Source organism: Somniosus microcephalus, chromosome 11, assembly GCF_052327205.1.
Source record: "Somniosus microcephalus isolate GS21.2 chromosome 11, FLI_Smic_1.0, whole genome shotgun sequence".
NCBI lineage: Eukaryota > Metazoa > Chordata > Chondrichthyes > Squaliformes > Somniosidae > Somniosus > Somniosus microcephalus.
Window position 1 is genome coordinate 67,214,229 of NC_140997.1, and position 224,538 is coordinate 67,438,766.

At 47.8% G+C, this 224,538-nt stretch overlaps 3 protein-coding genes across 3 annotated transcripts; 1 reads left to right on the forward strand and 2 right to left on the reverse strand.

Annotated features, from left to right (window-relative positions):
• Nucleotides 1–11,467: 11,467 nt before the first annotated feature.
• coq7 (coenzyme Q7 homolog, ubiquinone (yeast)) lies at nucleotides 11,468–26,001 on the reverse strand. Its single transcript, XM_086000825.1, has 5 exons — nucleotides 25,656–26,001; nucleotides 23,566–23,680; nucleotides 21,832–21,971; nucleotides 17,962–18,030; nucleotides 11,468–12,474 (listed from the first exon to the last, which is right to left on the reverse strand). The coding sequence occupies exons 1-5, from the start codon at nucleotides 25,902–25,904 to the stop codon at nucleotides 12,397–12,399; spliced, it is 651 nt and encodes a 216-aa protein (XP_085856951.1). The 5' UTR covers nucleotides 25,905–26,001; the 3' UTR covers nucleotides 11,468–12,396.
• An 89-nt stretch (nucleotides 26,002–26,090) lies between these two features.
• On the forward strand, nucleotides 26,091–206,547 carry LOC147110641 (uncharacterized). Its single transcript, XM_086000826.1, has 14 exons — nucleotides 26,091–26,428; nucleotides 32,800–32,890; nucleotides 93,548–93,745; nucleotides 116,734–116,786; nucleotides 117,366–117,477; nucleotides 129,527–129,577; nucleotides 130,568–130,606; nucleotides 156,219–156,413; nucleotides 159,748–159,826; nucleotides 174,089–174,286; nucleotides 198,555–199,732; nucleotides 202,564–202,730; nucleotides 204,911–204,980; nucleotides 205,919–206,547. The coding sequence occupies exons 1-14, from the start codon at nucleotides 26,382–26,384 to the stop codon at nucleotides 206,129–206,131; spliced, it is 2,691 nt and encodes an 896-aa protein (XP_085856952.1). The 5' UTR covers nucleotides 26,091–26,381; the 3' UTR covers nucleotides 206,132–206,547.
• Nucleotides 160,962–168,441, reverse strand: LOC147110642 (uncharacterized). Its single transcript, XM_086002210.1, has 4 exons — nucleotides 168,415–168,441; nucleotides 165,517–165,679; nucleotides 164,376–165,358; nucleotides 160,962–161,147 (listed from the first exon to the last, which is right to left on the reverse strand). Exons 1-4 carry the CDS (start codon nucleotides 168,439–168,441, stop codon nucleotides 160,962–160,964), a joined length of 1,359 nt encoding a protein of 452 aa, XP_085858336.1.
• Nucleotides 206,548–224,538: the final 17,991 nt, after the last annotated feature.

The following is a 224,538-nucleotide window of genomic DNA, read 5'->3' on the forward strand; positions in this document are numbered from 1 at the left end:
AGAGAGGGGGGGGAAGGAGAGAGAGGGGGGGGAAGGAGAGAGAGGGGGGGAAGGAGAGAGAGGGGGGGAAGGAGAGAGAGGGGGGGAAGGAGAGAGAGGGGGGGAAGGAGAGAGAGGGGGGGAAGGATGAGAGAGGGGGGGGAAGGAGAGAGAGGGGGGGAAGGAGAGAGAGGGGGGGGAAGGAGAGAGAGGGGGGGGAAGGAGAGAGAGGGGGGGAAGGAGAGAGAGGGGGGGAAGGAGAGAGAGGGGGGGAAGGAGAGAGAGGGGGGGAAGGAGAGAGAGGGGGGGAAGGAGAGAGAGGGGGGGGAAGGAGAGAGAGGGGGGGGAAGGAGAGAGGGGGGAAGGAGAGAGAGGGGGGGAAGGAGAGAGAGGGGGGGAAGGAGAGAGAGGGGGGAAGGAGAGAGAGGGGGGGAAGGAGAGAGAGGGGGGGAAGGAGAGAGAGGGGGGGAAGGAGAGAGAGGGGGGGAAGGAGAGAGAGGGGGGGGAAGGAGAGAGAGGGGGGGAAGGAGAGAGAGGGGGGGAAGGAGAGAGGGGGGGAAGGAGAGAGGGGGGGGAAGGAGAGAGAGGGGGGGAAGGAGAGAGAGGGGGGAAGGAGAGAGAGGGGGGGAAGGAGAGAGAGGGGGGGGAAGGAGAGAGAGGGGGGGAAGGAGAGAGAGGGGGGGGGAGGAGAGAGGGGGGGAAGGAGAGAGGGGGGGAAGGAGAGAGAGGGGGGGGAAGGAGAGAGGGGGGGGAAGGAGAGAGAGGGGGGGGGAAGGAGAGAGAGGGGGGGGGAAGGAGAGAGAGGGGGGGAAGAGAGAGAGGGGGGGAAGGAGAGAGAGGGGGGGAGGAGAGAGGGGGGGAAGGAGAGAGAGGGGGGGAAGGAGAGAGAGGGGGGAAGGAGAGAGAGGGGGGGGAAGGAGAGAGAGGGGGGGGAAGGAGAGAGAGGGGGGGAAGGAGAGAGAGGGGGGGGAAGGAGAGAGAGGGGGGGAAGGAGAGAGAGGGGGGAAGGAGAGAGAGGGGGGAAGGAGAGAGAGGGGGGGAAGGAGAGGGGGGGAAGGAGAGAGGGGGGGAAGGAGAGAGAGGGGGGAAGGAGAGAGAGGGGGGGAGGAGAGAGAGGGGGGAAGGAGAGAGAGGGGGGGAGGAGAGAGAGGGGGGGGGAAGGAGAGAGAGGGGGGGGGAAGGAGAGAGAGGGGGGGAAGGAGAGGGGGGGGGAAGGAGAGAGAGGGGGGGGGAAGGAGAGAGAGGGGGGGAAGGAGAGAGAGGGGGGGAAGGAGAGAGGGGGGGGGAAGGAGAGAGAGGGGGGGGAAGGAGAGAGAGGGGGGGAAGGAGAGAGAGGGGGGGGAAGGAGAGAGGGGGGGAAGGAGAGAGAGGGGGGGAAGGAGAGAGAGGGGGGGAAGGATGAGAGAGGAAGGAGAGAGGGGGGGAAGGAGGAGAGAGGGGGGGAAGGAGAGAGAGGGGGGGAAGGAGAGAGAGGGGGGGAAGGAGAGAGAGGGGGGGAAGGAGAGAGAGGGGGGGAAGGAGAGAGAGGGGGGGAGGAGGAGAGGGGGGAAGGAGAGAGAGGGGGGGAAGGAGAGAGAGGGGGGGAAGGAGAGAGAGGGGGGGAAGGAGAGAGAGGGGGGAAGGAGAGAGAGGGGGGGGAAGGAGAGAGAGGGGGGAAGGAGAGAGAGGGGGGAGGAGAGAGAGGGGGGGGAAGGAGAGAGAGGGGGGGAAGGAGAGAGAGGGGGGGAAGGAGAGAGAGGGGGGGAAGGAGTGAGAGGGGGGGAAGGAGAGAGAGGGGGGAAGGAGAGAGAGGGGGGGAAGGAGAGAGGGGGGGAAGGAGAGAGAGGGGGGGGAAGGAGAGAGAGGGGGGGGAAGGAGAGAGGGGGGGGGGAAGGAGAGGGGGGTGGGGGAGGGGGGGGGGGGGGGGGGAAGGAGAGAGAGGGGGGGAAGGAGAGAGAGGGGGGGAAGGAGAGAGAGGGGGTGGGGAAGGAGAGAGAGGGGGGGAAGGAGAGAGAGGGGGGGAAGGAGAGAGAGGGGGGGAAGGAGAGAGAGGGGGGAAGGAGAGAGAGGGGGGGAAGGAGAGAGAGGGGGGAAGGAGAGAGAGGGGGGAAGGAGAGAGAGGGGGGAAGGAGAGAGAGGGGGGAAGGAGAGAGAGGGGGGAAGGAGAGAGAGGGGGGAAGGAGAGAGGGGGGAAGGAGAGAGAGGGGGGGAAGGAGAGAGAGGGGGGGGAAGGAGAGAGAGGGGGGGAAGGAAGAGAGAGGGGGGAAGGAGAGTGAGGGGGGGAAGGAGAGAGAGGGGGGGAAGGAGAGGGGGGGGAGGAGTGGGGGGGGAAGGGAGAGAGAGGGGGGGGAAGGAGAGAGAGGGGGGGAAGGAGAGAGGGGGGAAGGAGAGAGAGGGGGGAAGGAGAGAGAGGGGGGGAAGGAGAGAGAGGGGGGGAAGGAGAGAGAGGGGGGGAAGGAGAGAGAGGGGGGGAAGGAGGAGAGGGGGGAAGGAGAGAGTTGGGGGGAAGGAGAGAGAGGGGGGGAAGGAGAGAGAGGGGGGGAGAGAGAGAGAGGGTGGGGAAGGAGAGAGAGGGGGGGAAGGAGAGAGAGGGGGGGAAGGAGAGAGAGGGGGGGGAAGGAGAGAGAGGGGGGGGAAGGAGAGAGAGGGGGGGGAAGGAGAGAGGGGGGGAAGGAGAGAGAGGGGGGGAAGGAGAGAGAGGGGGGGGAAGGAGAGAGAGGGGGGGGAAGGAGAGAGAGGGGGGGGAAGAGAGAGAGGGGGGGAAGGAGAGAGAGGGGGGGGAAGGAGAGAGAGGGGGGGGAAGGAGAGAGAGGGGGGGAGGAGAGAGAGGGGGGGAGGAGAGAGAGGGGGGGGGAGGAGAGAGAGGGGGGGGAAGGAGAGAGAGGGGGGGAAGGAGAGAGAGGGGGGGAAGGAGAGAGAGGGGGGGAAGGAGAGAGAGGGGGGGAAGGAGAGAGAGGGGGGGAAGGAGAGAGAGGGGGGGAAGGAGAGAGAGAGGGGTGGGGAAGGAGAGAGAGGGGGGAAGGAGAGGGGGGGAAGGAGAGGGGGGGAAGGAGAGGGGGGGAAGGAGAGGGGGGGAAGGAGAGGGGGGGAAGGAGAGGGGGGGAAGGAGAGGGGGGGAAGGAGAGGGGGGGGAAGGAGAGGGGGGGAAGGAGAGGGGGGGAAGGAGAGGGGGGGAAGGAGAGGGGGGGAAGGAGAGGGGGGGAAGGAGAGGGGGGGAAGGAGAGGGGGGGAAGGAGAGGGGGGGAAGGAGAGGGGGGGAAGGAGAGGGGGGAAGGAGAGAGAGGGGGGGAAGGAGAGAGAGGGGGGGAAGGAGAGAGAGGGGGGGAAGGAGAGAGAGGGGGGGAAGGAGAGAGAGGGGGGGAAGGAGAGAGAGGGGGGGAAGGAGAGAGAGGGGGGGAAGGAGAGAGAGGGGGGGAAGGAGAGAGAGGGGGGGAAGGAGAGAGAGGGGGGGAAGGAGAGAGAGGGGGGGAAGGAGAGAGAGGGGGGGGAAGGAGAGAGAGGGGGGGAAGGAGAGAGAGGGGGGGAAGGAGAGAGAGGGGGGGAAGGAGAGAGAGGGGGGGAAGGAGAGAGAGGGGGGGAAGGAGAGAGAGGGGGGAAGGAGAGAGAGGGGGGAAGGAGAGAGAGGGGGGGGAAGGAGAGAGAGGGGGAAGGAGAGAGAGGGGGGGAAGGAGAGAGAGGGGGGGAAGGAGAGAGAGGGGGGGAAGGAGAGAGAGGGGGGGAAGGAGAGAGAGGGGGGGAAGGAGAGAGAGGGGGGGAAGGAGAGAGAGGGGGGGAAGGAGAGAGAGGGGGGGAAGGAGAGAGAGAGGGGGGGGAAGGAGAGAGAGGGGGGGAAGGAGAGAGAGGGGGGGAAGGAGAGAGAGAGGCGCTAGGCTGCGCACGGGGGCTCCGGGTCACCGTGGCCGGGCTCTGAGTCCAGCCCCTTCCTCGGGGTGTCTTCCTCTCTTCTCTATCTCCTTCCCTCACTCTCTCCCTCCCTCCCTCTCTCTCCTTCCCTCCCTCTTTTCCTGGTCCCGTACTCACGGCAGGCCACAGGCTTAGGCCCCGCCCACACACGCCATGAAAGGCCCCCCGTGACACATCATACCGCGGTTCCCCCGTTGGATTGGTCAACCATCACGTCACTCAACGCTAATGAGCTGAAGTGAGCGGATTTTGTCCGTTTTTTTGTAAATTATCCGAACAATTTTTGTCTGACCAAAAAATAAACACGCCTATGACACTCCCCTAATCATAAGCTTTCTTTTGATACAACATATGTGTAGGTACGCTCCATAACTTTTGAGTTTACCGCACGCATACACACACTAATTTATTTATATAATAAATATATATAAAGATAGTATCGCTCAATTAACTTTTAACGAATTCAGGACTTACCTCCTCCCAGCACCCTTCTCTTTTGTAAACACTGATGTGAATTACATGTTACATAACCTCACCAATTTTCATTCATCCTCTACTCATTCGCTATCATCTCTCAGGGGTCCCACCTCACATCTAACGACTCTTTTTACTAACGTATTTTTGAGATTCTCTCCCCATACTCCTTTCTTACTTCTCTTATCCCTCTTTTAACCTCTTTCCTTATTTTCTTGTACTGTCTTATTTTTTATCATGACTCTAGGCCCACTTCTTCATTTCTAATGTTTCTAACCTTTTTGTAGTGGAATGTATTTGCAATCTCCTTTCTAAAAATGTATCATTTTTGATCTATAGTGTGTCAATTTCTCTTTCAACCTCACCTCACCTTTCTAAAATCTGCCTTATTTCAATTTGGTGCCACTGTTTTTGTACTAACTTTTTCCTTTTCTATATGGAACTTAAACAGTATCATTTTTTAGTCACTATTTCTGCGGTATTCACACATTTAATTCATCATTTTTTTGTTGCATACATTAGTCTTCTCTACAGCCGGTTTACCCCTTCACCAATATTGCCACTCTTCCTCCTTTCTTACCTATTCAGTCCCCCCATAAAATGATAATCCAATGTTTATTTTCCACTCCTGCCCAGTTTGCAGCCAAGTTTCTGTTAGAGCTATTAAATCTATACCGTCCTGTAATATAATTACTTCTAATTCCCCAGTTTATTTCCCAAACTCTGAGCATTGAAATACATGTCCATATTTGACACTACTCCTTTTCCTTGACTTTTTTTGGCCAAGTTGGCATTTGTTCCTTTATGTCCACCCTGCTATTGAATTTCTTATTACTGCATTCCTAACTGAATTGCTAATCTCTTGCATCTTGACCTATCTTATGCTTTCTGGTTCCACTTTAATTCATTTGATGCTTATTGATGCATCGATTGAATTTGCCTCCTCTACTTCCTTTATTCCTTCCGTATACTATCCTTTTAGATACATTATTTTTTTGGTAAATTTGCTTCATCTATTGCTACTTTACCTACTTGCTCTGCGTGTTTTTATTTTCCCTACCCCTTTCCTTCCTAGTTTAAATGGTTCTTCACTTCCCTATTTACCCGTTTTACCAAAACATTAGCTCCCATCTGTAATGATAGCAGCAAATAGCGATGTTATTTGCCTGTTTGATTATGATGCCTTACCAGCATGATTGCAGGTATCGATTACTTATGCCTGACCAGCAGAGGTCATGTGACCGAGAGAAGCAAGGCAGTTAGTTTGGTTTTGGTTTCGTTCTAGATGCATCACTAGCATAATGGTGTCTCCTGAATGCTGTATAAAGAGTTGAACAGACTTTAGATTAAAACTCATTCTCTTTCATAAATGTCTCATCATTGAACCCACAAAGAAATCAATACATGGTGTCAGAAGTGGCTGAAAGAGATGAAGAGAAAAATTCTGAAGTTAAATCAGCTCTCCACAGATTAGCAAGCCAAAAGAGAACATCATTGCTTACCATTAGAGAATAGCTAACGAAGTGAAAAATGGAAGGTTTACTCCCACCGGCGACGCTTCAGTTGACAGGTAAATGTGGCTGAAAATTGGAGGAGGTTCAAACAACGTGTGGGGTTGTATTTATCAGCAATCGGAGCTGACGAGAAAAGTAATAAACAGAAATCGTCACTGTTTTTACATGTCGTGGGTGATGAAGCGCTGGAGGTGTATAATAACTTCACATTCGTTGCTAATGGAGACAAAATGAAGCTAGATAAAATAATGGAACAGTTTGAGGCCTACTGCATACCTAAACGTAACATGACGTTTGAGAGGCACAGATTTTTCACGTGTTCAGAAAACGGGTGAGACTATTGATCAGTATGTGACTGAACTGAGAAACAGAAGCAAATCATGTGAATTTGGGGGACTGACAGACTCGCTGATAAAAGGCAGACTGGTGTGTGGTATACCAGATAATGGTCTAAGGGAAAGACTGCTAAGAGAGCAAGATCTAGACCTGGGAAAAGCCATAGCACTGTGTAGGGCTACAGAGACTGTGAAGTTGCAGGCAAAGGAGCTGTTCAGTGACAATAGCTGCAACATAGATGCAGTGAGAATGAACGGACATAAACCGTTTAACAAAAAGAGCGCCAATGTGAAAAAAGAGGCGTGGCCAGCGAACGAAAATGAAAGGGACAATCGAAAGTCATGTAGTCGATGCGGTACACAGCATACACCAAAAAAGTGTCCAGCATATGGTAAAAAATGCAATAGTTGCAACAAGAACAACCATTATGCCCGTTGCTGTAAGAACCAAATGCAACAAAGCAAGGTCCATGCAGTAGATGAAAGCGAGATAGAGGAGTTCTATGTAGATGTTGTGTCTGAAAACAAAAAAAGAGACTGGATGTTGACATTAAAAGTGAATGACATACACATTCCATTTAAATTGGATACTGGAGCACAAGTTAATGTGATATCAGAGACTGATTTTAAGAAAATTAGACCCAGACCAAAGATACATGGAATCAAAGTGAAAGTGACAGGATACTCAGGTACTGATATACCAGTGAAAGGAAGATGCATTGTCAAAGTAACACACAAGGACAGAGAGCACACGCTAGCATTAATCGTGGTGCCAAAGGATGTGCAAGCCATACTAGGTTTAAAAGCCTGTGAGAGACTGAACCTGGTAAAGAGAGTCCTCATTGTGGAAAGCGAAGGAGAGACAGTCTATGATGAACTGAATGTTGCGTACACACTGGGTAAGCTGATGTATACAGCAGACACGTTGTCCAGAGCTGTTGACCCAGGAGAGCCCGCAAACACAGTGAAAAGACTGAAGTACAAGGCAAAAGACAGTGGAACTGACTTCTACCAAAGCATGCTTGTATACCGCACAACGCCGCTCGAGTGTGGTAAGTCACCAGCCCAACTCCTGATGGGACGTCGGCTAAGGTCAAACCTACCCATCCCGGAGAACCTCCTGAAAACAAAAGAGGGGGAGAAAGTGAGGAAGTTCAAAGAACAGAAAGAAAAGCAAAAGTACTACTATGACAGAGGAACACAAAACCTACCTGAACGCCACACTGGTGACCAAGTAAGGTTCAAAGACAAAACAAACACATGGACTCAGAAGGGAACTGTCCTGAGTGAAGTTCAACCAAGATCATACACCATTCAGACAGATGAGGGTGCTGTTCTGAGAAGAAATCGCCGAGATCTTCTCATGGGACCAGCCACAGCAGGTCAAGAGACTGATACTGTTGAACAACCTGATCACACAGCTGAGAACCAATCATCTGAGGCAACAACTCAGATTCAAGGACAATCAATCAGAAAATCCTCAAGACACGTGAAGCCTCCTGAGACTCATTGAGCAAATTTAAGGACTATTGTTATAGAAGGAAGTAATGTTATCTTATTCTTTCTTCAAGTTCTAGTGTATTGACATATTTCATGTGAACACACAAAGCAAGGTTAAAAAACCTTGATGATAATGATAATGTAAGTTCATTAAGTGTTACAGTTAAAATGCAGATTAATACAAAGAAAACATGTTGTTAGTTAAAAGTAAAATACTTTTGTTTTAAGAAAAGGAGATGTAATGATATCAGCAAATAGCGATGTTATTTGCCTGTTTGATTATGATGCCTTACCAGCATGATTGCAAGTATTGATTACTTATGCCTGACCAGCAGAGGTCATGTGACCAAGAGAAGCAAGGCAGTTAGTTTGGTTTCGGTTTCGTTCTAGATGCATCACTAGCATAATGGTGTCTCCTGAATGCTGTATAAAGAGTTGAACAGACTTTAGATTAAAACTCATTCTCTTTCATAAATGTCCCATCATTGAACCCACAAAGAAATCAATACACCATCCTGTTCAGATATAGCCTATCCTTCCGGAATAGCTCCCATCTTCCCCGGAATTGGTGCCAATGCTCCATAAAATGGATTCCTCTTCCTGACAGCACCCCTTTAACCACATGTTGAGCTCCCTAATCTTCCCATCCTTCCCTATTCTAGCTGGGGGGAGTAATTCAGATATTACTACTCTTTAAATCCCACTCCTAATTTCATAAACACCTTTTGCAGAATTTCAGGCTCTAATGTGGACCACGATTACTGGATGGTCTCCCATCCCATCGATAATCTTTTCAAGTCTTTCAAAATGTCCATCACTTTATCACTTGGCGGGTGGGGGGGGCAACAAAGGGCTGGATTTTCATTGAGGAGGCGGGTAGGAGGCGGGACTGCAACTTTCGGGGTTGTAGTCCCGCCTCCATCGAGTTCTAGCCAACCCACGCGATTTAGACTTGATTGACCTTGTTGAGCCCACCCAGTGGGCTCAGCAGGCCAATTAAGGGCCACCCAGCATCAGGTGACGTCACAGATTGAAATTTCATGTCAAGACCTTTTGACAGATGAAATATCAGCGTTTCACAGCTTTTTGAGGCTGTCAAACACTGACAATCTGTACTCCAGGTTAATTCCTTCCTCTCAGGATGATTTAGAGATCTCCCCAGAACAGAAAGCAGAGGCTGCAGATTTTGACAGATCGCGGCCATTCTGCTTTCTGTGCTGGTGAGATGAGGGACTCCCGAGACCTGAAGGGAGGCTGTAAAGGTTAGTAGAACTTCTTTAAACACTTCACACAGACCAAAAACACATATCTCTGCACTCATGCACCCATCACTCACCTGAACACTGGACATCTCGAACCCTCCAAACCCTTCATCCCGCCTCGCTAACTTGGCGTGGTTTAGAGCCGTCGAGAATCCCACATTTCAACAATGAAAATAGGGATTAGGCTAAAAACTGCCCGTTAACAGGTAGTTAATTGGCACTAATCCCCTTCCCGCCTCGGGGAGGCGGGTCCCAGTGCAGGGCAGGTACCCGCCTCCTTTGAAACTGGCATGGAGGTGGGATGGGGTCGGGACCCCCGATTTCAGGATTTTAAACCCCCACACGCCTCCAATCCCGACTCCACGGCCCAATGAAAATCCAGCCCAAAGTATCCGGGGCCCTTCATCTGGACTACAAAAGATAGTGTCCACCCTGCTAACTATTGAATCTCTTATTACTACTGCATCCCTAACTGAATCGCTAATCTCTTCCATCTTGACCTATCTTATGCTTCCTGGTTCCACTTTAATTCATTTGATAGTCCTGCCCAGTCATCTTCCTCCCCATAGAAAGTCAGTGCTTCAACCTTGTTGGATAGGGTCATTTGCTCTGGACATTCTAGCTCTAGCCCACCCCTTCTCACTTTCCCCAACTTGTGAAGTTACTATTTCTTCCTCTACCACTGCCAGCTCCCTATCTCAACTGGGTGACTGTATTGTTCCAGAAATCTCTCCCTTCCTCTGATGTGCCGGAGTGTCTCCACCTCCATCACAAGCTCTGAGATCTTGAGCTTAAGTAATTTCTGCTGGAGACATTTGCTGCAAGTTAGCATCTGCTACTAAAAACTCCCACGTCTTGCAGGAACTGCACATCATTGTTCTTTCCTGTGCTGCCAATCTGGCTAATGGTAGTTAAATTATAGTTAAGTCTTAAATTTGCATTCATTTAAATTTCAATTAAACTACTCTGTTCCTCCTTCCCACTCTGCTCTAAATTCCAAAGCTAGCTACATTCTCATTTTGGAGGTACTATTTTCACTTTGTTCCTACCTCGCGGTTACCAGCCCACTCCATATGCTCTCCACTCGAACTATTCCAGTGATTCTCTCTGATTGCAGGGACCAGGTCTAGGGAGAGAGAAGGGGGGGGGGGGGGGGGGGTGAGGTGGGGGTGAGGGGTATAAGTGGGATAGAGGTAATGAGAGGGTGTTTGGGGGATAATGAGAAGGCAAAAGATGTTAGGGATGTTAGAGGGTGGGGCAATGTGTACTTTGATATATGACCCACCAAGTCTCCGCACCCACCCCAGGGCACTTCAGCCTCCTGCCTTCAATATTATTTAACACTGAAGTCTTGGAAAGGCATTTCCTTTGTTTCTTTTTTGGTGTAAGAACAGACGTTTGAACAGCCAACAGGCAGAGGGCAGGGATTATTCATAGCGCGCACTGGCTGCCACAGGGAATCAGGCTGACTCATGATTAGATTTTATGAGCCCCTTATAACTGAATAAATTGTTGGATTTTGACACCATGCAGGAAGCACGTTTTGTCTATTGGGTAAATTATTCTTCTCAAATAATAATCAGCCGAAACTCAGATTTGTGCCCGAAATCTAATGTTTCATCTGGAATAAAATGGACAGAAAATGTAACCAACAGCTCTAGAACTCTATTTTCGCCTTTCCCACCCACCCCCAAAATATTTGCCATGCATCAAATTATCTAGGGGCATGAAGGGAATGAAGATAACTGCTGCATTTTACCATGTGCCAGATTCCTCAAGAACTGAGAATTAACAAAATTCCTTGTCCAACAATGCAAAAGCTTTAGTTAATGTTTATTTTCACTCAGGCTATTATAGTAAGTATCAAGATCCTCAATTCATAAGTTTTGTTTAAAATCAATGGCTTAAAGTCATCTAAACATCACTGGTGGGCAAGAACTATTAACTGCCCACACGGACTGCCAAAGTTGAGGAGTGGGCCACCGATCAGCTATCAGAGGGGGGCTGGAACTACTGACGGCCCAGAATGGGCTGCCAAGATAGTAGCGAGCCAGCAAGTCAGTGAAAGTGTTCTCCAGCCCAGTGCTCTCGCTATGACTTAAAATTCTCACAAAAAGGTCCTCCAAAAAGTAAAAGAATAAACTGTACTTTTAAGGCAGCATCACATTCAGGTAAAAATAAGCTAGGAAACTGCTTTCACAACACCTCCAACAGACATCACAGGCAAAGGGGTTACAGGGAGTTTTGAATAGAAAGTTGCAAGAACATACTGAAATATATATAATATATGTCACATAGGCCATTGTTAAAAATAAATGGAATAGCCTTGTAAGAACAACCATAAGTAAATCACTGCATGGGGATGTTGCCTTGACTAAATAAAGGTTTTTCAAAGCTTACAACATATAAATATATAAGCTAAATCTCCTGGAAATTGTTTTGTTTGTAGCATACTGACCCCAGCAGTTATATTTTAGAACTGCATACAAGTCCTTCAATAGTTTGGAACAAAAACACTTCATAAGATTTCAGGTGGCATATTTTAATTAAAAATGTCAACATTTTCCCCATTAAATTACTGTAAAATATTAAATATTTGCATAAGGACTCAACATTTAATTCCCTGATCACAAAAAATGTGTGTTAGCTATTACAACCTGACACTGTTTTGTCGGACCACTAGCATTTTAATTGTAATCAGGAGTACATTTCTTTTTCCTCTCCATAATTCTCCCCTCCTCTCCAGAAGACATTGACTTCCTCACTCAGGTATGATATCAAAGTGACAAGGTGTCCTCCAATACTTCTCCCAAGTGGTTATTAGTAAAACCTTGACATTCAGCATGGACAGACTATCTGACAGGAGAGGAAACCATAGCCAGGGATTGTGAGGTAGCGATCAGAAGTGAGAACTCTTGATCAATTTTCCCTACCCTAACACATAATTGCCCAGACCACTGCCCAGCTGAGATCAACTAATTCAGCAAAGACATGGAGATTGAACTTGGGATCTTTCAGGTTTGTACGGCGCAGAGGCAGTGATTTTACCTCTGAACTGTTTATGGCTGAGCATGGAGGAAGTTACCACTTGATTGTGCGGACAACACACACTCTTATCCATGTCACTTTAATTCAGGCTCTAATTTTAAACAGTGCTGGTGAACTGAGCATGTGTTGACTGTAAGGCCAACTGGCTACTTCCTCAATACTCAGGCAGCCAGGGCATTTCATACACACTCCTGGTAAAACTCGAAGCATCAGTGAGCCCTGGAAAAGAGAATCACAGATTGAAACAGCTGCATACACAGACACCCTTATTATTTTCATAATTGAAAAAATTATGGGACTAGTGCACACCAAAATAAGTTGTGATATTAACCTATTTTACTGTGTACTGGTAATCTATATTACAGACTGTACAGAGATGGATTGATTTTATGGAGAAAATGTTTAAATGCGTTCAGATATGTAGATTGCAGCCTTGCATCCAGCTTGTATAATATTCTTCAATAATGAATAAGCAGGTGCCTAAAAAACAAAATTTTGAAAAATAATTCAATATAGCAAGTACAGCTTTTCCCTGATGCTCATTTCATTTTCCACATTAATTATATTGAAAATATACAAATTTCACAAATCTACAGTACGTCATACTTTAACTTGACTCAGATTACCGACTTTGTAGATTTTTATTCTTCAACTGATACATATCCACCACATACTGTAGTACAGCACAGCCTTCATAGGATCTGGGGATACCATATGCTGAGCATGCGCGTAAAAATGCCTTCATGACATTGCAGATAGTGGTGCCACACACAGCCTCCTCTTCCCCATATGTACCACAACCTGCTCTATTGCACCAGTTTGTTTTGCCCTGAAGCTAAAATTAAATTAACCAACTACTTAACACTAGAGGGTCTATGGCAATGCATGGGATCGTGATGCGAGGATACATATGATTCAAAGCATGAAGACCTCTACCAGGTGGGTACAGATAATCTATCTTATTTCTTCATTCCATACCCTCCACACACCATAGGATCTTATCAAATTTAGGAGGAAGGAGACCCTGAATAGGAAACATAACATCAGCTGTTAGGACTGATCTGTTAAAGGCATAGATGGGTACTGCAATGATTATAAGCAGTAATGTTTAGTTTTGATTATAATGGTGGAATGTGCTTTATAAATGATAGAGAATTGTGCAATGCAGAAGCTTACATATGTTCGCACAGAGCATGGACTGGACTAACTGACATGGCAGATCACCACTGCACAAACCTTTTCCATATTGTGTTATTTTGGACGAGACTTAAAACAAAGCTCCGTCTGTTGTGTAATTCAGGAGAATACTAAAGATACTATGTCACTAATTGAAGAAGAGCTGGAACTCTCGGTGTCCTTGCCAACATTCTTCCTTTAACTATCACCTCAAAAACTAGGTTAACTAGCCATTCATTCCATTGTTGTTTGTGGGACCTTGCTATGTGCAAAGTAGCTGCCATGTTTGTTTACATAATAAGTCATCTTCCAAGTAATTAATTGTATGTGAAGCTCTTTGAGACACTTCTCAGATACGAGATGGTGTTATATAAATTCTTTTTTTAGTAAGTTTTATTAATGGAACCTCAAAGCACCTCCTGCTGGGGATTCTGATCTAACAGTCATGATTTTTCAATAACTAAGCCATCAACTGTAATGTCTCTGAGTTTGAATGCAATATTTGACTTCTAACCCTAAAAATAGAGAGGAGGCCACCTTCTGTGAAGCAGTGGGATCTGTCTCTGCCAACTGCCATACTTTTTTGATCTGTTTAGACAAATAGAAAGTCATACTGGTAACCACTTTAGGATCACAGAAAACTGATGCAGAAACCTTTGTGTCCAGGAAATTGAGAAACCATCCAGCATTCAGGGCGACAGGGCTCCTGCCCTCGAGCAGAAATATAGTCTCGAGATACAAATAGGTCTACCTTCAATCACCCCAACTCTTAAAAATGTAATGAACTACTTCTGGATGGGTCTTTCACTCATGAGGATGAACCATGAGGAATGAGGAGCATCTGTTACTATGTTGCTATCCCAGCTAAATGCTGAGTAGAGAAAGCAATCTTGTAAACTGGACACCAACTAATATTAGGACTGCATGTTTACAAAATGAAAGGGAACAATCCCCTTCCCACCCCTACTTGTCAATGTAGTGCTCCACCATAGTTGATATCTGACCACAAATTTACCTGCTAGCTTTATACTATGGTCTGAAGTCTTCCAGAGGTAGCCTCACTGCCCCTAGTTCCAGTTGATTGCTGGGTGAACTGTTCAGTAATCTACGTGGCCTGAGCCCAGGTCCCCTGCAGATCAGCACCTATCCTGTCTGGAATATGATTGTTACCACTATCAAGCTTTTGCAGCGCACTTCCCTAAAGTAGACTGACCACCTATGAACATTATGTAAGGTCCACAAATGAGGACAAGTTGATAGTTATTGGTTGGAAGTAAAGCTCTGTGGAGGAGACCAATGGTTTAGCTAATGTTCTCACATTAAAAAGTCAGTCATTGGGAACCAGAAAGATGGCTCCTGGCATCAGATTTGATATTCTTAAATAGCCTTTCACTGGAAAACATTACCCTAACTGTGAAGGGGTATAAGGTAAATTCATCAGTTGAGTGCAGTCAGTTGCCTAAGCTCTCATTTGGAGGCTCGTGGTTTGTCTCGTGAGGATTTAGTCATGCCAGGAGGGGGCCTGAAGCGCCACTATCAACTCAGTGACTGGTCTACTATACAAAGATTCCATGGAGTCGCAATGGACCCTGTAAGATGGCATCTCATTTGACTTTGGGAAATTACATATATTGGCCCTGCCCTTTGTGATTGTAGTTGATTAGCATATGGCCATGAAGAGTTGTGTGTAAACTACCTGCAAGATCAAAAGGAAGGGTTCTACTCCAGGGTCAGAGACCTCTGAAGCTTGTACTATGATGCCTGCTTGACCCTTGCGCCAAAATATCTATATTTTTGGAGTTTCTGACTAATAATGTACTCGCAAGCAAATCATCTTTCCATCACAGATGTCCTGTTCCCCTTACTCATAGATGAGAATGCTATAAAGAGGGCTTTCAGTCTCCATACTTGTGGGATGGTGGTGTGTTCTGCTAAGTCGGATCACAGCTATTATTAATTCCACCAATTTACTGACAGCCTTGTCCAGGAATCAAGTAAATCATGCAATGTACTCTGTGATTCCCCAGCATATAGTCCAAGGGTGTGAAATCTTCCTTCCCCAACTGGAGTCTATGTACATTTTGAAGGGAAGAACTCCACATGGAAATGATGCATACAGGGACAATGTCCATGCAAGTTAAGGTGGGTTATCCATCCCTAGGAGAGAGGAGCTAGACGTACAAAGCCACACTTGTTTCACAATACTTTCTTGGGTTACAAGAAGGATAAGATTTACATTTATGGTTCGAGGGGGCTGCCAAAGTGCCTCAGGAGTACGTTTCCACTTTGTTTTCCCCTTCACTGAGGGAGTATATCCGAAGGGTATTTGGTGCTGATCAGCAGCAGTACCCGAGATAATTCCAGGACCTCTAAGCTATGAAGTCATCGTGTTACTAAAGCAATAGTAAGGATGAGATGACACCTGTACTTCATTTATATACAGCTCAATGCCAGCCCGTGCCAATGATGTGTGCCAGTTGATGCCAACATTCTTTGTGTCACCCTTCGTAAAATCTTTGTTGGCACCAGTCAGTGCTAGCGGTATTGGTGTTGTTGGGCACAGGTGAGTCCCTAACACCGTGTGCTGCCAGTGTTTTCTCAGCATCATAGTGTCATACAGCACAGAAAGAGGCCCTTCAGCCCATCGTGTCCACGCCGGCCATCAAGCCCTCTATTCTAATCCCATTTTCCAGTGCTTGGTCCATAGCCTTGTATGCTATGGCATTTCAAGTGCTCATCTAAATGCTTGAGGGTTCCTGCCTCTACCACCCTTTCAGGCAGTGAGTTCCAGATTCCAACCACCCTCTGGGTGAAAAAGTTTCCCCTCAAATCCCCTCTAAACCTCCTGCCCCTTACCTTGAAACTATGCCCCCTGGTTATTGACCCCTCGAAGGGGAAAAGTTCCTTTCTATCTACCCTATCTATGCCCCTCATAATTTTGTACACCTCAATCAGGTCTCCCCTCAGCCTTCTCTGCTCTAAGGAAAACAACCCCAGCCTGTGTTCAATGATATCTGGCTCGTGTGGTTGGATTGCTTAGATCTATTGTGCTAATCTATCTTGATCTGAATAATGTGGGAAACTTCGTAGTTATTCCTTACTAAAGCATTCCATATAGCCCAAAGCAAATTTGGTAATTTACATCAGGTTTAGAAGACAATATTTTATGCAATGATTACAAGCGTCAGCGAATGTAGATAAACTACTGCACTGTATTAATGAAAGAACTTATATAGCCCCTTACATAACCTCAGGATGTCCCAAAGCTCTTTGAGCCCAATAAAGTACTTTTGAAGTGTAGTCACGGTTGAAATGTGGAGAAATGCGGTAGCCAATTTGTGCAAAGCAAGGCCCCACAAACAATTAAATAAATGATCAAATAATGTGTTTTAGTGGTGCTGGTTGAGGAATAAGTGTTGGCCAAAGCACCGAAGAACTCCTCTGCTCGTCTTTGAATAGTGTCATGGAATCTTTTACACCTGAAAGGGCACCAAGGATCTCAGGCTAATGTCTCATCCAAAATATAGCAGCACTCCCTCAGTACTGCACTGAAGTGGCAGTCCAGATTCTGTGCTGAAGTTGCTGGAATGGGGCTTGAACCCACAACCATCAGACTCAGAAGTGATTATGTTACCACTCAGCCAAGGCAGACACCTTGGCAGATGTTGGTGGAGACATGCTAATTGAGCTATGGAAGTACTTTGTGTCTTTTTGATGCAGGTGATGAATTGCATGGGTTAGTTTCTAAGGACATACCAAACAACCACTCCCCCACCATGGTACAATCTTTTAAGTGTAAAATTCCAATTTTTGCATAGCCGTTCATAGAATAATGCTTAAATTTTTTCTGCCTTATCTAAACAGCATAGCATTTGTCTTTGGTGTGATCCTAAAACCTAAATAGCACAGATTTTCTATTCATTTGTAAGCTTGTCCTGAAAAAGGCAGCCTAGTATTATTTTCTACAGGTTGTTGCCGAGGACTGACTGGTGCCAACATCTTAAGCTCTTGGGAATCCTGGGAAAAAAACTTGAACAAAGTGGATAAATTAACATTTTAATACTAACTCATCTAACTACTCCTGTAGAGAAGCTGGAGATGTCATGCCAAACTTTGATGACAAGAGGTCCAACACTAGATCCTTTAACTGGAGAAAAATGAACTGGCACAATTACGTAGCTCCTGGGGGCTTTATATGATACAACAGCAAGAGACCATGTGCAACACCACCTACCAGCAACGTGGAACATTTTTACGTGCGTGCTCAGCACATGCTTTCCTCAGAAACTATTAACCTAGAATACAATTGTACGCTATGTGGTAAATGCAGAATGAATAAAGTTAATTACTGAAATTGATGCACCAAATTAAAATTCTCACTGAAAGCCACTGCCATGTTTTTAAGCTACTTTCTTTCTCCCACCCTTTAGGACACCCAGTGCCATACAGCAATCTCCAATCAAGAGCAGTTGATACTCCAAGGATAAAAATGCAGCTCATCAGCTAGTCACCAAAAGCTGTGCAACTGTCACCAAGATTAATTTGTCCTAATTTTCTCTGTCACTGTGGAGAAGTGTCTGGTTGCCCATTGGTATTGTCCCCCTCAGACTGACTATCCGACATCATACACACCATATGCAGAAATCACAGGAGCTAACCCACCCACACTTTATGTCACAGTTCATAAGTGCACCAACATGGTCACCCATTGAACTAGTTATAGTTAAACAGTACTAATGTTGGTTAAGATAATATAATAAACAGCAGAAAATGTCTGAGCCAACAGCCTACCATTTCTGCATCATGTTCTAATCCTGTTTCATGATGCTCCATTTCTTCATCTCTGAATTTCTTTAATATCTGAAATAAAGATACTGTATGTTTATTCCTCCACAGCACTATAAAACTAGTATTGCGACTAAACTACTCTTTATTGAATACAATGTGTTACAGTAGTCTCAATGCTGAAGACTACAAATTTACATGTTGGTGCATTAAACATTTTTACTATTACACTTCTACTAATGGTCCATTAAGCTTCAGTGCTCAGTCTTGAACAGGAAAGTTTGTATTTGAATGAAATATATTGCACCCCTAGATTCTCCATGACATGGAACTATACCTACCTTTGCAGATGTCTGGTTTTCTGAACAGCACTACATAAGAGTTTTGAGAGGGGAAGGAGACTACTGCCTACAACATTATTAATTTCTCATTTTCTAAACATGTCCAGTTGATAAAAATAATATAGTTGCATAGCAATACATTTAAATTGACTGCATTTTATATCATTTGAAACATTATAAGGCTTCTTTAAGTAGGATGACGGCACTGTTATACCATCACTTTATTGTCAATAGAAATCCATTTCAGATGTACCTCGTTGCGAGATTTGCAGTATAATTAGGGAGTAAGGTCAGCCATTAATCTGACCGCATGCACTGAAGCCAGCTGGTGTAAGTCTATTAGCAGACAATCTTATACCACTTGGGCTTCCCACTGGGTGTTGTACAACTCCAGCCCAGTGCAAAGACACATTTTAATGGTGCCTAGGCAGTTCACTTTCCTCATAAGTATGAAATCTTGAGAGAGTGCCAGCTCTCTCATTACATTAAAAATGAGATATTCATGTAGCATAGCTCTGCAGCACACATGCTTGAGACTACTTCGCCGCCAAACTCAATCTTAGATACAACTAAAAGTGTAAGTCATATGCTGGCTGATTCTTCTATTTTGACATCCTTAATTATAAGAACATAAGAAATAGGGGCAGGAGTTGGCCATTCGGCCCTTCAAGCCTGCCCCGCCATTCAATAAGATCATGGCTGATCTTCTACCTCAACTCCACTTTCCTGCACTATCCCCATATCACCCTATTCCCTTAATATCCAAAAATCTATTGATCTCTGTCTTGAATATACTCAACAACTGAGCCTCCACAGCCCTCTGGGGTAGAGAATTCCAAAGATTCACCACCCCCTGAGTGAAGAAATTTCTCCTCATCTCAGTCCTAAATGGCCGACCCCTTATTCTGAGACTGCGAGCCCTGGTTCAAGTATCCCCAGCCTGGGGAAACATTCTCCCTGCATCTACCCTGTAAGAATTTTGTATGTTTCAATGAGATCACCTCTCATTCTTCTAGTTAACATAGGCCTAGTCTACTAAAATCTCTTCATAGGACAATTCCCCCATCCCAGGAACCAGTCTGGTGAATCTTCGTTGCACTCCCTCTATGGCAAGTATATCCTTCCTTAGGTAAGGAGACCAAAACTGTACACACTACTCCAGGTGTGGTCTCACCAGGGCCCTATATATTCTTATACTCAAATCTTCTTGTAATAAAGGCCAACATGCCATTTGCTTTCCTAATTGCTTGCTGTACCTGCATGTTATCTTTCAGGGGTTCGTGTACAAGGACACCCAGGTCCCTCTGAACACCAACATTTCCCAATCTCTCGCCATTTAAAAAATTCTCTGCTTTTCTATTTTTCCTACCAAAGTGGATAACTTCACATTTCTCCACATTATATTCCATTTGCTATGTTCTTGCCCACTCACTTAGCCTGTCTATATCCCCTTGAAGCCTCCTTGCATCATCCACACAATTTACATTCCCACCCAGCTTTGTATCATCAGCAAACTTGGATATATTACATTTGGTCCCCTCATCCAAATCATTGATTTAGATTGTGAATAGCTGAGGTCCAAGCACTGATCCTTGCGGTACCCCACTAGTTACAGCCTGCCAATCCAAAAATGACCCGTTTATTCCTATTCTGTTTTCTGCCCGTTAACCAATCCTCAATCCATGCTAGTATATTACCCCCAATCCCATGAGCCCTAATTTTGTTTAATAACCTCTTGTGTGGCACCTTATTGAATGCCTTCTGAAAATCCAAATACACCACATACACTGGTTCCCCCTTATCTATTCTGCTAGTTACAACCTCAAAAAACAGATTAATCAAACACGATTTCCCTTTCATAAATCCGTGTTGACTCTGCCCAATCCTATTATTATTTTCTAAGTGCCCTGTTACCACGTCCTTAATAATAGATTCTAGCATTTTCCCTACTACAGGTGTACTGATGTCAGGTTAACTGGTCTGTAGTTCCCCGTTTTCTCTCTCCCTCCTTTCATAAGTAGTGGGGTTACATTTGCTACCTTCCAATCCGCGGGAACCGTTCTAGAATCAATGGTATTTTGGAAAATGACAACCAATGTATCCACCATCCACTTATGGTGAAAATAACCCTGAAAAGGGGTCATTTTGGTGTACAAATGCATTGGGACACATTTCATTACATTTAACTCGTGTATCTTTTTGACATCAGCAAGTTGGATGCAATGCCAATAAAACGCCAAAGCACACCAACTCCAAAAGGATTGAAACTATACTCTGCACCGAATATATTAATTTCATTTTAAAGTGGTGGACGAGGTAAATTTATATAGTGAAGGTGAAGGATGTAAATGCTGAGCAAGTGGGTGAGTTTTTGCCTTTATGTTACCCCATTTCAACATGAAACACTCTCAGGTCAGTTATAGCACAGCGCCACATGAAGAATAAAACTCCCTTATTTTGCACTGACAAATGTGCCTTTACTCCAGTCTCGTTAAGAGCAGCCCATATTGTACCTGCATGAATTTTTCCACTTCAAATAACATCTAGACTTACGGCCTTTCATCTTATTAGACTGTGTTCAACTGAAGCCCTGATCTGAGGTGATGGGCACCTATTGTGCCACTAGTTCCCCAAATCAATTTTATTTCCTAATACTGTAATTATTTTAACAAGCAATACACTGTGGAATGACAAACACCGCTAAAAAATTATATTTGTATCCTCAATTTATCCTCTAGCAACTTTGTGGTACTTTTAATACCTCTTGTTTATGAACTATTGACTATTCCCAGTCCACCAATCAACTTCTACAAACTGGCCAACAGTTTTTTTTCTCTTGCGCCCAATACAGAGTACACTATCACTGAAAAATCCAGGTGAAACTCACTAGCAAGCAATGACAGAAGGACTGAAACCCACAACTATATGTTTCAGATGGATTAGGTCATACAGCAGTTACAGTAACTGTTCCTAATTTATTGCCCCATATTAATATATTCAGAGATTTCTGCACTCTTACTTGGCTTAGAAACATTTAAGTTAATTATTTTGCATAGCTCAAAAGAAAAATATTTGAAGCTTACTAAGGTTAGCTTTCTGGTCACAGTTCAAGAGATTACAATTACCTTCTTCACGGTTGAAAAGCCCACGTTTTCCAGTCTATCCTCATAACTCAGTCCTTTGACACTGGGGAACAATCTTGTGGATCTTCTCTGATGCTTTCAGCACTTCCTTTGTGTCTTAAGTGACCAGAGTTCTTATTCTCTTCCCACCCCCTGCGCCCTACCAAAAAATATACAAATATACAACTGACTGAGAAAACAGAGGTGAATTTGGCTGACTGAAGCCACGAAACTTGGTAACCAAAATTGAAAGCATGGCTACAGAATACTGCAAATCTGTAGATTTAAGCTGCTTTATTTCAAAGCAGTGAAGCTTGTGGCAATTCTTGGATTAACACCTCATAGCACTTAATAGTACAAAATAATATAGAAACATCAGTGTTAGTTCCTACTTTAATACCAAGCATGCTTACGTCAAGTAATTCTTTATGTTTTTCTGGATCCTCTTCCATTAGCATCCTGATCTGATTGTTGTAATGTTGTGATATACTCTCTTCTACTGCTACTGTACAGGCCATGGCACCCTCTTTTCCTAAAAGAGCTGTTCCAGCACCTATGAAAAGGGGGCAGATAGCACCCATTTATAATCAGCACAGCTGCCATACATCATTTCAAGATCAGCAACCACACAGAAAAAATACATATATATTATAATATATATATTGGTATTGGTCACAGTGCATCAGATGATTTACTGTTTTGTAATGGGGTGTTTATGTCATAATATCAGGGTCACTGATTTAGTGACTGAATACGTTAAACTCTTCTTAAAAATGTATTCTGGGACTATATCACACAGAGAAAAATACCATTGTTGAGATTAATGCCCTTTCTGAAGTTTATACAATAACAAAATATGTAATAGGTGTTAGGCTTTTATCTCACATACACACACACTCAACATACATTACACCTGGATAAAAATTTGGAAATTTGAACTTTGTTTCAAATAACTGAAAAGTTTGAGCAAAAAAAGCTAGAATATTCCTTCAATACAACTGAATGAATGGTACTGATGCATCCCGGGAAATTAGGCACACTGCATGCCAAGGCCAAATAATCCAAATTAAGTTCAGAGTCATTGCTCTGGGCAAAAATATCAACTCCAAGCCCAAGCTTTTAGAAAAGGCCGAGGGCTTCAAACTATAATTTTAACAAAGGAATTGAAGGGTACAAAAGACAATTCAATGTATAAAGGTAATCATGTTGTTGTGAAATATGCATTTCTTTATTTTGTTTAAACCCTTATCTTGGATATTACAATTTTCAGTTACTGAGAAAAAAATGGCAGATGGTACAGCAAGCAATTAGGAAGGCAAATGGTATGTTGGCCTTTATTGCAAGGGGGTTGGAGTATAAGAGCAAGGAAGTCTTGCTACAATTGTACAGGGCTTTGGTGAGACCACACCTGGAGTACCGTGCAGAGTTTTGGTCTCCTTATCTGAGGAAGGACATACTTGCCTTAAAGGTGGTGCAATGAAGGTTCACTAGATTGATCCCTGGGATGAGAGGGCTGTCCTATGAGGAGAGATTGAGCCTATACTCTCTCTGGAGTTTAGAAGAATGAGAGGTGATCTCATTGAAATATATGATACTGAAGGGGATTGACAGGGTAGATGCTGAGAGATTGTTTTCCCTGGCTGGAGAGTCTAGAACTAGGGAGATTAACCTCAGGATAACGGGTCGGCCATTTGAGACTGAGATGAGAAGGAATTTCTTCACTCAGAGGGCTGTGAATCTTTGGAATTCTCTACCCCAAAGGACTGTGAATGCTGAGTCGTTGAGTCTATTCAAGGCTGAGATAGATAGATTTTTGGACTCATGGGGAATCAAGGGATATGGGGATCGGGTTTGAAATGGAGGTCAAAGATCAGCCATGATCGTATTGAATGGCGGAGCAAGCTCGAAAAGCCATATGGCCTACTCCTGCTCCTAATTCTTATGTTCTTATGTTCAGACTGCACAATCATGGTGATATATTCTCACAATAAAATAGCAGCTATTGTGTTCCCACAAAATGGCACTTTTAACATTGAAAAGACCTACAGGAGTAAATAGTACTGCAGGTACAAGTGTGTTCTCAATGAAACACCCCACATAATCGATTGAATGTATAATAGAGATTTTAAATATATATGGACATTTACCCAACATGAACCCTGCAACATTCCAGAAAGGTATTAGAAGGGTTGGTCGAACTCTGTAATCAACTATCAATTCATTGAATTTCTCCAGGTGTTCCTTTTCTTGATCCCACATATTCTGTAACATGAGTATCAAATTCAGCTAAGTTACTGCACAATTTCAGTTAATTTACTGCACAATAGATATAAGGCTGCCTAACATCAAAGCCTGCTGTACTTTAAGGATATTTGTTGCCGATGAACAAGACCCTAGTCTCTATTTTAAATAAATATTTATTCACATTTCAACATTTTTCATAGCAAAATTAAGGTTTGTTTACTGTATAAATCGATGAAAAATCAATGTTTAATGTAGTAACAAGACTGTCCATTTACACAACTAGTTAACAGTCTACACAGGGCTAGACAATATTATTCTGACATTATGAACACATTTTCCTGATAACAATGCATCAACATTACAAAAATGTGAGATTTTTTTTGCAGAGTATTCTATCCTGACTATCATACCAATGTGTAAAGTATATAACAGACATTAAGGACCTCATTATTTTTTCCAAAGTTTATTGCCCCATGTTTAAAGAAAAAGTCCAACATCAGAGCAGGATAAGCAAGATGACAGATGGGCAAAAGCAAAATACTGCGGATGTTGGAAATCTGAAATAAAAACAGAAAATGCTGGAAATATTCAGGTCAGGCAGCATCTGGAGAGAGAAACAGAGTTAACGATTCAGAACGAAGGGTCATCAACCTGAAGCGTTAACTCTGTTTCTCTCTCCACAGATGCTGCCTGACCTGAGTGTTTCCAGCATTTTCTGTTTTTATGGCAGATGGGCAACTGACCATGGTATATGAAAGAGATACAAAATCACAATGGACTTCATGTGAAGTTTAAAATTAAAGAAGAATTCTGACACAAAATCTATCTAGAATGCTGTCCTAGATAGAGGTGTGGCTTGGAGTAACAGTTGGTGTATACAGACCAGATGATCACAGGTTTAATTCCTAATCTGTGCTGAATTAGATGATCTCAACCAAGGCAGAAATTACAGCATTACAATTGTACTGAGCACAGTGAGCTAGGGAGGGGAAAGAGAGCTGGAACTCCTGCTCCCTACCCAATGACCCCTGCTGGAAAAGAGTGTTTTTTGTGTCAACCTCTGGTGAGGTCAAGGCTGGGTTTGACAGTCACGCCTTCCATAGTCAAACAGCCCACCAACAATCTTCTGTCTAGACTTAAACATGAGGTACCAGAGGGTTGATGCTCCTAAGGAACTATACCCCAGCAAGAGTCAGCACTTTGCAGAGTTGACAATTAGAAAAAGTGCTGGACATTACATAAAGAATAAAAAAATTATAGTTATAACTCTGGCATCTTTTATATATGCTAACTATTTGTTATATTAATCTAACATTGGAGTTTTTAATCGCTCCATGCGATTTCTCATCAGTACAGGAAGTGATTGTTTTACTGAAAGGCGCTGGAGCCAAGCAATACATTTGGGATATTCTAACTTCACGTGAACTTGACTGAGGACACCTTGTATATAGTTAGTGTTAGACCTTCTCCTCCTGTTGTCATGTGTAAACCCTAAACTTTACAAAGACAAACTGCTATCACAGGCCTACAATCAGCAATTGTACTTTTACAGCAAATTTAAGAAATCGTCTTTTGACTACTGAATGACAAATTTCATGTGATTCTATGTGTTTAGAATCCAATCAGAAAAGTTTACCGTACAGGAGGCCATTCAACTCATCCTGTCTGACCCGGCCGACAAAGAGCTGTCCAGCCTATTCCCACTTTCCAGCTTTTGGTCTGTAGCCTTGCAGGCCACGGCACCTCAAGTGCATATCCAAGTACTTTTTAAATGCGATGAGGATTTCTGCCACCCTTCCAGGCAGTGAGTTTCAGACCCTCCCTCTGGGTGAAAAAAATTCTCAACTCCCCTCTAATCGTTCCACTAATCACTTTAAATCTATGCCCCCTGGTTATTGACCTCTCTGCTAAAGGGAAATAGGTGCTTCCTAACCACTCTATCCAGGCCCCTCATAATTTAAGTGTATGTAATCCGCTGCGTTGAAATACAAACCTGGATTACAGGCCCCACTGGTGTTTTGCCCAGTACTGCCATTTGCCCTGCATAAATGCGATTAGCTCCGAACTCCCCTGCATGATCCACTCGAATGATCCTGCCGAGCATCGCCCTCTCGGCCCTGCCGCTCAAACAGCGCGCAGCCTGGGCCCCCTCCCAGCAAAACCCCGCACCCCGCCGTTTCAGCTGCGCGCAAGGCCTGGCGTTCCTGAGCAGCAGAGAGGGGAAAGCGGTCACTCGCTCCATGACTAAAGTGGGAGCTCCGAAACCCCGAGTCTCAGGCAAACGGCGGGCCGCCCCTCTCAGGACCCCCGCGGCTCCTTCAGCCTCCAACCAAACATTTGCCTTCAGCAACAGCAAAAAAAAGTGCACTAATCGGTGTTCGTCTATTGCATGAGGTAACTGTAGTAGCAGAATAAGGTGGTCAAGTTGATTGTGTACTTTTAGAAAAGTTGTTTTTTAAAAAAACAACCGAATTTGGACACCTTTAGCGTGAAGGACCCACCCTCGGACCTTTCCATTGGCTGGTTGTGTCACCAACGCTGTCAGTTTATTCGATGAGGTGACTGTCAATCAATCGGCGGGTCCCCGCCCCACACCGGCTGGTTGCCCTGGAGACCGGACGCCCAACGCTGCCGATCTGTGGTGCTGCCGCGGAAAGGAGGCGCTCCATTTGCCCGATTAAACTGCAGTGTCAACGAGTTACGGAGCACCACCTCAAAAATGTTTATCTCATCTCAGGATGTTATCCATTCTGTTGCCAAAAACCTGTAAGTTAGTTTAATTTATACTTTATTGTCTTGTCTCGGTGTAGTCGGCATATGCAGTCTAGATGTACTCAACAACAGCAGCAACCTGGCTAAAAAAGCCATCAATTGGTCCAGGCAGCGGGCGGTCGAAGGGGTCGCCCAGCCAGATTGCCTCCCTCTCTTCCGCGGCCATGTTCGCGCCCAGGTGGCCCTGGAGATGGAGCACGCGGTGTCCGCCGGTGCGCTCGAGCACTTCCGTGACCGGTGGGCGCCGCGGGGACTGGAGTGCATAATTGGATTGGATAACCAAATTTTAATTTGATTTGCTAAGGTTTATTTGAAGTTTTAGAGGTTTATTTACAGTTTATTTGTTTAATTTATTTGGTCCATTAAAAGAGGAACAACAGCAGCAACTTGTATTTATATAGCGCCTTTAACGTAGTAAAACGTCCCAAGGCGCTTCACAGGAGTATTATAAGACAAAAATTTGACACCGAGCCACATAAGGAGATACTAGGGCAGATGACCAAAAGCTTGGTCAAAAGAGGTAGGTTTTAAGGAGCGCCTTAAAGGAGGAAAGAGAGGTAGAGAGACGGAGAGGTTTAGGGAGGGAATTCCAGAGCTTAGGGCCTAGGCAACAGAAGGAACAGCCATCAATGGTTGAGCGATTATAATTAGGGATGCTCAAGAGGGCAGAGTTTGACGAGCGCAGATATCGCGAGGGGTTGTTGGGATGGAGGAGATTACAGAGATAGGGAGCGGCGAGGCCATAGAGGGATTTGAAAACAAGGATGAGAATTTTGAAATCGAGGCGTTGCTTAACCAGGAGCCAGTGGAGGTTAGCGAGCACAGGGGTGATGGGTGAACGGGACTTGGTGCGAGTTAGGACATGGGGAGCCAAGTTTTGAATTACCTCTACTTTGTAAGGAATTGGCCAGGACACTTGAAATAGTGCCATGGGATATTTTACATCCACCTGAGAGAGAGAGAGAGACAGGGCCTCGGTTTAACGCCTCATCCAAAAGATGGCACCTCCGACAGTGCAGCACTCCCTCAGCACTGCACTGCAGTGTCAGCCTAAATTTTTGTACTCAAGTCTCTGGAGTGGGACTTGAACCTACAACCTTCTGACTCAGAGGCAAGGGTGCTACCCACTGAACCATGGCTGACACTTATTTTCGGTTCAAAATGATAATTTTCAAAGTTACTATTGACAGCATCCATATTTTAAAGAGCTTAAACGCATCAGTTTATTATCTTATTAAGTTACGAATTAAAGGTTCACTGTCCTGATCACTATCGTTAGAGAGCAGTAGGAATCATTTTTGTCGCAAACATCATAAAACTGTCATTTGCGCTTATACCTAACCTTCTCGAGATATTTCACAGAGGGGGTGCAATTTCATCTGGGGCCTTAATTGGGAAGTTACACCCGAAATTACGCTTATTTGTGCACCCATTTTGCCGATATCAATCTACCCTTAAATTACCTGCCAATTTTATTAGCATATGCCTGAATGTAAAATTCGGCGTAAACAAGGGAAAATCAGTGTAAACAAAAGAGTGGAACTATAGTGCTTATTTGAGTATGAAAACTAAAGTTTCAACTAGGGTTGCAAAATTCCGGGAATTTTTAAAAGAGGAAACTTTCCATTGGTATTTTGGGGAATTTTGGGAATTTATGGGAATTTTGAGTTTTTTTGCACACTGATGGTTTTTGTCTCTGACCCTTATATTATCTTTGTCATCAAAATAGACATACTGTTCCATACAAATAAAAACAGGCTTTCAAAACTTTATTTAGGTTATAATTTTGAACTTTATTGAACCCCCACAAAAAAGACCCATCTAAAATAAAATAAAAAGAGCATCAGCTTATTTAGCCTGTAAATTGTCCTTATTTTGTCCCTTTGAGTCTTCTTCTCATGAGTCTTCTACTCATCATTGCTCCTCCTGATTCTCTGACTCTGGCTCTGACGTGTCCATTTCCTCCTCTGTGTCACTGTCTAGCTGTGTGGTGGACACTTCTGTATCTGGCTCAATAAGTTGTAGGTTCGCCCGGATAGCCACCAGTTTCTCCACTCTCTTGTTAGTCAGCCTGTTGCGCACCTTTGTATGCGTATTCCCAAAAAGTGACCAGTTTCATTCAGAGGCCATTGATGAAGGTGGGATTTGGAGTATCACCGATGCAATGGGTGACTGGGCCTCAGATGCACAAAAAGTCCCTTCCACCAGGTATGTGCACTGATATGCTTGCATGATTCCCATATCCCGTCCCCATTCCAAAAACCTTGCTTGGTAGAGAACTTTGCCAGATTTCCCAGAACTTTGCCCACGTCCAGATTGAGGTGGCATGAGAGGGTAGAAATCACACTGTAAGCGCTGTTGACCTGTTCTCCAGAAAGTATTGGTCTCCCAACATGCTTTGGGTCCAGCATGTATGCTGCAGCATGAATCGGCTCGACACAAAATTCTTGACGCGTCTGTATGAATTGAACAATTGCCTTCTCCTCTGCTTTGAGCAGCAGGGATGTGGGTAGGGCAATGCTGATTTGTTCTTTTAAATCAGCAAAAAGCCTGAGAACATCTGACAAGACAGCATCATCTCCTTCAATCTGAGCAATTGCAGATGCTACTGGTGAGAGTAGTTTAAGGCTGCTAACCACGCTCTCCTAAAACACATCATCCAGCAGTATTTTCTTGATGGTGGTTTCCATATCCCCAGACTGGGATATTGCCATTTCTTGCAGTGACCCCTTACCCTCCAGAAGGCAGTTGTACATTATGACAACGCCACCCCATCTAGTGTTACTGGGCAGCTTCAGTGTGGTGTTCTTGTTCTTTGTCGTTTGCTTGGAGTTGTAGGTTGCTGCAATTACCTGTTTTCCCCTGACATACTTAACAACTTGCTCGGATGTCTTGTACAGTGTTTCCATGGTTCTCAAACCCATGATGTCCTTGAGGAGCAGGTTGAGCCCATGAGCTGCGCACCCAATAGACGTAATATGAGGGTAGGTCTCCTCCACTTGAGCCCAAGCAGCCTTCATATTCGCAGCATTGTCAGTAACTACTGCAAAGACCTTTTGTGATCCAAGATCATTGATGACTGCTTTCAGCTCATCAGCAATGTATCTGTGTGTCTGTTGTCCTTCGTGTCTGTGCTCTTGAAGAACACTGGGAGAGGAGTGGAGACGATGTAGTTTATGATGCCCTCCCCTCGTACATTTGACCACCCATCTGAGATAACTGCAACACAGTCTGCCATCTCTATCGTTTCTTTGAGCTTTCCTTGGACTCTGTTATACTCAGCCTCCAGCAAATAAGTAGACAAAGTATGTCTGGTGGGAGGACAGTATGCAGGGCGAATAACATTGAAAAATCTCTTCCAGTACACATTGGCTGTGAGCATGAGGGGTGAGCCTGTCGCATATACAGCTCGAGCAAGGCACTCATCTGCATTCTTCTGGCTATGGTTATCCACTGTATCAAAGAACCTTCCAAGTGGGCCAGGGGTTGCTGATGATAAGGAGCCTGATGCTGAATGTGAACCATCATCTTCTTGAATGGAAGCAGAGGAACTCTGGGCTGACTGCTGTGAGCTTTGAGTGAAGTTGTTGCATTTGGATAAATGCTGCTGCATCTTTACATATGGCTTTGTACAGTGTTTGCACATGTACTCAGTCTTTCCATCTTTAATGCCTGGGGTAAAATGCTTCCACACATCCGACGGTAAACGTGGCATTGTTCTATGCAGAGAAATAAAGGGCATTCATCTCTGTGTCGAACTGCGGTCAATCAGCACGATTGCAACAGGGTGAGTACATTTTCCTGATGCTCCATGTGATGGAAGCATGACCTGTGCACGTACGACGCTACATCACCAATAAAGGGAGCTAATTGCTCATCCACTCATCCAACCAATCAGGACACATTTGTTCACAGTCACACACAAAACTTGTAATTATTAAAACAAGCTAAGTAAGAAGATAAACATATATTAATTAAGAAATTCCTTAATAATTAAGATTCCATCTCTGTTAGTAATTTTAAGAGAGGACCTGTGGAAAAAAAATGAAAGAAATACAAAAACCCCCCCCCAAAAATATTATGCTAGCATGTGCTTTTCTGGGCAAAATTTCCAAGCTAAACTTCCCGTGGAAAATTTCCGGAAATACTTTCCACCCCTTCGCAACCCTAGTTTCAACCCATCTAACTAACCATCATTGAGGCACATTAGGCACATCCTGGCCTGGAATTTCCTCTTTGGGAATTTAAACTAAAAAATGTACCTATTCCCGCATCCATTCTACCAAGGTCAAGTTACTCTCAAATTTCCTGTGAATCTCACTCGAATATGCCAAAATATAAAATGGGCGTAAATCAGCGTAAACTATTGGGGCCCAAGGACAGCATCAAACTCATACTATATATTTCTCTTGTTTAATTCTGAAAATGAAAGTTTCAACTCAATCAACTTAGGCAAACATGTTTAAGAATCTGCAATCGGGAAGCTTTTCAATTTTTAATGTGACTTATACGTATGCAATAAAAATGCATTCAAAAGAACAGAAAATACAGTACAGGTATCAGTGAGGATAAATAGAAAAAAACACTCAAATAATTTCAATAAAACATCAGAAAAATGACTTTGTTTCCTGCTGTGCCTAAAACTCTGGTTGTTATTTGAACAGAGCCTCTGAGTAACTGCAGGAAACGCGTATATCAGGCTATATAACTTGGGGGCAGGGCCAGTTTTATGGGCAGAGATGTATTCGGACGATGGTATCGCTCAAAGGCAGTAAAAGATCAAGGGGATTTGGGCATATTGAAGTACTGCGCATAACTCATGCCCAAAATACTGTGATCTTTTAGGCTGTGTAACCGATTTGTGTCCCAGTTACGCGTGTCTCTGGGTGCAAGCACGGAGGTAATTCAAGACGAGCATATTTAACAATATGCAATCATGGAAGCTTTTCAGTTTTTAATGTGACTCATACTAAAGCCATAAAAAAGCATTCAAAGAAACAGAAAATAAGGTGAAGGTATCAGTGAGGATAATTTTTCAAAAAATCACAATAAAATACCAGAAAAAAGACCTTATTTCCTCTTGCACCTGAAATACTAGGCTTCATTTTACACCCGTTTTGAACCAGTTTAATTGCAGGAAACTCGCACGTATGGGTCTTTAGTATGCTATTACATTTAAGAGCTATTATACTGAGTCAATGGGCTGGATTTTCCCGTTTCCCACCCGCACAGTGCAGGGGGACCCGGGAGACGGCGGGAAACCCAGAAGTTTGGGTTTCCCGGCACGCTGTGTGACATATAGGGCGGGTTCCCCACCCGGAAGCCAGCCTGGCTTCCAATCGAGTGAGGAACACGGACCAGAAGGCCACAGGACCAGGTAGGTGCTGGGCCCAGGATGGTGGTTGGGGGGGGGTCCGATCCCCCGGGGCAGGATCTGATCTCCAACCGTGGAGCTGAGTCGCGATCCCAGTGGGGAGCTTGGGAGGCCGGGGGGAAGCACTCCTGCTCCTCCCAGCCCACAAGGATTGGCTCTCCGAGGCTGTGGCCGCCTCGTTGCAGCTACCAGGAATTCCGTGGTCCGGGATCCCCGGCCGCCTGCAGTAAAACCTATACAGCAGGTTAAAGTAGAGGCTTCAGGCCTCATTATCATATTTAAATTGCCAACCCACCTCTCATCAGCAGGTTGGCTGCCTGCCCTACGTCCCGCCTGAGTAAAAGGTGAACGGGGGCGGGTTGGGGGCGTGTTTTAGAATTTTACAACTTTCACTTCCCTCCCCCCAACCAACCCACCCCCGCCTCCAATCCACCCGTTTTTTCCTGTGAAAATTCAGACCAATGTTTCCAGGCACAAGAATCAATAGACGGGCGTAAAAGATGGAGGAAATTAGTGCAATCATCATTATGTGTGTAACACACTTAAGCTCGAGTTTGCTCGATCTTTTACGTCAGGTATTTTCTGTACTTCCCAATTAAGCGTGTCTCTGGTGCTAATACACAGGAAATTGCACCCCAGGGTGTGGAGTGGCCATGAGCCGGAATTGGGAAAAGAGTTAAGAGAGGCGACTGAAGGAATTTAGATGTTCACATATATTAAAATGTGACTCGTAGCACTAAAACTCAAGCCATATTTCCTTATTATTTGAAAGTAAACCAGTTCAAAATGTTGAATTAACTTCGGTATAGAAGCAATTTGACCATTTAATATTTTATTTCATTGTACTAAATTTACAAAGATTACAAGTAAAATACATGGCGGAACCTTTTAAAAAAAAAAAAAAAAAATGCTTATTGTACTGTATTATTTCGGGTTCGTAGCAAACGTCAGTAGCAAAATTGCTCTGTCTTTCTCTCGTTGTTACATTTAGAAAATATTATATTGACGTTCAACGAAAGGAAGATGGATTTGACCTCTCTGGAATTGATAGACCTCAGATGCTCTACCCTAATCTTAAACCAGTAAGTATAGTGCAATGAAAATATTTTTTGATTATTTGCAAACAAGGCAGTAAGTTTTTTGTTTTACCTGTGAATTGAACATCCAACATTGTTATCCCTTTGAACAAACAGGTTATCGCCTCCTAGGCTACATGATAAATTCAGTATTTACAGTAAATTTGTTTTGATAATGTCCAGGTGAATTCAATTACTAATTCAAAATGACTCCCCAAACACACAGGCGGATCATAAGTAGATTGCTTTAAATTTTGTCAGCAAAAATTACTGAAATACTTTAAAATCTGATCAAGTGTATAGTACATATAGGTGCGGCAGATGAGCTGATATATTTCTTGCATAAATGTCTTTACAGTCTTAAATCAATTTGAATTGACTTTGCAAAATGTACTCGGTCATTATGATGTAAAATTTTCAGGTGACATTTGTGGTCCACCGAAAACTATGATCTTAAGTACATTCAGGTGTACTGTATTGCCACCCAATTACCTACTCACCTCCCTCAGCACTCTCTATTCAAGTTAATTGAACCCACTTTTTCGCCTTGTTCAAAGTTACCAGTGACATTTCACGTGACCGAGATTGTAGCTTGCTGTCCTCCCTTGTCTTACTGGACCTCTCTGTTGCCTTCAACAATGTTGACCACTCCATTCTCTTCCACTGGTTCTCCTGTATGGTTCCCCTCCATGGCACCACTCTCACATGTTCTACTCCTAACTATGCCAGTTCGGTCACTACGTTTTCCTACGTGGTTGCTCCTCACATGCTAGAAAAATGTGCCCCTCCAGTGTACCCTGGGGCTCCATCTTTGTTCTGCTCCTATTCATCTTCTATATGCTACAGCTATTTAACTGCCTGTCTGATATCAAGTCTGGATGTGCCAAGACTTCATACAGTTCAACACTGGTAAAACAGAAGCCATCCCGTTTGGATTCCATCAGGACCCACATGCTTCTGGTCCCACTCCACTACCCTCCCTGGCTGACCATATAGGTTGTACTCTTTGGTGTGCAATATTAGCATTCTATTCGATCCTGAGGTGTCCTTTTAACACCACACTGGTACATCACAAACATCACCTTCTTCCACCTCTCGAACATCATTCACTCATATCAGTGCCTCACCTCCTCTACTGCTAAAACCCTAATACACTCTTTGATTATCTTTATCAATTTCTTAAATGCTCTCTTTGCTACCTTGCCTTACCTAACCTGGAACTCTGCACCCTGAGTCCTCTCCCACACAAAGTCCTGTACATCAATCACCCATATCATCTCCCAGATCCACTGGTTCCTGTGCATCAGCAGATGAATTTCAAGATCCTCATCCTCACTTTCAAATCCTTCTGAGGCCTTACCCTACCCTATATGGGGATTTATCTCCAGCCACACATTCCAGTCTGCAGAATCGGTTCCTCTGAACCCTAAATTACTGTTTGTACCCACTCCCTCTGCTCCACCCTTTGAGTCTGATTTTTTAGCCACTACAGCCCTACTCTTTAAAAACTATCTTGCAAACCACTGTGCCTTGCCACCTCACTCTCTGTGGATAATGGCGGGAATGCACAGTGCTCCTGAGCTGCAACCCGAGCTGACTAATGTCCCTCTGTTACTCCTCCTCTTCTTCCTGAAAACATCAAAATGTCAGAATTCCTATCGAGAAGCCCATTGTTTCACGTTATTCTATGGGTGGAGGTCTTCAATGTCCACTACTAAGAGTGACTCAGTATTATCACCACTTACTGAAATGGTCGAGTTCTGAAGGACATAGCTGCCAGACTGGGCTTGCGTCAGATGGTGAAAGAACCAATATGAGGGAGTCACGTACTTAAACTTGTTCTCACCAGTCTACCTGTTGCAGACACATCTGCCCATCATAGCATTGGCAGGAGTGACCACCACACAGTACTTGCAGAGACAAACTTTTATCTTTGCAGTGAGGATATCCTCCATCGTATGTGACATTATTGTCATGCTTTATCGGACAGACTAAGGACAAATCTAGCAGACAAAAACTGGGCATCCAGTAGGTGCTGGTGGCCATCAGCAGCAGCACCACCACAATATTGTATAACACCACAACTAGTAACATCATGGCTGATGCATCTCTCACTCCTCCATCACCATCAAGCTGTAAGATCAACTATGGTTAAATGGGAAGTTTAGAAAGACATGCCAAGAGCAGCATCAGCCATACCTTAGAATTAGGCATCAACCTAGTGAAGCTACTGTAATGTATATACCTTTTAAGGGGGGAACTATCTTTTACAGCTCATGTATACTGCAGTACCGGCAGTGACCACACCTGTATATAACACTGAGTAGTAATCTGTACAGATCAGTTCCAGTGTGAGCCACGTTTAGTAAACACCTGTTGTACCGTTCTCCTGCAGTCTGTGTCTTATTATACACGGACATAACATTGGCGACAAGGCAAGTTCGAACCTACCTGTAACTCTGCATCACCTCCCGGGGATTCGTTCCTGGAGATCAGTGGATTGGAGGTCAAGGCCAGAGACTCGGGCGTCGATCAAGGGCAACCGCCCAGTCATCCAGCAGAGACTCGAGAGTTGCGGGGGAGGCTGTCGAGAGCCAGGCGAGGTGGTCCAGCGAAACGGGCTGGCAACAGGTAGTGCGCAGACCCTTCCCGGACAGCGGCGGGCTAGAGCCCGACCGAGCGGCACAGCAAAGGGCCGAGCAGCGTCGACGGGGGAGAGAGCGAGAGAGAGGGCAGAGCGCACAGGGCGCAGCCGGTGTTCAGGGGCTGAGCAGCGTCGAAGAGAGGGAGAGAGAGACGCGCAGAAACCCGTGAGGCGCTGCCATTGCCACGAGGACTGCCGAGAGCGGCGTTGGCAGCAGCGCAGGAGAAGCGCGCGAAACCTACAGGGCGCCGCCATTGCCACGAGAACCGCCGGGAGCGGCGTTGGCAGCAGCGGGGGAGGAAGGAAAGCGCGGGAGATGCCATTTTAAGCCATTGGGAGGCGCCATTTTAAACCACACCCAAAATGCCGAAGAGTGGCAGTATCACCGCATTTGACAATGAAGTCGAAGATTGGACTACATATGTCGAACGAATAGAGGTATACTGCAAGGCAAATGAGGTGTCAGATGACAAGAAAGCGTTGGTATTGTTAAATTTAATGGGTGCAAAGACGTATGGTTTATTACAAAATCTAGTAACCCCAACGAAGCCAATGGAAAAGAGTTTTGAAGACATAGTAACGATACTACAGGAACATTTAAACCCCACACCGCTGCTGATAGCAGAAAGATTCAAGTTTCACAAACGGAACCAGCATAAGGATGAAAGCAATGCTGATTATTTAACAGAACTGCGCAAACTATCGAAACACTGCCAGTTTGGAGCGGGACTGGCAGATACCTTAAGGGAGAAGTTTGTGTGTGGGCTTCAAAGTGAAGGAACCCAGAAACGGCTTTTATTTGAAAAGGACCTTACGCTGGAAAAGGCTTTCAGCATTGTGGTATCATATGAAGCAGCAGCACGGGGCGCTGCAGAGATACAACAGAGACCGCAAGAATATGGCACAAACGAAATGCCATATGGAACAGAGAAGTGCTATCGCTGCGGCAGAACAACACACGACCAGAATGATTGCTGGTTCAAAGACAAAGTGTGCAGACAGTGTGGAAAAGTAGGACACATAGCACGAGTCTGCAGGTCGGGAACGAAAACCAGCAATAAGAAACCTACCAAAGGAAAGTACAAGAAGGTACATAAGATGATGGAGAATAGTTCAGACGAACAAAAGAGTGATAACGACTCCGAAAGCAGGGAACTGAGTTGTCTGAAACTACATAATGTGATCACAACGGAGGATCACCGAACCATTTGGGTCACTCTCAAGATAGCAGGAGTCCAGGTAAAGATGGAATTGGACACAGGATCAGCCCTAACAGTCATAAACCGACGGGACTATGAGCGGCTATTCTCACACATACCCTTGAGAGACAAAAAAATTATTTTGAAGACGTACATGGGACAAAAAGTCTACCCCAAAAGAAAAATAAGGGTGACCGTTATATATAACGGTAAGGAAACACCAAAACTAGACCTGTATGTATTGCAAGATGGATGACCACCATTACTGGGACGTGAATGGATCCGGAAAATACAACTGGATTGGCATTCCATACAGGCACTGACTGTGGCTGACAAAAAGGATGACGACGTCACACCTGGGCGACTGTCAAAGATCCTAACTGACGCGAAAGAAGTGTTCCAGCAAGGACTCGGTACACTAAAAGGCATGACAGTGACGATTAAAATTGAAGAAAATGCAAGCCCAAAATTTTTTATGCAATCCGCCCAGCCATCGAAGCAGAGCTGGAGAGTCTGAAACGTTCGGGTGTACTGTCCAAGGGAGACTGGAGCGAGTGGGCTACACCCATCGTCCCTGTGATGAAAAAGTCGTTGAGCAGCACGCCTGGGGAACCAAGGAAGGTTCGCATCTGTGGGGACTTTAAGGTAACAGTGAACCCGGTCCTTCACACCGTACAATATCCACTTCCGCGGATTGAAGATATTTTCGCCTCGCTATCTGGAGGGAAACGCTTCACTAAGATTGATCTGGCCCAGGCGTATCTGCAAATGGAGGTAGAAGAAGCATCAAAAAAATACTTCACAATCAACACCCATAAAGGTCTCTACCAATACAACCGGCTGGTATTCGGGGTAGCATCAGCTCCGGCTATTTGGCAGAGGGCAATGGAACAAGTCCTGCAAGGGATCCCAGGGACCCAGTGTTATTTGGACGACATCCTGGTCACGGGCGAAAATGACAGTGATCACCTTGCCAACCTGGAGCAGGTGCTCACTAGATTGCAGGAATATGGGCTCCGAGCTAACCGCCCCAAATGCGAGTTTTTTAGAAAACAGATCTCGTATTGTGGCCACGTTATCGATAAAGAGGGGTTACATAAGTCCCCAGAGAAGATTGAGGCAGTAGGCAAGGCTCCAGCACCGGAAAATGTGTCACAACTGAGGTCGTTCCTCGGGCTGGTAAACTACTACCATAAGTTCTTGCCAAATTTGTCTACAATACTACACCCACTGAACACCCTACTGCAAACTGGGGTGCCATGGAAGTGGAGTGACGAATGTAGATGAGCTTTCCAGAAGAGCAAAACACTAATCACATCGAAAGAGGTATTGGCCCATTACAACCCAGCATTACCAATTCGGTTGGCATGTGATGCGTCACCCTACGGCATTGGAGCGGTGCTGTCGCACAAATTCTCGGACGGCTCAGAGATGCCAATAGCCTTTGCGTCACGATCACTAACCTCAGCCAAGCGTAACTATGCCCAGATTGACAGGGAGGCCCTCAGCCTAGTGTGGGGAGTGAAAAAGTTCAATCACTATCTGCACGGGCAGAAATTCACCCTGCTGACTGATCGCCAGCCTCTTGTCTCCATTTTTAATCCGAAGAAGGGCGTTCCGGTGATGACTGCGCAACGACTACAAAGATGGTCACTTTTTCTAGGGGCGCACCACTATGAGATTGAATATAAGGGCACGAAACAGCATGGAAATGCTGATGGGCTATCACGCCTGCCACTGCCTACTGTGGAGGAAGCACCAGCAGTGGATCCTGTCGAAATATTCCATTCGACTATAGTTGAATACCTACCGGTAACTAACGCTTGTATCGAAAAGGAAACCCGAAATGACCCGACACTGTCTCGGGTATATGATTTGACGGTGAAGGGATGGCCAGCACATGGCAAATCACTGTTGCCAGCATTCTCGACAAGGAGAGAACAGCTGTCAGTGTGCCGGGGCCCTTGATGTGTGGATCCCAAGTGGTAATTCCACCCAAGTTAAGGGATAGAGTGCTCAATGAGATTCATGAGGGTCATCTGGGAGGGGTAAAAATGAAAAGCCTAGCCAGGGCTTATGTGTGGTGGCCGGGAATCGATAAACAAATCGAGGACCTGACCAAGAGCTGCTCAGGATGCCAGAAAGTCCAAAATGCACCACCACAGGCCCCTCTACACCCATGGGAGTGGCCCTCATCTCCATGGCAACGGGTGCATATTGATTTTGCTGGTCCATTCATGGACTCAATGTTTTTAATAGCCGTGGATGCGCACTCGAAATGGCCTGAGGTCATCAAAATGTCCTCCACCACCACGGAGAAAACTATTGCAGTCCTACGGACCATTTTTGCCAGGAATGGCTTGCCAGAACAGATTTGCTCCGACAACGGACCACAGTTTGTGTCCGAAGAGTTCCGGAGGTTCTTGAAAAAGAATGGGGTAAGGCATTACACATCCACCCCGTATCATCCAGCCACAAATGGATTGGCTGAGAGGTTCGTACAAACCTTTAAGAAGGCAATAAAGGCTATGTACAATGACAACATTCCGCTGCAGCACAAGGTGGACAATTTCCTGTTCGCCTACCGGAATGCGACACATGCAGTCACCAACCAGGCCCCAGCCATGATATTCTTTAACCGAAGGTTAAGATCTCGCCTGGGTTTGCTCAGACCAAACGTACGAAGAGATGTTGAGAGTAAGCAATTCCAGCACATCCATGAGAAGCCAACAAGGAGCTTCAATGTAGGGCAACCAGTCTTGGCCCGCGACTACCGAACAGAAAAATGGCAGCCAGGAACGATATGCACACGGCAGGGCCCACTAATGTACACAGTGGACGTTGGGGAAAGCATTGTGAGACGCCATGCTGACCAGATCCTAGAGTCACAGGAACAAGTCAACCCCATGCCTCGCCCATACGTACCTGGTGATGAACCCGACGTACAGGTCGCATCTACCCCAGAAACAGTAGCATCGGAAGCTGATGAACCAACCGACGACAGGGGGCCAGAATTGCCTCCGCACCAAGAGCAAGACACTCGGGAAAGGCGCTATCCAGAAAGGATCAGGAAGCCTCCCCAAAGACTGAATATATAAATAGACTATTTTCAGCTAATGTTGCATGTTAAAAGTGTTAATTGTAATTAGTTTGATATTTAATTGTTAAATGAGTGTTATGGTACTGTTAATCTAAAAGGGGAGGAATTGTAATGTATATACCTTTAAGGGGGGAACTATGTTTTACAGCTCATGTGTACTGTAGTACCGGCAGTGACCACACCTGTATATAGCACTGAGTAGTAATCTGTACAGATCAGTTCCAGTGTGAGCCACGTTTATTAAACACCTGTTGTACCGTTCTCCAGCAGTCTGTGTCTTATACACGGACACAACAGATACAACACAGGGCTACCCATGCTAAACAAAAAGCAGCAGCTATAGAGTTAAGTGGTCCCACAACCAACAGATCTGTAGAAAGCTCTCTATCCCTACAATATCCAGTCAAAAATGGTGGTGGATAATCTAAGACAACTAACTGGAGGAGAAAGCTTCATGAACATTATTGTCCCCAACTATGGGAGAGCCCAGCCTGTCAGTGCAAGACAAGACTGAAGTGTTACACTTTCAGCCAAAATTGCCACCACTATCATAAATGACAGTGTCCATGACACTGAGGAGCAGCTAAGTGCCCTGGACACAGTGAGGCTACAGGCCCTGACAACATCTCTACTGTAATGCTAAATACCTGTGCACCAGAACTAGCCACTCCTCCACTCCCCCGCCCAGCCAAGCTATACCAGTTCAGCCATGACATGGGCATCTTCCCAAATGGAAAGTTGTCCAGGTACATCCTATCCACAAAACTTGAGACAAATCTAATCACGTCAAATAGCACCCCATCAATCTCCTCCCAATCATCAGCAAAGTGATAGAAGAAAGAAGAAAGAAGAAAGTATTAACTGTGTCATAAAGGAGCACCTACTCACCATTAACCTGCTTGTTGATTCTTAGTTCAGGTTCCACCAGACCTCATCACAGCCTTGAGGCAGATATGGCCACAAGCTAACTATAAAGTATCCCGTATATGTAATCACACTGAGATTGTGTAGCAGGAGTGTTCCCCCCAGGTCCCACAAGGAATCCTTCAGCCTCCTCCAGCCCCGATTGCAAGCCTTTCCGCCCTCCTCTCCCCAGCCCCGATTGCCGACTTCCCCCAACCCCTCCCAATCACAGGCCTCTGCCCCGCCCCCTCCTGATTGCAGCCTCTCCGACCTCTCGATTGCCGTGGACCGCCCCCAAGGGTCCCTGGCAGTGGCCTCCTACCACTGGTGTTCCCTCCAACTCCCTGACAGGCTGTCCATTTGGCCGGCTGCTGGGTGGTAAATGGAGCTCAAAAAATTTAATTGCCGGGTCTTCGGCTGTTTTTGGTCTCACCCGCACCCTCCCCGCCTCCCTGTAAATATCAAGGCCATAGAATCTACAGCACATCGTGCTTGTGCTGGCATTAGCTGTTCAACTCTAATTTACTCTAATATCATGTCCCTGCCCTTTGCTGGAATCATTTCTATTTTTCTTTTCAAATACTCATGCAATTTATTTTGAAATGATGTTCTAGCCTCTGCCTCTATAATCACTTGTGGTATAGGAACAATGGAACAAGAGTGGGCCATTCAGCTCCTCTAACCAGTTCTGCCATACAATTTGACCATGGCTGATCTGTACCTCAACTCTATTTACATGTGTTTGTTCGATAACCCTTGATACCCTTGCCTATTAAAATTTATCAATCTCAGTCCTGAAAATTTCAGTTGACCTTTTAGAGGAGTGAATTCTGGATTTTCACTGCCCTTTGTGTGAAAAACTGCTTCCTGATTTCACTCCTAAATAGCCTAGCTCTAATTTTAAGATTATGCCCCCTTGGTCTGGATTCCCCCACCAGAGGAAATTGTTTCTCTGTATCTACCCTATTCAATCCCTTTATCACTTTAAAATACCTAAATAGATCACCCACTCAACCATCTAAACTCAAGGAAATACAAGCCAAGTTTATGCAAACTGTCCTCATAATTTAACCTTTTAAGCCCTGGTATCATTCTGGTAAATCTGTGCTGTATCTGTTGAATCCGTGAATCTTAAGGTATGGTGTTCTTCAATAAATAGACGGAGACTGCAGATCAACAATCTGGATGAGGGTAGTCTAAAAACTAACAGTACAGATGCCTGCTCAAGGCTTATATACAAGTGTGGTCACTGCCGGTACTACAGTATACAGGAGCTATAAAAGTAGTTCTCTCTTAAAGGTACATACACTATAATTCCTCCCCTTTTAGATGAACAGTACCATAACATTCAAATAACAGTTAACACTTTAACATGCACATTAACTGAAATAGTCCATTTATAGGTTCAGTCTTTGGGGCGGCTTCCTGATCCTTTCTGGATAGCGCCTTTCCTGAGTGTCTTGTTCTTGGTGCGGAGGCGATTCTGGCCCCCTGTTGTCGGTTAGTTCATCAGTTTCCGCTGCTACTGTTTCTGGGGTAGATGCTACCGGTATGTCAGGTTCATCCCCAGGTACGCGAGACATGAGGTTGACTCGTTCCTGTGACGCTAGGATCTGGTCGACATGGCGTCTCACAATGTTCTCTCCGACATCCACTGTGTACATTAGTGGCCCCTGCCGTGTGCAAATCGTTCCGGGTTGCCATTTCTCTGTTCGGTAGTCGCGGGCCAAGACTGGTTGTCCTACATTGAAGCTCCTTGTCGGCTTCTCATTGATGTGCTGGAATTGCTTATTCTCAACATTTCTTCACACATTTGGTCTGAGCAAATCCAGACGAGATCTCAACCTTCGGTTAAAGAACATCATGGCCGGGGTCTGGTTGGTAACTGCATGTGTCGCATTTCTGTAGGCTAACAGGAAATTGTCCACCTTATGCTGTAGTGGAATGTCATCATCGCACATGGCCCTTACTGCCTTTTTAAAGATTTGTACGAACCTCTCAGCCAATCCATTTGTGGCTGGATGATACGGGGCAGATGTGTAATGCCTTACCCCATTCCTTCTCATAAATTTCCGAAACTCTTCAGACATAAACTGTGGTCCGTTATCAGAGCAAATCTGCTCTGGCAAGCCGTTCCTGGCAAATATGGTCCGTAGGACTGCAATCGTTTTCTCCGTAGTGGTGGAGGACATTTTGATCACCTCAGGCCATTTCAAGTGCGCATCCACTGCTATTAAGAACATTGAGTCCATGAATGGACCAGCAAAATCAATATGCACCTGTTGCCATGGAGAGGAGGGCCACGGGTGTAGAGGGGCATGTGGTGGTGCATTTTGGACCTTCTGGCATCCTGAGCAGCTCTTTGTTAGGTCGTCGATTTGTTGATCGATCCCCGGCCACCACACATAAGCCCTAGCAAGGCTTTTCATTTTCACCCCTCCCAGATGGCCTTCGTGAAGCTCAATGAGCACTCTCTCCCTTAACTTGGGTGGAATTACCACTCGGGATCCACACATCACTGTCCCCTGGCATACTGACAGCTGTTCTCTTCTGGATGAGAATGCTGGCAACAGTGAGTCGCCATGTGTTGGCCATCCCTTCACCGTCAAATCATATACCCGAGACAGTGTCGGATCATTTCGGGTCTCCTTCTCGATATCCGCGTTAGTTACTGGTAAGCGTTCAATTATCGACGAATAAAATATTTCGACAGGGTCCACTGCTGGTGCTTCCTCCGCAGTAGGCAGTGGCAGGCGTGATAGCCCATCAGCGTTTCCATGCTGTTTCGTGCCCTTATACTCTATTTCATATTGGTTTGCCCCTAGAAACAGGGACCATCTTTGTAGCCATTGTGCAGTCATCACCGGGACGCCCTTCTTTGGATTAAAGATGGAGACAAGTGGTTGATGGTCAGTCAGCAAGGTGAACTTCTGCCCATGCAGATAGTGGTTGAATTTTTTTACTCCCCATACTAGGCTGAGGGCCTCCCTGTCAATCTGGGCGTAGTTGCGCTCGGCTGAGGTTAGTGACCGAGACGCAAAGGCTACTGGCCTCTCCAACCCGTCTGGGAATTTGTGCGACAGCACCGCTCCAATACCATAGGGTGATGCATCACACGCCAACCGAATTGGTAGTGCTGGGTTGAAATGGGCCAACACCTCTTTTGATGTGATCAATTCTTTGCACTTCTGGAAAGCTCGTTTACATTTGTCATTCCACTTCCATGGTACCCCCGTTTGCAGTAGGGTGTTCAGTGGGTGTAATACTGTAGACAAATTTGGTAAGAACCTATGGTAGTAGTTCACCAGCCCGAGGAACGACCTCAGTTGTGACACATTTTCCGGTGCTGGAGCCTTGACTACTGCCTCAATCTTTTCAGGGGACTTATGTAACCCCTCTTCATCAATAACATGGCCACAATACGAGATCTGCTTCTGGAAAAACTCGCACTTTTGGCGATTAGCTCGTAGCCCATATTCCTTCAATCTTGTGAGCACCTTCTCCAGGTTGGCGAGGTGATCACTGTCATTTTCACCCGTGACCAGGATGTCGTCCAAATAACACTGGGTCCCTGGAATCCCTTGCAGGACTTGATCCATTGCCCTTTTGCCAAATAGTCGGAGCCGATGCTACCCCGAACACCAGCCGGTTGTATTGGTAGAGACCTTTGTGAGTGTTGATCGTGAGGTATTGTTTCGAGGCTTCTTCTACCTCCATTTGCAGCTACGCCTGGGCCAGATCAATCTTAGTGAAGCGTTTTCCTCCAGATAGCGAGGCGAAAATATCTTCAATCCGCGGAAGTGGATATTGTACCGTGTGAAGGACTGGGTTCACTGTCACCTTAAAGTCCCCACAGATGCGAACCTTCTTTGGTTCCCCAGGCGTATTACTCAAAGACCTCTTCATTACAGGAACGATGGGTGTAGCCCACTCGCTCCAGTCCACTTTGGACAGTACTCCTGAACGTTCCAAACCTTCCAGCTCTGCTTCGACGGCTGGGCGGATCGCATAAGACACCGGTCTGGCCGTAAAAAACTTTGGGCTTGCATTTTCCTCTATTTTAATCGTTGCTGTTATGCCTTTTAGTGTTCCGAGTCCCTCCTGGAACACTTCTTGTGCGTCAGTTAGCATTTTTGACAGTCGTCCGGGTGTGACGTCGTCATCCTTTTTGGCCTCAACCTTCAGTGCCTGTATGGAATGCCAATCTAATTGTATCTTCCGGATCCATTCACATCCTAGTCGTGGTGGTCCTCCATCTGGCAATACATATAGGTCCATTTTTGGTATTTCCTGGCCGTTGTATATCACGTTCACCCTTATTTTTCCTTTAGGGTTGACTTTTTGCCCCGTTGACGTCTTCAAGACAATCTCTGTAACTTTCAAGGGTATATCTGAGAATAGCCGCTTGTAGTCCCTTCGGTTTATGACTGTTAGGGCTGATCCTGTGTCCAATTCCATTTTCACTTGGACTCCGTCTATCTTGAGCGTGACCCAGATAGTCTGGTGATCCTCCATTTTGATTACATTATGTAGTTTCAGACAACCCAGCTCCTTGCTTCCGGAGTCTTTATCACTTTTCTGTTCGTCTGAACCACTGTCCGTCACCTTATGTACCTTTTTGTACTTCTCCTGTGGAGATTTCTTGCTGCTGGTTTTCTTCCCTGACCTGCAGACTCTTGCTATGTGTCCTGCTTTTCCACACTGTCTGCACACTTGGTCCTTGAACCAATAATCCTTCTGGTCGTGTGTTGTTCTGCCACAGCGATAACACTTCCCTGCTCCATATGACATTTCATTGGTGCCATATTCTTGCGGTCTCCGTTGTATCTCTGCAGTCCCCATGCGGCTGCTTCGTGTGATTCTGCCATGCTGAAAGCCTTGTCCAGCGTAAGATCCTTTTCTGATAGAAGCCGTTTCTGGGTTCCTTCACTTTGAAGCCCACACACAAACTTGTCCCTTAACATATCTGCTAGTCCCATTCCAAACTGGCAGTGTTTCGATAGCTTGTGCAGTTCTGTTAAATACTCAGCATTACTTTCGTCTTTATGCTGGTTCCTTTTGTGGAACTTAAATCTTTCTGCTATCAGCAGCGGTGTGGGGTTTAAGTGGTCCTGTCGGATTTCCACTATGCTTTCGAAATCCTTATCCACTGGCTTCTCTGGGGTTACTAGGTTTCGCAGCAAGCCATACGTTTTTGCACCCATGGAATTCAACAAAACCAGTGCTTTTCTGGCATCTGGCACTTCATTCGCCTTGCAGTACACCTCAATGCGTTCCACATATGTCGCCCAATCTTCGACTTCATTGTCGAACGCTGTGACACTGCCACTCTTCAGCATCCCTGGGTGTGGTTAGACTGGCTGAAATGGCGTCTCCCGCGCTCTCCCTTCTTCTCCACGCTTGCCGTTCTGCTCCGCTGCGGCTTCAAAAATGGCGTCTCCCGCGCTCTCCCTTCTCCGCGGCTCAAATGGCGTCTCCCGCACTTCTCTTTCACCGCGGACGCTGCTCAGCCCTTGAGCCCTGGCTGCGCTCTGCGCGTTCTCCTGTGCGCCTCTCTCGTTGCCGCCGCTCGGTCCTGAACCCCGGCTGTGCTTTACCCTCTCTCTCTTTTTGTTTTCCGTCGACGCCGCTCGGTCTTCAACCCCCGGCTGCGCCCTGTGCGCTTTACCCTCTCTCTTACCCCGTCGACGCTGCTCGGCCTTTTCTGTGCCATCGGTTGGCTCCAGCCGCCGCTGTCCGGGAAGGGTCTGCGCTGTACCTGTTGCCAGCCTGTTGGTGGATCGTCGTGGCTGGAGAACCAAGCCCAGCTCTCAACAGCCTCCCCTGCGATGTTCACTCTCTGCCGGACGACTGGGCGGTTGCTCGTGGCCGACGCCCGTGCTTCTGGCCTCGACTGTCTTCCACTGTCCTCCCGGAGCGAATCCTTGGGAGGAAATGCAGAGTTGCAGGTAGATTCGAATCCCATCCTCGTCGCCACTGTTGAATCCGTGAATCTTAAGGTATGGTGTTCTTCAATAAATAGACGGAGACTGCAGATCAACAATCAACAGGTGTTTACTGGATGAGGGTAGTCTAAAAACTAACAGCACAGATGCCTGCTCAAGGCTTATATACAGGTGTGGTCACTGCCGGTACTACAGTATACAGGAGCTGTAAAAGTAGTTCTCTCTTAAAGGTACATACACTACAGTATCCCTTCCAAGGCCAATATGTCTTTCCTGAGGATTGGTGCCCAAAACTGAACGCAGTACTCCAGATAGGGTCTGACCAAGGGTTTGTACAAATGAAGGATCACGTCCTCCATTTTGAATTCCAACCCTCTTGAAATAAAGGCTAACATTCCATTAGCCTTTTTGGGGTTTGTGTACCTGGACACCAAAATCCCTTTGCTCTCCCACAGTTTGTACTCGGCATTAACTAAATATTCCAATTACTGACCCATGTCACATGGTTCCCTTCAATTTCATGTGCTCCAATTTCTGCTAATAATATTTTGTGTGGAACCTTATCACCTGTCTTCTGGAAGTCCATATAGAGAATATTCATAGACACTCCCCTGTCCACCATGCTAGTCACCTCCATCCAAAATTCAACTACATCCATGCTGACTCTCTGATCAACTGATAGGAATAGGAGTAGGCCATTCAGCCCTCAAACCTGTTCCACCATTCAATAAAAGCATGGCTGATCTGTATCCTAACTCCATTAATCTGCCTTGGCTCAATAATCCCTTAATACCCTTGGCTAGCAAAAATCTATCAATCTCAGAATTAAAATTATTAATTGAGCTAGCATCTACTGTTTTTTTGTTGGAGAGAGTTCCACACTTCTATGCCATTTGCATGAAGAATTGTTTCTTAAATTCTCCCTTGAATGGCCTGGCTCTGATTTTAAGGTTATGTCCCTTTGTCCTAGACTCCCCTACTGGTGGATAAAGTTTCTTTCTATCTACCCTATCAATTCATTCCAAAACCCTACAAACCTCAATCAAATCACCTCTTCGCCTTCTATATTCCAGAGAATACCAGCCTAGTTTATGTAATTTCTCCTCTTAATTTAATCCTTGGATCCCTGGAAACATTCTGGTGAATCCGCACTGTATTCCTTCCAAGGCCAATATATCCTTTCTAAGGTGCGGTGCCCAGAACTGTACACAGCACTCCAGATGTGGTTTAATCAGGGCTTTGTATATCTGTAGCAAAAGTTCCTCCCCTTATCTAGATAAGGGAACTAGAAGTAATATCTCTAAGTTTGCAGACGACACAAAGCTGGGTGGGCGTGTGTGCTGCGAGGAGGATACCGAGAAACTCCAGGATGATTTGGACAGGTTGGGTGAATGGGCATAAGCGTGGCAGATGGAATATAACGTGGATAAATGCGAGGTTATCCACTTTGGTGTCAAAAACAGAAAGGCAGACTATTATCTGAATGGCAATAGATTGGGAGAAGGGGAAGTGCAATGAGACCTGGGTGTCCTTGTGCACCAGTCACTGAAGGTAAGCATGCAGGTGCAGCAGGCGGTGAAGAAGGCAAATGGTATGTTGGCCTTCATAGCGAAAGGGTTTTGAGTACAGGAGCAAGGATGTCCTGCTGCAGTTGTACAGGGCCTTGGTGAGACCACACCTTGAGTATTGTGTGCAGTTTTGGTCGCCTTATCTGAGGAAGGATGTTCTTGCCATGGAAGGAGTTCAGCGAAGATTCACAAGGCTGATCCCTGGGATGGCAGGAATGACATATGAGGAGAGATTGGGTCGATTGGGATTATACTCGCTGGAGTTTAGAAGAATCAGAGGGGATCTCATCGAAACTTATAAAATTCTGACAGGTCTGGACAAACTAGATGCAGGTAGAATGTTCCCGATGGTCGGAGAGTCCAGAACCAGGGGTCATAGTCTAAGGATAAGGGGTAAGCCATTTAGGACAGAGATGAGGAAGAGTTTCTTCACCCAGAGAGTGGTGAACCTGTGGAATTCTCTACCACAGAAGGCGGTTGAGGCCAAATCTTTAAATATATTCAAGAAGGAGTTAGATATATTTCTTAGAGCTAAAGGTATCAAGGGATATGGGGAGAAGGCAGGTACGGGGTATTGAGTTTGGATGATCAGCCATGATCTCATCGAATGGCGGAGCAGGCTCGAGGGGCCGAATGGCATACTCCTGCTTCTATCTTCTATGTTTCTATTGTAGCCCTCTAGATATAAAGGCTAACATTCCATTAGCCTTTTTGATTATTTTTTGTACCTGACCACTACATTTTAATGATCTGTGTACATGAACCCCTAAGTCTCTGGATCGCCACCATCCCTAGATTTTCACCATTTAAAAAATACTCGGATCTATCCTTTTTTTGTCCAAAATGGATGACCTCACACTTACCTACATTGAAATCCATCTGTCACAGTTTTGCCCACTCACTTACAGTGTCAATGTTTCTTTGTAATTTTATGCTCCCGTCTACAGTACTTACTATGCCACCAATCTTTGTATCATCTTTGCAAACTTGGATATATGGCTCTCTATTGTGTTATCCAAGTCATTAATAAATATATAGTGAATAATTGGGACACCAGCACAGATCCTTGTAGGACACCACTAGTCACTTCCTTCCAATTTGAGTACATACCCATTGTCCCTACTCCGTCTTCTACCGCCTAAATTATCTCCTAACCAGGTCAATAATTTACCTTCTATTCCATGAGCTTTAATTTTAGCTAACAGGCTCTTATGTGGAACCTTATCGAATGCCTTCTGGAAGTTCATATAAACTACATCCATAGGCATTTCCCTGACTACTACTTTAGTTGCTTCCTCAAAAAATTAAATTAAGTTCATTAGACATGACCTACCCTTTACAAATCCATGTTGGCTCTCTCTGATCAGCTCAAATTTCTCTCAGTGCTCAGTCACTCTGTCCTTAATTATAGATTCCAATAACTTCCCACAACAGATGTTAGACTAACAGGTCTATAATTTCTTGGTTTCTCTCTCGCCTTTCTTAAATAAGGGAGTTACATTTGTAATTTTCTGCGAAGACTGACACAAAGTAATTATTCAACAAGTTTGCCATTTCTTTATTTTCATTTGCAATATTATCTGCATCTGTTTTTAAAGGGCCCACACTACCCTTTTTCTTCTAATACAATTGTAAAAACTGTTTGTGTTAATTTTGATAGCCCTTGCAAGTTTCTTTTTGTATTCCTCTTTGCAGCTCTTACTATCTTTTTGTCTTCCTTTGCTGTTCTTTATATCTATCCCAGTCCCCTGGATCTACACTATTCTTTGCATGTTGGTATGCTTGTTCCTTTAGTTTTATGTTATCTCTCACCTCTTTTGTTGACTATGGCTGTTTTATTTGGTAAGTAGACCTCTTGCTCCTTAGGGGTATATACTGATCCTGTATTACGCTAAATTCTTTTTTGAACACCTCCCACTGTTCATCTGTAGTTTTAACCAATAACACTTTTGACCAGTTTGCTATCGTAAATCCCATTAAAGTTAGCCTTACCAAAATCTAGAATCTTAGGGCTGGATTTTGCAGGGAGTCAGCAGGCACGATTGTGGCGGGTCAGGTGGGAAAGTGTTTTTTTTCCCCTGTGGGTCTGGACCCCACAATGGACCCGCCGCCACCCGCCTTTACCAAATGTCAGGACTGTCAGCACTGAGCAGACCCAACATGCAGTGGCGGGGGTGGCAGTTAAAATCATTAATGGCTTGTTTACAGCCACTTTTCAATGGTTTTTTCCCAGCTTTTTGGATTTGACAGGTTGCCCACCGGTTTTCCGCTGTGCCTAGCCCTTATCTGTGAAGCTGAGGCGGCGGGTCAGTGGCCATTGAATCAGCTGATGAGTTGACAGCTTCAAATGTCAAGTCAAAGCTCCCAGCTGATTGAGAAATGTTCCCTTAACCATTATCTTCTCTAAACTGCATTTCCACTACAGATTCAGGATGCTGCAAGTCTTCACACAAGTCTCCATCCAGTCTGACTTCATTACTTCTCCCACCATTGACAGATCGCTTCTGTCATCTGTACTTCACCTGCCATCTATTCCATCAGCATGGGTGCCCTTGAAACTCTCTCACCTTGGTCCTCAGAATCCCACCACGATCAGCCCCAACACCAGCATTACCAGGCACACCAGCAGCACCAACAACAACACCAACCTTCTTTGCAATCAACTGATGCTGCACAGGACAGAGGGCATCAGCACCCGACCACATTGCTGCCCAGGAGGCCAGGGATGGCCAGATTTACTTCACTTGATGCTGTACACCTTGGCTGCCACATGATGCGCCAGGTTGGCACCACCCCACACTAACACCATAAAGCATCCCTACAATGCCCAAGCCATTCCTTTCACACTCATCACCATTGCGGGGGGTACCGTTATGTCTCACCATTCACTGCAACTCACTAAGCCAATTCCAAAGGTGCACACAAATCTGTCCAAGAATGCAAAGCGTTGAAAATAAAAGTTTCAATGTTTGACACCACATTAACAGAAACTTTACATGAACATTTATAAAACACCCAAGTGCCTACCCTTGTGTGTTGTTAGTTGGTGTGATTGCACTAGGATGAGGGTGAGTGTGAGGGTTGGCTAGTGAGATGGGGATGTGATAATGTAGATAGAGAGGGATGGGTGGAGGCGCAAGGTAAGTTGGTGTGAGTAAGGATGTGCAGGAGTAGGGTAGGGAAGGCAGAGTTTACATTTATATTTTCTAATTGTCAACAACAAGATGACATAATCTGTTGTCTTCAAAATTCAGGATTTTTTGCAAATGTAACTAATATTAGCAGGAATAAAGACACTGGGCTGGATTTTATCAATGGAGGCGACTTGGAGGCGGGACTGCTGCTTATCGTGTCGATGTCCCGCCTCCATCCTCGCCTGACCATTCAGAGGGATTTTCCCCTGATTGAGCTTGTTAAGCCCGCCCTGCGGGCTCAGCAAGCCAATTAGGGAAGAAGTCACTGACAGATCACGTTAACATCAGACGTGCTATCTGTCAAGACTTTTTGAAAGAAGAAATAACAGCGTTTGACAGCTCTGTGAAGCTGTCAAACATTGACATTCTCTTTAGTTTGATTAGTTTTTGTGGTGAGGACTGAAAAAACATTGTAAAAAAGTAAATTTCAGACGTCTGATGGATCGGAGGGTCCATCAGCCAGTACCTGAAATTGACATGGTGGATGTCCGCTCTCCCGATCCAGCACGGCTAAAGGCTATAGAAGTAAAAAAGGTAAGTGAACACTTTTTTAAACTTATCACTTACCTTGCATACTTACCACTCCACACTTGTACCCATCACTCACCTCTACACCTTACTTCCAGGTGCCTCCGACCGCTGCAGACCTCCTCCACATCTCCTCCAACCCGACGGGGTTCTCCGAGGTCGGGAAGCATTCACCTGTGAAGGTAAAATGGCACTAATCCCTTTTTCTGCTTGTTAACTACCTGTTAACAGGCAGTTAAAAGGATTAAATGCCTTTCCTGCCTCCAGGAGACGGGACCCGAAGCTGCACATTCACCCGCCTCCTGGCAAAAGGGCACGGAGACGGGATGGGGGCGGGTTTGCCACCCGCCCCCAATTTCTCTGATTTTACGTGCTGTCCCGCCTCCATGCCCGCCTCCTCGGGGTTTGGAAAATCAAGACCACTAGATCCGTTTAATACACTTTCTGAAATATATAGAAAATGTAAACAAATGCCACAGCAGGAGTGTAATCAGTACAATGTAGCTTTTCTTCAAATAATTTGGAAAAACAACTGACAGAATCTAAATAAAAATATTCCATCATGATAGCTGACTGAACAGTAAGGAAGGATATTAGCTCTGATGATGTGGAATCTGTATGGGTAGAGCTGAGAAATACCAAGGGGCAGAAAACGTTAATGGGAGTTGTATACAGACCACTAAACAGTAATGCTGAGGTTGGGGATGGCATTAAACGGGAAAGTAGAGATGCGTGCAATAAGGGCACAGCAGTTATCATGGGTGACTTCAATCTACATATAGATTGGTCTAACCAAATTCGTAACAATACTGTGGAAGAGGAATTCCTAGACTTTATACGGGATGGTTTCCTGGACCAATATGTCGAGGAACCAACCAGAGATCAGGCCATCTTAGAGTGGGTATTATGTAATGAGAAAGGATTCATTAGCAATCTTGTTGTGCAAGGCCCCTTGGGAAGGAGCGATCATAATATGATAGAATTCTTCATTAAGATGGAGAGTGAGGTAGTTGATTCAGAGACTTGGGTACTGAATTTAAATAAAGGAAACTACGATGGTATGAGGCGCGAGTTGGCTAGGATGGATTGGGGAATGTTACTTAAAGGGTTGACAGTGAATAGGCAATGGCAAACATTTAAAGATCGCATGGATGAACTACAGAATTTGTTCATCGCTGTTTGGTGTAAAAATAAAACAAAAAAGGTGACTCAACATTGGCTAACGAGGGAAATTAGGGATAGCATAAGATCCAAGGAGAGGACATATAAATTGGCCAGAAAAAGCAGCAAACCTGAGGATTGGGAGCAGTTTAGGATTCAGCAAAGGAGGACAAAGGGATTAGTTAAGAGGGGGAAAATGGAGTATGAGAGTATGCTTTCAGGGAACATAAAAACTGACTGTAAAAGCTTCTATAGATATGTGAAGAGAAAAAGATTGGTAAAGTCAAGCGTAGGTCCCTTGCCGTCAGAATCAGGGGAATTTATAATGGGGAACAAAGACATGGCAGACCAATTAAATACATACTTTGGTTCTGTCTTCACAAAGGAGGACACAAATAAACTCCCAGAGATGTCGGGAAACATAGCGTCTAATGAGAGGGAGGAACAGAATGAAATCAGTATTTGTAGGGAAATGGTGTTAGGAAAACTGACGGGATTGAAGGCCGATAAACCCCCAGGACCTGATAATCTACATTCTAGGGTACTTAAGGAAGTGGCCCTAGAAATAGTAGATGCATTGCTGGTCATCTCCCAAAATGCTATAGACTCTGGAACAGTTCCCATGGATTGGAGGGTAGCTAATGTAACCCCACTATGTAAAAAAGGGGGTACAGAAAAAAGCAGGGAATTATAGACCGGTAAGCCTGACATCGGTAGTGGGGAAAATGCTAGAGTCCATTATCAAAGATGTAATAGCAGAGCACTTGGAAAACAGTGACAGGATCGGACAAAGTCAACATGGATTTACAAAAGGTAAATCATGCTTGACTAATCTACTGGAATTTTTTGAGGATGTAACTGGTAGAATAGATAAGGGAGAACCAGTGGATGTGGTGTATTTGGACTTTCAGAAGGCTTTCGATAAGGTCCCGCATAAGAGACTAGCGTGCAAAGGTAAAGCACATGGGATTGGGGGTAAGGTACTGACTTGGATAGAAAACTGGTTGTCAGACAGGAAGCAAAGAGTTGGAATCAACGGGTCTTTTTCCGAGTGGAGGGCAGTGACTAGTGGGGTACCGCAGGGATCGGTGCTAGGACCCCAGTTATTCACAATATATATTAATGATCTAGACGAGGGAATTAGATGTAATATCTCCAAGTTTGCAGATGACACAAAGCTGGGTGTGCGTGTGTGCTGTGAGGAGGATGCGGAGAAATGCCAGTACGATTTGGACAGGTTCGGCGATTGGGCAGATGCATGGCAGATGCAGTATAATGTGGATAAATGCGAGGTTATCCACTTTGGTGGGAAAAACAGGAAGGCAGATTATTATCTGAACGGCAATAGACTGAGAAAAGGGGAAGTGCAACGAGACTTGGGTGTCCTTGTGCACCAGTCGCTGAAAGTAAGCATGCAGGTGCAGCAGGCGGTTAAGAAGGCAAATGGTATGCTGGCCTTCATAGCAAGAGGATTCGAGTACAGGAGCAGGGATGTCTTGCTGCAGTTGTACAGGGCCTTGGTGAGACCACACCTTGAGTATTGTGTGCAGTTTTGGTCACCTTATCTGAGGAAGAATGTTCTTGCCATGGAGGGAGTGCAACGAAGATTCACAAGACTGATACCTGGGATGGTAGGAATGACGTATGAAGCGAGATTGGGTCGATTAGGCTTATATTCGCTAGAGTTTAGAAGAATGCGAGGGGAGCAGTGAGGCGAGGAGGAGCCCGGTATAAAAACCGGCGCGAGCACCGAGGCCCGACCAGTTCCAGGGAGCAGCGAGGCGAGGAGGAGCCCGGTATAAAAACCGGCGCGAGCAGCGAGGCCCGACCAGTTCCAGGGAGCAGCGAGGCGAGGAGGAGCCCGGTATAAAAACCGGCGCGAGCACCGAGGCCCGACCAGTTCCAGGGAGCAGCGAGGCGAGGAGGAGCCCGGTATAAAAACTGGCGCGAGCAGCGAGGCCCGACCAGTTCCAGGGAGCAGCGAGGTGAGGAGGAGCCCGGTATAAAAACCGGCGCGAGCACCGAGGCCCAACCAGTTCCAGGGAGCAGCGAGGCGAGGAGGAGCCCGGTATAAAAACCGGCGCGAGCACCGAGGCCCGACCAGTTCCAGGGAGCAGCGAGGCGAGGAGGAGCCCGGTATAAAAACCGGCGTGAGCACCGAGGCCCGACCAGTTCCAGGGAGCAGCGAGGCACACCAACTCAGCAGCGGGGAGAGAGGTAAAAAGTAATCAGAGTGTGACGTCATCAGGGAGCAGGTAAGTGATTGGTTGGTGAGTATTTCTCTTTTTTAAACTTTAACTCTGTAGTTTATAGTTACTAGGGTCTTTTCTGGTGTAGCAGGGACTGTTGGTAGACCATACAAGCGCCTTAGAGATATCTTTAATTGGTGATAGTGAATTAATTTAAATTAATTAAAGGGTAAGTCATGCCAGGAGAGCCCAGCCCCGTGTTATGCTCCTCTTGCTCTATGTGGGAATTCAGGGACACTGCCGGTGCCCCTGATGACCACGTGTGCCGGAAATGCATCCAGCTGCGGCTACTAGCAGACCGCATTGAGGCGCTGGAGCTGCGGGTGGATGGGTTGTGGAGCATTCACGATGCTGAGAGGGACGTGGATAACACGTTTAGTGAGTTGGTCACACCGCAGGTAAGGGCTGCACAGGAAGAAAGGAAATGGGTGACCACCAGGCGGAGCAATAGAAGCAGGCAGGTAGTGCAGGAGACCCCTGTGACCATTCCCCTCTCAAACAGGTATACCGATTTGGATACTGTTGAGGGGGATGACTCACCAGGGGAAGGCAGCAGCAGCCAACTTCCTGGCACTGGGGGTGCTCCTGCTGCCCAGGAAGGGAGGAAAAAGAGTGGGAGAGCAATAGTGGTAGGGGATTCTATAGTAAGGGGAACAGATAGGCGTTTCTGTGGCCGTAGACGTGAATCCAGGATGGTTTGTTGCCTCCCTGCTGCCAGGGTCAAGGATGTCACTGAGCGGCTGCAGGGCATTCTGGAGGGGGAGGGTGAACAGCCAGAGGTCGTGGTCCACATTGGTACCAACGACATAGGTAAAAAGAGGGATGAGGTCCTGCAGCAAGAATTTAGGGAGCTAGGTGGAAGATTAAAGAGCAGGACCTCAAAGGTTGTAATCTCTGGATTACTCCCGGTGCCACGTGCTAGTGAGTATAGGAATAGGAAGATAGAACAGATGAATGCGTGGCTAAAGGGATGGTGCAGGAGGGAGGGCTTTAGTTTCCTGGATCACTGGGTCTGCTTCTGGGAAAGGTGGGACTTGTACAAGTCGGACGGTTTACACCTGAACCAGAGGGGGACCAATATCCTTGCGGGGAGGTTTGCTAGCACTGCTGGGGGGGGGTTTAAACTAACTTGGCAGGGGGATGGGACACAGAGTGGAACTATAGTAGGGGGTGATTTACAGCTAAATACGGAGGAAAAAACAAGTCAGCTGGGAAGGCAGAGCAAATATGTGAAGGCAAAAGGGAATATGGCAAGGCTGGAAGGCATTTACTTAATGCAAGGAGTCTTGCAAATAAGGTGGATGAACTGAAGTTGTTGTTGAACACATGGGAGTACGATATTGTTGCTATCACGGAGACATGGTTGAGGGAGGGTCAGGACTGACAGCTCAATATTCCGGGGTATAGAATCTTTAGGCGAGACAGAGGGGGGTGTAAAAGGGGAGGGGGTGTTGCAATATTAATTAAGGAATCAATTACTGCTGTAAGGAGGGATGATATATTAGCGGGTTCCTCTAATGAGGCCATATGGGTAGAACTTAAAAACAAAAAGGGGGCAAGCACTTTGCTGGGAGTGTACTATAGGCCCCCATACAGTCAGGGGGAGATAGAGGAACAGATATGTAGGCAAATCTCAGAGAAGTGCGAAAATAATAGGGTAATAATAGTGGGGGATTTCAACTTCCCCAATATTAATTGGGATAGTCAGAGTGTGAAAGGTTTAGAGGGTGCAGAATTCTTAAAGTGCATCCAGGAGAGCTTTTTGAGCCAACATGTAGAAAGTCCTACAAGAGAGGGGGCGGTACTGGACCTAATTCTAGGGAATGTAGCCGGGCAAGTGGGGGAAGTGTCAGTAGGAGAGCATTTTGGCGACAGTGACCATAATTCGGTGAGATTTAAGGTGGTCATGGAAAAAGACAAAGACGGCCCGGAAATAAGGGTTCTAAATTGGGGGAAGGCCGATTTTAATATGATAAGGCAGGATCTGGCCAGAGTGGACTGGGAGCAGCTACTTATAGGAAAATCCACATCAAAGCAGTGGGAGACTTTCAGAAGGGAAATAGAGAGAGTACAACGCCAACATGTTCCTGTAAAGGTCAAGGGTGGGACCAACAAGCAAAGGGAACCTTGGATGACAAGGGATATACAAAAATGCATTAGGAAAAAAAGGGGGGCTTTTGGCAGTTACAAAAGACTAAAGACGGAGGAAGCCCTAGAGGAGTATAAAAAGTGCAGGGGCATACTTAAAAAAGAAATTAGGAGGGCGAGGAGGGGCCATGAAATAACACTGGCGAGCAAAATAAAGGAAAATCCTAAGATGTTTTATAAGTATATTAAGGGCAAGAGGATAACCAGGGAAAGGGTAGGGCCCATTAGGGACCAAAGTGGCAATCTGTGTGTAGAGCCAGATGATGTAGGCGGGGTTTTGAATGAATTTTTTGCATCTGTGTTCACTATGGAGAAAGACGATGTAGACATAGAAATCGGGCAAGGGGACTGTGACATACTTGAACATATTAGCATCGAGAGGGAGGAGGTAGTAGCGGTTTTAGCAGGCCAAAAAGTGGATAAATCCCCAGGCCCGGACGAGATGTATCCCAGGCTGTTGTGTGAGGCAAAGGAGGAGATTGCAGGGGCTCTGACACAAATTTTCAGAACCTCTCTGGCCACAGGGGATGTACCAGAGGACTGGAGAACAGCTAATGTAGTACCATTATTCAAGAAGGGTAGCAGGGATAAACCAGGGAATTACAGGCCAGTGAGCCTAACATCTGTGGTAGGGAAATTATTGGAAAAAATTCTGAGGGACAAAATTAGTCTCCACTTGGAGAGGCAAGGATTAATCGGGGATAGTCAGCATGGCTTTGTCAAGGGTAAATCATGTCTGACCAATCTGATTGAATTTTTCGAGGGGGTGACGAGGTGTGTGGATGAGGAAAATGCTGTGGATGTGGTTTACATGGATTTCAGTAAAGCTTTTGACAAAGTCCCGCATAGGAGACTGGTCAAGAAGGTAAGAGCCCATGGGATCCAGGGTGCCTTGGCGCGTTGGATCCTAAACTGGCTGAGTGGCAGGAGGCAGAGGGTGATGGTCGAAGGTTGCTTTTGTGACTGGAAGCCTGTGTCCAGTGGGGTACCTCAGGGATCGGTGCTGGGACCCTTGCTGTTTGTGATCTACATAAATGATTTGGATGAGAATGTAAAAGGTATGATCAGTAAGTTCGCAGATGACACAAAAATTGGTGGGGTGGTAAATTGCGAGGAGGAAAGCCTCAGGCTACAGGACGATATAAACGGGTTGGTCAGATGGGCGGAAAAGTGGCAAATGGAATTTAACCCTGAAAAGTGCGAGGTGATGCATTTTGGACGGACAAATAAGGCAAGGGAATACACAATGAGTGGTAGGACCCTAGGAAGTACAGAGGGTCAGAGGGACCTTGGTGTACATGTACATAGATCCCTGAAGGCAGCGGAACAGGTAGATAAGGTGGTTAAAAAGGCATATGGGATACTTGCCTTCATTAGCCGAGGCATAGAATATAAGAGCAGGGAGGTTATGATGGAGCTGTACAAAACGCTGGTGAGGCCACAGCTGGAGTACTGTGTGCAGTTCTGGTCGCCTCACTATAGGAAGGATGTGATTGCTTTGGAGAGGGTGCAGAGAAGATTCACCAGGATGTTACCTGGGATGGAGCGCCTCAGCTATGAAGAAAGACTAAACAGGCTGGGGTTGTTTTCCTTGGAGCAAAGAAGGCTGAGGGGGGACCTGATTGAGGTGTACAAAATGATGAGGGGCATAGATAGGGTAGATAAAGAGGAACTTTTCCCCTTAGTAGGGGGGTCAATAACAAGGGGGCATAGATTCAAGGTAAGGGGCAGGAGGTTTAGAGGGGATTTGAGGAGGAACTTTTTCACCCAGAGGGTGGTTGGAATCTGGAACTCACTGCCTGAAAGGGTGGTAGAGGCAGGTACCCTCATAACATTCAAGAAGCATTTGGATGAGCACTTGAAATGCCATTGCATACAAGTCTATGGACCAAATGCTGGAAAATGGGATTAGACTGGACAGGGATTGATGGTCGGCGCAGACACGATGGGCCGAAGGGCCTCTTTCTGTGCTGTATAACTTTATGGCCTAGAAATTCAGTTTGGGCCCGCCAGCTGGTTTGCGCCCAAAAGTTAGCGCTGGGCGGGGAGCCATTAGCGACCGTCAGATATTCGGCTTCTGCGCCCCAAGTCGGAACCGGGCGCTATTCCAGGGTGTGGCCGCCCCCGCTTGGGGCGCTGAAACTGAATTTCAGCGCTGTAGGCGCCGCTGCGCCACCCGATGCGGTGCGGCAGGCTGCGGTACTGCAGGCCTCCTCCTTCTCTTAAGGTGGAGGTGCCTGCAACGGGGAGATCGCCGCTGGATTGTGCCGGCAAATGAGCCCGGCACCACGGAGAAGTGCCGGGCTCGCGGAAAGCAGCCGGCAATGCCGCGGGGGGGGGTGGTGGAGGAGGCCGGGGAAGGAGGTGCGGGCAGGCGGCCGCCGAAAAAGCGGCCGGCCGCACCTCCACCTTTATGCGCCCCACTAAGGCTGCAGTAAGGCCCTGGTCTCCGGATGTAAGTAGCGGCCGCCACGGAGGAGGTGGCGGCAACTGAATATGGGATTCGGGCCGGCATCGGGGCGGAACCGGGGCACTGCGCACACCGATGATGTCATCGGTGCCGGCGCAGCGCTACCGGCTACCGCCGCCATTACCGCAGCGCTGAATATCAGCGCGAACTCCTCTATTGGCGCAAAAGCCCTCTTTGGGCGAAACTGGGCGCAAAGCCAACCGAATTTCTAGGCCTATGACTCTATGACTCTCACTCATTGAAACTTATAAAATTCTAACAGGGCTAGACAGACTAGATGCAGGAAGGCTGTTCCCGATGGCGGGGGAGTCCAGAACCAGGGGTCACAGTCTAAGGATAAGGGGTACGCCATTTAGGACTGAGATGAGGAGGAATTTCTTCATCCAGAGAGTGGTGAACTTGTGGAATTCTCTACCACAGCAGACAGTTGAGGCCAATTCATTAAAGATATTCAAGAAGGAGTTAGATATATTTCTTAAGGCTAAGGGGATCAAGGGATATGGGGAGAAGGCAGGGACAGGGTACTGAATTTGAATGATCAGCCATGATCACATTGAATGGCGGAGCAGGCTCGAGGGGCCGAATGGCCTACTCCTGCTCCTATCTTCTATGTTTCTATGTTACTGTTACATTCTGGGAAAGTAGATACACTGAACATACGTTGACCACTTAATCCAAATTTATTTAACAGCGTCACTGCTCTGAGCAAAAATATCAAATCCGTGCTCAGGCTTTTGTGAGAAGATAGGCCTTCAATAAAAACTTTAATAAAGACATTAAAAGACACAAAAGACAATTCAATGGAAATGTGTAATCTCATTATTGTGAAATATGCACCTTTTAAATATGTTATTTTGTTTAAACCCTCATTTTGGACGTTAGAAATTTCAGCTACTGGCAGAATGTCAATTCAAAAATTATCAGGAAGCATTTTAAGCAATTTGTAGGGAAAAGATAACACAGTGCCACTAATGACCAAATTGTATAGTTACAGGTGACGAGTTTACAAAGGTAAAGATTTTATATTGGAAAAAGTTGACACAAAAATGTGACAATGAAATTAAGGTTTTGTAGGCATGATGCATGCAGATGTAAGATTTTTCAATAAGATACAGATGATTAGTTAATTACTTTTGATCTTTGTAGAATAATATGTTTGTGAGATCAAAAGGAGAATACATGTGGCAAAAAATGCAATTTCAGAGTAAGTACATGGAAGGGAAAATAAGACATCAGCAGCATTTGAGAACATATATAAACACAACCAGATACATATAAGCATCATATCAGTGAGTGGTTGCACAATTTAATAACTTGCCCATGACGGTATGAAGCTTTGTTTGGTTCAAATTTGTGGTTTAAAATATTTCTGATTATAGAAAGTAGATCATTAACTTTGCCTTCTAAATTTGTTTCTGACTAATTTTATTCATTTTTTTCTCCGCAAGCCTGTACATGCATGTTACAATATCTTTTGTTTACAGTTCATTTGCTTCTCAAAAAAAATTCCACACAGCAAATACATCAGAGTGATTTATTGCTCCTTAGATATGTATTAGCATCTCCCACGGAAGTTAACACAATGGCCTAGAAATTCAGTTGCGTTCGCCAGCCGTTAGCGCCATAAGAGGGGTAGATTTCAAGCGCTAGGCACTTAGCGCCCGGGCACAGGCCGATCTGCGCCTACGCCCAACTTCAGTTGACATTTAGCGCTGGCGCAAAGTGTTTGCGCCCGCTCAGCTGCGCGCGCAGCTTGTGACGTCATTTCGTCGTGCAACGCTGTTTGTGCGCCCCAAACCGGAAATTCAGTGGCGCCCGCCCAATGTGGGCGTGGCGCTGTTAAGAACTGTGAAGTGGAACGCAGCAGAGGCCCTGCGGGCCTCGGGGAGCGCTAATTAAAGGGCACTTAGACTGAACTATAAAGGCCAGCCATTTTGCTGCAATGACTTTAGTGCTTTGGATTTCTGGACAGAGACCAAGGAACAGACCTTACTGATTTGGGACAACATAGGAGAGGTATTTTTGGCTTCTGGCCAGAGCTTGGAAATTTGACTCATTGTGATTTCACTGTTTGCAAGTTTATTATGGGGGCTGCATGGGGTTCCAACCCTCAGTTCCAGCATTATGTGCGAAGGGCTCGCAGACGCCGTGTGAGAGGGCCAGCCATGCCTAGACGCAGAGGGGCCATCAGGCGTCGGCAACGTAGGCCTTACCCACTCAGGGAATACCGGCAGCAGGTGTCCTATCTCACCATGACTGCCGCGCATTGTGTTAAGAGGCTGCGCTTCAGAAGGGAGGTGGTTGCAGAGATCTGCCAGCTGCTTCACAGAGATCTGCGTCCACAGCTGATGTGCAGGACGTCTCTGTCGGTGGAAGTGAAGGTCACGGTGGCTCTGAACTTTTATGCAAGCGGCTCCTTCCAAGCCGCTGCTGGGGACATAGCGAACATCTCCCAGTTCGCCGTGCATCGCTGCATCCGGCAGGTCACCGATGCCCTTTTCGCAAGGAGACACCAATTCATCTCCTTCCCCATGACCCTAGAGAGGCAGGAGCAGCGTGCAGTCGGATTTGCCAGGATCGCCGACTTCCCCATGGTGCAGGGCGCCATTGACTGCACGCATGTGGCTATGCGGACACCTATCGACAATGCCGAGGATTACCGCAACCGGAAGGGCTACCATTCCCTCAATGTACAGCTGGTGTGTGACCACAGGCAGCGCATCCTAGCTGTCAATGCCCGCTTTCCAGGAAGCAGCCATGATGCATTTATCCTGCGCCAGACTACTGTGGCTGACATGTTCGAGGCACAGCCTCCACCAAGGGGATGGCTTATTGGGGACAAGGGCTACCCTTTGTGTACATGGCTCATGACCCCGCTCCGCACGCCCAGGACCCCTGCTGAGGAGGCATACAACGAAAGCCATCAAGCCACAAGGAACATCATAGAGCAAACGATTGGCGTCCTCAAGCAACGGTTCCGCTGCCTGGATCATTCCGGCGGATCTCTACAGTATTCGCCGGATAGAGTCTCCCAGTTCGTCGTCGTTTGCTGCATGCTGCACAACCTGGCTATCCGCAGGACTCAGGCACTGCCACCTCACGTTGGACCACCACCTCAGGAGGACGAGTAGGAGGACCATGAGGAGGAGGAGGAGGAGGAGGAGTACCAGCCCAGGAGGGAGCCACAAGGTCCAAGGGCCGTCCGCCGGCGGCTTATTGAACGACACTTCTAGGCCCCCTGTCAGGGAATGGCTTGTGGCAATGAACGCACCTGAATGCAGCCGCTCCGCAAGCCCTCAGCCGGTTAACGCAACAACCACTTGAAACATGACACCTGGACAAGCTGAATAAATAAAAAGCTTTATTTAACAAACTCAGGGCCCTTCCCACATGAAACAGAAAAACAGACAAGACCCCCAAAAAACAGTCAAAAACATATCTCACTCCCACAACCTGGGGAGGAATAACAAAACTTGTCCATCCAATTGGCCTTCATCCTCGGCCTAACCAAGACAAACCCCCCCATACAGAACACAAACACCCCCATATAAAAAAACAGTTGGCAACACACTCTACTTGGTGTGCCGAGAGGGCGAGTCCTTGTGCAGGCTTCTCCGGCCCCTGCCCGACCTGTTGCTCCGCCTCAACCTGGGCCCTGTGGGTGTTGCAAGGCTGGGGGAAGGCTCCTGAGGGGCACAATGCGTGACGGCAGATGCCCTTGGGGGTCGGCCTAGACGAGGTCCGGCCCTGGAGGGGCCGGCTGCTGACTGCTGCAGCTGTGGCTGGGCAGCATCAGTCTCACCAGCAGCTCGTCGCAGCTTGGCTGGGGGAGTGGCAGTGGCGGCTGCAGCAATGGGGGCAAGCTGGCTGATGCCAGGCGCTCGCTGGTCGCCAGAGACACTGGCACTCGGCCGGGCTGGCACTGCAGCAAGCGCAGCAATCTGGTGAAGGCCAGACCGCTGTGCTGCAGCAGGGCGGCGGGTGCCCTGGCGATGCGTCCGTGACACAGCGAGTGTGGCAGAAGTGAGTGCCCGAACTGCCCTGGTCTGTGCCCGCATCAGACCAGCCAGTGTCTGCACGGCACCACTCAGGAACTCTCGACTCGCGTCCTGTGCTGCCGCGAGTTGGTCGACACCCCTGGCCTGTGAGTCCCCGAAATCGGCCACACTATGAGCCAGGGACTCAATGGCCTGAGGCAACTGTCCCACAACCCCCATGAACTCGGTGTGGCGCCACTCCGAGTCCGCGGACATTTCATCAAGGAGGCGCACCTCTTGGGCGAGGACCGTCTCCGGACTGGAGGCCGGACTCTCCCTCTGGGGAGAAGGCCGCCGAGCTGCCCGACCCTTCCCGCGTGCCTGGACGCCACTGGGCCCAGCAACTGCCCTCCCCTGCAACACTTCCCCCCTCTGGGGAGAAGGCAGCCGTGCTGCCCGACCCTTCCCGCGTGCCTGGACGCCACTGGGCCCAGCAACTGCCCTCCCCTGCAACACTTCCCCCCTCTGGGGAGAAGGCAGCTGTGCTGCCCGACCCTTCCCGCGTGCCTGGACGCCACTGGGCCCAGCAACTGCCCTCCCCTGCAACACTTCCCCCCTCTGGGGAGAAGGCAGCCGTGCTGCCCGACCCTTCCCGCGTGCCTGGACGCCACTGGGCCCAGGAGCTACACCCCCCTGCAACACTTCCCCCTGGCTCTCCTCCAGGCAAGACGTGTCCCCTCCATTGCCATCCCCTGGCGCGGATGAGGGTTCCCCCGATGTGCCGCCTTCCTCTTGGTCCTCGTCGTCCTCCTCTTCCGAGGGACTGGCACTCTCAGCTTCAGGGACCTCCTCCTCACCAGTTGAAAGCAGGAAGGCACAAGAGTAGCTTTAGAGTGAGGACAGGGCATCAGCGAGGGAGGCATGAGTGTTGGCATTATGCGCATTGGTGGGACAGTGGCAAAGGATGTAGATCTGAAGCGCAAGGGGAACGAGAGAGGTCCAAACGGTCATGTCCTTACCATTGGGGCCCAGCACAGGGTCGGCATCTCCAATAGCTACGGGGCCAACCACCCGGGCACGCATGAGTCGAGCCACGTGCTCCTCCAGGTCACTGAGCTCCTGGAACTGGACACGGCCTCCCCCGGTGACAGTCCGGCTCTTCAGATTCTGCGCCAGCTTGGCCTGCAAGAGAAAGGACGGCCTCTAAGTACAGTGTGGTGCCCTGTTGTTGTGTGCACTGCCTCCCATGGTCGAATAGCTTGGCCAGTGTGGTGCCCTGTTGTTGTGTGCACTGCCTCCCATGGTCGAATAGCTTGGCCAGTGTGGTGCCCTGTTGTTGTGTGCACTGCCTCCCATGGTCGAATAGCTTGGCCAGTGTGGTGCCCTGTTGTTGTGTGCACTGCCTCCCATGGTCGAATAGCTTGGCCAGTGTGTAAAGTGCAGAAAGTGCTATTGATGATCATGCCAGTGCCATAGCTGCGGGAGGAGGGCTGGCCATTAGGCCTTTGAGGTCCCTTTGCCCATAATGTGAGGTGCACATGCAAGGATGAGGAGGGCACTGGAAAGGGTACTCACCCTGACCAACCGAGTGAAGTCGTTGTACTTCTTGCAGCATTGGTCACCAGTCCTGGGGACATCGCTGTTGGCTGAGACCCTCTGGGCGATTTCCCTCCAGGCTCTCCTGTACTGTCTCCTGGGAGCCTTCTTGCCACTGTCCGGGCACAAGATCTCTCTTTTCTTTTCCAAACCCCTAAGCAGCACCCTCAAAGCATGCTCTGAGAAGCGCTGCGCTCGTTCACGGGCCTTCTGCATGGCTTCAGGCGCTATTTGGGTCCACCAGCAGTGTTCAGGCCTAGCTGCAGGGCTTCACTATCCAGGGCGTGGCAGCAGACAAAGTCGACCCTTCCCCCTTTAAGAGCTGGCCGGCGTCAGGGTGTCTGCTGTCAATCAAAACATGACCGCACCTGCGCTGCACCCGGCCTCGGCGTTATCAGTCTGCACCGCCGGCTTAGCGCCTAAAGATAGGAGTGCAACGCCAGTTTCAGCGCTCGCCCAAACTCCTTGGCCAAAGCTACTGAATATCGGCGAAGTGGCCTCCACTTTCCGGCGGGCGCTAACTTTAGCGCCCGCCCGACTTTACTGCCCCAAAAGTGGCTACACTGAATTTCTAGGCCAATTGTTCTTTAAGGTAATATACATACACCCTGTACGCAAGAGTCCACTATAAAGGGTTGACAGTGAATAGGTAATGGCAAACATTTAAAGATCGCATGGATGAACTACAGAATTTGTTCATCCCTGTTTGGCAAAAAATAAAACGAAAAAGGTGACTCAACATTGGCTAACGAGGGAAATTAGGGATAGCATAAGATCCAAGGAGAGGACATATAAATTGGCCAGAAAAAGCAGCAAACCTGTAAAAAAACAGAAAAGTCATTATATTTATTATGTAATTTATTTATACATTTATTATTTAAAATTGAACAGTATAACAATTTAGTAACCCAGCAATAAAATATATTAATTATTTTGTTATGTTTGTATCCCTCTGTTCCTAAAATTCTAACTTTCTAGAAATCACTTCTTGTACTTTTTTTTTGCATAGAGGCAGAAATAGAATAAATGTGACATGATTCTACAGTAATTCCTGGTTTTTGTAATTGATGAGGAAGCTGACTCCACCCTCATCCAATTAAAGGCGTGATTTGTGATAAATCGGAATGAGAGACAGCATAGCATACATGTCAGTTCAATATTATCAAATACTTTTAATGCAAAGTTTGAAAAGAAAGTTCTTATACACATTTTTGCTTATAATGATTTAAGTACAGAAAACTACAAGTACACATTTCAAAGAACTTTTTTTTTGAACAAAATATGTTATATATTACTCCATGATTACTCGGAACCCTCAAGGTGGATCTTTGGATGGTCTTACAATATTTTTCTGGCTGTCCATTGCTCTTTATGGGTGATTGAAATATGTCAGTCTTGGAGCTTCTAAGATGATCTAAATCTATCCAGCAGAGGTGCTTTCTGTATCCTTTCTGAGGTTCACTAACTATGAGGCAATGGCATGAGGTTCAGGGGAACACAGCAATCAGTCATGTTGTGAGTAGCTTGATACATCCTTTGCTTTCCAATTGTATATTCAACAATACTGGAAACTTCAGATCATTGACCAGTTAGCTTCTTTGTTAAGAGTGCAGTGTAGTTGTCTTGAACAAGAGGATATGGTTATGACAAAGAACATAAGAACATAAGAAATAGGAGCAGGAGTAGGCCATTCGGCCCTTCGAGCCTGCTCCACCATTCAATGAGATCATGACTGATTTTCTGCCTCAACTCCATTCACCGGCCCTATCGCCATATCCCTTGATGTCCTTACTAGTCAGAAATCTATCGACTTCTGTTTTGAATATACCCAATGACTAAGCCTCCACAGCCCTCTGGGGTAGAGAATTCCAAAGATTCATCACCTGTGTGAAGAAATTTCTTCTCATCTCAGTTCTGAATGGCCTACCCTTTATCCTGAGACTGGCCCCTGGTTCTAGACTCCCCAGCCAATGGAAACATTCTCCCAGCATCCATCCTATCAAGCCATGTAATAATTTTGTATGCTTCAATGAGATCCCCTCTCATTCTTCTCAATTCAAGAGAATACAGGCCTAGTTTACTCAATCTCTTCTCATACAACAGTCCCGCCATCCCAGGAATCAATCTCGTGAACCTTCGTTGCACTTCCTCTATGGCAAGTATATCCTTCCTTAGGTAAGGAGACCAAAATTGTACACAGTACTTCAGGTGTGGTCTCAACAAGGCTCTATATAATTGGAGTAAGACTTCTTTACTCCTATTCTCAAATCCTCTTGTAATGAAGTCCAGCATACCATTTGCCTTCCTAATGGCTTGATGCACTGCACATGCACGTTCAGTGACTTATGTACAAGGACACCCAGGTCCCTTTGAGCATCTGCATTCCCCAATCTTTCACCATTTAGGAAATACTCTGCCTTTCTTTTTTTCTACCAAAGTGGATAACTTCACATTTATCCACATTATATTCCATCTGCCATGTTCTCGCCCACTCACTGAGCCTGTTGAGATCCCCTTGAAGCCTCTTCACATCCTCTTCACAACTGACACTGCCACCTAGCTTTGTATCATCAGCAAATTTGGAAAGGTTACATTTAGCCCCCTCATCCAAATCTTTGATATAGATTGTGAATAGCTGGGGCCCAAACACCGATCCTTGCGGTACCCCCCTAGTCACAGCCTGCCATCTTGAAAAAGGCCCTTTTATCCCTACTCTTTGTTTTCTGTCTGTTAACCAATTCTCAATCCATGTTAGTATATTACCCCCAATTCCATGTGCCCTAATTTTGTTCACCAACCTCTTGTGTGGGACCTTATCGAAGGCCTTCTGAAAATCCAAATATACCACATCTACCGGTTCCCCTTTTTCTACTCCACTAGTGACATCCTCAAAGAACTCCAATAGGTTTGTCAAACAGGATTTCCCTTTCATAAATCCATGTTGACTCTGCCCAATCTTACTATTAGTTTCTAAGTGCCCAGTTATTGCATCCTTTATAATAGATTCCAGCATTTTCCCAACTACTGATGTGAGGCTAACAGGTCTGTACTTCCCCATTTTCTCTCTCCCTCCTTTCTTAAATAGCGGGGTTACATTTGCTATCCTCCAATCTGCAGGAACCGTTCCAGAATCTATAGAATTTTGGAGATGACAACCAATGCGTCCACTATCCCAATGGCCACCTCTTTCAAAACCCTAGGATGTAGGTCATCCGGTCCTTGGGATTTATCGACTTTTAGTCCCATTAGTTTTGCTAGTACTGTTTTTTTACTAATAATAATCTCTTTAAGTTTCTCATTCTCGCCACACCCTTGGTTTTCTCGTATTTCTGGGAGGTTTTTGTGTCTTCCTCCATGAAGACAGAAACAAATTATTTATTTAATTTCTCTTCCATTTCCTAATTCCCCATTATAAATTCTCCCGTCTCTGACTGTAAAGGACCTACATTTACCTTCGCCAGCCTTTTCCTTTTCACATAACTATAGAAGCTTTTACAATCCATTTTTATATTTTTCGCTAGTTTGTGCTCATATTCCATTTTCCCTTTCTTTATCACAAAGGGTGTCTCCAAAGTTGGAGCAAGGTGCGCAGTCATAAAACGGATGTTGCTGACCATGTCTTTGGGACCAGGACCAGGTGTTTGTTACTGCTATTAGGATGGACTCTGTTGGAAGATAATGGCCTTGAAATTGCGGTCAGAGGCGTACCTCCAGAGTACTCCTCCGATCCGCGAAACAATTCCGAAAGTACCTCCTGGTGCCCAGGCTGCGAAAAGTTGTGGTCTGAGGCCTCGAGGCGGAGGGCAGCATACTGGCCCACGGATCCCAGGGACACAGGCGGTTTGGAAGCGTACCTGGGATCACGTGGAATTCTATTTCAATCATTTACGAAGGGAATCCCCTAATGATATGCAATGGAATCCCAAAAAGAAATGGAAATTTATTCATAAGTACTTTCATTGCACCAACCTCAATAAAAATTTAATTTTTTATAATTTTAAATATCATTAAAACTGTAATCCTGGCCAATATTTGCTTAAACTCATTTAATACAGTGTATGTGCATAATTTTGGATAAGAAAATGTTTAATTTAAGAACATAAGAACATAAGAAATAGGAGCAGGAGTAGGCCAATCGGCCCCTCGAGCCTGCTCCGCCATTTAATAAGATCATGGCTGATCTGATCCTAACCGCCAATCTACTATCACAGAACCATCTCCTGAATCTAACAGAATTAGACACACGAAATAGGAGCAGGATCAGGCTACACGGCCCCTGGGCCCGCTCCGCTACCCACAGGGCCATGTCCGATCCGAACCTAGACTCATGTCCAAATTCCTGCCCGCTCCCCGTAACCCTTAATTCCCTTTACTTCTAGGAAACTGTCTATTTCTGTATGTAATGATGTAGCTTCTACAGCTTTTTGGGGCAGCATATTCCATGGACCTACCACCCTCTGAGTGAAGTAGTTCCTCCTCATCTCAGTTTTGAAAGAGCAGCCCCTTATTCTAAGACTATGCCCCCTAGTTCTAGTTTCACCCATCATCGGTAACATCCTCCCCGCATCCACCCGATCCAACCCCTTCACAATCTTATATGTTTCAATAAGATCGCCTCTCATTCTTCTGAACTCCAATGAGTAGAGTCCCAATCTACTCAACCTCTCCTCATATGTCCATCCCCTCATCCCCGGGATTAACCGAGTGAACCTTCTTTGTACTGACTCGAGAGCAAGTATGTCTTCTTAAGTATGGACACCAAAACTGTATGCAGTATTCCAGGTGCGGTCTCACCAATACCTTGTACAACTGAAGCAATACCTCCCTATTTTTATATTCTATCCCCCTAGCAATGAAAGCCAACATTCCATTGGCCTTCTTAACCACTTGCTGCACCTGAATACTAACCTTTTGAGTTTCGTGCACCAGGACCCCCAGATCCCTTTGTACTTCAGTACTTTCCAGTTTCTTGCCATTAAGATAATAACTTGCTCTACGATTTTTCCTGCCAAAGTGCATAACCTCACACTTTCCAGTATTGTATTCCATCTGCCAAATCTCTGCCCACTTACTTAGCCTGTCTATGTCCCCTTGCAGGTTTTTTATGTCCTCCTCACTCACTACTTTCCCTCCCATCTTAGTATCATCTGCAAACTTTGATATGTTACACTCAGTCCCCTCCTCCAAATCGTTAATATAGATTGTAAAGAGTTGGGGACCCAGCACTGACCCCTGCGGAACACCACTAGTTACTGATTGCCAGTCTGAGAATGAACCATTTATCCCAACTCTCTGCCTTCTGTTAGATAGCCAATCCTCTATCCATGCCAGAATATTACCCCCAATCCTGTGATTTTTTATCTTAAGCAATAATCTTTTGTGTGGCACCTTGTCAAATGCCTTTTGGAAGTCTAAATACACTACGTCCACTGGTTCCCCTTTATCCACCCTATATGTTACTTCCTCAAAGAACTCCAGCAAATTTGTCAAACATGACTTCCCCTTCATAAAACCATGCTGACTTTGTCCTATTAAATTATGATTATCCAAATGTCCTGTTACTGTCTCCTTAATAATGGACTCCAAAATTTTACCTACCACAGATGTTAGGCTAACCGGTCTATAGTTTCCAGACTTCTGTCTACTGCCCTTTTTAAATAAGGGTGTTACATTAGCAGTTTTCCAGTCTGCCAGGACCTTTGCTGAGTCCAGGGAGTTTTGGAAAATTAATACCAATGCATCCACAATCCCTTTCGCCACTTCCCTCAAGACCCTAGGATGTAAGCCATCAGGTCCAGGTGATTTATCCGCCTTGAGTCCCATTATTTTACCGAGTACTGTAGTGTCCGTGTGTTGATAAAGACACTGAAGACAGGAGTTGGTTCATAGGTATTTACTAAGCAAAGTCTGGGGGGGGGGGGGTTCTAACGGATATACACAATATACAGGCTTATATAGCCCGAGTGGCAATTACCGGCATTACAGCACACCTGGGGCTCTTAAAGGCACATACACCACAATTCCTCCCCTTTTAGCTAACCAGTACATCATATTTTAAGTAATTATTAATTACATGTTATAAGCAAAATAATATACATTGCTGTAGTTAATTAATTATAAGTTAGTCTCTCAGGAGGCTTCCTGACTCGGTCCGGATAATGCCTCCGGGGTGTAGTAGTTTCTGGTGGTGTAGTAGGTTCTTCTGGCAAGGCTGATTCGGCTTGAATGCCAGTGTCGGGTTCATCGGGTTCCAGTATCACCGGATCGGAGGTAGATATGGGTATCTCTACTTCATCGTTAGATGTATAGAGTTGTGGTGTAGGTTGTGCCTTTTCGGATGACTTTATGATTTGGTCAGCATGGTGCCTTATTATGCTTTCTCCAATGTCCACGGTATACATCAGTGGTCCTAGTCGTGTGCAGATAGTTCCAGGCTGCCATTTCTCGGTACGGTAGTCCCGGGCCAAAACTTGTTGACCTATCTGGAAGGTTCTAGTTGGCCTTTCATTCATGCATTGAAACTGCCGGTTCTCCACGTCCCTTCTGATGTTGGGCTTGACCAAATCCAGCCGGCATCTTAGGTTTCTATTGAAGAACATCATGGCGGGAGTTTGGTTGGTAACCATATGTGTTGCATTCCTGTATGCGAATAAGAAGTTATCCACCTTGTGCTGAAGTTTTATGTCTTCATTACCCATGGCCTTTATGGCCTTCTTGAAGGTCTGGACAAACCTTTCAGCCAATCCATTGTGGCGGGATGGTATGGGGCGGACGTGTAGTGCTTAACCCCATTGTTTTTTAAGAACTTTCTGAATTCTTCGGACACAAATTGCGGTCCATTATCAGAACATATCTGTTCCGGCAGCCCATTCCTGGCAAATAAGGTCCTTAATACTGTGATGGTTTTTTCCGTGGTGGTGGAGGACATCTTTATTACCTCCGGCCACTTGGAGTGTGCATCAACCGCGATTAAGAACATTGAGTCCATAAATGGACCAGCAAAGTCGATGTGCACCCTTTGCCAGGGAGATGAGGGCCACTCCCATGGATGTAGAGGGGCTTGTGGTGGAGCGTTTTGGACCTTCTGGCATCCTAGGCAGCTCTTGGTCATTTCTTCGATGTCTCCATCGATACCTGGCCACCATACAAACGCCCTAGCTAGGTTCTTCATTTTCACTCCACTCAGATGCCCCTCGTGAAGCTCCTTTAGCACTTTATCCTGGAGTTTGGGTGGAATCACCACTCTGGATCCACACATCAAGGTTCCTCGGCACACTGACAGCTGTTCTCTTCTTTGCGAGAATGCTGGCAACAGTGGTTCGCCATGTGCTGGCCATCCCTTCACTGTTAAATCGTAGACCCGTGAGAGAGTCGGGTCATTTCTCGTCTCCCTTTCAGTGGCAGAATTTGTCACTGGTAGACATTCCACTATGGTAGAGTGGAACATCTCTACTGGGTCTACTGTAGGTGCCTCTTCTACCATTGGCAACGGTAGGCGCGATAAACCGTCAGCATTCCCATGCTGTTTTGACCCTTTGTATTCTATGTTGTATTGGTGTGCCCCTAGAAAAAGGGACCACCTCTGTAGCCTTTGCGCTGTCATAATGGGAACACCTTTTTTAGGGTTGAATATGGAGATGAGGGGTTGATGGTCAGTCAACAAGGTAAATTTTTGTCCGTGTAGGTAATGGTTGAATTTCTTCACTCCCCATACCAGGCTGAGTGCTTCCCTGTCGATTTGGGCATAGTTACGCTCAGCTGAGTTTAATGAGCGTGACGCAAAAGCTATCGGCCGTTCTGAGCCATCAGGGAATTTATGGGATAATACTGCTCCTATGCCTTAAGGGGATGCATCGCACACCAGTCTGATTGGCAGTGATGGGTTGTAATGAGCCAAAACTTCTTCGGATGTGATTAAGTCTTTGCATTTATGCAAGGCACGTTTACAGTCTTCGTTCCATTTCCAAATCACTCCTGTTTGTAGAAGTTCATTAAGAGGGTGTAGAAGAGTTGATAAGTTAGGTAAAAATTTATGATAGTAATTTATTAATCCCAGGAACGACCTTAATTGTGAAACATTTTCAGGTGCTGGGGCTTTTATAACCGCTTCAATTTTTTCAGGTGACTTATGCAACCCTTCATTATTAATTATGTGGCCACAATATGATATCTGATTTTGGAAAAATTCGCACTTGGGGCGATTCGCTTGTAGGCCCCGTTCTTTCAGCCTAGTGAGCACCTGCTCCAAATTGGCAAGGTGCTCGTTGTCGTTTTCTCCTGTTACAAGGATGTCGTCTAGGTAGCATTGAGTCCCCGGAATCCCTTGCAGGACTTGCTCCATAGCTCTTTGCCAGATAGCTGGAGCTGATGCTACTCCAAAAACCAGTCGATTGTACTGGTACAGGCCTTTGTGTGTGTTTATCGTGAGATACTTTTTAGAGGCCTCCTCAACCTCCATCTGTAGATGTGCCAAGTCAATTTTTGTGAAACGTTTCCCTCCGGATAGTGAGGCGAAAATATCTTCTATCCTCGGAAGAGGATACTGTACTGTGTGAAGGACCGGGTTTACAGTCACCTTGAAGTCACCACAGATGCAAATTTTTCTCTGTTCTTCAGATTTATCTTTATTCAATGCTTTTTTCATGACTGGAACGATGGGTGTTGCCCATTCGCTCCAATCTATTTTGGATAATACGCCTGCTTTTTCCAAATTCTCTAGCTCTGCCTCGACTGCTGGACGTATTGCGTATGGCACCGGTCTTGCCTTAAAAAATTTGGGAATTGCTGCATCTTCCACTTTTATTGAGGCGGTGATGCCTTTCAAGGTTCCTAGTTTCTCTTGAAACACTTCTTTGGCGTTGGCCAAGATGTCTTTTAATCGTTCAGGTATGATGTCATCATTGTTTTTTTCCTTACTGGTCACCGTCAGTGCCTGAATGGAGTGCCAGTCTAAACGTATCTTCCTGATCCATTCACGTCCCAACAACGGTGGACCACCATCTTGTAGAATGTATAAATACAACTTTTGTATTTCTTTGCCATTGTATACAACAGGCACCCTTATTTTTCCTTTGGGGTATACTTTCTGCCCCGTATATGTTTTTAAGATAATGGATGTGTCTTTTAGAGGTATATGCGAAAATAGCCTCTCGTAATCCCGTCGATTTATTACGGTTAGAGCTGATCCTGTATCTAGCTCCATTTTAACTGGGGACCCTGCTATTGTGAGGGTAACCCAAATGGTTTGGTAATCATCTTTGGCAAGTACATTATGTAATTTGAGACAGCTTAGTCTCTTGTTTTCGAAGTCGCTATCGCTTTTCTGGTCTTCGGAGCTACTGTCCGTCATCATTTGTACCTTCCTGTACTTTTCTTTATTGATTTTTTTTCTGTCAGTGGATTTATTTTGTCCAGATCGGCATACCCGTGCAATGTGTCCAATCTTTCCGCATTGCCTGCATGCTTTGTCCTTGAACCAGCAGTCCCTCTGGTTATGGGTGGATCTGCCGCAGCGATAACATCTTTCGAAACCCTGTGTCATTTCATGGGTGCCGAAGTCCTGTGTCTTTTGTTTTATCTCTGCAGCTCCTTTTGCTGCTGCTTCGTATGATACAGCCATACTGAAAGCTTTGTCCAATGTTAAATCTTTTTCAGAAAGCAGTCTTTTTTGTGTTCCTTCACTTAAGAGACCGCAAACGAATTTGTCTCGAAGATAATCTGATAGTCTTGCCCCGAATTGGCAGTACTTTGATAGCTTTCTTAATTCGGTTAGGTAATCAGCGTTACTTTCATTCTTGTGTTGATTTCTCTTGAAGAACTTGAATCGTTCCGCTATCAGCAGCGGTGTTGGGTTTAAGTGCTCCTGCAGGGTATCAACAATTTCTTTAAAATTCTTGTCCTTTGGTTTGGCTGGAGTGATTAAATTTCGTAACAGCCCGTATGTCTTTGCGCCCATTAAGTTCAGAAGTACTGAAGCTTTTTTTTCATCTTCTATTCCATTTGCAGTGCAATATACCTCTACTCTTTCCACATATGTGGTCCAATCCTCTATTTCACTATCAAAAGCATCAATATTGCCAGACTTAGGCATTTCAGAAAAGATATGGCGCTTCCCGTGCTTTCCCGCCGCTGCTGCCGATAACAACGCTGTTTACTGCGGTTTCCGTTCTCTTTTTTTTAAATTTACTGTTGGAGACTCGTTCCCGCCGGAGGTCTGAACGCTGACCTGCTTGCCGCGCCGGCCGTCTCCCGAGTGCTCCCTCCCAGTCCGTTATTGCTTGCCTCCGATTTCGCTGCCTGTCTCAGCTGTAGAGCCAGCCGCTGGAGCCCCAGCCTGACGCCCAGGAAGGATTAGCGCAGTACCTGCCACCAGCTTGGCCAGCTGGTGAAACCACAGCTTCTCTCACTTACTTGAGTCTTCTGGACGCCCGAGGAATCGATGTCCTTGAGGTGATGCCGAATTGCAGGTAAGTCCGTTTCACTTCGTCGCCACTGTAGTGTCCGTGTGTTGATAAAGACACTGAAGACAGGAGTTGGTTCATAGGTATTTGCTAAGCAAAGTCTGGGGGGGGGGGTTCTAACGGATATACACAATATACAGGCTTATATAGCCCGAGTGGCAATTACCGGCATTACAGCACACCTGGGGCTCTTAAAGGCACATACACCACAATTACCACTTCCTTAGTGATTTTGATCGTGTTTAGCTCCTCCCCCCCTATAGCCCCCTGTTTGTCCAGTGTTGGGATATTCTTAGTGTCCTCTACTGTAAAGACTGATACAAAATATTCATTCAGTGTTTTTGCCATCTCCATATTTCCCACCATTAATTTCCCGGTCTCATCCTCTAAGGGACCAACATTTACTTTAGCCACCCTTTTTCTTTTTATATAACTATAAAAACTCTTACTATCTGTTTTTATATTTTTTGTTAATTTACTTTCATAATCTATCTTCCATTTCTTAATCAATCTTTTTGTTATTTTTTGCTGTCTTTTAAAGTTTTCCCAATCCTCTATCCTCCCACTAGATTTGGCTACCTTAAATGCCCTTGTTTTTAGTCGAATACTATCCTTAATTTCTTTACTTAGCCATGGATGGCTGTCTTTTCTTTTACACCCTTTTCTTCTCAGTGGAATATATTTTTTTTGGAAGTTGTAAAATAACTCCTTAAATGTACACCATTGATCATGTATCGTCTTACCCTTTAATTTATTTTCCCAATCCACTCTACTCAATTCCGCTCTCATACCTTCATAGTCTCCTTTATTCAAGCTTAGCACGCTTGTTTGAGATCCAACCTTCTCACCCTCTAATTGAATATGGAATTCAACCATGTTATGGTCACTCATTCCAAGGGGATCCTTTACTAGGACATTTTTAATTAATCCTGTCTCGTTACACAGGACCAGATCCAAGGTTGCTTGCCCCCTGGTCGGTTCAGTTACATACTGCTCAAGAAACCCATCCCTAATACACTCAATGAACTCATCCTCAAGGCAGCCCTGCCCAATTTGATTTGTCCAATTAATATGATAGTTAAAATCCCCCATAATTATAGATGTTCCCTTATTACAAGCCTCAACTATTTCCTGATTGATACTCCTTCCAACAGAGTTGCAACTGTTCGGAGGCCTATAGACTACGCCCACTAGTGTTTTTTTCCCCTTATTATTCCTTACCTCCACCCAAACTGTTTCATTATCCTGATCTTTTGACCCAATATCATTTCTCTGTATTACAGTGATTCCTTCCTTTATTAACATAGCCACCCCACCTCCCCTTCCTTCCTGCCTGTCCTTCCTGATCGTTAAATAACCTGGTATGTTTAATTCCCAGGCATTGTCACCCTGCAGCCATGTTTCTGTAATGGCCACAAGATCATACCCATATATAGTTATTTGTGCCATTAACTCGTCTATTTTGTTACGAATGCTACGTGCATTCAGATAGAGAACTTTCAAATATGTTTTGTGACACTTAGTTCCTGCTTTTGCCCTTTTTATTACTTTACCTTTTACTCCATACATTCTCCCCCTTCCTGACACGCTCTGGTTTTTAATTTCCCCACTGCTACCTAAGTCTATGACCTTCTCTGTTGTCATTTTTATTATTTGCTCTCTAGGAACCTCCCCCCCACTAGTTAGTTTAAAGCCCTCTCTACAGCCCTAGTTATATGATCCGCCAGGACTCTAGTCCCAGCACTGGCCAAGTGAAGCCCGTCCCAACGGAACAGCTCCCTCCTGCCCCAGTACTGGTGCCAGTGTCCCAGGAAGCAAAACCCATTTCTCCCAAACCAGTCTTTGAGCCACGCATTTAACTCTCTAATTTTATTTGTCCTAGCCAAATTCGCTCGTGGCTCAGGTAATAATCCAGAGATTATTACCCTTGAGGTTCTGTTTTTTAATTTGACCCCTAGCTGCTCATACTCCTTTAACAGAACCGGCTTCCTAATCCTATCTACGTCATTTGTACCAACATGGACCATGACAACTGGATCCACCCCCTCCCACTGCAAGTTTCTTTCCAGCCCAGAGGAGATGTCCTTAACCCTGGCACCGGGTAGGCAACACAGCCTTCGGGACTCTCGCTCTCGGCTGCAGAGAACTCTATCTATCCCCCTAATAATACTATCCCCTACCACTACAACATTTCTAATTACTCCCCCCTCTTGAATGGCTCCCCGTTCCACGGTGCTGTGGCCAGGTTGCTCATCCTCCCTGCAGTCCCTGCTCCTGTCCCCACAGGGAGTAAGAACCTCGAACCTGTTGGACAAAAGCAAGGGCTGCGGCTCCTCCAGCTCTACCTCCTGGATCCCCGTACCTGCCTCACTCGTAGTCACACCGTCCTGTCCCTGACCATGGGCTACATCTGAATTAATTAACTTCATAGGTGTGACCACCTCCTGATACACAGAGTCCAGGTACTTCTCCCCCTCCCTGATGTGTTGCAGTGTCTGAAGCTCAGACTTCAGCTCATCAACACGGAGCTGGAAACATAGAAACATAGAAGATAGGAGCAGGAGTAGGCCATTCGGCCCTTCGAGCCTGCTCCGCCATTCAATGAGATCATGGCTGATCATCCAAATTCAGTACCCGGTCCCTGCCTTCTCCCCATATCCCTTGACCCCTTTAGCCTTAAGAAATATATCCAACTCTTTCTTCAATATACTTAATGAACTGGCCTCCACCGCCCTCTGTGGCAGAGAATTCCACAGGTTCACCACTCTCTGGGTGAAGAAATTCCTCCTCATTTCAGCCCTAAATGGCTTACCCCTTATCCTTAGACTATGACCCCTGGTTCTGGACTCCCCGGCCATCAGAAACATCCTTCCTGCATCTAGTCTGTCCAGGCCTGACAGAATTTTATAGGTTTCGATGAGATCCCCTCTCAATCTTCTAAACTTCAGTGAGTATAAGCCCAATTGACACAATCTCTCCTCATACGTCATTCCTGCCATCTCAGGTATCAGCCTGGTGAATCTTTGCTGCACTCCTTCCATGGCAAGAACGTCCTTCCTCAGGTAAGGCGACCAAAACTGCACACAATACTCAAGGTGTGGTCTCACCAAGGCCCTGTACAACTGCAGCAAGACATCCTTGTTCTTGTACTCGAACCCTCTTGCTACGAAGGCCAACATACCATTTGCCTTCTTAACCGCCTGCTGCACCTGCATGCTTACCTTCAGCGACTGGTGTACAAGAACACCCAGGTCTCTTTGCACTTCCCCTTATCCCAATCTATTGCCATTCAAATAATTGCCTTCCTGTTTTTGCCACCAAAGTGGATAACTTCACATTTATCCACATTATAGTGCATTTGCCATGTTTCTGCCCAATCACCCAACCTGTCCAAATCGTGCTGGAGTTTCACGACATCTTCCTCACAGCATACCCTCCTACCCAGCTTTGTGTCATCTGCAAATTTGGAGATATTACATCCAATTCCCTTGTCCAGATCATTAATATATATTGTGAACAGCTGGGGTCCTAGGACCAATCCTTGCGGTACCCCACTAGTCACTGCCTGCCACTCGGAAAACGACCCGCTTATTCCAACTCTGCTTTCTGTCCGCCAACCAGTTCTCTATCCAAGTCAATACCTTGCCCCCAATCCCATGTGCCTTAATTTTGCACGCTAATCTCTTATGCGGGATCTTATCGAAAGCCTTCTGAAAGTCCAAATACACCACATCCACTGGTTCTCCTTTATCTATTTTACCAGTTACATCCTCAAAAAATTCCAGTAGATTAGTCAAGCATGATTTACCTTTTGTAAATCCATGTTGACTTTGTCCGATCCAGTCACTGCTTTCCAAGTGCTCTGCTATTACATCTTTTATAATGGACTCAAGCATTTTCCCCACTACTGATGTCAAGCTTACCGGTCTATAATTCCCCGCCTTTTCTCTACCACCTTTTTTGAATAGTGGGGTAACATTAGCTACCCGCCAATCCATGGGTACCGTTCCAGAGCCTATCGAGTTCTGGAAGATGACCAGCAATGCATCTACTATTTCTAGGGCCACTTCCTTAAGTACCCTGGGATGTAGATTATCAGGCCCTGGGGATTTATCGGCCTTCAGTCCCATCAATTTTCCTAACACCATTTCCCTACAAATACTGATTTCTTTTAGTTCCACCCTTTCATCAGACCCTATGTTCCCCGGCATCTCTGGGAGGTTATTTGTGTCCTCTTTTGTGAAGACAGAACCAAAATATGTATTTAGTTGGTCTGCCATTTCTTTGTTCCCCATTATAAATTCCCCCGATTCTGACTGCAAGGGACCTACGCTTGACTTCACCAATCTTTTTCTCTTCACATATCTATAAAAGCTTTTACAGTCAGTTTTTATGTTCTCTGCAAGCTTACTCTCATATTCTATTTTCCCTTTCTTAATTAATCCCTTTGTCCTCCTTTGTTGAATCCTAAACTGCTCCCAATCCTCAGGATTATTGCTTTTTCTGGCCAATTTATATGCCCTCTCCTTGGACCTTATGCTATCCCTAATTTCCCTTGTTAGCCACGGTTGGGTCACCTTGTTTTATTTTTATGCCAAACTGGGATGAACAAATTCTGTAGTTCATCCATTCGGTCTTTGAATGTTTGCCATTGCCTATCCACCGTCAACCCTTTGAGTGCCATTCCCCAATCAATCCTACCCAACTCGCTCCTCAGACCATCGTAGTTTCCTTTATTTAAATTGAGGACCCTAGTCTCTGAGTCAACTACTTCATTCTCCATCTTAATGAAGAATTCGATCATATTATGATCGCTCCGACCCAAGGGGCCTCGTACAACAAGATTGCTTATTAATCCTTTCTCGTTACATAATACCCAGTCTAAGATGGCCTGATCTCTGGTTGGTTCCTCGACATATTGGTCCAGGAAACCATCCCGTAAACACTCCAGGAATTCCTCCTCCACAGTATTGTTACTCATTTGGTTGGCCCAATCTATATGTAGATTAAAGTCACCCATGATGACTGCTGTGCCCTTATTGCACGCTTCTTTAATTTCTCTTTTAATGCCATCCCCAACCTCCGCCTTACTGTTTGGAGGTCTATAAACCACTCCCACTAACGTTTTTTTCCCCTTAGTATTTCTCAATTCTACCCATACAGATTCCACCTCATCAGAGCTAATATCCTTCATTACAATTGTGTTAATCCCTTCTTTAACCAGTAATGCTACCCCACCTCCCTTTCCTTTTTGCCTATCTTTCCTGAATATCGAATACCCCTGGATGTTGAGTTCCCAGTCCTGGCCTTCCTTGAGCCACGTTTCTGTAATCCCAACCAAATCGTATTTGTTTACTTCTATTTGCGCAGCGAATTCATCCACCTTATTACAAATGCTCCTCGCATTAAGACACAAAGCCTTCAGGCTTGTTTTTTTAACGCTCTTAGACCTATTAGAATTATTATTTACTGTGGCCATGTTTGATTTAAACCGTCGATTTCTCTGACTGCCACTTTTGTTTTCTCCTTCCTATCTTTTGCTTTTATCCTTGTTTCCCTTTCCTCTGTCTCCCTGCTCAGGTTCTCAACCCCCTGCCATTTTAGTTTAACCCTCCCCCACAGCACTAGCAAACACTCCCCCTAGGACATTGGTTCCAGCCCTGCCCAGGTGCAAACTGTCCGGTTTGAACTGGTCCCACCTCCCCCAGAACCGGTTCCAATGTCCCAGGAACTTGAATCCCACCGCCTGGCACCATTCCTCTAGCCACGTATTCATCTGAAGTATCCTTCTATTTCTACTCTGACTAGCACGTGGCACTGGTAGCAATCCTGAGATTACTACCTTTGAGGTCCTGTTTTTTAATTTATCTCCTAACTCCCTATACTCCGCTTTTAGGACCTCATCCTGCTTTTTACCTATATCGTTGGTGCCTATATGCACCACGACATCAGGCTGTTCACCCTCCCCTTACAGTTCCTGTAGCAGCAGACACTTGTCACAGATGTAATCACCGTGTGCCTCAATGGGGTTCACCGGCTCCCACATCTCGCAACAGTAACACATCACCTGCTCCATTCTTTGTAATTAATTAAATTTTTTATTGTTAGTTATGGACACCCTCTGCCCGATTTTAGATTCTAGTATCCCCTTTAATTAATTGGATTTAAATTAAATCAATCACTCTCGTTACACCAGTTAAATGGTTTACCAACAGTCACTCTGCACCAGAAAGGCCTTATTAACTACAACCCACAGAGTTAAAGTTTGAAAAGAGCACCTAACACCCCACTTACCCTAACTCACACTTACCCAAACTCAGAGCACTCTTTGATGACTCGCACAATTTAAGCCTTATATATCCCCTTACATGATGCAAACATGCCCTAAGCCTGCTTGCATCAACCATAAGACTTGCATGAGCAATTGCTGGCCAGTCGCTGGGCAAATAGCCCAACTCTACGCCAGCAATTAAAAACTGAAACTAGAACCTGCTAGCTGCTAATCCACTTAACAACATCCTGTTAAGGTAACTTAAGCAAAAGCAAAAGGTCTTTAATCTATAGAGCAGTTCTTTAAAAAAAAAGTATTAAAAAAGACAAAGGAAGCCAGTCATTTTCTGTTGTTTTCTTCTGACCCTGGGGAGGAGCTGCAGATTTATAAGTAAGACTTGAAGCTTCTTCAGAGCAATCAAAGGGTGCAAGAGTAGATTATGACGCAGCACATTTGACCCAACAGGCCATAGTAAGGAGCCATCTGCATAGTGGTCAGAAAAATTGGTGCAATGTATTACACATACAGAAGGCCTTAATGAACCAAATTTGATGGGAGGTAGTGGACTTCACACTACATTGCCTAGCTAATGGGAGGGCAGTAGGTACAGATAGTATTCATGTAAATTTCCTAAAAACTATTCTAGCTGAGTGGAAAAGGGACAGCAATGTTCTTGATGAACTACTGACTTGTTTTAGAGCAATCCTTTTTGGGGCTGGCACACATACCTTCAGCATTCCGAAACACAGTTGAAGCCGAGGAAGATACAGGGCTATAGGGAGCAAGCAGGACAGAGGTATTCGTTTTGGATTGCTCTAGAAAAGAGCCAGCCCAGACACAATGGGTTGAATGGCCTCCTTCTGTGCTGTAAACTTCTTTGGTTATATTTCCTCCAAAAAAAACATAAATAAAAGGGGATTCCCATGGAACAATATTACATAGAATCTTGATATACCTATCAATTCATCCAATGAAAAGCGACGAGTTAGGAAAGTAACTATAGGTTTTTATTGGCTAAATAACAGAGCCCACCCTCGTGGGTGATCGGATACAACAAGGAGGAATGCCAGCCAGTCGACTACCTTTATACCTGGGCAGGTAGGTGGAGTCATGGGCGGAGTCAGCAGTGGTCAGCCCAGGTATATCAGCGTGACAAGAGGCGACCTCGTATAGTGATACAACAGTGTGAACAGTGATAACCATAGAGTAACGATATAACAGTGATAACTATAGTGTAACGATAGTGTACGATAAAAGTGGTTTACCACATTCACCCCTTGTTTAGATTTGAGTCCGGCGGGGTGAAGTGTACTACCAGTTCTGGTATGTCAGTCTGTCCGGAGGCCTCGTAAGCCTTTCTGATCGTCGCAGCGGCGGTGTTGCATTATCCGGTGTTAATGCTGGTGTCTGCGTGGTCGGCGAAGGCTCGTGGGGCTCCGGCATGCCGTCTACCTTGGCTGGAATTGGGGGGGTGGTGGGGGGGGCTAAAGGTGGTGTCTCCGGAGTGCCCGAGGGTGCGAGGTCTCGTAAGGAGACTGTGTCCTCCCGCCCGTCTGGGTATGCCACATAGGCGTACTGGGGGTTGGCGTGCAGGAGGTCCACCCTCTCGACCAGGGGGTCTGTTTTATGGGCCCTCATGTGCTTTCGCAGCAAGACGGGCCCCGGAGAGGTCAGCCAGGTTGGTAGCGTGGTTCCCGTAGTCGACTTCCTGCGGAAAACAAACATTCGTTCATGGGGGCTGGCGTTGATGGCAGTGCAAAGTAGTGACCGGGTGGAATGCAGCGCTGCCGGGAGGACTTCCTGCCAGCGGGAGGTTGGGAGGCCCTTAGACTTTAAGGCTAAGAGGACGGCCTTCCATACCGTCGCGTTCTCTCTTTCCACCTGGCCGTTCCCTCGGGGGTTGTAGCTGGTGGTCCTGCTTGCAGCAATACCTCTCGCTAGTAGGAACTGACGGAGTTCCTCGCTCATGAAGGAGGAGCCCCGGTCACTATGTATATAGTTTGGGAACCCGAACAAGGCGAAGAGGTCGTTCAGGCATTTAATGACCGTGGTACTGGTCATGTCTGGGCAGGGGAAGGCAAAGGGGAAACGGGAGTACTCATCAACAATGTTGAGGAAGTACACATTACGGTCAGAGGACGGGAGGGGCCCCTTAAAGTCGATGCTCAGGCGCTCGAAGGGGCGGGTGGCCTTGATCAGGCTTGCTCTGTCCGGCCTAAAGAAGTGCGGTTTGCACTCGGCACAGGTCTGGCAGTTCCTGGTCGTGGTCCTGACCTCCTCGATGGAGTAGGGCAGGTTGCGGGCCTTAATGAAGTGGTAAAGTCTGGTGACCCCGGGGTGGCAGAGGTCGTTGTGGAGGGTCTGAAGTCTATCACTTTGCGCGCTGGCGCATGTAATTCGTGACAGAGCATCGGGGGGTTCGTTCAGCTTACCTGGCCGGTACAAGATATCATAATCATAGGTGGAGAGCTCGATTCTCCACCTCAAGATCTTGTCATTCTTGATTTTGCCCCTCAGCTTGTTATTAAACATAAAAGCGACCGAACGTTGGTCGGTGAGGAGGGTAAATCGTTTGCCTGCCAGGTAATGCCTCCAGCGTCGTACCGCCTCCACAATCGCCTGGGCCTCCTTCTCGACCGACGAGTGTCGGATCTCAGGGCCCTGTAGGGTCCTTGAGAAGAAGGCCACCGGTCTCCCCTCCTGGTTAAGGGTGGCGGCTAGGGCGAAGTCGGATGCATCGCTCTCGACTTGGAAGGGGATGGACTCATCCACTGCGTGCATTGTGGCCTTGGCAATGTCTCCCTTAATGAGGGAGAAGGCTGCGCACGCTTCCTCCGTAAGGGGGAAGGATGTGGACTTCATGAGGGGTCTGGCTTTGTCCGCATAATTGGGCACCCATTGGGCATAGTAGGCGAAGAGCCCCAGGGTTCTCTTCCGTGCCTTTGGACAGTGGGGGAGGGGTAGCTCCATGAGGGGGCGCATTCTTTCGGGGTCGGGGGCGATGACTCCGTTCTCTACTACACAGCCGAGGATGGCAAGGCGCTGATATACCTATCAATTCGTCCAATAAAAAGCGACGAGTTAGGAACGTAACTAAAGGTTTTTATTGACTAAATAACAGAGCCCACCCTCGTGGGTGATCGGGTCCAACAAGGAGGAATACCAGCCAGTCGACTACCTTTATACCTGGGCAGGTAGGTGGAGCCATGGGCGGAGTCGGAGGTGGTCAGCCCAGGTATAACAGCGCGACAAGAGGCGACCTCGTATCGTGATACAACAGTGATAACGGTGATAACAATACAACAGTGATAACTATAGTGTAACGATAAAAGTGGTTTACCACATTCACCCCTTGTTTAGATTTGAGTCCGGCGGGGTGAAGTGTACTACCAGTTCTGGTATGTCAGTCTGTCCGGAGGCCTCGTAAGCCTCTCCGATCGTCGCAGCGGCGGTGCTGCATTATCCGGTGTTAGTGCTGGTGTCTGCGTGGTCGGCGAAGGCTCGTGGGGTTCCGGCATGCCGTCTACCTGGGCTGGAATTGGGGGGGTGGTGGGGGGGGGTAAAGGTGGTGTCTCCGGAGTGCCCGAGGGTGCGAGGTCTCGTAAGGAGACAGTGTCCTCCCGCCCGTCTGGGTAAGCCACGTAGGCGTACTGGGGGTTGGCGTGCAGGAGGTTCACCCTTTCGACCAGGGGGTCTGTTTTATGGGCCCTCACGTGCTTTCGCAGCAAGACGGGCCCCGGAGAGGTCAGCCAGGTTGGTAGAGTGGTTCCCGTAGTCGACTTCCTGGGGAAAACAAACATTCGTTCATGGGGGGTGGCGTTAACGGCAGTGCAAAGTAGTGACCGGATGGAGTGCAGCGCTGTCGGGAGGACTTCCTGCCAGCGGGAGGTTGGGAGGCCCTTAGACTTTAAGGCTAAGAGGACGGCCTTCCATACCGTCGCGTTCTCTCTTTCCACCTGGCCGTTCCCTTGGGGGTTGTAGCTGGTGGTCCTACTTGCTGCAATACCTCTCGCTAGTAGGAACTGACGGAGTTCCTCGCTCATGAAAGAGGAGCCCCGGTCACTATGTATATAGTTTGGGAACCCGAACAAGGCGAAGAGGTCGTTCAGGCATTTAATGACCGTGGTACTGGTCATGTCTGGGCAGGGGAAGGCAAAGGGGAAACGGGAGTACTCATCAACAATGTTGAGGAAGTACACATTACGGTCAGAGGACGGGAGGGGCCCCTTAAAGTCGATGCTCAGGCGCTCGAAGGGGCGGGTGGCCTTGATCAGGCTTGCTCTGTCCGGCCTAAAGAAGTGCGGTTTGCACTCGGCGCAGGTCTGGCAGTTCCTGGTTATGGTCCTGACCTCCTCGATGGAGTAGGGCAGGTTGCGGGCCTTAATGAAGTGGTAAAGTCTGGTGACCCCGGGGTGGCAGAGGTCGTTGTGGAGGGTCTGAAGTCTATCACTTTGCGCGCTGGCGCATGTAATTCGTGACAGAGCATCGGGGGGTTCGTTCAGCTTACCTGGCCGGTACAAGATATCATAATCATAGGTGGAGAGCTCGATTCTCCACCTCAAGATCTTGTCATTCTTGATTTTGCCCCTCAGCTTGTTATTAAACATAAAAGCGACCGAACGTTGGTCGGTAAGGAGGGTAAATCGTTTGCCTGCCAGGTAGTGCCTCCAGCGTCGTACCGCCTCCACAATCGCCTGGGCCTCCTTCTCGACCGACGAGTGTCGGATCTCAGGGCCCTGTAGGGTCCTTGAGAAGAAGGCCACCGGTCTCCCCTCCTGGTTAAGGGTGGCGGCTAGGGCGAAGTCGGATGCATCGCTCTCGACTTGGAAGGGGATGGACTCATCCACTGCGTGCATAGTGGCCTTGGCAATGTCTCCCTTAATGAGGGAGAAGGCTGCGCACGCTTCCTCCGTAAGGGGGAAGGATGTGGACTTCATGAGGGGTCTGGCTTTGTCCGCATAATTGGGCACCCATTGGGCATAGTAGGCGAAGAGCCCCAGGGTTCTCTTAAGTGCCTTAGGGCAGTGGGGGAGGGGTAGCTCCATGAGGGGGCGCATTCTTTCGGGGTCGGGGCCGATGAGTCCGTTCTCTACTACACAGCCAAGGATGGCAAGGCGCGAGGTGTTAAACACACATTTCTCCTTATTGTAGGTGAGGTTCAGCCGTTGGGCTGTACGGAGGAATTTCTCCAGATTCACGTCGTGGTCCTGCCGGTCGCGGCCGCAGATGGTGACGTTATCTAGGTAGGGGAATGTGGCCTGCAGTCCGTTCTGGTCAACCATCCGGTCCATCTCCCTTTGGAAGACCGAGACCCCGTTGGTGACACCGAAGGGGACCCTAAGGAAGTGGTATAGGCGCCCATTCGCCTCGAAGGCGGTGTACTGGCGGTCCTCGGGGTGGATAGGGAGTTGGTGGTAGGCCGACTTAAGGTCGATGGTCGAGAATACGCGGTATTGTGCAATCTGATTGACCATGTCAGATATGCGGGGAAGGGGGTATGCGTCCAGCTGGGTGTATCTGTTTATGGTCTGGCTGTAGTCGATGACCAGGCGATTTTTATCGCCGGTCTTAACGACCACGACCTGGGCACGCCAGGGGCTGTTGCTCCCCTCGATGATGCCCTCCTTCAGGAGACGCTGCACCTCAGAGCTGATGAAAGCTCTGTCCCCAGCGCTGTACCGCCTGCTCTTGGTAGCGACGGGTTTGCAGTCGGGGGTGAGGTTAGCGAACAGGGAAGGTGGCGGCACCTTGAGGGTGGATAGGCTGCAGGTGTTACGCGGTGGGCGGTTTAACCTTCGCTGGTTGTCGACTGTGAGTGGGGGGAGGGGTCCACCGTATGCTAGGGTTACACTTTGGAGGTGGGATTGGAAGTCCAGCCCTAGTAGGACGGCAGCGCAGAGCTGGGGGAGGACGAGGAGTTTAAAGTTTTTATACTCTGTACCCTTAACCGACAAGGTCACAGCACAGTAGCCGCTAATGTCCGTGGCGTGGGACCTCGATGCCATCGAGATTCGGTTGCGCGTTGGCAGGACAGGGAGGGAGTAGTGGCTCACCGTGTCTGGGTGGATGAAGCTCTCCGTGCTTCCGCTGTCGAACAGGCAGGTCGTGGCGTGGCCGTTTACTTTGATGTCCATCATCGACTTGGACAGGTGGTGTGGGCGGGCTTGATCCAGAGTGACGGAGGCTAGCGTGTAGGTAAGCGAGTCGTTGTCGTCTGCGGGCGAGGCGGTCGTCGGGTCCGGGGGCCCGGTGGCAGTCGGGCGTGGTGGGTAAAATGGCGTCTCCCACGAGGTAGGACAAAATGGCGGAGAAGATGGCTGCCCCCATAACTCACATGAGGCACTATTGGGGTCGGTTGCCTTGATCAAAGATGGCCGCCCCCATGACTCACGTGTGGGGATACTGGCCTCAGTTGCCGTGAAAGAAGATGGCCGCCCCCACAGTTCGCATGAGGCACTGCTGGCCTCTGAAGATCCGCTCCTGCAGGCCTTAGAGAAATGGCCTTTCTTCCTGCAGGTTGTGCAGGTAGAGTTCCTGGCTGGGCAGCGCGACCTCGGGTGCTTCTCCTGGCCGCAAAAGAAGCAGCCGGCGGCCCGATCGCGGGTGCCCGATGTCGGAGCCGGTACCGGGGGTGGCGGGCCCGGTCGGGTCCGGGACGCCGACGCTGAGGTAGGTCCCGGGGGCGGCGCTGCGAAGGGTATTGCGGTAGGGGTCGGGCCCGAGTCCCAGGGTCGCGAGCAGTACCTGGAAAACGCCTCCTGGTCCTGATGGGCCACCTCCAGGGAGAGAGCGAGGGCTTCAGCTTTGTCCAGGTCGAGGTCTTTAGCTTCAAGCAGTCTTTGCCGTGAGTAGTCGGACCGTAGGCCTTTCACAAAGGCATCGCGGATATTATCTTCCGTATTTTCAACAGCCGTCACCGCTTTAAAGTCACAGTTCCTGCCGAGTGCTCTTAGCGCCCGTAAAAATTCAGCTACAGACTCTCCTGGCTGTTGCGGGCGGGATCTTAGGAGGTGCCTGGTGTACATGTAATTTACCGGGCTGCGGTACTGCTGTTTCAGTAGGTTGATAGCGGCCTCGTACGTAGTCGTGTCCTGTATGAGTGCGTATACTCTCGGGCTCGCTTGGGCGTTCAGAAGTCTTAGTTTGGATCTCTGCGGGGCGCCGGATTCTTCCAGGTAGGATTCGAAGCAGTCCAGCCAGTGTTTGAAGTTGAGGGCTGCGTTTGCTGCCTGTGGGTTTAGATCCAGGTACGGTGGTTTGAGGGCTTGCAGCCAAGCCGGCTGGTGTGGCTGTGCTTCTGGGAGGGCTTCTGGCTGGCCAGTAGTAGACATCTTTAAAATTTAGTCAATAAAATTGATATACCTATCAATTCGTCCAATAAAAAGCGACGAGTTAGGAACGTAACTAAAGGTTTTTATTGACTAAATAACAGAGCCCACCCTCGTGGGTGATCGGGTCCAACAAGGAGGAATACCAGCCAGTCGACTACCTTTATACCTGGGCAGGTAGGTGGAGCCATGGGCGGAGTCGGAGGTGGTCAGCCCAGGTATAACAGCGCGACAAGAGGCGACCTCGTATCGTGATACAACAGTGATAACGGTGATAACAATACAACAGTGATAACTATAGTGTAACGATAAAAGTGGTTTACCACAGGCGCGAGGTGTTAAACACACATTTATCCTTATTGTAGGTGAGGTTCAGCCGTTGGGCCGTACGGAGGAATCTCTCCAGATTAACATCGTGGTCCTGCCGGTCGCGGCCGCAGATGGTGACGTTATCTAGATAGGGGAACGTGGCGTGCAGCCCGTTCTGGTCAACCATCCGGTCCATCTCCCTTTGGAAGACCGAAACCCCGTTGGTGACGCCGAAGGGAACCCTAAGGAAGTGGTAGAGGCGGCCGTTCGCCTCGAAGGCTGTATACTGGCGGTCCTCAGGGCGGATAGGGAGTTGGTGATAGGCCGACTTAAGGTCGATGGTGGAGAATACCCGGTACTGCGCAATCTGATTGACCATATCAGATATGCGGGGAAGGGGGTATGCGTCCAGCTGGGTGTACCTGTTTATGGTCTGGCTGTAGTCGATGACCAGGCGGTTTTTATTGCCGGTCTTAACGACCACGACCTGGGCATGCCAGGGGCTGGTGCTTCCCTCGATGATGCCCTCCTTCAGGAGACGCTGCACCTCAGAGCTAATGAAAGCTCTGTCCCCGGCGCTGTACCGCCTGCTCTTGGTAGCGACGGGTTTGCAGTCGGGGGTGAGGTTAGCGAACAGGGAAGGTGGCGGGACCTTGAGGGTGGATAGGCCGCAGGTGTTACGCGGTGGGCGGTTTAAAATCTGCTGGTTGTCGACTGTGAGTGGGGGGAGGGGTCCGCCGTATGCTAGCGTGACGCTTTGGAGGTGGGATTGGAAGTCTAGGCCTAGTAGGACGGCAGCGCATAGCTGGGGCAGGACGAGGAGTTTAAAATTTTTATACTCCGTACCCTTAACCGACAGGGTCACAACACAGTAGCCGCTGATGTCTGTGGCGTGTGACCTCGATGCCATCGAGATCCGGTTGCGCGTTGGCAGGACAGGGAGGGAGTAGTGGCTCACTGTGTCTGGGTGGATGAAGCTCTCCGTGCTTCCGCTGTCGAACAGGCAGGTCGTGGCGTGGCCGTTTACTTTGATGTCCATCATCGACTTGGACAGGTGATGCGGGCGGGCCTGGTCCAGTGAGACGGAGGCTAGTGTATAGCTGAGCGAGTTGTTGTAGTCTGCGGTTGAGGCGGTAGTCGGGTCTAGAGTCACGGTGGCGGTCGGGCGTGGTGGGTAAAATGGCGTCTCCCACGAGGTTGGACAAAATGGCAGAGAAGATGGCTGCCCCCATAACTCACATGAGGCACTGCTGGTGTCGGTTGCCTGGATCAAAGATGGCCACCCCCATGACTCACGTGTGGGGATGCTGGCCTCTGTGGCCTTGATGGAAGATGGCCGCCCCCACAGCTCGCATGAGGCACTGCTGGCCTCTGATGATCCACCTCTGCAGGCCTTGGCGAAGTGGCCTTTCTTCGTGCAGTTTGAGCAGGTAGAGTTCCTGGCTGGGCAGCGCGCCCTCGGGTGTTTCGCCTGGCCGCAGAAGAAGCAGCCGGCGGCCCGATCGCGGGGGTCAGAGGTCGCAGCCGGTACCGGGGTTGGCGGTCCCGATCGGCTCCGGGACGCCGACGCTGAGGTAGGTCCCGGGGGGGGTGCTGCGGGGGGTATTGGGGTCGGTCCCGAGTCCCAGGGTCGCAGGTTACAGTACCTTGAGTATGCCTCGAGGTCCCGATGGGCCACTTCTAGGGAGCGAGCGAGGGCTGCAGCTTTGTCCAGGTCGAGGTCCTTTGCTTCCAGTAGTCTTTGCCGTGAGTAATCGGACCGCAGGCCTTTCACGAAGGCATCGCGGACATTGTCTTCAGTATTTTCTGCCGCCGTTACCACTTTAAAGTTACAGTCTCTGCCGAGTGCTTGCAGCACCTGTAAAAATTCATCCACGGTCTCTCCTGGCTGTTGCGGGCGGGATCTTAGGAGGTGTCTGGCATACATGGAATTTACCGGGCTCAGGTATTGTCTTTTCAGCCGGTTGATGGCGTCCTCGTATGTTTTAAGGTCCCGGATGAGTGCGAATACTTTAGGGCTCAGTTGGGCGGTCAGAACTCTTAGCTTGGATCTCTGAGGCACGCCGGATTCTCCCAGGTAGGACTCGAAACAGCTCAGCCAGTGTTCGAAGTCGAGGGCTGAGTTTGCTGCCTGTGGGTTTAGATCCAGGTACGGTGGTCTGAGGGCTCGCAGCCAAGCTGGCTGCTGTGGCTGTTGTAGCTCGGCGTCTGGCTGGTCATTTGACTGCTCGCTTTGCTGCTCAGGGAACGTCATTTTAAAATTTAGCCAATAAAATTGATATACCTATCAATTCATCCAATGAAAAGCGACGAGTTAGGAAAGTAACTATAGGTTTTATTGGCTAAATAACAGAGCCCACCCTCGTGGGTGATCGGATACAACAAGGAGGAATGCCAGCCAGTCGACTACCTTTATACCTGGGCAGGTAGGTGGAGTCATGGGCGGAGTCAGCAGTGGTCAGCCCAGGTATATCAGCGTGACAAGAGGCGACCTCGTATAGTGATACAACAGTGTGAACAGTGATAACCATAGAGTAACGATATAACAGTGATAACTATAGTGTAACGATAGTGAACGATAAAAGTGGTTTACCACAAATCTACAGCACAGAAACAGGCCATTCGGCCCAACTGGCCTATGCCGGTGTTTATGCTGCACACAAGCCTCCTTCCACCCTTCTTCATCTAACTCGATCAGCATATCCCTCATGTGCTTATCTGACTTCCCCTTAATTGCAACTTTGCTATACGTCTCAACTACTACTTGTGGTAGTGAGTTCGACATTCTAACCACTCTTTGGGTAAAGAAATATCTCCTGAATTCCCGATTGAATTTATTAGTGACTATCTTATATTTACGGTCCCTGGTTTTGGTCTCCCCCATATTTTGTGGACGTTCAAAAATATGGGAGTGTCAAAACATTCGGCACAAAGCCTCCTGAGTAACTAAGTGAAATAGGGAGCAAAAATCAACAACAAAGTTGGAAAAACTGCTTCAAAATACAACAACAAGTCTTCTTCAAGAACAGTTTAAATGCACTTCTGCACACAATCGACAACCCTGGATATGGATGGGTTTATGACTAAGTGCTACTGTGGCACAAACTCTAAGAAACTGCATGGAAGTCTAAATGATGGTATTGGAGCCTGATTCAAAAATTGAAAACGGGAAACTGTTTCTGTGCCACTTGAAAACACAACAGGAAAATTAAATCAGTTACTACATCTCTGCCCATATTTCCCATCGGTTACACGCACTTTATACTCATTTATAAACATAGCCAGTGGGGGGGTACTTGCATCCGATGGGTGCAGATGGTGCTCCCCCTCCCCCCATTGTAAGGGTAGGTGGGGCTCTTTAGCCTTCATTGCAGCCCACCTAGGAGAAGGTACTCTGCTGATAAAAACAGTGAGGAAGGCAATGGGAAACCACTTCAGCTACTCTTCCCTAGTAAGTAGCTCAGGAATCTCATGTGTGAGACTTGAGTTTGGCCCTGATCTAGGGCAGAACACAATGGACAGATGGATCAACATGGTTCATTTTGTTCAGTTTCCTGTAAATTCGTTACCTTCATGTATATTTTCTGTATTGAAATTAAACCTCTCCCTACAGCTTCCCATTCTGTGTGTTGGAAGGATCCATGATCGAAGCCTCAAACATTATTTCAATGATCCTAATATTAAGACAACTCTACAGACGACCTTTGGAAAAACAGTTGAAGAACAAGAAAGAAAACTGCAATTAAACTACAACAGGGAAATGAGAGTTGAAAAAATCATCAGGAAAAAAATGTCAAAACTTGCTTTTTCTGTAAGTATATTTAGTAAATTAAAATAGTATGAAAAATCTAGGGGGAAAAATTGGGTTGCTTTGCGCCTCCAGTTAGCGCCCTAACCTCCCGCGAAATTCAGCCGTGCGCAATGCCCCGCTCACACCCTGGCCGCTTCCCTCTTGGGGCACAAACACTCAATTTCTGGCGCAGGGGTGCTAATTTTTCCGGGGCGCTAAAAGTAGCGCCCCGGCGAAGTTGGGGCACTACTCAATTTTTAGCCCCATAGGTTTTATGTGTGTATTAAATTGCAAGTATTTAACAAAATTTTTACATGAAAGCATATCCGTAGTATTTAGTATCTAGTATCTTTTGAATTATTTAACACTTATTTCAAAGATAGTTCTAGTTAAGAGTGAAAAAGGAGATTCAATTGGATGGCACAGTGGGTTTTACACTGAGTTCTGGATTCAAATTTATAGAATTGCACTCTGAATAACTTTTATTCACACGTAAGCTTCTGCAGAGTCCCACTGTAATGCAGTGACTTTAGGCAAAGGCAGGATAAATGTTTCACAATTAGGGCTTTTACCTGTTGTTCCATAATCATTTTTGTGTGTTATGTTTGCATAAACATAATAATCGGGCTTGTATTGTGAATGCATTGAAATGAAAACCCATCAAAAACTGCTAGTTTCCCTCCATGCAAATCATTAGGTGTTGCTAGGCGTCATTGCAGTTCCAGCCCCTACAACACTACTGCCTCATTTGGGAGGAGAATAATTAATAGGGATGCCAGCGGTCATCTCCACCTGCCCTCTACAATCATTCTTACTTTGAACTCTTTCTTCTGTCATGGTTAACAATCCACCTCACTGCCCTCTCCACTTTACTGTCAATCCTGTTCATTATGCCATCTGTTTTTGTTCTTTTCATCTCCAGTCTTAAGGAGTTCCCCATCTATACTCCCACAAATACCTGACGTCCCAAGTCCATTACATATACCTGACATTTACATCCTAGGTCACTGTACTTAGCCATGAAGTCTGTATATCTCACTAGCTTTCTTTCATATGCTGTCTCTGACCTTGTCTCCCACGGAACATTCAGCTCCACCATGATCACCATCTAAACACAGACCATATCTGGTCTCAGATTGGTCTTAATTATTTCTACCCGAAAAGAGCTTTGTCACCCAAAAGGTCTGTTGCCAATTTTTCATCTCTTGTATTAATCCACTGTTGCGTTTGCAAAGATAATCCAGAGGCCATATGCAGAGCTCAGTTCATGTTGCTTTTAATGGCTGATCCAAACACACACTTACAGGCAAAAGCAATCGAATACCTATATCCAATGTCAGACACAATACAACGATAACAGCACTATCAAACTCCATGTGCTCAGGCCAAGGCAATCGAGTACCTATCACCAATGTCAGACGTAACATTTCCTCCTCCCTCACAAAATTTCAAACATGAAATGTAGTGACAAAGTCCTGTAGGTGGCCAGGGCGAGAACGTGTATGAACAGGCCGAGGTGCGGACTGGTGAAGAGCAGGCCGAGGTGGTGACTGGTGAGGAGCAGGCTGAGGCACAATATCTGCTTGAGGGTTGGCTGGCTGAACCACATGTGCATCCCGCCACTCTGGGGGTAAGGCTTGGGGATTAGATCCATATAATCCCGCATCAGGGGGTGCTGGCACCTTCCGAAGGTGGCTGGCATGCCACCGAGAGCCGTCAGTGAGGCAGAAAGTGGCTGGTCCAAGATGGCAGCTGATTTGGAGAGGGGAGGACCAGAATGAGGCCATTTAATTGTTGCGGTGAGGCCTGCGGACTCTGACCCAATCGGAGACTGAGCTGTTGGGCGCCTTGGCCCTCTTCGACTGGTCGAAGCGGAGTTTCATCTTCTCCTGCTGTCTAGCGACTGTGGCTTGAGCCCGTGGAGCAGGGCTCTGAGCTAGCGAGGGGCAGAGCCTGCCAAGGGGCAGCATGAGCTCACGGCCTAGCATGAGGGATGCGGGTGAGACCCCTGTAGTGGAATGCTGGGAGGCTCTGTAGTGCAGCAGTGTGTGGAGGAGGGCCTTGTCAAATGCACACCCCTGGGATAGGTGTGCTCTGAGGCCATTTTTCAGTGTCTGGTTAAAACGCTCCACCCCCCCATTTGACTCGGGGTGGTAGTACGCTGTGCATATGTGATGGATGCCCTTACTCTCAAGGTAAGAGGAGAGTTCCGAAGAGACCATTTGGGGGCCATTGTCTGTGGTGATGGCCTTTGGATGCCCCCAGCAGGAGAAGAGGGACTCAAGGATATCGATAATGACCCGAGAGGTGACGGAGCCCACGGCAGTGACCTCTGGCCATTTTGAGTGCAGGTCATAGGTCACCACTAGGAACCGTTGATGGTGGGGGACACCATGGATCTCCCCGCAGACGTCCAGCTGCAGGTGCTCCCAGGGCGCAGAGGGCCAGGCAAGGGGTTGCAGGGGTGGAGGAGCTTGGTGGCCAATCTTGCCACTTACAAGGCAGGCTGCACAGTCCTTGACCAGGGCCTCGATTTCCCTGTCGATACCCGGCCACCACACTCGGTCTCGGCATCGTTGTTTGAGCTTCACTATGCCCAAGTGGCCCTCGTGCACCATGGATAAAACACGCACACGAAGGGCACTTGGGATCACAGTGCAGAGCCCACGTGCAACACAGGAGTCATTCCAGTAGGAGAGCTCCTCTTTAACTCTGGAGTAGGCAGACAGTTCCTCAGGCACCTTGCGAGGCCAGCCATCTCTGATGAAGGTGCACAGCTGGGAGAGGGCCGGATCCTGTTCAGAGGCCTCTTTGAGCTCCTGGAGAGAGACTGAGGTTTGGAGAGGCGTGTGCAGCATCTGGACGATGTCCTGTTCCACATGTTCAGACCCGACGAGTGGGGCTGGGGCAGAGACAGTGCGGGAGAGCAGATCTGCAACAACATTGTCACGTCCTGGTGTGAACTGGAGACTGAAATTGTATTGGCGGAGGCGGTCAGACCAGCGGTGTAGACGCAGTGGTCTGTGGCCCGTGCCGGATGTCGACAGCAGGGCAGTGAGAGCCTGGTGATTGGTTCGCAGGGTGAAGGCATGGCCATACGTGTACAGGTGCCACCGCTCACATGCCCAGATGCACGCCAGCGCCTCACGCTCGCCTACTGAGTACTTCTGTTCAGTGGGGCTAAGGGCTCGGGAGGCAAAGGCGATTGGTTTCTCCACTCCATTCTGTATCTGCGATAACACCGCCCCCACAGCTGCAGCGGATGCGTCGCAGGTGATGAGGGTGGGGCTGGTGACGTCAAAGTGAGCCAACACTGGAGGCGACGTGAGCTGCGATTTGAGGAGGCGAACAGCTTCCGTACAGGTTTGTGACCACACCCAGGGCTCATCCTTTCGCAGGAGCTGGCGCAGTGGGGCTGTGGTGGCTGAGTACTGGGGCAAAAACTTCAGGTAGTACCCAGTCATGCCAAGGAAGGAGGCAACCTGTGCTGCAGAGCTGGGTTCTGGGATGCTGTGAATGGCATCCACGTTTGACTGGAGTGGGGACATACCGTCAGCTGACAACCGAAACCCCAAAAATTCGATCTCTGAAACAGCAAAGACACACTTTTCGCCATTCAGTGTGAGCTTGTGTTTTGCTAGAGCCGTGAAAACTCTGTGAAGGCGTTCGTCGTGAGTGGAGGTCGAGGGCCCATGCACAACGATGTCATCCAGGTAGATGGCCACCCCAGGAATGCCCGCGAGCACAGAGGACATCATCTTTTGGAAGCAGCTGGGTGCAGAGCTAAGTCCAAATGGTATCCTGGTGTACCGAAAGATGCCAGCATGTGTCACAAAAGCAGTGAGGTCCCTGCTGCTGGGGTGGAGGGGAACCTGTAGATAGCCCTGTCGAAGGTCCAGTTTCGAGAACAGGATGGAACCATAGAACTGCGCTGTGAGTTCCTCTGACGTGGGAAGTGGATATTTGTCAGGGATTACGGCCTTATTCACTGCTCGAAGATCGACACAGACGCGTAGACCACCTGACTTTTTTGTTGTGACCACCCGGTTGGAAACCCATGGGGAGGCATCAACTGGTTCGATGATGCCAGCTTCCAGTAGCTGCTTTAGTTCAGCTGTGACCCCATCACGGAGAGCAAGCGGGATGCAGCGCAGTGGCTGAATGACAGGGGTAACGGTGGAGTCAACCATGGGCTGGTGGGTGAAGGCAGTCAGGCAGCCCAGACCCTCGAAGAGTGCTGGCCATGTTTGGCGCCACGGTGAGGCGACGTGCAGAATCGCAGACCCGCCGGTGTCCAAGAGAGAAAAACCCAGGTCAGTGAAAAGATCCAGTCCCATCAGGTTAGCTCTTTGGCGTGCCACATGAAAACAAAAATCTGGCAAAACTTTTGTTCCATAGCATACAGTGAGGTTGACTGAGCCCACTAGTCCAATTTTCGAATTACCATACCCGCAAAGGGCAGTGGAGGGCGCAGAGAGTGGCAGGGAGCTGAAAAAGCATTTGAATGTGTCCACATTCAGCAGTGAGACGCTGGCACCGGTATCCAACAACAGAGGGATGCACACATCATTCAGGTTAATTGTGCATGACTTGAAAGCCACTACTGGCCCAGAGTTCACGTTGTGAATTATAGGCCAACTGCTTGAGGGCTGAGAGTGTTCATTTGTAGCAACAGGGGCAGAGCGGCAGACATTGGCAAAGTGATTTTGTTTTCTACAATTGCGACAGGCTTGGCCACACGCGGGGCAATTCTGCGCTCTGGTAGCATGTGAACGAGATCCGCAGTTTCCACACTGTTCCGCGGTAGCGCGTGTTGCTGCCGTCGCGCGAGCATTACCGTGTCAGAGCTGCCGGGGCCGAGGGCGCTGTCACTGGGTGTGTGTGCTAGTTTCGCTGCACATTCGGCTGCAGACTCCACTTGAAAGGCAATGTTGACTGCCTGTGACAACGACAGATCGTCGGACTCGAGTAACAGTCTTTCACGCACTCTCACGTTGTTGGTGTGCTCTATTAGTTGATCACGCACCATCTCGTCTTGTAGTGCACCGAACTTGCACGAGCTAGCCAACCCCCTCAAATTAGCCACGTATTGATGCACCGACTCGCCGGGGAGTTGGTGACTGTGGTAAACCACTTTTATCGTTCACTATCGTTACACTATGGTTATCACTGTTTATATCGTTACACTATGGTTATCACTGTTTACACTGTTGTATCACTACACAAGGTCACCTCTTGCCACGCTGTTATACCTGGGCTGACCACAGCTGACTCCGCCCATGGCTCCGCCTGCTTGCCCAGGTATAAAGGTGGTCGACTGGCTGGTATTCCTCCTTGTTGGAGCCGATCACCCACGAGGGTGGGCTCTGTTATTTAGCCAATAAAAACCTATAGTTACGAACTTAACTCGTCGCTTTTCATGAACTGAATTGATAGGTATATCAATTTTATTGGCTAAGTTTTGAAATGTCTACAACGGAGCAGCCAAACGACCAGTCAGACTTACAGCCCCAGCCAAACGGCCATCTACAACAGCCCCAGCAGCCGGCCTGGCTACGAGCCCTCCGGCCGCCGTACCTGGATCTAAACCCACAGGCTGCGAATTCAGCCCTCGATTTCGAACACTGGCTGAGCTGCTTCGAAGCCTACCTGGGAGAATCCGGCGTGCCTCCGGCATCCAAACTAAGAGTTCTGACCGCTCAGGTGAGCCCTAAAGTATTTGCACTCATCCGGGACATTGCCACATACGAGGACGCCCTCAACCTGCTAAAAGAACAGTATCGGAGCCCTGTAAACTCAATGTACGCCAGGCATCTCCTAAGATCCCGCTCGCAACAGCCAGGAGAGTCGGTTGATGATTTCTTACGGGCGCTGCAAATACTCGACAGGGACTGTGACTTTAAAGCCGTAACAGCTGCAGAACAGACAGATGGAAACATCCGAGATACCTTCGTGAAAGGCCTTCGGTCAGACTACTCACGGCAAAGACTGCTGGAATCAAAGGACCTCGACCTGAAAACAGCTGCTATCCTCGCTCGTTCCTTGGAAGTGGCCCATCGGGACCTCGAGGCGTACTCCAGGTACTGTGCTGCGCGACCCTGGGACTCGGGCCTGACCCCGGCCGCAATACCCCTCGCACCGCCGCCTCTGGGACCTACCACAGCGTCGGTGTCCCGGAACCGATCGGGACCGCCACCCCCGGTACCGGCTGCGACATCGGAGCCCCGCGATCGGGCCGCCGGCTGCTTCTTCTGTGGCCAGGCGAAACACCCAAGGGCGCGCTGCCCTGCAAGAAACGCGACCTGCTCCGACTGCCACAAGAAAGGCCACTTCGCGAAGGCCTGCAGGGGGAAAGCCACAGACGCCAGCAGTGCCTCATGCGAGTTGTGGGGGCAGCCATCTTTCATCAAGGCCACAGATGCCAGTATCCCCTCGTGTGAGTCATGGGGGCGGCCATCTTTGATCAAGGCCACCGACGCCGGCAGTGCCTCATGTGAGTTGTGGGGGCGGCCATCTTCTCCGCCATTTTATTCAACGTCGTGGGCGCCGCCATTTTGTTCACCACACTCGACCGCCACCTTGTCTCCAGACCTGACCACCGCCTCACCCACAAACTACAGCAGCTCGCTCAGCCATACACTAGCCTCCGTCACACTTGACCAAGCTCGCCCGCATCACCTGTCCAAGTCCATGATGGACATCAAAGTAAACGGCCACGCCACGACCTGCCTGTTCGACAGCGGAAGCACGAAGAGTTTCATCCATCCAGACACGGTGAGCCACTACTCCCTCACTGTCCGGCCAACGCGCAACCGGATCTCGATGGCGTCGAGGTCCCATTCTACAGACATCAGCGGCTACTGTGTTGTGACCCTGTCGGTTAGGGGCACGGAGTATAAAAATTTTAAACTTCTCGTCCTGCCCCAGCTCTGCGCTGCCATCCTACTAGGGCTGGATTTCCAATCCCACCTTCAAAGTGTCACTTTGGCATACGGTGGACCCCTCCCCCCACTCACAGTCTACAACCAGCAGCTTTTAAACCGCCCACCGCGGAATGTAAGAGCCATGAAAGCTTAAGAAAATACTTTAAAATAGTGGTTAAATGGCATAATACAGTTAATTTACCTGACCGACTTATTTTAAGAAACCCCCTATTTTCTTGCTCCAGTAGTATAGTCCGAGACACCCCCTTCATTCTTGCCACAATGGTACAGTCCCTAAGCCACACATGGTGTGCAGCCATTTTACAGTTTAAACTGCACGTGGCTGAAGGAGGCAGAAGTTGTGAGGTTTGGAGCAATACAGTTTTTGACCGTGTTTGTTTATACGTGTTTGCTTTGTAATTCCGTTTGTTAAGTGTTATAGTAAACAGTTTAAAAGACAAAGCTACGTTTGGGAACGTTTTATTTCGACACGCGTCTACTCGTTGTTAAAAGCCCCACAGCTCAGTGGCTGCCTGTTTGGAAACTAAGAAGCGCTACTACATTAGTCAAAAACTAGCTCCCTAAGAAGGAAAGGACGGAATCGTCGGCGAACGTATACATGAATGGTCACGGAGCCAGACGACAATATAAGAAAGCGAAGGTACAGTGACTGTTACTTGCTTTGTTCATTCTATTGAGAAGCTAAACAAGAGCTGCGGGTAAAATGGCCGAGGCCTTACGGAGCCAGGAGCTTCCCCCAGCCAGAAGGATTGCTGGCCAAAAGAGGGAAATAAAGCTCACCCCAAAGGCAATGGAAGAGAAGTTACATAGAAGCATAGGTGCAAGGAAGGCTAAATTAGCTCAGATAACTGGAAAAATGAAGATAATTGATCGTCTCATGGAAGATAATGCTAATATTAAGAAAGCTGAAGACATAATGTATTACGATTTCTCCAAGCTGCATGAAGAATTTAATGTACTCAATGAAGATGTATTAGCACTTCTGTCTGAAGAAGAGGGAAACGCTGATCAGCACAACTGGTTTGATCTTAAATCAACCAGCATTAAGGACTATATCAAGGTCACAGAACAGTGGATGTTAAAGATTCGTCAAGATGCTGATACAGCAGAGAAAGATAAAGTTGACGATGAAGTCGGACCAGACGATAGCATTTCAGAGACTTCCGCCAGACCGAGCAAAAATCGAAAAGAAGGTAGCTCTGTTTCTGGACGCAGGTCAGTCGCTTCTACCACAAGCTCGTCGCGACGCATGAGAGCGGAGGTTGAACGGGCGGCGTTGATGGCGCGCGCAGCATCTTTAGCGGAGAAGCAAGCTCTTGAACGGGAAGAGGCCCAACTGCAGGTCCAAGAGGCCCAACTGCAGGCCCAACAGGCCCAACTGCAGGCCCAAGTGCAGGCCCAACAGGCCCAGGTGCAGGCAAAGAAAGAACAGCTGGAGATAAAAACAGCTATAGCGGTCTCAGACGCCAGGTTGAGTGCGTACAAAGATTATGAAGGCTCACGGGACGGCGGGAGCGAATACTGCCAGTCAATGTTGTCACATAGAGTTGGATCCAGGGCACCTTCAAGAGTTACAAGAGAGCCCGAAGGCAATCCCCTGGCATTACAGCGTGGAAAAGTGGCCTCTCCACTAACAGGAGCACGTGATGCTACCCCAGACGTCAGACGGTCTAGACTAGACCCTGCTGATGACCACCAGAGGCCTGAAGACACAGGGAGAAGCCTATACCGAGTGATGCAACGTCAGAACGAAATTACAGAGATGCTTGTAAAACAACAGAATCTGTTTCGACTCCCTCAAAGAGACATACCAGTGTTCCAAGGCGACCCACTCAAGTATAAGCCCTTCATCAGATCCTTTGAACAAGCCATTGACTCCAAAACAGAGAGCAGCAGTGATAAGTTGTACTACCTGGGACAGTACACCAGTGGTAAACCACAAGACCTGGTCAGAAGCTGTGAACACATGAGACCGGACCGGGGATACATAGAAGCCAGGAAGTTGCTGCAGAAGCACTATGGTAACGAGCTGAAGATAGCCACTGCATATATTGAAAAGGCTACCAAGTGGCCACAGATCAGATCGGAGGACGGAGAGGCATTGAACGCATATGTTCTTTTCCTCATAGGATGTCGCAACACCATGGAGGATGTTGAATTCATGGAAGAGATGGACAATCCTATGACTATGAGAATCATCATCTCTAAGCTTCCTTACAGGATGAGAGAACAATGGAGAAGAACAGCCTTTGAGATAATGGAGAGACGGAAAAGTAGAGCCAGGTTTGCAGACTTAGTGAATTTCATAGACAAACAGGCTAAAATTGCTAGGGACCCATTGTTTGGAAACATCCAGGATGTCAGTCCGACCACCGATGGAAGAGTGAAAGCCAAGCCTGTTGAATCAAAGACTCTCAGGAAAGGTGGTTCCAGGGGAAGCAGCTTTGCAACTATCATCACCCAGGCCGAGGAAGAAAGGCCCCAGAACTCATCTCCCAAAAAGAGCAGCACAGTGACGTCTGCTAATGCCTTTCAGAAGCCATGCTTATTCTGCCAGAAGAATCATACATTGGATTTCTGCAGCGACATCAAAGCACAGCCACATAAGGACAGAATCGAATTCCTGAAGTACAACGGCCTATGTTTTGGATGTCTCTCTCAGGGGCACCCGAGTAGAAACTGTAAGCAAAGAACAACATGCAGAGAGTGCACTCGGAAACATCCCAGTCTGCTGCATATCCATAAAGAAGAACAAGTCTCTAAGAAGAGTGAAGAAAACAATACCGATGAGAAGGTTGTTTCAAGTGCTCTGGTGTCGCTAGAACCAGAGACTTGTGGACTCACTGGGGCCGGTGACAGTGACTGTATTCTTGCCATCGTACCAGTAAAGATCAAGTCTAAGAGGAGCGAGAAGCTTGTGGAGACTTACGCCTTCATGGATCCAGGTAGCTCAGCAACGTTCTGCACAGAATCACTCATGCGACAGCTGAACGTTAGAGGCAGAAGAACAGAAATCCTATTACGCACCATGGGTCATGAGAAGTCAATGCAAAGTTATATCCTGTCAGACTTAGAAGTGTGTGGACTTGAAGAGAAGGACTTCATAGACCTGCCTAATGTTTTCACACAGAGGGAGATTCCTGTTAGAATAGGGAACTTAGCCCTGCAGAAGGATGTGGATAGATGGCCTTACCTAGAAAAGGTGCGTCTCCCATACATTGAAGCAGAAATTGGCCTATTAATTGGAACCAATGCCTACAAAACTATGGAGCCATGGCAGGTGTTAAACAGCAAGGATGACGGACCCTACGCCGTCAGGACAGCCCTTGGATGGGTAGTCAATGGACCGGTAAGGAGAGATGATGGCAACAAGTCGAACAAGGAGGAACGACAAAACGTCACAGTTAATCGCATCTCTATCGCAAGCATTGAAGAGCTGTTGATACAGCAGTTCAACGCAGACTTCTCAGAACGCAGCTGTGAGGAAAGGACAGAGATGTCACAAGAAGACCATCAGTTCATGGATTTGATGACAAGGTCTACACAGCTCATTGATGGCCACTATCACATTGGTTTGCCACTGAGAAGACAGACTGCGAAGATGCCGAACAATCGCTGCATAGCAGAACAACGCGCCATCAGTCTAAAGAGAAAGCTGAACAAGAACCCCGACTTTCACGAAGACTACAAAGGCTTCATGAGAAACATCATAGCGAAAGGCTATGCTGTAAAAGTGCCCGAGGAACAGTTGAACAGAGATGATGGAAGGGTCTGGTACATTCCTCATCACGGTGTGTATCACCCAAAGAAGAAAAAGATCCGGGTAGTGTTTGACTGCGCCGCCTCATTCAGAGGAACTTCACTGAATGACCAGCTGCTTCAAGGTCCTGATCTTACTAATACCCTCATTGGCGTCTTGACTAGGTTTAGACAAGAGCTCGTTGCCATGATGGCAGACATAGAATCAATGTTCTACCAAGTCAGAATCCCTGATGAAGATGCTGATCTTCTGCGTTTCCTTTGGTGGCCAGATGGCGACGTTAGTCAAGCGATGGTGGAATGTAGAATGGCCGTACACCTGTTCGGAGCCACATCATCTCCCAGCTGTGCAAGCTACGCTCTCAGAAAAACTGCAGAAGATGGCAAAGGCAAAGCACCATCAGAGGCTGTGGAGACAATCTTCAGAAACTTTTATGTCGATGACTGTCTGAAGTCCGTGTCAACAGAAGACGATGCCATCGCACTGTCAAGAGACCTTAGAACTCTGTGTTCAAATGGAGGATTCCATCTGACTAAGTGGATAAGCAACAGCAGAGCAGTTCTAGCTTCTATCCCAGAAAAGGAAAGAGCCACTGAAGTCAAAGATCTGGACCTGAGCCACGATGTCCTTCCTATCGAGAGAGCTCTTGGTGTACAATGGTGCATTGAGTCAGACACGTTCAACTTCAGGATAATGGTGAACGAAAGACCATCCACAAGACGAGGGATTCTCTCCGTGGTCAGTTCCATCTACGACCCTCTCGGATTCCTGGCACCACTCATTCTGCCGGTGAAGCTGATGCTACGAGAGCTGTGTAGAGACAAGAGAGGATGGGATGAAGATATCCCAGAAGGTCAAGCTCAGAGATGGCACAGATGGTTGACAGATTTGCAACAACTTTCTAGCTTCAACGTCAGTAGATGCATCAAGCCCGCGAGTTTTGGAGTTACAAAGACGGCTCAACTACATCATTTCTCGGACGCCAGTGAGGACGGCTATGGCACGGCTACTTACCTCTTGCTGACAAATCAACAGGGCCAGAAACATTGTGCCTTCCTCATGGGGAAATCCAGGGTGGCTCCGCTGAAGTAGGTCACCATCCCGAGACTGGAATTGACGGCAGCGGTTGTTGCAGTTAGAGTTGACCAGGTGATGCGGAAAGAGTTACAGCTCCCATTAGAAGAATCTGTCTTCTGGACGGATAGCACGACGGTGCTGAAGTATATAGAGAATGAGAAGATACGCTTCAAGACCTTCGTAGCAAACAGAATCTCATCCATTAGAGAAGCTACACAACCATCTCAATGGAGGTATGTAAACACCTCATTAAACCCAGCAGATCAAGCCTCACGGGGATTGAAGGCTGAAAACTTCATGAGGAGTGAAACTTGGATACAAGGCCCAAGTTATCTGCTGGAAACAGAGAGATCATGGCCAGAAAGACCAGATATGCCAAGTCAGATTGCTGAAGACGATGTCGAAGTCAAGAGATCAGTCACAGTAAATCTCATAAATACGAAAGAGAACTTTGACACAGTGAACAAGCTTGTTAACCATTTCTCAGGATGGCACCAGTTGAGGAAAGCAGTTGCATGGTTTCTAAGGTTGAAAGAGTTGCTGCTACACCTGAGCGGTAAGAGAAAAGAGTACCGAGCCACTATCAGTCAGTCTGAAAGTAACCCTGATAAGCAGAGAATGCTTCTACAGCAGTATATGCATCAGCACAAGACCACATTGGGCAAGAATTCATTGACCGTGGAGGATTTGGCCAAGGCTGAGAAGGAGATAGTTCGCTTCAGTCAAAGACAAAGATACCCAGAAGAAATCGAAGCTCTACAGTGAAATACTCCAATCAAGAAAGGTAGTCATATCTACAAGCTGGACCCTACACTGCAAGATGGAGTACTGAGGGTGGGAGGGAGACTAAACAAATCTGTTATGCCAGAGGAGGCCAAGCATCCTGCTATCCTTTCTAAGGACCTCCGGGTTGCTACTCTCATTCTTCAGCATATACACCAGAGTATTGGACACAGTGGGAGGAATCACGTGCTTGCGAAGCTAAGACAAAGATACTGGATTCCAGGAGCTAATTCCGTAATAAGAAAAATACTCTCTGAATGCATTGTTTGCAGACGGTTACACGCTAGAGCTGGGGAGCAGAAAATGGCAGACCTGCCTGAAGACCGTTTGTTACCAGACAAGCCCCCATTTACAAACGTAGGGGTGGACTATTTCGGGCCTTTCGAGGTAAAGCGAGGACGGAGCCTTGTCAAGAGATATGGTGTGCTTTTCACTTGTTTGACCATCAGAGCAGTTCATATTGAGGTGGCACACACGCTTGACACTGATTCCTGTATTAACGCCTTGCGGCGCTTTGTCTGTAGAAGAGGACAGGTGTCCATTATGCGTTCTGATAATGGCACTAATTTCGTCGGAGCGGAGAGAGAACTACGGGAAGCTATTGAAGGTTGGAATCAGCTTAAAATACAGGAAGCCATGATGCAAACAGGAATTAAGTGGATCTTCAATCCTCCGGCTGCATCCCACCACGGAGGTGTCTGGGAAAGACAGATACGCACCATAAGAAAACTACTCAGTTCTTTACTGAAGCAGCAAGCGCTTGACGACGAGGGACTCCAAACCGTTCTGTGCGAGGTCGAAGCCATCATTAATGACCGACCGATAACTAAGACACCAGATGATCCCAATGACCTCGAAGCCCTGACTCCGAACCACCTGTTGTTGTTGAAAACACAGCCAGCCATGCCCCCGGGAGTCTTCAAAAAGGAAGATCTGTATGCCCGTCGGAAGTGGAGGCAAGTTCAGTATATGTCAGACCTTTTCTGGACCAGATGGACAAGAGAATACTTACCTCTGCTACAGGAGCGTCAAAAATGGTCCAAAATAAAGAGGAACTTCATTGTCGGAGACATTGTCTTAATCGTGGACGATTCAGCCCCTAGAAATTCTTGGTTGATGGGAAAAATAATTAAGACCATGCCAGACTCCAGAGGCGTCGTTCGTCGCGTTCGTTTGCAAACCAAGACCAGTACCCTGGAAAGACCGATCACAAAGCTCTGCCTGCTACAAGAAGCAGCGTGAAAGGTTCCTGAACGAAAAAAGTGGACACTTATATTGTAAATATGTTGAACTCATTAGTTTATGGCTCTTAATGTTTGAGTAATTGATATGCTTCATGTGCCTAGTCAATTAGGGGCCGGAATGTAAGAGCCATGAAAGCTTAAGAAAATACTTTAAAATAGTGGTTAAATGGCATAATACAGTTAATTTACCTGACCGACTTATTGTATTAAGAAACCCCCTATTTTCTTGCTCCAGTAGTATAGTCCGAGACACCCCCTTCATTCTTGCCACAATGGTACAGTCCCTAAGCCACACATGGTGTGCAGCCATTTTACAGTTTAAACTGCACGTGGCTGAAGGAGGCAGAAGTTGTGAGGTTTGAAGCAATACAGTTTTTGACCGTGTTCGTTTATACGTGTTTGCTTTGTAATTCCGTTTGTTAAGTGTTATAGTAAACAGTTTAAAAGACAAAGCTACGTTTGGGAACGTTTTATTTCGACACGCGTCTACTCGTTGTTAAAAGCCCCACAGCTCAGTGGCTGCCTGTTTGGAAACTAAGAAGCGCCACTACAGGCATACGGTGGACCCCTCCCCCCACTCACAGTCTACAACCAGCAGCTTTTAAACCGCCCACCGCGTACCACCTGCGGCCTATCCACCCTCAAGGTCCCGCCCCCCTCCCTGTTCGCTAACCTCACCCGCGACTGTAAACCCGTCGCTACCAAGAGCAGGCGGTACAGCGCCGGGAACAGAGCTTTTATTAGCTCCGAGGTGCAGCGACTCCTGAAGGAGGGCATCATCGAGGGAAGCAACAGCCCCTGGCGTGCCCAGGTCGTAGTCGTTAAGACCGGCAATAAACACCGCCTGGTCATCGATTACAGCCAAACCATAAACCGGTACACCCAGCTGGACGCATACCCCCTTCCCCGCATATCTGATATGGTCAATCAGATTGCACAGTACCGGGTATTCTCTACCATCGACCTTAAGTCGGCCTATCACCAACTCCCTATCCGCCCTGAGGACCGCCAGTATACCGCCTTCGAGGCGAATGGCCGCCTCTACCACTTCCTTAGGGTTCCCTTCGGCGTCACCAACGGGGTTTCGGTCTTCCAAAGGGAGATGGACCGGATGGTTGACCAGAACGGGCTGCATGCCACGTTCCCTTATCTAGATAACGTCACCATCTGCGGCTGCGACCGGCAGGACCATGATGTTAATCTGGAGAGATTCCTCCATACGGCCCAACGGCTGAACCTCACCTACAATAAGGAGAAATGTGTGTTTAACACCTCGCGCCTTGCCATCCTCGGCTGCGTAGTAGAGAACGGAGTCATCGGCCCCGACCCCGAAAGAATGCGCCCCCTCATGGAGCTTCCCCTCCCCCGCTGTCCAAAGGCGCTGAAGAGAACCCTGGGGCTCTTCGCCTACTATGCCCAATGGGTGCCCAATTATGCGGACAAAGCCAGACCCCTCATGAAGTCCACCTCCTTCCCCCTGATGGCAGAAGCATGCGCAGCCTTCTCCCTCATAAAGGGAGACATTGCTAAGGCCACAATGCACGCGGTGGATGAGTCTATCCCTTTCCAAGTGGAGAGCGATGCATCCGACTTCGCCCTAGCTGCAACCCTTAACCAGGCGGGGAGACCTGTGGCCTTCTTCTCAAGGACCCTCCAGGGCCCTGAGATTCGACACTCTTCGGTCGAGAAGGAGGCCCAGGCGATCGTGGAGGCAGTACGACGCTGGAGGCATTACCTGGCAGGCAAACGATTTACCCTCCTCACCGACCAGCGCTCGGTCGCTTTTATGTTTAATAACAAGCTGAGGGGCAAAATCAAGAACGACAAGATCTTGAGGTGGAGAATCGAGCTCTCCAACTACGATTATGATATCTTGTACCGGCCTGGTAAACTGAACGAACCCCCAGATGCTCTATCACGAAGTACATGCGCCAACGCGCAAATTGATAGACTGCAGACCCTCCACAACGACCTCTGCCACCCCGGGGTCACCAGACTTTACCACTTCATTAAGGCCCGCAACCTGCCCTATTCCATCGAGGAGGTCAGGACCATGACCAGGAACTGCCAAACCTGTGCCGAATGCAAACCGCATTTCTTTAGGCCGGACAGAGCAAGCCTGATCAAGGCCACCCGCCCCTTCGCGCGCTTGAGCATCGATTTTAAGGGGCCCCTCCCGTCCTCTGACCGTAATGTGTACTTCCTCAACATTATTGATGAGTACTCCCGTTTCCCCTTTGCCTTCCCCTGCCCAGACATGACCAGTACCACGGTCATCAAATGCCTGAACGACCTCTTCGCCTTGTTCGGGTTCCCGAACTATATACATACTTCGCCAGTTCCTACTAGCGAGAGGTATTGCTGCAAGCGGGACCACCAGCTACAACCCCCGAGGGAACGGCCAGGTGGAAAGAGAGAACGCGACTGTCTGGAAGGCCGTTCTCTTAGCCTTAAAGTCTAAGGGCCTCCCAACCTCTCGCTGGCAGGAAGTCCTCCCGGCAGCGCTGCATTCCATCCGGTCACTGCTTTGCACTGCCATTAACGCCACCCCCCATGAACGAATGTTTGTTTTCCCCAGGAAGTCGACTACGGGAACCTCGCTACCAACATGGCTGACTTCTCCGGGGCCCGTCTTGCTGCGAAAGCATGTGAGGGCCCATAAAATGGACCCGCTGGTTGAGAGGGTGGACCTCCTGCACGCCAACCCCCAGTACGCCTATGTGGCATACCCAGACGGGCGGGAGGACACAGTCTCCTTACGAGACCTCGCACCCTCGGGCACCCCTGAGACACCACCGTTACCCCCCACCACCCCCCCAAATCCAGCCCAGGTAGATGGCATGCCGGAACCCCACGAGCTTTCGCCGACCATGCAGACACCAGCATTAACATCGGACACTGCACCACCGCCGCCACTGCTGCGCCGATCAGAAAGGCTTACGGGGCCTCCGGACAGACTGACATACCCGAACTGGTAGTACACTTCACCCCGCCGGACTCAAATTTAAACAAAAGGGTTAGAATACAGGAACAGGGATACCTTGCTGCAGCTGTACAGGGCACTGGTGAGACCACACCTCGAGTACTGTGTACAGTTTTGGTCGCCTCATCTGAGGAGGGATGTTCTTGCCATGGAGGGGGTGCAGCGGCGATTCACCAGGCTGATACCAGGAATGGCGGGAATGACCTATGAGGAGAGACTATGTAGTTTAGGGATGTACACACTGGAGTTTAGAAGATTGAGAGGGGACCTCATAGAAGTGTATAAAATTCTGACAGGTCTAGACAGACTGGATGCAGAAGGAATGTTTCCCTTGGCGGGTGAGAACAGAACTAGAGGACATAATTTAAGGATAAGGGCTAAACCATTTAGGACAGAGATGAGGGGGAATTTCTTCACTCAGAGAGTGGTGAACCTGTGGAACTCATTGCCACAGAGGGCAGTGTACGCCAGCTCATTAAATATATTTAAGAGGGAATTAGATATATTTCTACGGGCAAAAGGGGTTAAGGGTTACGGAGAGAAGGCGGGGACGGGATACTGAATTAAAGGATCAGCCATGATCTCATTAAATGGCGGAGCAGGCACGAAGGGCCGAATGGCCTACTCCTGCTCCTATCTTCTATGTATCTATCTATGTATCTATGAATGTGGTAAACCACTTTTATCGTTCACTATCGTTACACTATGGTTATCACTGTTTATATCGTTACACTATGGTTATCACTGTTTACACTGTTGTATCACTACACAAGGTCACCTCTTGCCACGCTGTTATACCTGGGCTGACCACAGCTGACTCCGCCCATGGCTCCGCCTGCTTGCCCAGGTATAAAAGTGGTCGACTGGCTGGTATTCCTCCTTGTTGGATCCGATCACCCACGAGTGTGGGCTCTGTTATTTAGCCAATAAAAACCTATAGTTACTAACTTAACTCGTCGCTTTTCATGAACTGAATTGATAGGTATATCAGTGACACTGTCTAAAAATGAATCGCCGCAGGAGGGCACTTTGTGGGGCAGAGAAGTGTGTGCTTAACAGAGCCACAGCCACATCATACGTTTGAATTGAAATGTCCCAAGAACACGCGGGCCCTCCGCTCCCAAGCAATGGGATAATGGTGCCTTTTTCCGTGCTGTACTCACATTTTTTAGTCCAAGAGCAATGAGGTAGGTTCCAAAGGACTGTAACCAGCGAACCCATGAGATCGGGGGCTCACCGGGTAGTGCAAAGAAGGGAGGAGGTGGTGGAAGAGAGATTTCAGCCATCCTCGTCACCAAATGTTGCGTTTGCAAAGATAATCCAGAGGCCGTATGCAGAGCTCAGTTCATGTTGCTTTTAATGGCTGATCCAAACACACACTTACAGGCAAAAGCAATCGAATACCTATACCTATATCCAATGTCAGACACAATACAACGATAACAGCACTATTAAACTCCATGGCCTAGAAATTCAGTTTGCACAGTTTTGGGGCGCTAAAGTCGGGCGTTCGGTAAATTTAGCGCCCGCCGGAAACTGCAGGCAACCACGCCGAAATTCAGTGGATTTGGCCAAGAGTTTTGGCGAGCGCTGAAACCGGCGTTGCAATGCTCGGTTCCGGCGCTAAACCGGCGCTGCGGCCTGATAACGCCGATGCCGGGCGCAGCGCAGGTGCCGTCATGTGTTGCTTGACAGCAGACACCCTGACGCCGGCCTGCTCTTAAAGGGGGAAGGGTCAACTTTGACTGCTGCCACGCCCTGCACACTGGAGCCCTGCTGCTAGGCCTCAACAGTGCTGGTGGGACAAAATAGCGCCAGAACAGATGGAGATGGCCCGTGAAAGAGCCCAGCGCTTCTCAGACCATGCACTGAGGGTGCTGATTGATGCTGTCCAGGAGAGAAGACCCATCTTGTGCCCGGACAGTGGCAGAAAGGCTCCCAGGAGAGAGTTCAGGAAAGCCTGGAGGAGCATCGCACGCAGGGTCTCCTCAAACTCAGATGTGCCCAGGACTGCGGACCAGTGCCGCAAAAAGTTCAATGACCTCTGTTGGCTGGTGAAGGTGAGTACCCTTTCCACTGTCCTCCTCATCCTTGCATGTGAGCCTGACACTATGGGCAAAGGAACCTCAAAGGCATAATGGGCAGCCCTCCTCACGCAGCAATGCCACTGGCATGATCATCAGCAGCACTTTCTGCACTGACCACACTGGCCAGGCTATTCCACCATGGGAGGCAGTACACACAGCAACAGGGCACCACACTGTACTTAGAGTCCGTCCTTTCTCTTGCAGGCCAAGCTGGCAAGAAATGCGCGCAGCCGGCTGGAGACCGGTGGTGGACGGCCCCACTACCAGGCTCTAAGTGCTCTGGAGGAGAGCGTCGCTGGACTCCTGCGTCCCCGGGTGACTGGCCCTGTAGCCATCGGGGATGCGGACCCTGTGCTGGAAGCCACTGGTAAGGAGATGACCGCTTGCAGCTCTCTCGTTGCCCTAGTGCTTCCGATCTAAATCCTTTCCCACTGACGGACAAATGCGCATAATGCCACCGCTCAGGCGTCCCTCGCTGACGCCCTGTCCTCACTTTAAAGCTACTCTTGTGCCTTCCTGCTTTCAGCTGCTGAGGAGGAGGTGGTCCCTGAGGCGCCGGGTGCCAGGCCCTTGGAGGAGGAGGACGTCCAGGACGAGGAGGAAGCCGGGCCATCGGGCGAGCCCTCAGCCGTGCCAGGGGATGGCAATGAAGGGGGGACGTCTGGCATGCAGGAGAGCCAGGGGGAGGTGTTGCAGGGGAGGGCAGATCCTGCTTGCAGTGGGGTCCAGGCAGGCGGCAGGGGTCGGCCAGCTCGGCCGGCTTCTCCCCAGCTGCAGAGTCCTCTCTCCAGTCCAGAGAGTGGCCTCGGCCAGGAGGTGCGCCTCCTGCAAGAGATCTCGGTGGCGTCTGACCGGCGCCACCATGAGTTCATGGGGGTTGTGCAGCAGATGCCGCACGCCATCGAGTCCCTGGCTCAGAGTGTGGCAGCATTCGGCCAATCACAGGCCAGGGGGGTGAAGCAACTGGCCGCAGCGCACGCCAGGGGGGTCGAACTACTCGCGGCACTGCAGGAGGAGAGTCGCCAGAGAGGTGGTTCCTTCGACACACTGTCACAGCAGCTGGAGGCACATACCCGGGCAGTGCGGTCACTGACTTCTGCCACACTCGCTTTGACGCAGAGGCCTCGCACGCGCACCCGCCGCCCTGCTGCAACACAGCGGGCTGGCCTCCAGCACATAGCTGCGCCAGCTGACCTGCCAGGCCGGACGACTGCCACTGTGTCTGCTGAGCCTCGCGCGCCTGGCAGCAGCCAGCTTGCCCCCCTTGGAGCATCCGACACTGCCACTCCCCCAGCCAGGGTGCGAGGAGCTGCTGCTGCCACTGATGCTGGCCAGCCACAGCCGAAGCAGTCAGCAGCCGGCCCCTCCCGGGACGTGCGTCGTGTTGGCCGACCCCCAAGGGCATCTGTCGCGACGCATGGGGGCCCTCATGAGCCTTCCCCCAGCCTTGAGGCCGCCACAGGGCCCACGTTGAGGCGGAGCAGCAGGCCGGGCAGGGGCCGGGGAAGGCTCTCTAAGGACTCGCCCTCTCGGCACAGCCGCTAGAGTGTGGTCTCTGCGGCATTGTATATATGGGGGGGATTGTGTTTTGGGGGCTGATTTTTGTGGATGGCCGAAATTGAAGGCATTTTTTGTTTTTATGGGGGTCTTTCTGTTGGCGAGGGGGGCCCTTTTTTTGTTACGGCCAATGTTGAAGGCCATGTGGATGGCCAACTTTTGTTAGTCCTCCCCAGGTTGGGGGAGTGACATATGTTTGTGACTGTTTTTTGGGTGTGTTCTGTGTTTTTGAGTTTCATGTGGGAAGGGGCCTCAGTTTGTTAAATAAAGGTTTTTATTTATTCAGCTTGTCCAGGTGTCATGTTTCAAGTGTTTGCTGCATTAACCGGCTGACGGCTTCCGGAGCGGCTGCCTTCAGGTGCGCTCATTCCCACAGGCCATTCCCTCACAGCGGGCCTAGAAGTGTCGAGCAATAAGCCCCCGGCGTACGGCCCTTGGGCCTTCTGGCCCCCTCCTGGCCTGCTACTCCTCCTCCTCCCCCTCCTCCTCCCGATGGTCCTCCTGCTCGTCCTCCTCAGGTGGTGGTGCAATGTCAGGTGGCAGTGCCTGCGTCCGGCGGATAGCCAGGTTGTGCAGCATGCAGCACACGACGACGAACTGGGACACTCTATCCGGCGAATACTGTAGAGAGCCGCCGGAGCGATCCAGGCAGCGGAAGCGTTGCTTGAGGACGCCTATGGTTTGCCCTATGACGTTCCTTGTTGCTTGATGGCTTTCGTTGTATGAGTCCTCCGCTGGGGTCCTGGGCGCGCGGAGCGGGGTCATGAGCCATGTGCACAAAGGGTAGCCCTTGTCCCCGATAAGCCATCCCCTTGGTGGAGGCTGTGCCTGGAACATGTCAGCTACAGTAGTCTGGCGCAGGATAAAAGCATCGTGGCTGCTTCCTGGGAAGCGGGCATTTACAGCTAGGATGCGCTGCCTGTGGTCACACACCAGCTGCACATTGAGGGAATGGTGGCCCTTGCGGTTGCGGTAAACCTCGGGATTGTCTATAGGTGCCCGCATAGCCACATGCGTGCAGTCAATGGCGCCCTGCACCATGGGGAAGCCCGCGATCCTGCCAAATCCCACTGCACGCTGCTGCTGCCTCTGTTGGGTCATGGGGAAGGAGATGAACTGGTGTCTCCTCGCGAACAGTGCATCGGTGACCTGCCGGATGCAGCGATGTACGGCGAACTGGGAGATGTTCGCGATGTCCCCAGCAGCGGCTTGGAACGAGCCGCTTGCATAAAAGCTGAGAGCCACCGTGACCTTCACTTCCACCGAGAGAGACGTCCTGGACATGAGCTGTGGCTGCAAATCTGCGTGAAGCAGCTGGCAGATCTCTCCAACCACCTCCCTTCTGAAGCGCAGCCTCTTTACACAAAGTGCCGCAGACATGGTGACATAGGACACCCGCTGCCGGTATTGCCTGGGTGCGTAAGGCCTACGTTGGCGACGCCTGATGGCCCTTCTGTGTCTACGCATGGCTGCCCATCTCTCACAGCGTCTGCGAGCCCTCCGCACATAATGCTGCAACTCAATGTTGGCCCCCCATGCAGCCCCCATAATCAAGGTCGCAACAGTGAAATCAGCAAGAGTCAAATGTCAAAGCACTGGCCAGAAGCCAAAAAGACCTCTCCTATCTTGTCCCAAATCTGGAATCTCTGTCCCTTGGTCTCTGTGTAGAAATCCAAAGCAGTGAAGTCATTGCAGCAAAATGGCTGGGCTTTATAGGTCAGTGGAGGTGCCCTTTAATTTGCGCTCCCCGAGGCCCACAGGGCCTCTGCAACGTTCCATTTTACAATTCCTAATAGCGCCACGGCCACATTGGGCGGGCGCCACTCAATTTCCGGGTTGGGGCGCTAAAACAGCGTTGCGCGAGGATATGACGTCATAAGCTGCGCGCGCACCCGAGCGGGCGCTAACACTTTGCGCCGGCGCTAAATCTCAAATGAATTTGGGCGTCGGCGCAGATCGGTCTGCATTCCGGCGCTAAGGCTTTATCGACGAAAATATAGCCCTTTTTTGCCGTTAGCGCCTGGCGCAGCCAACTGAATTTCTAGGCCCATGTGCTGAGGCCAAGGCAATTGAGTACCTATCACCAATGTCAGACATAACATCCACCTTCTCTTCTTTCTTCCTCTTATTCCTCATCTGCTTCCTTCCTCCACAAACTCAATAGTGTCTTTTAGTGTGTTAAAAGAAAGATCTTCCATTTTTATAGCACCTGATTACGGCACCAGAAAGTGCAGTCACTGTTAATTATGTAGGCAGACACAGTAGCCAATTTTGCGAACAACATGCTCTCATAAACAGCAAATCAAATCAATGACTATTTTTGATAGTTTTGGTTGAGGTAGAAATATTGGCAAGGTCACTAGAAAAATACCCTGCTGTTCTTCAAATAGTGCCATGGGATTTTCCCCATCCATTTAAACTACCAGAACAGACAGACAGGGCCTTATCTCATCTAAAAAGCAGCACCTCTGATACCTCTGACAATGCAGTACTCCCTCAGTATTCCATTAAAGTGTCAGCCTAGACTATGTCTTACATCTTATGCTTTAAACGTAACTTTTAAATATATTTTAGAATTTTAACCCTGAAGACACATTCAATCTGGAAAAGTTGAAGACTGAAAAAAGGTAAAATGTCATTATCTTATTTCAATTCAGTTAGAACATCTGGTACTTATCATCAAATTAGTCAGCTAAAGGGTTTCATTCCCTATTGTGCACTGTTTTTAGCACAGAGTGCCTTTTTAGCACAAAATGCCTTTGCATTAACTTTCTGTCTCAGTTGTTCGAATGCATTTGTTAATCCATTTAAAATAAAACAGATTAATCATTATGTTAAAATAGTACAGACAGCATGTTAATGAAAACATGTTAACCAGTGCATTAAAAATACAACACAGAGGAAATTAAATGCATTAGACTTTAAGTTGGCTCACATACTTTGTCATTGAGCAGCAATTAATTAAGTAATTACTTACTTTACAAATCTTGCAAAAGTTTGGCAACATTAGTAGTGGGATATCTTCATATGGGTCAACAAAATTAAAATCATGTAACATTAGGACACTCAAATAATATAACAAATTTTTGGCCATGTTAAAGGAGACTATTTTCCTTTATTTTATAGGCATTTGTGAGAAGATTTTATTTTCATATTAGCGTAATGTTAATCACAAGTATTCTACATTATTATTTTGGTAAATTCAGGAACCGGATTCACCGTTGCCCCAAAGTTTTGCGTCAAGTTCCACCCCCTCGTATCTCAAGGAGTGAAGTACTTCGATTAATTTCCTCAGCATCTAAAGTAATAGTTGCCACTGTAAGTAGTTTTTGATTTGTATTTTTATTTTCACACAGTGAAGTTTTTTTTAGAATGAGTTTCATTGTCAAAACCCCTTCCAAAAAAAAAATCAAAAAGCTACAAAAATGATTTTGTTCATTTAACAATTTAGCTAGACATTTTCCAAAGATTGCAATTCATTTCAGTTACATTGGGCCGTATATTCCGATCCCTACGGATGTGTACGTGCTGTGTTCACACCCGTAGGGACATCGGAAATGCCGGTTTCAGGCATGCCAAGCGCATGCACTGAAAACCGGCATTTCCGATCTGTCAAGAATGCCTGTCAAGAAGGACGCCTGCCCTGGAGAAGGGCCTCTGCGGGTGGATAGTTCCGCTTTCTGGAGAACCTCTGCCCACAGAAAACCCTTAGAAATCTTACACCTGGTAAATGCAGGCGTAAGGCCTGTTTTTTTATCAGCATAAGAGTTGAAAAAAGTTTTTAAAAATGTTTTCACTCATTTATCATTTAAAAATACTTTAAAAAAGTAGGTTTATTTTTAGCCCCGTAAAAACTTTAATTATTTTTTTCAAAAAATTACATTTTTGTTTAAAATATTTAGGGCTAGATTTTCAGTATAGACAGTTTTGGGGCGCTAAGCTTAGCGCCCGCCCGAAGTAGCGCCCCGTTGCCGGAAATTCAGTGGCTTCGCCCTAAGAGGTTGGTGGAGCGCTAAAAGAGGCGTTCCACTAGTATCTTTAGGCGCTAAGCCGGCGGTGGAGAGCGCAACACCCGAGCTCGGGCGCAGCACACGGCAGACACTCTGGTGCCAGTGAGCTCTTAAAGGGGAAGGGTGCATGTATTTTTTTCAAATGCAAAGTCTGGGGAGAAACGGTAGGAGGAGGAGGAGGAGGAGGAGGAGGAGGAGGAAAACATAAATAGACCGTTCAGAACAACACACAGCTTACTTCCACACAACACATGCAGAGTGCCTTTTGTACGAGTGCCCTTTAATTTGCGCTCCCCAGGGTGTGTTGCGTTCCATTTTACAAACGCTCTGGACGCCAGGCGCACAATGGGGCGGTCCGACTGAATTTTGGATTCGGGGCGGCCAAAGGGCGTTGCACGAGGATGTGACGTCATTTTCTGCGCGCGCATCTGGGCGGCCGCTAAACTTTGCGCCGGCGCTAACGGGCAACTTAATTTGGGGCGGGGCGCAAACTGCGCTGCGCCCAGGCGCTACACGCATAGCGCCCGAAAATCACTTCTCTTAAGGCGCTAACTGCTGGCGCAAGCAACTGAAAATCTAGCCCTTGATTTATTGTAATTTCAGCTAATTTTAAAAATGTGATTAAAAAAAAAATTATTTAATGTTTTACAGTGTTTTTGGGGTGATCTCCATTCATATATCTGTCAAGTGTATGAAGGCAGATTCCCTTCTTTGATTGGCTCCCCATGGCCCACGTGATCCCAGGGACGCTTGCGAACTGCCTCTGGGATACATGGGCCCTGCATATTTCGAGTTGGAGAGGCCCAGGAGCGGAAGGTCCTGACCTCGGGAGCCCTCAGGTAAGTCCATAGATTTTTTCCAGATCGGAGGCCTCCGCATGCAGGAAGCCTCCGATCGGAAAATACAGCCCAATATTTTTTCCACCTTCTGTCACAAAATCAAAATATGTGCGGTTTTCAGAATATATTATTTGAACAAACCACATAAGTGTGTAAATGGATTACAACCATTTAATTTACACGAAAACCTTCATAAGAGCTATATACTGTACATGTTGTCAGATGGATAACAGCATTTTTCTTCCAAAAATCTGCAAGAAAGAAAGGAGGAATATTACCAGAGGCATGGTACGTTGCTCCAGGAAGATTATCTAAGGATAACATTCCAAGATCAGTCAGAGATACTGGTCTTGCATAGATATTGCCCAAGCAAGCAGTCATTTGGTGAATTATGTGAGGAGTTATTCTCAAAAGTCCTATTACTACTGTGCCACTGGCTTCATGCCAATCTGAACAGATAACTTACCCAGCATAGCCAGTCTTTATCTAAATTAGTCAGTCAGGTAAGCTTTGCATTGGAGAAGTGTACAGCTTATGATATCCGTTTTACACAAACCATCTCCAGTAATAGCAAAGCAAACAGGAATTTTATGATTTTGTTAGGAGCCATATGGTTATCTCTATCGTAAACACAGGAGCATCTTCAGTCAATAATGTGTTAAACTAGTCTTGTGCCCCCATATCCTGAATTCGATTGCCAGTGTGAGAATTTGCTAAGCAATGTGCATCTTCCTTCATAAGGACATAAGAAATAGGAGCAGGAGTAGGTCATTCAGTCCTTTGAGCCTTCTCTGCCATTCAATAAGATCATGGCTGATCTTCTACTTCAACTCTACCTTCCCATATCCCTTGATTCCCTTAGTATCCAAAAATCTATCGATCTCTGTCTTGAATATACTCAATGACTGGTCTTGTCTTCAAAGGTCTTAGAGATAGTACATAATTAAATCTAGTTTTGAGCTGATCAATGAAAACAATTAACAAAATAAAAATTGGAGCATCTGTTCATCACTTGCTATTTATTCAAACAGCATCTTATTCATCTATTTTAACAGGACTTGTCAACCAGTATTATCCCACCTGCATGGAAAGTAGAAAGGGGGGATCAAGGTTAGATCCCAACAACTAGTAAATAGTATCCCTGCTGTGCGCCAGCGTAAATATAACCAAAAGTGAACAGGAATGTTTTTGCACCATCTCAATCACAGCATGCTAACCACTTATCAAGCAGGCTTCAGGGAAACTGGTCAGTTAGAATCAAAGAATGGTTACAGCACAGAAGGAGGCCATTGGCTCGTCGAGTCTGTGCCGGCTCTCTGCAAGAGCACTTCAGCTAGTCCCATTCCCCTGCCCTTTCCTCATAGCCCTGCAAATTTTTTTCCTTCAGGTACTTATCTAACTCCCTTTTGAAAGCCACAATTGAATCTCATAGAATCATAGAAAGTTACAGCACGGAAGGAGGCCATTTCGGCCCATCGTGTCCACACCGGCCAACAAAGAGCTATCCAGCCTAATCCCACTTCCCAACTCTTGGTCCGTAGCCCTGCAGGTTAGAGCACCCTAAGTGCACATCCAAGTACTTTTTAAATGTGGTTAGGGTTCCTGCCTCTACCACCCTTTCAGGCAGCGAGTTCCAGACCCCCACAACCCTCTGGGTGAAGAAATTTCCCCTCAAATCCCCTCTAAACCTTCCACCAATTACTTTAAATCTGTGCCCCCTGGTTTTTGACCCCTCTGCTAAGGGAACTAGGTCCTTTCTATCCACTGTATCTATGCCCCTCATAATTTTATACACCTCAATAAGGTCTCCCCTCAGCCTCCTCTGTTCCGAGGAAAACAGACCCAGCCTATCCAGTCTTTCCTCATAGCTAAGATTCTCTACTCCCAGCAACATCCTTGTAAATCTCCTCTGTACCTTCTCGTGCAATCACATCTTTCCTGTAATGTGGTGACCAGAACTGCACGCAGTACTCTAGCTGAGGCCTAACTAGTGTTTTATACAGTTGAAGCATAACTGCCCTGCTCTTGTATTCTATGCCACAGCTAATAAAGGCAAGCATTCCTTATGCCTTCTTAACCACCTTATCTACCTGGCCTGCTACCTTCAGGGAACTGTGGACATGCACTCCAAGGCCCCTTTGTTCCTCTACACTACTCAGTGTCCTACCATTTAATGTGTATTCCCTTTCCTTGTTAGCCCTCCCCAAATGCATTACCTCACACTTCTCCGGATTGAATTCCATTTGCCACTGTTCTGCCCACCTGACCAATTTATTGATATCTTCCTACAGTCTACAGCTTCCTTCTTCAGTATCAACCACACAGCCGATTTTAGTATCATCTGCAAACTTCTTAATCATACCCCCTATATTCAGGTCTAGATCGTTGATATATACCACAAAAAGCAAGGGACCTAGTACTGAGCCCTGCAGAACCCCACTGGAAACAGCCATCCAGCCACAAAAACACCCATCAACCATTACCCTCTGCTTCCTGTCTCTGAGCCAGTTTTGAATCCAACTTGTCACTTTGCCCTGGATCCCATGGGCTTTTAACTTCCTGACCAGTCTGCCATGTGGAACCTTATCAAAAGCCTTGCTAAAGTCCATATACACTCCTCAAAAAATTCTATCAAGTTTGTCAGACACGACCTTCCATTAACAAATCTGTGCTGACTATCCTTGATTAATCCGTGTCTCCCCCACCCTTTCAGGCAGTGCATTCCAGATCCTAACCACTCTTTGTGTAAAAAAGTTTTTCCTCATGTCGCCTTTGGTTCTTCTGCCAATCACCTTAAATCTGTGCCCTCTGGTTCACGACCCTTCTGCCAATGGGAACAGTTTCTCTCTATCTACTCTGTCTCGATCCCTCATGATTTTGAACACCTCTATCAAATCTTCTCTCAACCTTCCCTGCTCTAAGGGGGACAACCCCAGCTTCTCCAGTCTCTCTACATAACTGAAGTCCCTCATCCCTGGAACCATTCTTGTAAATCTTTTCTGTAGCCTCTCTTAAGGCCTTCACCTCCTTCCTAAAGTGCGGTGTCCAGAATTGGACACAGTACTCCAGTTGAGGCCGAACCAGTGTTTTATAAAGATTCAGAAATAAGGGGGGGAGTTTTTACCTGACGACGTGCTGGGAGCAGAGGAGGGGGGTTCCAGTAGCGCACAGGAAACCCGGAGGATTTAACTCCACAGCATGCATCTTTCGTAATTGACAGGTTCCCGGCCTGGAAGTCAGCCTGATTGACAGGCTTGGCTTCCAATTGGGTGGGGAATGCTCCAGAGGAGGCCGTAGGAACAGGTAGGTTTGATCCCCGACCCCGGGGGGTGGGTGGGGTCCGATCCCAAGGGGGTTCCGATCCCGGAGGAGCGGGGATTTGTATGTTTATGGGGGATCTGATGGTGAGGGAGCTTGGGGATCTGGGAGAAAGCACTATTGCTCCTCCTGGCCCACAAGGAGTGCTCCCTGAGGCTGACTTTGCCTTGCTGCAGCTGCCGGGTTTCCCGAGACCAAGTAAACCTGGCCAGCCACAGTTAAACCTGCAAAGCAGGTTAATCCGAGGCTTCCAGCCTCATTAACATATTTAAAATGCCAACCTGCTTCCTGGGACCAGGTTGGCTGCCCACCCCTTGTCCCTCCTCAGTAAAACCCAGAAGTCGGCGGATTGGAGCCGACTTCCTGGCACACTACGATTTTTTTTGACCATCTAACTCCCCACTCGCACCTACTCCCACCTGCTCACCCATGTTAAAATTCCCCCCGACGGTGATTGCTCTGATACCCAGCACAAAGTTAGAGAAGTAAATGTCAAATGTTGATTATTCAACATGTATGGCTCTCCAAGGTCATAACTCGACCACAGGAGTTACAAGTGTTTAAGAAATTACCTGCATTTTTATAGCACCTTTTACAACTTCAAGACCTAAAGCACGTCACAGCCAAAGAGGTACTTTGAAGAACTGTTGTAATGTATAAAAACATGACATACAGTTTGCACACAGCAGGGTCCCACAAATAACAATGAGATAAATGACCAGATAATCATTTTTTGGTAGTCTTAGTTTAGGGTTAAATGTTGGCCAGGATACCAGGAACACTTTCCTTCTTGTCTTCAAAAAGTTCCATGAGGTCTTTTACGTCCACCTGAGAGGGCCTCGGTTTAACACTTTATCTGAAAGACGGTACCCCCGGCAGTGCAGCAGTCCCTCAGTTCTGCACTGAAGTATATACCTAGATTACACGCTTAATCAAGTATCCTGAGTGCGCCTTAAGACCACAATCTTCAGACGTAGAGGTGAGAGTGCTACCACTAAGCCAAGGCTGAAATCTAGGCCGCGATTTTGCCTACCGTGGCGGGTCTGGAGCGGGCGAAGTCAGTGGCGGGTCCCAACCCCGCTGCTGGCTCCCTCCCGCTCTGTAAAATGAATTTCCCATGATGGGGCTTGTTAAGCTAGCCCAGCGCATTTCCCGGCCAATTAGAGGAAGCGGGTCTGGTCATCAGCCGGTTTCCTTAAAGGGACCATGTCCAAATTTATTTTGACATTTGTACTCTCAGTGTTCTACAGCATTGAGGTGCTGCAAACACTGGCAATGACTGCACAAAGGCACAGGGCTGCACCCAGGCTCTCCCATGACTCCCTCCATATGTTTATGGAGGGAGTCACAACACGCAGGGAGGTCCTCTTCCCTTCCCATGGGCAGAAGAGACCTCCCCAGGAGATCAACACAGCCTGGTTGCGCATTGCAGAGGAGGGCACAAGCAGGGATGTGGTCAGGAGGACCTGGGTGTAGTGCCACAAACCTTTCAATGATCTCAGTAGATCACAAAACATTAGTACAAAGCCACACTCAACCTCATCCTGCTGTGCCTCTCATCACATCCCCATCACTCTGCCTTCCCTACCCTACTCCTGCACATCCTTACTCACACCAACTTACCTTGCACCTCCACCCATCCCTCTCTATCTATATTATCACATCCCCCTCTCAGGAGCCACCCCTCACACTCACCCTTATCCTAGTCCAATCATACCAACTAATAACACACAAGGGTAGGCACTTGGGTGTTCTATGCAATGTTCATGTAAAGTTTCTGTTAATGTGGTGTCAAACATTGAAACCTTTATTTTCAACACTTTGTGTTCTTGGACAAATTTGTGTGCACCTTTGGAAGTGTCTTAGTGAGTTGCAGTGAATGGTGAGGCATAACGGTACCTCCCGCAATGGCAATGAGTGTGAAAGGAATGGCTTGGACATTGCAGGGATGCTTTATGGTGGTAGAAACATAGAAACATAGAAACATAGAAGATAGGAGCAGGAGTAGGCCATTCGGCCCTTCGAGCCTGCTCCGCCATTCAATGAGATCATGGCTGATCATCCAAATTCAGTACCCAGTCCCTGCCTTCTCCCCATATCCCTTGATCCCTTTAGCCTTAAGAAATATATCCAACTCTTTCTTGAATATACTTAATGAACTGGCCTCCACCGCCCTCTGTGGCAGAGAATTCCACAGGTTCACTACTCTCTGGGTGAAGAAATTCCTCCTCATTTCAGTCCTAAATGGCTTACCCCTTATCCTTAGACTATGACCCCTGGTTCTGGACTCCCCGGCCATCAGAAACATCCTTCCTGCATCTAGTCTGTCCAGGCCTGACAGAATTTTATAGGTTTCGATGAGATCCCCTCTCAATCTTCTAAACTCCAGTGAGTATAAGCCCAATCGACACAATCTCTCCTCATACGTCATTCCTGCCATCCCAGGTATCAGCCTGGTGAATCTTCGCTGCACTCCTTCCATGGCAAGAACGTCCTTCCTCAGGTAAGGCGACCAAAACTGCACACAATACTCAAGGTGTGGTCTCACCAAGGCCCTGTACAACTGCAGCAAGACATCCTTGTTCTTGTACTCGAACCCTCTTGCTACGAAGGCCAACATACCATTTGCCTTCTTAACCGCCTGCTGCACCTGCATGCTTACCTTCAGCGACTGGTGTACAAGAACACCCAGGTCTCTTTGCACTTCCCCTTCTCCCGATCTATTGCCATTCAAATAATAATCTGCCTTCCTGTTTTTGCCACCAAAGTGGATAACCTCACATTTATCCACATTATAGTGCATTTGCCATGTTTCTGCCCAATCACCCAACCTGTCCAAATCGTGCTGGAGTTTCACGACATCCTCCTCACAGCATACCCTCCCACCCAGCTTTGTGTCGTCTGCAAATTTGGAGATATTACATCCAATTCCCTTGTCCAGATCATTAATATATATTGTGAACAGCTGGGGTCCTAGGACCGATCCTTGCGGTACCCCACTAGTCACTGCCTGCCACTCGGAAAACGACCCGTTTATTCCAACTCTTTGCTTTCTGTCCGCCAACTAGTTCTCTATCCAAGTCGGGTGGTGCCAATCTGGCGCATCATGTACAGCATCAAGCGAAGTAAATCTGGCCATGGTGAGGCCATCCCTGGTCTCTCGGGCAGCAATGTGGCCGGGTGCTGATGCCCTCTGTCCTGTGCAGCATCAGTTGATTGCAGAGAAGGTTGGTGTTGTTGTTGGTGCTGATGGCGTTGGGGCTGATCGTGGTGGTTTCTGAGGACCAAGGTGAGAGTGTATAAAGGGCACCCATGCTGATGGAATAGATGGCAGGTGAAGTAGAGATGACAGATGTGATCTATCAATGGTGAGAGAGCTAATGAGGTCAGACTGGATGGAGACTTGTGTAAATACTTGCAGCATGGTGAATCTGCAGTGGAAATTTAGTGAGGAACAGCTTGTGGCTGAGGGAAGATATCTCTGGGAGGTGGGCGCTTTTACTTTACATTTGACGCTGTCAACTCAACAGCTAATTCAATGACCACTGAACTCCTGCCTCAACTTGACAGACGTGGGCGAGCTGTCAATTGCGAAAGTAAAGCTGAAAATCATTCTTAAGTGGCACTAAACAAGCCACTAATTACCTGAATTGGGTCCCCCGCCACTGCCTGTCGGGCCTGATCAATGCTGACAGACCCGACATTGGGAAAGGTATGTGCCGCTATGTAAAAAAAAACACTTTCCCACCCGACCCGCCACCAATCACACCCGCTGACCCCCCCGCAAAATTCCGGCCCCAAGATCTCAAATCCTGGCTCAGTATGTCTCCATGGATTGCAGGCCTGCTTTAGCATCTCATCCAAATGACTATTTACAGGTGAGCCTGGACAACAAGTAGCAGTGAGCTATTAAGGCAGACCTTCCAACTAGAGCTGCTGAAGCTTCAGCGCAATATTCTGTATCAATTGAAAAAAGAAATTTAGAAACCATAAGTAGAAAGCTTTACGCATAGTGGCCCTAAAATTCCACATGGGTTCTTCTGGCCTCCCATAGTAAGGGTACCAGCTGAGCCCCCAGGGAAATGATATAAATGGCTAAAAACAGCTGTTTACACCATTTCTCCGAGGGTTCTGCTGGTTACCCCACTGAAGTTATATTGGGGGGGATCTTCATCCTACCTGCCCAGCTAAAATGTCCCAGGTTACTTCCCCATCAGAAAGCCATTTCTGATTTTAATGGACGTTTCTAAGCTGTCTGCCCATATCCAGTGGAGTCCTACTTCACATATGCTGATCAGGGTCTGATGATGTTATCAGGCTCTGACAGCAATTTTAACTTCGGCCTGAGTGGGGAAACCGTCACAGTTTTCCCATCAGGTGACGGTCAGCCTGAAAACGATTGGGAAGCTGAAGAAGCCCTCCAGGCAAGTTTTTAAATTTCCTTTATGAGACCAAGAGTGCCTAAAGTTTAGCCCTGCCCTGCCCCAGATTCACCCCTTTCCCTACCACAAGACCCCATGCAACCCTCTTCCCCACACTTACCTGAGTGACGGTGGGTGGCCGAGGGCCACATAATTTGCCGGAGGTTGGCATCTGCTTCCCACTCGCTTCCCGCATGCTGGAATCATGCTGACAAGTAAAATCCCTCCCAGAAACTGGGAAAACCTCCAGGAATTTCAGGACCAGTGTGTCCTGCCTGAAGAACTATTCAAGGCAGTATGATCAGGTACCATTACCCTAGTATACAGACATTCAACCAAATAGTCAACTACTTCAACCAACATTGTTGGAACACGTAAAAGGCCATTTGAAAAAGTACTACTCTGCGTATTGATCCTCCAACATGAATTCTTGAAATCTTGCCATACTCTCAGCAACTATCAGGGCCAGTTTTAGAGGTGTCTCTCTTTGATAGCTGCACCCCATTGTTATGTCAGTTATATATGCTAACATACTGAAAGATGAATAAGACCATGTTCTCTGCCTTTACTTAAACTGAATACATCAAGACAAATGTTACAGATAAATAGCAATTTGTTCTGCAAACCAACTTATTTAAATTGTTTATTTCCAGCTTAACTATTAAATGCTAATAATATTATTTAGAATTGACGACACCCAGCTCTACCTCAGCACCACTTCTCTCGACCCCTCCACGGTCTCTATATTGTCAGACTGCTTGTCCGACATCCAGTACTGGATCAGCAGAAATTTTCTCCAATTAAATATTGGGTGATACCGAAGCCATTGTCTTCAGGCCCCGCCACAAACTCCGTTCCCTAGCCACCGACTCCATCCATTTCCCTAACAACTGTCTGAGGCTGAACCAGACAATTCAGAACCCTGGTGTCATATTTGACCCTGAAATGAGCTTCAAACCATATATTCGTGGCATAACTAAGACCGCCTATTTCCATCTCCGAAGCATTGCCCATCGCCGCCCCTGCCTCAGCTCATCCGCTGCTGAAACCCTCATCCATGCCATTGTTACATCTAGACTTGACTATTCCAATGCACTCCTGGCTGGCCTCCTACATTCTACCCTATGTAAACCTGAGGTCATTTAAAACTCTGCTGCCCGTGTCCTAACTCGCACCAAGTCCCATTCACCAATCACCCCTGTGCTCGCTGACTTACATTGGCTCCCGGTTAAGCAACGCCTTGATTTCAAAATTCTCATTCTTGTTTTCAAATCCCTCCATGGCCTCGCCTCTCCCTATCTCTGTAATCTCCTTCACCCCACAACCTCCCGAGATATCTGCACTCCTCAGATTCTGCCCGCTTGAGCATCCCTGATTATAATCGCTCAACCATCAGTAGCCGTGCCTTCAGCTGCCTAGGCCCTAAGCTCTGGAACTCCCTCCCTAAACCTCTCTGCCTCTCTACCTCTCTTTCCTCCTTTAAGATGCTCCTTAAAACCTACCTCTTTGAACAAGCTTTTGGTCATCTGTCCTAATTTCTATGTGGCTCGGTGTCAATTTTTTGTCTTATAACACTCCTGTGAAGCGCCTTGGGACGTTTTACTACATTAAAGGTGCTATATAAATACAAGTTGTTGTTGTTGTTGTTGAATTGATTCAGAGGAGTTTTTTTTATTCGTTTATGGGATATGAGCGTCGCTGACAAGCCCAGCATTTATTGCCCATCTCTAATTGCCCTTGAGAAGGGAGTGGTGAGCTGCCTTCTTGAACCGCTGCAGTCTGCAGGGTGAAGGGACTCCCACAGTGCTGTTAGGTAGGGAGTTCCAGGATATTGACCCAGCGATGATGAAGGATCGGCGATATACTTCGAAGTCAGGATGGTGTGTGACTTGGAGGGGAACTTGGAGGTGGTGGTGTTTCCATGCGCCTGCTGCCCTTGTCCTTCTAGGTGGAAGAGGTCGTGGTTTGGGAGGTGCTGCCGAAGAAGCCTTGGCGAGTTGCTGTAGTGCATCTTGTAGATGGTACACACTGCAGCCACGGTACGCCGGTGGTGGAGGGAGTGAATGTTTAAGGTGGTAGATGGGGTGCCAATCAAGCAGGCTGCTTTGTCCTGGATGGTGTCGAGTTTCTCGAGTGTTGTTGGGACTGCACTCATCCAGGCAAGTGGAGAGTATTCCATCACACTCCTTACTTGTGCCTTGTAGATGGTAGAAAGGCTTTGGGGAGTCAGGAGGTGAGACAATCACCGCAGAATACCCAGCCTCTGACCCGCTCTTGTTGCCACAGTATTTATGTGGCTGGTCCAGTTAAGTTTCTGGTTAATGGTGACCCCCAGGATGTTGATAGTGGGGGGATTTGGTGATGGTAATGCCGTTGAATGTCAAGGGGCGGTGGTTAGACTCTCGCTTGTTGGAGATAGTCATTACCTGGCACTTCTGTGGCGCGAATGTTACCTGTTGCTGAGTCTTACAGTGAAAGTGAGCTAATGAACTTCAGTAGAGTTGCACACCTGTAATTTCCACAGGGGTTGGGGGTTCTGATATAAATGACCATTTACACCATTTCTCCAGGGTTTCTGCCCATCCTCCACTGAAGTTATGGCAGGAGAACCCCCACAGAAATCCTACCCTGTTGTCATTAACCCAGGATGGTTCAGAAATTGTGTCAATTCAGTTATGTATTATTTCAGAAATTAAAGCATGAGATCTCAAAGCATTTTGAAGTATCAACATAAAGTATTGCAATTTTACCAACCATTTTTCCCCTTCTGAAATATTAGGAAATAATACCTCAACATCCATACAGAAAATACAGTTCAAAAACAGCAATGGTAAGCATTTGGAAATTTTGTTTATATACTAATTTTATTTTTGAAATTTTTTGAAATAATGCAGGAGCAATTAAAAGAACTTTGAAAAGATAATTATGTCATAGCCATGGTTAATATTTGTTCAAAAAAGTTATTCCACAAAATGATAAATGGAATCTGAAAATAAAGTATAAAGAAATTCAGCATATCTTTGTTTACCGTAAACTGAAATGTGGGAAGTTCTAATCTTGTATTATTTTGGAATGCAGAAATAGCATTGCAGTCCTCAAAGAACTTTGGTAATTAGAATATCAGTCATTACCAAAATTATCCTGTTTATATCTTTTGTAGGTTTTGAGGAGAAGTTAAGTTAATTGGCAATTACCAATCAAGATAACTTCTTGCACATAGAACTCCTCCCTGTATTTGTGTTTTTATTAAATCTATAACCTAAATATTACAGTTGATTATTTTATCATATGAATGCATATTACACCCAAATTCGTCTCCAGTATTTTAACAGAAGTGTTAACTCATTTATTTTAAATAGGTTTATATAAAATGTTCATATTTACAAACTTAGATCTATGGGAAGAGCTCTGCATATTCTCCATTTTGTTTTGCAAAGAGTTGAATAAACTGGAGTGACATAAGCCAAGGCAATCTCTATTGCGAGTACTTACTCATGATCTTATGTTCTGTATGGACAATGATTGCTGGATGCTTTCCTATTTGTCCATCTTGGCTGAGCATTTCCTATGTATGTGTCAGAATATACTTGCCAAAATCTTTATTTAAAAAAAAAAGTGACCTGAGAGCCATCACTAAACAGATTGATAACTAATGATAGGGAGTGGACACAGTCTAATGGGATCTTGATGGCTTGTGTTACCATAATAATAGGTGTACAAAACAAAATTGGAGATGATCCTGGGTAATTGATATTGCATGACCAGAATTGTCTTCTCCTTATATTTTTTAACACATCTTTCTTATTTCCTTTATTTTTAGATCCAACATTATTTGCCACATATTCCTGAAAGACCAATGGTAAAGCTATGCCTTTCTTACTAAGATGCCTTCCTTTCCTCTTTTAATGTGATTTTGCTATTGTTGGAGGTAAAGGCACTGTAGTTTCTGAAAGATCTTGAATCTATTTTTTCTGGTGTCCTGACTTCTGTATACTTTACTGTGTTCACTTTGAATCTCACATAACGACACAGGAAGGACAGGGAGCAGTCTGCAGTCTTGCCACCACATTATTTTAAGACTTTCACCAATTTAAACAAAGGAACAAATCTTTAAAACAGGGAGACATATGCAGCCTTTTAATAACGCCACACCCAAAAACCTGTCAAGAGGTCAATGAGATCAATGTGTTTCCCGATATAATAATCACTACCTTGAAAATGATTATAGTTTCAACTCAAGCTCACTTGAAATTGCGTGAAACGTTGATTATTCAGATTGATTGGTGAACGGTGTATGCTGATAAGTTGAAAGCAATGGCCCCAAAGTTCCTTGGTTTGCAGTCCTGGTGATTACATTGGGATAATGCTCAGCAATTCCCTCCAGCACTGACCCTGCCAAAGTTTGAGTGGGTCAGTGGGAAGGCATGGCATTTGCATAGGATGGGCAGGCACAAGCATTAATTTGGGTGCATTACTGAGCAAGGGGACAGATGTAGGAAAAAATATGTTTACCTCTTTGGGAATCCAGGGCACTCGCCTGGCCTGAACCTCACCAATGGGACCCATATTAGCATTTGTGGAGATCAGTGCTCCTCCATTCTCACGGCGCACCAGCTGCCGCTTTTATGCCAGGTCCCACAAGATCCTGAGAGCAGGAACTCCTAGTTTAGGGAATCCCGGCCCTGGCTTCATCAATTGCTTTGCAAGGAGCGGAATGCAGGTCTCTGCCATTTCCCTGGGAGTTCCGTCAGAGTTACAACATTGGTACCCCCTTGGAATTTATTTACGTGCCAGTAACTGAATAATGATAACTGGTGTATTTATATCACTCATATATAAGGGGGGGTGGGTGGTGGGAGGACTCAGGAAAGAGTAAATTTAAAAGCAGCGAGAGAAATGTCAAGGCTCCAGAGCAGAGTAGAGTTTTGGGTAAAAATAAGCAAAGTGGGTCAGGGAGGGACAGAGAGAGTAACAAAGGTAATAAGGCATCAGTGACTAAGGTGACATCAGGGAAAAACAGAAATAAGTCAAAGCTAAAGGCACTATATCTGAATGCGCGCAGCATTCGCAACAAAATAGATGAGTTAATAGCACAGATAGAAATGAACAGGTTTGATCTAATAGCCATAATGGAGACGTGTTTGCAAAGTGGCCAAGGTTGGGAACTAAATATTCCAGGATACTTAACTTTTAGAAGAGATAGGCAAAATGGAAAAGGAGGAGGGGTAGCCCTGATAATAAAGGATGGGATAAAGACAGTGGAGAGAAAGGATCTTAGCTCCAAAAATCAAGAAGTAGAATAAGTTTGGGTGGAGCTAAGGAACAGCAAGGGGCAGAAAACATTGTTGAGAGTTGTTTATAGGCCCCCACACAGTAGTTGTAATGTAGGGCAGTGTATAAATCAGGAATTTAGAGGCACATGCAACAAGGGTAATAAAGTAACCATGGGGGACTTTAATCTACACATAGACTGGGCAAACCAAATTTGCAGTAATAGTGTGGAGGATGAATTCATGGAATGTATGCAAGATAGTTTTTTAGATCAGTATGTTGAGGAACCGACTAGGGAACAGGCTCTTTTAAATCTAGTATTGTCTAATGAGAAAGGGTTAATTAATAACCTTGTAGTAAAGGGGCCTTTAGGAAAGAATGACCATAATATGCTAGAATTTTATATTGAGTTTGAAAGTGATTTAGTTAGATCCAAAACTAGGGTCTTAAATCTAAACAAAGCAAACTATGTAGGTGTGAGGGGCTAGTTGGCTATGGTAGATTGGGAAACTACATTAAAAGGTATGATGGTAGATAAGCAATGGCTAGCATTTAAAGAATTAATACATAATTTACAACAAATATACATTCCTTTAAGGTACAAAAGCCCCACAGGAAATGTGGTCTAACCGTGGCTAACAAGAGAAGTTAAATATAGTATTAGATCAAAGGAAGAGGCTTATAATGTTGCCAAAAAGAGTAGTAAGCCTGAGGATTGGGAGGATTTTAAAATTCAGCAAAGGAGGACCAAGAAATTGAAAAAGAAAGGGAAAATAGAATATGAGAGTAAACTAGCGAGAGACATAAAAACAGACTGTGAAAGCTTCTATATGTATGTAAAAAGGAAAAGATTAGCGAAAGTAAATGTGGGTCCCTTACAGGCTGAGACAGGAGAAATTATAATGGGGAATAAGGAAATGGCAGAGAAATTAAACGAATACTTTGGGCTGGATTTTGCCGGCGCTCAGAGGGCGGGTTTGGATCAAAGGGTAAAATCATTTTGATTGACGGCGGGTTGCGATGCCACCGTCAACCCGCCGCCAAACAATTTTCCCAAGTGTCGGGTCCCCGAATTGCGCATGGACCCGACACCTAGCGGCGGGAAGAGGATTAAAGCCAATTACCTGCCTATTAACAGGTAGTTGACCGTCTATTTTTTAATTTTGCCACTTCCGCCTCGGGTTTCCTGACGTCTGGACACCATGCCAGGTAAGTGTGGCATGTTGTGAGTCTGCTGTAATGTTTCTGGATTGATGACAGCTGCAGAAGTGGTGCGAAGGATCCAATGGTACACTGGTGAGTCTCAGAGGTAAGAAAATGTTGGGAAATTCATTTTTAATGCATTTACAAATTGTTTAGGTAACAAGTTTTGAAATCCATGTCCAGTGCCACCTTATTGGGAGAACCTCTCTCACCAGTGACAGATCGCTTCTGTCACCTCACCTGCAGCTGCCATCTTTTCCAGGCTATGGACGGAGTCAGTGGAGAGCCTGGGTACAAGAGCTCACCTTGGTACAGTGATTGTCAGTGTTTGCAGCACCTCAATGCTGTCAAACACTGAGAAATCAGCTGTCAAAAAAAAATTGTGCGTGTTCCCTTTAAAAAAAACGGCAGATGACGCGTCATCAAATGACGTCATCTGACCGGCTTCTTCTTAATTGGCCGGCAAGCCCGCAGGGCGGGCTTAACAAGGTCAATCAACGTAAAATCACGTCTGTGGGCCGGATGCAGTTGGGGGTGGGACTGGAAGCCGGAAACCACCTGACCCATACCCAACCTGCCTCCATTGAAAAAATCGCCGCCTTTGTATCTGTCTTCATGGGAAAAGACGCAAAAAACTTCCCGGAAATAGTGGAGAACCAAGGCTCTAGCGAGAATGAGGAAATTAGTATAAGTGAAAAAAATAGTACTGGAAAATTAATGGGACTGAAAGCCAATAAATCCCCTGGACCTGATGGCCTACATCCTAGGGTCTTTAAAGAGGTGGCTATAGAGATAGTAGATGCGTTGGTTGTTATTTTCCAAAATTCCATAGATTCTAGAACAGTTCCCGTGGATTGGAAGGTAACAAATGTAATTCCACTATTTAAGAAAGGAGGAAGAGAGAAAATGGGAAGCTACAGACCAGTTAGCCTGACATCAGTAGTAGGGAAAATGCTAGAATCTATTATTAAGGATGCGGTAACAGGGCACTTAGAAAATAATAATAGGATTGGGCAGAGTCAACACGGATTTATGAAAGGGAAATCGCATTTGACGAATCTGTTAGAGTTTCTTGAGGGTGGAACGAGCAGAATAGATAAGGGGGAACCAGTGGATGTGGTGTATTTGGATGTTCAGAAGGCATTCAATAAGGTGCCACACAAGAGCTTATTAAACAAAATTAGGGCTCATGGGATTGGGTGTAATATACTAGCATGGATTGAGGATTGGTTAATGGGCAGAAAACAGAGAGTAGGAATAAACGGGTCATTTTCAGGTTGGCAGGCTATAACTAGTGGGGTACCGCAAGGATCAGTGCTTGGACCTCAGCTATTCACAATCTAAATCAATGATTTGGATGAGGGGACCAAATGTAATATATCCAAGTTTGCTGATGATACAAAGCTGGACTGGAATGTAAGTTGTGAGGAGGATGCAAAGAGGCTTCAAGGGTATATAGACAGGCTAAGTGAGTGGGCAAGAACATAGTAAATGGAATATATTGTGGAGCAATGTGAAGTTATCCACTTTGGTAGGAAAAATAGAAAAGCAGAGTATTTTCTAAATGATGAGAGATTGGGAAATGTGGTGTTCAGAGGGACCTGGGTGTCCTTGTACATGAATCACTGAAAGTTAACATGCAGGTACAGCAAGCAATTAGGAAAGGAAATGGCATGTTGGCCTTTATTACAAGAGGATTTGAGTATAAGAGTAAAGACGTCTTACTGCAATTATATAGGGCCTTGGTGAGACCACACCTGGCGTATTGTGTACAGTTTTGGTCTCCTTACCTAAGGAAGGATATACTTGCCATAGAGGGAGTGCAACTAAGGTTCACCAGACTGGTTCCTGGGATGGGGGCATTGTCCTATGGGGACAGATTGAGTAGACTAGGCCTATATTCTCTAGAGTTTAGAAGAATGAGTGGTGATCTCATTGAAGCATACACAATTCTTACAGGACTTGACAGGGTAGATGCAGGGAGGATGTTTCCCCTGGCTGGGGAGTCTAGAACCAGGGTTACAGTCTCAGAATAAGGGGCCGGCCATTTAGGACTGAGATGAGGAGAAAGTTCTTCACTCAGAGGGTGGTGAATCTTTGGAATTCTCTACCCCAGAGGGCTGTGGAGGCTCAGTCGTTGAGTATATTCAAGACAGAGATCGATAGATTTTTGAATATTAAGGGAATCAAGGGACATGGGGATAGTGTGGGAAAGCGGAGATGAGGTAGAAGATCAGCCATGATCTTATTGAATGACGAAGCAGGCTCGAATGACCAAATGGCCTACTCCTGCTCCTATTTCTTATGTTCTTATGTTTTTATGTTCATACATATGCTGAGTGTGCCACTGGTGTTAGTAATCATCTCCTATGTATCTTATAGTGCTTATAAGCTTTGGTATATATTCGTTAGATTTCTTCTGTACTAATTAAAAAGATACTTATAATTGCGTTTCTAATTGGGCAATAGCACACTATTTGGCAACAGTAATTACATTTTAGCTATGTCTATGGTAAGACTTTGCTCAATCTAACGGAGCTACTTTGTTCTAATCTATTTTTGTCCAGTAGATGAACTACTGCCCAGATTATGAGCAGTTCAAAACTGTCTCTTATTTGTAATGTAAATTTAAAACCAACCCGCTCCCAGGAGGTGGGTCTCTCATTTATATATTTTAAAAAGTGCTGCTTCAGATTTTACCTCCATTTTAAATTTAAACCGTTAGATGAAGGGAGGCATGGACTGCTGGATCCAGCAGGTAAGTACCTTTCCAGCCTTGCTTGTGGGCAGGAGGAGCAGGAGTACGTCCGCCCCCGCCCCCCCAACAGTCTTTCCGAACTCTTCCATCCTCCTCTGTGCTCCTCAACTATGGCCTCTGACCTCCCCCTGACCCTTCTGATCTCCCTCCGACCCTTCCAATCTCCCCCCGACTTTTCTGATCTCTCCTCCGACCCTTCCGATCTTCCCCACCCCTCCGGCCTCTGATCTCCCACTCCCTCCCCCCGCCCCTGAACCTTCCGATTGCCACCCACCACCCCCTCCACCCAAGCCTCTGATCTCCCCCAACACCGGCCTCTGATCCCTCCCACCCTCCTCACCGCCCCTGGCTATGGGCCTGGTGCCAAAGGCCTACCCGACCAGCAGCCTCTCAATCTGGCTGGCTGCGGCCTGGAAACGGCGACAAAAATTGTTAATCAGGTCCTTCCAATAAATTCGGCAGGACCTAAAGGAGCCCATCCTTCTGGATTTCCTGAATGCAAAAGAGCCCCTCCATTCCCTCCCTGCCTCCACGTAAATATTGGGGCCAATATTGTGGAGAGTTTAATTAGAGGGATCTATGGAGCACTTCATGCAGTGAAAAAAAAATTCACGCAGTGAGCAAAATAGAACTTCAAATGTAACGTCATGGCAGCAAGAAATGTGATTCATCATATTTTTTAATTGCTTTTAACATAGAAGATAGGAGCAGGAGTAGGCCATTCAGCCCCTCGAGCCTGCTCCGCCATTCAATGAGATCATGGCTGATCATCCAAATTCAGGACCCTGTCCCTGCCTTCTCTCCATATCCCTTGATCCCTTTAGCCTTAAGAAATATATCTAACTCCTTCTTGAATATATTTAATGAATTGGCCTCTACTGCCTTCTGTGGTAGAGAATTCCACAGGTTCACCATTCTCTGGGTGAAGAAATTCCTCCTCATCTCTGTCCTAAATGGCTTACTCCTTATCCTTAGACTATGACCCCTGGTTCTAGACTCCCCGGCCATTGGGAACATCCTTCCTGCATCTAGTCTGTCTAGTCCTGTTAGAATTTTATAAGTTTCAATGAGATCCCCTCTCATTCTTCTGAACTCCAGTGAGTATAAGCCCAATTGACCCAATCTCTCCTCATACGTCATTCCTGCCATCCCAGGTATGAGCCTGGTGAATCTTCGCTGCACTCCCTCCATGGCAAGAACATCCTTCCTCAGATAAGCCGACCAAAACTGCACACAATACTCAAGATGTGGTCTCACCAAGAACCTGTAAAACTCCAGCAAGACATCCTTGTTCCTGTACTCAAACCCTCTCGCTACGAAGGCCAATATACCATTTGCCTTCTTAACCACCTGCTGCACCTGCATGCTTACCTTCAGCGACTGGTGCACAAGGACACCCAGGTCTGGTTGCACTTCCCCTTCACCCAATCTATTGCCATTCAGATAATAATCTGCCTTCCTGTTTTTGACACCAAAGTGGATAACCTCGCATTTATCCATGTTATATTGCATCTGCCATGCTTCTGCCCAATCACCCAACCTGTCCAAATCATACTTGAGTTTCTCAGCATCCTCCTCACAGCACACACGCCCACCCAGCTTTGTGTCGTCTGCAAACTTGGAGATATTACATCTAGTTCCCTCGCCTAGATCATTAATATATATTGTGAACAGCTGGGGTCCTAGGACCGATCCCTGCGGTACCCCACTAGTCACTGCCTGCCACTCGGAAAAAGACCCGTTTATTCCAACTCTTTGCTTTCTGTCTGCCAACCAGTTCTCTATCCAAGTCAATACCTTGCCCCCAATCCCATGTGCCTTAACTTTACACGCTAATCTCTTATGTGGGACCTTATCGAAAGCCTTCTGAAAGTCCAAATACACCACATCCACTGGTTCTCCCTTATCTATTTTACCAGTTATATCCTCAAAAAAATTCCAGTAGATTAGTCAAGCACGATTTACCTTTTGTAAATCCATGTTGACTTTGTCCGATCCTGTCACTGTTTTCCAAGTGCTCTGCTATTACATCTTTTATAATGGACTCTAGCATTTTCCCCACTACCGATGTCAGGCTTGCCGGTCTATAATTCCCCGTTTTCTTCCTACCACCTTTTTTGAATAGTGGGGTAACATTAGCTACCCGCCAATCCATGGGTACTGTTCCAGAGTCTATCGAATTTTGGAAGATGACTAGCAATGCATCTACTATTTCTGGGGCCACGTCCTTAAGTACCCTAGGATGTAGATTATCAGGCCCTGGGGATTTATCGGCCTTCAATCCCGTCAATTTCCCCAACACCATTTCCCTACAAATACTGATTTCTTTCAGTTCCTCCCTCTCATTAGACCCTATGTTCCCCGACATTTCTGGGAGGTTATTTAACATCATACTCTTTATATCTGCAAAAAATCCTTTATGAGGGTAACAGCTTGTCATCGGATATGTCACAACCTCATTTCTCTTCATGATGTATTTCTTCCCTTTGTTTGATTTTAGCTTCTGCCTTATCTTATTAATTAATAGGCCTGGGTGTCTAGTTTCAGCAACTTTAATACTTTATTAAGAAATTCAAGATTTAGCCCCTGCCTGATCTTATATTGATACATCAATCATATTGAACAAGCAAATGAAATGCGTCTGTATACTTACATATATGCGACTCGTTGGATGACTGTCAGATGCCTTGAGTTTGGGCTCCAGTGTCTTTAATTCAAGCTGCTTGCAGGTCACCAGGATACACTATAGATAAGTGTGAGGTGGTACATTTTGGTAGGAAGGTTAAGGAGGCCACATACTACTTGGAAAGTAAGTGGTAAAGGAGCAGAGGGATCTGGGGGTACAGATACACAAATCACTAAAAGTAGTGACGCAGGTTAATAAGGCCATTAAAAAAAAAGCAAACAAAGCACTGGGGTTCATTTCTAGAGGGAGGGAACTGAAAGGCAGAGAAGCTATGTTACAAAGTTACAAAGTATTTATAGCACAGAAACAGGCCAGTCGGCCCAACAGGTCCATGCCGGTGTTTATGCTCCACACGAGCCTCCTCCCACCCATCTACATCTAACCTTAACATATCCTTCTATGCCTTCCTCTCTGATGTGCTTATCTAGCTTTCCCTTAAATGCATCTACGCTATTCGCCTCAACTACTCCCCGTGGTAGTGAGTTCCACATTTTTATCACTCTCTGGGTAAAGAAGTTTCTCCTGAATTCCCTATTGGATTTATTAGTGACTATTGTTGCGGCTGCCACGGAACACGAATGGAGGCCGAACCGATCTGAGGAACACATGGCTTTTATTACATTCTCTTGAGAGATGGCTGCTCCAGCTCCTCTCTCTGCTAAACCCGAAAACAGACTGAGGGCGACACCCGCGCTTTTGAGTACACACTGAGGGCGACGCCCGCTCCTTTGTCATGCCTTAAAGGCAGCATGCTTCTTAAAGGCAAGGTGGCCGATTTATTGTCCACGGACGGAAAAGTGGATTGCACCCGTTTAGGTGGCGATCCGCCACACAGCTCCCCCCAGAATCCGCTTAGGAGGTGTGGACGAGACGGTGCGGCGGTCTGATGGGCCGACCGGAGCGGCTCTTGTAGGACGCCGGTGGACGTGGAACGGTCGGGCGTGGAGCAGCCGGGTGTACTGGCTTGAGGGCAGGTCGGCCGCGTGGCGGTGGACGAGCTACTGGGACCTGCTCACCGGGCTCCGAGTTTGCTGGCTTGAGTCGGTCAACCGACACTTTTTCAGTCCTGTCGCCCACTTGTAGGTCGAAAAATTTGTCCCCAGCCTGTAGCACTTTGTAGGGCCCGTCGTACGGGGGTTGAAGGGGTCCGCGGTGGGCATCGTGCCGGACGAAAACGAACCGTGCCTGGTGCAGGCTTAGCGGGACGTGTGAGGTGGATTCGCCGTGCCGGGCAATGGGCACTGGGGCGAACTGTAGCGCTGGTGAGGCGAAGTCGTGGCGTTGCTGGTCGGCTGACCAGGGTGTCGTGGCGGTGGGCAGGAACTCGCCGGGTACGCGCAGCGGCTGGCCGTACACGAGCTCTGCTGCCGATGCGTGGAGGTCTTCTTTAACCGCGGAGCGCAGGCCGAGGAGGACCCACGGGAGTCGGTCGGTCCAGGCGCCGTCCTGGAGGCTGGCTCGAAGAGATGCCTTCAAGGATCTGTGGAACCGCTCACACAGTCCGTTGGCTTGGGGGTGGTACGCTGTGGTGCGGTGAATGGTCACCCCGAGATTGCGTGCGATGGCGGTCCAGAGTTCAGAGGTAAATTGCGGACCTCTGTCCGACGTCATGTCGGAGGGGACGCCGAACCGTGCGACCCAGCTGCTGACGAAGGCTCTGGCGATGTCGGCGGTGGTGGCAGAGGTCAGTGGAATTGCCTCGGGCCAGCGCGTGGTGCGGCCGACGATCGTCAGCAAGTGCGTGTGGCCTTGCGACGGCGGCAGGGGCCCGACGATGTCCACGTGGATGTGGTCGAATCTACGTGAAGGGACGGTGAACTCCTCGAGGGGTGCTTTCGTGTGTTGCTGCACCTTGGCCCGTTGGCAGGCTAGGCAGGAGTTGGCCCAAGTACGCACATCCTTGTGAAGGCCGCGCCAGACAAAGCGGTTGGCTACCAATTTGATGGATGCGCGGGTGCCGGGGTGGGAGAGGTTGTGGAGAATCTCGAATACCCGGCGGCGCCAGGACGCTGGGACGACGGGCCGAGGTTGAGATAGGGATATGTCGCACTTGACCATGACTGCGGTCGGGCCGCAGGCGACGTCGGCCAGGCGTAGCCCTGGTAGGTTGGTAGGTGCGGAGAGCAGATCAGGGTCCGTGAGCTGGTCTGCTGCGAGTTGAGCGTAGTCGATTGCCAGGTGTGCGGCGTGGATGGCGGGGTGGGAGAGGCAGTCGGCTACCACGTTGTCTCGGCCGGAGACGTGTTGGATGTCCGTGGTGAACTCGGACACTGCCGCGAGCTGGCGCTGCTGCCTGGCGGACCAGGGGTCGGTTGTCTTTGCCATTGCGAATGTCAGGGGTTTGTGGTCGACAAACGCAGTGAAGGGGTGGCCCTCCAGCAAAAACCGAAAATGGCAGACCGCCAGGTACAGCGCGAGGAGCTCGCGGTCGAAGGTGCTGTACTTGACCTCCGGGGGGCGTAGTTGGCGGCTGAAGAAGGCAAGTGGTTGCCAGGCGCCGTCGATCCACTGCTCGTACACGGCACCGACCGCGTGGTCGGAGGCGTCCGTGGTGAGCGCTACTCTGGCATTGGGCCGTGGGTGCGCGAGCAGGGTGGCGTCGGCGAGCGCGGTCTTGGTGGAGTTGAAGGCGGCTGATACGTCTGCCGTCCATTCGACCGCCATCTTGCCGCTCCTGCCCCGGAGGGCTTCATACAGGGGCCTCATGTGGGACGCCGCTTTGGGGATGAAGCGGTTGTAGAAATTCACCATCCCGAGGAACTCCTGGAGTCCTTTGATGGTGGTGGGGCGGGGAAATTGCTGGACGGCCTGCACCTTGGTGGGCAGGGGAATGGCCCCAGCATGGGTGATGTGGTGGCCGAGGAAGTCGATCTTGTCCAGGCCGAACTGGCACTTGGCTGGGCTGAGGATGAGCCCGTGGTCGCTGAGGCGCCCGAACAGGATGTGAAGGTGTTCGAGGTGTTCCTGCTTGGAGGAACTGGCTACCAGGATGTCATCCAGGTAGACGAACAGGAACTTCAGGTCCCGAAGGACCGAGTCCATGAGCCGTTGGAATGCCTGGGCCGCATTTTTGAGGCCGAAGGGCATCCGCAGGAACTCGAAAAGCCCGAAGGGGGTGATTACGGCCGTCTTGGGGACGTCCGCGGGGTGGACGGGGACTTGGTGGTAGCCGCGCACCAGGTCGACTTTGGAAAAGACTGCGCGGCCGGCCAGTCTAGCTGAGAAGTCCTGAATGTGCGGCACGGGGTACCGAACAGGGGTGGTGGCATCGTTGAGGCGGCGGTAATCCCCGCAGGGGCGCCAACCCCCGCCTGGTTTGGGGGCAATGTGGAGTGGGGAGGCCCAGAGACTGTTGGAGCGGCGGATGATGCCGAGCTGTTCCATAGTGGCAAACTCGGTCCGCGCGATCTCCAGTTTGGCCGGGTCCAGCCTGCGGGCGTGGGCGTACACTGGGGGGCCTGTGGTGGGGTTGAAGTGTTCCACCCCATGTTTGGCGACCTCCGCGGAGAAGGTCGGGTTGGTGAGGGCCGGGAATTCGGCCAGGAGTGCCGAGTAGTCATCCGTGGCCCGGGCGTGGCACTGTGACGCCATGTCGGCGGGTTGATGGGGGGCCATGGCACCCAGGATGGGGGACATGGTGTTCATGTCCACGAGGCGGTGTCGAGGGATGTCTACCAGTAGGCCGTGGGCGCACAGGAAGTCTGCGCCGATGAGAGGGGAGAGTACCTTGGCAGTGATGAACTCCCATCGGTAGCGGCAACCAGCGAGGTCGAGGGTGACTGTGCGGGTGCCGTACGTCCGGATGTCCGAGCCGTTAGCGGCAGCCAGCGCCTGTCCTCGTTCGCCCTTTTGGATGTCGAGGGCGGAGGCCGGGATGATGCTGTGCTGAGCTCCAGTGTCGCACAGGAACCGGCGGCCGGTTTTGTCATCCGTGACGTACAGCAGGGAGCCCGCGTGGCCCACGGCCATCGCGGGGGCTGGTACGGGGGTGGACTTGAAGGAGCAGGGAGGTGTGCACCGTTGTGCCCTGGCGCCAAACCGTGCGTGGTAGTAACAGTAGCCCGGGTTTGTGGGGCGCGAAGGCCCCATGGGCCCCGTGGCTGGGCCTTGTGGCCACGTGGTGGCCGGTGAGGGGCGCGCCCAGGCTGTGGCTGCCAGGTCCGGAGCGACGTCGCGGCTGGAGTGAGCGGACAGCAGCTTGTCAGCCTCGTCGGCCAGGGCTTCTAGGTCCGTGAGGCCGGACGCCACGATCGCTGGGCGGATGCTAGGAGGTAGCTGGCGGATGAACAGCGTGCGGAAGAGGGACCCGGGTGGGCTCTCGTCGGTGAGTGAGAGCATGTGGGAGAGGAGGTCTGACGGTGAGGCGTCACCGAGGCCTGGAAGGTTGAGGAGGCGGCAGTTTCGCTGGTATGTCGAGGTCGTAAATTTTTTAAGGAGCGCGGCCTTAAGATGTGCATACTTGCCCTCCTCTGGTGAGTTCTGCAGCGCTATCCAGACCTTCGTGACTGTGGAGCTACCGAGTGATGCGACGAGGTAGTCATACTTCGTCCCATCTGTGGTGATGTGTCGCAGCCGGAATTGGGACTCAGCTTGGAGGAACCAGGCTTCGGGCTGGTTTTCCCAAAACTCCGGCAGTTTCACGGAAACTGCGTTCGTGTCCGCCATTGCAGTGCTCGGAATACGTTCTGAGCGTCGGGGTCACCAATGTTGCGGCTGCCGCGGAACACGAATGGAGGCCGAACCGATCTGAGGAACACATGGCTTTTATTACATTCTCTTGAGAGATGGCTGCTCCAGCTCCTCTCTCTGCTAAACCCGAAAACAGACTGAGGGCGACACCCGCGCTTTTGAGTACACACTGAGGGCGACGCCCGCTCCTTTGTCATGCCTTAAAGGCAGCATGCTTCTTAAAGGCAAGGTGCCCGATTTATTGTCCACGGACGGAAAAGTGGATTGCGCCCGTTTAGGTGGCGATCCGCCACACTATCTTCTATTTATGGCCCCTAGTTTTGTTCTCGCCCACAAGTGGAAACATCTTCTCTACGTCTACTCTATCAAACCCTTTCATAATCATAAAGACCTCTATCAGGTCACCCCTCAGTCTTCTCTTTTCTAAAGAAAAGAGCCCCATCCTGTTCAATCTTTCCTGATGGGTATAACCTCTCCGTTCTGGTATCATTCTAGTAAATCTTTTTTGCACCTTCTCCAGTGCCTCTATATCCTTTTTATAATATGGAAACCGGGGCTGTTCACAGTACTCCAGTGTGGTCTAACCAAGGTTCTATACAAGTTTAACTAAAGACGATTTAAACTTATTGTTGTTCAGATGGTGGTAAGAGCCATGTCCAGAGGGGATATCCCTTATCATCAAGTAGCCAGCCTGCAACTTGATGGCCTGGTTGGAATAAGTGACACAGAGGACTGACGCGGGATGAAAGAGTCAGGATACCTGGTACAGACCTGCATGGTGCGCTGCCTGTGGTTGGAAACCAGCTGAATGTTGCGGAAGTGGAATCTCTTACAATTGGCAAGGCAATGTGAATGCAGTATATGGCACCTTGCACCCTGGGGAAGCCTGCCATGTGGCGAAGCCTAGTGCTCTCTCATCCTGCTTCACTCTGACCATGGGAAAGAAGGTGTTCCTCCTGATATAGAGAGCCTCGGTGACCTCCCAGGTACAGCAGTGCACTGTAAACTGTGAGATGTTGCTGATGTCACCTGCTGCAGCCTGAAAGGAGTCCGTGGCAGTAAACAGCAACTGTGACCTTTGTAATGTATATACCTTTAAGGGAGGAACTACTTTTTACAGCTCATGTATACTGTAGTACCGGCAGTGACCACACCTGTATATAGCACTGAGTAGTAATCTGTACAGGCAGTTCCACTGTGAGCCACGTTGAGTAAACACCTGTTGTACCGTTTCTCCTGCAGTCTGTGTCTTATTATACACAGACACTACATTGGCGACAAGGCAAGTTCGAACCTACCTGCAACTCTGCATCACCTCCCGGGGATTCGTTCCTGGAGATCAGTGGATTGGAGGTCCAGGCCAGAGACTCGGGCGTCGACCACGGGCAACCGCCCAGTCATCCAGCAGAGACTCGAGAATTGCGGGGGAGGCTGTCGAGAGCCAGGCTTGGCTTTCCAGTCGAGGTGGTCCAGCGAAACGGGCTGGCAACAGGTAGTGCGCAGACCCTTCCCGGACAGCGGCGGGCTAGAGCCCGACCGAGCGGCGCAGCAAAGGGCCGAGCAGCGTCGATGGGGGAGAGAGAGAGAGGGCAGAGTGCACAGGGCGCAGCCAGTGTTCAGGGGCCGAGCAGCGTCAAAGAGAGGGAGAGAGAGACGCGCAGCAACCCGCAAGGCGCCGCCATTTCCACGAGTACCGCCGAGAGCGGCGTTGGCAGCAGCAGGGGAGGAAGGAAAGCGCGGGAGACACCATTTTAAGCCATTGGGAGACGCCATTTTAAACCACACCCAAAATGCCGAAGAGTGGCAGTATCACCGCATTTGACAATGAAGTGGAAGATTGGACTACATATGTCGAACGAATAGAGGTGTACTGCAAGGCAAATGAGGTGTCAGATGACAAGAAAGCGTCGGTATTGTTAAATTTAATGGGTGCAAAGACGTATGGTTTATTACGAAATCTAGTAACCCCAACAAAGCCAATGGAAAAGAGTTTTGAAGACATAGTAACGATACTACAGGAACATTTAAACCCCACACCGCTGCTGATAGCAGAAAGATTCAAGTTTCACAAACGGAACCAGCATAAGGATGAAAGCAATGCTGATTATTTAACAGAACTGCGCAAACTATCGAAACAGGGCCAGTTTGGAGCGGGACTGGCAGATACCTTGAGGGACAAGTTTGTGTGTGGGCTTCAAAATGAAGGAACCCAGAAACGGCTTTTATCTGAAAAGGACCTGACGCTGGAAAAGGCTTTCAGCATTGCGGTATCATATGAAGCAGCAGCACGGGGCGCTGCAGAGATACAACAGAGACCGCAAGAATATGGCACAAACGAAATGTCATATGGAACAGAGAAGTGCTATCGCTGCGGCAGAACAACACACGACCAGAATGATTGCTGGTTCAAAGACAAAGTGTGCAGACAGTGTGGAAAAGTAGGACACATGGCATGAGTCTGCAGGTCGGGAAAGAAAACCAGCAATAAGAAACCTACCAAAGGAAAGTACAAGAAGGTACATAAGATGACGGAGAATAGTTCAGACGAACAAAAGAGTGATAATGACTCCGAAAGCAGGGAACTGAGTTGTCTGAAACTACATAATGTGATCAAAACGGAGGATCACCGAACCATTTAGGTCACTCTCAAGATAGCAGGAGTCCAGGTAAAGATGGAATTGGACACAGGATCAGCCCATACAGTCATAAACCGACGGGACTACGAGCGGCTATTCTCACACATACCCTTGAGAGACACAAAAATTATTTTGAAGACGTGCACGGGGCAAAAAGTCTACCCCAAAGGAAAAATAAGGGTGACCGTTATATATAATGGTAAGGAAACACCAAAACTAGACCTGTATGTATTGAAGATATTTTCGCCTCACTATCTGGAGGGAAACGCTTCACTAAGATTGATCTGGCCCAGGCGTATCTGCAAATGGAGGTAGAAGAAGCATCAAAAAAATACCTCACAATCAACACCCATAAAGGTCTCTACCAATACAACCGGCTGGTATTCGGGGTAGCATCAGCTCCGGCTATTTGGCAGAGGGCAATGGAACAAGTCCTGCAAGGGATCCCAGGGACCCAGTGTTATTTGGACGACATCCTGGTCACGGGCGAAAATGACAGTGATCACCTTGCCAACCTGGAGCAGGTGCTCACTAGATTGCAGGAATATGGGCTCCGAGCTAACCGCCCCAAATGCGAGTTGTTTAGAAAACAGATCTCGTATTGTGGCCACGTTATCGATAAAGAGGGGTTACATAAGTCCCCAGAGAAGATTGAGGCAGTAGTCAAGGCTCCAGCACCGGAAAATGTGTCACAACTGAGGTCGTTCCTCGGGCTGGTAAACTACTACCATAAGTTCTTGCCAAATTTGTCTACAATACTACACCCACTGAACACCCTACTGCAAACTGGGGTGCCATGGAAGTGGAGTGACGAATGTAGATGAGCTTTCCAGAAGAGCAAAACACTAATCACATCGAAAGAGGTATTGGCCCATTACAACCCGGCATTACCAATTCGGTTGGCATGTGATGCGTCACCCTACGGCATTGGAGCGGTGCTGTCGCACAAATTCTTGGACGGCTCAGAGAGGCCAATAGCCTTTGCGTCACGATCACTAACCTCAGCCGAGCGTAACTACACCCAGATTGACAGGGAGGCCCTCAGCCTAGTGTGTGGAGTGAAAAAGTTCAATCACTATCTGCACGGGCAGAAATTCACCTTGCTGACTGATCACCAGCCTCTTGTCTCCATTTTTAATCCGAAGAAGGGCGTTCCGGTGATGACTGCACAACGACTACAAAGATGGCCACTTTTTCTAGGGGCGCACCACTATGAGATTGAATATAAGGGCACGAAACAGCATGGAAATGCTGATGGGCTATCATGCCTGCCACTGCCTACTGCGGAGGAAGCACCAGCAGTGGACCCTGTCGAAATATTCCATTCGACGATAGTTGAATACCTACCGGTAACTAACGCTTGTATCGAAAAGGAAACACGAAATGACCCGACACTGTCTCGGGTATATGATTTGACGGTGAAGGGATGGCCAGCACATGGCGACTCACTGTTGCCAGCATTCTCAACAAGGAGAGAACAGCTGTCAGTGTGCCGGGGGACCTTGATGTGTGGATCCCGAGTGGTAATTCGACCCAAGTTAAGGGATAGAGTGCTCAATGAGCTTCATGAGGGTCATCTGGGAGGGGTAAAAATGAAAAGCCTAGCCAGGGCTTATGTGTGGTGGCCGGGAATCGATAAACAAATCGAGGACCTGACCAAGAGCTGCTCAGGATGCCAGAGAGTCCAAAATGCACCACCACAGGCCCCTCTACACCCATGGGAGTGGCCCTCATCTCCATGGCAACGGTTGCATATTGATTTTGCTGGTCCATTCATGGACTCAATGTTTTTAATAGCCGTGGATGCGCACTCGAAATGGCCTGAGGTCATCAAAATGTCCTCCACCACCACGGAGAAAACTATTGCAGTCCTACGGACCATTTTTGCCAGGAATGGCTTGCCAGAACAGATTTGCTCCGACAACGGACCACAGTTTGTGTCCAAAGAGTTCCGGAGGTTCTTGAAAAAGAATGGGGTAAGGCATTACACATCCACCCCGTATCATCCAGCCACAAATGGATTGGCTGAGAGGTTCGTACAAACCTTTAAGAAGGCAATAAAGGCTATGTACAATGACAACATTCCGCTGCAGCACAAGGTGGACAATTTCCTGTTCGCCTACCGGAATGCGAAACATGCAGTCACCAACCAGGCCCCAGCCATGATGTTTTTTAACCGAAGGTTAAGATCTTGCCTGGATTTGCTCAGACCAAACGTACGAAGAGATGTTGAGAGTAAGCAATTCCAGCACATCCATGAGAAGCCAACAAGGAGCTTCAATGTAGGGCAACCAGTCTTGGCCCGCGACTACCGAACAGAAAAATGGCAGCCAGGAACGATATGCACACGGCAGGGCCCACTAATGTACACAGTAGACGTTGGGGAGAGCATCGTGAGACGCCATGCTGACCAGATCCTAGAGTCACAGGAACAAGTCAACCCCATGCCTCGCCCATATGTACCTGGTGATGAACCCGACGTACAGGTTGATGTGCCTCAATGAATCCGAGACTCGACGTTAACGGAGCAAAGCAAGGCTTTTATTAACTCAGAAAGTAATACACATTGGAGAAGTGTCTCTCATCCAGAGATCTGCTGTACTGCTGTGAGACACGCTGGGGCTTGCTTAAGTAGGGGCCAGGTATGGGCGGAGCCCTACACACAATACAATACAGGTAAAGAAATGAAACTGAAACTAAACTAAACACAGGGAATACAGTGCCTGATGAATGGCATATTTCATCACATTCACCCCTTCTACAGATTTAGTCTGTTCGGGGGTTTGATAGTCCTCTGTGACCGACGTAGCTGTTGTGGTGCCGCGGGTGTCGGCTGGGTGTCCCCGGTGGCCTCCTGGGTCTCTGCCGGGGGCGCCGCCAGGGTTGTTGAACGGGTAGTTGGTGGGGGCCCCGTTGGTCGATGTTCTTCCGGGGGTGGTGGAAGGATAGTGGGTGGGTAAGAATTGCTGTGATCGTTGTTACTGTTGTCTTGGTTGTTGTCGTTACCGGCTGGGGCGACGTCTTTTATGGACACGGTGTCCTCCCTTCCGTCGGCGTGCTGGACATACGCGTATTGGGGGTTGGCGTGGAGTAGGTGCACTGACTCCACGAGGGGGTCCGTCTTGTGGCCCCTCACATGCCTTCGTACAAATACCGGACCTGGGGTGGAGATCCATGACAGCATGGATACGCCTGAGGTGGATTTCCGGGGAAAGACAAACATTCGTTCATGAGGCGTGGCATTAGTGGCAGTACACAATAGCGACCGTATCGAATGGAGCACATCTGGGAGGACTTCCTGCCAGCGGGAGATAGGGAGGCCCTTGGTCCTTAGAGCTAGAGTGACTGCTTTCCATACTGTCCCGTTCTCTCGCTCCACCTGGCCGTTACCCTGGGGGTTGTAGCTGGTGGTACGGCTCGTGGCGATCCCCCTGGACAGCATGTACTGGCGTAGCTCTTCACTCATGAAGGACGCCCCCCTATCCGTATGGATGTAGCTCGGCATACCGAACAGGCAGAACAGGCTGTTGAGGCATTTAATGACCGTGGCGCTGGTCATGTCTGGGCAGGGGAAGGCGAATGGGAAACGGGAGTATTCGTCCACAATGTTCAGGAAGTAAACATTGCGGTCGGCTGACGGGAGGGGGCCCTTGAAATCTAAGCTGAGCCGCTCAAAGGGCCGTGTAGCTTTGATTAAGTGGGCTCTATCTGGGCGGTAGAACCGAGGCTTGCACTCAGCGCAAGTGCGGCAGTTCCTGGTCAGAGACCGAACTTCCTCAATCGAGTAGGGTAAGTTGCGGGACTTTATGAAGTGGAACAGCCGTGTGACCCCTGGGTGGCAGAGGTCGTTGTGGAGGGTCTGTAGCCGATCCCCGGTGGCGCTGGCACACATCCCTCGTGAGAGGGCGTCGGGGGATTCGTTAAGGGCCCCTGGCCGGTAAATGATGTCATACTCGAAGGTGGAGAGCTCGATCCGCCACCTAAGAATCTTATCATTTTTAATCTTCCCCCTCTGTTTATTATTGAACATAAACGCTACCGACCGCTGGTCGGTAAGTAGGGTGAAGCGTTTGCCGGCTAGGTAGTGCCGCCAGTGGCGCACTGCCTCCACGATGGCTTGGGCCTCCTTTTCCACAGAGGAGTGTCTGATCTCGGGCCCTTGGAGGGTCCTCGAGAAGAAAGCTACGGGCCGCCCCGCCTGGTTGAGGGTGGCCGCCAAGGCAAAGTCAGACGCATCACTTTCCACTTGAAAGGGAGTGTTCTCATCCACTGCCTGTAGCGTGGCCCGCTCAATATCCCGCTTAATGCTTTTGAAGGCGGCGTGGGCCTCAGCAGAGAGCGGAAAAGAGGATGCTTTCAAGAGGGGGCGGGCTTTGTCGGAGTAGTTGGGGACCCATTGGGCATAATAAGAAAATAACCCCAGGCACCTTTTCACGGCTTTGGGAGTGTTGGGCAGGGGGAGCTCCCGTAGGGGGCGCAATCGGTCGGGGTCTGGTCCGATTTCCCCATTCTCCACCACGCTGCCTAGTATGCAGAGGCGCGTGGTGTTGAAAACGCACTTGTCCTCGTTGTAAGTGAGGTTGAGTTTTTGTGCGGTTTTCAGGAACCTCTCGAGGTTCGAGTCGTGATCCTGCTGGTTGTGACCGCAGATGGTGACGTTGTCGAGGTAGGGGAAGGTTGCCTGCAAGTGGTGGTCATCGACCATGCGGTCCATCTCCCTCTGGAAGACCGAGACCCCATTCGTCACCCCAAAGGGGACTCTGAGGAATTGGTAGAGGCGTCCGTTCGCCTCGAAGGCGGTGTACAGGCGGTCCTCTGGTCTGATAGGGAGCTGGTGGTACGCTGACTTGAGGTCGATGGTGGAGAACACCTGGTATTGGGCGATTTGGTTCACCATCTCGGATATGCGGGGTAGCAGGTAGGCGTCTAGCTGGGTGTATAGATTAACCGTCTGGCTATAATCTATCACCATCCGCTTCTTCTCGCTACCCCTCACCACCACCACTTGGGCGCGCCACGGGCTGTTGCTGCGTTCGATAATGCGCCCCTTCAGGAGCCTGTCTACCTCGGTCGCGATAAACCGCCTGTCCTCCCAGCTGTACCTCCTGCTTTTGGTCGCTATTGGCCAGCAGTTGGGAGTAAGGTTCGCGAATAGCGAAGGCGGCTTTACTACAAATAAGAAGTATAGCATGAGAAAATTGTTAACAATATTTACTGTGACTTCCTCATAAATGAATAATACTTTGTAGTAAACATGTTATTCCTTTAGGGGGTGAATTTCCTTGCCATTTTCGGTACATTACTGACACTGGAACTGCGTAGGAAATTTTTCCTGTGATAAAACTTGTGTACAAGCCGTTACCAGCACATGTGCACTTTAAAAGGCTTCCCCCACGATTCCACTTCTGGAGCCATTCCATAATGCACCTGCAGACGGCTTCACTTGCTTCTGACTGCTTCTCAAAGGGTGAGACCACCATCAACCTATGGACTCCCCACTACCCCATCCCCTACCCGCAGTCAGGGTTTCCAAGGAGCGGGTATGGATTCCCTATGGGCATACTCTTGTATGCTATTATCATGGAGGGGCAGCACCACTGCAGGATGAGCAAAAGTGACTCAGGCAGTAGTTACTGCAAGAAACGTCACAGCATGTCTCATCATTGAAGTCTTATCTTCCGTAGAACAAAGTCACTGTTGACACCTCAGCCTTACCTCCTTCTACCCCCTTGCCAATAAAAGGACATTCCCTGAAACCACTGCCTATCCTACCACATAACAACACGGCAGTCCTTTTTGCCCCTATGTTAGTGTACCAATCCTCATCACATCAGTGAAGACATCAGCACCATAAAATTGCACCCTTTGCTGTATGACTGCACCTCCATGAGGATTAAAACCTCATGTCAAGTGCATATTTATTTCTATTTTCTTACAGTGAATTCTAAAGTACACACAACCAACCTACTCTTTCCACACACCAAGCTTCCCCAAGATGCCTACATATCCCTTTTTGTAACTTATTCTTGTGCTTCTTCTAGATGCCACCTGAGGGTCAGGATCGCAGGATGGCTGGCTGCTTATGCTGTATAAGAGGCTAATGGGACTTTGTACAATGGGAGCTTATTCCTTGGCAGCTTGGTGTTACTTCCCACATTCCACTGGTGTAGTGCTATGATGACTGCAAGCCTGGCATGTGCTGCTGTCTTGAGAAATGGCATTATCATGCAGTTGTGACTCCTGCAGGGCTTTGCCCTCATCATCATCTTGTGATGTGGAGAATCTGCAGAAAATGACGGTGGAAGCCAACAATGTGTGAGCATCACCCTCTTGGGATTAAGGAGACACCGAAGGGTGTGGAAGGTTATGGCTGCGTGGTGCTGTACAAGGATGCCAGGGCAACAATAATGTTGCTCAGTCGGTAATCTGGCACCAGCATGATGCTGCTGACCTCGCCATCTCCTATGGGGAGCCGTGTGCCTCCCCACGAGCTCCAAGGATGGGGAAGCCCCCTCCAGTGTGCATCAATTTTTCCTGCAAGACGATAGAGTGAATAAGGGTAGAGTTAGCAGTTGAGGAGTGTGTGCCAATTGGAATGGGAGAGGTGAAGTAACAGATGTGGAGGTTTGAAGCTGTTAAAGTGGAGAAAGGGTTGTGCATGTTAGTAATTGCTGCGAGGGAAGCTGTGTAGCCATTGTGCAAGATGCTGATTTGGAACCCCCCCTTAACCAGAAAACATTGGGAAGGGTTAGTTGAGCAAGTGTTGCTTTAAGATGGTGAAAAGTGTGCTGGTTCCCAGGGTGGGCAAAGAAAAAAAGGGAGTGTGGAGTGCAGTGTGTTAATTTGCCTGCCCTGCTAAGGTTGGGAACTAATTGTGGCAGTGTTGTGGATGCGAGAGTTGGCAGTCAGTGCCAGTGCCACCTCCCTCCAGGTAGAACAGCTGATAATTCTGAGTGATTTGGTAGAACCCACACTCAGCAGTCTGTTTGTCCTGCCTTCAGTGCCCTCCAGGAGAGTTGGAAGGTCTGAGTGAATGAAGTTTTGCGATCTTTTTCTCTGGCTTGGTGCCAGGCCCTACTGTCCTCTGGGCACAGATCGTGCTTGAGTGTTCATAATTCTGTACAAGTCTACTAAAAATGTTGTTCATAAATGTAGTAAAGTTGAACAGAATTTGCGGTCGGTATGACGGCATACTCTCAGAGTACCCCGTCATACCACCTTTGACATTGACCGCAAGTTTGGGATTTCCGCATGCGCTTGCGCTAAATCTCAAACTTGCAATCTGTCAAGTTCCAACTTGACAGATCATCCACTGCGACTGTGAAATCCTTATTGTTAGCGCAGAGTTGGGCTAATTGTCCACCAACTGCCCAGCAATTATGCAGGAAAATTTTATTCCTGGTGCAAATAGGCACAGGAGCAGCGTTAAGGGAGGGGGGAATATGCAGCAGCTTGAAATATACACCCGTCATGATAAAAAATCTTCAAAATAAATACCTATATCCACCTAACTATCTCCTGATCCCAACACAACTCACCGAGACAAATAGGCAAAGGATGAAAACAATCTACCAAGAATGAGAGACTGATTGATTTATTAAATAATTGGGGTGAATGAGAGACTGATTGATTTATTAAATAATTGGGGTGAATGAGAGACTGATTGATTTATTAAATAATTGGGGTGAATGAGAGACTGATTGATTTATTATTAATATAACTGAGGTGAGTGAGACTAAAAAATCATGAATGGGCATCGGAGATTTCTGTTTCCTGATTGGAGCACCCTGGTTGGGACGTGATCCCAGGTATGCTTACGCACAAGGCGCGCTCCAGGGATCAGTGGTCCGCTACGCTGCACTCAACTCCGCAGTGAAACAACACAAGTTTTCAAAGGGGGCCTTGTACCAGGTAAGTGCGGAGGTCGGCGGCATTCTCCTTAGTTTCGCTGCCGACCGCAATTTCAGGGCCATTGCCTGCACCAACTGGTATGCAAATGAGCACACCCAGGAAACGCGTGTATGTCCCTATTGAGGCCACTGGCAGCACTTTTTTAAGGTGCAACAGCAGTGTAGATCACATTGAGGAAATTCCAGGCCCAAATGTAAATTTTGATCAAATAAGTGTATACTTGCCTTTCTTTGCATTTCGAGATATAGTGCTATTGGTCCAAAAATTGCTGTCAAAATAATGGTGAGGCTAATAGCAGTCGCTGCTATTTATGTGCAAATGCCATAGCAACTTCAGGCGAGGGCAGATGTGCCATTAAATGCGGTAATCGAAAAGTTGCTGTTGGAGATGCACCGTACCTCGCTGTCTGGCTCGCCATTCAAATGCATTGAGCGGCGTGAAGTTCCTGTACTTGCACAGTAGATACCAAATAAACTCGCCACAGAAAGTTAAGTCAAGTTATTTCAAGTCATAAATACCCTTTTAACAACATGATAAGTTTAATTATTGCCAGTCACTGGCACCAAAAATTAACTATTACAGTTATAGTCTCATTCCTTCAGGTTTTAATTGTTGGAGATTTAAAAACAAATGTAATTTATTTTTTTTACTTTTTCTTTCTGTCTCTCTTTTTTCTCTCTCTTTTAATCCAATCTTTCTTTCCCTCTCTATTTCTCTTTCTGTCCCTGATTTGACGTTGGAAGTGTAAGTTAGAAGGGTAAATTCACTTAGATCCCAGATGCCCTGTAGAGGGTGCCGCACCATTTCCATCTCGCACTTCCAGCAACTTGCAGGGCAAAATATCATCGACATTATACAGGCAAGGGCAAATCTAACCAACAGCCGGTGCTGTTCGTTGGCCTCCCACAGGAAATTTTTGGGCCAATATGTTTTGAAAAATGGTATTCTCAGTTATTTTAAATGTGAAAAAATAGTCCCGATAATCTCAAACAATATGTGTTATTTATTTCAGAAAGATAAATGTGAACCAAGAGACCATGGGGGGTTAAGGACCCAAAACAGAAATTGATTTACCCTGAACGCAGCAGGCAACGGGTTCTGCTGTGTTCAGGATTTACCAGGTCAACACGTGGTCTAAGCAGTGGTCCTTAAGGGGATCACTGATGGCCACCATCCAAAATATAAGTTTAAAAAAATACTTACCTGAATGTAGAGCCGGGAGGAACAGGAATGCTCCTCTCAGCTCCACATTCAAAGGAAGGGATGCTGCCGGCCACTGCTCACTGTCCTCCTGATTGTTCCGCCCCGGATTCATCTGAGGCCCTTGGCCAGTGTCCCAGCCAGCCTAATTCGCTCCTCTCTGCAACTGGCGAGTTGCCTCTGGTGCCCACAGCTTGCCGGTACTATCCTAATGAGGCCAGCGGACCAATTTGCCGTGGTCCCGGCGTCGGATTCATTAGGCATGTGCTGCACCAGTATCACTCACGATTATTTCCAGGCCATAGTCTTACTTTGAAGTGGAATGTGAGCAGCAATGTTCCACAAACTGGTTCATCTATCTTTAATACACTCCCCTCATTCTCTGGCTGCTATAGTAATTTTATGGGGGGAAAAATTTGGTTGATTTGCGTCTCCCGTTAGTGCCCTAAGAGGGCGCTAACGGGGCGCAAAGCAACTAGCGCCTGGGCACGGCGCCGCTAACGCCTCCCACGAAATTCAGCAGGAAGTTAGCGGTGGCGGTAACCGTTAGCGCCCCGCCTGCCAGCAGCTGCCCGCTTTGCCGTTCCCAGCCTTCTGAACAGCACCCCCCGTGGAGTGCCAGCTGCGCTCTGTGAGCCCAGCACTTCTCTTTAAGTGCTGGGCTCTTTTGCCGGCACTCCGATCCCTGGTGGCCCAGCTGGCCCCATCCCCATTAATAAGGGGAGGAAGGCCTGTAATACCGCGGCACGTAGCACCGCGATATTCACGCGCAGCACCCTAAGAGGGAGGCGGGGCGCTTCCAGTAGCACCCTGCCTCCCTCTTGGGGCGCTACTGGTGAATTTTGGACGCGGGGGCGCTAACCTTTTCGGGGCGCCAAAAAGTAACGCTCCAAAGGGGGCGAGACCCAATTTTTCCCACTAAATCTTTAAAAGCTGGATTTAACTTAAAAGTAACCTTTTTAATATAAATCATACTTAGATTCTTTCCACGGAAAAATGGTTAAAAGTCCTGAAACATGACTGCTCAATGCAAAAAATGTGATTATTGAGTCTGTCCATTAGAAATCAATTTGTAGTATAATTAACTAATGTCCTGTCTACCTTCTGACACTTATAGAAACTAGAAGTTGACAAGCCAAGTGGAAAAAAGCCTAAGTGGACAGAGTATGAAGTTACAGTTCATACAGGAAGCTGCCTTGGGGCAGGTTCAAAGTCAGATGTTTTTATTAGCTTTTATGGAGAAAAGGACAAGGTGGAAGATATACTGTTGTGCAACTCACTTACCAATCCTATTCCGTTCCAAAAAGGTCAGGTAAGCAGCAATTCAGATAATAGTCAGACTTTTTCTATAAACTACACCTGTTTCTTTAATTTCTATATGCCTTCTGGATATTTCCTTAATTATGGACACAAGTGAAAATGCAGCAAACGTAAAATATTCTTTTCAATTGAAGTTTAGAATGCAAAATATTGATAATGTCCGAACTTAAAACAAAGTAACTATTATTGATCCTCCAAAAGGAAACATTTTGGCCCCGATTTTCTGCCAGCCATTGGGTGGGTTTTCAGGCGGGCAGGGGCCAAATATCGCAGAAAGAGGGGGTCGCAACCCCCCCCCCCCGCCTGATTCCCCGCCCTGTCCGACTTTCGGACCGCCGTTTCTCTGCGACCTGAATCAGTCCCGCCCGCCGCTTTTCAAGGGTTCCCCACGCTAAACACGCCTGCGGGGAACCCCGCTGATGAAACCTGGCGTGAAGCTTGCCGGCTTGCTTGCTCTCAGCTGCAGGTCATTCGGGAAAGCTGCGATTTAATCGGAGAGCATTTGTATGTTGAAGGACCTTGTTGTTGCAGGTTTGGGGCTACTTCTTCAAGGCTTAGGCACAGCTGTGGAAGGTTGGAGCCTCACACACTTCTCCAATGTGATCTCCTGGGAAGCCCCTCTCGCCACCCTCACTCAGCACTTCCTCAGCGGAGGCATCTACCAGAAGCATGGGACGCCTTTTTTTCCTTCCCTTCTTGCCATTAGAGGATCTCCAGCAGCAGAGGCGGCAGCAGCAGAACTAGGAACAGCAGGATGAGCACCAGGAGCACCAGGCTGCTGCTCACTCACCTGAAGCTGCACAGGCCAGAAGGGGCCAGCGCTTGGGAGTGGCTTGAGAGCATCTTGCTGCGCTTTAGGGGGATATGGGGACCCGTATCTGCACTGGCAGTCCTACTCAGAAGGACTTCCATGAAGATCTGGTTTCTCTGTTCAATAGATGGCCAACGCTCCTCAAGAGATGTCATTCTCTTATGAGCACTCACCATGTTTTCCATACCCTGGCGAGTTATCTCCTCCATGGAGGTTGCCAACCTTTCCATGGTGATGCGTTCATGCACCAATGACTCCACAAAGGCTCTGCTCATGGTCGCTATGGACTCCTCCATTCGCTCCACACTCGCAGCGACCCTGGAGACAAAACCTGCCAGAGACTCCTGCATCTGTGCATGGAGATCCATCACCTCTTCTCTTGCGGATGGACCCAGACACAGAGGATCGACATGCAGTGCAGCTGAGCTGAGCTGGCAGAGTCCTGCGCCCTCCGACGAGGACTCTCCACTGCTGTCCCTGTCTCCAGAATCTGCTGAGGCTCACTTGTGAGCTGTGAAACACCAGGTGACAACACTACTCTATGTCCTGAAGGTCCCCCCGAGGTGTGAGTGTCTGCGCTGGTGCTGGGTGCGTTTACTTCTGCTGACGCTGCGCCCTCAGAGGTTGGAGCTTCCTCTGAGGAGCCTGGCTGCACAGCCTCTTCCTCCTCCACGGTGGGGACGGGGGCTCTGGATGGTCCTGTGGGGGAGTAGAGGAGGGAGTGAGAGATGTGATGCCAAGGTTACATGCACATTCGAGTTGACATCTGCTGACACCTGCATCCGTGCAGCCTTGGTCTCAGTGGGAGGCCTCTTCCTGCCTGACCTAGGGAAGAGGACCTCCCTGTGGGCCCTAACCCCATCCAATAATGCCTGCAGTGAAGCTTCGTCAAATTTGGAGGCAGCTCGGGGTCTGGCACTGGCCACAGCTGCTGCAGGCTCCTCTGCCATCTTGTATGGTTCGTTTGGAAGCCAACAGAGGAAGCAATGCTTGCTGTGGACCTTGAAAGCACTACGAATGATGACATCATACTGTGGGGCTTTCTGACTGGAAATGGACAATTAGCAAGGCTGTCTACACGCTGGAAATTAATTGGCCACTTGAGGGAAAGTTGCGTGCAGCTGGCTGACCCATTTTTTTTCGGGTCAGAACCCCACATTCGGGGAATCCGACCATTTCCCACACAATCCACAAAATCGGGCCCTTTGTCTTTGTTTTTAACACCTTTGTTTTACATCATATCTCCACCTTAACTTCAAAATAGTTAGAAATGTTTGTCGGTCACCTTTTCCTTATATTGTCCAATACAGATGTTGCTCTTTAGTGCAAAATAGTGATGCAGGACTGTTTATATTGCAGTAATTTGGTTTTAAATTATGATTAGTATTAAAAGATAAAAAAGAAGGGTTTGTTCCTAAATGTTTTCTTTCCGATATATAGCTTTGCAGTTCTCTCGATTGCGCTTGATTTTTCCTTTCACCATGTCTCTCTTCTTTCTCTCCTCTGCTCCATTTTGCTCTGCCAGTCAGCACGGAGAGGATTTTCAACTGCCGGCCACCCGTTTATTGCCTGAAAACAGGCAGCTGGCAGAGGAAAATCTGGGGGGCCCTTGGACAACCATTTGCCCATCTGATCCAATATTCAGGCAGGCCAGCACGCCCATTCAAAACAGGCAATTGGCTGTTTAAACAAAAATCAGAAAAGCTAAAGTTTTACTTTTTTTTAAAGATTTCTGTGCTCTCGTCCTCCCCCGCGGGAACCTCTTCCCTCCCACCCCACCCTTACAGGCCAGCTCCATGCAGAAACCAGCTGATTTTTCACCGCAACAGGCCTGCGAGTTGCAGCAGAGCACTCAATTGGTGCCCATAGCTCACTGGTAAACTCTCAATGAGGCCCGATCCTGAAAATGGGTCAGGCCACCCGACTACGGCCTTGGGCAGGTGCTGTGGGTGCGCCACTGATATCGCACCCAACTTGAAAATCTCCCCTCACAACTATTACGTCTCCATCTACAGCACTCTAGCTTTAAATGGCGACCATATTCTTATACAAACGGTATTTTTGTTGCATAGCTTCTCAGTGGGCATTTTAAAAGCAAACAGAAAGCACCTTAAAATCCCATAGATTTACAGGGTTTGCTATTTTTCTACCTATATCCATAGTTGTCTTCAATTTCCTTTTAAATACAGGAATGCCTGCAAATTTAGGACCATTTGGTAAAGAGAATAAAATTACATTTTTGGTAAACAGACTGACTATGACATACGCCTCAACTTTTTTTTAACGTGTTTATATTCCAACTTTAAGATCTTCATTGCTGCACATCATCCCCTGACTATGAGGACATACAGGCCACCTGTTTCCCAGGAGACAGATAGATTACTGAGTAATATGGCAATTTATAAAGGATGCACACAATTGTCAGAATGGCATTGTTGCGCTTGTCAAAGTACAGTTACTATATTCCAATTGGCAGTTTGCTTTCATGTGAATCCTGTTTGAATGTATTTTACAGACTGATGTTTTTCTGGTAGAAATTCAGAACGTTGGAAAACTTCAATACATCATAATAGGACATGAAAGGAAAGAACCTGGTAAGTAAAAGCACTCATCCGCAACATTGGGACATTCAATAATTGGAAGAGTAGATGTTTGAAAAGTGTTCATAACGTGACCAATAAAGTGGATTTGTTTTGTCTCTGATAAATGGAATGCATGAGGAGATTGGGTTGCAAACAACAACAACTTGCATTTGCATAGTGCTTTTATATAGGCGCAGGGCACTTCACAGGAGTGTAGTCAGATAAAAATCGACGGCAAGCCAAAGTAGGAGATATTAGGACTGGTGACCAAAAGCTTGGTCAAAGACATTTGCTTTAAGGAGGGTCTTATAGGATGAGAGGGAGGTGGAGAGGCAACAACAGTTTAGGGAGGGAATTCCAGAGCATAGAGGCTCAAGGCACAGGCAAAGGGAGTGGGGGATGCATGAGAGACCAGAGTTGGAGGAATGCAGATCTTGGAGGGTTGTAGGGCTGGAGAGGGTTATAGTAATAGGGAGGGGTGAGATCATGAAAGGATTTAAACACAAGGATGAGAATTTTAAATTTGAGTTGTTGGAAGACTGGGAGGCAGTATAGGTCAGTGAGCACATGGATGATGCTGAGTGGGACTTGGTGCGGAACAGGATACGGGCACCAGAGTTTGGATGAGCTGAAGTTTATGGAGGATGGACAACGGAAGGCTGGTCAGGAGTGTATTGGAATAGTGGAGCCTGGAAGTTGACATGGATGAGGGTTTCAGCAGCTGATGCACTGAAGCAAAAACAAAGTGTGCCTGGGTTGAAGGGGCTGTCAGCAACACCCCCCCCAAAAAGAAAGACCAGGTATGTTTGTAATTTTTTTTTTTAATGCTCCCCCTCCCACAATTTCTTTGGGGAGCCAGGACACAATCCCAGATGGAGGCCAATTCTGCTATTTGGTAGGTCAGTGATCTCACCTGGCATACCACTACTGATCGCACAGCAGGTCCTTGTAAGAGTCTCCTAATATCTCCTTCGTTGCTTGGTATTGATTTTTGTCTGATTACGCTTCTGTGAAGCGTTTTGGGAAGTCTTCTGTGTTAAAATGCTTTATAAACGCATGCCGTTGGCAGTCCCTACCCCTGTCCTTGCCCCTTCCTTTCTCAATTACCTTGTCCTGGTAGGCGGAGGCTCAACCCCCAACCCGCCATTCAGGAAACTTCGAAGTTCGGCCCAGCCTCAATGGCCCGGATTTTGCAGTCAGCGGCGAAGGAATGGCATTCGCCATTCACCTCACTGACAGCTGCCCACAAAGTTTCCGCAGGCTTTAGAACAGAGACTTGCTCTAATCCAGCATCTGATCCAGTGCGGCGTCCTCTACAGGGGATCTGTGGCATCTGTGAACAGGACAGCAAGCAGCGAGGCTCTTCAACCAATCAGATTGAAGAATCCTCACTGAGATGCAGGGCTGGATTTTCTCAATGGAAAGCTTTTGGAGGCGGGCTGCTGCTTGCCGGCTTTCAATCCCGCCTCCATCAGCTTCTGGCCAACCAGCGGGAATTTCCCCTGATTGACCTTGTTAAGCCCGCCCGGTGGGCTCAGCAGGCCAATTAGGAGGAAGTCAGTGACAGAGCATGTCAACGTCTGATGTGTCATCTGTCAAGAAGTTTTGAAAGAAGAAATGTCATCGTTTGCCAGCTCTGTGAAGCTGTCAAACACTGACATTCTGTGTAGTTTGATGAGTCCTTGTGTTCAGGACTCATCAAACCTTTCAACTTTGCAGAAATCACCTGGCTGTTGGTTCGGAGGATCCAACAGCCAGTCTGTGATCTCCACAATGGAGATGTCGGGACTCCGGCTCCACAGCGGCTGAAGGCTGTAGGCAGAAACAAAGGTAAGTGAACATTTTCTAACACTTTACACTCACCTTACATACTTACCACTCCACACTTGCACCCATCACTCACCTCTACATTGCACTTTCAGACCCCTCCGACCCCTGCAGACCTCCTACTCATCTCCTACAACCTGGCAGGGTTCCCCGAGGTCGGGAAGCCTGCACCTCGGAGTGAAAAATGGGGATAATCCTATTTTCTGCCTGTTAACTACCTGTTAACAGGCAGTTAATAGGCTTTAATTCCTTTCCCACCTCGAGGAGACGGGACCCGGGGCAGGACAGCTTCCCGCCTCCTGGCAAGAGGGCATTGAGGCGGGTTGAGGGCGGGTTTACCACCCGCCCCCAAATTCTGCAACTTTACCGGCAGTTCCACCTCCATAGCTGCCTCCTCGGGGCTGACAAAATCCAGCCCGCAGAGTCTAAAGCAGGAAGTATAAATTAGATTTAAATCATGTACAGAAAGTGGAATAAAGATTGGGAAAGACAGATGGGATTAAGGGAGAGAGATAAAAGAGACAGACAGAAAAAGTAAAACATTAAAAAAAAATCTCCAACACTAAGGCCTAGAAATTCAGCTGTTTGCGCCAGCCGTTAGCGCCAGATTTCCGGCGCTATCCACTTAGCGCCCGGGCACCGCCGGATCTGCGCCTACGCCGAAATTCAGCTGGGCTTTAGCGCCGGCGCAAAGTGTTAGCGCCCGCTCAGCTGCGCGCGCATCTTATGACGTCATTCCGTCGTGCAACGCCGTTTGTGCGCCCCAAACCGGAAATTCAGTGGCGCCCGGCCGATGTGGGCGTGGCGCTGCTAAGAACTGTGAAATGGAACTCAACAGAGGCCCTGTGGGATTCGGGGAGCGCTAATTAAAGGGCACATCCACTCACCCATAAAAGCCAGCCATTTCGCTGCAATGACTTGACTGGTTTGGATTTCTGCACAGAGAGCAAGGCACAGAGATTACTGATTTCGGACACCATAGGAGAGGTATTTTTGGCTTCTAGCCAGTGCTTTGACATTTGCATCCTTGTGATTTTGCTGTTTGGAACTTTGTAATGGGGGCTGCATGGGGGGCCAACCCTCAGTTGCTATATTTTGTGCGAAGGGCTCGCAGACGCTTTGAGAGAGGGCCAGGCATGCCTAGACGCAGAGGGGCCATTAGGCGTCGCCAACGTAGGCCTTACCCAGTCAGGCAATACCGGGAGCAGGTCTCATATCTCACCATGACTGCGGCGCATTGTGTTAAGAGGCTGCGCTTCAGAAGGGAGGTGGTTGGAGAGATCTGCCAGCTGCTTCATGCAGATTTGCAGCCACAGCTCATGTCCAGGGCGTCTCTCTCGGTGGAAGTGAAGGTCACGGTGGCTCTCAGCTTTTATGCAAGCGGCTCCTTCCAAGCCGCTGCTGGGGACATTGCGAACATCTCCCAGTTCGCCACGCATCGCTGCATCCGACAGGTCACCGAAGCACTTTTGGCGAGGAGGCACCAATTCATCTCCTTCCCCATGACCCAACACAAGCAGGAGCAGCGTGCAGTCGGATTTGCCAGGATCGCGGGCTTCCCCATGGTGCAGGGCGCCATTGACTGCACGCATGTGGCTATGCGGGCACCTATCCACAATGCCGAGCAATACCGCAACCGGAAGGGCTACCATTCCCTAAATGTGCAGCTGGTGTGTGACCACAGGCAGCGCATCCTAGCTGTCAATGCCCGCTTCCCAGGAAGCAGCCACGATGCCTTTATCCTGCGCCAGACTACTGTGGCTGACATGTTCCAGGCACAGCCTCCACCAAGGGGATGGCTTATCAGGGACAAGGGCTACCCTTTGTGCAGATGGCTCATGACCCCGCTCCGCGCGCCCAGGACCCCAGCGGAGCTGGCATACAACGAAAGCCATCAAGCCACAAGGAACCTAATGGAGCAAACGATAGGCGTCCTCAAGCAACGGTTCCGTTGCCTGGATCGTTCGGGCGGGTCTCTTCAGTATTCGCCGGATAGAGTCTCCCAGTTCGTCGTGGTGTGCTGCATGCTCCACAACCTGGCTATCCGCAGGACTCAGGCACTGCCACCTGACATTGCCCCACCACCTCAGGAGGACGAGCAGGAGGACCCTGAGGAGGAGGAGCACCAGGCCAGGAGGGAGCGACAAGGTCCAAGGGCCGTCCGCCGGGGGCTTATTGCTCGACACTTCTAGGCCCCCTGTCAGGGAATGGCCTGGGCCACTGAACGCAGCTGAAGGCAGCCGCTCCGCAAGCCCTCAGCCGGTTAACCCAACAACCACTTGAAACATGACACCTGCACATGGTGAATAAATAAACATCTTTATTTCAAAAACTCAGGGCCCTTCCCACATGGAAGAGCAAAACAGAGAAGACCCCCAAAAAACAGTCACAAACTTCTGTCACTCCCAAAACCTGGGGAGGACTAACAAAACATCACCATCCAAATGGCCTTCCTCACTGGCCTAACAAAAACAAGCCCCCCCCACAACACAAACACCCCCATAAAACCAAACCACATAATGCCCCCCAGAACAGAAGCCCCCACATCACCCAAACCCTCGCTCAACACACTCTATTCGGTGTGGCGAGAGGGCGAGTCTGTCGACAGCCGTCTTTTGCCCCGGCCCATCCTGCTGCTGCGCCTCAAGCTGGGCCGTGAGGCTGTGGCGAGGCTGGGGGAAGGATCTTCAGGGCGACAAGGCGTCTCGCCAGATGCCCTTGGAGGTCGGCCTACACGAGGGCGGGCCCGGGAGGGGCCAGCTGGTGGCTGCTGCAGCTGTGGGTGGCCCTCTTCACTGCCTGCAGCAGCTCCTTGCACCCTGGCTGGGGGAGTGGCAGGCTCGCCTGCACCAATGGGGACAAGGTGGGTGATGCCAGGTGCGCGCTGGTCGCCAGACACACGTGCACTCGGGCGGCCTGGCCGGGGAGCAAGCGCGCCAAACTGTTGGTCGCCAGACCGGTGTGCGGCAGCAGGGCGGCGGCTGGCCTGGCGACGCCTCCGCGCCAGTGCGAGGGTGGCAGAAGTCAGTGCCCCAACTGCGCCGGCATGTGCCCGCATCTGCAGTGCCATTGTCTGCACAGCACCTCTCAGCTGGCGACTGGCGTGCTGCGCTGCCTCGAGTTGTTGCACCCCCCTCTCATGCGCTGCCACAAGGAGCTCCACCCCCCTGGCGTGCGCTGCTGCGAATTGCTCTAGGCCCCTGGCCTGGGATTGGCCGAAAGCCACCACACTTTGTGCGAGGCTTTCGATGGCGTGAGGCATCTGTGCCACCACCTCCATGATTTCGACGTGCCGCCGCTCCGACGCCGCCGACATCTCGTCCAGGAGGCGCACCTCCTGGGCGACGTCCGAGTCCGGACTGGAGGGCGCCTCCACCCTCTGGCCAGAAGGCTGGCGTGCCGCCGGAGCCTTGCCGCGTGCGGCCACGCCACTGGGACCAGGTTCTGCCCTCCCCTCCACCGCCTCCCCCCTCTGGGCAGAAGGCTGGTGTGCCGCCGGAGCCTTGCCGCGTGCGTCCATGCCACTGGGACCAGGTTTGGGGCTCCCCTCCCCCGCCTCCCCCTGGCTCTCCGGCACGCCAGACGTCTCCCCTTCATTGCCATCTCCTGGAGCGGAGGAGGGTTCCCCCGAGGTGGCGCCTTCCTGCTGCTCCTCGACGTCCTCCTCCTCCGAGGGCCTGGCTGTCTGGGCTTCAGGGAGCACCTCCTCCTCACCAGCTGAAAGCAGGAAGGCACAAGTGTAGCTTTAGAGTGAGGACAGGCCGACAGCGAGGGAGGCCGCACTGGTGCATTATGCGCATTTTTCGGCCAGTGGGGAAGGATGTAGATCTGATGCGCGAGGGCAAGGGGAGAGGTGCACCCGGTCCTGTCCTTACCAGTGGGTTCCAGTATAGGGTCGGCGTCGCCGAGCGCCACAGGCCCAATCACCGGGTGACGCAGCAGTCGGGCCACCCTCTCTTCCAGAACCGTTAGCTCCTGGTAATCGCGAGGGCCTCCACCAGTGACACGCAGGCTCCTGGCGTTCCTCGCCAGCTTGGCCTGCAAGAGAAAGGAGGGCGTCTAAGTACAGTGTGGTGCCCCGTTGTTGTGTGTGAGGCCTCCCATGGTGGAATAGCTTGCACAGTGTGGTGCCCTGTTGCTGTGTGTGAGGCCTCCCATGGTGGAATAGCTTGCACAGTGTGGTGCCCTGTTGCTGTGTGTGAGGCCTCCCATGGTGGAATAGCTTGCACAGTGTGGTGCCCTGTTGCTGTGTGTGAGGCCTCCCATGGTGGAATAGCTTGCACAGTGTGGTGCCCTGTTGCTGTGTGTGAGGCCTCCCATGGTGGAATAGCTTGCACAGTGTGATAAGTGCAGAAAGAGCTATTGATTAACATGCAAGTGCCATTGCAGCGGCAGCAGGGCTGGGCATTAGACTTTGGATGTCCCTTTGGCCCTAATGGGAGGTGCACATGCAAGGATGAGGGGGACACTGGAAAGGGTACTCACCTTGACCAGCCGACATAGGTCATTGTATTTCTTGCGGCACTGGTCCGCACTCCTGGGAACATCGGAGTTGGAGGAGACCCTCCGGGCAATTTTGGTCCACGCCTCCCTGAACTGGCTCCTGGGAGCCTTCCTGCCACTAGCCGGGCACACGACCCGTCTTCTCTTGCGTACCCCATGAAGGAGCACACCCAGCGCATGCTCAGAGAACCGCTGGGCTCTTTCACGGGCCCTCTCCATGACCTCCAGGCGTTGATTTGGTACACAACCAGTCCTGAGGCCTAGTTGCAGGGCTACAGCATGCAGGGCGTGGCTGCAGTCAAAGTTGACCCTTCCCCCTTTAAGAGCTGGCCGGCGTCAGGGTGTCTGCTGACACTCACCACATGATCGCACCTGCGCTGCGCCCGGAATCGGCGTTATCAGGCTGCATCGCCGGATTAGCGCCTGAACACAGGGTTCCAACGCCTTTTGCAGCGCTCGGCCAAAAAGTTGGCCAAATCTACTGAATTTCGGCGAGCTCGCCTGCACTTTCCGGCGGCCGCTAAATTTGCCGAGCACCCGACTTTAGCGCCGCAATAGCGTCCGAACTGAATTTCTAGGCCTAATTAACTTCTGAAGGAATGAGACTCCACACTTCTAAAATAAAATTTTCAGGGCCAGAGAGGTTGTTTGGTAGTAATTATCAATTATCACGCCATTAAAAATTCATTCACTCCTGAATGCACCAGGCCTTACTTTTTATGGCATCTTTAGTGGTGAACTAGTGGGTAAGTACCCCAAGTTCACGCCATTGCATTCATATCAGTGCCGAGTTTATTGGCGAGCACTGTTACAGCGCACCCGTGGAGGAGTAGGGTATCTCTGACAGCAACTCTGGATTTTCACATTTAAATGCACATGTGCGGGCACCAGAAGTTGCTGCCCGATTTACTCCATAATGGCCCAGAAATTCGGGTCTCCATTGGTGAGTACGCATGGGGTACTCACCCGTAGGCCCAATGGAAGTGCCGGTTTTGTGGTGAATTAATTAAAATTAAAACATTTTTTCCACAGGTTTATTATTTTTAAATACTTTAAAGAAAGGTAAGTTTATTTTTAGCCCCATTAGAAAATGTAATTAATTTTTTCAAAAATTTAAATTATTGTTTAAAATAGTTATTTTATGTAATTTATAGTTATTTTAAAAATGTGATGATTTAAAACATTTATTTGAAGTTTTAGTGATGTTTTGGGGCTTATAGTATTTATAGGTTTGACAGCTCTTCCTGTCAAACTTATGAATGAAGCATTCCCTGCTACCATTGGCTCTCCATGGCCCACGTGATCCCAGGGGACGCTTCGAACTAACTGCGCCCCTGGGATATGCAAGCACTGCGCGCCGGCAGTTGGAGGAGGCCCAGGATCGGAATCCCACACGGGCCCACAGCTCAACGGCCGGCGCGCTAGGTAAGTGCAGGTCGGAGGCTTGCATCCGCGGGAAACCTCCGACCCGAATTTCTGGGCCATTACCGGTGAGCGCTGTTAGCCTCACCATTATTATTAACACAAAATCCAGACCACCATATCCAGTTCCTGGTCTAATGCATGGCCTTTCTCATACACTCCTGCCAGAGTTACATTGAAAGTGCATCATATGGGCTGAGTATTTTCAGCCCCATGATAATTAGCTAATATTTTTTTAATTACTTTATTTAAAAAAGAGAATGTATGCATATTTTTGTTAAGTCACTGTGCAGTTTTATCACATGGTACTTAAAAGAAAATACATTGGCGCATCAGTGCAATTATGCACATACTGGGAACAATATACTGTTTGGGGATTAGAATAATTTGACAAAAGATCCTGGGGTTTATCTGCGTCACAGTGAACAGTTTTATACAGCTGGGCCATTGTACTTTGTGGGGAATTGGGAAGTTTTTTTTTATTACTTTGTGTCCCATTCTGAGCTTCTTGTAGAGGGGGGAAGGTGGTGTATGTGTGTGCAAACTGTCTGGGTCACGTGTATTTCCAGAAAAGGCCTCCAGATTGCGTGGTACTTCCTCAATTGCAAGTGGATTCTGACTGGCATATGTCCCACCATGTTTGTTGTGAGGGTTGCATATTCTCCACTGTGCAGAAAGACATCTTCTAACAGCTAGCAGTGACATTTGTGCCACCCTGCAAGTTTTGATTCGGGGAATCTTACTCTCCAGTGGCGAGGCTGAGCAATTGAGGCCCATCATATCCTCCCAGACCATTGCCTAGAGTGGTTAAATGCAGAGTCACAACCAGAAAATGTATAGCAGTGTACTCTTGTCACAGTCTCTTTAGCTGTCATCGCTGAAGCAGGACAGAATTTGTAAAGCATTTTTAGGGTGTGGTATACTAAATGTACTGTCCCTGCTGCAGGTGGTGGTTGTGAGAGTTGCTTCTACATTGATCTCCAATACACCTCTGTTATTTGATAGCCTGGGTCTTAATCCCAACGTCCCTTAGGGCATTCAATGTTGTGCTTTGTCTGGAGGTAAACCTGGTCCAAAGGTGGAGATGTATTTGCAGAGAGTGGGAGTACAATTCATAAGAACATAAGAACATAAGAAATAGGAGCAGGAGTAGGCCAATTGGCCCCTCGAGCCTGCTCCGCCATTCAATAAGATCATGGCTGATCTGATCCTAACCGCCAATCTACTATCACTGAACCATCTCCTGAATCTAACAGAATTAGACACGTGAAATAGGAGCAGGATCAGGCTACATGGCCCCTGGGCCCGCTCCGCTACCCACAGGGCCATGACTGATCCGAACCTAGACTCATGTCCAAATTCCTGCCCGTTCCCCATAACCCTTTATTCCCTTTACTTCTAGGAAACTGTCTATTTCTGTTTTAAATTTATGTAATGATGTAGCTTCTACAGCTTTTTGGGGCAACATATTCCATGGACCTACCACCCTCTGAGTGAAGTAGTTCCTCCTCATCTCAGTTTTGAAAGAGCAGCCCCTTATTCTAAGACTATGCCCCCTAGTTCTAGTTTCACCCATCATCTGGTACATCCTCCCCGCATCCACCCGATCCAACCCCTTCACCATCTTATATGTTTCAATAAGATCGCCTCTCTTCTGAACTCCAATGAGTAGAGTCCCAATCTACTCAACCTCTCCTCATATGTCCATCCCCTCATCCCCGGGATTAACCGAGTGAACCTTCTTTGTACTGACTCGAGAGCAAGTATGTCTTTTCTTATGTATGGACACCAAAATTGTACGCAGTATTCCAGGTGCGGTCTCACCAATACCTTGTACAACTGAAGCAATACCTCCCTATTTTTATATTCTATCCCCCTAGCAATGAAAGTCAACATTCCATTGGCCTTCTTAATCACTTGCTGCACCTGCATACTAACCTTTTGAGTTTCGTGCACCAGGACCCCCAGATCCCTTTGTACTTCAGTACTTTCCAGTTTCTTGCCATTAAGATAATAACTTGCTCTACGATTTTTCCTGCCAAAGTGCATAACCTCACACTTTCCAGTATTGTATTCCATCTGCCAAATCTCTGCCCACTTACTTAGCCTGTCTATGTCCCCTTGCAGGTTTTTAATGTCCTCCTCACTCACTACTTTCCCTCCCATCTTAGTATCATCTGCAAACTTTGATATGTTACACTCGGTCCCCTCCTCCAAATCGTTAATATAGATTGTAAAGAGTTGGGGACCCAGCACTGACCCCTGTGGAACACCACTAGTTACTGATTGCCAGTCCGAGAATGAACCATTTATCCCAACTCTCTGCTTTCTGTTAGATAGCCAATCCTCTATCCATGCCAGAATATTACCCCCAATCCCGTGATTTTTTATCTTAAGCAATAATCTTTTGTGTGGCACCTTGTCAAATGCCTTTTGGAAGTCTAAATACACTACGTCCACTGGTTCCCCTTTATCCACCCTATATGTTACTTCCTCAAAGAACTCCAGCAAATTTGTCAAACATGACTTCCCCTTCATAAAACCATGCTGACTTTGTCCTATTAAATTATGATTATCCAAATGTCCTGTTACTGTCTCCTTAATAATGGACTCCAATATTTTACCTACTACAGATGTTAGGCTAACTGGTCTATAGTTTCCAGCCTTCTGTCTACTGCCCTTTTTAAATAAGGGCGTTACATTAGCAGTTTTCCAGTCTGCTGTGACTTTTGCTGATTCCAGGGAGTTTTGGAAAATTATTACCAATGCATCCACAATCCCTACCGCCACTTCCCTCAAGACCCTAGGATGTAAGCCATCAGGTCCAGGTGATTTATCCGCCTTGAGTCCCATTATTTTACCGAGTACCACTTCCTTAGTGATTTTGATCGTGTTTAGCTCCCCCCCCCCATAGCCCCCTGTTTGTCCAGTGTTGGGATATTCGTAGTGTCTTCTACTGTAAAGACTGATACAAAATATTCATTCAGTGTTTTTGCCATCTCCATATTTCCCACCATTAATTTCCCGGTCTCATCCACTAAGGGACCAACATTTACTTTAGCCACCCTTTTTCTTTTTATATAACTATAAAAACTCTTACTATCTGTTTTTATATTTTTTGCTAATTTACTTTCATAATCTATCTTCCCTTTCTTAATCAATCTTTTTGTTACTTTTTGCTGTCTTTTAAAGTTTTCCCAATCCAGGGATGTTGGCTGACCTCGGAGTTTTTGAAGACTGGCCAGATTCTTGAGGAAATGCTTCATTTGGACATAGCAGAACAGACTGGCCTAGAAATTCAGTTGGCTGCGCCAGGCGCTAACGCCAAAAAAGGGCTATATTTCCGTCGATAAAGCCTTAGCGCCGGAATGCAGACCGATCTGCGCCGACGCCCAAATTCATTTGAGATTTAGCGCCGGCGCAAAGTGTTAGCGCCCGCTCGGGTGCGCGCGCAGCTTATGACGTCATATCCTCGCGCAACGCTGTTTTAGCGCCCCAACCCGGAAATTGAGTGGCGCCCGCCCAATGTGGGCGTGGCGCTATTAGGAATTGTAAAATGGAACGTTGCAGAGGCCCTGTGGGCCTCGGGGAGCGCAAATTAAAGGGCACCTCCACTGACCTATAAAGCCCAGCCATTTTGGTGCAATGACTTCACTGCTTTGGATTTCTACACAGAGACCAAGGGACAGAGATTCCAGATTTGGGACAAGATAGGAGAGGCCTTTCTGGCTTCTGGCCAGTGCTTTGACATTTGACTCTTGCTGATTTCACTGTTGCGACCTTGATTATGGGGGCTGCATGGGGGGCCAACATTGAGTTGCAGCATTATGTGCGGAGGGCTCGCAGACGCTGTGAGAGACGGGCAGCCATGCATAGACACAGAAGGGCCATCAGGCGTCGCCAACGTAGGCCTTACGCACCCAGGCAATACCGGCAGCAGGTGTCCTATGTCACCATGTCTGCGGCACTTTGTGTAAAGAGGCTGCACTTCAGAAGGGAGGTGGTTGGAGAGATCTGCCAGCTGCTTCACGCAGATTTGCAGCCACAGCTCATGTCCAGGACGTCTCTCTCGGTGGAAGTGAAGGTCACGGTGGCTCTCAGCTTTTATGCAAGCGGCTCGTTCCAAGCCGCTGCTGGGGACATTGCGAACATCTCCCAGTTCGCCGTACATCGCTGCATCCGGCAGGTCACCGATGCACTGTTCGCGAGGAGACACCAGTTCATCTCCTTCCCCATGACCCAACAGAGGCAGCAGCAGCGTGCAGTGGGATTTGGCAGGATCGCGGGCTTCCCCATGGTGCAGGGCGCCATTGACTGCACGCATGTGGCTATGTGGGCACCTATAGACAATCCCGAGGTTTACCGCAACCGCAAGGGCTACCATTCCCTCAATGTGCAGCTGGTGTGTGACCACAGGCAGCGCATCCTAGCTGTAAATGCCCGCTTCCCAGGAAGCAGCCACGATGCTTTTATCCTGCGCCAGACTACTGTGGCTGACATGTTCCAGGCACAGCCTCCACCAAGGGGATGGCTTATCGGGGACAAGGGCTACCCTTTGTGCACATGGCTCATGACCCCGCTCCGCGCGCCCAGGACCCCAGCGGAGGACTCATACAACGAAAGCCATCAAGCAACAAGGAACGTCATAGAGCAAACCATAGGCGTCCTCAAGCAACGCTTCCGCTGCCTGGATCGCTCCGACGGCTCTCTACAGTATTCGCCGGATAGAGTGTCCCAGTTCGTCGTCGTGTGCTGCATGCTGCACAACCTGGCTATCCGCCGGACGCAGGCACTGCCACCTGACATTGCACCACCACCTGAGGAGGACGAGCAGGAGGACCATCAGGAGGAGGAGGGGGAGGAGGAGGAGGAGCAGGCCAGGAGGGGGCCAGAAGGCCCAAGGGCCGTACGCCGGGGGCTTATTGCTCGACACTTCTAGGCCCGCTGTGAGGGAATGGCCTGTGGGAATGAGCGCACCTGAAGGCGGACGCAGGAGTCCAGCGACGCTCTCCTCCAGAGCACTTAGAGCCTGGTAGTGGGGCCGTCCACCACCGGTCTCCAGCCGGCTGCGCGCATTTCTTGCCAGCTTGGCCTGCAAGAGAAAGGACGGACTCTAAGTACAGTGTGGTGCCCTGTTGCTGTGTGTACTGCCTCCCATGGTGGAATAGCCTGGCCAGTGTGGTCAGTGCAGAAAGTGCTGCTGATGATCATGCCAGTGGCATTGCTGCGTGAGGAGGGCTGCCCATTATGCCTTTGAGGTCCCTTTGCCCATAGTGTGAGGCTCACATGCAAGGATGAGGAGGTCAGTGGAAAGGGTACTCACCTTCACCAGCCGACAGAGGTCATTGAACTTTTTGCGGCACTGGTCCGCAGTCCTGGGCACATCTGAGTTTGAGGAGACCCTGCGTGCGATGCTCCTCCAGGCTTTCCTGAACTCTCTCCTGGGAGCCTTTCTGCCATTGTCCGGGCACAAGATGGGTCTTCTCTCCTGGACAGCATCAATCAGCACCCTCAGTGCATGGTCTGAGAAGCGCTGGGCTCTTTCACGGGCCATCTCCATCTGTTCTGGCGCTATTTTGTCCCACCAGCACTGTTGAGGCCTAGCAGCAGGGCTCCAGTGTGCAGGGCGTGGCAGCAGTCAAAGTTGACCCTTCCCCCTTTAAGAGCAGGCCGGCGTCAGGGTGTCTGCTGTCAAGCAACACATGACCGCACCTGCGCTGCGCCCGGCATCGGCGTTATCAGGCCGCAGCGCCGGTTTAGCACCGGAACCGAGCATTGCAACGCCGGTTTCAGCGCTCGCCAAAACTCTTGGCCAAATCCACTGAATTTCGGCGCGGTTGCCTGCAGTTTCCGGCGGGCGCTAAATTTACCGAACGCCCGACTTTAGCGCCCCAAAACTGTGCAAACTGAACTTCTAGGCCACTGTGTTGCGAAAGTTTGCCTGCAAGTTGTTGGAAGGACATCATCTGGCTTTGGTTGAGGAGTTGGTGCCAGGTTAAGAACCCACCAGTGGGAGTTTCCTATTGCGCCACATTGGGGAATGATCCAGTATGACCCTGAGGAATTTTCAGAGACACAACCCTCTTTCCAGGCTGATAGGTGACTGTTATTGTGGAGTGTTCTTGAACCCCTTTCAGCCTTTTCTGGGCTTCTATGAAGAGCAGGTTATATAGGGGGATTGGCTAGAAGCCCCGGTCTCCATGCCCATCCATAGACTGGGTGGACAGAGAAATTCCATGATGATTCGCTGAAGTTGAGCCATACAATATCAGTCCATGAGATTAGGAAAACAGTCCTCCTCCATGCCTGGGGAATTTTAAGTGTCTGTGCATGGAAACCTGGAGACTTGTCTGTTAAGGTAATGGACATACTGGACAAGGACCCTAACAGGTAGCATCTGAAACAGAAGAGGCAGCAGAGTACATTCATGTTTATTGTGGTGTCCAGCTTAGCATGTATGCTGGTCACGGTGTGGCAGAAATTTATTTTCTATCTGAGATTTTGAATCCTTCTGTTTTGCAGGTTATGGTTGGTACTTAGAAGATGTTATTATAAAGAATTGCTCAAATTCAGCTCCAACATATGTATTTCACTGTAACATGTGGCTTTCATCGCAAGCTTATGATGAGCTCACCTTCCAGAAGTTCATGCCTTATTTTGGACAAAATCTTGATGATGGAGAAAATGTCCAGAAAGTCAGTGAGTCAATAGGACGGAAAGGTAATGGCTTTATAAATTACATGTTGGGGTCATATTCTGTTATTATATGGCCTTATCAAATTATTTTGATCAGGATTCTCTTCCCATTAGCAGGTTTGCAGCGGGGTGGTCCTACCACCCACTGATTTAGGGCTGCTGCTAGTCTGCCTTAATGTCATCCCAGAATCCTCATTAGTTAAGCTGGGTGGTTTGGAAGCCAGAAAACCACCCTTTATTGGCTTATCACTGCTGGGAGGGAGGGTAATACAATTCTCATGCAGCCTTTAAAAGGCTGCAGGCAGTTAAATGGCAACATCATTTCTCAGCAAAATGGCAGAAGGAGCAGTAGCCTCGGTGGTGTCAGCAGCTGGAAGAGCCTCCAGATTGCGGCAGTGAAGTTGCTGACAGAAGTGTGGGCACTGAGATTCCATCGAAGGCTGTGCAGACAGTCTACAGGGAGGTGGCAGAGGCGGTCAGTGTAATCTCCACCACTCCCAAGAACTAACACACAGTACAGGAAGAGGTTCAATGACCAAGGATGGCCAAGGTAAGTCAAGGCTGTGCTGCCCATATACATCCTCTACACTGAGACAGTTTCACTCACCTCTTTACCTCTCTCCATGACACACACACACCTGTAAAAATTGTTTTCTTTCTTTTCAAAGGAGAAAAAGGCATACAGTTAGCACCTCCGAAGGACAATCGAGAGAGGATCACCATCACTGAAAACCTTGAGAGGAGGTATTAGATCTAAAGGCAGAAGGACCTGTAGGAGGGTGAGGTTGGAGTTGGAATAGCAACAGAAAGTTGGTAAAGGCTAGGCAAGGCTCATCATATGTAGTTTCAGTTTCACGTGCTTTCTGAAAGTATTGCAATGCACTTCCACTTAACTGCTATTTCTTCAGTGGCAAATTGTCACTGTGTGCTCAGGTAAACAAGCTGTTCTGTCTTTTATATCATAGGGGCTGCCTTGGACAAAGAGGTCAGCCACTCCAACCACCACCTGAATACTTTCAGATCAACAGCTGCTGCCACGTTCTCACCAACTCTGTCCTGTCCTGGCACTTTACCTGTGAAAGCACCAGGATAGAATTGGCAACTCGTGAGGAATTGGGAGACAGTCATAGGGTTGGCACTAGGTGAATCATTGAGCACTAGTGAGAATGAGGATCTCAGAGTGAAAGGGAGGGACAGTGCCATTCTTCTATCGAGGGGAGAGAAATGACCACCCTTAACTGAGGAGCCTAGTAGGGACCCCGATCTCAGGGTACCCAGTCTTCAAAAGAACAATGGTTCAGGAGCACGATCTCATGTGCAGGCAGTAGAGATAATTTCCAAGCATGTAGTTGTGATGTTGAATCACTGGGAGGTGTCCACTATCCGCATCTACAACATGTTGCAGGATATTTCACCTGACCTGCAGAACACCCTGGAGACTGTGACAGCTGGGAAATTGTTGCAGCATCAAGATGCCAGGAAGAACTTCTAAGGATATCAGTGGCTTCCGGAGTGACATCTACCAATGCTTCAATAGATGAACAGCACACTTTCACAGAGCTTCCAAGACCTCCCTGGTACTATTAGTTTTGTGATGACACCGACTAGTAGCACTTCTAAGTCTGTGCCGAGTACAACTGGGCTGCAAGGAGAGGGCACCGATGTCACTGTCTCTCCGAGAGTTGCAGTGAGCCTGTTTCCTTGAGGCTCCTCCAGTTCCTTCACGAGGGAACTTCAGACATGGGCCTGGCACCCCCTTGCTAGTATCAGTGCCAGGCTACCAGAAGCTGGAACCTGAGATGAGAGTTGCTTCAGGTCTCTAAAGCTTCATTTCATCATTACAGATCCAAACAGAGAAACAATCAAACATTAAACAAATAACATGTTGTTTTGACAGTTCTTTAAAGGGAAATCTGAATACTGGTTTATATATTGGTGTAGTTCTATATTTCCTTAGTATGTAATTCACAGGAGGGTACACATGTTTCCCTACATTACAACAGTGACTACACTTCAAAAAGATACTTATTTGGCTGTGAAGCACTTTGGGCCATCCTGATGTTGTGAAAGATGCTATACAAATACAAGTTCTTTCTTACATAAAGGCAAAGGCACGGTTGTGCATATTTGCACAATAGTTTTACATGCTTTAGGATCAGGGCAGCCATATGCATGGAGTAATTTTGAATATGAATGTCTTTCTTAATATTTCTACATGATTAAGCCATGGCCTGCTTACTGTGGCAATTGCTATATAGCAGAGGTTCCCAAACTGGGCGACGCAGTCCCTTGAGTGGAGGGTGTGGGGGGTGGGGAGGGGCCCAATAAGGATATGGGTGTAACAAAGAGATAGCCAGTTGTAACTTGCTGGCAAGTAATTCAAGTAATTTTCTCAATTAGTGGCACTGTAGCACTCTCCTCAGTTTTCTCAGGCTGTTTCTCAGCTTGTCCCCACCTGGTTTGAACTCGGGAACGGATTCCAGGAGCTGGTTGAACGGAGGTGACGGTGGCGGGCCAGCCTTCGCACAATGCAGCACGTCGGAGAAAAGGCCCCATTGATAGCTCGAGCCGCACTGCACTCTGGGGGATTGAGTCACCTGACTCCATGTTTCGGCCAATAGTGACTGGCCGGAGGGCGGAACCTTTAAAATGCACGGGAGAAGCCGAGGGCACGGTGAGAGCTGGTGGGTGAGTGGATTTACTTTACCTCAGATCACTATGGTGCTTCGTGTTTTTTTCTACTGAATAAGGGAAGCTCTAAATTCTCCCACCGGGAAGAGGTTTCTGAAACCTTCTGAGACAGAGGGTGTTTCACACCTTATATGGAAAATCTCAGTCTGTTTGGAACAGATTTAAAATTGAGAAATTAAAAGTTAGGGTATTCGGGACGAGTTTAGATGGTACAGCACTAATGCCAGAACACACGCAAGATTCAAGATTCGGTGTAAAAGTGAAAATGGCATTGTCTCTATGCGTATTCCACTAGCAGAGCAACAAAGTCATCATGCCAGGTTTCTTGAAATGCGGCCTGGCTATTTTGCTGTGCTCCCACCCTGTGTGTCCACGGACGAGGTTTAGAAAATGGTCACCCTATGTGTACTGGCCGCGCTAGACGTGCTCCTATCTAGCTATCCAGCAAGTTAAACACTCTATTCAAAATAATTCTTCTGAAGCCGTTTGCTGTTTGAAGCCTTTACTTGAACAAATTTGTGAAACTGTAAACAAAGACAAAGTATGTTTTGTACATAAACTGAGTACTACACATTCGATATTACACAAGATATAAACATATTTACAACAGTAGAATGGACTAATTGTATAACTAACTAACATTTGAACTAACTTCTGTAACTATTAAATATTAACCTTTTATAAACATAGTATTATCAAAATATTACTCTGACAACATTGCTATTATGCTAAGAACCAAAGATACTCACAGATATTGCGCTTGGCCTAACATATGAAATCAGATTACATTAGATTGTAAATGGAACCTCTCATAGCAGATTCTCCATTACTCAAGTCAGGTTCTTCCTGGCAAAACTGCTTCCTGGGGTCAACAGGAAGAAAGGTAGGAAGGTCAAATGACCCCTCACAGGAAGAAAGGAACAAAGGTCAAATGACCTCACACAGGAAGAAAGATCAGATGACCTTTCCAGCATACAACTGTTAACACAATAACCGCCACCAGAGGGTGCTATTGCATGTAAAAATGTCCAGAATGTCACATAATGTCCATCGGTCCAGAATACTCCCCGTCTGGGGTCATTAACGACTCCACATAGTCCGAACTCTACTTGTCACTGGAGTCCTCTGGCGACAAAAGAAGAACCACCTCAGAGGCGGTCCGTTGGTGTCGACGATAGGATGCAGCTTCCGTAGACTGCGGTGAGGGGGTAGGTTGCGTTCTGCTACGCACAGTTCCAATCTGGGTATGGTGAGGTCTGGCTGGGGCGCCAACTTGCCTCTATCAAAGACGAAGCCGATTTTGCTTTGTCCTTCTTGAGTGGTGACCTTCAGATAAGCTACACTTGCAATGGCCTTAGCGGATGCGTCTGCAAAGACACAAAGCTCTTTGAATTGGGCATTTAAGGGAGAGAAAGACGAATAGCAGCGAGGTATTTGGATCTCCTGTAAGTCTTGGAGTGAGTCTCTCCATCTGTCCCACTCTGCTACCATCTCTTCAGGGAGAGGTGAATCCCACTCTTCAGCGCGTGTGGAGAGTTCCCTGAGGAGCAGCCTGCCTTGTATGGTGACAGGGGCTAAGAAGCCAAGAGGGTCGTATAGGCTGTTGACTGTAGAGAGCACTCCTCTACGTGTGAAGGGTTTCTTGGCGTCTAGGACTTGGAACGTGAATGTGTCTGTTGCTATGTTCCACGACACCCCTAGGCTACGCTGTAGGGGGAGGTCATCAGTGAAGAGGTCTAGGTCCTTGACGTCCTTAGCACGATCTTCAGGGGGGAATGCCTCCATCACTGCTGGTCTGTTAGAGGCTATCTTATGCAGCCTGAGGTTGGATAGTGCAAGTAGTTCCTGGGCTCGTCCGAGGGTACTGATGGCCTCTGCTTCGGTCGGGAATGACTTCAGTGCGTCGTCGACATAGAACTCTCGTTCGATGAACCCTCTCACATCACTGCCAAAGTCGTCGTCTTCTTCCTTGGCAGCCCTCCTTAGTCCGCATATGGCGACAGCAGGGGACGGGCTATTCCCAAAGACATGGACACGCATTCTGTAGTCCACAATGTCTCTATTAGGGTCATTGTCCCGATACCACAGGAAGCGGAGGAAGTCTCTGTGGTCTTCTCTCACCACGAAGCAATGAAACATGTGCTGGATATCGGCAGTGATGGCGACGGGCTCTTTCCTGAATCTCATGAGCACTCCCAAGAGGCTGTTGTTAAGATCGGGCCCTGTGAGGAGTACGTCGTTGAGAGAGATGCCCTGATATGGTGCACTGGAGTCAAACACCACGCGGATCTATCTACTGCATGGGGTAAGGTAGCTTGGACGACCATTCTCCAAGATGGAAGTCTTGAGTGTGCTCACCTGAGATGGCTTGTTCTCTAGTGTGCGACGTCCTACAGGGTACACATTAGCGAGGCATATCTTGGAGCATGCTCTTGCGCTCACTCCTTCGCCACACACCTCGGTGCACCTGGATGTAATCTCTGGACCGGCAGCTCCCTCTCTCTCCCCGCCGTGCTCTGAAGCGGGAGGAGGCAACTCTGACTCCCAAGGAGCTGGGCCTGGGTGTAGTGCTGAAACGTGCCGATCACTTTCACATTCAGTGCATTTTGCATCCACCTTGCAGTTCTTGGCGAGATGGCTCGTGGAAGAGCAGCACTTGAAACATATAGAGTTCTCTTTAAGATATTGTTTCCGATCTTCCAGGGACATCTCCCTGAAGCCTCTGCACTTCTTTAAAGGATGGGGCTTGTTGTGGATAGGGCATTGTTTGCTCATATCCTCAGGTTTCTTCTGAATCTTTGTGTGCTCAGTTGAGGACACTTGCATTCTGTGGACAGATATTGGTGTCTTTCCATGTCTGTCGAACTTGTCTCTTCTGGCAAGTGCTGGGTGGGAGGAGAAGAAGTTGAAGCTGGGGTCGTTCCTGGCTTTGGCTTCTTTACGGATGAATTTAACGAACGCCGAGAATGGTGGGAATGCCACGTTGTGCTTTAGCTTGAACTTTGATCCAAACGTTATCCACTTCTCCTGCAGGTTAAATGGAAGCTTCTCAATGATGGGACTTACCCCTCTGGAAGTGTCTAAGTACGATAGACCGGGTAGGTAGCCGTCCTGCTTTGCGGCTTCGAGTTCCGACAGCAGATCTCCAAGGTCGCGGAGCTTCTGGGGTTCCTTACTCGTCAACCTCGGAAAGTTCTCCAACCTGTCAAAGAGAGCCCTTTCAATGGCTTCGGGCGAGCCGTAGCTTTCTTCCAGCCTCACCCAAGCCTTCTTCAACCCCTCTGGCAGCTGCCCCACATTGGCCGCTTTTATCCTGCAGGCCTGTCCGGCGGACTCTGGGCCAAGCCATTTGATAAGGAGGCCGAGCTCTTCTCCTGCCGACAGGTCTAAGCCCGATATGGCATCGTGGAAGCAGAACTTCCAAGCCCGATAATTCTCCGGCCTGTCATCAAACTTGATTAACCCCGAAGTCACCAGCTGGGTGCGTGCAAGGTATTTGGCGAGGTCGTAGGTGCTGGGACCTGTGCCAGGGTTGCCTTGGCTGGGGGCTCTGTTGGGGGTCTCAAGGAACCGAGAGGGGATTTGCCTCTGACTTTCTCTATTCGGCGTCCTATTCCTTTGCACCATGTCTTCCGTTCTGCTGGCGGAGACTCTGCGGCTTGAGGCACGCCGTCTGCTTTGACCTTGGTTGGCAACTTGTGGCATGTTATACAAAGTGTTTGCATCTGTAGAGATGTGCGGGCCTCCATCCCTTTCTCCTGTAAACTGTATGTCGGCATGGTCGCTCACGTAATCTATGGTGCGCTGTCGTGGACTCTGCCACGGAACGGGAATTAAAGGTTTGTAAGCTGACTCGGGATCAGCTCCCTCCAAAATTGCCTCGAATACTTGTGTCTCGGCTAATGCAGCATCTATCTCTTTTTGTTGCTGCAGAGCGTCTAATGTGGCTTGGAGACGGGCCTGTTCAGCCTGGCGTTCCACTTGGTGATGGGCCTGTTCCGCTTGGAATTCAGCTTGGAGTCGGGCCTGTTCTGCTTGGAGTCGGGCCTGTTCTGCTTGGAGCCGGGCCTGTTCTGCTTGGGGTTCAGCTTGGAGACAGGCCTGTCTTACTTTTATTTCTATTTCACTGTCCGTATGCGCAGCTCTGGCTTGAGCTGCTACTAGCTTAGCCCGTGCTTTGGCGATGGCTATGCTTACTCTAGAACCACCCGATAACCGTGAACCAACTTGCGATCTGTAGTAACCGGAGCTTATAGACCGATTGTCACGTTCTACAGTTTCGTCTGCCTGTTTAAGGTCTTCTACTTGCTGCAAAGCATTTTCGTTATTATCTTCTGACATGTTGATGTGAGGTAGATGTGCTCTACGAGGTTAAGGCTTACTCTGGGTTCCTCCTGCTCCGCTCTTCACAGCTAGCCGTATTGCTATCTTTTCACTGATATCTTTTCACTGATATCTTTTCACTGATATCTTTTCACTGTACTGGCCACGCTAGACGTGCTCCTATCTAGCTATCCAGCAAGTTAAACACTCTATTCAAAATAATTCTTCTGAAGCCGTTTGCTGTTTGAAGCCTTTACTTGAACAAATTTGTGAAACTGTAAACAAAGACAAAGTATGTTTTGTACATAAACTGAGTACTACACATTCGATATTACACAAGATATAAACATATTTACAACAGTAGAATGGACTAATTGTATAACTAACTAACATTTGAACTAACTTCTGTAACTATTAAATATTAACCTTTTATAAACATAGTATTATCAAAATATTACTCTGACAACATTGCTATTATGGCTAAGGAACAAAGATACTCACAGATATTGCGCTTGGCCTAACATATGAAATCAGATTACATTAGATTGTAAATGGAACCTCTCATAGCAGATTCTCCATTACTCAAGTCAGGTTCTTCCTGGCAAAACTGCTTCCTGGGGTCAACAGGAAGAAAGGTAGGAAGGTCAAATGACCTCTCACAGGAAGAAAGGAACAAAGGTCAAATTACCTCACACAGGAAGAAAGGAACAAAGGTCAAATGACCTCACACAGGAAGAAAGATCAGATGACCTTGCCAGCATACAACTGTTAACACAATAACTGCCACCAGAGGGTGCTATTGCATGTAAAAATGTCCAGAATGGCACATAATGTCCATCGGTCCAGAACACTATGCTTGGATTTTGTGTTGCTGCTTGCTGGCATCATCTTAAATTGAGAAATAAATTAATAATTACATCTACACTCATGGGTCATTGATGTTTGCACAAAAAATTTAAACTTGTATTTAACCTCCTCCAAAGCAACCCAACGATTCATTACAACAACAATTTGCATTTATACGGTGCCTTTAACGTAGTAAAACGTCCTAAGGTACTTCACAGTTGCGTAATCAGACACAAATTGACAGCAAGTCGAAGAAAGAGACATTAGGGCAGGTGACCAAAAGCTTGGTCAAAGAGGTTGGTTTTAAGGAGGAGAGAGAGGCCAAGAGTTTTAGAGCGGGAAATCCAGAGCTTAGGGCCTAGATGGATGAAGGCACGGCCACCAATAGTGGGGTGACGGTGGGGGGTGCAGTGCACAAGAGGCCAGAGTTGGATGAACATGGCCATCTTGGAGGGATGTAGGGCTGGAGGAGGTTAGAGATAGGGAGGGCAAGGCCATCGATGGATTTGAAATTGAGAATGAGAATTTTAAAATTGAGGGGTTGGTGGTCTGGAGCCAATGTAGGTCAATGAGTACAAGGGTGATGGGTGAACGGGATGTGGTGCGAGTTTTGGATGAGCTCAAGTTTGTGGAGTGTGGAAGATTGGAGGCCGGCTAGGAGAGCATAATCGAGTCTGGAGGTAACAAAAACATGGATGAGGATTTCAGCAGCAGATGGGCTGAGGCAGGGACAGAGACGGGCGATATTACGGAGGTGGAAGTAGACAGTCTTGGTGATGGAGAGGATATGGAGTCTCCCTGTTCCATCTCCAAACACCCTGATCACAGACCAATTCTAGTGCCGTCTGGAGAGGATTGTTCTTCCTGCACCCAGTTTGCATCCCCAACCCGAAGAGAGGTGTGGCTCACAGTTTTCCTTTCAGTGAAGTTGCTTACACTGTCATAATGACTGGGTAATTGCTTGCATCTGCCCATGCGTCGCTGGCGTTACTTTGGCAGAAATGTGCTGGAAACTGTCTACACATGTAAATCTGTGAAATCTTCCAGCCAGTGAGTTCTAATGATATGATTGAACTTCATCTTAAAACTCAAAAGTGTAAGAGGGCAGAATTAAAACAGTTAAAGTGGCAAAACTGTTGACGAATCCTGAGTTGTACACTAACAATAAAAATACTGGCCATGAAATTGTGGTTGGAGGCGTACCTCTGGAGTACGCCTCTGACCCGTGAAACATTTCTGAACTTACCTCCAGGCTCCCAGGCTGCAGAGAGTTCGGGTCTCGGGCCTCCAGGCGGACATCAGCGTAAAGGCCCACTGATCCCAGGGACGCAGGCTGTTTGAAAGCTTCCCTGGGATTATGTGGGCCAGACCCTCCAATCACAAAGGAGGATTCAATTGCAGTCATTTCCGAACGGAATCCCCTAATGACATACAATGGAATCACCAAATAATTAAACAATTTACACAATTATAATAAACATAAATGTTCTGATTTTCAAATTTAATTAAAAGTTCCTTCATTACACCAAATACAATAAAAATTTAATTTTTTGAAAAATATTTTAAACATTTTAATCCAAGCCAATATTTGCATCAATGAATTTTAACTTTTTGTGCATCATTTTTTATTTTTAAATGTTTCATTTAAGGTTTATAATAACCCTTACACTGATGAATGCCTGCTTTTACCAGGCATAAGAGTTTCGTGGGCAATTTCTGGGCAGTTGTTGGGCAAATAGCCCAACTCTGCGGCAGCAAAACTTATTTTACTTTCGGTTCAGTAGATCTGTCAATACGCAAGCGCATGCGGAAACCCGGGAGTTGCGGGGCCTTTCAGAAGGGTTATGATGGCTCTGAGGCTCTGCACGCTTAGATCAACTATCAGATATCAGCAGGTTGCATTACTTAGTAATTTCAGGGCCATCGTATCTTAGGAAGAGGAGGGAGGGGCACACATGGGATATGAATCTCCAAAGAGGTGCTCAGCCAAAAAAGTTTGGGAACCACTTCTATATAGAAAATATAATGTTAAATCTCAGGGTTATTCTCATTTCTTTTGTACTTGTGATGGTACATGTGACCTTAACAACCAGAAGTGAATGTTGAATATGCAGTGAATATACAGTCTAATAATTGAAATTAATTGTGTCTCAAAATGGTCTTATTAAAAAGTAGAATAACCATTAACAATGTATCTAGCCTTTGTTAAGTTAATTTTCAGATTAAATACTCTTGTTGCAGAAGCAATTGCATAAAATAGTTTCACCTTTTGAAGTATTGTTTTCTTGATACCTGATAGCTTAAATTAGCTAAGTGTAGAATGTGTGGCCACCTCTTGCAAAGGACAAACAGTAACTTGTTCATACATCAGACTGTTAAATGTTCTTTGACAGATTGCACAGATTAGTGTATCATTACTAAATAACGCAACCTGCTGATATTTGATAGTTGATATAAGCGTGCAGAGGCTCAGAGCAATGCCACATTTCAGCAGAGCTATCAACACTTTTTGTTGCTGGAGATTCTTCCAGTGATTAGTCATTCTCAGCATATAGTAAAATGAGATCAGTGTCCTTTTACATGTCAAATGAGTTATACAAAGAGCTTCTAAAGTTTAAAGTAATTTCCTGGGAGATATTTATAGACTAAAACAAAGAACAGTATTATTTCTTATTTTAAATAAAGATTTGCAACATCCCAAATTAGACTTGACAGACTTTTTTGGGAGGACTTTAAAAAAAGAAAATTATTACTAAAAATGTTTTACATTAGTAATTCTGACATTCTGTCAAGCCATATTGTGTTTGATGTGATAACTTGTGTGCTAATGAGTCTATTGCATTCATCATCATAACATGCAGTGCTATAAAAAGGAAGGTCAAGCTGCTAGAGGTACGGGACAGTTGCTTGGTTAATATTGTTAACTAAATATTTGAAATGGCAGAATTGGCAGAGGAACAGGAGTACTCTGTTTCTTTATATATTTTTTCCTTAATGGCTTTTTTTTAAAGAGCAAAATATACGAAGTCATTTTAAGTCACTAAACAAAGAAGATTATGCTGTGAACAGGTGGGAACTCGCAGCAGCCGAATCCTACACTAATTAGATTCAAGATCTTAGCCCTTGCAAAGGAGAAGGATATCGGCCTGGATTTTCCAATCCTATCACCGATGACGATCCATTAAAATGCATGAATTCCACTCAGAAAACCTGAGTCATAAAAACTGTTTATTATTGTAATTATAGCTATATTATAAATTCTTACACTTACCACAGCTTAAGGAAGATTTTTGCATTTACTCTTTGATAGTAAGAGTCATTTCTCAAACGTGTCTAATGCTTATTTAACTAATCACCCTGCACCCTCTCCGTCCCCACCACCCCCCCCCGACCTCCCCCCGGCTTTCTTGGGTCACCCCAGATTATTTCTATTCCTTGGGAAAAAGAACTAACAAGAAACTGTTCCCAAACCTCAATCAGTGTTACGCTCTGATTTTCTCCTTGCTTGGTGACGTCCACAACAGCATGGCTCTAATCAGGATATCCACATAGGGAAGATTATGGGCACAAATCCACATCCTACCACACTATTGTGTAGTATGTTGGGCTCCCAACATATTGGCCTGGATTTTGCGGTCAGTAGAGAGCCGTTCATTACGCTTACAACTGCCCACAGATCTTTCGCGGCAACTTGCAGTAATTAGAGAGCCATTTCAGCAGGTCATCTGGGACCTGTGTGAACAGGCAAGCAACAACGTGTATATTCAACCAATCAAACTGAAGAATCCTTGCTGAGTCTAAACCAAGAAGTGTAAGTTAGAATATTTAATTTGATATAAATTCATGTACCTCTCTTGGCATTCTCCGAAGGGTCCATTGAGCCACTCATTGCAGCCTCCTTATGAGCAGCAACCCCAACTGTCCCATCCTACTCTCTTGCTGACCTTCCCACCCAGCGCACCGGCTGGGGGCTAATCTTGTCAATCCGCCTCGTCCAACTCACCACTCCCAGTGCTAACCCTGTAGACTCTGGCAGTGGATGAGCTATCACCGCCCCTCTCCGCATCTCTGTCTAAATGTAGGTTCACTTGACATCCATGAGCTTATTGTGGATGATTACTTCGACATCATGGCCTTGACGGAAACCTGGCTGAGGGATGATTACAACTTCCCCTAAATGAAGCCTCCCTGCCTGGCTATACCTTCCACCGCTTGCCCCGCCCAGACCATTGAGGGGACAGGGTTGCTCTTATCACTAAATCACACCTTGGTCTGTCCCCCTATTCCTCTGGCACTTTCTCCTCCTTTGAGCCTCTCATATTGTTCCATCCCTCTCACCTCTCATTTAAAATCCTTGTTCTCTAACGCCCACCCAAGTACCATAAAAGTTTTCTCATCGAGATATCTTCGCTGCTTTCCTCCCTCAGCCTCTGCAGCAACGACTTCTCATCCTCTGTGATTTCAACCTCCATCTCAATTCATCATGCTCTCTCTCTCATCTGAGTTCACTGCCCTCCTATCCTCCTTTAATCTCTCCCTCCGTGTAAATTCCCCAACCCATATTCATGGCCACCAACTTGACCCTGTCATCTCATGTAGCCTCGCTACTCCCATCGTGTCAATCACAGTTAAGGCCATCTCTGACCACTTCCTTGTATCGCTCTCCACCCACATCCCCCTTCCCCTCCCAATCTTACTTCCTCCTGTGTCCGCCCCTGGAAAAAACTCTCTCCTAATTCACTTGCAACTGCACTATTAAAATCCCAACTGTCTAGCCTTTGTCCCTCCATTCACCACGACATTTCTGCAGCTACTGATCTGCTCAACCACACCCTCACCTCCACCTTGGATGCCCTAGTCCCCATTAAAACCATTGCTCTCTCTCACTCTGGCCATTACCCCTGGTACGGACATCATCTCCGCTCCCTGAAGTCCAAATGACATAGACTTGAAGGGCCATGATCTTATTGAATGGTGGAGCAGGCTCGAGGGGCTAAATGGCCTACTCCTGCTCCTATTTCTTATGTTCTTATATGGTTTAAACAACTGGTAAGGGGTATGGGGAGAAAGCAGGGACCGGGTACTGAATTTGGATGATCAGCCATGATCGCATTGAATGGCGGAGCAGGCTCGAGGGGCCGAATGGCCTACTTCTGCTCCTATCTTCTATGTTTCTATGTTTAGCCATTCACTGCCAACTCTGGCTGGACCACATAAAGTACTTGATGTGCCTTCAATAACCACAAAACTAGAAGTTATAGACTTTAACAAGTTGGCTTTTAATCACTAAGATCAGAGCTAACATCTCAACACACTGACTGGCTCACAGGAATGAGTCATACAGATGATGGGATCTTTATGTAAGAGAAGTCAGGGGCGGAGCCAAGAGCTAAGACCTGGAACCCTCCAGGTTAGTCAGGAAAGAGGAAGTGAAACTATACACCGTGTGGGGGAGGGTAATATACATGAGTGCAAAACGAATACAGGCAAGAACGAATACAGGCAAGACAAACAGATTTCATTACATTCACCCCTTCTTTAGATTTAGTCCATCGGGGTGATGTTTCTTAAAAGTTGGTATAAGTGAGTCTGTCAGGAGGTTTTGCGGTTCTCAGTGATCGGCGCAAAGCCGGTTGGGGTGCCTCTAGGGGAGTGGATTCTGGTTCCTCCGCTGTCCGGGCCTCCGCAGTGTCTTCCAGGTTATCTGCAGTGTCCTCCAGGTTAAAGTTGGGTATTGATACCTCCGGGCGTCCTGTCTCTTTTTGGTGTAGGTCTTCCTCGGGTAGTCTCTCATCGTTCTCTCCGCTCCCCGAGGGAGCGAGGTCTTTTATGGAAACAGTGTCCTCTCGCCCGTCAGAGTATTCAATATAGGCGTACTGAGGGTTTGCATGGAGGAGCTGTACCTTTTCCACAAGGGTTCCGTTTTATGGCCTCTCACGTGCTTCCGCAATAGTACTGTCCCCGGAGACGTCAGCCACGCGGGTAGAGATATACCCGAGGTCGATTTCCGGGGGAAAATGAACATCTTTTCGTGAGGGGTAGCGTTAGTGGCTGTACATAACAGAGACCTTATGGAGTGGAGCACGTCTGGGAGGACTTCCTGCCAGCGGGAGGTCGGAAGGCCTTTTGACTTTAAGGCTAACGTGACAGCCTTCCAAACAGTAGCATTCTCCCTTTCCACTTGCCCATTACCCCGGGGGTTGTAGCTAGTGGTTCTGCTAGGGGCTATCCCCTTTGAGAGCAAGAACTGGCGCAGTTCGTCACTCATAAATGACGTCACCCTATCGCTGTGTATGTAGCTCGGCATGCCAAACATGCAGAATAGATTACCGAGACACTTGATGACCGTGGCACTGGTCATGTCTGGGCAGGGAATGGTGAAGGGGAAGCGGGAATATTCATCGATGATATTGAGGAAGTATACGTTACGGTCGGCAGAGGGAAGGGGTCCCTTGAAGTCCAGACTTAGGCGCTCGAATGGCCGTGTGGCTTTGATAAGGTGTGCACGGTCAGGCCTGTAGAAACGAGGCTTGCATTCCGCACAGATGTGGCAGGCTCTGGTCATTGCCCTGACTTCCTCGATGGAGTGGGGCAGATTGCGGGACTTTATAAAATGGTATAGTCGGGTGACCCCTGGGTGACAGAGGTCATTGTGGAGACCCTGTAATTTGTCCGTATGAATGCTGGCACACATTCCCCGCGATAGGGCGTCTGCGGGTTCATTAAGGGCTCCCGGCCTGTACATAATATCATAGTCGAACGTGGATAGTTCGATCCTCCACCTGAGTATTTTGTCATTCTTGATTTTCCCCCTTTGTTATTAAACATGAAAGCCACCAACCGCTGGTCGGTGAGCAGGGTGAAACGTTTGCCGGCTAGGTAGTGTCTCCAGTGCCGCACTGCCTCCACTATAGCCTGTGCCTCCTTCTCGACAGAAGAGTGCCTGATTTCAGGTCCCTGAAGGGTTCGGGAGAAGAAGGCCACAGGTCTCCCAGCCTGATTGAGGGTCGCAGCTAAAGCAAAGTCTGATGCATCGCTTTCGACTTGAAAGGGAATGCTTTCATCCACTGCACACAGTGCAGCCCTTTCAATGTCCTGTTTGATACTGGTGAAAGCCTCCCGAGCTTCAGCTGATAGTGGGAAGGACGTCGACTTAATGAGGGGTCGGGCCTTATCAGAGTAATTGGGCACCCATTGGGCATAATACGAAAAAAATCCCAGGCACTTTTTTAAAGCTTTGGGATTGTGTGGCAGGGGCAGTTCCTTTAGGGGGCGTAATCGGTCAGGGTCCGGTCCAATTACCCCATCTTCCACCACACAGCCGAGGATACAGAGACGGGTTGTGTTGAAGACACATTTGTCTTCGTTGTAGGTTAGATTCAGCTTTAGGGCAGTTTTTAAAAATCTCGCAAGATTTAGATCGTGGTCTTGCTGGTTGTGCCCGCAGATAGTGACATTGTCCAGATAGAGGTAGGTAGCTTGTAGTTTATTCTCGTCAACCATGCGGTCCATCTCACGTTGGAAGACCGAGACCCCATTTGTTACCCCGAAGGGCACTCTGAGAAAATGGTAGCGGCGTCCGTTCGCCTCAAAGGCGGTGTATGGGCGGTCCTCCGTTCTAATGGGGAGCTGGTGATACGCGGATTTGAGGTCGATAGTCGAGAAGACTCGGTATTGCGCGATCTGGTTGACCATTTCTGATATGCGGGGTAAAGGGTAGGCGTCCAGCTGGGTATAAATATTAACAGTCTGGCTGTAGTCAATTACCATCCGTTTCTTTTCGCTATTTTTAACTATGACTACTTGGGCACGCCACGGACTGGTACTGCATTCAATAATGCCTTCCCTCAGGAGTCTGTCCACTTCCGCCTTGATAAATTGTCTGTCTTCCAGACTGTACCGTCTACTTTTGGTCGCTATGGGCCTACAGTTCGGAGCGAGATTAGCGAATAAAGAGGGCGGGCTGATTTTTAAGGTTGATAGGCCGCAGACTGTGAGTGGCGGCTGGGACCCACCATATGCTAGCGTGACACTTTCGTGGTGGCACTGGAAGTCCAGGCCCAAGATTACATTAACACAGAGTTCTGGCATCACGAGGAGTTTAAAGTCGTTGTAGTCCATGCCTTTTACAGTCAGTGTTACCACACAGTAGCCCAAAATGTCCGAAGTGTGGGGCTTAGCAGCCATAGCAATTCTGCTCCGTGTAGGGGTTACCGTTAATGAGTGCTGCCATACCAGGCTAGGGTGGATAAAACTCTCGGTACTCCCACAGTCAATTAAACATTTCATTAAATTCCCGTTTACCTGTATGTCCATCATGGATTTTGTCAACGGGTGTGGCCTGGATTGATCCACCGTGATCGAAGCCACTGTTGGGCCCTGGGTGGCCGTTGAGTCGGGAAAAGATGACGGATCCCAAGATGGCGGCCCGCACGGCACGCACGAGGTGGTGACGGAGTTGGAAATCGGATTCCCCCTGCAGACTTTGCTAAAATGCCCCTTTTTCTTACATTTGAAGCATGTAGCGTCTTTCGCTGGGCATCGTTGTCTGGGGTGCTTGGCCTGGCCGCAGAAGTAGCATTTCGGGCCTCGAGACATTGCCGCTGTAGTAGGACTCCTGGGTGAACTTCTGTGTGGGGACTCCGGCGGTGTAGAGCTGGTCTGAGACCTGGATGGGGAAGATGGCTGATTCCAAGATGGCGGCCCGCTTGGCGCGCACGAGGCGGTGAGGGCCGCATGGCCGGAAGAATAAGAGTCAGAGTTTTTCTGGGCCACGTCCAGCGATCGCGCAGTGGCCACTGCCTTTTTTAAGTCCAGGACCTCCTTCTCCAGCAGTCTCTGCCGGATATAATTCCATTTGAGGCCCGTGATGAAGGAATCGCGGACCAATTCATCAGAGTACACGTTGGCCATCACGGCCTTGCAGTTACAGTCCCGGACCAAGTCCTTTAGGCCCTGTAAGAAATCGTCCATTGATTCCTCAGGTCGCTGCCTGCGTGTAGCCAGCAAATGTCTGGCGTACACTTCGTTTACTGGCCTCTGGTATTGGGCCTTCAGGATAGTGATGGCCTCCGTGTAAGAGGTGGCGTCCCGGATGAACGAATAAATCCGATGATTAACGCGAGTAGTCAGTAGACTCAGTTTATCTACCTCGCTAGCGGATGAGGCCCTCGCGAAGAGTTCGAAGCATTTGAGCCAGTGTCCAAATTGATTTGATGCTTCAGCAGAATGTGGATCCAAGTCCAGACGCTCTGGTTTTAGGAGTCGATCCATCCTAGTATTCTTTAGTGATTAAAATTGATGTGCCTTCAATAACCACAAAACTAGAAGTTATAGACTTTAACAAGTTGGCTTTTAATCACTAAGATCAGAGCTAACATCTCAACACACTGGCCTAGAAATTGAGTTTTGGCTTAGCCAGGGCTTTAGCGCCGGAAGTTAGTGCCGGCGCTAAGTCCCCCTGCGCGCGCCAAAAATTCAGCAGTGCCGCGCCCAAACGGCTGCCGGCGCTACTGAAGGGTCTTTGCGGCGGTACATCGGCGCTAACTGCCGTTTCGCGCCGCAATTCCGGCGCTGCGGCACCCGATGCGGTGCGGCAGGCTCGGGAAGTGCAGGCCTCCTCCTTCCCTTAAGGAGGAGCTGCCTGCACCCGATCGCGGCCCGCAAAAATCTTTTAAAAAATGAGCCCGGCACCTCGGACAAGTGCCGGGCTTGCTTCTGTTCCGGGGGGGGGGCGGGGGGAAGTCCGGGGAGGGAGCTGCGGCCAGGCGGCCGGCGGGAAAGCGGCCGGCCGCCGCGGGGCCTTTAATGCGCCGGCGCAAAGACTCGTAAGACTCTGTTGCCAGAGTCTTAGTTGCGGCTGTCACGGGCGAGGCGGCCGCAACTGAATTTCGGCGCTGGGGCCCGTCGGCATGGCAACCGGGACGCTGCGCACACCGATGACGTCATCGGTGCCGGCGCAGCGCTACCGGTCTACCGCGGCGTAAGGGCCCCAGGCAATTTCGGCGCCGGCGCCAAATGCAGCGCTAGGCCCTCTAGCGCCGCAAAATCGGCGCTAAGGGCACTCAATTTCTAGGCCACTGACTGGCTCGCAGGAATGAGTCATACAGATCCTGGGATCTTTATGTAAGAGAAGTCAGGGGCGGAGCCAAGAGCCAAGACCTGGAACCCTCCAGGTTAGTCAGGAAAGAGGAAGTGAAACTATACACCGTGTGGGGGAGGGTAATATACATGAGTGCAAAACGAATACAGGCAAGAACGAATACAGGCAAGACAAACAGATTTCATTACAGTACTATCGGGTCCTGCTCTCTGCCAAAACTTCTCACTATTCCAGGATCTTCCTGGACTGCAAAGATAACCTCCGGCTTCTTTTCTCTACTACAAACTATCTTCTTAAATCCCTCTCCTCTGTCTTCTCCACCCTCACCTCCAACAACAAGTGCAAGGAGCTTATGGACTTCTTTGTCGCTAAGATTGAGACCTTTCGATCAGCTGCCTATGCCACTTCTCTGCCTTCCTCTAGCTCACTGGGCCAAACTTCCTCTCAGGATCCCCCCTCCCCCCCTGCCCTAGCCCTAAACTCACATCTTTCTCTAGTTTTTCTCCTATCTCCCCTCAAGCCCTCACTGATCTCATCTTGTCCATGAGACCCACCTCCTGCTCTCTCTACCCTATTCCCACTAAACTGACCACCCAACTTCCCTTCCTGGCTCCCATGTTAGTTGATATTAACAGTTCTCTCTTCTCAGGTACTGTCCCAATCTCTTTCAAATTTGCCGTCATCACCCCTCGCCTCAAAAAAAGCAACCCTTGACCCCCTCCATCCTTGCAAACTACCACCCCATCACCGACCTCCCTTTCCTTGAATGTGTTGTCACCTCCCAAATCCGTGCCCATCTTTCTCAGAACTCCATGTTTGCATCCCTCTGATCAGGTTTCCACCCCGCCACTGTACCGAAACGGCTCTTATCAATGTCACAAATTACATCCTATGTGACTGTGACAAAGGTGAACTATCCCTCCACATCCTTCTCAACCTGTCTGCAGCCTTTGAAACAGTTAACCACTATATCCTCCTAAAACTCCTCTCCACCCTCATCAGGCTGGGTGGGACTGCACCCGCGTGGTTCCATTCTGATCTATCTAATCGTAGCCAGAGAATCACCTACAATGCCTTCTCTTCCCATTTCCTGTACTGTTACCTCTGGAGTTCCCTAAAGAGCTATCCTTGGCCCCCTCCTATTTCTCATCCACATGCTGCCCCTTGACAACCTCATCCGAAAACACAGTGTAAGTTTCCACATGTACGCTGATGACACCCAGCTCTACTTCACCACCACCTCTCTCGATCCCTCCACTGTCTTTAAATTGTCAGACTGCTTGTCCAACATCCATTACTGGATGAGCAGAAATTTCTTCCAACTAAATATTGGGAAGACCGAAGCCATTGACTTCGGTCCCCGCCACAAACTCTGTTCCCTAGCCACTGATTCCATATCTCTACCTGTCAACTGTTCGCAACCTTGGTGTCATATTTGACCCCGAGATGAGCTTCCAACCACATATCCGCGCCATCACTAGGTGCTTCTATTTCCACCTCTGTAATATCGCCTGACTCCGCCCCTGCCTCAGCTCATCTGCTGCTGAAACCCTCATCCATGCCTTTGTTACCTCAAGACTTGACTATTCCAATACACTCCTGACTGACCTCCCTCTGTAAACTTGAGGTCATCCAAAACTGTGCTGCCCGTGTCCTAACTCGCACCCAAGTCCCTGTGAAGCACAATTTTAGTACATTAATGGCGCTATATAAATACAAGTTGTTGTTGTTGTACAGAAAGCAAAATAAAAAGAGAGGGAAAGAACGATGGGATTAATAGAGAAAGATAAAAGAGACAGAAAGAAAGAGTACAAAAAATGTTTTATTTAAAAAAAAATTTAAACTCAACAATAGTTAAAATCTGAAGGAATGAAATTCCACACTTGCAAAACTAAATTTTCAGTGCCAGAGAGTTTGTTTGATAGTAATTAAGACCGTTAAAAGTTCACTTACTGATGAATGGACAAGCCCTAATTTTCTCTGCTCTGCTTAGTGGATATCTAGTGGGTAAGTACCACAACTTCACCTCCTTCATGGGCCGGATTTTCCAACCCCTATGGGTGCGTGCGAGGTGTGTACGCGCCCGTAGCGGCCGCGCAAGTGCCACTTTTAGGCATGCGAAACGCACGCGCTGAAAACTGGCACTTGCGATCTGTCAATTGACAGATCATCCGCATGCCCAAGAAAAGTCCCTCTGCGGGTGAAAGTTGCGCTTTTTGCACAACTTCCGTCACTGAGAGACCATAGAATTTTTACGCCTGGTAAAAGCAGGCATAAGGCCTGCTTTTACCAGCATAAGAGTTTAAAATAACATTAAAATAATTTTTATTCAATCATTTAAACATTTAAAAACCTGTGCAATAAGTTCAGGTTATTTTTAGCCCCTTTAAAGCATTTAAAAAAAAATTTTAATTAAATTTTTGTTTAAAATATTTAATTAAATGGCATTTTAATTAATTTTATATATGTAATGGTTTTTCTTTATTTATTTCAGTGTGTTGGTGCATTTTTGTAGTCATCCCCATTCATACTTTTGACAGTTCTGTGCGTATGGACCTGTCAAAAGTATGAAGGGGGATTTCCTTCTTCCATTGGTTCGCCTGGCCCATGTGATCCCAGGGGTGCTTGCGAACCACATGTGCCCCTGGGATACCTGGGCCTCTGCGCATTTCGAAGAGGAGAGACCCAGGATTGCAAGCCTCAGTATCTACAGAACCAGCAGGTAAGTTCGTAGATTTTTTCCCGATCAGAGGCATCCGCCCACAGGAAGCCTCCGATCGGAAATTCAGGACCCATGTGTTGTAATGCCGAATCTCTCGGCAAGGTACCAGTGTAGCGGAGCAGGGCAACTCAGACAGCAACTTCCTGATTTCCGCATTTAACCGTGCATGTGTGGATGCCGGAAGTTGCTGTCTGATTTACTCCAGAATAACGGTGAGCACTGATAGCCTCACCATCATTCCTACTGCAAAATCCGGGCCATTTTGTCACCCAGCTTAATTCTTTTTAAATTACTTTATTTCCTGTTTTCTATTTATGAGCCCAGAAATGACTGTTGGCAATATTAATGGATGAATGCTTAACATATACACTTGATTTTACTTTGCTATTTTAACACTCGTTCATCTATTTAATTTAAATGGGTTAATGCCTTCCAATGAAACAGCAGACAAACAAATGTCTTACAAGTACATTGTGTTCATTCGCTAAAATCGCTAGGCTAATTGTTGTTTTACATATATAACAGAAAACATTTCAAAGCATACTTAAAGAAAGTAAAATAACAGATGCTTATGTTGACTTTATGTGTAATATTATGTGAATTCTAATATTTTAAAGAAACTATGAATTGTTTTTCAATTTGTAATCTGTTGCTCGATTTTAATTAATTTTCACTTCACATTCTTGAAATGATAACCTGACAGACAAGTCACACATTGTAGTAACCTGGGAGGTTATGAGTAACCTGATCCACCAGGTGGTGCTGTGGCAATTGGTCTCCTGAGTTAAGTCTGGTCTGTACTGGTTGTACTCTTTGTTTTTGCTGCCTCATGGCAGAAGCTTTTATGTGCAAGTGTTGATTAAACCACGTTACGGAGTTAACCTGTGTCCGTCTCCATCTATGGCCACCTCAAGATACCACACACATACTGGAATTTTACACTTGAAGGGCGAGGTTATTGTAAACAGCCATTACAAATATAGCGCGTTGACCTTTGTGACATACAAGTGATGTACATCCAGGCAGCAGATATACTGAGAATTTTCTGTTATTATTTCAACTCTAGCCCAGCGCCAACATGAAAATAGCAACCTTAAATCCTTCCAACCTCTGCATAAATACTTCCAGAGCTTTAGTCCACAAAAGGTAGTTGGTTAACTCCTTCAATGTGTTTCCCCTCCATAAATGTATAGTTGCTGCCATGATTTTGCGTAATCAGTGCCTTTGCAAAGTACTGTGCCATCAAAAATGTAATAAATTGGGTTATTGATTTTACCATCATTCAAAATAAGTGGTTGTATTAAATAGTTCCTAATTACCACTCTTGTGTATGATAAAATGTATTGTTCTTGTGTGGATTTTCTGAGAAATAAGCAATTGGTTGGGAATTTTAACCTAACGTCACTGGGTTAGGAGCGTGGGGATAGTTAAATTGTTAAAAATCAGAAACCCGACCTGAACCGGCCTCCAACCTACCCATGTCCGGTTTTAATGGAGGTGGGATGGGGGAACGGGACAAGGGTGGGTGACCAACCTGCTGCCAGGAGGCGAGGCATCAATTTAAATATTTTAATGAGGCACTAAGCCTCTTCTTTAGTCTCCATTTTGTTTTTACCTGTAGCTGGTCGGGTTTTACACACTTTGTAAAACCCGGCAGTTACAGCAAGGCAATGATTGCTGCTTCCAGGAGGTAAGTGCCTAACCCACCCCCACAATCGGAGACCCCCCTCACAAGGCTTCTGATCGCCTTCCTAGACAACCCCCCCACCCCGCTGACGCCGGCCCCGATTTTCTCTTTCCGCCCCCGCCCCCCCCCCCCCCCCCCCACCCCCCACCAACCGATTCTCCGGAGACCGGCCCCGATCCTCCGGTGGCTGGCCACGATCTTCCCTTCACCCACCGCTCTGATCATCCAGAGGCCAGCCCAGATCATCCAGTGGCCGGCCATGATCTACCCTTGACCCTCCCTGATCATCCGGAGGCTGGCCCCGATCCTCCGGTGGCCGGCCACAATCGTCCCTTCACCCCTCCCCCAATCATCTGTCCCCGATCCTCTTAACGGCCCGACCCCCACACGAACCCTCCCTCCCTCCTCTGTGTGGCCTAGTGCCTCAGGCCTGCCCACCTGGAGCCAGCCAGTCTCTCTTCCTGTCTGGCTATGGGTGGAAAACAGAGGCCTCGCATGCAAATCAGGCCCTGCCGTTAAAATCGGCAGGTCCTGCAGGAAACCCGGCCTCCCCCCCCCCCCCCCCCAACCCCAATCCGCCTTCCCCATTAAAATCCAGCCCTTGCTCTCTGGATGTTTAGTCACTAGATCAGTGGATTTGAACTGAGCATACAAAATGGTTATGTTCCATATCACAATTTTTAAATCATCTCATTTATCGTTCATCAAATGTTGTACCTTATATTACTAAAATGGTATATTTTATACATTGGGTATTATATTTTTCCCATGTGTTGCTGTAGAATACTTTGGGGGAAAATTCAGTTGTTTGTGCCTCCCGTTAGTGCCTTAAGAGGGCGCTAATGGGGCGCAAAGCAACGAGCGCCCGGGCGCAGCGATGTTTGCGCCGCTCGCGAAATTAACTAGACATTTTGCGGCAGCGCTAAACAGTACTGCCACGATCTCCTGCGCCGGCAGATTGTGACGTCAGTCGAATGCGCAACGCCCTGTTAGCGCCCCGGACCGGAAATTGAGTGGCGCCCCCTGCCTTACCGCCTGCTGCTAGCAACGACAGGTTGAGGGGAGCGTTATGCTGTCAGAAAGGGACTAGGGGAGCGCTATTTAAAGGCGACCGCTTCCTGCCTTTTTTTGTCGGTGACATTTTTGCACCACGCATTCTGAGAGAGAGAGAGACTTCTGGAGAGATTCAACGCTGTGTGAAGGAGTTTTGAGTACTGAGCAGCACTTTGCAGGTTCATTTTGATTTGCCCTTCCTTGCTTCGCCAGCGCTCTGAGGTAGCGCCTCGCTCCTCGGCCTTTGTGCCTTAAGACAGGTGTGAAGCGCCTGATTTAGCGCTCCAATCACCTCCAGGGGCGATAAAAGCCAAGTTTGCTGTCGGAGGCGATAATTAGCGCACGGCCGATAATGGCGCCCCAAACGGGGCGATGCTGAATTTTTCCCCCTTTGAGTTACAAAGTGCAATGGTGACATCTATTGGCAGAAGAGAGATAAGAGATGTCTCTCACCTAAAGTCACCTTTTTAAGTTGTAAGAGTTCAGTTTTGAATTTTTCAAAAATTTAACTGCTGGACATTTTTCTGAGATATAATTGGTAATACAGTATATTTTCTTTGCTACCACTTTAAGCCTAATTACATCAAATCATAACTTAAAATTGTTGAGCTGTGATTGGTCAAGGGTCATCTTAGTAAATGCTCACTAATTTATAATCATTTAAATAACAATTATTATAGAAAATTATTAGACCATAATTATTCATAGAGTATAATTAAAATAGTTACTCTGTGCAGGCTTTATTCTGATGGTACAAAATAAAATTTTACTTCCACAATGACTGTACTTTACCCCAGATTTTAAACTACATTTATAAAGTTCTAATTTTCTTTATTCTATAAATGTTTTATATGGTTTATAAAAGTAGGTCAAAATGGAAAAAGCAAGCAAAGAACTGAAATTAGCAGAGTTGTCAGTAAAGCTACACTTGAACAGAAAACTGTTTCTTCAAGATCTACAAAGAGACGGCCTCAAACAGTTACGAATAAAATGTCAACATCCTACTGCAGCACCACAACTTCAGAGGAACAGGATAATTCACATCCAGTGCTTTCTTGTCAAAGTCAGTCATTCAGTTCGCAGACTATATCAAGTACAAGATCTACATCTACATTAAACACTGACTCAAGATGTGTACCCCTAAATAAGCCGATGCCAAAGTCATTTTATAGAGGTCAGATTGAATTTTGTTTGTCAGAATGTCAGAATTTTTTAGCAAAGAGTCCAGAAAGACAGCCAGCATCCAGTGCCCGCTCGAAAAATCAAAAAGTTTCCAAAGAAGTAAATAGTATTGATAATGGAAGCAATATCAATGAAGAGAACACATTTCAGAATTTTGCCTGCATCAGTTCAGACGAGAGGAAAGTAACTGACCAATTTGAAGAGCTGACCTGTACTGAGAATACCCCGTCCAATAATATGAACGACAGTCATTATTGTGAGAAAATTGAACGGCAACTTCCAGTTACCTTCATCGAAGACGTAGAAAAATCAAACCTGTTTGGTATCCAGTCAGAAAAAGAATGGAGTGAAGTAGAAGGTAGTCCAAAGTACACAGCTGGGGTGCCACATTTTGTTCACGGTTGTTTGAAAATGACTAGTGACACCAAGTCCAAATCACTGATATCAGCAACACAATATCCTCCTGAAAACATTGCTGCTGATGATGTTGCTGCTGAAGATGACAATAACTTGGCAAATATAAAGTGGAAATCTACAAGCTCCATTCGTGATATTGGTAGAAACACTGAATTTCCACAAAAAGCAGCAACAAGCCTTCTGCAAGAAGGAAATTGGACAACAGAGGGAACCGTGGGCTTAGTACCATCAGCTATGAGCAACCTTGAAAGCTTGCAAAATGTACCAAATTTTGAAAGTAACTCTGGATGGGGTGTAGAAGAACCATATCATACTGAACCTGGGGAAGTTAAAGAACCAGTCATATTTGAAGTATCTGAAACTGAAAGTCCATTAAAAATAGGGATTGCAGCTACCGAACTGTCTGATTCAGACAGCCAAAGTGATACAAGAAGCACTAAATTAATGGTAGGATAGTACCGTAGCTTTTTCCACAGAATATTATGAGCATTTGATTGCTAATTAGCTGCAGACATATAAGGGTCAAGTTTCCGCTAGTTATATCAGTGCAATCTGGGTATAATCGGCTAAATCAGCGCAAAAGATTGTGGTTTTAAAACGTAAGTGACTTACGCCCAAAACTACTTGCACTCATGCTTTCCGTGATCTTTTACTCTGGTTCAAAGATCACTTCGCCCGAAGCAGGCCCTGCCCACAAAACTAGCCACACCTCCAGGTCGAAATATTGGGGATGGCGAGATTGCGCCTGTTTGCACCCATTGGGAGGGGTCGTCAAATTGCACTTCTTTTTCTTCGCTGCACAGCCACTAGGGACTCAATGCTCCTACAACTTATGCATTGATTTAAATTAAGTTTAATTTATTAATCAGATCAATGCTCTTAAGCAAGGCACGTTAGTAAAAGTTTGCAGAAAGAAAGAAAAGTGTCGTTAAATCAATTTGCAGATTGAAATCACTCACTACCATTAAAACTTGTGCATTAATAAATTAAAATTAATTTCCATAAATAAGATAAATGCTCTTAAAACTATAAAGGCAGGGCACAAGACAATGAAAAATTTGCAGAGATTGAGAAGTGGCTAGCTTTTGATCTTCAGCCTCACTCTGAAGGAATTTTCTTTTCAATGGCTTTTATTGGACCCTTCCCCAGATACTGGAGGCCCGATTGGCTCTGTTCCCAGTCACTAATCGTTACACTTATTCACACTGCTCCACTGTGTTGATTCATGGGAAATTTTACGTTCGGTATTATGCAAATGAATGCGAGCAGAAATTTGAAGCATAACTTCAAATCGGAAAAACAACGCAATTTTAAGCGCATTTTGGACGCAATTTCTCGATTGTGCCCAAAGCGGAAACTTGACCCCATAATGTTGTTAAATCAAATAACGAATAGTAAAAGCAGTTGTAAAAAAGCTGTCGCAATGTTTATTCTCTAAAGACTTTAGTGCAAAGTTCTGATCCAACAAAATACTTTGTTGTGGAATGTCAGAAATTAATAACATACCTATAAATATGTCTGAATTATGCAGCATCTGTTAATACAGTTCAGATGGTGAACCTAAGCCCAACTAACCCAATCCAAGATCTGAAATTGCAGGGCAAGACTCAGTAGCAAAGCTAAAGGCACGGCTCCAGAACCTTTTTCTTTCAGTTGATCACATGCCAACCAGTATTAAATAGTATTAAATAGTAACAACAGAAAACGCTGGAAAAACTCAGCAGGCCAGGCAGCATCCGTGGAGAGAGAAACAGAGTTAACTTTTCAGGTCTGGGACCCTTCATCAGAACTGGAAAAAGCTGGAGATGTAACAGATATTAAGCAGGTGCAGAGACAGGAGGGGATGAAGGAATATACTGGCCTAGAAATTGGGTTTTGGCTTAGCCAGGGCTTTAGCGCCGGAAGTTAGTGCCAGCGCTAAGTCCCCCTGCGCGCGCCAAAAATTCAGCAGGGCCGCGCCCAAACGGCTGCCGGCGCTACTGAAGGGTCTTTGCGGCGGTAAATCGGCGCTAACTGCCGTTTCGCGCCGCAATTCCGGCGCTGCGGCACCCGATGCGGTGCGGCAGGCTCAGGAAGTGCAGGCCTCCTCCTTCCCTTAAGGAGGACCTGCCTGCACCCGGCCGCGGCCCGCGAAAATCTTTTTAAAAATGAGCCCGGCACCTCGGACAAGTGCCGGCTTGCTTCTGTTCCGGGGGGCGGTGGGGGGAAGTCCGGGGAGGGAGCTGCGGCCAGGCGGCCGGCGGGAAAGCGGCCGGCCGCCGCGGGGCCTTTAATGCGCCGGCGCAAAGACATGTAGGACTCTGTTGCCAGAGTCTTAGTTGCGGCTGCCACGGGCGAGGCGGCCGCAACTGAATTTCGGCGCTGGGGCCCGTCGGCATGGCAACCGGGACACTGCGCACACCGATGACGTCATCGGTGCCGGCGCAGCGCTACCGGTGCAACGCCGCTTTAGGGCCCCAGGGAATTTTTGAACTGGCCATAACTCTGGCGCTAGTCCCTCTAGCGCCTCAAAAGCGGCGCTAAGGCAACTCAATTTCTAGGCCACTGTGTTTTTGTAAGAGGCAGGAAAGATAAAATGTTGCAAATGGGAATGGCAAAATCATACAGCATGAAAAATGGGGGTAGGGATTATAGTTTGAAATTGTTGAACTCAATGTTGAGGCCAGAAGGCTTTAAAGTGCCTAATCGAAAGATGAGGTGCTGTTCCTCGAGCTTACGTTGAGCTACATTGGAACTATGTACTAGGCCGAGGACAGAGAGGTCAGAGTGGGAGTGAAGCGGTGAATTAAAGCGACAGGCGACCGGAAGCTCAGGGTCACCCTTACGGACTGAATGGAGGTGTTCCGCAAAGCGGTCGCCCAATCTGCGTTTGGTCTCCCCAATGTAGAGGAGACCGCATCGTGTTAAATAGTATAGCATATGAATTTTGAATCTAGCCAAATGAAGTGTTTGTGAGCCAGACTATTTAGGTCACTATTTGACCTGGTACTGTGCTCATATCTGCTATCTGTATTAGCCTTTGTTACCATTTTTGTACCATTAGATATATTACAGGGGTCATTTTACAGGTCTGTGTTGCCATTCATTTTCATGGTTGGGAAGTCATTCCAATACATGTTTGCAGGCAAAAGGCTCCCCACTGGCAGCATGGTCTCAAAATTACTCCCAACACATATTCAAACTAGTCAAATGAAAGGAAATGTTTCAATGTTACTTGTATGAATTAAGTCATTAAGGAAAAGAATTTGTTCACATTCTTGTCCAACATGCTTTCACAGGATGAAAATAGTTCATATTCTACCAAGGAAAATGAAACAAATATAAACTGTATTAACACAGATGGTGTAAACCTCTGTGATATTTTCAAAAATGCCATAAGAACCATTAAGAATGGAGAACATTATAAATTGGAGAATCTCTGTCAGTGTCATAGTGGCCTTCCTGGGTAAGTGCAAAACTGAGGTTTTTCCTGAATAAGTTAGTAGGAAGCTACAATAACTTTTTTAATACCTTTGCTATGCTCAGAGTGTGAAAAGTGATTGAAGTGGTTGAATTTAAGGCACTGGGTGGTGGCGGGAGGGCCCATCCTTGCATGTGCATGTGACACTAGGGACACATAGGCCGACTGCATGGAAGGAAGGCCGGGAAGTCTGGTGCATCTTGCCCATTCTGGGGGTTGGCAACTGGCTTTCCCCAGAAAGAAGTTAAAAGTGCTCCCAGCACCCTGCTTTGTAGAGGGGCAACATTTAAACCACAATTGTAATTTTTCTTCTTCAGCGCTTCAGGCCATGATCACAGACTGGACTCCCAGGTGGGCTCCACTTCCACTGTTGGTTGGCCAGTACACCAGGTTTCCCAAGCTTACTTCTGCAACCCTATGCTGGGTCCCTCCGAGAGCTGAGAAATTGGGACCTCTCAATGCAGGGAGTCCCTAATCCCAACAGCATGACCTTGTTTAGGCCAAGTGATTGCAATCAACCTCTAACAAGTCCATCCAGAATCTCCAACACAAGGCCAGGACCTGACCTAATTAGGTCACATCCTAATTGCTGGGGCATTCCTGCTGAAGTTGGCAGGAGTGCACCAGAAGGGCTACAGGTGTTTGAGGGCTTGGTGAACACTTGTCATCTCAGTACCTTAATACAGATTTTAATCAAATTACATAACTATCTTATGTCATCAGGCTTCTTTCAAAAATGGGTATATTCTAAGAATTTAAAGAAAAAAAGAAAGACTTGCATTTATATAGCGCCTTTCATGATCTCGGAATGTCCCAAAATGCTTTACAGCCAGTGAAGTACTTGTGACATAACAACAGAAAATGCTGGAAAAACTCAGCAGGCCAGGCAACATCTGTGGAGAGAAAATAGAGTCGACGTTTCGGGTCTAACCCAAAAAAGGGTTAGACCCGAAACGTCGACTCTATTTTCTCTCCACGGATGTTGCCTGGCCTGCTGAGTTTTTCCAGCATTTTCTGTTGTTATTTCAGATTTCCAGCATCTGCAGTATTTTGCTAAAGTACTTGTGACATGTAGCCACTGTTATAATGTAGGAAATGCGACAGCCACTTTGCAGAATAAGTTAGTAGGAAGCTACAATAACTTTTAAAATAACTTTGCTATGCTCAGAGTGTGAAAAGAGATTGAATTTAAGGCACTGGGTGGTGGTGGGAGGGCCCATCCCTGCATGTGCGGACAGCAAGGTCCCACAAACAGCAATTAGATAATCACCGGCTAATTTGTTTTTAATGATGTTGATTGAAGGATAAATATTGGCCAGGACACCAGGCCCCTGCTCTTCTTTGAAATAGTGTCATGGGATCTTTTATGTCCACCTGAGAGAGTAGGCAGGGCTTCACTCTGACAGTGCAGCACTCTCTCAGTACTGCACTGGCGTGTCAGCCTAGACTTGTGTGCTCAAGCCTCTGGAATGGGACTTGAGCCCACAACCTTCTGACTCAGAGGCATGAGTGCTACCAACTGAGCCACGGTTGACACTTATAATTTAACCCTTATAGTCTCGGTATCATTCTGGTGAATCTGGGCTGAACCCTCTCCAAGGCCAATATCTCCTTCCTGAGATGCGGTGCCCAGAACTGAACGCAGTGCTCTAAATGAGGTCTAACCCGAGCTTTATATAAAACTGTCATATAACTTCCACCCCATTGTATTCCAGTCCCCTTGAGATAAAGGCCAACAATCCATTAGCCTTTTTAATTATTTTTTGTACCTGTCACCACCTTCCCTCCTCCCCACCATCGTCCTCACCCATTCCACTCATATACACTGCCAAGCAATCTCCTACAAGCTCCAGGAGACCACAGAGACTGAGTGACACATCATCATAATGTGTAGTTCTTTTAGGGGTCCTGCCCATCCCCTTTAAACCTTTCTTGATCCTATTATCCACTGTTTAAAATTTCCTATAAAATAACTGCTCCTTTCCATAACTAGATTGTTTAATTTAATATGATTTATGCAATTGCATACCTATAGATGGGAGACACAGGAAAACGATGTGCTTTTATAATTGAACACTAGTATGAATGTAAACCTTTCCATTAAATACGTTCTTATGTAACTTAACTCTACACTGTAATAATATTTTGTATCTAAAATTATACAGTTACACAGACGATGCTGGGAGGACTCTCTTGCACATAGCTGCTATATACGGGAATGGTGAAATCTGCCAGGTACTTTTAGTTTAAATTGGTAAATCTGGTTATCTAATATTAAAGTGTTAACTGAATTTGATCCATGTCCAAATAATGATTTTATTATAAATAAAACAGAAAATGCTGGAAATACTCAGCAGGTCAGGGAGCATCTGTGGAGAGAGAAACAAAGTGAAACGTTAACTTTGCTTCTCTCTCCACAGATGCTGCCTGACCTGCTGAGTATTTCCAGTATTTTCTGTTTTTATTTCAGATTTCCAGCATCCGCAGTACTTTGCTTTTGTAATGAATTTATTATGTCATCAAAAGAAACAATGACAACTGAGCTATGAAACTGATCTGCAGTCGATTTGGCTTTTTGTAGTACACCATATCTTAATCTACATCAAAGCACTCCAGCACTCTAAAACATCCTTCTATTGTATAAGTAATTAATGTCAAGCTGCATTGCAGCCTCAGTAGGTAGCTAGAACCAGAGGCCATGAGCCAAAACATTCACATTGCACAAGAGACATAATACGTGTATGATCTAACCATTTTGATTAAACAGTTGAATCCAAATATTAAAATATTTTCTGTATACACCAGATACTCATTTTCACTTCTGTTTCCCTTATTTCTTTACCATGAATCTGAATTCTAAAGTCATTGACAGTGAGATCTAATTGTGAACTGCAAGCAAATCATGAGTAGGTTGGCACAGAATGTTTCACAAACATAAAGGTGTCCAGTACTAGTTAATCCAAGTGTATAAAATACAAAAAATATAAGAGAGAAATGTTTACGGAAAATAATTTATGGCTTATGCTTGACCTTTCTTAAATGTTGACAATTATATGTTCAAGTCAGAGCTGTACTCATCATAATAAAACATAACTTGTATATGAAAGTTAGAACAATAGCAAAAACTGTTTATATATACTTTTAAAAATCAGTTCAACTATTTTGTTTTGTAGGTATTATTACAACATTCTGATGTGCAGAAACAATTAGACAGCCAGGACAAAGAAGGCAGAACAGCATTGCATTATGGAATTATGCACAATAACAAGAGGATTAAGCGACTGCTTCTAAATAATGGTGCACAGTCTGATATTCCTGATAATAACTTAGAAACAGCATTGGATCTGGCTCTGAATATGATTAATGAAGAAATTGACAGTAATTAATGCTTTGACTGCTGTTGGCTCCAGAGCATTTTAGGCTTCCTTAATTGGCCATTTTTCAAGGTTTTCACCTTCCATATTGCAATTAGGAAACAAACTCTTAATATTACAGTAATAAAGTTACTCTGATATTAGGAGGAGCTTTCTTGTAATACTATTTGATTTCCTGTGGTGATGCTCATGCGCAAAAATTAAAAATGTATTTACTATGTTATCTGTGCTACAATAGATCCCCCATGGTGTTGGTTATAGTTAGCCAATGGGTCTAATGTTGAAAGCAGAGGATACTGTGCTGTGGAAATGAGGAGGGACCCAAATGACTGCTGAAACAATGTGGAAAACATTTTGTAAAAGTTTTGCTTAGAGATAGTGAAGTATGTGTTTTTGATTGGTACCCAGAAAGTAAATAGTTTTCCTTACCTACTGTGGGTAGATAAATTAATTTTTTTTCTCTTCACTTATCACAGCTACATAAGTAAATTATCTCTTTTGCTCTGTCTGTAGTCACATACACAGCTTTTTGAAAATTGTTCTTCTGTCAAAACTAACCTCACTTGACCTTGTTTTGGTGCCTTTAAGAAAACAAACTTTCTAGGGGGAATTTTTCAGGGGGTCAGCGGGCGCGTTCAGTGGCGGATTGGGTGGGAAAATGTTTTTTTTTGACAGCGGGTCAGGACCCCGCTGTCAACCCGCCGCCACGTGCCTTTCCCAGATGTCGGGTCTGTCAGCGCTGAACAGACCCAACACAGAGCGGTGGGGGAGGCAATTCAGATAATTATGACATTGTTAACAGCCCTATAAGAAGTATTTTGAGCTCACCGTTACATTTTACGAGGTCACCCATGGGGTCCACGCTGCTCAGGGATCATATCAGGTAAGCAGATCGGGAGTTCTATGACCATGGAATAATGTCATTACTTGACAGCTGCAAATGTGCTATAAAAGCTCCCATCTCACAGCTGGTCAGTTTCCAAGCTCAGAAACTGTTGCTTACTGCATTTGGAAGACAGATTGAGCTTTATGCAGGTTGCATGTGTTTGGAGTCAAGTGTCACCTCATTGGAACAACCTCTCTCACATTGACAGATCGCTTCTGTCATCTCAAGTTCACTTGTAATCATCAGCATCGGTGCCCTTGAAACTATCTCACCTTGGTCCTCAGAACCCCACCACGATCAGCCCCAACACCAGCAGCACTAGGCACACCAGCAGCATCAACAACAACAACCTTCTCCGCAATCAACTGATGCTGCACAGGACAGAGGGCATCAGCACCTGACCACATTGTTGCCCGGGAGGCCAGGGATGGCCTCATCATGGCTAGATTTACTTCACTTGACGTTGTACACACTGGCTGCCGCATGATAAGCCAGGTTGGCACCACCCCACACCAACACCATAAAGCATCCCTACAATGTCCAAGCCATTCTTTTCACTCTCATCACCATTGCGGGGGGTACCGTTATATCTCACCATTCACTACAACTCACTAAGCCACTTCCAAAGGTGCACACAGATCTGTCCAAGAACGTAAAGTGTTGAAAATAAAGCTTTCAATGTTTGACACCACATTAACAGAAACTTTACATGAACATTGGCTAAACCACCCAAGTGCCAAGTGTGTTGTTAGTTGGTATGATTGGACTAGGATGAGGGTGAGTGTGAAGGGTGGCTAGTGAGATGGGGATGTGATAATATAGCTAGAGAGGGATGGGTGGAGGTGCAAAGTAAGTTGGTGTAAGTAAAGATGTGCAGGAGTAGGGTAGGGAAGGCAGAGTGATGGGGATGTGATGAGAGGCACAGCAGGATGAGGTTGAGAGTGGCTTTGCAATAACGTTTTGTGATCTACTGAGATCATTGAAAGGTTCGCGCCACTGCAGCCAGGTCCTCCTGACGACATCCCTGCTTGTGCCCTCCTGTGCAATTTGCAACCATTGGAAGGGAAGAGCACCTCCCTGCGTGCTGTGACTCCATATGCATCTTGATTAGTAGCTTTTGTACATCCTGGTCGATAATTTTTGATCCTATTTGTTACTTAGACCCAGCTCTTGTTCCTCATCGCTGTTTTATGAATATGGTATTTCAGCCAATCAGGTGCAAGTGTGACGCACACTTTCCATATCCAAAGTGCGATGCCTGAGGTATGATGGATACAGATTTTATAATATAGGCAGATGACCAATTGACTAACAGAAAACAATAATGTGTCTATAATGGACACCAGTCTGCTTTTAATATAAATGTGAAGAAAATGTTGAACTCTCATCTCCTAGATTATTTATATTGATTTATTTAATACACTTTTGACGAGATTTTTTTGTTAAACAGTTGAAACTGTTTGTCATTGTGATGTAATTCCTGATTTGTCACATGATTACCAGGGACCAATGAACAGCAATTACCAAAGACCAATGACGATATATTTCTGGCCGTATTTTCTTCTCCATTATAAAATTAAGCAAGATATATAGGTAGAATATAGACAATGAAATAGTAATGAACTATCAGATAATATATAGTACATACTTCTATTTTTGTCTATCAGCAACTCCACAGCAAATTAACTAGTACAATAAAAGAGCTATTGCAATTTCCACAGCTCCAGCTTTCAGTAGTTTTTTAACTCAACTTTCTGTATCTATTAATTTTATTGATGTAGAAGAAATAATGCTGGTATCCATTATTACTAATGTGAAATGTAAGCATGATTATTAGTAGTGAATCTTTTCTGACATCTCAAAAAAGGTCACTGACAAACTTCCATAATAATACATTTTGTAGATGTATCACTCGAGCTTATACAAAGAATTTCCAGCCAAATAAGTGTACTGATTTCACTAGGAAAAGGATATGCACAGAAGCAGCACAATACCACCTGTATCAGAAGAAAAAAGTAAATCACATAATATCCACAACAATACAATCCTACTATGAAGACTAGTTTGTTCCTTTCAGTTTGAAATGAATTAGATTTAATTATATACACAATTCCATTTTTTGTATGAGCAGTATTTGTGATTTAAGTATTTAGTACAATGGAGTCATTAACAATCATATAGACATAAATTATCAAATGCTATATTAATCTTTTATACAAACTTCAATATTTGCCAGTTTACAGAAAATCATGAGAGCTGCTTTCAAACTAAGTAAGGGCAGTGACATCTCATTATGCCATTTACAAATACTGATATAGGTTTAACATTGGAATTAAAAATACCCATTGAACTAATTATTGGAGGAGATCATTTATAAATTGCATTTTTTATGAACAGTTAAATTATGCACTCCATCGCTGCTATGACACATCTGGACTTGGCCTTAACAATGTCAACAAACTAAACAGTGGTTGCTTTGAGATTTCCACATCAGTGCTTCCACAAATATGCTTCAAGCAGCAGCTAAATGTTCTTGGAGCAACAACAAGAGGAGATACGAAAGAGAAGGGAACATATAGGCCATTCAGCTGCTAAAGCCAGTTCTGCTATCCTATTATATAATGGCTGATCTATACCCCAACCCCATTAATCCACCTTTACCTATATCCCTGGATACCCTTACCTAACAAAAATCCATCGATCTCAGCCATGAAAATTTCAATTGACCCGGCAACCAAAGCCTTTTGGTAGAGAGTTTTCCAGATGTCCACGATCCTTTGTGTGAAAAAGTGCTTCCTGATTTCACTCCTGAATGGCCTAGCTCTAATTTTAAGATTGTGTCCCCTTGTTCTAGATTCCCCCACCAGAGGAGATAGCTTCTCTGTATCTATCCTATGGAATCCCTTTAGTATTTTAAACCCAAATTAGATCACCCCTCAATACAAAAAGAAAATACTGCAGATGCTGGAAATCTGAAATAAAAACAGAAAATGCTGGAGATACTCAGCTGGTCAGGCAGCATCTGTGAAGAGAGAAACAGAGTTAACGTTTCAGGTCGATGACCTTTCCAGTTCTGACAAAAGGTCTGCAAGTATTTAGGCCAGTGACTTGATATATAAACAAATAGTTCCAATATATAAATTACCTTCTATGTAAAAAGTCATCATGACCACTTCAATTCTATAGGATTGTTGTCGGTGCAGTTTCACTTGCACAGTAATTGAATACAATCCAGCAGATTCATTATAATGGGAGATATAGTATGAATTTAGATGGTTGAAATGTTGTGAAGAGCTGTGGGATATTTTTCATACTCCTTTGATAACAATTACCAATGTAGCATATGTTTGCAATGCAATGTAAAAAAATTACTACTCTGTTTTTTGTACAGAATGCTGAATTATAGGGGAAGAAATTCGGTATCACCCCGTTTGGGGCGCTAATTTTTGAAATCATGAAGAATTAGCACCAGGTGCTAATGAGTCTGAGCTTCCCCTAAATTGGTTGTTAGCGCTCCTGGAAAAACTGGAGCGTTAAATCAAGCGCTAATGGCCTAAGCAGGGTGCTACAGGGGCGCTACCAGCAGAGTGATAATGAATTTCAGGGGCTATGCAATCGGGAATGATCCTTCACACTGGCTCCTTCCAGCTCTTAAAGAGGAGGTTGCATCATTGTGCAGATGCTCATTATCAGCATTGCTGGTTGTGAAGGTGACCTGCAAACAACTCAATCCCCTGATCATGATGGCTGATCCCACTCCCAGGGAGAGAGCTTGTTGTTTCACGGATGAGGCATTGGTCGCGGGAGTGGAGCAAAGGAGGGCAGTGCTATTCCCGCACACTGGAAGGAGGCCATTGCCCAGGTCTTCAGGGCAATGTGGAGGGAAGTGGCCCAGGAGGTCCCAGCCAGTAGTGTGGTCGAACGCAGCCAGACACAGTGCCGGAAGAAATTCAACGACCTCACTCGGGTGGTCAGGGTGAGTACATGCTTCAACAGTTCCTACATACCAGCATGTGAACCTCCGTCTGTACACACTGCACAAACCACATCCCCACCACTCACCCACATCCACATCTCACTCCTTGTCTACAATCACAGCTATTCAGCTATGGCAGGTATATCTCCCAAACACATAGCTGGACTCTGACTCACTCACATTTGTTTCTCTTGCAGGCCAAGGTGGCTCACAATAGGAGGGAGCAGCAGAGAACAGGCGGGGGTGATGCGCATCTCCAGCAGTTTTCAGACCTGGAGGAGCAAGTGCTGCAACTCATTCAGCAGCAGGTGGTGGGTTGCGTGGCCATCGGTAATGTCGACCCCTTTGGGGCAACAACAGTATGTTCATCCTCTCTCCTATCATCCCACTTCCCCCTCACACCACAAGCCTTTCCCACTTCCCAGCTTTCCAGTTCCTGTCTGCATTCCTTGCTCCATTCCTGCCCTCCAGCCCTCACCTTAATGCGAGACCTGTGCCTTTATGCTTTCAGATAATCAGCAACCAGATGACCAGCCTGTCCCTGAGCCTCCCACTGAGAGTGAGGAAGGACAAGAGGAGGAGGAGCAAAGCACCGCGTCACTGCATGTCTCTCCCGCAGGCACCACCTCAGATACTGGCATTATGCAATCTTTAGAGGCAAGATTAATAGAGGGGTCTGCACTGGGTGATGCACCGGGGCTGAGTGGGCTACAGCAAGGTCAGTGGGAAAGGGTAGCTCGGGAGCCAGCTCCCGGAGGGCGAGTTTGCACGCAAGTTCTGTGGCACAGGACTCAGATGAGGACCTCGATGGGGAGGCGTTCACAAGAAGGGTGATGGCCATGCACATCGAGATGATAGATGCAATAGCAAGGGTGCCCGAGAGCCTCTTGGCAATGGTAAGGAGTGTGGAGGAGTCCACCTCCAACATTGCACAGAGCTCTGCGCACACCATGGAGCCTATCATTTCCACTCTGCAGAGGATGGTGAACTCCTGGCAACAAGCAGGGTGGACAAGGGTGAGCCAGTGGATGTGGTGTATTTGGATTTCCAGAAGGCATTTGATAAGGTGCCACATAAAATGTTACTGCATAAGATAAGAGTTCACGGAGTTGGGGGTAATATATTAGCATGGATGGATAGAGAATTGGCTAACTAACAAAGCAGAGAGTCAGGATAAATGGGTACTTTTCTGGTTGGCAAACGGTGACTAGTGGGGTGCCACAAGGATCAGTGCTGGGGCCCCAATATTTACAATCTACATTAATGACTTGGATGAAGGGATCGAGTGTAATGTAGCCAAGTTTGTGGATGATACAAAGATGGGTGGGAAAGCAAGTTGTGCAGAGGACTCAAAGATTCTGCAAAGGGATATAGACAGGCTAGGTGAGTGGGCAAACATTTGGCAGATGGAGTATAATGTGGGAAAGTGCGAGGTTATCCACTTTGGCAGGAAAAATAAAAAAGCAAACTATTATTTAACTGGAGAGAGATTACAAAATGCTACATTTCAGAGGGACCTGGGGGTCCTTGTGCATGAAACACAAAAAGTTAACATTCAGGTACAGCAAGTAATCAAAAAGGCAAATGGAATGTTGGCCTTTATTTCAAGGGGGTTGGAGTATAAAAGCAGGGAAGTCCTGCTACAACTCTACAGGGTATTGGTGAGACCACACCTTGAGTACTGCATACAGTTTTGGTCTCCTTATTTAAGGAAGGATATACTTGCATTGGAGGCAGTTCAGAGACGATTCACTAGGTTAATTCCAGAGATGAGGGGGTTGACTTATGAGGAAAGGTTGAGCAGGCTGGGCCTATACTCATTGGAATTTAGAAGAATGAGAGGTGATCTTATCGAAACATATAAGATACTGAGGGGGCTCGGCAGGGTAGATGCAGAGAGGATGTTTCCCCTCATGGGGAAATCTAGAACTCGGGGGCACAGTCTCAGAATAAAGGATTGCCCTTTTAGAACTGAGATGAGGAGGAACTTCTCCTCTCAGAGGGTCGTAAATTTGTGGAATTCTCTGCCCCAGAGAGCTGTGGAGGCTGGGTCATTAAATACATTTAAAGTGGAGATAGACAAATTTTTGCAAGATAAGGGAGTGAAGGGTTATGGGGAGCGGGCTAGGAAGTGGCTTTGAGCCCTAGATCAGCAATGATCTTATTGAATGGCGGAGCAGGCTCGAGGAGCCAAGTGGCATATTCCTGCTCCTATTTCTTATGTTCTTATGACTCCCAGAGAGACCGTGTGGATCCAGACCTGATGATGCATGTCATGGCTGATGTGGCAGCTTCCATTGTAGCACAGGCAGAAGTGACGCAACGTCTTAGTGCTGTCTTGCAGCCAATGGCTGATGGCATTGAATCTCAGACATCTCTCATGCAGTCTCAACTTGATGGCACGCAAGCTCTGACTGCCGCCATCGGCGCTGGGTCCACCACAGTCCACCAGGGACCTCACGACCAGCAATCTGTGCTCCAGCAGATTGGTAGAGATGCTGAGGTGCTGCCCCGAGGAAGTGGCAGTGGGTCAGTGGAGCAGGAACCTGCTGTCCTATCTCAGGATGACAGCATTCCTGATTCCACCACTGCCACTCTGCCATTGCACTTGTTGCTGCCTGTCATTCAGCCAGCCCAGACTGCCGTCGCCCATCCTGAGGTGACACAGTGTACAGCTGGGCCTTCCAGGCCCAGAACTGGCCGAGGGCATTCTGCAAGGCTATAGTCTCTGGCACCGACACTCAGCAGCCTTCCACCAGCCCTGCTGCAGCCACTGGGGAGACACTATGTAGGAGCACTAGATTAGGGAAGGCACTGTAAAGAGGGGCAGTCAGCATTTGCACAAGGGTGATTAATTAATATTGTTGCTGTATATATGTGATTGCTGAATTTGGATAAATTTCTTATTGGAATGTTGCAGATTTGGTGCTGTGTCTCATTTCAGCTTTGGAGTGTGGTATGGAATGAGAAATTGATGGAATGATGGGGACGTGTTGAGCAACCAGGAAGTGGCCTCAAATTCATTGGAACTGAAGTCTGATGAGGCGGTCATGGACCGCCCTTCCACAAGGCCAATTGAGTGGCGGCCTCCTCCATCGCTGCTGTTCCTGCTCCTGTTCCCCCTCCTCCTCCTTGTCCTCATCCTCCTCATCTCCCTCTTCCTCCTCCTGAGGTGGTGCGGCTATGCCTGGTGGCAATGGCTGCGCTCTCATAATGGCCAAGTTGTGCAGCATGCAGCAGACGACGACGAAAGGGGACACCTGCTTAGCTGAGTACTGGAGGGCTCCTCCCGAACGGTCAAGGCAGCGGAACCGTTGCTTGAGCACTCCGATGGTCTGCTCAATGATGTTCCTGGTGGCAGCATGGTTCTCATTGTATGAGTGCTGGGATTGCGGAGGGGTGTCATGAGCCAGGTGGAGAGTGGATAGCCCTTGTCTTCCAGCAGCCAGCCACGAGCTTGATGTGGTGGCTGGAACAGAGCTGGCACAGAATGAAGACATCGTGGCTGCTGCCAGGATAGCGGGCATTGACGGTGAGGATTTGCTTGTGTGCGGTCACACACTAACTGCACATTAAGTGAGTGGTAGCCTTTGCAGTTATGGAATACCTCAGGATTGTTTTGGGGTGCCTGCAAAGTGATGTGGGTGCAGCCAATGGCGCCCTGCACCATGGGGAGGCCCGCTATCCTGGCAAAGACACATGCATGTTCGCGCTGCTTCTCTCTGGTCATGGGGAAGGAAATGTAATCCCTTCTCCTTCTGTAGAGAGCCTCTGTGACCTTGCGGATGCAGCAATGGACGGCGAACTGCAAGATGTTTGCTATATCTCCTGTTGCACACTGGAAGGATCCGCTGGTGTAGAAATTGAGGGCGACGGTGACCTTGACTACCACTGAGAGAGACGTGGTGCTTCTGATGTGAGGCTCGAGGTCTGGCTGCAGGAGGTGGCAGAGCTCTGTGACCGCATTCTTGGTGAAGCAGAGCCTTCTAAGACACTGTTCCTTAGTGAAATTGATGTAGGAGAAATGCTGCCGGAATACCCTAGGAGGGTAAAGCTTCCTGTTGAGAGCCCTGTTGGCCCTCCTCCCTCTGGCTACATTTTGCAATTTTTCTCTCTGCCTCCGACGTTGACGCTGACAGTGCCAGTACAGCCCCCATTAAAGTATGGAAATGTTGCACTTTCAAATCTCACCTAAATGCAAGTGAATAATTTTTTTGAGGCAGAAGACTCCTTCAACTGAAAAACGCTGAAATCGCTCAAAACGCCTGTTTGCCTATGTCAAATTGACAAGGCAGCATCCTTTGCTGACTAAAAATAAACCGGACGTTGACGCCTTTATATAGCGCTCCTCCAGCGCTCATCCGATTGCATTCTGCCTCCTCTACCTGTCTTTGCAAACGGCAAGCGCTCAGGCAGGGCGCGAGAGTGAATTTCTGAGCCGGGGCGCTGCGCAGCCGGATGATGTCACGATCTCCAGGCTCAGGAGAGCGTGGTGCTAGTGGTTACTGCCGCCGCAAACCTCCACTTCAATTTCGCGGATGTCGGTACTATCGCCGTGCCCGGTCGCTAAGCTGGTAGCGCCCCCCGGAGGTGGTAATGGGAGGCACAAAGGTACCCAATTTCTCCCCCATAATGTTTAGATTAGGTGCCTTGAAGGAGGGTGAAAATATATTGTGTTTTATGTATTCTGTAAATGTTGAGGATATTTTTTGATGTGCGAGGAAAAGAGTCTTGTATATAATCGAATTAATTCATGCCATATTTACATCTGTACAATAAACTTTAGCTGTGCTGTGCTTGAAGATTAAATGATTTAATTGTCCAAAATCAAATAACAAGATGGTAAATGTAATTTCAATATAAAAACTTTTAATAAGCTTTATATTTTTACAACAGTAAACAAAATAAATAGTCAGTTTAAGAATACTTTAAATTCTTAAACTTTTCTGTTATACAGCAATACATATTATTTTCCAATAATAAATTGTGGATTATTGCTGGATAAATGTTTAATTAATCTGTCAGCTGTTAATCCTTAAATAATTAAATATTCATACACAACATGTATGTTGTTCCTCTATTATCCTAACTCCTCACAATACTGTACCTTCTGCATTTTCCAGCTATTGAGCTGCCTTCCATGATTTCATGTAAAAAAATCTGCAAATGTTTTATTCATTAAAGGATTGTTGCATCGCATACAAATGTTCCAATTTGAAGAATTACTGCACTCTATGATTTTAATTTGAACAATGTTTGTAAAATCTAACCATTCACCTCTAAAAGGTTATAAATTTAGACATTTTCAACTGTTAAAATTAATTTCATACTTGTTAATCGTAAGTGGTCTCAGTATGAAACAGGCCAATTAATATTCCTAGAATGTATATGCACACAGAAGTAGAGGATACATGGTCATTGGATAGATTATTTCCACATGACATCTCACAATTTCATCATTTATTCTGATCTAACTACAGAATGATTGTATCCTTACTGTCCTTCATTATAGAAACATAGAAACATAGAAGATAGGAGCAGGAGTAGGCCATTTGGCCCTTCGAGCCTGCTCCGCCATTCAACGAGATCATGGCTGATCATCCAAACCCTAGCACCCGGTCCCTACACCGACAGCCATCCCACCCAAGCCCTATCCCCGTAACCCCGTAATCCCACGTATTTAATCCCCCCTAACACTAAGGGCCAATTTTTTTTTTAGCATGGCCAATCAACCTAACCCGCACATTATATATCGGGAAGGAGTGGCCCTGGGGTCCAGAGTCAATGTTGAGGTCTCCTATGAAGTCTCATGGCTTCAGGTCAAGCATAGGCAAGGACACCTCCTGCTGATTACCACCTACTGCCCTCCCTCAGCTGATGAATCAGTACTCCTCCATGTTGAACACCACTTGGAAGAAGCACTGAGAGTAGCAAGGACACAGAATGTACTCTGGGTGGGGGGCTTCAATGTCCATTACCAAGAGTGGCTCGGTAGCACCACTACTGACCGAGCTGGCCGAGTCCTGAAGGACATAGCTGCCAGTCTGGGCTTGCGACAGGTGGTGAGAGAACCAACACGAGGGAAAAGCCTACTCACCAATCTACCTGTCGCAGATGCATCTGTCCATGACAGTATTGGTAGCAGTGACCACCGCACAGTCATTGTGGAGTCAAAGTCCCATCTTCACACTGAGGACACCCTCCATCATGTTGTTTGGCACTACCACCGTGCTAAATGGGATAGATTCAGAACAGATCTAGCAGCTCAAAACTGGGCATCCGTGAGGTGCTGTAGGCCATCAGCAGCAGAATTGTATTCTACCACAATCTGTAACCTCATGGCCCGGCATATTCCTCACTCTATCATTACCATCAAGCCAGGGGACCAACCCTGGTTCAACAACGAGTGTAGAAGAGCATGCCAGGAGCAGCACCAAGTGTACTTAAAAATGAGGTGCCAACCTGGTGAAGCTACAACACAGGACTACATGCACGCTAAAAAGCAGAAGCAGCATGCTATAGACAGGGCTAAGCAATCTCACGATCAACGGAACAGATCAAAGCTCTGCAGTCCTGCCACATCCAGTCATGAATGGCGGTGAACCATTAAATAACTAACGGGAGGAGGAGGCTCCATGAATATCCCCATCCACAATGCTGGTGGAGCCCAGTACAAGTGCAAAACACAAAGCTGAAGTGTTTGCAAGCAAATTCAGCCAGAAGTGCCAAGCAGATGATCCATATCGGCCTCCTCCTGAGGTCCCTCCCATCACAGAAGCTAGTCTTCAGCCAATTCGATTCACTCCATGTGATATCAAGAAACGGCTGAGTGCACTGTGTAGGGGGTGGCGTGTGGTGGTGTTTGGCGCGTACGCCCAGTCAGTTATGCCTCTGACTGTTTATGAGTGGTTCGAATCGCTCCCACGCCCCTGGGTTCTAGACACCGGAATTAGGTGCAGGCGGCGATACAGAAAAGACTCAAGTAGACAGGTGGTTTGGATGTAAGCAAAACTCAAAATTTTATTAAACAGAAAAATAACAGTCTTATGAGAAGTTACTAGTGTAAAATTACAGGTGAATACAAATAACTATATACTTATACAGGGAATGGGGAACACATGGCACATCGAGGGAAAACAATTATCTTAACAATCCCCTTATCCTTATCCCACCCCCTATACCTAACTAGATTAAGCTATGAGGGGCCAGAATTTATGCTCACCAATCAAAGATCTGCTGAACTCAAGACAGCGGTGGGGTTCAGGGTTCGCTCCTTGTGCTCTCTGGAGCCTGCCGTCATCACGTGGTCTCTGGGTGCTGCAAGGGCGTTGTCCAGGTACTAGTACCCCAAAGTTAAAGTCTCTGCTTGGGTACTTTGCCTTGCAGCGATGATGGTTCCTCTTCCTCGGTCAGCAGTTGAAGTTTGCATAAAGATAGTCACAGGTTAGCTGAGACTGAAGGCCCGATCATTCGAAGCTTGTCTTCAATCGTCTTCCCAATTCGTCTTCCCAATTCATCTCGCCTCCTCGCATCCCGCCTGGCCTGGCCTGGATTGTCCGTGTCCGCCCGATGCAGTGCCTGGGCGTTTCCTGATGGAGTGGGGAAAGGCACGGGCAGAGGCCAGGGGGTAAGCGCGGGATGGGGGAAGAGCAGCAGCCACGAGGGCGAGGAGCAAGAAGAAGAGGCTAGAGAGAGAGATTGCTACCCGGGGCCTTCAATTATACTCCTACGGATGGCCCTTATCTGCGCGCCAAATCAGGTTAGTTCTTTGTCTTAATCTTGGCGGGCTATTTTAAATAATGGTAGCAATCTATACTAACTGTTTTTAGATGGCCGGTAATCGCATCTACTGGCCTGATAATTGACTTGTTTTGTTATTAATACACCTTGATGGGCCTGTCCAGCCTCGATGGCTTCCTTAATCTGTTCCTGATTATTTATGCAAACTGCTTGATGGCCTTAACTATAGGCCTAATTGGGTTTTGATTTGTCTCCGATTTGATCTAATACATAATTCAAAGTCCTGTCTGGTTTTCAAAATGCAAAGTCTCTCTTCACAGAAACTGCAGCTTTGGTTGCGATTTCTCCACGAGCTGCCTGTGCCGCAGAGTCCAAGTTTTAAAAAACTCACAGGCTTTCTGCCACGAGGTGTGGACGCCATCTTGGGTACCCTTTTTGATTTAAAATGTCCACGCAGGGTCCCTTTTATTAATAATAACCTTTGGGGAAATGTAGAAATTTTGCAAATCTTACACTCCCCCCTGTGATACTAAAACTTGCTTGAAGTATCATACTTTTAAGGTAAGCAAAATTTTCTGACCCTCCATAGTCAACCTTCCCCTGTAATTACCTATCTAATATACCCACAACACATGCACTTCCCATTCCGCAAAAGTGTAGTGTACATAAGCATATATAGGATAAAATTACAGACTTCACACACATCCAAGCATGGAGGGGGGTCCAACACCCCTGCACCACTTGGTACACACACATCTTTATTAAACGCGTCGCAAAAAACAACAGAAAAACCTTTATTAAAAATAACAAACACAAAAAAGCAACAATCTTTTAATCAGAAATACAAGGAAAATGATTTAAACAGGCCTATCTCCCTCCACCTTTACATAATGTTCCTTCCAGATCCTCTGGTTTCAGAATTCCGACCACTGACCTTTTCCCTTATATTGAATGCAAACTAAATACAACACTATCCCTAACTGACAAACCACGAGAATGTGGGAAGCCAGTCTGATCCACGAAGGGACCTCTATGTTATTGAAAATGTCCCACCAGGGTGGAATCACAATATCCAATATCTTAGTCCCTATCTCTACTGTTTTCTGCTCTAGAGTGTAAAAATGTTTCTGCGAAACTATAACGGCTTTGAGTATTTTGGTAAGGTGTTCAGGGAGAGGGGGAATTTCATAGCCAAACTGCGCTACGTACTTTTGCAAATTCGTAAAATTCTCCTTCACAGTGAGGTGAACAGTGGAGGGTTCAGGAATGGGGACAATTTGCTCCTGGGCCACTTGAACTTCTGCCTCGGGTTTAAAACAGAAGCTGCTGTCACTAACCGAACACCAGCTATGCTGTCCATGCTGGTAGTGGGACGCGCCGGTGGTGACACAATATGTCACACCTCCTATATATGCTACCTGCGGGGGAACATGGCCTTGTGCCATTACCTCCATAGTACAATTTATAGGTTTCGCGCCAGCAGCTCTGAACCCACACTGCGGTTTTGAATAGGCATTCAAGTGCTGGGGACACAGGATTATGTGTGCTCCCCGGCTCCGGCACCCTGAGAGGTCAGTACCTGTCATAGCATGCTCCCACTTAATGACGTAAGGCGGGACCGCTGTGAAACGAATGTGTGCACCCCCTTGAATGACTCCAATGTTCTCCACCCTGTATACCGGTGCGGGTCGGGCTGTCCTACCCATGACCGGCATCCTAACTACTACTCCCATGATTGTGTGGTTGGACCGCCCACAATCCACGGCGACTGGATAGGCTTCGGAGGCTAGCCGGAGTTGGCACGGGCTCAACGCATTCTCAAAAGGGTGGAGGGCTGCGAGGTGCTTGTTGCTAATCCAGGAGGGGACCAAACCCTGTTTTAAATCCTCCAGATTACTGCGGCCCTCGCCCAGTAACCACGCCCCGTATAGCATGCACACCTCATTCTGCGCAGCCTGGTCAGAAGCATTTCTGTCCTCCCTTATGAGAGCATTTACCGTCTTTGCGTGCTTTTCCAACTCCGCTATGATCTCCTTTAAATGGACCATCATGGCCTGGTCCTCATGCAACTCTGAGCCCACTACCTTGTTCTCATCCAGCAATATTTTCTTTAACTGTGTTTTTAAACCGTTTATCTGGGTCTGCAGCTCTATGTCATCTAAACTGTTGATGACAGAGGACCCAGTATTAAATGCAATAAAAACATCATTCCATACTCCCCTTCTTTGTCTCCCTGCATCACCCAAAAATTCTCGGTGTGTGGTATACAGTTCGGTCTTGTCCACATGGGCAAAATCGAACTCGTAAAACTTCTTGAACATGTCCTTTAATAGGGCCTGGTATAGCTGCTCTGTTTCCTTGGGGCACCACTCCGGCAAATGTACCTCCGTGAGATTTAAAATCATGGAGGCTACCGCGTAGTGTACCCCCTGGTGCAGCATCTGATCGGTGGGGACTAGTACCAACCCATTCCCTGGTCCCTTGGTGGCGGTGGGGCAACCTTCCCTGGATAACCTCGCCGCCTGCGCCGTGGGCGGGGGCTTACGGAGGCGAGTTACCAGCTCAGTGGCATTGACTGGGATCGGGGAGAATGGGACTGCGCACGCATTCCGGCTGGCATCCCACCTCATCCCCTTCCCGGTATCGTGCCACTGCCGGTGGAAAACGATGGATATGCCTGCAGGGCAGACCTTCTCTGACCCCCACATACAGATATAAATCCCTTGATCCGGTTCCCACCACTTGTCCCAACACACGCTTAATCCTCCATGAGTCCCTGTAATTGTCCGGTGGGTGTTGTTCCCCAACCTTTCCCACTCGACTTCGGAGTTCCTCATGTCCTTGCTCAACTTTCTGAGCCACCACCACCTAGCCAGTGGAATGTGTCCTTTACACATCAAACATATTTGCTTTCCAATGGTGACGCTGACCCTTGTGGTAACGACCTGTACCCTGGGGCACAGGAGGGAGGCCTCCCTGTACGTGAATCCGGTTTGGCTGGAGTACTGAGACGAATTGGACCCCAGCCATCCTGGCCACCTTCCCTCGTGGACGTAGACGGCGGTTTCCTCCGCATCCCGCTCACCGCTCCCATCGATCACTATGGGCGCTCTGTCTCCCGAACACCCGTAGATGTGGGAGTCCTGGACGTCGCCCCATCTTTTGGCGCTCATCCCAATCAGGGCAAATAGGATCACGATCCCTTCCATCCTGAAAGTCTTTCTGCAAAAGATGTAAAAACATGCAGCCTGGTCCCCAAGAGATTCTCTGGCTTGGGTGAAGCATGGTCGGGTCTCGCGACCTCGACCCAAAATACATATACTCTTAGCAGATTACTTACTTAATCTAAACTACCCATCACCTTATTTAACTTAAGCTAAAACACCCAAACTTAAGCTAAATACTTAACTTAACAATATAAACTTACATTACCTAAACTATGTACATCCGCCGCCCGTCTCCAGGCGACCAGGCTAATTCCTGGTTGGACTGCGGCACACCGCTTCCCCCGACGTGGCCGTACCGTCCTTCACTGTTGGTCCCTCGCCGCCCGTGGCGACTAGCTGGGGACCTCTGTCCTTTGACTTCCCCCTGACTCGGGAGGCTGCCCTTGGTAACTGGAGGGCTGGTGACCATGGCTTTCTCGGCTGGGGCGTCCGTGGGGACCTTCTAGGGGCTTTAATGGGTGGGGCTTTCTTGGCCGATGGGCCTTTAACCTGAACCGCTGCTCCCCCAGGCTTGACCTCTCCCGAACCCGGGCTAGGGGCAGGTAACTCTTCGCAGCCTGCTGCTGCGAGCTGAGAGTCTCCGCCCCCAGGTCCCATGGCTGGGTCCGGGGCGGGGTTTTCAACCTCAGGTCCCTCCCTCTCTACACCTGGGTTAGGGGCGGGGTTTTCACCCTCAGGACCCTCCCCCTCGTCTGGATCCCAGACGAGTGGGGGAGTGTCCCAATCGATGGGCGGGATGGCCCCTCCCTTCAAGCAAGCCACAGCGCCTGCCTGTGCAGTCTGTGAACTCGCTCCTGCTACAGGCTGAGGATCTTTATCCTCAGACCTTACCCCAACTGGCTGCTTTCCCCTTTCAGGTCTAAGCAGCTTTTGCACTGGTTAATATAACCAGCAGCCTGTTTTAAAACCTGTCCTAAAGGTTCATCCGCTGCCCCGAACGGACCTTCTAGGGGCTCCCCTTTCTCTTCCCTTACCGGGACGGCCTTACAGACGGGATCCTGGGCCTGGACCTGCTTTAGGTCCGGGGCCAAAGCTACCCCATGTGCCTCCCTTGTCCCGGACTGCGGCCACCGGGCCTGCTCTACAGGGATCCCAGAACTCTCCTTCCCTGGCCCCCTGCTTGGTCACCTCGTTGGTCCCTTGGTTATCCTCCCACGTGGTAGGGAGGGCTCCTAAAACTATGGCCAAAGGTTTGGCCATTTCCCCAGCCTGTTCGTTCCCCGTGGCTCCCATTAGGCTAAATGGGGCCTCGTTAGACCTGGGTGGATTGGTCGGATCTTCCGAATGGACCATCGTGCTGGAAGCTCCAGTGTCCATCGGATATCTCCCCTGCACCGTCTCCACCCGCATCTTAACACAGGGCCTGTTCCCCTCATCGTTTTCAAGGGGACACAGGTCGACAGGCTGCACTGGTTCTAGTCAGGGCTGTGGTTTGGATGGGGCTGACAGGGTCAGAGCACCGGTAGCGGCTGCTACTCTCCCCTGGCCAGTCAGTAAGGACCTCATGGCGTCCAAAAGTGACTCGACCTCTGCGGAAGGGATCCCTGCCCCCACCTTTTGGGCTGGGGCTGTGGGATGCTTTCCCTTGTTACCTTTCCAAGGGTTTTTGCACTCCTTCCGCCAGTGACCATCCTTCCCACACCCATAACAATTGGTCTTTGTGTTGGGGAGGTTACTCCCTTCCTGGTGCCACTCTTTCCTACCCGGTCCGGGTTTTACCTCATGCACCTTCCCCTTGGGTGGGTGTGCATCGGCTCCCCTACCGTTTTTATAGGCCAGAGTAAGCTGCCTAATCGGTGGTCTGGGGATTTTTGGGGTCGAACCAGGCTTCTGCCTTGGCCCGGACCTGTGGCAAGCTGTTCGCCACCAGGCAACAGAGCCAATGGGCCAGGGAATCCCTGTTCACGAATGCTCGGTCCGGCGTCCCCTGACAGGCCCTCCGGTACACCGGCCACAGCCGGTCCGCAAAAGCCTGCGGGGTTTCACCTGGGAGCTGGATCGTCTTCTCCATGCGGGAGAAAGGACTTCCCTCATCCATCCCCATGGCCTCCAGAACCGCATCTCTAAGCTCCTCGTACCCGCTCTGCCCCCTTTTACACACGTCAGAGAGGGATTGGAGGAGACTACTCTCCAGGGAGAACAGCAGCATCTTGGCCTTCTCAGCGTCATCGCAGTCATTGACGCTGGCTGTCTGCTCTATTTCCCTGAAGTGGATCGAGGGGTCTCCCTTTTCGGAGAGCTTCGGGATATGGTTGACCATAACCCTAAGCTGTTGGGTGTTAAAGGGTAATACAAACTGGTTTTGGAGGGGTCCCTCATTGTCGCCATTGGCGGGTGGGCCGAACCTCCGATGCCGTGCTGGGCACATCGGTCCCGACTTCTCGGGCTGGGCTTGCTCTATCTCCGCCTCCCCTTCTGGCTCCACTCCTGGTTCCACCCCCCCTTGCTGCCAAACCTCGCTGAAACTTGGCGCTATGGTTGGTGGCCGTGAGGTCTCCTCTCTCTCAACTGGGTCGTCCCTAAGCACTACCGGTGATGTTGGAACTGTCCTCCCCTCGTTCCCCATAAAATCTGCCTGGCCTGCCTTTGG

Bases quoted from the DNA above. Each gene is read 5' to 3' on its own strand.
- LOC147110641 (XM_086000826.1), top strand. From the start codon at position 26,382: ATGTTTATCTCATCTCAGGATGTTATCCATTCTGTTGCCAAAAACCT. The intron at 174,287-198,554 runs GTAATGGCTTTA...TTATAAAAGTAG, and splicing joins TGAGTCAATAGGACGGAAAG to GTCAAAATGGAAAAAGCAAG. The intron at 199,733-202,563 runs GTAGGATAGTAC...ATGCTTTCACAG, and splicing joins CAAGAAGCACTAAATTAATG to GATGAAAATAGTTCATATTC.
- coq7 (XM_086000825.1), bottom strand. From the start codon at position 25,904: ATGGAGCGAGTGACCGCTTTCCCCTCTCTGCTGCTCAGGAACGCCAGG. The intron at 23,681-25,655 runs GTTTGTATTTCA...CTCATGTTACAG, and splicing joins CAGTGGGGCCTGTAATCCAG to AATATGTGGGATCAAGAAAA. The intron at 18,031-21,831 runs GTAAGCATGCTT...TCTTTATTTCAG, and splicing joins AACATAAAGAATTACTTGAC to ATATTAAAGAAATTCAGAGA.
- LOC147110642 (XM_086002210.1), bottom strand. From the start codon at position 168,441: ATGACAGCTAAAGAGACTGTGACAAGA. The intron at 165,680-168,414 runs GTACACTGCTAT...TTTCTCTTGCAG, and splicing joins CTAAAGAGACTGTGACAAGA to GCCAAGCTGGCGAGGAACGC. The intron at 161,148-164,375 runs GTAGGCCGACCT...TCCTGTTCACAG, and splicing joins CCTCCCGGGCCCGCCCTCGT to ATGCCACAGATCCCCTGTAG.